At 41.8% G+C, this 288,358-nt stretch overlaps 1 protein-coding gene across 12 annotated transcripts; it reads left to right on the top strand.

The window, feature by feature from the left end:
* The first annotated feature begins 81,358 nt into the window (after window positions 1–81,358).
* Window positions 81,359–273,583, top strand: LOC126198739 (myrosinase 1-like). 12 transcript variants are annotated; one of them, XM_049935282.1, is made up of 12 exons: window positions 81,359–81,490; window positions 227,623–227,674; window positions 237,711–237,844; window positions 241,746–241,880; window positions 244,631–244,753; window positions 252,342–252,525; window positions 258,824–258,918; window positions 259,026–259,173; window positions 260,920–261,062; window positions 264,844–264,981; window positions 270,965–271,071; window positions 273,410–273,583. In XM_049935282.1, exons 1-12 carry the CDS (start codon window positions 81,380–81,382, stop codon window positions 273,558–273,560), a joined length of 1,521 nt encoding a protein of 506 aa, XP_049791239.1. In that variant the 5' UTR covers window positions 81,359–81,379; the 3' UTR covers window positions 273,561–273,583. The 12 variants fall into 12 exon arrangements, with proteins under 12 accessions (XP_049791239.1, XP_049791244.1, XP_049791238.1 ...); XM_049935287.1 differs by lacking the exon at window positions 227,623–227,674 and having other exon boundaries at window positions 81,365–81,542; XM_049935281.1 differs by lacking the exons at window positions 227,623–227,674; window positions 237,711–237,844 and adding an exon at window positions 86,239–86,372 and having other exon boundaries at window positions 81,365–81,542.
* The last annotated feature ends 14,775 nt before the right edge of the window (window positions 273,584–288,358 follow it).

The raw sequence follows: 288,358 nt of genomic DNA, 5'->3' as shown, positions 1-288,358 counted from the left end.
ACAAAGGAAGTGCTCCCTCCTGTTCGATAGAGAGCAAAAATTAATCACACATCATTGCTTTTCAAAGAGGAATCGTTAACATATAATTAAATATTTCGCTTACAGAGAGTTTCATATCATTTCACACATTTATTTACAAACGAAAAAAATTATTTATCGTCCTCAAAGAATATCCAGCAAGTTTGGGGTCTATTTTCGTTGCTTGTCCGTGCATGAGTAATACTTAACTACACGTTCAAAGTAGAATATTTGTGAGAATTATGACCGTTTTTGCACACGCATCGAGGCATTGGTGGTCGTTTTAGGAGGTTGGCCCATCAAAAAAAAAAAAAAAGTACAGTCACTGACTGTGCAGATGCAGCCTAACAAAACTGCAAGACTTTATTGGTCAGAACATCACTGACAATAAACAATTAAAGGCGTGGATGCTCGCTGAATGTCATCGAGACTGGAAAGTGGGAAGTACAGCGTGGACCTACAGGCCACTGTCCATATCGCTTGTTTCTATGTAGAATTAATAAAACAAAAACAAGCCTCGAATTCATCCTCAACATTCATCCTCAACATCCATCTTCTACGTATTCTACGTTTTTTGCACTCAGTTGGTGTTCATTCATAGATTATTTTTGGCTTACAGTTATCATACATCATTCGTACCACGTTAATATTTTGCAATCTATAGCGTCGATAGTAGCGCTTTTTTGTCCTATAACTTCCTCTGTTTTTTAATTTCTTACATGTTCCAGTGTCGAGGCACAACAGCCTCTACACCTGGCACAATGTTTCTAGGCAATCCCAGAAAGGGCGTAAGTGCTCCTCCAGTGGGGCTTCTGGAAGTTCATTCACTAGCTGTTTGTCAGACATTCTGGAAATTTTGTTGAACTCTGCGTAGCATTACCATGGAAAGGGTTGTTGTTGTGGTCTTCAGTCCTGAGACTGGTTTGATGCAGCTCTCCATGCTACTCTATCCTGTGCAAGATTCTTCTTCTCCCAGTACCTACTGCCACCTACATCCTTCTGAATCTGTTTAGTGTACTCATCCCTTGGTCTCCCTCTCCGATTTTTACCCTCCAATACTAAATTGGTGATCCCTTGATGCCTCAGAATATGCCCTACCAACCGATCCCTTCTTCTAGTCGAGCTGTGCCACAAATTTCTCTTTTCTCCAATTCTGTTCGATACCTCCTCATTAGTTATGTGATCTACCCATCTAATCTTCAGCATTCTTCTGTAGCACTACATTTCGAAAGCTTCTATTCTATTCTTGTCTAAACTATTTATCGTCCACGTTTCACTTCCATACACGGCTACAATCCATACAAATACTTTCAGAAGCGACTTCCTGACATTTAAATCTAAACTCGATGTTAACAAATTTCTCTTCTTCAGAAACGCCTTCCTTGCCATTGCCAGTCTACATTTTATATCCTCTCTACTTCGACCATCATAATTTATTTTGCTTCCCAAATAGCAAAACTCCTTTACTACTTTAAGTGTCTCATTATCTTATACCTTGCATATCGCAGGCAGCGCATGAGCAATACATCGAAATTACATCTGCTCGGACCTCTTACAACAGATGTGAAAATTACCGAACTATCAGTTCAATGAGCCACGGCTGCAAAATACTAACTCGAATTCTTTATTGACGAATGGAAAACTGGTAGAAGCAGATCTCAGTGACCATCAGTTTGGATTCCGCAGAAATGTTGGAGCACGTGAGGCAGTACTGACCCTATGACTCATCATATTCCGGCAGCATTACCCGATTTAATTCGACTACATTCCATTATCCTCGTTTTGCTTTTGTTGATGTTCATCTTATGTCCTCCTTTCAAGGCATTGTCCATTCCGATCAACTGCTGTTCCAGGTCCTTTGGTGTCTCTGACAGAATTACAATCTCATGGGCGAACCTCAAGGTTTTTATTTCTTCTCCATGGATTTTAATACCTAGGCCGTATTTTTCTTTTGTTTCCTTTACTGCTTGCTCAATATACAGATTGAATAACAACGGGGATAGGCTACAACCCTGTCTCACTCCCTTCCTAACCACTTTCATGCCCCTCGACTCTTATAACTGCCACCTGCGTTCTGTACAAATTGTAAATAGCTTTTCGCTCCCTGTATTTTACCCCTGCCACCTTCAGAATTTGAAAGAGAGTATTCCAGTCAACATTGTCAAAAGCTTTCTCTAAGTCTACAAAGGCTAGAAACGTAGGTTTGCCTTTCCTTAATCTATTTTCTAAGATGAGTCATAGGGTCAGTACTGCCTCACGTGCTCCAACATTTCTGCGGAATCCAAACTGATGGTCACTGAGATCTGCTTCTACCAGTTTTCCATTCGTCAATAAAGAATTCGAGTTAGTATTTTGCAGCCGTGGCTCATTGAACTGATAGTTCGGTAATTTTCACATCTGTTGTAAGAGGTCCGAGCAGATGTAATTTCGATGTATTGCTCATGCGCTGCCTGCGATATGCAAGGTATAAGATAATCGCTGACCAGAGAGCAGTGTTGACTCAGTAGGAACTGTGTAGCTGTAGCAGTAAGTTGTTGCTAGTCTGGAGTCTGCTCTTGTCTGGTATGGTGTATCGTGTTGGCTGGCCCGGTCGCGGTGCAGCGATGTCGGAGCCTGAGTATTAATGTAAGTCCCATGTAAATGGTTTAAAAATCTCGTAATAATAATCTTCCTCATAAAAAGTAACTTTTAACAACCATTCATTTCAATTTAAAGAATTTACTAATTACTCACATCCATGATCATCCCGATTATTGCAATAGAAAAATCAGTTGCTTCCTTTCATAAATGACAGATAGGTCGGCCAGCATTGCACAGAGCTGTGCCGGAAAATTTATCGTAAGAGCAGATATACGCGGCGACTTCATGGAGGTAAGAATTTTTTCTCTTTTTATTCATAATGACCTTTCAGGGCCATGACGCAGCACTGCTGTCGTTCAAAATTTACCATAATTTTTAGTGTTGAGAGGTTACGGAATTTTATTCTGTTTTGAGGTTACGCTAAATGTGAAGGAATTTTGAGTTTAGATTAAATCAGAAAGAACTTTGTAGGCAGGTCACAAATGAGAATGAATTTTTGTGGGGAGGTTACACTTGGCGACAACCGGCCAGGATCGTATTTCTTTGTGAATCTCTGAGAAGTAGTCATATATCTGCTCTTATTTACTTAAATGTAGTTTGCATCTGGCGCAACGCATTTACTAATTTGTCACTCTTTCTTTCACAGATCATTGGCAATTTATTGCTCTTTGTTGTAATTGTGTTCATTCCATTTTTTGCTTTGTCTTGGTTTCATTTGTGCTTAATTTTGATTTGTGAAAAGTGCCGCGAAAAACTGTTAACAGTACATCGCGATGTGCAATGAGTGAAATAGCCGATTCGAATAATTTGACCGATAATAATAGCGACACTCAGTGTCTTAAGGATAATCCTCCATTTACAGACAATCAGTGCATACCGACCACTAGTAATGATTTTAATGCTAATGAGGAGCAAACAAATTCAATTGTGTCCTCTGTTAATTTAACGACAACTGTTGACGCGGCACGTTCTGCTACAATGAACGCTGCCCAGTTTGACACACCTGATTTGCAAAATTTACACAGTGAACAGATAATTATTTCTAACGAAGGTGAACAATGTACTCAAAATATGTCAGTTTTGTTTGATTCAGATTTAGTGACCAATAGTGCACATCTGATTAGCAAACCTTTTCAAGAATCAGAGGATGACCAAATGGTTACACAAAATGTGACACATGTAGATACACCATCGCACAGCAATGAAAATAGAGTCGCTAATTTTGGCTTGGATCAAATTATGGCAGTATTGCTACAGTCTAAGAAAGAACAAGACGACAATTTCAAACAACTTAATGAAAATTTCAAACAGTCGAATAAAGAACAAGACAACAATCACAAACAACTTAGTGAAAATCTCAAACAACAAATTAATGAAATTAGTGAAAAACTAGACAACAATTCCAAACAGTCGAATGAAAAACTAGACAACAATTACAAACAACTTAATGAAAAACTAGAGAACAATTCCAAACAGCTTAGTGAACAGATTACAGCCGTTGCCGTGCAATGTCATGATACTAAAGAAGAATTACGTGAGGAAATTAAGGCTTGTGCTAGGAACAGTAGTGAAGAAATTAGATCTGTGGCACAAGAATTAAGTAATACACATGCAGCCACAACTAAAATACTTAGAGATGAAATTAGTGCAGTCGCTAAACAATGCTCTGAAAACGCAACACAGTTACGCGACGAGTTTAAATTAATGTCAGCAGAACTTTCACGCACGCTGGATGCGAAAGTAGACGCGAAATTTGACCAACAGAACAGCCAAATTGACGAACGTTTTAATCACCACCTACACAACAATGAAACGCGTTACAGTAAATTTATACAGGAACAGAATAAAGTAAAGCAACAAGTCATGGAAACAATTACTGCACAAAGACAGGAAGATAAGCGTAAATTGTTTACGAAACCAAAAACATACGTAGACAACAATATTGCTACAGTATCAGACGAAATTAATACTATCAAACAGTTGAACACCGAATTGCATGATGAAATTTCCGATCTTACAACAAAAACAGATACACACACATTAGACTTTCAGACAATGACCAACAGACTTGAAAAGTTGGAACTAATTCAGAATCCCGATGCCATCGAAGCAGACGTTAAAAAGTTGAACAAAACCACACGTAAAATACAAAAACAAATTAATGCTTGTGACACTAAAAACGATGATCAGGTAAAAGCACTGACTGAAAAATATGATGAATTGGCCAGTCGTATTGACGTTATCGAAAGTAATAATGACACCAAATCAGACGATACGTTACCAGTTTCACTTAATCAAACACCCGAATTCCAAAATTTACAGCAGACGATCAGTGAGATAGATTCGTCCAATAATACATTACGTAGAAAATTGTCAACTTTACAGCAAGAAGTGACACAGATGAAAAATATTTCAGCCTTTAACACATCACAGCATACGCCACTTTCCGAACATTTGTCAGATTCAGACAGCCAGTATAATTTAGGTAATTTACAGAGAGTACGTGAGTTAGATTCCGAACAGTCACAGACAAACAGATTATCATACAATCCTGAACCTGTTCAGACAAACAGAGACGATAATTTTGATTTCAAGCACTTTCTATCCGTGAGAAAATTTAAAGTATTTAAAAATGACAGAACACAGATTCACCCTTTGGACTGGATATGACAATTTGCTTTTGTATTTTCATCAGTTTGGCCTGTAACGCAGAAACTAGAATTGGTTTGGATACAACAACTTGCTTTTGAATTTTCACCGCCATTGCCTGTAACGCAGAAACTAAAATTTATTTGCAGCGCGTAATTGACCTCAGGGGATTCATTACACTTCGATGAATATGTGCCGTAGCGTGTACAGGGTCCCGAGCCGTAGTAGTGCTATTTCATCTTTAGTTTTCTGCACTGCTGCCTTCTCTTCTACTATCCTTTATATCTATCAAAACAGCTCTTCAACTATCGCTCTATCTAATATTAGGAATGTGTAAAGAAAACCAGATACGACAAGTTTTACCTGAAAGTGACAGTTATCATTGTACGCTCCAGAAATGACAACCACGAGAACTTTAATACCAGACAAAATTTTAATCATCAGTATGTACAAAATTTTCAGCTATCGCAGACGCATTTTGGCAACAATAGAGGCTTTTCTCCGCAACAACATCAAAACCAGCCGGTTAGCATACCTAACCAACAATGTAATGTGCAAGGTCAACCAAGCTTTAATGTTTCGCCGCCTGCACGTATAGCGTCGGCTCCGGCAAACAGTAACGCACAGCAACAAGGAAATCAGTACGTACAGAAAACGCGCCATTTCAACTCATATCGCAATGCACCGTATAGTAATGACTATCATGACAGACGTAAAAGTAATGAGCACAATTTTCAGTGTACGTTTAATAACAGTCGGTCTTACCAACAGCAAAATCATCCGCAACAACAGATTTTCATGAATGAACCAGACAGTCGGTATCATCCCGAACCTAATGCATCAGAACGAAATAACAAAACAGTACAAATAGTCGAAATGCCACAGCATCCTCCCGCAAATAATAGCACGTCGGATAGAGTTTGACTAGATACAGTACAGGTTGCATCTTCCAGCAACGCAAGCAATACTTTTGACACGCAGAATCTTGTTCACGAAAATGTTATTGCTTTTGACGACATCCGAGACACTCTTTTGCAGGAAAGACCAGTTATTCAAAAAACCATTTCCCACCCTGTCATTGAGGTAAAGATTGGATCATCCAAATTTTCAGCAGTAATCGATTCTGGATCACCTATGTCAGTTATAAATGAGGAAACTTTCAACGAATGTAACAAAGAGAATGAATACCTATCCTACGCTACCATTAGGCAAAATTAAAGTAAAAGGAGCAGTATCTGGTAAAGGAGTAGATGTAAAATTACACATTTATCATTTTGTATTGCAGGTCATAAATTTCACTCAAATTTTTGGATTGTTCCATTATTGACAACAGACGTTATTTTAGGTACGAATTTTCTGGTACAACACGACGCAATTATTGACTTTCATAACTCCTATTTAATGTTAAAGGATGAAAATGTACAATTGGCTTTAGAATTTCAGCACTCTTTATCTGCAGAAGAACAAACAATTAATCGTACAGAGGTCATTTCCGCATCACGTAACATAGACTGTCATTCCACATTGTTCACAGATACGTACGTACACAACTATAATACTCCAGACGAAGCCGACTAAGACGTTATACAAATGATTTCCGATAAAGTTAAACAGAGCAGTGCAAATACAGACGACGAACGCACGCAACGACGCAAAATTCTTTTACAGCAAGCTCCAGTTTTTGACAACGTCCCTGGTACTATGTCCGGTTTTATGTATGAATTTCAAGTTAAACAGCACGACACGTTTAAAGCCAAACATTATCCTCATTCCGTATATTCACAGAGAACAAGTTAAGAAAGAATTGCAAGCTATGCTTGACCAAGGAATTATTGAACCGGCAGTTAGTCCGTACATAAACCCACTCCATATTGTTAAGAAAAAGGATGGTTCACTTCGTCTCGTACTTGATTCGCGTCACATCAATGACATTATTATTAATGAAACAGATCGCCCACAGACACTAGAAGAACTTCTACAGAAATTTCATGGTACTGCTATTTATTCCACGTTAGATTTGAAATCGGAATTTTGGCAAATTCAGCTCCATCCGAACTGCAGAAAGTACACAGCTTTTCTCTGTTTTGGTGACTGTTATCAATTTTGTAAATTACCGTTCGGTTTAACTATTTCTTCAGCAGCATTTATTCGCGGATTGAATACTATACTTCCGACATAATTAAAAGACAGAATCACAACGTATGTAGACGACATTCTTATTGCAGAAGCTAACTGGTCTGAACACAATCTGATTCTTGAACAACTGTTACGAACTTTTCGTGCACAAGGACTCACAGTTAATCTTAGCAAATCGCACTTTGGCAAAACTTCTATAAAATTTCTTGGACATGTAATTACAGCAGAAGGCATTGCGCCTGACCCGGAAAAACTTCAAGCTTTACGTGACATTACTGTTCCTACGACGAAGAAACAACTACGCAGCTTTTTGGGTTTAATTAACTTTTTTCGTAAATTCATTCATTACTCTGCTTTAGACATCCCTAGATTATGTCAATTGATGGGTAAAAACACTATTTGGTCCTGGGATAGCGAAGCACATTCTGATTTTGTCAATCTGAAACAAGCTTTGTTGAATGCACCACTTTTATCACATCCAGATCTTACTAGAAATTTTTCCATTGCCACCGACAGTTCTAACACCGCTTTAGGCGTACACATTTTTCAGAAAATTGAAGGAGATGGTTGTACAGTAAAACATCGCCTTTGGGAGTCGCATTCTGTCACCTACTGAACACAATTATTCTGTTACAGAACTTGAAACATTATGTGTTGTACGGGCATTTGCGAGATTTAGGCATTTTCTTTATGGAAGACATACGACCGTTTACACAGATCATAGAGCTATACAGTATTTACTTTCCGCTAAATTTACACACGACAGATTAAGCAGATGGAAACTTTATTTACAGGAATTTAATTTTACAATTGTTCACATTCCCGGTACGCAAAATATTGTAGCAGACGCACTATCCCGTTCTCTCAGCAACAATCAGCAAGACATCGCAACCAACTTCTGCCAAGCAAATTTCAGCGTCATGTATATTCAACAAGTTGCATTTGAAAATTTCATTTCGGCATCATTACGAGACATAGCACAAGAGCAGAGTAAAGACAACGGTTGGAAAGAAATTAAACACCTTTGGCAAGATAGGAATAATGTTACCATTAGAAACCATTACACTGTACGCAACAATATTCTGTTTCGCCGCTCTCACCCTGACAGCAACAACTGGTTACTATGCATTCCTGACGAGCTTGTTAACAAATTAATTTGGTATACTCATTTAAGTTACGCACATTATGGAGCCAGAAAATGTTTTCTTATACTGAGACAGAACTGTTATTTTGCCAATATGGAGAAACGTATTCGACGAGTTGTAGCGTCATGTAAAATTTGCCAGAAAGCTAAGTCAGACACGACTTCACATATTCCTCCATTGCATCCCATTGTACCTGTTAAATTGAGACACATGGCCGCTGTAGATATTTTTGGTCCGATTCCCCGAACTAATAGAGGTTTTTGCTACATCTTTGTCGCTGTTGAACTCACTTCGAAATTTGTTACCTTCACTCCGTTACGCAAATCTACTGCTAAATCTGTTTCGAAAGCATTTGTAAAACATTTTTTATTTCATGTAGGGAATGTATTGAAAGTAATTTCCGACAATGGACCACAGTTTCGATGTGCTATATGGACACGTATGTTACGAGCAAGAAACACTTCTCCGATTTATATATCCAAGTATCACGCTTCTTCGAACCCTTGTGAACGTCTAATGAAAGAAATTGGTAAACTGTGTAGAATATACTGCCATAAAAAACATATTGATTGGGACACACACATACTCTCATTCCAGGATATAATTAATTCCATACCAAATGAATCTACTATGCTATCTCCGACTGTTATACTGAAAAATGTTGAACCACCTAACAAAATTAAAGAATTAGTATCCTTTCCTACATCTCGTCGACTACGACACCATGAAATAATTGACATTGCGCTGAACAACATCAAACGTGCCGCAGAGCGCCGGAGAAGACAGCAAAAACAGGTGTGTAACGCCGTGACTTTCACATTGGACAGAAGATATTAGTACGTACACACTATTTATCCAACAGAGGAAAGAGTAGATGCAGTAAATTTGAGCTTATATACGCAGGTCCATATCGAATTCGCAGCATTCCTCACCCCAATGTAGTACACGTCGAAACTCTGAGAACCAGAAAAAGTAAAGGCAATCACCATGTCTCCAATACTAAACCCTTTATTGAATGAACATACTTTATGATTTATCACACTGTAATGCCATTTCCTGATTTTTATATGACCAATGATGCAATTATACTGTATTTATGTGACTACTTACTGATGATTATCATATTTTTTCTTGGCAAGTGCCCGGCAAGGTAAGGTTAACAGGTCGCTTTTCTTGTCGTTACACATCAGACCGTGCGCATTTTTCCAGATGAACTTACACATTTTATGACCACTTAAGCAATTATATTTATGTGAATACTTACTGATGATTATCATATTTTTCTTGGCAAGTGCCCGGCAAGGTAAGGTTAGCAGGTCGCTTTTCTTGTCGTTATATATCAGACCGTGCACATTTTTCATTTTTCGTGTATGTGTGATTGTTTTCCTGTTTTGTTTGTATGCAGTACGAAATCTTTAAGATATAACAAACACCAGTTGACTTTGACATTTTGCCATATGACAGCTATACATCGTGACTATTTTACATTTTTACTATTACATTATGATACTCTGTGTACATTTTTTTGCACTTGAAAACTGTCTATGTTTTTTGACATAATCCGTTTTCTGTCATGCTATGCTGTATGCTTAATTATATCACTAGAAACAAGTTTTTATTTAATGGGTATATGATTTAAATGCAAGATATTAATCCCTATTCATCATTTTCAGAAAGCAATAACGTGTAAAAGAAATAAATTAAACAAACCACAGTGGATTACTATGAAATGGGAATTTGACCTTCGGAATGAACGAAAGAAAATGGAATACCTAGTGCTGAAGAGTAAATGGATCAGAATTAACGAGTATTAACAAGAATATACTATACACATCGTATGATAGCAGTCTTAACTAATTTCTTTTCTTTCAGAATACGAGGCGATTGATGCAGGCTGTCAGACAAGAACTACACATCTTAGTTTTAGTGATGAAATATGCTAGAAATAAGAAACCCTATACTATGAATAGTTATATGAAGTAAATGGTAATATGAATAATGAATAATGAAATGTCTTTTTGCAGATGATAATGAATGATGATGAATAGTTATATGAAGATATGCTAATATGAATAATGAAGTTTTTGAAAGGACAGCTAGAGTACATACATATTGAGTACACGTTTCATTACCTGTTAATTCGAAGTTCACTACTTTTCAGTATAATATGCGATTCTTCTTTCAGCTGAATAATCCATTTTGTATTTTTTACAGGAGAAGCTATTCATGAAATTAATGTGCTATAAGCAGTTAGTTATTAAACCTGTTGTAGTACTTGCATTTTTTTTACTCATTTGTGTGTGTCATTCATGAATGTGATCACAAATACTCTACTTGTTTCATAGCCTTGCTACAGCTGACTCATGACGAATGACGTTACTAATCCTTATTTGCAGCAAAAAGTCAAAAGCAAATATTTTCATCCCCCAGTGATTAATTATCGATCCCAACGCAATGCATTGCTAGCACAAAAAAAAATAGACCTTGAATAATAGTTACAGTGTGTTACATTTTAAATATGTCTTGTTGTTGTTGTTGTGGTCTTCAGTCCTGAGACTGGTTTGATGCAGCTCTCCATGCTACTCTATCCTGCGCAAGCTTCTTCATCTCCCAGTACCTACTGCAACCTACATCCTTCTGAATCTGCTTAGTGTATGCATCTCTTGGTCTCCCCCTACGATTTTTACCCTCCACGCTGCCCTCCAATACTAAATTGGTGATCCCTTGATGCCTCAGAACATGTCCTACCAACCGATCCCTTCTTCTGGTCAAGTTGTGCCACAAACTCCTCTTCTCCCCAATCCTGTTCAGTACCTCCTCATTAGTTATGTGATCTACCCATCTAATCTTCAGCATTCTTCTGTAGCACCACATTTCGAAAGCTTCTATTCTCTTCTTGTCCAAACTATTTATCGTCCATGTTTCACTTCCATACATGGCTACACTCCATACAAATACTTTCAGAAAAGACTTCCTGACACTTAAATCTATACTCGATGTTAACAAATTTTTCTTCTTCAGAAACGCTTTCCTTGCCATTGCCAGTCTACATTTTATATCCTCTCTACTTCGACCATCATCAGTTATTTTGCTCCCCAAATAGCAAAACTCCTTTACTACTTTAAGTGTCTCATTTCCTAATCTAATACCCTCAACATCACCAGACTTAATTCGACTACATTCCATTATCCTTGTTTTGCTTTTGTTGATGTTCATCTTATATCCTCCTTTCAAGACACCATCCATTCCATTCAACTGCTCTTCCAAGTCCTTTGCTGTCTCTGACAGAATTACAATGTCATCGGCGAACCTCAAAGTTTTTATTTCTTCTCCATGGATTTTAATACCTACTCCGAATTTTTCTTTTGTTTCCTTTACTGCTTGCTCAATATACAGATTGAATAACATCGGGGAGAGGCTACAACCCTGTCTTACTCCCTTCCCAACCACTGCTTCCCTTTCATGTCCCTCGACTCTTATAACTGCCATCTGCTTTCTGTACAAATTGTAAATAGCCTTTCGCTCCCTGTATTTTACCCCCGCCACCTTTAGAATTTGAAAGAGAGTATTCCAGTCAACATTGTCAAAAGCTTTCTCTAAGTCTACAAATGCTAGAAACGTAGGTTTGCCTTTCCTTAATCTTTCTTCTAAGATAAGTCGTACGGTCAGTATTGCCTCACGTGTCCCAGTATTTCTACGGAATCCAAACTGATCTTCCCCGAGGTCGGCTTCTACTAGTTTTTCCATTCGTCTGTAAAGAATTCGTGTTAGTATTTTGCAGCTGTGGCTTATTAAACTGATTGTTCGGTAATTCTCACATCTGTCAACACCTGCTTTCTTTGGGATTGGAATTATTATATTCTTCTTGAAGTCTGAGGGTATTTCGCCTGTCTCATACATCTTGCTCACCAGATGGTAGAGTTTTGTCAGGACTGGCTCTCCCAAGGCCGTCAGTAGTTCCGATGGAATGTTGTCTACTCCGGGGGCCTTGTTTCGACTCAGGTCTTTCAGTGCTCTGTCAAACTCTTCACGCAGTATCGTATCTCCCATTTCATCTTCATCTACATCCTCTTCCATTTCCATAATATTGTCCTCAAGTACATCGCCCTTGTATAGACCCTCTATATACTCCTTCCACCTTTCTGCTTTCTCTTCTTTGCTTAGAACTGGGTTTCCATCTGAGCTCTTGATGTTCATACAAGTGGTTCTCTTATCTCCAAAGGTCTCTTTAATTTTCCTGTAGGCAGTATCTATCTTACCCCTAGTAAGATAAGCCTCTACATCCTTACATTTGTCCTCTAGCCATCCCTGCTTAGCCATTTTGCACTTCCTGTCGATCTCATTTTTGAGACGTTTGTATTCCTTTTTGCCTGCTTCATTTACTGCATTTTTATATTTTCTCCTTTCATCAATTAAATTCAATATTTCTTCTGTTACCCAAGGATTTCTACTAGCCCTCGTCTTTTTACCTACTTGATCCTCTGCTGCCTTCACTACTTCATCCCTCAGAGCTACCCATTCTTCTTCTACTGTATTTCTTTCCCCCATTCCTGTCAATTGTTCCCTTATGCTCTCCCTGAAACTCTGTACAACCTCTGGTTCTTTCAGTTTATCCAGGTCCCATCTCCTTAAATTCCCACCTTTTTGCAGTTTCTTCAGTTTTAATCTACAGGTCATAACCAATAGATTGTGGTCAGAGTCCACATCTGCCCCTGGAAATGTCTTACAATTTAAAACCTGGTTCCTGAATCTCTGTCTTACCATTATATAATCAATCTGATACCTTTTAGTATCTCCAGGGTTCTTCCATGTATACAACCTTCTATCATGATTCTTAAACCAAGTGTTAGCTATGATTAAATTGTGCTCTGTGCAAAATTCTACCAGGCGGCTTCCTCTTTCATTTCTTAGCCCCAATCCATATTCACCTACTACGTTTCCTTCTCTCCCTTTTCCTACACTCGAATTCCAGTCACCCATAACTATTAAATTTTCGTCTCCCTTCACTATCTGAATAATTTCTTTTATTTCATCATACATTTCTTCAATTTCTTCGTCATCTGCAGAGCTAGTTGGCATATAAACTTGTACTACTGTAGTAGGTGTGGGCTTCGTATCTATCTTGGCCACAATAATGCGTTCACTAAGCTGTTTGTAGTAGCTTACCCGCGTTCCTATTTTCCTATTCATTATTAAACCTACTCCTGCATTACCCCTATTTGACTTTGTGTTTATAACCCTGTAGTCACCTGACCAGAAGTCTTGTTCCTCCTGCCACCGAACTTCACTAATTCCCACTATATCTAACTTTAACCTATCCATTTCCCTTTTCAAATTTTCTAACCTACCTGCCCGATTAAGGGACCTGACATTCCACGCTCCGATCCGTAGAACGCCAGTTTTCTTTCTCCTGATAACGACATCCTCTTGAGTAGTCCCCGCCCGGAGATCCGAATGGGGGACTATTTTACCTCCGGAATATTTTACCCAAGAGGACGCCATCATCATTTAATCATACAGTAAAGCTGCATGCCCTCGGGAAAAATTACGGCCGTAGTTTCCCCTTGCTTTCAGCCGTTCGCAGTACCAGCACAGCAAGGCCGTTTTGGTTATTGTTACAAGGCCAGATCAGTCAATCATCCAGACTGTTGCCCTTGCAACTACTGAAAAGGCTGCTGCCCCTCTTCAGGAACCACACGTTTGTCTGGCCTCTCAACAGATACCCCTCCGTTGTGGTTGTACCTACGGTACGGCTATCTGTATCGATGAGGCACGCAAGCCTCCCCACCAACGGCAAGGTCCATGGTTCATGGTTCATGTCTTATAAAACTGAAATGATGAGTTCTGAGTAATACTGAATGATGTTTTCTAACCACAGACCTTGAGTAATAGTTACAGTGTGTTGCATTTTAAATATGTCCTATGTCACTTGAATGATGAGTTCTGAGTAATACTGACTGATGTTTTGTAATAATGCATAAATGCTATGCCAATAATTTCTGTAAATAATATTTTTGTTATACTCTATAAATGCTATGCCAATAATTAACTCTCATTTTGAATGATGTCTTCTGAATAATACTGAATAATGTTTTATAAAAATATAAGAATACTTTGTAACTGGCCAATGGGTGCCAATAATTACCGCAATCAGATGAGTGATGAAAAATGTTTTGTAATATTCAATACTTGGTATATGTTTAGTAACTGGTCAATGAATGCCACTGTTTCTTATATTTTAAATTTGTCTTATGTCACTTACATGCTATTATATATGAATACCAGTAGCTTGATGCTACACTCCTTAGCTCCTGTTTTGAATAATAACATCTGAATTATGCATAAAAATGGTTTGTAACTGGCCAATGAGTGCTAATGATTACTATAATTAGATGAATTATGTAAATACTATGCCATTAATTAACTTTTGTTTTGAATGACGACTTCTAAATTAAGCATAAAAATGGTTTGTAACTGGCAAATGAGAGCCAATGATTACTATAACTAGATGAATTATGTAAATGGTATGCCATTAATTAACTCTTGCTTTGAATGATGACTTCTGAACAATGCATAAACATGATCTGTAACTGGCCAATGAGTGCCAATGTTCACTGTAATCAGATGACTTATGAATATTATTCTGTAATACTTCATACATAGTAAAGAAATGTTTAGTAACTAGGCAATGAGTGCCACCAATTACTCAAATCGGTTGATAGACTAGTGTAATTCTCAATGATGACTAGCATAAGACTTAATGTCCTTCACCTTCTGACCTAATTACCAGAAATTACTGCAATATCCGTTTGTCTTGTCCATCCTTATGATCATGTAGCACCATATTTGGTTTTTGCACTAATTCTATGTTGGTGAAAGAGTGTGGTGTTGACACATCATGCTGTCCACCACCTTGAACAATGGAGATGTTATTATGGTCCACTGTTTGGTGTACCTAATGTACTACCAAAATGATAACATTGAATATTAATACGACATTTCAGTGTCTTGGCTACACTGATTAATACTTCAGGGAAGAGAACTTCAGATTGTCTCACTTGGTGTTGTGCTTCTGTAGAAAGATATGGACTTTCAGTGCAGCTACGTGCAACCTACTGTGCTACAACCATGATGCAATCCTTCCCTTTCCTATCCTAGTTCTTGTAAAATGGTAAAAAAATACTACAGTGCGTATGCACTTTATGTCATTTGTTAATATGTTTTGTACTCATTGCGTATACATTTTGTCATTGCTAGATATGTTCTGTACTACAGTGCGTATGCACTTTATGTCATTTGTTAATATGTTTTGTACTCATTGCGTATACATTTAGTAATTTCCACATATGTTCTGTACTCAGTGCATGTGCACTCTATTTCATTTCATGTTCTGCACTTATATATATGTATATACTCTGTGACTGAAAACTTAGTTAATTAAGAAAAATTTGTTGGTCATGGCAAGTCCTAATGACTCACCATCGCTGCCAAATTTTTGCCCCCCCCCCCCAGTGGAGGGTTATGTAAGAGGTCCAAGCAGATGTAATTTCGATGTATTGCTCATGTGCTGCCTGCGATATGCAAGGTATAAGAGAATGGCTTACCAGAGAGCAGTGTTGAGTCAGTAGGAACTGTGTAGCTGTAGCAGTAAGTTGTTGCTAGTCTGTGTCTGTTCTGGAGTCTGCTCTAGTCTGGTATGGTGTATCGTGTTGGCTGGCCCGGTCGCGGTGCAGCGATGTCGGAGCCTGAGTATTAATGTAAGTCCCATGTAAATGTTTTAAAAATCTCGTAATAATAATCTTTCTCATAAAAAGTAACTTTTAACAACCATTCATTTCAATTTAAAGAATTTACTAATTACTCACATCCATGATCATCCCGATTATTGCAATAGAAAAATCAGTTGCTTCCTTTCATAAATGACAGATAGGTCGGCCAGCATTGCACGGAGCTGTGCCGGAAAATTTATCGTAAGAGCAGATATACGCGGCGACTTCATGGAGGTAAGAATTTTTTCTCTTTTTATTCATAATGATCTTTCAGGGCCATGACGCAGCACCGCTGTCGTCCAAAATTTACCATAATTTTTAGTGTTGAGAGGTTACGGAATTTTATTCTGTTTTGAGGTTACGCTAAATGTGAAGGAATTTTGAGTTTAGATTAAATCAGAAAGAATTTAGTAGGCAGGTCACAAATGAGAATGAATTTTTGTGGGGAGGTTACACTGTCAATGCCTGCTTTCTTTGGGATTGGAATTATTATATTCTTCTTGAAGTCTGAGGGCGTTTCGCCTGTCTCATACGTCTTGCTCACCAGATGGTAGAGTTTTGTTAGGCCTGGCTCTCCAAAGGCTGTCATTAGTTCTAATGGGATGTTGTCTACTCTCAGGGTCTTGTTTCGACTTAGCTCTTTCAGTGCTCTGTCAAACTATTCACGCAGTATCGTATCTCCCATTTCATCTTCATCTAAATCCTCTTCCATTTCCATAATATTGTCCTCAAGTACATCGCCCTTGTATAGACCCTCTATATACTCCTTCCACCTTTCTGCTTTCCCTTCTTTGCTTAGTACTGGGTTTACATCTGTGCTCTTGATATTCATGCAAGTCGTCCTCTTCTCTCCAAAGGTCTCTTTAATTTTCCTGTAGGCAGTATCTATCTTACCCCAAGTGAGACAAGCCTCTACATCCTTACATTTGTCCTCTAGCCACCTCTGCTTAGCCATTTTGCACTTCCTGTCGATCTCATTTTTGAGACGTTTGTATTTCTTTTTGCCTGCTTCATTTACTGCATTTTTATATTTTCTCCTTTCATCAATTAAATTCAATATTTCTTCTGTTAACCAAGGATTTCTACTAGCCCTCGTTTCTTTACCTAGTTGATCCTCCGCTACCTTCACTATTTCATCTCTCAAAGTTACCGATTTTTCTTCTGCTGTATTTCTTTCCCCCATTCTTGTCAGTCGTTCCCTAATGCTCTCCCTGAAGCTCTCTACAACCTCTGGTTCTTTCAGTTTATCCAGGTCCCATCTCCTCAGTTTCCCACCGTTTTGCAATTTCTTCAGTTTTAATCTACAGGTCATAACCAATAGATTGTGGTCAGAGTCCACATCAGCCCCTGGAAATGTCTTACAATTTAAAACCTGGTTCCTAAATCTCTGTCTTAACATTACATAATCTATGTGATACCTTCCAGTATCTCCAGGCTTCTTACACGTATACAACCTTCTTTTATGATTCTTGAACAAAGTGTTAGCTATGATTAAGTTATGCTCTGTGCAAAATTCTACCAGGCTGCTTCCTCTTTCATTCCTTACTGCCATTCGATATTCACATACTACATTTCCTTCTGTTCCTTTTCCTACTGTCTAGTTCCCGTCACCCATGACTATTAAATTTTCGTCTCCCTTCACTATCTGAATATTTTCTTTTATCTCATCATACATTTCATCAATTTCTTCGTCATCTGCGGAGCTAGTTGGCATATAAACTTGTACTATTGTGCTAGGTGTAGGTTTCGTATCTATCATGGCCAGAATAATGCGTTCACTGTGTTGTTTGTAGTAGCTTACCTGCATTCCTATTTTCCTATTCATTATTAAACCTACTCCTGGATTACCCCTATTTGATTTTGCATTTATAACCCTGTATTCACCTGACCAGAAGTCTTGTTGCTCCTGCCACCGAACTTCACTAATTCCCACTATATTTAACTTTAACCTATCCACTTCCCTTTTTAAATTTTCTAACCTACCTGCCCGATTAAGGGATCTTCCATTCCACGCTCCGATCCGTAGAACGGCAGTTTTCTTTCTCCTGATAACAACGTCCTCTTGAGTAGTCCCCGCCCGGAGATCCGAATGGGGGACTATTTTACCACAGGAATATTTTACCCAAGAGGACGCCATCATCATTTATCCATACAGTAAAGGCGCATGCCCTGGGGAAAAAATTATGACCGTAGTTTCCCCTTGCTTTCAGCCATTCGCAGTACCAGCACAGCAAGGCCGTTTTGGTTAGTGTCACAAGGCCAGTCAATCATCCAGACTGTTGCCCTTGCAACTACTAAAAAGGCTGCTGCCCCTCTTCAGGAACCACACGTTTGTCTGGCCTCTCTACACATACCCCTCCGTTGTGGTTGCACCTACGGTACGGCTATCTGTATCGCTGAGGCACGCAAGCCTCACCACCAACGGCAAGGTCCATGGTACATGGGGAGAAGATGGAAAGGGTAAGGGTTGGAAATTTGAAGATGCATAAGGGACTGTATGTTCTGCTTGAGGGAATTTAGTCTGGAAGTCACAGCAGAACTGGATAACGTCAGGCGGAATTGGTTTTCCGTTCCGCCACACAGGACGCCAGTCTTCCACTCTGCTGCTCATTGTCTGAGGTACCTGAATGCGGTGGGCTCGCCTATGCTCTTCAAGAGCGTGCGAAAGTTCCGCCTGTTTTCGGCCCAGCGAAAAGTAGTTCCCCTGATCAAGACGAAACGCACTTACGGGAAAAACTACTACACGAATGAAATGTTAGATTAGGTACAGAGAGGTGAGCTACCTACATTGCTACAAGCTGCGCCGTAATCACATATCAGCGCCCAGTACAGGTAAAAAATTGTCAAGTAACAACGGAGTCGGGAAGTGAATGAAGCCACAGAGTATCGCACGCAAATCGGTATGCAAACCGGAATAGGATAAAATATGAGGAGGAAGGCCTGAAACAGGCTACCGTGGCACACAATTTGTATTTCTCTGTTCTAATTAGCTTTCATTTTTCAGTGCCGTATGTGGTAAAAGTCTCTACGCTTGACTTTTAAAGCAAGACCTTCGTTTGCTTTGTAATTTTCTCACTCCATAGCAAGGATTTATGTTGGCCAGTTACTCTTTATCTTCGGTAAATTGTATGGGTACCAAAATATACGAAGTCTCAAGGAAGAAATTGTTCATTAGGAATTACAGACCAGCATTTTTAACGACCACTGCAGGCGGAGAGACTTGACTAGCACTCATGATAAGAGCAAGACGTGACCTTTGCAACGATGCCAACAGACAAGAGTGTGCGGAAGAGCAGAGGCAGCTAACTAGTAATAGAAGACAATATTTATGAGTCTCATTGAGTAGGCGGGGTCTCCAACAACATTCCAGGAAAAATAGCTAGTGATGTTTGTGGTGAATATGCTGTCTAGGACGTGCTGTGACACTTAAGAGGTGAGTGTGGGACCACCGATGTGGCAGCAGGATATCTGTTGATATGTGATCGGAGGCTTTCCCGGCGTATGTGTTGTTTCCAGGGCTCTCGGTTGTCCAGCCGGATGCGATCGTTGAAGTCCCACGATATTTCGGCGAATAACCTTTCCGCCATCATCAGGTGGTTCTGATGGAATGGTCTGTCTGCTCTCTCTCTGCTCCTTTTTTGACTTTCGTCTCTGTGAGGAAGTTCAAGCGGAAGTTTGTGGCCTGTTGGCCTTTGCTCCCCTAAGAATCTTGATGAAACTTCTTTCTTGGACTTTTTGATAATAACTGGAACTGGCAAGGAGTGTCGATAATTATTTCTTGTTCTTGTCGATGTGACGCTTTTTCTTCTTCTTCTTACTGGTGACTGAGGACTGTTCCTCGGTGTTGGTTTGATACGTAGCGTATTCTGTCTTCAGTTGTTCTTCGCAGTACAGAGAACAGATTAGACCCTTCATATGCAGTATAGTGAAGACAGGGTACGAATTAATGAGCTGATAATCCTCCCTGGAGAGTCCAATATGACCTTCTGGATGGTCAGGTCCATGTTGTGGGCCTGGTGGTTTTGGAAGAGTTGGTGGGACAAAAGGATAGGGATTTTCGTGGTGAGGGTATGTACCGTCGCGAAACGAACTAGCAATCTTCTTCAGTACAGCACTTGCGCTGTACATGCCCGGAAGCGGGAGGAATGGTACTTCTCCCCACTCTTGTTCCTCTTGTGCAGCTGCTTCGGTGTCCTTTTGCTGTGTCGCCTCCCCTTCAGCAGGCTCGTCGGTTTGCGTGGCCACCGTTGCGAACTCCTTCTCTCGTGCAGGAGTCGTCTGGGTGGCGGTGTCTTCTCTGGTGGCGGTCTTCTTTGTCCGTTACTCGAATTTCAATGGCCTCCTTGAAGGTGCTGTCCCAGTAGAAACTGGTAGGGGCCAGAATCTTGGTCTCTTCGTATTTTGCGTTGTGTCCAGTTTCCAAGCAGTGTCCTGCCAGTGCCGATTTGGTGGGCTGGCCTAGGCGCGTGTGGCGTTGGTGTTCTTTGCAGCGTTCTTCGACTGTTCGGATTGTTTGACCGATGTAGGATTTGCCGCAACCACATGAAGTATTATATACGCCCGCTTTCTTGAGGCCAAATCCGTCTTTCATTGTCCCCAGTAGGGCCCGTATCTCGGATGGTGGTCGGAAGACCGTGTCAATTTTGTGTTGTTTTAGCAGCCTCCCAATTTTTGATGTCGCGTTGCCTGCATACGGTAGAAGGGCGAGGCTTGTTTCCTCATCTTTAGACTGTTCTTCATCTGGGTTTCTGCAGTGTTTCCGTCGTCTGAGGGCTGTCTGCATCTGTCGTTTGCTGTAACCGTTCTTGTGAAACACATTTTCTAGGTGTCAAACAATCCGAACAGTCGAAGACCGCTGCAAAGAACAACAACGCCACACGCGCCTAGGTCAGCCCACCAAATCGGCACTGGCAGGACACTGCTTGGAAACTGGACACAACACGAAATACAAAGAGACCAAGATTCTGGCCTCTACCAGTTTCTACTGGGAGAGCATCTTCAAGGAGGCCATTGAAATTCGCGTAACGGACAATTCATAAACCGAGACACAGGTTTTCAACTAAGCAAGGCACGGCAACCATTACTTAACTCCATCAAGGCGTCACGCCACAAGCGGACACAAGACCCCGACGGCCGCAGAGGACACTCCACGGGATTGTGGAAGATGCATCTTCCACCACCCGGCGCGACGCCGGGGTGAGCCGTGGCATGGGTCGGCGCCCGCAAACGGAATGTCGGCGCCCGCAATCGAAGCGTCGGCGCAGGGAATCGAAGCCCGACTGACGGACATAAATAACACTGACAATGAGCAGAAAGACCATTCCATCAGAACCACCTGATGATGGCGGAAAGGCTATTCGCCGAAATATCGTGGGACTTCAGCGATCGCATCCGGCTGGACGCCCGAGAGCCCCGTAGGCAGCAGGATATCTCCCTGTTGTCATTCCACAATCAGAGAAGGAATCAGAGTTCATGCCCCAGAGAGTTGCAATGGATTGGATATTGTAAGATAGCACAGAGAAACGGAAGAATGTCGTCTGTAGTAACGTAGTTTGTTGTACCTACTCACGCTTGTAATAATTGTCTAGTTAGGTACGGACTGAATACCGAACCTCCGGTAGCTCCTTTAATGCTTCGCCATAATTCCTCCGAATACACTACGTCTACCTACATTTTCGTATACCTGTTATTTTGTTGCGAGGGATTAAGATGTGAGTTCTTCACATAGATTATTCCAGCTGTAATAAAGGTAATCGGCGTTTGGTAATAGTTATATGAAATTTTCTGGCAGTTTAAAAGACAAAGTGTTAATATTTTAGGATATCAATTTATTTCTTGAAACCGTTTTCGTCATACAAGGCCTTCGTTAGACACGGTCGTCTGCAGACGTTTATCCAAGAGGGAGCAAGACTCAAAATAGCTTTGATCAGTTTATAACATATCGTACAGCAAGAAATAAATTTGACAGTATGTATACAAAGTTACTATATCTTAAATTTTTGAAAATTTCCTATCGATATTCTTTTGAAGTTAACTTGTGCTTGTATCTTATAGAAAGCATAGTTCTTCGGTATATCCAAAATACATATATTTATAGTATTAATGTGAATATGGATGGAAGAAACATTGCAAAACAACCATCCAGTTGTCCGGTATACGCTACTGTCTAACAGCCTAGGAATCAATCAAAATGGACGTTGCCTCCCTGATTTGACATTTCATTGCGTACCTGTGGCAATTGAACTGCACAACTCATACCTCTATGGTCGCATGTCGCTCTGAGTTGCGCTTCGTTTAGTTTAAGAAGGTCCGAACACCTTTTCGACCCTGATATTTCACGATCTCTCTCTTCTACTCCATAAAACGCCAGTACTTCTGGTTTTCGGTCCAGAGATGATGTTTAGGCGATTACATGTACAGTGTGTTTTCCACAGTCAGCTACATCTACGTCTACATCTACATCCATACTCCGCAAGCCACCTGACGGTGTGTGCCGGAGGGACCCGGAGTACCTCTATCGGTTCTCCCGTCTATTCCAGTCTCGTATTGTTCATGGAGAGGCAACACAACTACAATAGCTCTAACTTACAAAATTTTGTCCAAGACAAATCCTAATGAACTGTTGAGATTAAGTTGTGCTTTAGCTATAGGGCTTGTCTTGTAGAAACTGGACATGGGTGTTGAGCTATTTAATTGTAGCCATGTTTATACTTATTACGTGTTGTAACTACCCCTTTACGTAGCTCACTAAATTCTGTACAAGGCAGCGATAGAGAAAAGATCGGGTACTCTATTTCATGTTCGCCACGATTGCATAATAACGTCAGAACCGCCATCACTCTAGGAAACTCTAGAATTTATTTAATTTAAGAAAAAATTATTGAGGTATTACGTTTTAAACTTCATGTTTAGAAAAACCTCAAATTTTATAGTCAATTACCTAAATTTTTACCACAGTTTTTAATAGATTTCGAAAATTCTAGAGTTTCGCTTGCCTTTAAGTATGGTTTGAACGCTGTGCAAAATTCATTGAAGAAACTCTTACTTAAGAAGAAAAGTGTACCTATAACAACAAATGCACTCAATAATAAGTGAAAAAATGATGAAAATTCACATGTAAAAAAATGTTTTCTTATGTTTTTGAAATTCCACTGCTATGAGTGTGAATCCAGAGTCCTTACTGGTCATGTTGACGAAGTTTTATGAATTTCTTTGTAAAACTATAGACAATAGAAATTAAAATGTCCTGTGGTGCCTCTCCTGCTCTAAGTCGACACGTCTGACGTCATAGTCCCCCTTAAACATTAAGATGCATGGAAATGAAACTGCAGGGAGAAATTCGCTAGACACAAAGGCGAAATATGTCTTCAAATTCGCTTGAAATATGTTAAATGTGTGTGAAACATATCTGACATGTGGGTATGCGAACAAAGCCACTGGTAAGAACCTCATTCTAACCCCCTGGAACGGTTTCAATCAAATTTAGTACACATATCTGGAAAGAAATACTGTAGGGGTAGAAACCACATGGTTCCACCTCGCGTTAGTGTGATAACGTGGAGAGAGAAGGGAAGACGAGGAGACAGACAGCGATGGAACAAGAGGAGATTGACGCAGAGAGGGACACAGAGGAGATGGATTAACAGAACACCGGAATAAATAAATACGCGGGCAACGATGGGTTACTCAGCTAATAAGGTAATAAATAAATATTTGGCACCTTCCACACATCTTACAAATTTGCAAATGGGGTTCAGTAATACCTTGTTCATACTAAGAGAACGTTATTTAGGGTGTGGAGACATTCTTTGTCGAAGTTCTGTGGACACCATGCAGTGAATGCCGTCTGTACAAACGAGAGAGGTGCTCATTAACTGTCTTCGGTCCATACGTCTCACTTGGCCAGCAGAAGGGAACAGAAAAGCGAAGTGTTCGCCATAAGCGTTCCTGTGTGTTGTAGCGCAGAGGGAGAGGCCTCTTATCTCACAAGGAACCCTGACCCCCACTGGAATGTCTGTTGGGAGCTTATCCTCTGGGATTAGCCGGATATGAATGATATCGACAGAACTCGCTGTGAGCGCGGCGCGGCGCTTTTATCTTCTGACAGACGCCTATCTCGCTGTAAATCTGGAGATAAAGGGCGACAGGCGGGGCAAGTGAAGAACACAACAGTGCTGAAGTAGTCCTCCCGCTGAACTAAACACGCAGCTTGTTCTCTCGAGTCCTCCAAGCAAATCTCTTCACCGGGATCTAACGTAACTGTCGCGACACTCCGTATTGCTTTTATTAAACACTGCGATACAAGTGCGCCAGGTGGCCAGCAAGTTACACTTCTAAATACAATATCGGATGAGTGCGAATATGTGTCGCATGGTTTATATTATTTTCTGATTATTACAATGTGGATCGTATGTAGTACCATAAAAATCCCCAATAATTAAAAAATGACACAATATTTGTCTATATTTAGTTTCTCAAGAACACTGTGGAAACAGTACGTTACAGAACTGTTTATTTACGATTCTGTTTTTGCTTACAGATATTTATTGAAGAATGTCATTTTCCTTTACGAACAAAAAAATTGCTAGTAAACATCAGAAGACGTAGCCTTTTGCGGAAAGACATACACTTTCAGTCAAACCAGGGAAGTGGAATGTAGGAAACCTATATGCAATGTAATACCTACATTACTTAATGTATCAAATAAGCCGTCACACCTGTAGCTTAAGAGAAAACGACACAGATGCGATGGTAAATTGTCAAGAGCAATAAAATCATTTCCCAACACAGAAGAAACGAATTCCACAATTGTTCCTACATCCGAGCCTCTAAATAAAATTTGTCTAGGAAAGTGGCTATCATAATAAGAAAGGAGAACAACAGAAATACATACTTTTCATGCGTGAATTACGTGTTCATATTGTCTTGCTTGCAGCAGAGTGAGCTGCAATTATGCACGTTTTCGAAAGTATTTCTGTATGTATAAATTGTAGCTTATGCCACTGAATCAGTGAAGTTCGGGTGTTTTTACATCCATCCCACAATAATTTGTGTCTCTTGGTAATTTACCAACACATGGAACGCAAAAAGTATAATAACAATTTTTAATCAAGTACAAAATAATAAAAAAACAGACATTAACCTTATAATGCATGTGTATGCTTTCTCACCGCTTGGAGCGCAAGTACCGCTGCAGATGTCAAATGGTAACTACTTTCCCAGCAGAGTGTATGGAAACTGTGTGTGTTAGCCTGTGATAACACCGTGAGCTTCAGAGCAGAAACAAATGCCACATAACTCCGAAAATTTCAGCTACATCACAGCTCAAAAGCAACGAGAAATAACTTGAGAAAAGGCGCTTATTGCGGAGCTTGTTCTCTATAAAGTAACTTGGATGTCAGATACAGCGATGTCTGAGGCATGAGTAGAGTCAATGTCTTGGACGCTTGTACTCTTCGGCTTAGCATTTTGCTTTCCATATTTTGTCTGCCTCAGGCAGCGCTTTACAGTAGCGAGCATGCGGAGCACTATTGTATTTAAGGTTAGGAGCTGAAATATTAACGTCTGTGCATAAAAGCCGGAAAACGACGTGTGAAATTTAAGATGGGAAGTATTTAAACAGTTACACCTAGGAGTATCTTGCATGAACTATAAAGGTTATTTGATACACACTCCTGGAAATGGAAAAAAGAACACATTGACACCGGTGTGTCAGACCCACCATACTTGCTCCGGACATTGCGAGAGGGCTGTACAAGCGATGATCACACGCACGGCACAGCGGACACACCAGGAACCGCGGTGTTGGCCGTCGAATGGCGCTAGCTGCGCAGCATTTGTGCACCGCCGCCGTCAGTGTCAGCCAGTTTGCCGTGGCATACGGAGCTCCATCGCAGTCTTTAACACTGGTAGCATGCCGCGACAGCGTGGACGTGAACCGTATGTGCAGTTGACGGACTTTGAGCGAGGGCGTATAGTGGGCATGCGGGAGGCCGGGTGGACGTACCGCCGAATTGCTCAACACGTGGGGCGTGAGGTCTCCACAGTACATCGATGTTGTCGCCAGTGGTCGGCGGAAGGTGCACGTGCCCGTCGACCTGGGACCGGACCGCAGCGACGCACGGATGCACGCCAAGACCGTAGGATCCTACGCAGTGCCGTAGGGGACCGCACCGCCACTTCCCAGCAAATTAGGGACACTGTTGCTCCTGGGGTATCGGCGAGGACCATTCGCAACCGTCTCCATGAAGCTGGGCTACGGTCCCGCACACCGTTAGGCCGTCTTCCGCTCACGCCCCAACATCGTGCAGCCCGCCTCCAGTGGTGTCGCGACAGGCGTGAATGGAGGGACGAATGGAGACGTGTCGTCTTGAGCGATGAGAGTCGCTTCTGCCTTGGTGCCAATGATGGTCGTATGCGTGTTTGGCACCGTGCAGGTGAGCGCCACAATCAGGACTGCATACGACCGAGGCACACAGGGCCAACACCCGGCATCATGGTGTGGGGAGCGATCTCCTACACTGGCCGTACACCACTGGTGATCGTCGAGGGGACACTGAATAGTGCACGGTACATCCAAACCGTCATCGAACCCATCGTTCTACCATTCCTAGACCGGCAAGGGAACTTGCTGTTCCAACAGGACAATGCACGTCCGCATGTATCCCGTGCCACCGAACGTGCTCTAGAAGATGTAAGTCATCTACCCTGGCCAGCAAGATCTCCGGATCTGTCCCCCATTGAGCATATTTGGGACTGGATGAAGCGTCGTCTCACGCGGTCTGCACGTCCAGCACGAACGCTGGTCCAACTGAGGCGCCAGGTGGAAATGGCATGGCAAACCGTTCCACAGGACTACATCCAGCATCTCTACGATCGTCTCCATGGGCGAATAGCAGCCTGCATTGCTGCGAAAGGTGGATATACACTGTACTAGTGCCGACATTGTGCATGCTCTGTTGCCTGTGTCTATGTGCCTGTGGTTCTGTCAGTGTGATCATGTGATGTATCTGACCCCAGGAATGTGTCAATAAAGTTTCCCCTTCCTGGGACAATGAATTCACGGTGTTCTTATTTCAATTTCCAGGAGTGTATGTGAATTGTAGAATCTTTCGTGTTGAACAGAGGTATTCGTGTGAATGAATGTTCGGTGAGTGTTCATTAGGGTCAAGGATATTTACATAAATGATTTGGCGGACATGGTGGCCAGCAATCTGCGGTTGTTTGCTGATGATGCTGTGGCGTACAGTAAGGTGACGGAGTCGAGTGACTGTAGGAAGATACAAGATGACTTAGACAAGATTTACAGTTGGTGTGATGAATGGCAGCTAGCTCTAAATATAGAAAAATGTAAGTTAATTCGGGCGAGTAGGAAGATCAAACCTGTTGGGATACTGCATTATCAGTATCCTGCTGGACACAGTCAGCTCATTTAAATATCTGGGCGTAATGTTGCAAAAATTTGAGTATTAACGAGGATGTGGGAACTGTGGTTGGGAAGGCGAATGGTCGACTTCGGTTTATGGGGAGAGTTTTAGGAAAAAGCGGTTCAGGAGACCGCATATAGGACGCTGGTGCGACCTATGCTTGAGCACTGCTCGAGTGTTTGGGATCCGTACCAGGTCGGATTGAAGGAAGACAGCGAAGCAGTTCGGAGGCGGGCAGCTATATTTGTTACCCGTAGGTTCGAACAACACGTAAGTTTTACGGAGATGTTTCGGCAATTAAAATGGGAATCCCGCGAGCGAAGGCGACGTTCTTTTCGAGGAACACTATTGAGAAAATTTAGAGAACCGGCATTTGAAGCTGACGAACAGGTGGATATAATTAAACTGGAATGTTCTGAGTCCTGCAGCGTCCGCTGTATATATCGCAGGATGCTGAAACGTTGTATGTTCATTAATCTATGAGGTCCCGGAGTGTGCTGAAAAAAAATAACGGTCCCACTTTCTGCTTCCAGATGAAAATTTGGCGTTGGATGTAGTCAAAACGTGAAATGCTTCCTCTTTTGACGGCAAAATTTGTTTGTTGCTTGGAAAAGACTGTCCATTTCTATTGTGAAGTGACTGTTGGTGTAAAGGGTTAAAAGGTTGAAGTTTTCTGTAAGAAACGCAAGGGCTGTCGAGAAGAAAGACCGTGAACTGCTGGTAAATTTGTCTTATCAGAACGGCAACAATAGCAGTGCTGCAATGCGGGAGTGCTGTCGACAGAAACATCAGCGAAGAGGCCTCGTGTCAATTAATGGGCTATAAAATATGTCCGAGAAATTTGTGAAACAAATTGAAACGTCCCCTTAGAACAATTATACAGGCCTGTGCTTAAACTGACACACAATATTTTTAGCGCAACGCAATCTGACTTTCAAAAATCCCTACAAAAGAATGGCCCTCACTAACATTAACCTATACGTATCACAAATCACTTACCTCACCAAAAATCTTCGTTACTCGAACTGCTGCAATACAGCGAGCGCCACTACTGCCAGCCAAATAAAAGATTCAAACTACGGAAGGCACTAACTACTGATAGGTATAGTTAGCAAATGAAAGATTTTAATAGAGAACAAACAATGTATTTACCTTAATAATGTTGAAAACTCATAATATACATAGCAGTTCATGACATCCAGTCTTACAAATTTCAAAATTCCGCCATTTCTTTCCCCACATCCACCACTGCTGGCGGCTCACCTCCAACTGCGCAACGCTACGCGCTGTTCACAGCCAACTGCCCAACACTACAATAGCAAACATTATAACAATGCCACCCAGCCACAGACTGCACACAGCACAGCCAGTGATTTTCATACAGGGTGCTAGGTGGCGGTGGCGTTACCAATATAAGAACCTAAACAGCCTACTTACAAAATGAATTGGTTGGTTGATTAGGGCGAAAGGACCAAACTGCGAGATCATCGGTGCCCATCCTTTTTGAAAGGAACCATCCCGGCATTCGTGTGCAGCAAGTTAGGGAAATCGCGGAAAACCTAAATCAGGATGTCGGGACGCGGATTCGAACCGCCGTCCTCCCGAATGCGAGTCCAGTGTGCTAACCACTGCTCCACCTCGCTTGGTCGAAACAAGTGAATTAGGTGGTGCAGCACGGAGAGGGAGGCGCCCCATTGCCATGTCAGCTGTTGAGCTGACAGCGCAGTGCGTGCCTCAGATTCCACAGCCAGCGCTCGAACTGTATCATAGGGATTGTCTCCCCCTGGTCCACAGTTCAAAACATTTTGCGGCGCCTTTTACACTGGTGAGAGTCAGAATGTGCACCAAACGAAACCCCAAGATAGGCTACAACGCCGTGAGCTTGGCCTTCGTTTTTTGGCAACCGTGAAATGGATGACATGTGGCTGGAGAATATCCCTCGGACGGAATACGCACATTTTACTCTGTACAGTGCCGTGAATGCATAGAATTGTCTCATTTGGGGCTCTACTCCGTCGGAACATCCACTGCACTCAGATTATGTGTTTGTGGTGTGCTTACATAAGTTCCGTCGTTCTTGGTCCGTTTTTCTTTGAGGAGATGACAACTGGCTGGCCTGTTAGGTGTACAGTGAGATCAGCATGTTATAGGGACCTCCTCATGCAACATGTGAGTCCACATTTGTAAGTTCCAACTGCGTACGCGCCACTGCTTTCATGCAAGATGGGGCGGGAGACACCATACGTCGCTTGCCCCCCTGAAGGAGTTTCCTTCGAGAGTCCATCAGTAATGACCGCGTCCTATCTAGAACACACGATATTTAGATATGAACTGCGTTTCTTTACTGTATTGGCAAGTTTATTTTTCTCAAATATGGAAATGGGTATTAGTTTTCTGTTGCTTCGACTTCAAATATTTTTATTTTGTAACTGATTTTTGATAGTAGTTCTTAATTTGGCATTACTTACTGATTATTGGTATGTGGGAGCGTCATAATCTAACATATAGGCAACTAAGTATAGTAATGACAAGATTTTCTGGATTATAAAGCTTTTAATAGCTGATGCTCGTATAACGAGCGCTTCCATAATAAAGGTGGCTGAAGTTAATCTTGTGTGAAGAGGCAGTTAAACAACACGAAGAAAACTGCATACGTAGGGAATTGCAGAGTGAGCTGAAATTACAAAACCACTTGTCAGTGATGAAAATGCCCGTAACAAGAGAACGTTGTGAGGAGGCAGTAAAATCTGCAGTACGGAGCGACTGAGGGAAGTTATTTGGTCGTGTGAGTCTGGTTCCACACTCTTTCCATCTTGTGGCTGGGATTACACCCCAACAGTAAAATATGGCAGATGTGGGCAGCGATACCACTGTGTTCTTGGTTACTCTGCGAGGTCGTATAACTGCCAATGTTTATGTGACTACTTTGGCTGATCATGTCCATCCCACAGTACAATGTTTGCTCCGCGATTGTGATACTATGTTTCAAGACGACAGAGGCGCCTATTCAAACAGGACTGGTTTTGTGAGGACGAGGATGAATTGTCACATCTCTCCAGGCACCACAGTCGTCTCATTTCAGTGTTATTAAGTCTTTATGGTCTACATAGAGAGAAGAGTGCGTGATTGCTGTACACCTCCATCATTGTTACCTGAACTGTCAATATTTTGCAGGAAGAATAACATAAGATTTCCTTGAAAACCACACAAAACCTATATTTATCTATTCAGAGACGATTGGGTGCTTTTTGTCAAGAAACCGTATGTAATCCAACTTTTTAATGTTTTCTGTGGCGGAACCGGTTTATAGTATTTCGTGACTTTAATTACTTATAAGTAATATTTCAGGTATGTATAACCAGTTACCTACTGTCAGCGTAACAATTCGTTTGATCTCAAAAAAGATTATCCCGGCTAATATTTGTCACTCTGCTAAAGAAATCTCCACTAGACGTTGTGTAGAAATGTTGTCTGTAAAGTCGAGTGAGTGGCACTAAATTGGATATCATTTACCAGATTTTACACAACTGTTACTTAAGATGGAAGCACTTTTCTCTAGCGAAAGGAACATTTAGTCACAAAATACTACCCGCGAAGAACACTGACGTATGTCTCCTATTAAAATATTTCATGTAAATCGTCCAAAATAATTAGGCTGCATACATCAGCAAATAAGAAATTGATATTACGTAACGTACTGTGAGCACTATTTTTAAAGATTCAATATGAGTTGAATTCTGTCTTTTAAAGTAGATTCGGGACCACTGGTGCACATTTATTTCCATTCATTTATATCTAACAACATTTATGTTTGTTAAAATTCTCGATTGAAAACTGCCGCAGATATATTTTTGCTAAGATGGCGGCAGACAGACGATAGTCAATTTGTCTATTGTTATTCTCGACTCCTTTTATATCAAGTTAATATATTCAGATAAAAGTCTTTAAGCCTTTTGTTCTCTATTCTTTAGCATTTAAAATTATTCCCAATGAAAAATGTTTCATATTTTTTTATACTACTTACTAGTAACCTCCGCTGTAAGTTACTAATGCTAATGGCTGCGCTCCTAATTGCGGCTGAAAATTAACACTTAGAAGCATTAATTAGATTGGATCAAATAGAAATCCACGTCCAGACAATAGCGACTCTATTTTTCAAATAATAATTAACAATGTAGTTACAGGATTTCTCTTTACAGACCTCACACGTCTCACGTCCGAACAGTTAGCACAGGAAGAACAAACTGCCTATTGGCTTCTGTCTCGGGTTATTCGGCCGACGTTCATCTAATGATTTTTCTGACGTTTCGCCAGCACGAGTGGATGGCATTGTCAAAGCTTCACCCTCCATTGCCGGTGGTGAACTGGAGCCGAGCTCGCGGGCGCAGACTATATGTACCTGGCGCGCCAACGTCCGAGGGCTTCTCCGCGGTCATTTCCGGTGCGGTTCTCCTCTTGCTACCTGCGACGGTCGTTCGCTGCAGTACGGGAAGCCAGTATCCGTTTACCTTAAGGCTTTCCTCTTTCTTGTTCAAACTGTTCGCGTGTTTTTGTATCTCTACAGCTTCTCTGAACAAGCTCGTGTGATAGTGGTTCTCTACAGCCAGAACTTCCGTGTCGGCGAATTTTATTACGTGGTCGGTCTCATTCAGTGCGTGCTCTGCCACGGCCGATTTCTCCACCTGCCCCAACCTGCAATGTCGCTTATGCTCTTTGATCCTGGTGTTAATGGATCGTCCAGTCATTCCGACATAAACTTTTCCGCATGTGCAAGGTATACGGTATATTCCCGACATTGCAAGTGGGTCTCTTTTCTCCTTCGCCGATCTAAGACACTCTTTGATCTTCCTTGTCGGTTTGAAAATCGTCTTTACGCCATGTTTGCGCAATATACGGCCGATTCTGTCCGTCACTCTGGGAATGTATGGCAGAAAGGCCGTACCTGACATTTCTTTTTCTGGTTCCTTACTTCGCCGAGGGTTTGGCTCAGTTACACTTCTAATATAATTTGTGGAGTACCCATTGCTCCTCAGGACAGTTTCCAGGTGTTGCATTTCTCGTTTGAGGTGTTGCGGCTCACATATTCGTCCTGATCTCGTTACGAGCGTACTAATCATGCCTCTTTTCTGGCTCGGGTGGTGGTTTGACAGTTTGTGCAGGTATCGGTCCGTGTGAGTCGGTTTTCAATACATGCTGTGTCCCAGGTTATCGCCGTCCCTTGTGACCAGCACATCTAGAAATGGCAGTTTCTTGTCCTTTTCTACTTCCATGGTAAATGTTATGTTGGCTATTTAGGGAGTAAAATAACTGATGATGGTCGAAGTAGGGAGGATATAAAATGTAGACTGGCAATGGCAAGGAAATCGTTTCTGAAGAAGAGAAATTTGTTAACATCGAGTATAGATTTAAGTGTCAGGAAGTCGTTTCTGAAAGTATTTGTATGGAGTGTAGCCATGTATGGAAGTGAAACATGGACGATAACCAGTTTGGACAAGAAGAGAATAGAAGCCTTCTAAATGTGGTTCTACAGAAGAATGCTGAAGATTAGAGGGTAGAAAACATAACTACTGAGGAGGTATTGAATAGAATAGGGGAGAAGAGGAGTTTGTGGCACAACTTGACAAGAAGAAGGGACCGGTTGGTAGGGCAGGTTTTGAGGCATCAAGGGATCACAAATTTAGCATTGGAGGGCAGCGTGGAGGGTAAAAATCGTAGAGGGAGACCAAGAGATGAATACACTAAGCAGATTCAGAAGGATGTAGGTTGCAGTAAGTACTGGGAGATGAAGAAGCTTGCACAGGATAGGGTAGCATGGAGAGCTGCATCAAACCAGTCTCAGGACTGAAGAACACAACAACAACAACAACAACAACATTAATTATTGTTTGCTGTTGTGATTTTTTTCTTCAGTGTATTTAGTCACTTGTTGTACATGTGTAACATATCGGAGTATATTGTTAATTTTTATTCAACTGATTTTACGTTAGACTTCTCTCTAAGGCGTTATATGGGGATAATTGGGCTCGATATTCATTTAACTTCGGGACACAGCAAAATATATTTCACTGAATAAGCACTTCACCGCCTGCCTTATACCATTATCCTCATCACAGTAGCGGATGGACTGTAGACTGGTACAATTACTGAACAACAGCGCCTCTGTAAAGATTTACGAGGGAGCAGCTTAGCTTCATTCTTTCGTAAGCCATGTATGTAACTGTTACTGAAATGAATTTACTTTGGAGCAAATTATTTTCTTTGTTCTCTTGGATGAAGATGACGTTCAATTTTGCAGTTACGAACTATTGAAAATCAAATAACTGGATAATTAGTGACATTAAACCTCGAAATGAATGTCAGAAGCAATGCAACAAGTATATTTGAGGCGAGTATAGATAGATTTAAAACTGTCTTTCGTAGCAAAATTAATAGTAGTGGCACTTACGAAAATTTTGCGTTGTTGTGATTCTCGAAATGCTTGTACGGTCTTTTGGCCGTTCAGATTGACACAGTATTCTTTAAAAAAATGTTACAGGGAACTAGGATATTGTTAAGTTTGTAGCATAATGAACGAACGAGAGAATTTTTAAATACATGACTCTATTTAATAATGACATATTGGAGTTTAGACTATAATGATCTAGCCTTGTTTATCGTCCATGTTGTTGTGCTGTAGATGAAGATTGCAGAATGAATATCGCTAGCCTCTTCACGTCTCATTTGAGATGGAATTAATTTGTTACTACCATGTTGGGTACGGTAACCATTTTTCTTGATGTAGCGTTGGCTACAAATTTCACTACAGACTGATGGTGGATAATCTAGGTTTCCAAAACCCGCAGCTTCTGGAGACGACTTTATGACATAAATCCCGCTGCCACATCAACTTTCACTCAAATATGCACAGTTTTAGCTCTCAAAAAAATATTAACATCACTAGACATAACAAAAGTATGTACGTCCTCCATGCTACACTGCCGGCGACTGTCACCTTTTCCTTTCATTCCATCCTTTCCCACTCCAATCAGCACCAAGGTCAGCCACAGAACACAGGTTGAAAACCCAAAGTGAATTCCTGTCTTTCTTATTATCTTCGTCATAAGTATTACACATTTTCAAATAATCTCTGAATATTACACTCGCTATAACTCTAATAAATATTTATTACTAGTCTTCGTTTCTATAAATGATATTTGTTACTTAACAAATAGTCAAAGACATTTAACATACTAAGAAAACTTGGATATGTCAATTTTCACTTTTAATGGCTACAGTTTTGCTGAAAATATTATAGTAAATTCCTTGTCAAACTGAAGGTGTTACGTAACATAAGCGTCACATTACGGTGAATTATCCTATAAAGAACACGTCAAGGAATTGTATCACCAGTCAATTTAATTCCCAATGAGTCATATTATACTTTCAATTTTATCACATTTTATAACAGGGTAACACACGTAGATAAAAGTCTTACAAATAACATACATAGAAAACAAACTTATTATTAGTTTTTATGAGTAGTGTTCGTGTTGTGATATGTCTGCGATAATGAGTAAAACTATCTGCGTAAATGTTTTGAACTGTGCTGGGGGGTAATACATAGTTTGTGGCTTCTGGCGTAAGGTTTATAAATGTCAGTGCTGGAAAACCTCTTACATTATTTGATTTACAAACAGCTGAGTAAAATTATTCTGATCAACACTAAACTGACACGCAATGTTTTTAGCGCAACGCAATCTGACTTTCAATAATCCCTACAAAAGAATGGCCCTGACTAACAATAACCTATACCTTTCATGAATCACTTACCTCACAAAAATCTTCGTTACTCGAACTACTGCAATACAGCGAGCGCCAATACTGCCAGATAAATAAAAGATTCTAACTACTGAAGGCACTAACTACTGATAGGCATAGTTAACAAATGAAAGATTTATATATATAGATAGTAGGCTGTTTAGGTTTTTATGTTGGCAACGCCATGTAGCGCTCTGTATGAAAATCACTGACTGTGCTGTGTGCAATCTGTGGCTGGTTTGCATTGTTGGAATATTTGCTATTGTAGTGTTGGGCAGTTGGATGTGAACATCCAGTCTTACAAATTTCCGTCAGAAAAAGGAAATTTGTAAAATTTCCTTTTACTGACGGACACACGTGCAGATCGTCCGCTCTCAAAACTCTGCCATCTCTCTACCCACATCAACCACTGCTGGCGGCTCACCTCCAACTGCACAACGCTAGGCGCTGTTCACATCCAACTGCCCAACACTACAATAGCAAATATTCCAACAATGCAAACCAGCCACAGACTGCACACAGCACAGTCAGTGATTTTCATACAGAGCGCTACATGGCGTCACCAACAAAAACCTAAACAGCTTACTTACAACGGTTCAATATCCCCTAGCGGACTGCTGGTTCACAAAAACTCTGGGGTCACAAACTAGCCGGTTTCCAATGTCCGTGAGACAGCACTGGTCTCACAGTATGACCGCAGGCCCCTGAGTGATTCTGGTGTGAGAAATCTGCATTGTTCAGTGTGGGAAAGTTCGAGAATCTAACTGCCCGGATGATGTCAGCCAACTGTGGAATCCTATGAGAGCGTTTAGTTTCGTTGCGGTCACTCGCGTGGTAGCCGCATTTCAACAGTCGGAAAATAGAATCGCGCGGCCCAGCACAGCACAACTGTGGAATGCCATGAGATCGTTTAGCTTCGTTGCGGGCACCGCGCGGTTCGGACGTGTTAGTGCCACAAGCTTCGACACTGAATTATTTAATGATGAAGTGGAGAAACGACCTGCATTATCGGAGCTTCAGAGCTATGAATATTTTAATAAAACTGCCAAAAACCAAGGTTGGCAAGAGTTGGTGGATATATTTGGAAATTATGAAAATATGTTGGAAAAAAAGAATATTTTTGGTAAGTAGGTGTTTAGTGAACAAAAATGAACTTACATAGAACGTACCTAGAATCATATTTTTGTATCTTGCCACCCAACACGCCCGTCACTCACAAAAAATCAGTGAATTTATCTCTAACTTTCAGAGCTGACGATTATCCATTGGTGCAGTATGTAAAGTACCTTCATACTTTATACCATCTCTAGTCTTCACAAAGTTGTGCAGTACACAACAGGCTTTCATTACGTCTCCAGCAAAGTCTGTTTTTACATTTATAGGCCTATGAAAAATTCACCACTTGTTTGACAATTTGCCGAAAGTGGACTCTGAGATTCTCTGCTCTACCTGCAGGACAGGACAAATAGTTGAATTTGTGGAAAGGGGCCAAAAATAATGGCTGTCAGTTGCACTCGAACATACTACTTTATTCATTTGACAAACATTACAAGAGTAAAGAAAACATTAAAAACAGAGCAAGGCAAACATTAATTTTAGAACTTAATTCCTGGCTAAATGTGCAATTCAATCTCACGCCTCTAGGGCAAAACAACTTTAATTTAAAACTGGGTGAAGGCCAGTCATTTAAGACTCAAAAACAAGAATTTGAATTTTATACGGCAGAAGGCTTCATTTTAAGGCATTTCTCTAAATTAGGCTGAAGGCCCAAACAATCTCACGTCTTAAGGGCAAAACAACGTTAATTTAAAATCGGCTGAAGGCCAATAACTTAAGACTCGAAAACAGGAATTTGAATTTAAAATGCAGAAAGCCTTATCTTAAAACATTTCTCTAAATTAGGCCGAAGGCCCAACAATCTCACGCCCTAAGGGCAAAACAACTTTAACTTAAAATCAGCTGAAGGCCAATAACTTAAGGCTCAAAACAGGAATTTGAATTTAAAAAGGCAAAAGGCCTTATCCTAAAATTTCTTTAAATCAGGCTGCAGGCCCAAGCAATCTCACGCCTTAAGGGCAAAACAACTTTAATTTAAAATCGGCTAGAAGCCATACATAAACAAACAACAAGGACAAATGAGAAAAGGCAGCACATCTGTCATTGATTTTCCTACTCGGGTAGTAAAGGAAAGCAGCGCATTGATAGATAACACTTTTATAGGCCAAGGTAAGTTTAAAAGCATAAATTCTTGTCCTGTTGAGAATGACCTTTCTGAACATGGTGCTCAGCTAGTTACAGTATATGACATAGCTCCATTCAGTAATTCGAAACTACCCTCGAAAGTTGTGCATACAATTAATGACCCAACAATTAGAAATTTCGGGGAAAATCTTCAGCAGTTAGACTGGGATGAGGTGTACAAGGAACCTGATGCTAATTTAAAATATAGCTTATTTAATGGTACACTTGTAAGAGAATTTGAAACTGTTTCCCCAGAAAAGTAGTTAAATCTAATTATAAGAAACCATGCAAAAAACCTTGGCTTACTGAAGGAATAAAAATATCTTGTAACCACAAAAGGGAACTGTATCTAACAACAAGAAAGAGTAATGACCCAGAAATAGCCAAATATTATAAAAACTACTGTTCTACATTAAGAAAGATTATTAAAAAGTCCAGAACCATGTGCATCATGTCTGAGATTAATAACTCTGATAAAAAAATCAAAACAATTTGGAATATTATTACAATGGAGACAGGGCAACCAAGAGTACAGGATGACGGCATTACCATGAAAGCAAATAGAAACTTGACAAACAACAGGCTGGAAGTCGAAAACATTTTGAATAATCATTTTTTAAATGTTGTAGAGAAAATAGGATCTAAATGTTCATTAGAAGAAGCAAGGCAGTTAATGGAAGAGGCCTTACCCACACAATTTGATACAATTGAAATTCCACCCACCTCTCCTTCTGAAATCAGCAAGATAATAAACTCTCTCATGAATAAAAGCTCACACGGAATTGATGGCACTTCCAGCAGGATAGTAAAAGCTTTTTCCCAAGACATAAGTGGGATTCTTAGCCACATATGTAATATCTCTCTGAAGCAGGGTATTTTCCCAGATAGACTGAAGTATGCCATTGTTAAACCACTGCGTAAAAAAGGGGATACGGCTGATGTCAACAACTACCACCCAATCCCTCTTCTGACTGCCTTACCCAAATTTCTTGAAAAAGTAATGTATTGTAGAGTAGCTTCACACCTTTGTAAAAATAAAGTTTAACAAAATGTAAATTTGGTTTCCAGAAGGATTTTTCAACGGAAAATGCTATATATACTTTCACTAACGAAATATTAAATGCTCTGAGTAACCGGAAGTCACCCATTTGGATTTTTTATGATCTCTCAAAAACTTTTGATTGTGCAAATCATGCAAGACTTCTAGATAAGCTCAAGTACTGTGGTATGAACGGGACAGCGCTCAGATGGTTTAAATCATACCTAACTGGAAGACTGCAGAAAGTTGAAATAAGCAGTTCACATAATGTGCAAAAAAATGGTGATGCCTCAAACTGGGGAACAATCAAGACAGGGGTGCCGCAAGGTTCGGTCTTGGGTCCTCTACTGTTCTTAGTATATATTAATTACTTGCCATTCTACATTCACGAAGATGCGAAGCTGGTACTTTTTGCTGATGATACAAGTATAGCTATCACACCCAACAGACGAGAATTAACTGATGAAATTGTAAACGATGTTTTTCAGAAAATCGATAAGTGGTTCTCTGCAAATGGGCTCTCATTAAACTTTGACAAAACACAGTATATGCAGTTCCACACAGTAAATTGAATGACACCATTAATAAATTTAGACTTCGACCAGAAATCGGTAGCTAAGGTAGAATATTCAAAATTTCGAGGTGTATGAATTGATGAGGGGTTGAACTGGAAAAAACGCACTGAAGATATGCTGAAACGTTTGAGTTCAGCTACTAATGCTGTTAGGGTCATTGCAAATTTTGGCGATATACGTCTCAGTAAATTAGCTTATCACGCCTATTTTCATTCTCTGAGTAAAAGAGTGTTCATTGCACAAAAGCGTGTAATGAGAATAATTGCTGGAGCTCATCCAAGGTCATTCTGCAGACACGTATTTAAAGAGCTGGGGCTCTTCATTGTAGCCTCACAAAATATATATATATATATATATATATATATATATATATATATATATATATATATATATATATATTCACTTATGAAATTTGTTAGTAACAATCCGAACAAATTCAAAAGTAATAGTAGTGTACATGGCTACAATACTAGGAGAAAGTATGCTCTTCACAACTCAAGGTTAAATCTAACTTTGGCTCAGAAGTGGGTAAATTATGCCGTCACAAAAGTCTTGGGTCACTTACCTAGTAGCATCAAAAGTCTGACAGATAGCCATATAGCATTTAAAAGGAAATTAAAAGAATTTCTGAATGGCAATTCCTTCTAGTCATTAGATGAATTTTTGGATATAGTAAGTGGGTAATTTCCCTACCCCCACCCCAAAAAAAATATTAAGTGTCATGTAATATTTTGTGTAATGTAATATCTTGCATTGACACCTTTTATTAATCTGACACGTACCACATCATTACGAGGTGTCATATTCATGATCGATGGAACAAGTACTAATCTAATCTAATATAATCGAATGGCACTCAGAAGTTTCCAAGGGTCGGCCTGGAATTCAAACACTAACGCTCGCTTATGTGAGACAGGCACTCGGCCCAACAATTCCAATCCGACGGCAGCCCAACTGACAGACGGTCAACTGACCAAGCGACAGGATAACTTCCGCTCCACCCGACCAGCGCACAACAGGGAGTTCAATGGAACAACGCAGAAGGTATCGGCGCCCACAACGAATTACACATTCAGCTGTCAAACTACACGCCGTGCTGGACAGACACACACGATGAGGAAAATACACCGCCTGAATTTACGTCAACGGCCAGGGCAGGTAACTGGAACGTTAACGGCCACAAGGCAGAAGATTCCGCTGGTGCACTTCAGTTCAAAAATAATCAATTTAAGTTAAACTCCACAGGAGGGCGGCTATAATTTCGCTACCTTGAAAACACACGTTGTTGCTCGCGGTAGAGTCTCAACAGCCCATAACGAAATTCAAACGACACAATGTTAATAGTTGGGGCTGGCTGGTAGATTAAGTAAAGACTCAACTTTCGTGTCCGGGATCGGTGAGCCACGGACCTCATAGCAATGGGAACAGTCTCTCCAGCGGACCCCGGCCAGACACGCGCCACGGAGACTTCCTCGCTGCTCCACGCCAACCGACCAACTGCCCACACACTGCACTGCCGGAAACTATTAAGCGCGAGGCCAAAGATAGTGCAAGGGTGCGAATATCGATACACGCTGCTGCTGCCACTCACGGAGAGAGAGGATAACAGCATAATCTCGAGAACCGCGGGGGACTAACCACAGAATAGCAACTAATGCAAAGCATAACACGAGCCAGCCACGGCTCACACTCTATGTAACGTCTGGCTCTCGACGACTTATGGTTAAAAATCCGTTTTTTATATGGTAAACATTTGTTTGCATAGGGTGGCATTAAATTCTCCGCTAAGGCAGAAGCTTCATCTCCAACTATAGCATAGGGCAATGGTGTTGGATCTACATAAGATATTGGTTTGGGTTTTGGTATATTCAATGATTTTTCTACAAGTCTTCTGTAAAATATGGAAGAAAATCAAAACAGCTCCTTTAGGTTCAAGTGCTCGTAAGGTAACACAGTATATTTGTTTTTCAAGACTTTCTTTTCTTCAGGAAAGGAAGACACCAAAGAAAATACTGCTAGTTCGAAAAAGCGCCAAGGCGAAAGTCAAGAAATGCATACGTAAGTCAATAATGAGTTAAGTGAAGTCAATAATGACGCTGGTGAAGTCAATATTGTGATAAGTGCAGTTAACGCTACTAAATCCACTGAAATGCGTGTAACCAAACGAAAGAAAACCTACGACAGAAGACCGAATCAGTGAGTTAATACAAAAAAGTATCCAGTCAAGAAGAAATTTGGAGAAAGAACTACAAGGAAATTGTATTTCGAAACAAGATGATGGGAAACTTTTTCTTGTCATTATACGATGATGTCAAGAATGTACCAGAAAATAGGCGTTTAGCAACCAAAATTGAATTGCCTCAGGTGATACAAGAAGAGCAACTTTCACCACCCTCTGTTCTCAACAATTCTCAGCAGATTATACCTACCACATCATACTGGCATAGCCAACAATATTCAACGGACGGGATATTTTACTGCATCTGAATCAGCCTCTAGAGCCATAATGCCAGCATCACCGTCTCCTGCATCCCAATTTAGCTCTATCTCGCATTCCTTTACTTTTGTTAACAATGCATATGCTGATACTGATGAACACCAACAAATAAATATCTTACCTCAAAGTTATTACGAGTTTTTCTTCCGGTGACACGATTCGTTTCATGTGTGTTTCAGAACTTGAAATAGCTTCCCGGGCTAATTGAAGTAGCTCGTCAAAAGAAGTTAGTGACAGTCTTAAATAGTCAAAGAATTTTTCTCCATACAGTCTTAATGTAGGACACAGCGTTACGAGCCGATCACTTAGTATAGGATGCACCCAATACTGCCTTTTTCTTACTCTTACTCTCTTTTTTTTAGCAGCCAGAGTAAACACAGTATTTCTTTTTCGACTTCCATTTCCACACTGTCAGTTCCCGCTACACACTGCGAACGCCAACCACTTGCTAACCGCGGCCGAACAGCACCTGTCTGAACTCAAAGACCGTCATTTCGCGGTTCAAACGGCGCGGTTTAAACTGTGCGATTCCCGCATGTCTGAACGCAGCCTAATGGGCATGCTGTAAGCGGTAGTGGACAACTTTTGTCAGTTTTCCCTTGTGTTCCATCACGTTGAGAGTAATTCTTGCTCGATACTAAGGAAAGAGTGGAAAATGCTCCACCCCATCTTTGGGGCGGAGGGAGAATACAAGGACTATGGGAAGACGGTGTCTGTCCGTGTGGCTGTGACGTCACACGTAGAGAGAGAGAGAGAGAGAGAGAGAGAGAGAGTCATCTGGTGGCAGCCTGGCGTAATCTTCTCCGAATCGGTCGAGGAAGAGTCGCTTTTGAGCGGTAGCGCTGCCTTTACTCTGTGCAGCTCGCAGTATGCGACCTAAGTTCTGCCACTTTTGCTGCCTTTCCAGTATCTAACTTATTTGTACCTTGGATCCGGTTTTAACTTGTGTTTGCGAGCTGGACGGATTTTGAAAACCCATTCGCTGTTCCATAGCGATCTTATGCTCAATTAGAGATCTCCACTACTTGGCAGCAGAACAGTCTCTACCAGTGAGCTTCGCTCAAGCAATCATTTAATGTACTTTTTAGCACATCAGCGTGTGCTGGAAACTGATTCGTTAGATTTTCTCAGAGACAATTTGTTTCTTATTTGAACATCAATTACGAATAGTTCATAGATTCATTCTGAGGAAACAATTTGAAGAAAATAAAGTCGTTGCTTCAAAGAATAAATTTAATTCGTTTTTCTTTCGTCCTGTAAGAATAAGGTCAGGTGACCGACAAATAATAAATACGACCAACTGCTTCTACATAACTAAATTGTGTACTCCCTACGGTGGAAATGTGTTGTAAAGCAGGAGCCCTGCACAGAACAGTATATGTGTGGTAAGAATTTTAATTAATTTTCTTAAGAAACGATTTACGAGTATTGCTCTCATTTATATTTAACACTTTTGGAATCAAATACCATTATTAGTTACCATGAGTAGCAATTGTCTAGGTTAAGGAAATATACAGGTTGCGTATACGCTCTGCTTCAAGACTGCTTGCGTCGCAGTCATGTGTTATTAGAAACTTTCTTTGAGTCGTAAAGGCTGTACGCCCGGTTGGTTAGGAAGGAGTTGAAGTTTGTGATGTCTGAAGATGGGTGTTATCCCGAAACGTGTAACGTGTTCTAATAAAAGAGTCAACTGAACATCTCATGACTTTATTGCAATTGCACAGCATTGGTTGCCAATTACTAATATAAAAATGATCGCGGGTCTCAGACGGGATTTTATGTCCTGTATATTACGGGTTAAGATATCTCTTTTGCACTGTGTGTCATTTTCTTTATTGCTACAAAAATGTCAGTGAAAACTAAAGCACAGGTAGGAAAGGACAAGACTCCAGAAGTAGCTCCAAACGAAGTTTCGGAAAAGTTGAAGCATAATGTAGAAAATTCTTCCCAGGATAATGAAGGTAGCGAACTTCCGAATAAAACTGTGAATAATCAGAATATAGGCTATTATTTGCCGATAATGCGTGATGAAATGCAGGAAACTACACGCAATTCAGGTGATCAAAACACCGCAACACAGTCCGATTATGTTATGAGAGATTCGGGTTTTGCTTCTACTTCTACAGAACAAAGTCATTTTCTCTTCTCCCCTTTATTAACAATGTTACACAATTAATACTAGCTCAGCTTGGTGAGATTAAAAAATCTAATGTCGAATTTCGTGACGATATCAAAGAATTTAGTAACGAACAGAAATAGAACTTCAAATTGTTTCGTGACGAGATAAATGACAAGAAAGATCGGGAGAATGAGGACAGGCAAAAGTTAGTAGAGATTCGTGCTGCTGTAAAAAGAGCGATGCGCGAAGCATTCAACCACTACCACCGTCATACCTTAGCAAAAGATCCTGCTGGAAACCCAAGGAAATTCTGGTCTTACGTAAAATCGGTAAGCGGGTCGAAGGCTTCCATCCAGTCACTCACTGATCAGTCTGGCCTGGCAACGGAAGACAGCAAAACGAAAGCTGAAATTTTAAATTTAGCATTTGAGAAATCTTTCACGCAGGAGGATCGTACAAACATACCGCCGTTTGAGTCTCGTACAGATTCCCGTATGGAGGACATAGTGACAGACATCCCTGGGGTTGTGAAGCAGCTGAATGGGTTGAAAATAAATAAATCGCCAGGTCCTGATGGGATTCCAATTCGGTTTTACAGAGAGTACTCTACTGCATTGGCTCCTTACTTAGCTTGCATTTATCGCGAATCTCTTGTCCAACGTAAAGTTCCGAGAGACTGGAAAAAAGCGCAGGTGACGCATGTATATAAGAAGGGTAGAAGGACGGATCCTCAAAATTACAGACCAATATCCTTAACATCGGTTTGTTGCAGGATTCTCGAACATATTCATTCATAATGAATTTCCTTGAGACAGAGAAGTTGCTGTCCATGCATCAGCACGGCTTTAGAAAGCATCGCTCCTGCGAAACGCAACTCGCCCTTTTTTCACATGATATCTTGCGAACCATGGACGAAGGGTATCAGACGGATGCCATATTCCTTGACTTCCGGAAAGCGTTTGACTCGGTGCCCCATTGCAGACTCCTAACTAAGGTACGAGCATATGGGATTGGTTCCCAAGTATGTGAGTGGCTCGAAGACTTCTTAAGTAATAGAACCCAGTACGTTGTCCTCGATGGTGAGTGTTCATCGGAGGTGAGGGTATCATCTGGAGTGCCCCAGGGAAGTGTGGTAGGTGGTAAGCAAATAGAATAGCTAATTCACAGGATAAAATTGAAACCATATGGTCAGTTGTGAAGGACATGTCTGGTCAGCAGCACAAGGTCGATAATATAAAGTCAGTTCGCAGTAAAAACATTTCTGTTACTTATAAACCAGATATATGTACAGCATTTAACAATCATTTTCTAAGCATTGCTGGTGAATTAAATAAAAATTTAGTTTCTACAGGAAATCATATAACTTTCGTGGCAAATGCCTTTCCAAGATTGATGTCTGAAATAATCCTGTGCGATACAGACAAAAGGGAGATTGAGCCAATAATTAAATCACTGAAGACTAAGGACTCTCATGGTTATGATGCAGTGTCTAGCAGAATATTAAAGTACTGTGCTGCACATGTTAGCCCTGTATTTAGCCATATTTGTAATTTTTCCTTTAGGAATGCTCAGTTTCGTGAGCGATTAAAGTACTCAGTAGTAAAGCCGCTTTACAAAAATGGAGAAAGGGATAATGTAGATAATTTTAGACCTATTTCTATGCCATCAGTGTTTGCAAAAGTTATTGAAAAGCCTGTGTATGTAAGGATAATTGATTATTTTATATCATACAATTTGCTATCAAATGTACAGTTCGGCTTTAGAAGTCGTTTAACAACTGAAAATGCTATATTCTCTTTCCTCTGTGAGGTACTGGATGGGCTAAACAAAAAGTTTCGAACGCTTGGCGTATTTTCTGATTTAACTAAGGCATTTGACTGTGTTGATCACAAAGTATTGCTCCAGAAGTTGGACCATTATGGAATACGGGGAGTAGCTCACAATTGGTTCACCTCTTACTTTAGCAACAGGCAGCAAAAGGTCATTATTCACAATGTTGATAACGGCTGTGATGTGGGATCTGAGTGGGGTACTGTCAAGTGGGGGGTGCCCCAGGGATCAGCGTTGGGGCCGCTCCTCTTCCTTATTTATATAAATGATATGCCCTCTAGTATTATGGGTAACTCAAAAATATTTCTGTTTGCTGATGACAATAGCTTGGTAGTAAAGGATGTAGTGTGCAACATTGACTCGGTTTCAAATCGTGCAGTACATGACCTCAGTTCATGGCATGCGGAAAATAATCTAACGTTAAATCACAGTAAGACTCAGTTTTTACAGTTTTTAACACACAATTCAACAAAACCTGACGTTTTAATTTCACAAAACGGGCATACGATTAGTGAAACCAAACAGTTCAAATTTCTAGGTGTTCATATAGATAGTAAGCTGTCTTGGAAAGCCCACGTTCAGGATCTTGTTCAAAGACTTAGTACTGCCATTTTTACTATTCGAACGGTATCAAAAGTGAGTGATACTTCGACACGAAAATTAGTCTTCTTTGCCTATTTTCATTCGCTTATGTTGTATGGTATTATACTGTATTTTGGGGTAACTCTTCCCATACTACGAGGATATTTTTGGCTCAGAAACGGGCGGTTCGGGCAATAAGTGGTGTGAGTTCACGAACCTCTTGTCGACCTCTGTTCACGAGTCTGGGTATTTTGACATTGGCCTCTCAATAGGTATATTCCTTATTGTCGTTTCTTGTTACCAATATTAGTTTATTCCCGAGAATAAGCAGCTTTCACTCGGTTAATACTCGGCAGAAATCAAACCTGCATTTGGATCGGACTTCCCTAACTCTTGTGCAAAAAGGTGTGCAGTATACTGCTGCATCCATTTTCAATAAGCTGCCACTCGAATTCAAAAATCTTAGCAGTAATCCACGCGCTTTCAAATAGAAACTGAAGAGTTTCCTCATGGGTCACTCCTTCTATTCTGTCAAAGGAGTTTCTTGAAAAATTAAGCTGATTCTTATTGTATTGCTAATAGCGTTTACTTAAACTTATGGACTGCCTTTTTTTCAGGTTCATGAACATTTATTTTTATGTGTTATTACTTTTATGTTGTAATTTCATGTACACGTTCCATGACCTTGGAGATTTGCTCCTCAATTTGGTCCTACGGAACTTGACGTGTAAATAAAAATAATAAAATAGATCGATTTGCACGTGATTGTCACACACACGGTGATTTTTATCACGCGCTCTTGTCTGCTTACTGGCCCCAAACAAAACAAGATCGCATGGAACCTAACATTATCATGATGCAAAATTATGAACGCTCGAATGTTTCAACTCCTGTGCAGTATTTTGAAAACATTATGCCCATGAACAGATATTTAACCAATTCGTACAGTCCGTCGGAGCTAATCTGCATTTGTCTGACTAAATTACCTATCAGATTACGCCGTATGGTTATGGCAGGACGTTGTAAGAATGACTTGGAAGCCTGTCAAGCTCTTTTGTAAGAAGAACTTGAATCTGACAATAATAATAAAACACAAAGAGACAATATTAATCAGTATTTCCCAATACCGTCCCGTAGCGTAACCGAAAACGTAGGTGGAATTCGCGTGAAAGATGTGAAGAGAGACTCGACGAAAACAGGCATGATACGAGACATCAGCCCTACTGTACAAATTACAGACACTCGAGAAATTATTATCAGTACAGGAACAGAGTTCGCGGATCTCGTGAATACAGTCGTCATGGCAATGAAGGCAATTGTAGACGCAATATTAAACGAGAATGAAATGAGTGAGTGGCATTGTTGGCCGGGAGGCTCCTATTCGGCGAAGTTCGGCTGCAAAGTACAAGTCTTACTGCGTTCGATGCCACATTGGGCGACTTGCCCGTCGGTGATGAGGATGAAAGATTGATGAGGACAAAACAACACCCAATACCCGAACGGAGAAAGTTTCCAACACGGCCGGGAATCGAACCCGGGCCCGCTTGTATAGGAGGCGAGAGCGTTACCACCCAGCTAAGCAGGCGGACGACGCAATAGTAATGACAGAGTAAATCGAAATTGGCGTGACAGCACGAACTTGGATTCCGAACGTGGTGCTCAGGTTGTAGAAATCAGGGCATCGAGCCCACGGGACAATAATATCTATTACAGTTACGCAAGACGAAATAATTATGATGGCAGACCAAACCAAAATTGGCGTGATCGTAGAAATTCAAATTCTGAGCGTGATGCAACTGTACAATCAGACCGTGCAACCCATGCAACAACTCCAAGCAAAACGAACTGACACAACAATAACTAGCAAACACGCTAGCAAATGTACCGTTTGCAGTTGCCGACAGTCTGCACACGAACCATATTAATTTTGTAGGTTTTGCTGACATTAGGGACACACTGTTACACGAAAATGACGACTGTGAAAATACGCTTGTACATCCTATTCTAAAAATTTCCATAGGAAATGTTTCACTTTCTGCTATACTTGATTCTGGTAAGCTTAGTTAATGTGATAAGTGAGACAGTATTTAATAAATCATCTGTTTGTCCAACTTTGCCTCTACTAAGAATAAAATTGAAGGGAGTGATTCAAGGAAAGAGTGTAGATGTACGTAATCAAACTTGGTTGGTTTTCATGTGTCAGGGATACAAGTTTTCTGCGAATTTTCTGATAGCTCCTCTTTTGTCAACAGAAGCAATTTTGGGTGTAGAGTTTTTACGTGTGTATAAAGCGAAGTTACACTTACGCGATGCTGAAGTTAACAAAGAAAGATGAAGATGTGAACTGCTTGCATTTTCCCTTTTCGCTCGAGGCACAACACTCATTTAATCTGTCTGACAATTGCATGAACGACGTAACAACATTCCATGGTGAAGCTGAACAATCTATTACCACAGAACAGATAATTAAAAAGAAAGTACTCAGAGGTGAAGTAGATTCCGATGTAGACACACATGAATTATGAGAAATTTTACTGTCACTTTCTGAAGTTTTCTCTCACAAGACAGTAACTATACGAAATTTTCTTAACGAGTTCAAGTTTAAGGAAAGTAATAAATTTTTGTACCACCTTAAGTTATTCCGTGGACATACGGAGATACGGTTAAGCGGGAAATACAATCTATGTTAGATCAGAGAATTATTAAGCATGCTTTGAGTTCATACAACAGCACGTTACATGATGTTAATAAGAAAGACGATTCTATTAGACTTGTTCTAGATTTCAGACAGATTAACACTATAATACAACCAGAAACAAATAGACCGCCGACATTAGACGAATTATTACAGATATTTCATGGTGTAAAGGTAATATATTTTCTTTATCTACGATCTAGTTTTTAGCAAATCGAATTGCATCCTGAATGTAGAAAATATACAGCCTTTCTCTGTTTTGGGAACTGTTACCGATTTCGAAAATTAGCATTTGGTCTCAATGTGTCATCTGCTGAATTTATCCGAGGTCGGAATACTATATTACCCAAGCGTTTAAAAGACAGGATCAGCACATATGTTGACGACATTTTGGTTGCGGAAAATTCATGGACAGGACACAACCAGGTACTGAGCGAACTATTTCAGACATTTATTGAGAGTAGCATTACAGTCAACTTAGAAAAATCAGAATTTGGTAAAACGCAAATTAAATTTGTTGGCCACTGCATCTACGAAAGGTATATCACCGGATCGAGAAAAACTGAAAACAATTGAAGAAATGCCTGTACCTGTGAACTAACGACAACTTAGAGGATTCTTATGTCTGTGAATTTTGATCGACGTTTCATGCTTAGAGAGCTTATCTACACGTAGACTATGTCAACTCACAGGTAAGAATACAGTATGCGACTGGGATGATGTCGCCCAGACCGAATATGATGATCTGAAAACCGCATTGCTTAATGCACCCATATTATCACACACTGATTTATCGCTTGATTTTTGTCTTCCGGTGGATAGTTCAAAATCTGGTCTTGTGGTCTTGGTGTACACTTGTTTCAAGAAATTGTAGAAAATGCAATTCTTACACAAAAAAGCATAGCTTTTGCCGGTCGTGTCTTAACCAAAGCCGAAAGTACCTATTCTGTCACTGATCTCCAAACATATGCTATAGTTTGGGCATTTGACAAATTTCGTTACTTTCTACAAGGTAAACACACAGAGGTATATAATGATCATCGGGAACTGCTGTTATGACAGCTAAACTGAATCATGATCGTTTATGACGTTGGGCTTCGTTCCTGAAGGAATTCAATTTCATCTGTGATTTACATTCTGGGCTCAGAAAACACTATTGGTGATGCCGTTTCACGTGCACCTGTTGGTTTAGTCCAAAGTAATGAAGAAGATTGCAAAGAAAACAATTTTAGTTTGTTATACATGCAAAAAGTAGCTTCTGGAAACTTTATTTCATCCTTGTTCTCTGATGTTGCTCATGAAAAGGAGATGGATCAAATCTGGAAAGAGATAAAGGAGAAATGGCAAAACAAATCAAATACTGCGATAAGACAGTGTTACCTTGTACGTAACAACATTTTATTTAGACGTAAATGTCCTGACTGTCCTATCTGGGTATCGTGCATCCCAGAAGAACTCATCAACAAACTCATTTGGTACACACGTCTCTGTTAAGCACACTTTGGTGCTAAGAAATATTTTCAGAAATTACGGGATACCTGTTACTTCAACAATATGCAAAAGAGAATTATTACTGTCTTAGTAAAATGGAAACTGTGCCAAAAGGCAAAACCACCTACCGTTACCCACAGAATACCACAATTTCCGATCATTCCTGTGAAAATTAGCTACGCTTGGCATTTTCGGTCCTGTAAGAGATCTAAACATAGTCATTCATTTGTTTTTGTAGCTGTTGAGCTAACCTCTAAATTTGAGTCATTTACACATTCACGGAAATCTACTGCAAAATCTGTCTCTATACCATTCGTAAAAAAATTTCTGAAAGAAGTAGGGTATGTTGACAAAGTAATTTCTGATAATGGCCAACAATTTCGTTCTAATATACGTATGTTTAAAAGCTTTGAGACGTAGAAAAGTTAGACCAATATTTCTATCACGTTTTATGTCATCTTGTAACTCTTCAGGACGCATTATGAAGGAAGTAGGTAAACTTTGCAGATTGTATTGCTGTCGTCAACACAGAAATTGATATTTACACCTATCAGATTTTCAAAGTGTCATTACCTGACTACTGAATGATTCTACAAATTTTCCTCCATTCCTTATATTAAAGAGTAAACCACCAACAGATCGTATAAAATAGTTAGTAGCCTTCCCGACACAACGACGTTTAAGAGACTATGAAATAATTAATTTTGCATTGGAAAACATGAATAAAGCCGCAAAGAAATAGAAGAAGCTACAGGATCCACGAGCGAACATCGAGAATTTACAGGTAAGTCGGAAAGCGTTGTTCGAATCACATCGTGTATCTCATAAAGGAAAGTCTTTAAGTAGCAAGTTTTTCTTGGTATATGAAGGTCCTTTTCGCATACGGCGAGTCATATGTGGAAATAATGTGGAACTCGAAACCATAAATCACGAGGTCTGAGTGGCGAGCGTAGGTGCCCCAGCTGTTGTAATGCATTTTATTGCTTTAGCTTTCAGCACTGTTTCATACTCTTCAACTGACCTGTGCATCTGTTAATGTATTTCTTACTGTCAATCTACTTATTACGGAATTTTAAAGTATAGTGATAGTCTCGAGTTGTTTTCTGTGAAGGAAAGAACTTTTAATTTACTATGCATAATTTGACAAGCTGATAAAGCAGTGGAGATAGACTTTTTTGCGTCTATATTGGCACTATGACAATATGGAATAGAAAGCCATCAGTGAACAATATGAATTCATTTGGTATTATTCTGAGTTTACTGGTAAAATATCTGATTGAAATGTAATACTGTTATCTTATTTCATGGGTTTGGAATTTTTCTTTTGAGACCTTGGTATAGCAGAGTAGACTCCAATATGAGGTTCTAAGACTCATTATGACGTTCTAAGACTCATTTCGCTTTATCTTTTCCAGACAGAATACTGTGTTATGTTTTAGAAAAGTGCCTGAGACGACTTTTTCTGTAGGTACATATTTTGTGATGTAGCTCATGAATGGTAGAGTTATAACTGTTGACATTATTTTGAATGACAAACTGTGTATAAGTGGTTCTGAATTGAAAAAGGTAATCTGATGGGCACAGTTCATCTAGGAACATTTCTGACTCATGCTTGTTCTGCAAGTATTTTTCAAATACTGATAATTTCAGAGTTGTATATACACACTTTTGTACAGAAACCAGATGGCAGTTATAAGAGCCGAGGGACATGAAAGGGAAGCAACGGTTGGGAAGGGAGTAAGACAGGGTTGTAGCCTCTCCCCGATGTTTTTCAATCTGTATATTGAGCAAGCAGTGAAGGAAACAAAAGAAAAATTCGGAATAGGTATTAAAATCCATGGAGAAGAAATAAAAACTTTGAGGTTCGCCGATGACATTGTGATTCTGTCAGAGACAGCAAAGGACTTGGAAGAGCAGTTGAACGGAATGGATGGTGTCTTAAAGGGATGATATAAGATGAACATGAACAAAAGCAAAACGAGGATAATGGAATGTAGTAGAATTAAGTCGGGTGATGTTGAGGGTATTAGATTAGGAAATGAGACACTTAAAGTAGTAAAGGAGTTTTGCTATTTGGGGAGCAAAATAACCGATGATGGTCGAAGCAGAGAGGATATAAAATGTAGACTGGCAATGGCAAGGAAAGCGTTTCTGAAGAAGAGAAATTTGTTAACATCGACTATAGATTTAAGTGTCAGGAAGTCATTTCTGAAAGTATTTGTGTGGAGTGTAGCCATGTATGGAAGTGAAACATGGACTGTAAATAGTTTGGACAAGAAGAGAATAGAAGCTTTCGAAATGTGGTGCTACAGAAGAATGCTGAAGATTAGATGAGTAGATCAGATAACTAATGAGGAGGTACTGAATAGAATTGGGGAGAAGAGGAGTTTGTGGCACAACTTGACCAGAAGAAGGGATCGGTTGGTAGGACATGTTCTGAGGCATCAAGGGATCACCAATTTAGTATTGGAGGGCATCGTGGAGGGTAAAAATCGTAGGGGGAGACCAAGAGATGAATACACTAAGCAGATTCAGAAGGATGTAGGTTGCAGTAGGTACTGGGAGATGAAGAAGCTTGCACAGGATAGAGTAGCAAGGAGAGCTGCATCAAACCAGTCTCAGGACTGAAGACCACAACAACAACATATACACACTTATGAATCTGGGGAATACTGCGCGATGTAGGTGTGGAATATGATGAGGATTTTGCTTTAGTATTGCCTTGTGAGGCTTATGATGTTATTATGGGTTATTATGGTGTAATTATTGTATATTGTGGTGCAATTGCGATATATTATGTGAAGTGGATTACGATTCGTAAGATATTATGCTGAAGGTTAATGAAATACGTTGTTCGAGGAAGACAGACGATTATATACGATTTAGTGACGAAGCATTTTCAGCAGCTATTGATGGAACAAGACAAGGTAAGGAATTTGCACTCGTTAAACGAAGTAACCCACAGCTGTTCTAGATATATGGAGGTTCTGTTTGTGCTAACTTCATTCGAAAGTAGTGTCACAGTGATATCTTCAAAAGAGATTAATTTCGTCATGAAAGGATTTCTGAGAGGACAGTATTACTGAAATTTTATTGCTACTGACAACGTGCATTATGACATTAAGAGCTATAGATTATGGGAAGAAAATGAATTACAGTTTGAGATATCAATCATACCTGCTGTAAACAATGTTAACTGTAGAAAACAGGAAGCTTTTACCTGTTGCAGCGCTTGCAGATGACACTTTTCTGTTCACCTATTTGGAGATACTAGTGCATATGTGGATGTTTCTGTCGAGTAATGAGCATGGATAGTTTTACAAAGATTTTTTTCTCTGCTGTTGAATTATGCGAGTTATGCATGAAATGAATTTTCTAGCTTTGTGAAGTTGTGGAATGAAATCGTCTCAGTAAAAGAATTTTTTTTTTTTGCTTTTCTACTCATTTCTGTTTAAACTCACTAAATTTTTGTGTGTGACATGATCTTAATTGAATTTATCTCTATTGTAGAAGTAATAAAAAGAACACAGAACTCGATGCATTTGTAGGAACTAAACAATATTTTTCAGATCACAGTATGACGTAGAGAGCGAGTTACATTCTAACGATAGGAATGTTTCAGTGGCCTTTTATGGAGAACTAGACATTCTAGAAGTACCTAGTCGTGCTAAAAACATTGATTCATGACTTTTATGTAAATATGTCATGCATTTTGACAACCCTTTCTTTTCAGCATGTAGCATTTTTACACCTTGATGCAATTTAATTAGCTACATTTTTATGCATGTTGTAAAGAATTGCGTCAAATAAATTACTTCAGTACATTAGTGTCTTTCTATTTAAGGGGAGTTGGAACGCCAGATCTTGACAATGTCAAATTTAGTAACTTGGCTTCCCTGTATTTCAGGAACCACTGTAGCCGTTGACATGAAAATTTTACAGGACATTAAATTGTATGTTCTGAGTCTAGTGAACTAAAATAATTGCATTTCAGCCACTGCTTTCGGAAATACAATTTTTTAATTACACGGTTAAAATTTTGTGTACGTTTTTTGTACTTAACATTAGGTTCATCTTTTAGTTTAGTAGACTCAAGATATGTATGTTATGACTCCCTGAAAATCTGAATACTCTACTCGAAGTGGTTTCTGAGATTTAGGGAAAAATGCAATAGAAAATGTAAATTTTCATGAATGGCTTCTAAAGTTTCAAAATTCTGTAACTCACTTAATGTATATTTAATTTTTTATTTTTAGTCGCTCAGAAGCACCCTGCGCCATGCTGTATATAATCCTCTTGATCTTTTTCCAAATTTTTTCTTCTTGTCTTCTTTCTGGACCCCTTAGTGGCCAACTGTGCTGCATCCTTTGCTTTATCAATGCGAACCTTTCCCATCCGTTCAAGTTCTCTGATGCAGTTTTCTCCAGGATTAATTCCCATATGCTGTAGCACTTTCACCCTACCAATGTTGCCATCATTGAAAGTAATAACAGCATCACTGACCCCCTCCACCCTCCCCACCCAATTTAGTGTCTTCATTCCAACAAAAGCACATTTTGGTAAGCAAGTCCATATAAGATTACTAAACGACTCATTGGGATTTTGAGTCTGACCATGCAGACTCTTTTCCAGTAATTGAGTATTTGCTAGGTCTCTGTAAATAGGTTTTATGACATCCATGACTGCTGCTGGGATGAAATATTTATGGCTGTATGAACTGTTTGAGTACTGAGCATTGCAGTAATTGCACCATGAATCAGGTCCAGTAGGGCAAGGGTGGTGTACCGGTTTTTCATCAGTAGACAGTCTGTGGAAGAAGGTAGCCCATACTGCCTGCTTCATTTTCAACAAATCCTCAGTATTATATCTAATGGCCATCCCATAATACTGCTGTAGTTCATCAATCATTTCGTCTGTCAGCCTGCCTCTTTTGGTTTTACCATCAGAAAATTTCTTGTCCCGCAAACTTTGTTTCAACTTGCTCAACTTGGTGCCCATCCTCTTCTGGACATGACCAACACATTCCAGTGTTGTAATAATCTTCTCACCATAAGGCTGATGCAGATACTACACTGTTATATGCTTTTGAATCTCTGTCACCTAAGAACTTAGTGTAACACACTCCCCTTTAATTCACAGATTGACTAATAATTTCAATTGCTCAGAGGCCTTCACACCACCACTTGTTCCTTCATAATTTCTGTCACAGATATGCCCTTCTTCTTTCCCAGATTTACACTTATAACAATGTTTGGTTAAAATCTGGAAATGTATTACCTTTCCAGTATCCACGCTGGTCATCGTAACAACAGAATTCTCAGAACTGTAGCCACGCTTCTGCCAACTGCCATCAAAAGCTACTGGTATGTCAGTCATACCATCATTCATTTCAACAGCTTCGTTTGCAGCACCCTTCATTGGCTCACATGTAACAGATTCCACAGTAGCTCCAATAAATCCGGTATACTTGTCGATTTTGCAAGGTGGGTGTGGCATATTCATCATGGCACACATTGTTTCTGCTGCATGGTGTTCTTTGCCAATAGCTCTCAATCCATAAAACCACCTAACATTTACTTCAAAATAATTATCTCTACACTGATCAGAATTCCAAAATTAATGAGTATATTTACAACTGGCACAAATAATGATAACTTTCCTGGCTAGTCCATTTGATACCTCACTGTCTTCATGTAAACTAAGTGGCCCTCCACATATTTTACAACAGACACATTCACCTAACACCCTTGTTAGGGTGTGTAAATCTATCAGAATATAACCTAACCTACCATTTACATCACTTTCATTTCGAGAAAACTGTGAATCACAACGTTTTATTTCAATCTTCGAAGCACTAATGGGTGTTTCTCTAGATTCTGATGAGTTTGCCTGTATTTCATTGTCTGTAACTTCACATGCCACATGTTGAACACAACGTTTCCTTTTTTTCGAAAATATATTACCATGCAACCCATGCTTCTTAAAAACACGTTAGCACTTCGACATACTATGAAATGATATGGTACTGTTTTTGACAATGCTATCAATACAAACACATAATTTAACCTTTATAACACAGCAACCTAAAGCCATCTATACAAAAATTACCAATTTTAAGAGATCTTGAAGTAATACACATGAAATTCTGTTGGACAAGCTCAAGTATTGTGGCATGAGTGGGACAGTGCACAAATGGTTTAATTCGTACCTAACTGGAAGAGTGCAGAAAATAGAAATAAGTAGTTCTCGTAACATGCAAAGATCAGCACATTCCTCAAACTGGGGAACTATCAAGAATGGGGTTCCACAAGGGTCAGTCTTGGGTCCTTTGTTGTTCTTATTATATATTAATGACTTGCCATTCTGTATTCATGAAGAGGCAAAGTTAGTTCTCTTTGCTGATGATACAAGTATAGTAATCACACCTGACAAACAAGAATTAACTGATGAAATTGTCAATACTGTCTTTCAGAAAATTACTAAGTGGTTCCTTGTAAACGGACTCTCACTGAATTTTGATAAGACACAGTACATACAGTTCCGTACAGTGAATGGTATGACGCCATTAATAAATATAGACCTTAATCAGAAGCATATAGCTAAGGTAGAATATTGCAAATTTTTAGGTGTGTCCATTGATGAGAGATTAAATTGGAAGAAACACATTGATGATCTGCTGAAACGTTTGAGTTCAGCTACTTATGCAATAAGGGTCATTGCAAATTTTGGTGATAAACATCTTAGTAAATTAGCTTACTACGCCTATTTTCACTCATTGCTTCCATATGGCATCATATTTTGGGTTAATTCATCACTGAGGAATAAAGTATTTATTGCACAAAAGCGTGTAATCAGAATAATAGCTGGAGTCCACCCAAGATCATCCTGCAGACATTCATTTAAGGATCTAGGGATATTCACAGTAGCTTCTCAGTATATATACTCTCTTATGAAATTTGTTATTAACAACCAAACCCAATTCAAAAGTAATAGCAGTGTGCATAACTACAATACTAGGAGAAAGGATGATCTTCACTATTCAAGATTAAATCTAACTTTGGCACAGAAAGGGGTGAATTATACTGGCACTAAAGTCTTTGGTCACTTACCAAATAGTATCAAAAGTCTGACAGATAACCAACAAGTATTTAAGAAGAAATTAAAAGAATTTCTGAATGACAACTCCTTCTACTCCATAGAGGAATTTTTAGATATAAATTTAAAAAAAACCAAAAAAAATTAAAAAAAATTAAAAAAATAAAAATAAAAAATAGAGAAAAACAAAAAAACACAATAAAATAAAGTTGTTATATTAACTTAAGTATGTTGTTAAATTAACCGAATTATGTCATGTATTGGAAAATTCGACTCGTTCCACATCATTACGAAATATCGTATTCATGATCCATGGAACTAGTATTAATCTAATTTTCAACTGGTGTAGATTCTGTCATGTTAACGATACAGGGTACCTATAAATGGTGGAAAAATCAAAATTTTAATGACTTTATTAAATTATATAGTCTTTCCTGATTACATTGATATATACATTTAAAATGACCTATATACACCAAATTTTAAAGTTACAGTCGTGTATCCCACCCCCCCCACCCCCATTTATTTCTGTTGCAGAAACCATTATTATTTCGAAAAGAACTGTAAACTTTCTGTATCCCGCTATTATAAATATAATATATTGTATATATTGATAACAGTGCAGGTTTCTAGTGTCTGTAAATGATTATCTTTGCTAGTATTTACTTTTGTTTCTCTGTAGCAGTTTGTTCATGTACTACTGAATGTTTGTTACCCAAGTGCTACATATATTTGTGGAAGTACATATCCTTCAGTGCGCAATAAATACGAACTATGCCACACATCAAGAAACTAAATAAAAGGAAATTCTCTGGTAACCTGTTCACAAGCAAAGCAAACACACTTTTGAAAGTAACCTATGTATCAGTTCTTCAGGGAAGAAACTCCCACATGGCATGCCTCCTGGTGATTCAAATTTTTCTTAACAATGACGCTGTTTGTAGTGAATTTGTTGTTGATGATGTGGGTATCTTATCTTCTTTGATAAAGGAAGCGGTGAAATGTAAACCCTGTTTTGCTTAGTAAATGTCCTCATGGGGGCAATCAGAATACTAATGAAAGTTTCAGCCATTGCATATGGGAAAGATTACCCAAGAATATTTTTGTAGGACTGAATACATTAAAAGATGGTGTACTAGACGCAGCGATATTTTTCAGAGTGATAGGAAGGTTGGAAGTCCTGAGAAATTTAGGCATAAAATGTGCCACTAATTTGGAAGATCAATTGCTTGTGTGTGACAGACAACAGGTGCTTGAATCTGAAAGATTGACTCTTCAAGTTACCAAAGAACTAAGAAGTGCTAAAAGGAATACCAAGAGTAAGCTTGAAGATGAAGATATGCTGAATGATGAAGACTATGCTTCAGGAATGTTCTGAGGCCCAGTTTAATAGGACTCATATCATCACTTGCAATTTCCTGCAAGTTGTATTTTTCAGAATTCTGGTGCAAATATTTCCTAAGTTTATAAAGCACCGCTCTAATTTTTTTCTGTAACTTGCAGTAGTCCATACTTATATAGTAGACCTAACCTTTACTGCAGAATCAACTAAATTATAGAAAAAAATAACATTTTATAAGGAAAAAATTATAAAAATTAAAATGTAAGATGTGATCTTTTTTATCCTTGTAATATATATAAAAGGTAGAATTAAATAGGTCTAGTACCTCAGCCATCATATTACGTATATCTGATAAAACTTTGGTCTCCTTCAAATGTATAATGTTGTATTAAATGGTACCTCAATTTGAGGAAGCATTTTGGAAAAAAGAAATTGCATCCTTTACTTTGTAATTTTTTAATAACCCTAAGCAGGTTCAAAAATATTCAAAATACTTCTAAATTGTTTAGAAAGTGTGCTGCATTATCTGATATCAACAAAAAATCTGTAAAACATATACATTATAAACAGTGCCTCAAAGAGATAGGTGTTGATTTTTACATATTATTGAACTGTAAAAGTACCCTTTATCCTTAAGGTAATGAATGTCAGATGATAATTTTTTTCCTTTTGTCACTAAGCAATACTGAAGCTCAAGAAAATTTGTTTGTAATTATTAGTTACTTTATAAGATCTGTCTTTTGAATATCGTATTTATTTTGCTGTTGTGACTAACCACATATAGCCATACAATTCTGACTTCACACACAGACAAGTTGACATTTGACATCTGACGATACTGACCTTTTGTTGTCACCAGCTAATTTCTATTCGAAGATCATCATGTAAACAGTAGTATGATTTTTCAGAAATGAAATAATTATATTCTAACAATAAGGAAGTACTTGTGATAATCACAGACCCATTACTCAACAATTGAATGTGTAATAAATTATGAGAACAAAACTGAAGACGCAGTCATAAGAAATGACATTCTTTACTAACTTAAGTTGACTGGAGCTCAAACCACTTATATTGTGTAAGAAGGAATTGCATGCATACTTACATATATTTTTTCTTAAATATCTCCCACAGAAATTCTATTATACGAACTTAATATTTTGATTGTTTACCTGTAATTCAACTGTGTATGTAAATTATCTACGAGAAATGCTAATTTTATGTTGTATGACAGTTTAAATTACATGTAACTACTATGTATACAGCAACTCTAGGATCTACGATTAATTGAAACTTTTTAGATACGTCACCATTAATGTCTTTGGACAAATCTGTATGTTATTCAGTGATGTTATATGTCACATATTTTGTATGTTGTGCATCAGGAGATATAGTTTGTGGTACGCCATGTACTGTACCATCAGAAAATGAATTTAAGTGGAACAAGTTCGCCACTATGTGATTGGCCTAAACTTCATATTTACAATTGTAATTCAAGGATTATGTGGATGATGATATTTGGTGTGTGGGGCTCTCAACTGCGCGATTATCAGCGCCCATACAAATTCCCAACCTTTGCTCAGTCCAATCTGCCATTTTCATGAATGATAATGAAATGATGAGGACAAGACAAACACCCAGTCATCTCGAGGCAGGTGAAAATCTCTGACCCCGCCGGGAATCGAACCCAGGACCCCATGCTTGGGAAGCGAGAACGCGACCGCGAGCTGCAGATTGTAATTCAAGGAACTTTCCATACTTATGTAATTATCTGTTATTATACGTATTTTGAGTCTTTTTCTGAGCACTGAACTTATGTGCCTAGTCATGCAATGTTGACTTTCATATTCAGATGTATATAGTTTATTCTTGTTCATTTATTCACTACGATTTGTTTCTGTTACTGCGTCATATATGAGACTTTTGACCTCCTGTCCCAATTATAAGAACTTGTTTTCTCAAAGGGATATGAAGTCAATGCTTTTATGATCATCATGAGTTGTTTGGTAATCAACAAGGTACACTTGTGCTTTACTACTGATTCTTTACAGTATCTTTATATGAATATGAAAAGGAGTGATATACTAAAACATTTTGTTGTGGTTGTCGGTGGACATAACGTATGTAGTGAGTCCCTTAGCCTGCTTACACCTCAAACTTGTGTGTCATTAAATGAAAATATTAACATTTTTGTGTAGTTGTCAGTGGACATAATGTATGTAATTAGTCCATGGGTTCTGATTACACATCAAACTCGTGTGTCATCAAATGAATATATTAATATTTTAGTGTGGCTGACAGTGAACACAGTGTGAGCTGTCCCTGAATCTGCTGCACCTAAAACGTTTGTCTTTACCTGATTTTCTGTTGCCAGATGATTTTTTTACTCTGTTAAAGAACAGTAAATAACATTTTGTTATCTTATCAAATGAACCAACATCAGGCAGATATGAGTGCTCACCAGCAAAATGATACTTGTATATTTATTTTCTGTCTCTTTGCATCATTTGAAATTCTACGTAATATTTGTATCTACGCCACTGAAAGTAATTTTTACAATGTTGATGAACTATAATTAACATTTTGTTATCCTGTCGAATTAAGTACTATCAATGTCAGCTGGAGACAAGTGTTGATGTGCTGATATGGGCAAGATGATACTTGTCTACCATTTTTTCTTGGCTACATTGTACAGCTTATCAGTTTCCTATTATGTACATAATTTATGTAATCATATACTTGTGTTTATGTATTCTGCCATTTTTATAAAACATCTCATGCAATGCTTCTCAATTTTGCTGTGTAAGAATTTTGCGTTCGCTCCTAGCCTACATGTTAGGCAAGAATAACCCCACAAAATTCTTAAAAGTGAGTGTGGGGGTTATGAAAGTTGGACGTCTATGATTCTATTGTGTGCATACACAAATTCTGAGTCTGAGATATTATCGCGAGTAGTAGTGAGTGAAAAACTGTTGAGGGGAGTCGGAAGTGGTCGGGCGCAGCGTGTGGTGGAGAGATGTCATGACAGATCGCAGCCTGCAGCACCGGAGGAGACTCTGGTATAGACTGAGGATTTTTGGTAATCTGTCTTTTTGCTACACATAGTTGTTGGTTGCGTGCATACTGGAGGGACTTTGTCAGATCTGCGTATGCATGCACTGAGAGTAATGTACGTATCAATGTTGTGGCCAGAAACGTGTTTATTGAGTATAGATATTGTGGAATAATTAAAAAGCCTGTGTACAATTTCTCAGTGTTTAAATAATATATTGCAAATATAATAGACTATATATTTTACTGATTTCTTTCATTTTCTTTACATCTTACTGGGTTAGTTGACTAAATCCCTCATGGTCATTGAATTTTTATGTATAAAAATACGGCAGTAGTGGTTGCAATTAGTCTATGCATTGCACTATGCATGGATCGTAGTATTGCTTTTGAAATATGCATGTTGTTGATCACACACCTGCAGCGGAAAGATGAGCTAAGTTGTCGGTTGCGCACAGGAGCGTAGCAGCACCGTTGTTAGTAGACATTAGAGAATTTTTTTTTAAACTCGCAGTCACATAATTGTGAAATGATTTCTTTATAATTCGTTGGAGGAATACTTAATTTTCTGTTCCTGTTTCCTTTTGTTTTCAGTCAGAATTCTATTATTGTCAGAGACGGGACGTCGCTTCCACACTTCTTACAAAATAATTACCAATAAAAGTTTCAAGGTCTCACCAAGAAATCTGTTCCATTCTTACTCTTGTCGTTTATCTGGAGATTTTCTCTTCCTCTTCGCTTCTGTGTTCTTACCTGATACGCTGGTAGAAATTCCGCGGCTCGTCGATAAATCTCTTTGTCTTCTTCATCCTCTTATAGCAAACTGCCGTCGGACTCATTTAGAACGTTACGTTCGTTTTGTCTGTCTTCTGCATTCGTTGTTCGTGTTTGGAGAATGGGATTATATCATCAAAATCTATTTGCGCTTACGTCGGCGTGTGAGGCCTTTTTCTTTCTTTCCTTTCTACTAATGACGATAGAGACTCTTCCAGGTCACTACCTCTTATATCTAGTTTGACTTTCCCATTTTTCTACCTTTCGTCTATTTGACAAAGTTCTCAAACCACGCTTCATCCTCCGACTTGTCTCCAGACTGCACTTATTTGTTACCTTCCACAACAATATGTTCCTCCTCTCGTACTTCCGAAACATCTTCGCTCTGATACATGACCTCTATTTTTCTTCCTCTTACTATACTCCTTTTCCATTTGATTATTTCCAAGTTCATCTGCCTCCTTAACCACCGTTCCTTCTCTAAATTCATGTGTTTGTAACCCGATGTTTACTATTTGATTGTCTCGGTGGTGAAACTTCTTTCCAGATAGACCATGCTGCACCTTTCTGGCCCTTTCTTTATGGTTATGGTATTTTTTCTGTCGTATTTTTTTTGAAATAGTTTCTGTTTTCCTTGCCCGTGAGACCCGAAATCTGCATGGACATCACTTTTCCTGATCTCTGTGCGTCCTACCATTATTGAAGTTACCACTACCATGGTTACCAAAACTACCTCTACACGTCCTTTCATAAAATTTATTAGATGCTCTTTTGAGCCTCGTCTCTCAGCTACATTCATGAAAGTCCTTTAGTCGTGTGTTTTGCGTTACTGATATTCACCTTCGACCTTCTCTGAGATATCGTCGACTGTTTTATGATTGCTACTGACATATCGTTTCGAATCATCGGGAAATTTCTTCAATAACTCCTACACTATCTCTGACACTGAACGCCTATCTTTTAAATACTCTAATCTCTTAAACCAGGGCTCACAGCAATCATACATGGAACTGCATCCATTATTCTCTGGCACTTTTGAGGTGACGAACTCTTGCCACAACTTATCCTGATTTTGCACAGACCAAAACTCCTCTAGAAGCTTCTCTCTGAACTGCGAAAAGGTCATGCGAGTATTTGACATGTCTATGTTCAAACCCCATATCTTTGCACTCTATGTCATACCATCGATTGCTTCGTAACTGTATGATAAGTAGGGATAAGTAGTTTCGGAGCAATTACAGGACTTAAAACGTAGGCTTTGTCTGCTTCATAACATGAAACCGATTTCTGACTTATGCGGAAGTTGGTGTTGTTATACGGAGCTGTCGCCTATGGCAGATGGATGACTCCAGCTGGATATAGAAAAGATAGTTTACTTACAAAAGCACAGTGAAACACATCTCTTGGACTGGACAAGTGCGCATGGTCTTAACTAAGAATTTCAGAGCCTATGCTAATTAGACTTTTTGCTTCCAGTGATAGTTTCTGTTATAACCTTGAATATTGACCATTCATCCTGGGACAAGATGTAGGGAGAAAAATGTTTTTGTCTATTTTCAGATTTGTGAACCCTTTCCTTAAAAGGTTACCTTAACAATTGGTTTTATCATTCTTCCACTGATATAATATCATCAGTAACGTTCCTCAAAACATATTATTACAAAATCCCTTTTTTAACTACTGCTGCCTCCACTGTGCAGCAGATCAGCTTCCATCATTTTCCAGCCAAGTAGATTGTTGCCAGACTGTCCGACACACAATGCAATTCTCTTCAAAAGAAGTAACCACTCTAACCAAATAACTACAGTGGTTGCGTATATTTTACAGATTTGCAACTTCATTCACATTTTCAGCCAAATGAAAATCTTATGAATACAAATGAATATACTTGTCAGTTCAATTAAAGCAAGAAAATTCCGCACATTTACTGTATGATACAAAAATGCTTGCAATTGTTTGTTCAAAAATTTTTGAGAAAACCTGTAAGGACAACGCCATTCAATGGGAGGAAAAAAATCACAGCAAAATGTCACACACATCACTGTTTTGTCACACATACGCTTATCACAGTTGCATAAGCATGGTAGCGTGAACACGTTCCTGAGCAAACTCAGGGAGCATAGTTCTTTGCCTTCAGTTTCTCCACTGACAACCCACAGACCTCAAAATAAATGTGTTATCGAGGCAGACTCAGGGAGGATGAAGTGTCTTGTCCCACGATCCACTGACAATCCAGAATTTGAAGGGCTACAGTAATTGCTGTAGAACAGCCACAATGAGCACTGCAGCCATTCTTCCATCTTTCATTAGCTGAGACTTAGTGTGACACTCAGTGCCACAGCAATTTATATAAAGTTATCTTGTATCACTGCTTGCATTAGGTTTTATGTGTGTGTGTTAACCAAGATCATTTTCCATGTGTGTCCAGAATACATGAAACAAATTTACAAAGGAATTCGATACATCCATCTTAATACCATAATTAATTTTCATGAAAAACATGCAGTTGCACGCACAAGTGCCTTATTAAAAAATTCTTATCTTATGCACAGTAGAAACCATTATCTCGTAACATATAAGGCTTGTTGGTAAATTTCTGGTGTCATTTCAACCAATTTGCTTAAACAAGTAAACAGTTAATAATCAATCTGGTATCAAACGTCAATCTTGGATATGTATCTCTATTTTTAAAGAACATCACATAAATGAAAAAGATTTGGATCCAATTTCTTAAGTTACATAGATTTATCTATCTGTCCAGAACTACCGCATATCTAATGTACAATAACATCAGTAATTAGTATGGTGTTCACCAAAATAGCTAATTAATGTATGCACAATCTTAGAACAGAAAACATTATTAGAGTACAATTAATGTCAGTCATGCATCAGTCAACATCTTATTTATTGGTGCAAAAGTATTAGGTATAAGACCATCTCAGCATTTGTCAATTTCACTGGTACATCACTACGATTACACAACCGTTGTCATCCCTGGTGAAGAAGAGTAACATGTTACCTATATTTTTATTAATAAGTTGCAAGTATATATTTTCATTAAGAAGTTGAAAGTTCTTGAAAATTCAATGATCAGGTGTCAACCACAAAATACTCTATTATCTGTTGAGTGAATTCGTCATAAAGAGATATACACAGAGCACAGTTCTTTTAAAAAGTTCATATTGAATGTATTTTGGTTCCTGCTTCCACTGCTGCACAGTGTACCTGCAAAGTTAATATAAAACCACACACAGTATCATTACTGAGATAAAAATCTTTCTTTACTCCTTATTGTGTACCTGATATAATACTCGATAAAAATATCCACATCCATTGTCATTATTAAACCATACACAATATCATTACTGAGACAAAAATCTTCTTTTATTCTTATTGTCTACCTGAAATAATAATCGATAAAAATATCCATATACATCATCATTACTGAAATAACACCATCGTGTACTCGTCGTTGGCTTCTTGAGATATTAATCTTAATGAAATCTCTTCACCGAGATTCACATCAATACATATTACTCCTTTATTACTGCTCAGCATGAGCACGAGTTACATTGTTGCATAATATCAACATCTTATTTCCTCACACAAATACAGCTACGTCATAAGCACATTATCTCCTATCTTTTGATCTCACAACTTCTGTTAACATATCTCGCACTTCGCCCTTTCTTTGTACTTTTTTACACTGCGTCCAGCTTCTGCCAATATTCACATTCAGTTGGAATTACCAGTTAATATCTCTGTATTATGAATAGTTAATAGCTGGGGATTGTAAGTTTAAATAAATATTTTCAAACATTTCAAAAAGGTACCAGTACAGTAGACGTCTAAAACATCTTTCACAAAGTGCCGGAAGTTCGTAGCAAATTACATTTATCGACAGTTAGGAAGATAATTTCTTGTAGTGGAACGTCAACCATTCTCAAAACGTACCTCATTAGACTTACACTAGTATAGCAGATGAGAGTTATTTACACTTATTACCTAAATAGAACAGCAGATGAAGCCGAATGCACTATAAATTATAAGAATAAATCGTAACAGCCAGCTTGTGCAGGCATCAATCGCCAGCTGATGTACACATTATAGAGATCGGGATCTTCTACTTATCTTACTCTTAAATATCTTGACGTTAGATACGTGATGAACTCCCCGCGGTTTACGTGTAGTCAACGTTCCACTTCGACAACATTTTCGTGAATACTGCGATGTACGTGAAACGGTCCATTGTATCAAAGATAGTGCTCGTGATTCAGTGACTTTCCCTTGTGAGAAAGATGGTGAGACTTCACCAAGACCTTCGGGCCTACATACAACTGTCTGACACTCACACGTCGTTGCAACTTCTTCCTGTTTCCAGCAGCTCTCTTAATGTTGGCTAAGGCTAAATCACTCACTACACAATGATGTAGGCGTCTCTGCTTGGGTAGTTGTACAGTTTCTCTAACTCAAACAGGTGGCTGCTTATTCTTTGACACCAGAGTGGGGGGCAAAGGTGTAGAATCATTTGGTAACTCATTCAGTACATTCTGAAACAAATGAAGAGTGTATCCCATGTGGACTGTTTGCGGTAACAATAGAATCTGCAGAATTACCCAAGCTCCTTCATGAGGGGTTCACAAGGGTTTAAAGATGCACGACAGAAGGAGATAAAGACAGGTTTAATTTTCCTACGGCTTAATGTATGCAACTAATGCTGGGATCGGAACTAAGGTCCATTGTCATATATTACTTTGTCTATGTGACCAACGTCCTTCAAAAAGTGTTTAACACACGCTGCAGATATACATTTTGCTGTTGCCATACGTAGTGGGCTAAATAACACAAATTTCGACATAAGTTCTATTGCCACAAAAACAAAAGAGTAACCATTGTTCGTCCTGGAAAGAGATCCAATTACATCGATAACTTTGAGTTGTCTTAATTTAACAGGGATTAGGGGAAACAGCGGAGCAGACCGGAATATAGTGGGAGGTTTTGGTTTTGACTTAGTATACACTTTGAAACCACTGTACGATTTCTTTTCTCCATATTGTGAAAATAACATGTATCTTGTAACTTTTAAAAACATTTCAGGCACCAAAACGAGCGTAACTAAGGCGAATGTACCACACAACTTTATCGCTAAGTCATCAGGAATACATACCACCTATAATTCACTATTAAGACTGCTGCATTTGAAAATAATATTGTTCTGTGCCAGGTAAAATTGTCTCAGAGCTACATTGTCTCTGTTATTCCAATTCTATTTGATTTCCCTCCATATATTATCTTTATCTTGTGCCTTAGCGACGTCAGCAAGTGTTAGCGAAATGTAATACTCGAATGCAACTTCTGAATGTACAAGGTACTAAAGCTATTTCCCTGTCTGTCTTCTTCAGTTGCTTTAACGGGACTAACAGGTGAACGAGACAAAGTGTTTTATGTTCCCAGAGTGTAAACAATGGTAAAACAGCTCCTGTGCAGTTAAGGCCTGACACTTAGGGTGGTCATGATTTAACTTAGCAGTCATCAGAAACTGAAGGCCATGGTGATCAGTATATATCTTGCTATGCCTGCCACACAAGAAAAAGTCACGTGACATCTGGATGATGTAATACAGGAGCAGCAAGAAGTTCATCCTTCAAACTTTGAAATTACTGAGTTACCTCATCCCAGAGGCACACAATATTCTTGCCAGTCACCTCATACAACCTGGTAGTAGCAAAGTTTGTCAAATTAATAAAGTAGCAGTAGATATTAACGAACCATAAAAAACCCTCTGAGTTGATGTTTAGTTGTAGGTACAGGCATTTTTCAATGGATTACAATTTTTCTGGATCATGTTGAATTCCTTCCTTAGATACAATATGACCAAGAAATCTAATTTAAGATTTGCCAAACTGTGACTTTTCCAAACTGACTGTGATGCAAAACTCAGAAAATACTTGTAGCAGTGAATAAAGAAGACCGTTACTTTCTAACCATAACTTTTATGCAATGAGAGTATCATCAGCTTAGCTGGTATTTCTTTCCTTCAAGTGTTGAGGAGGAATAGAGTTCAATCCGCAAGTAAAGGCGGAGGTTGAAATGTTAAATCCAAAGGGCAAATTACAAAAATAGTAATTTACAAAACTGGTAATAACCAAAGCAAAGAAAGGCTGTATATCTTCTAAATGCAGGGTGTAGCTGTATGCCACAAGCTCGATCTGGGGTCTAAAGTAGGTAACACCTTTACACCGTGAAATTTCTTTAACAATTCCTCCATGTCTGATGACAACTTGTTTCAGGAAGAATAATGGTATTGATTTGTCTGGAATCTAACACCAAACATATTGCCCCATGTCTTTTTTCAACAACATGAAGTAAACTCATGGCTGGTTCAATGACACCGTGAGCTAACACGGACTGGATCTCATTCTTTACTCTTTCCCTGTATGCCAGTGGAACAAACAACTTTGTTTGTTCCTTGACTTAAAATTCATACCACGTTTGTTGGCAAAGACTTCAGAATGTGACTGTATGACATCGAATGACTCTTGCCTATCTACCAGAAGCATCCTCTGCACTGTGTACTTTATCATGAATAATTTCAGAGATATCAAAAGACTGTTCTGTTTCCTGAGAAGTACTTGATTTATGACTCACAATTTCAGTGGAAGGTTGTGATTTTGACAAAGATAAAAATTTCAAGTAGTTCATTTCTCTTCCTCTGAAATCTAGTCCTCAAACTCCAAACAGACTAGCTTGCCATCGACTTCATCTTTGCCCGTGTTATCATTAAAATTTAGAAAATCTTATATTCTGCCAAGAAATTAACATTAATATCGTTTGTGTAGTAAGAAAGTGCACACTTAAGAAGTTGACAGAGAACTGATGACCTTGCCAAATGAAATCTAAACTTGTTTGGTTTCTGACCTCTGCAGTTTTTCAAGTAATCACACCCTGAATTTTGATTGATCGCAATGGAAATGCTGAGCAAACAGTTAATTCCTCACATATACTGAAAGCTGCCTCACTGATAACCGAAATAAGACTACCTGAGTGTAATACCGCTGATAAGAAACATTTCCAATAGAAAGTGACACTATAGGACGGATTAAGACGTTCTGATTGTCTATCTTCTCTTCCAACAAGGGTCTCTAATATTATCAAACTGACAAGATTTATTCGTCTCTCCTCTGAATCCATGTCACAAAATATTTTTCCTAGGAAAGTGCCACCAAAATCACTACCATATCATTATTTATGTTCCCTACTGCTCGTGGTTGTACCTCTGTTCTACATTCACTGTCATCATCTGACCTAGACATGTAATTATTTACCCAGGCAACAACACTGAACTTCCCTCAAGTTTAGTGCTTGGTACTCAACAGTCGCTATGTTAACAAGATTAGGATAGGTTTCACCTAACACCTGTTTCTCATTTTCATAACTAATACGCTCACATCCTTCATGTTGTTCACTAATCGATTCACAATGGATGATTTTTATGGTATGAATAGAGGAATTCTCTGTATCGGCAAACCAGTCGTTTGCCACATGAGCCATCAGTCTTCCCTGTGTTGACCTGTCGCGTCTAACATTACCACGAAGATTATGTGGTATTCCCTCAAATACTTCAACACGTCGTTGAGGACTAAAGATTCCACAAGCGCCTATCCTGATTATTATTTTCGTAACAACTGTTATGATCACGTGAACTATCTCCTGTTTTGTTGTGATGATAGTCATGTGATCTGAAATCATTGTTCTCAGTTCCTCGGTTTGAAGTAAAGTTCTTTCACGCCATTCACTGTTTTTCCTTTCATTGTACTGATATCTGTTGTACTCTCCATTATGGCTGTAACTTGTTTGGTTCCTGAAACCACGACATCTGTTTTGCCTCTAAAACTGCCGCGATTGTACGACTGACGTCACTAATGCCAGTTGTTTGAATATTTATGATCACGACTATTAGAGAATTGATTATTCTGTTCACAATTGTTGTTCCCATTCTCAGAAAATCTATCGTCAGATAATCTGGTTCTTTTTGATTGGAAATTTTCTCTCTTGCCGTCTCCCTATTTACATGCATCAAAAAAAGTTTTGCCATCACCCCGATTCCCAGAACTCCTGAAGATAGACGCTGAGTGTGGATATTGTATCACAGACACAGTCCCTTTGACTGTTCAGAGATGTCACTAAACCCCCCCAAAGATGTAAACAACCATGCATGAGCAGCGCCTATTAGACAGCCGGTCAGTTCTAGTCATTCCACCAAGAGGAAGGTACACGGCCAGTGTTGTCTGTAGGTCAACCACGCCTAGACGGTCAATATCGCGGTTCGATCGCGTCTGCATTGTTACTTTGTGGCAGGACGGGCTCTCAACAAGGGAAGTGTCCAGGCGTCTCTGAATCAAAGCGATGTTGTCCGGACATGGAGGAGATACAAGTACAAAGAGACAGAAACTACGAAATGCCTCGCTCAGATCGCCCAAGGGCTACTACTGCAGTGGATGACCGCTACCTATGAATTATAGCTCGGAGGAACCCTGGCAGCAACGCCACCATGTTGAATAATGCTTTTTGTGCAGCCACAGGACGTCGTGTTACGACTTAAACTGTGCACAATAGGCTGCACGATACACAGCTTCACTTCCGACGTCCATGGGGAGGTCTATTTTGCAACCACGACACCACGCAGCGCGGTACAGATGGGCCCAAAAACATGCCGACTGGACCGCTCAGGATTGGCGTCACGTTCTCTTCACCGATGAGTGTCGCATATGCCTTCAATCAAAAAATCGTAGGAGCCGTGTTTGGAGGCAACCCTGTCAGGCTGAACGTCTTAGACACACAATCCAGCGAGTGCAGCACGGTGGAGTTTCCCTGCTGTTTTGGGGTGACATTACGTGGGGCCAACGTACGCCGCTGGTGGTCATAGAAGGTGTCGTAACGGCTGTACGATACGTGAATGCCATTCTCCGACCAATAGTGCAACCATATGGGCAACATATTGGCAAGGCATTCGTCTTCATGGGCGACAGTTCGTCCCCCATAGTGCACACCTTGTGAATCACTTCCATCAGGTTAACGACATCGTTCGACTAGAGTGGCCAGCATGTTCTCCAGACATGAGCCCTACCCAACATGTTTGGATTAGATTGAGACGGGCTGTTTATGGACGACGTGACCCACAAACAACTCTGTGGTATCCACGCTGAATCGGCGTTAAGGAGTGGGACAGTCTGGACCAACAGTACCTTGATGAACGTGTGGATAGTATGCCACGACGAATACAGGCATGAATCAATGCAAGAGAGCGTGCTATTGGTTATTAGAGGTACCGGTGTGTACAGCAATCTGGACCACCACCTCTGAAGGTCTCGCCGTATGGTGGTACAACATGCAATGTGTGGTTTTCATGAGCAATAAAAAGGGCGGAAATGATGTTTATGTTGATGTCTATTCCAATTTTCTGTACAGGTTCCGGAACTCTCGGAACCGAGGTGACCCAAAACTTTTTTTAATGTGTGTAATTCGGGAGTAAAATTCCACACTGTCAGCTTCGAATTCTTGTAATAAATTTTGGAAAGCCTCAATATCATCTTTCCAGCGGCCTGCCAAACTACTATGTCCCAAGCGTCTCAGTAGGTTGGTCAAACACATTCTTATTAATTAAGAGGGATTGCACGGGTCGGATTAGAAGCGATTCTTGCATATCCTGTGCTGAAAATAGCCTGCCGGTCTGGAAAAGTCTGATTGTTCAAAATTCTTTAGTATAATGACATTGCTGTTTACTCTGTCTTGTGTTGCAGCAGACCAGTATACGGACAAGAATGTGTGATGAAATTCACTATCCGTTTGGGATTCTTGGGCGATTGCTCTCATTCTTGAGCCTGGTTCAGATTCTAATTAGCTACACGTATATTCTAGTTTATAACCAATTGGCCATGGGAGAATTTCGAAAAACTTTAAGTTTTCGAACAGTGAGGAAAAGTTGGCAATAAAATGAATCATTCTGGTGCGAGAACAAATTATTTTCCCCGTTATGTGAGGAATCCGCGCTGTCTTGCTTGCATACCACACTGCGTTTGCGTATCAGTTCACCAACATTCTACGAATGAGAAATTTCGTCAGGAGTATTAAAACGCAAAGTATGACTATTGGCATCACTGTGTCCGTGATTGATTTTCTGTTCAATGCGATATAATCGATCATCAAGTTCTTAAACGTCATACTCCCCTCTTTAAAACGATGAAGAGAAACGTATTCTTCCGAAGGAAACAGGCTGTGTAACAGAATTATTTCCTGCATTGCTAGTCAGTTTGGTCACGGTTACATAAAGTTCGTCTACCACTCTGGTAACTGCATTTAACTGCTCTTGGGTAGAAATTCTGTCTCATTACCCTTACGCGATCCACACTCTCTTCAGGACATTGTCTCTGGGTTTCAAACTGACTGTCCTGCTGTTTTGACTGTGAAATTTCGGCCGTTTCAGTGTGTTTGACCTTTTTGATTATTTATTACAGGGTTGAACTTCTCACATACATCTTGCTTAACGTGCTTCATCTAATCCTTGAAGCGCTTAATCTCTTCCCTAACTCTTTCTTTAATCTTTTCTTTGAAGCTTTTATTGGCTTCCTTAAGCTCTGATAACAGGATCTGCAAAAGACCGTTGTCTATGGCTTTGGTGCTACTACTGGAAGGAGTAGAGACTGGCTCAGTTAGGTCAACAGTTGTGGATCCAGAACCAGAATCCTCGCCTGCAGAACCTGACTGATGTGAGAAGTTACATCGTACCGACTCAAGTTTCCCAAGCAGAATCCCAAACTGCGCTTTCTTGTTCCATGTCTGATACAGAAAAATTACTCCTGTCAATCCTGTCAGGCACTGTGCTATGTGTCTCAGTTAAATCAGTATCACGAGAGGATCCCTGTTCACTCGGCACCTTCTCTGTCTACAGAATTACCAAAAGTTACACCAGCTGCAGCTCTAGCATTTCACCTAGCTCTGGTAGCTCTTGACATTTTAATGCAACTATAGTAAAGCAGCAAACAAAAAAGAAATCTCTCACACGTAGATCAACACTACACAGGTAACTACAAAAAAATTAATATTTAAATCACCGCTGACAGAATTAATTGAATAATGGCAAATACAAGCTTCTCGTAATATCATTGTGCAAATGAAGTACCTACACTTCAGTAAAGGATACAAAGTAGCATGTACTTTAAAAAAATCACTGTCTATCTAACCATATAATTCTTCAAGACTGAGTAAACAAGAATACTTTTAACTTGGAGTATATCGTTAACAGTAGCAATGATCAATTGCAAAATAACTTATTCTAAGCACAATATGACACTGTTGTTGTAGTCTTCAGTCCAGAGACTGGTTTGATTGAACTCTCTATGCTACCCTATCCTGAGGAAGCTTCTCCAAGTAACTACTGCACCCTACATCCTTCTGAATCTGCTTAGTTTATTCGTCACTTGGTCTCCCTATGCGATTTTCACCCTCCACGCAGCCCTCCAATACTAACTTAGTGATCCCTTGATGCCTCAGAACATGTTCTACGAACCGATTCCTTCTTCTAGTCAAGTTGTGTTACAAATTCCTCTTCTCCCCAATTCTATTTAGTACCTCCTCATTAGTTACGTGATCTACCCATCTAATCTTCAGCATTCTTCTGTAGCACTACATTTCGAAAGCTTCTATTCCCTTCTTGTCTAAACTATTTATCGTCCATGTTTCACTTCCATACATGGCTACTCTCCATACAAATACTTTCAGAAACGACTTTCTGACACTTAAGTCAATACTCGATGTTAACAAATTTCTCTTCTTCAGAAACGTTTTTCTTGTCATTGCCAGTCCACATTTTATATCCTCTCTACTTCAACAATCAGCAATTTTGCTTCCCAAATAGCAAAACTCATCTACTACTTTGAGAGTCTCATTCCCTAATCTAATTACCGCAGTATCACCTGATTTGATTAGACTACACTCCATTATCTTTATGTTGCTTTCGTTGATGTTCATCTTATATCATCCTTTGAAGGCACTGTCCATTCCGTTCAACTGCTTTCTAGGTCCTTTGCTGTCTCTGGCAGAATTACAATGTCATAGGCAAACTCAAAGTTTTTATTTCTTCCCCATGGATTTTAATTCCTACTCCAAATTTTTCTTTTGTTTCCATCACTGCTTACTCAATATATAGAGTGAATAACATCGGGGATAGACTACAAACCCGTCACACTCCCTTCCCAACCACTGCTTCCCTTTCGTGCCTCTCGACTCATAACTGCCATCTGGTTTCTGTACAAATTGTAACTAGCGGTTCCCTCCCTGTATTCGACGCCTGCCACCTTCAGAATTTGAAAGAGAATATTCCAGTCAACATTGTCAAAAGCTTTCTCTAAGTCTACAAATGCTAGAAACGTAGGTTTGCCTTTCCTTAATCTATCTTCTAAGATAATTTGTAGGGTCAGTATTGTTTCACGTATTCTAACATTTCTACGGAATCCAAACTGATCTTCCCCGAGGTTGGCTTCTACCAGTTTTTCCATTCGTCTGTAAAGAATTCGTGCCAGTATTTTGCAGCCGTGACTTATTAAACTGATAGTTCGGTAATTTTCACACTTGTCAACACCTGATTCCTTTGGGATTGGAATTATTATATTGTTATTGAAATCTGAGATAATTTCGCCTGTCTCATACATCTTGCTCACCAGATGGTAGAAGTTTGTCAGGGCTGGCTCTCCCAAGGCTATCAGTAGTTCTAATGGAATGTCGTCTACTCCCGGGGCCTTGTTTCGATTTAGGTTTTTGAGTGCTCTGAAATTCTTCAAGCACTATCATATCTCCCATTTCATCTTGACCTACGTCCTCTTCCATTTCTATAATATTGCCCTCGAGTATTCCGCCCTTGTACAGTCTCTCTATAAACTCCTTCCACCTTTCTGCTTTCCCTTCTTCGCTTGGAACTGGTTTTCCATCTGAGCTCTTGATACTCATACAAATGGTTCTCTTTTTGCAAAGGCCTCTTTAATTATCCTGTAGGTAATCTCTGTCTTAACCCCAGGGATATATGCCTCTACAACCTTACATTTGTCCTCTAGCCATCCTTGCTTAGCCATTTTGCACTTCTTGCCGATCTCATTTTTGAGATGTTTGTATTCCTTTTTGCTTGCTTCATTTACTGTATTTTTATATTTTCTCCTTTCATCAATTAAATTCAATATCTCTTCTGTTATCCAAGGATTTATACTAGCCCTCGTCTCTTTTCCTACTTGATCCTCTGCTGTCTTCACTATTTCATCTCTCAAAGCTACTCATTCTTCTTGTACTGTATTTCTTTCCCCTTTTCTTGTCAATCGTTCCCTAATGCTCTCTCTGAAACTCTCTACAACCTCTGGTTCTTTCAGTTTATCCAGGATCCATCTCCTTAAATTCCCACCTTTTTGCAGTTTCATCAGTTTGAATCTACAGTTCAGAACCAATAGATTGTGGTCAGAGTCCACATCTGTGCCTGGAAATGTCTTACAATTTAAAACCTGGTTCCTAATTCTCTTTCTTAGCATTATATAATCTATCTGAAACCTTCCAGTGTCTCCAAGCCTCTTCTTATCATTAAACCAAGTGTTAGCTATGATTAAGTTATGCTCTGTGGAAAATTCTACAAGGTGGGTTCCTCCTTCATTCCTTACCCCCATTCCATATTCACCTACTACTTTTCCTTCACTTCCTTCTCCTACTATCGGATTCCAGTCCTCCGTGAGTATTAAATTTTCGTCTCTCTTCAGAGTCTGAATAATTTCTTTTATCTCATCATACATTTTTGAATCTCTTCGTCATCTACAGAGCTAGTGGGCATATAAACTTGTATTACTGTGGCTGGCGTGGGCTTTGTGTCTGTCTTGGCTACAATAATGCATTCACTATGCTGTACGTAGTAGCTTACTCGCACTCCTATTTTTTTTTATTCATTATTAAACCTACTCCTGCGTTATCCCTATTTGATTTCGCATTTATAGCCCTGTATTCGCCTGACCAGAAGTCTTGTTCCTCCTGCCACCGAACTACAGTAATTCCCACTATATCTAACTTTAACCTATCCATTTCCCTTTTAAAATTTTCTAACCTATCTGCCAGAATAACGGATCTGACATTCCACGCTCCGATGAGTATAATGCCGGTTTTGTTTCTCCTGATAACGACGTCCACCTGTTTAGTCCCCACTCGGAGATCCGAGTAGGGGACTATTTTATCTCCGGAATATTTTAAGAAAGAGGACGCCTTCATCATTTAACCAGACAGTGAAGTTGCATGCCCTCGGAAAAATTACAGCTGTAGTTTCCCCTTGCTTTCAGTCGTTCGCAGTATCTGAACATAACAAAACCATCTGGTTAATCTTACAATGCCAGATCAGTCAATCATCCAGACTGTTGCCCCTGCAACTACTGAAAAGGCTGCTGCCCCTCTTCAGGAACCACACCTTTGTCTGGCCTCTCAACAGATACCCCTCCGCTGTCGTTGCACCTACAGCACGGCCATCTGTGTCGCTGAGGCACGCAAGCCTCCCCACCAACGGCAAGGTCCATGGTTCACTCCAAGTGCATAAAATGAATCTCACTTGCGCTACATTCTGTAGTATTCCAAAAGTGCACAATTGAGAATAAAGTACTTTTCACAAAAGCGGTGTTCAGACTCGCAGAAAATACACAAAACTTAATCCCTCCTCAAACAAAACTTAACTGTTCTTCTTAAAATGTGTTTATTGTATTGCCTGTTAATAAATATGCAAAACTAACTGTGTTGCTGTAGTGGCACACAGTGTATAAATGCTTTAATTTTTGTGTCGAAAATCTTGAAAGTAATTCCTAAGTCAATGCTTGAAATTGAAATTTTAATTGCGGTTGCGGAACAAATCAGCAGACTGCCTTATAAATACGTATCCTGGAAGCAAGGGTCGGCAGGTGGAAATTTCTTGTAATACTTAAACTCGTGTTTGTAAGTGTCAAGCTGCTACCTGAGAAATGTATAAAAATTAGGTGTCGAAACATGTAAATCTCAATGCAGGGCAACATAACTGTATGAAAATTATATATTGAACGGAAATATATGGAACTCATGCAGCACGACGCGAAATCCACAATAGCAGGTACATCAAACAATTTGCATGCAAGAAAGCAACTCGTTTCAGTGAGATTTACATATGCCATTTGACTGCAAAACAAATGACTTAGATTAATATGTTAGCCCTGAATACTGCTAATCTCTATCTCAATCTTGTAAACAACTACTGATCAGGACGACTACTTCAATTACACAGCAAATAAACGCAAAAATTAGCACATCTGACTTTCTCGTCAGACTGCTTGAAATGTCACAAGACAACACTTTACTGAAATCTTTTACTGGTATTAATCCACAGAATTGATACTGATATTTACACAGAAACCATCTGACAATTATTATGCCTTACAACCTTACAGTGGACATGAGATTTGATGGTAATTAAATTTTTTTGCGTACCTGTGTGCGTGGAACATTCTTGTGTTCTGACAAACTGTTGCTATTAGGAATGATGTAACTGTCGACAGTCAACTTTCATAAAAATGCTTCTCAGTACTCAACTATAACGTACAGTGCGAGTGTGCTAACAGTCATTAATGTAGATGACAATAGGGAACTAATCTTAACGACTGATAAAAGAGACAATGACTTGAAGTTTAACTACGCGTCATTAAGCCATGACAACACTACTCCTCTGCGTAAAGTTCTCACCCCTACACAAATTAGCGAAATATTTCTTAATAACTCTCTTGTGTATAACTGCCTTGCTTGACATTTGTTTGTACTATAAGACAAGGCCATATGCTGCATTATAAAATTCCTAAACCATACGAAATGTATTCGTATGTATTCGTATGGTTTAGGAATTTTATAATGCAGCATATGGCCTTGTCTTATAGTACAAACAAATGTCAAGCAAGGCAGTTATACACAAGAGAGTTATTAAGAAATATTTTGCTAATTTGTGTAGGGGTGAGAACTTTACGCAGAGGAGTAGTCATGGCTTCATGACGCATAGTTAAACTTCAAGTCTTTGTCTCTTTTATCAGTATATATATATATATATATATATATATAGTAATTTTTCCACTGATGTAGTCTCATCAATATCTTTCCTCAAAATCAAAATATCTTACTACAAAATCCCTTTTCAAATACTTGCACTATGCTTGCACTATAAGGCAGGTCAGCTTGCATCCTTTGCGGGCTAAGTAATTGTCAGACTGTCCAACACACACTGCTACTCTGTTCAAGAGAAATAACCTTTTCGACCAAAGAATATAGTATTGCAGAGTTGAATACAAGTATCAAATACGCAATGTCATTAATATTTATGGCCAAAACTACCTGAAAGTTGTCATGGCAAATGGAACAGCCCCCTTTCACTTCAATAAACTGTATTATTTTCATTATATTTTCCCCACTGGCAAAAGATTCCCAGGGTCCTCCATTCGTTATCTCTGGGAGGCGACTGCGAATGTGGAGGGGCCAGTGTGAAACAGACTTAGAAACGAACGAAAGGGTGCATCCTTCGAATCGGAGTGTACAAAATCTAGTGAACAGAACGGGTAATCCAACATTTCTTAATTCAGATCCTTTACTATTAGCTTTTACTCTCTTAACGAAAGATCCTCTTATCTTTTTTCAACCCAGATTTCCTTACGTGCATTTTATCATCCAGCTGGACTACAAGACATGTGCATAATATTCAGTAATGACACTTTAAAAGTCCTGAAGGTAATTCTTTCGGGATTGTTATTAACAGTGATTACGTCTGGGACTGCAACTTCTAGGTTAGGGATTATTTATTTTTTGATTGCTCTTTAAGTGGAAATTTGATATGTTTACTTTCATATAGAGTGACATAATAATCATTTCGTCTCTCTCTCTCTCTCTCTCTCTCTCTCTCTTTCTCCCTCTCCCTCCCTCCCTCTCCCTCTCTCCCTCTCTTCCTCCTCCCTCCTCCCTTCCCAATTCAACCTCCAGTACGTACTCACTGCCGCTTTACAGGCAATTTCATTTGTGTACAATTACAGTAATGTAAAGTTACAGACACAAAAAGTATAAATTACATATTTGGCAGTAGAAGTAGTAAACTGCAATGATTATTATGTCACTGTGTGTGTAAATAAGGATGTCAAAATTCGTCTCAAAGATGCAAGCATGACAAAATAGGATTGTTAACTGTCCTCCCTTAAATATTTTTTTGATATCTTATTTTATTTCGCTTATTATATAAACGCAAATAAAACATCGTACTCTATCATTCACTGTAACATAGGTTAATATGAATCATTTGAGTCATTTAGTACATGTTAAATAGTTTCAAAGTGTAAGTACAAATGTGAAAGTTATCACCAATGCAGAAGACGAAAGTCTTGTGATCAAACGCACGTAATAGGTTCCAAGGCTTTATATGTTTCATTTCCTTCGATTTACCTCATTATTCGCGCCTGAGGTGTAGCGTGTCTCGTTAAATCTAACAACTGTTTCCTTCTGTCAGCGTTACGTAAGAAACTGAACAAGATGTAACACCAAGTATCTCCATACAGTCCTTGAAAACGAAGTTGTAGCTTCTAAACGCACTGGACAGCAGTTAGAAAATAAAAAAGATATGCCTGACAACATAATATTGTTACTTAATAATCCATAACGTTGAATTATTTACAGCATATTTATTGCGCCTGTAAGCAGATAACCTCTTCTGGGACAGCAAATAGTGTCGTAACACTAGTGGCCTAGGTGAAGAGCGACAGCCAGGCAGCTGGCGTTAGACGAGTAGAGAAAGGCCGCAGCACTGTTAGAATGCATCTAATGCGGAAATGAAAAACACAGCTGGGTGATTCACTGCACTTTTTGTAAGAGCAGGTGTCCAGTTACTCTTAAATCACACGACAGCTCCGTTAAGACCTGCCATCTATGGCACCGATGAGGTACTGTCACTGCTAGGCAAAAGCAAAGAAATTACTATTATTTATGTGATACATTCAACCTTTCGCACCGCACGGTATTTACCGATACTGCACTTGACTGACAAAACAAATAAATTATCCTCTCATTAGGGATTAACAGAGATTATGACCGATCTGTCCGACTTATGGCTTATCTAAGGATTAACGTCGCCGTTGTCTTCCTTACGTATGCAAGCAGTTATGTGCATCGTACTGGGACACACCCATTCCAAACAGCTTTAGAAATCGTATCAAAGTCTTAAGATATGTTTCTTGTTCCTTTGACGTGGGGTACTGTTTTTCTCAAACGAGGAGCTGAAAACATACTAGTCATCTAGAACAATAAATTTAAATCGTCTGTTGGCTAATCCCCTTAAGATTTGCATTGAAGAGATAAGCAGGGAGATTTTCAGTTAGACCCCGGTCTCTGTTATCATTTGAGCTCACGCACGTATATAAACACGGGTGCTGGGGAGAACTGTTATCGCAGTCATCCAGGTGAAGATACCTGAAGATGAGGCGAACTCTGGTACCTGTGGTGGTGGCAACCCTGCTCTGCCTGGCGCAGGGGGTGCCCCTGAAGTCATCCGGCAGACCTGCCAACCGGTTCCCAGACGGTTTCTACCTGGGCGCTGCCACCGCTGCGTACCAGATAGAGGGCGCTTGGAACGAGGATGGTGAGTAGCAGCCACTGAAGCACGTATCGTGACGCCGTGTTAAGTCCATGACTGTTGTCCCACAAGAAATCACGAACCTGACTGCAGTTCGTCAAGACACGCTGACCAGACAGGTTGATTCCGTGATGATGCTTCAAACTTTCAGGGATGATGAAGGGTAAATGTAGCAGTTCGAGGTAAGGGAACCTAGTCAAGAAACGACCGAGTGGAAAAGTATAAGCGAAAATCTACTCACACTCCACCTTAGCCTCGCGCATAACATAAATTAAGAGCGCCAGCTTCCAAATTCTGATCACGACGTACAGAATTCTCGCTTAGTACCGCCCACTACCTTCAGACAATTTCCCCCATTGAATCAACGCACAAAGTTCTGTTGTATCCCAATACCCCTGGTATAGTGGAACAGTGTCACAGTCAGAGAGAGTTCTTGAGATTCCTTGCCAACAGATTCTCTTTGGTTTCGACGTGCGTCTCGTACGCAGCAACTCTCATGTGAATCCTCGAGAAGAAATCTCATGGGATGAGATCAGGCCTGACCTCGACACAAAATTTTCTCTGCTTACCCGCTTTTCCAGCAGGCGAACCACTTTCATTTGGCCACAACTGTTGATTCTTGGTTCCTCGGCGAGGTGGCACATCAAACTAGGTCACATGAATTAAAAGTTAACTTTATTACATAAATGAATAAAATATTTACTTAGCTGTGACATACTTCTACTGAACAATTTACGACTGTCATGGACTAGTGAAAATCACTTGATGTATTTATTATCAAACTGTTCTCTCAAAGTACATGTCCATATGAAACTTCACGAACACTATCATACTCGATCTTGATGACTGTTGAAGCTGACGTGTCTAAATGGGGAGACCTTTTGCTAGCATGACACTGATATCAGAACGAGGGCGCTGTAGGACTGATGGGGGAGGTGTGGTCTTTTGAAGTGCCTCCCATACGGCGTTTCGTATTGCAGCAAGCCGTCGCTAGGGTCTGTGGTATTGACTCGCGTTGCTGACTTAGGCGTGGCAAAGCGATCTCTATGCGATACCGTGGGAACGAAACCCATTGACGAATAATAAGTGGGATACGTTCCAGGAACCTGGCTAGAATGTCTCTGATAAACACTGTATGCACTTGTACATTCCAGCATACAGAAAGAAGAAATGGTCTTAATACGTAATCATTGACTGTGTGTGCTCACAATTTAACTGATTATCTGTGCTGATGCCTCTTCACAGCTGTAGCGTGGGCATTCTCATCGACCTAAACATCATTATTGCGACTATTTGACGTTCTATCTATGGTGAAACAGGTTTCAGCTGTGAAAAGTCCGTATGCAGGGAAAGGAGGATCGACGTAGGGCGCTGCAAGAACTATTGGATGAACACACGTAAGTACTCTTCGAGAGTGTCTCCCCTACAACTCAGCCGGAGTTTTGATGATCTGTATTCAGTTTATGATGGACTACCCACTGGGCCATTTTATCAGTAAATCTGACGGGGGGGGGGGGGGGGGGGAGGGTGCGATGGGGAGTCTCCCTTGTTAGTGGGAGTAGTGTCGGTATATGTGTTACACAGTCAGAGGTATAAGAGCGATTTTCGCTTATAAATTTCACGTCTGTCGTTTCCGGACCAGGGCCCCTTAGATCGAATTGATACATTTGCCCTTCTCCATCATCGCTTAAAGTTAGTAACAGCAAAAAATCTACCTATGTACGGCGTTGGGGTACCCAAACATAATAAGTTTAGGTTCAAAGTTTTAATTTATCCTTCACGTATGTTCAATGTGGCCTTCACTGGACATAAGACGACATCCAGAGGACACTGAAATTCTCCCACACTTTTTCGAGTGTGTTTGGAGTTCCACTGTTCAGTGCTGTTGATGTCTGGCATCGCAATTTATCCAAGATGTCTGAAGGGGATGCACATGGATGGAATCTTTCGCAAATTCCCACAAAAAGTCACTTACCGTGAGATCAGCAACTCTGGAGGCTAATGGTGCAACGCAAGATCCGTGCGCTCCTTACGGTCGATACCTAGTCGATGTAGCATTGTGATGAACTGCTCTTTTGCAGTTGTTAAAATATTGTGCTCTATATGCCATGGTCCAAAGCGTTTTTTCGTGGAAAATACCAACGCTTTGTCCCCATCAGCGGAGGACATCCTCAGGGGGAAGTGGGGGAAGGGGGCGTTCACGTCCTGGTTGCCTACTCACTGTAGTAACAGTTTCCACTTGCTGCCGCACAGAGGCGTGGCGTCTTTGCAAAAGCGGAGCGCGATTGGCCATTGACGGTAGCTGTGATCCGTTATTGCAGTCGTTCCACAGTAGAAGAGAGATGCACGTCTTCTTCAGCATCGAATTACAGATACCAATCCGTTTTACACTTTCTTTCCCTGCATACCTTGCTGAATTAGCACTCTGGGAAGGACAGATATAGTAGAGAAATGGCTTATCCATAGTCTAGGGGATGTTCGCACAGTGAATTTTACTACGTAGAGATGAATGTGAACTTTTTTAAAGCATCCTGATGGAATAAAACTGGGTGCTGGACTGGGACTTGAAACCAAGCCCTTGCTTAGAGGCCAGTTAGAATACAGGTTCAGTACATTTTTTACTTTCCTGAAAGTTTTCCATTAACGGTGCTGTCGTATTCCTATACAGAAAGCCCTTCAGCTTTGATTAATTTCCTTAGACACATTTTCTAAAGATCAGAGTTGTCTGCAGCATGCGGAAGAGTGGGAGGAGGTATTGGAAGACATAAACTTTCAGCTGAGTTGTGAGGATGCAGAACGAGTTGCTGGGTTGCCAGAATTGTGTCACCAAAGGTAGGGGATTCGTGTCCCAGTCGGACAGATAGACTATCTGATCAGAATTATCTGCACGCCCCTGTGTGATGCGGAATTGCCTGCTAGATGTCACGAGAGCGGATCTGTCAGTATGAAAGTTGGCGAGTGGTACTGTGTCGCCGGCCGGGGTGGCCGAGCGGTTCTAGGCGCTACAGTCTGGAGCCGCACGACCGCGGTCGCAGGTTCGAATCCTGCCTCGGGCATGGATGTGTGTGATGTCCTTAGTTTAGTTAGGTTTATGTAGTTCTAAGTTCTAGGGGACTGATGACCTCAGATGTTAAGTCTCATAGTGTTCAGAGCCATTTGAACCATTTTTGCATCAGAATGGAAATACACGCAGTTATAAACCAGCACCAGTGAGGGAATGGCCTGAAATGGACTAGCCTGGCCAGATGACTTAGAATGTCGACTTCGCTCCAGACCAGAGCTTCCATCAACACTCTTGCTTGGATTCTTGAGGAAAAATACGCTGCCATTCCTCGACAGGAGTACAGACACTCCGTTGAAAGTGTCCGCAACAGAGTTTAGGAGGGGCAATACTGATGAGGGGTTGCTACTGAGGTGGGCGTTTACTGTTGTGGAAACTGATCAACCTTAGCAACTTAACTGGAAGAGGTGTCATTGTTGTTCACACCTAGCGTCCTGGGTATTCGATCCTCTGTGCTATCACAGCTTATACCCACCTATCCAAATTTGTACTCTTAAAGGCAGAGCGAGCGATGGGTCACAGTTGTTCTCTACCATGCCAATGTAGGACACACAGAAGTTACCAGTGTCCAACAACCTGGCGTCTTGATCCAGAAGCGGCACGTTGGCCATAGTGTCCGTTTGTCTTGAGTCAGTTAGTTGCATGTTCCACACATCATTTGAACTCTTTTTTTTTATCTACATGATGTAGAACGAGTCAGTTGATAGAATACGTATATTTGATTATCATTAACAATAATGATGTGAGGCTGTAGTGAATGTTATTTACGGCTGGGCTAACGCTCCCAGACTATCGAATGAGAAGTTCAGTTTAAAGTCCAGAGATGGGAACAAGTTTAATCAAACCTCCCATATTCGGCTCCAGCCATCACAATCCGAAACATTTCATTCGACTCTCAATGTTGGCGCGCCAGAGACACATGAAGTGCTTCGTCTGTATTTCATTACTATACGACTGATAAAAAATAAAGTGATGAAAAGAATTTGAATATTGGGTGTGATATCTTACTACTGAGAATCGCAATGATGGTTGTCAATCAGATTAGAATTTAGATAGGAAAGAATGTTATTAAATGAAAGTCATCCATACCCCACTCCATCACTTACGTCTTATGGGCTAAAAATAATCTTTATAATTACTAAGACAGGTATGAGATTGAACGGTATGGCTCACAGAGCCGGTAACGTCACAGGTTCAAGCTGTCTTACAGCCGAAGGGTGGACACACCACATATTAGTGTATGCTGGTAGGTGTCCTGATACTTTTGATCAGATAGTGTAGTTACGATCTGTCACAAACACTTGCTGCAGTACGTTCTCCCCTGCAGATCGATATGCACACTAGACTCTTGATTATGTTATTTTCCAGGACACTGAGTAACACCAAGCCTCTTCTAAAGTTGTGTTACTATCATAATAACACTGATGAATCGCTTGGGCTATTGTATCTATCCCATTGTGCCCAAAATCATGCTTAGATACAGACAACAGTGATTTAGTGGTTTGGGACTGTGGATACAGTAAAGACAGAGAGAGCTGGTGGAAACCGGTCGAGTATATGGTATACGGATGGGGCAAGAGGGGTATGTTTAAAGTGCAAGGGTCATGCTGGTTGATTGATGATAGACGTGTTGTGTTTCAGGCAAGGGAGAGAGCATCTGGGACCACATGCTGCACGCACAGCCCAACCTGACAGCAGACGGCCAGAACGGCGACGTGGCGGCCGACTCGTACCACAAGTACAAGGAGGACGTGCAGCTGCTCGTCGGAATCAACGTGAGTATCGAGGCTGGCAACACCTCTGACTGGTCAACATGTGGCACCTAACTCATGTTCGATGACAGGTGGTTCGTGACGAGCCTTTAATGAGACGGTTCCTATCCAAACATTTCTCAAAACTACGAAACATGTAACCTGCATTGCTTTGTTAGCTGATGTGGTCACCTTGTTGTTCCTTTTTCTTTTCTTTTTCTATGGCTTTCGACCAAAAAGAATCGAAAATCATTTTCAGAACTAGTTGATTGTACGTTTTCAGCTAAACACCGTGTAGCAATACCATGTAGATAAACTTTGAGGGACAGCAGAGCGTGTTTTGACGAAAAATTTCAGGATCGTAGCCAACGTCCGGAAACGTAATTCAGCGATGCCACGCAGCGTCCAAATTGCACCCAGCGTCAAGCTTTTGCCTCCGACCATTCCTTCGGGAGCGGAGTACAAGGAGTACTGCTATCTACGATGTTGCAAAGTACCGTTATTGTGCTCCTTACTTATCGCTGGCTTCTGGAAATTTCGAAGCTGAGCGCGCCTTCCTCTGAGGGGTCACAGTATTGCTGTTGTATGGCAACAATAGTCCGCCTCCGTAGCGTTACCGTCTGCTCGCAGAGGCCCGGGTGTTGTGAGTCCATCATCATCATTGCCTCGCAAGTCGCCGAAGTGGCGTCAACTAAAAGGGACTTGCAGTACGTCGGCCGAAATCCCCCGAATGGGGCCTCCCAGTCAACAAAGCTTAATATTTGTGACGTCATGCCAGATCCTCTTATTTTACTTCCATGTCTATTCAACTAATAACGTTCGACTTCTGCATGAAGGTATAGCACCAAACGGGTTTCGATTTTGATAAAAAAATACCAGCCTATTGTGAACTAGTCGTTCTGATTGTAGTCTAAAATCTAGAGGAATCACATTTCATTCGTAAGAAGGCTCGCTCAAGCGATGTTTTCTTTTGGATATTTGAATTTTGGTTCCATCGTTTTCCTTAAGTGTAGCGATTCTATTTCGGAAATTTGATTTAGATTTTCCGTCAGTTCACTCAAAGATTGCTCTTGTTGAACGTTGTGAGAAGGAAATACTGCAAACCGTCTAAGCATAGCAAAATACTTTCTCAGCAGTCTAGGGAAGAGGACATACACGGAACATCAGCCGTCATTCCGTATTAAACGAAATGCTGGAGTAGGAAAAAAGTCTTTTCATATCACATACTTCGCGTCTTGATTATCCGAAACACGCAACAAAAGAGAGTTACTTTAACGAGGAGAAATGCGTCGGTGTAACTCGAGCAAATATGCCTTTAAGACCAGAAAAACGTCTGAAAATACCTTTCTGAGAGAGTGTTATTCACAAAAGCAATGTAATATTCAGTATTTAAAATAACTGTTACTTGAACACGACAGAAATTAAGAACAATAAGTGTATGTTAACAGTAGACTACTGATGTTGAGGGGCTACTAATATGGCGGCGCCGGTTTCAAAGCAACGTATAACGAAAGTCTGTAGCGCCTCCTCTCCTCATTACAGGTATGCCTCTATGGACTTCTCTGGCCTACGACCTCTCTGCCTACCCACGGAACCAAAGATCTTCCGTTTACGAACCCCAGCGCAATGTGGAGGGAATCTGAAGGCCGTTAACTCACTGATATACTACTTCTACTTATTAAAGGCATAAAAGTGCGGGATAAACGTGCTTAGAGATACCAAAAAATTCTTCTGTTCATACAAACTTTTAGAAACAACTGGAGAGTTAATCTTTCATCTTATGAAACGAGTCTCCAGACGCGTTTCAATCCTACCAAAAGGGGCCCTAACTACGCACAACACCAAATAAGCGCACTTTGATCTTCTTCTTTTCATTTGGTATCTTTTACTTTCTTCGATTTCGCATCCATTTCGGTCAGTGCTTGACGTGTGCAACTAGCTGTGTACTACAGCTGTGATTTCTCTGTACCTGCAGGCGAACGTGTACCGGTTCTCCCTGAGCTGGCCCCGTATCCTCCCCACTGGAGACACGGACAACATCAACCAGGCGGGTATCGACTACTACAACAACCTCATCAACGAGCTGCTGGCCAACGGGATCGAACCTATGGTGAGTGCGCTACCAGATACAGACCGGCGAGCACCACTTTGCAAACTGATGTCGTAAGTTACATAAATTATGTCTCGTTCTCTCGCCCCCTCGTCTGACAACGAGTAATTAGGAGGCAATACCTACCTTTTTCATTCAGTGAATACCGAAAGAAAAGTGTATGGTGAGTACTACACGCTGGGGAGCACTATTTCTCAAACACAGATGGTGACCACTCACTTAACGTTAGCGTCGATATCTCGGCTCCTCATCCGACAGTGTGTAATCAGCAGGTATCAACAGAGCACTGTTTCGAGAGCTTCGCGTCAGAACACTGCTACATTCGTTTGTCCGTCAGCGAATCCAGAAAGAAAAATTGAAACGGTTCGTACCTGCACGAGAGCCGGACGACCTACATTAATTTATCCATTTTACTGGTCGTGAACCGCCGTCATTGGGGATTATATTAAAGAAACACAACAACCAGCAATTTATTATCTATTAATACGCGTGTTGCAGATTGGAGATTTTGTTTATTTCGTATAGTTGTATATTTTCTTTATCCACTACACTTCGCGAGTTGTGTGTTTACAATCGCAAAGTGTACTAATTAAACAAAATTGTTATTTTTATTTACAATATACAACTCACGAAGTGTAGTAGATAAACAAAATTGTTACAGTCTGGAAGAAGTAGGAACCAGGTGAGTTCTTGCATTTTGGAAGCCTGAATGTGGAGCTATTAACCACTTACGAACGTAATATATGTGTATAGAGCGATAACTGTTCAGAAAAGATGAAGAATAGGATGATCCAGTTTTTATACGTTTGTCTTGTCGCTAATGGCGCCTTTAAGGCCGTGGTACACGTTTCTGTTGTCAGGTCGCAATTATGTCCCAATCGAGAAACGTGCAGAATGTTCAAAAATACCTTAACTGCTCTTAGATCATCTCGATGTTATTAGCTCTTAGATGCGGTAGGACAAAGCCTTTTCGTTTTTGATACTAGGTCTACAGCTTTTCTTCTGCCAGTTTTTCTCGAAGTTCGAAGCTTTTTTGTACAAAACGCACAACGAATTTACGATTCAAAGTATTGGTCATCGCTGGGCACTACTCTCTACCATCTTTCGGGCAGCATATGAACCCTGCGGCGGAAGAACAGGGCATCTTTTCAAGAGATCCATGAATCGATTCAGTTTTGAACTTGTCCGTGTGATCGGAAGTGATGGTCGGCTAGGTCCTGAGGACTGGTCGAGAAAGTGGGTAATGAGGGGGAGCAATGTCTGGAGAAAACGATGTCTTGGGTAGGACTTACCATTTAAACATTTTTGACGGGTTTTGAGATATGGTATCCAGTATTGTCAAGCTGAAATATTTCCTTATCGTGTCTATACCTGTATTGTGCCAGTTTGTCTTTCAGTGCTCGGCCCAAATGCTTTCGATAGCGATCTCGTGTGATTGTTTCCGTCAGTTTCAGTAGCTTCGAAAACCCGTTCTGTTCCACCACTATGCCGGTATTCGACGTCAAAATAACCATCCTTGAAGCTTTGAAAGCATTCTTTGAATGTTCTTTCACCAACAGATGCCTCCCCTTAGGTCTTACTAAGCATTCTATCAGCCTCAGCCGCAAATTTCTTCTAAAGCAGAAAATTAAAATTTCCCGCAAATGACGAGAATTAAGCTGATATGTTGACATATTCAATCGAGAATAACTTTTTGATGTAATCCAAAATCGACTAATATTTTTATGGCGTTGTATTTACAAATGCCTAAGCGTGTTGTATGACACTTACGACCTACCGGTGCACCACCAATTGCCGTTACTGCCATCTATTGCAAAATGGAGGAAGCAAAGTTGTAGACGTTTTGGTTTCTCAAGAAAATAACATACACTGTTAGACGCTTGCTGTCAGTAGGTATCTTCGCGATCGTAAAATAAGTTCCAGCAGTCGGTCGTTAAAAGAAAAGCTACTTTAGTGACCTCCTTGACTGAGAGAAGCAGTTTATTCCGAAACGAGTAATACCGGTCCAGAGCTTGAGATCAGAAATGTTTTTCCTACTTGCCTTTTGAACTATCACTGACTCAATCAGAGGAATAGGACATCTGTAGATGCTTGAAATTTTTTTAGTGAATAAACAAAGAATTTTAAATGCTTAATGACTCGTGTAAGAACTGGCTTGGATCATACAGAACAACTGAAGGTGGGGAATAGGTCTTTTACTCGTTTAAAAAATTCTGAAAAATCCGTTTGATCTGGTTTCCTCGAAACTGGTGCTGTACCTGAACATTTTCGTCATTGCGAACTGTTAACGAAAGAATAAATAAAGAATTTCTTTAAATTACTACCGCTACACAGTTTTCTCGGTCTCCTGAAGAAAAAAGAAATGTTTCTGCGACTTAGCTCAATTAGCGTTTCCTATCTACAAATGTTAACCAGAATTTGGTGTAGCATATATCTCTCTCTCTCTCTCTGACCCCACTCTGTGTTGACGACACGCCCTGAATCAGCTGCGGCAGTGGTTCCCGCTCGTCTCGTGTATCTTTTGTCCCCAACTTTACTATTGGACATTAAACGTGGCCGCATCTGTCCACAGATCACGCTGTACCACTGGGACCTGCCTCAGGAGCTGCAGAAACTGGGCGGATGGCCCAACATCGAGCTGGCGGACTACTTCGTCGAGTACGCTCGCATCGCCTTCGAGAACTTCGGAGATCGGGTGAGTTGCTTTCACTCCCTTTCTGCATCGGTTACAGAACTACTGTTATCTGAAAACTCTTCCGTCAAAAATTTTCTTGGCACTAGGTAAACTGCCACGGAGAATATTTTTGTCGTCTTATGCAGTCTTGTGTTTGCATAGTCTTATCCGTTTCGGCAGCAACTTCGCAAGACAGTAACTGTCATGATGGAAAATTACGTATTAATTAGATTTCTTGATACGATGTTCACTTAAGCGTACCGAGTACATTTACGCTTAGGTGGGACGGTGCACTTTTTCTTCCGCCGGTGGTTATCTTTGAGCCGCGACACGTCTAGCGTTGGTGTGGGCATTGAGGTCTGCGGAGACATTTTGCAAAACTCAGCTCGTTCTTTTCCTCCATGAGATACAGAGCACTATAAACAACGAGGCTAGGCTGATGCCGCGTTCCTCAACTTCAGGAAGGTATTTCGCGTCCCGCACTGCCGTTTAGAGAGGGAGAAAAACAGAAAACGAAATCACCGGGTATTGGACCAGATTTGCGATTGGGTACAAGACTTCCTTGCTGGCTGAACTCAGCACGCCGCCCTTAACGGAACGAAATCGACAGATATAAGGGTAATTTTCGGAGTACCCCAAGGAAGTGTGACAGGATCGTTACTGTTTCCAAGTTTGCACATGAGTAGGTAGAAAACGTCGGAAGGTCTTTAAGATTGTTCATAGGTGATGCAGGTACCTGTAGGAAAGTAGCAACGCCAGAAGACAGTATCGTCTTCCTAACTACCTGCAGAAGGTTGATGAATGGTACATGGACTGGCAGTTGACCCTGGAATAAATAAATGTAATACATTGCTCATACTTAGCTAAAGGAAGCCACTACTGTACGATTAGACTATTGATGACAAGTTGTTGGAAACAGTATCTACTGCAAAGTATCTAGGAACAATTATCCACAGCGACCTTAAGTGGAATGACAATATGAAACATATAGTAGAAAAAACAGATGTCACACTGAGATTCAAAGGAAGAATCTTAAGGAAACATAAAACATCCATGAAGGAAATGGCTTGTAAGGCGCTTGTTCTTTCGATTACTGAATAGTGTTCATCAGTAGGAGATCCTTAACACGTACAACTGATGGAAGAGATAGAGAACATCCAACGATGAGCTGCACGTTTCGTCACGTGATCGTTTGGTTGGCGACAAGGCGTTACCGAGATGCTCAACAAAGTCCATTGGCAGACGTTATAAAAGAGGCGTTGTGCATCACGGAGAGGTTTACCACTGAAATTTCGTGAGAGCACTTCCCACGAGAGTCGGGAAGCCTGCTGTTCACTCTCACGCACATCTCGTGAAATGACCTCGATGAGAACATTCGAGAAATTAGAACTCATACAGTGCCTTACCGATAAGCATTCTTCCCACGCGCCATTTGCGAGTGGAACAAGGAAGGGAGGGTCAGTTTGTGGTACCAGAAGTACCCTCCGCCACACATCGTTTCTGGTTTGCAGAGTATGATGAGAATGCAGATGCAGATGATTTGGAGTGGGCGGTTTGTGCTAACATGGAGGGCACAGAGTGATTTCGTAGAGAGTGGGAGATGTACAGAGTGCTTAAAATTCTGTGTATCAAACGTCTAGTGATGACAAATCATGTTCCGGAGAACAACGCTTGTTAGGTACGAAATGTTCGCTTATGCTTCCCGGTGACACCGAGCGTCTTTTATAATTGGTTATGCCCCTGGAGGAGGCAGAGCATAGGCATCCTGCCGCTTTCCTACGTAATGTGTGTTGCCCGTCAGCCAGTCTTACACTCTATGTGAAACGGGGAAGGCCGAGCTTCTGCGCTACACACCAAGTTTAAAGGATCACATTTTCGAAATCCTGTGATTGCCTTCTACTACAACGCATGTTTTAAAATTGGCTCAAAGGTGCCTACGACCTTCCTCTGTAATGGTGCCAAAGCGTGGCGGCCTGCGATATCAACCTCGGGTTAGGCGACGCTTCAAACAGCCAGGTGTCGACACATGCGAGAAAAAGGCAACTTTACTGAAATTCATGTGAGATTAAAGTGGATTCATGATGACACATTGGCACAAAATTTCACCAAAATTCTGTCCAACGCAATCGTGGTCGTGTTACACGTGCTCCTCTCATCCACGTGTCACCCTTCTTTTGATTCTCTACGATGGAGGTCAGAACTGTGACATGCAGCATTTGAATCCTACAGTTTTATTATGGGTGGCCGAGGAAACATCTCAAACACACCGCTGCTCAGAAGCGGCACAAAAAGCCCTGAGGAGGTGGCGTAGAGAGAGTCAATGAAACCAGCCCTTTCCCTGGGGCATTGATTCTCACATATTTTGGGGCTGAAAAGATAGTATGCAGTAGGATGAGCAACAGGACGACATTCGTGACTACCTTAGACAGTGTTGACACCCACAGATGTTTCAACCCTTCTTTACGGACATGAAGGGGGGAGGGGGGGGGTGCATCGACATTGAACGTGATTGCACCCCCTTGGAGTGCAGCCCGTCAGCACGTTTTGCTCTCGTGTACAGTTTGGAGCCACTAGAGATCATTCATAACCATTCAACGAAATTGTAAGGTGACCCGAAACAGCAAACGGTAGTTATGCTTTTCCAGCTCTTCTGTTTAGCTCTCTGTTGTGGCTAACATTAACATGTGCGTGAATAAAACGACATAGGGTCTCTCTAACGCTTCCAAGTTCGGCGACACTCTCGGCGCCACCCACGCAACTTGTTTCAGCACGTTACAAAAGTATCTGCCATAAACCTTAGCACCACTTCAGTCTACTGGCTGCTCTGCCGTCTGAAGGTAGGTAAACCGTAGCCAAGGAGTGTCGAAAGGGTTGTCTACCTCCCATGTGCTAGAGCAGTCAGTAGTCTGATTTGGTACCGAATTTTCTGAAAGTACAGAATAACGTGTTAAATGAGGGTTGTAGGTGGCACTGTGAGTTCCCGAACGGGGGGGGGGGGGGGGGCTTAGGGGGCCGTTTCATTCACGCACATGTTAATGTTGAACTCCCACCACGTGATCACGCCAAAGGAGGACGGACAACAGTAGGGGATATATTCGCAGATTCTGGTCTATAGTTACAGCGACAAACTGCAGATGGAACTGTGACTCCAGCGTATCAGGTGTAATGGAAACACATGACGTTACGATTTGTCTACATAGCTCGTTTACTGTAGGGTGTTTTTGTCGATCCACTTTATCTCTGGCGGTCCTCCACAGGTACACGTCCTTAAGTGTCAAATAAGGAGAGCGACCTCACAGGGAGTACGATGTCCTTGATCTATACGCTTTTCAGGTGGCGCCATTCATGTACAATACGATGTGCCGATAGTAGTAGAAGATCTACCTTATTGCATGTAAAACATTTTATCTCCATATAGGATTTGTGTGGCAGGTAAAGTCCTTGTCTGAAGCATATCGAGGTACGCCTGACCAGTTATCGTACCCTCGAAGATGAACAATCGCATGAAACCACGCAATGACAAACCACACCACACATTGTACCCTGGTGGATTGTCTACCTTGTCCACATCAACGTTAGGAATTCAAGGAGCCCAGTAGACACAATTGTGGCTCTTCACGGTACCGGTAAATCTGAACTGCGCCTCGTCAGGCTTCACTACTTTCCCTTTATTCTGTACCTCACTCTTAGTCGTCTTCGTTCATCGCTTATAACAGTCCCTGAATGTCTATTTTGCACCCTTCAGAATGCATCTTAGCACTTGACTGGTTTACCCCACTTCCGCATGTTCCCAGATTCACAGATTTTTGTAGTGATCTGACGAAATGTTGCAGTACCACAGATATGGAAGCTTGAGTTGTCCTTGTTTGTGGTCGACCGAATCTTGTCCTCTGCACATATTTAACAGTTCCATTGGCTTCGAACTTACCACAAACGTAGCTCCTTAATATTTTTTTTACTTTCAGTACCGCTTTAATACAGTCTTTAATTTCGCTAATGACAGTTCACTCAACGCATGATATCTACTCGATCGTATTCCACTGTACTGGTTCGCCGTGGCACCTTATCATACGCGCACGCACGACGCGATATTCCATTTGCACACCGAATTCAGTAGTTCCACTGCAAGAGGTGAGTAGCTGTCATTCCGTTTCGAAACTATTGCACTACAAACAGTGTGAATATATTTTGACCCCTGTATATTGTAAACACTAATGGTCCTACAAGACTCCCTTGGGACGCTTCTAAAGTTTCTTTCATATCTATAAGTTTAGCCCTTCGTTGAGGGCTCTCTACAGCCTACATGGAAGTCTCGAATCCAGTTTGGTTGGTCAGTGGCAAGCCAGTACATCTTTTGTTCGGCGAACGACAATGTGGAACTGTATTGAGTGATGTTCTTTTCTTCCACAGGTGAAGCTGTGGCTGACCTTCAACGAGCCCAACATGTTCTCCAAGGGCTACTCGACAGCCACGTCGTTCGCTCCTGGTGCCAACTCCTCAGGCATCGCTGACTACCTGATGGCCAAGACGATCCTGGTGGCGCATGCGCGCGTCTACCGACTCTACGACCTGAGCTTCCGCCTCAAGCAGAGGGGTGAGTCCCACAGCCACTGTCTGCCTCAGTTCCTGGCTCCTCTTCCGTAAATCAATATGTTTCAACAATCTTAGTTACAGAAGCACTTTGAAAATTTTTTTTGACGAAGGAGAGTGGTGGAGATTTCTCTATCATAAAAAAGAAAAAGTCCACATAAATATACACACGATATCCTTCTAGTCTCAGTTGTTAATGAAAGATTATGTTCAGTGTGCTCAGAGGTAAACTGCAACAACTGGGCTCTGAAAGCGTGTTAGGAAGTCAGCTTACTGAGAAAAGACTAAGACAAGAGTTATATGTCCCATATTAGCGAAGCTGTTCTTTGAGCAGGGTGAGGAAGTTGAGAAGGTATTTGGAGTACAGACTTATAGTTTATAAAATTTTAAGGTTAGCCAATGACACTGTAATTCCATCAGAGATAGTAAGGACCTTGGAAAATCGGTTGAACGGAGTGGATTGTATGTTGAAAGGATATCACAGATAAATCCTGCCACGAGCTGTGGTGCACGAAGTGCGGCGTAGTGGCCAGCATCCGTCTCTGGCTTGCTACGTGCTGCAAATTCAAACCTGACCATCAGCGTTTATCCGTTATTTATTATTCATCATTTCTGAAAGGTTCTAGAAATATCTTATGTTTGCAATGTTTGTGAATTCTAGAATATTCGATGTCTGTATAAATAACTGCAGTCTCTCTCCACGAGTTCAGTTGTGTTCTGGCTCCTCGTTGGTGTTCCTAATGGGCTTTCAGTGGTAAGTCTTGTATTCTGTTGACGATTTTGCATTCGGATTTGCACTTGAGGGTGGTTACAACGTGAAATTGTTTGGTGGAGACGCCAGGTATTTCATAGCATCTACATCAGTGTTGTTCCAATTTGGCAAAGTAAAAGCCATTGGGACAGAAGAACCGCACTTCAAGCAGTACGTCATTCCCGTCGTCCACATACTCAAGAGATCAGTGGATTCCAAGACAACAGAAAGTCAGTTGCACATCAACCATCCATCAGTGTTCTCTGGAGGTGTTGGTCGGGAAATGATGAAATGGCTGAAAGGATTCGATCGAGTCGCCCAATACAATATGCGGGAAGACATGATGAATCTGACAAAAGTATACTTTTTCTAGGACAGTACAGGATATTTTTGCGTCGACTGCGGACTGAACAAAATTACGAAGAAAGATGGCTATCCATTGCCACACATTGATGACCAAGCTAGGACATGGAGTAATGCTACTGGCAAATCACGATTGACTGGGAGAAGACTGTCTTCATAACTCCTGATGGCCTCTATGCCGTTTGGACTGTCTAAAACTTCAACTACTTTCTAAAGTCTGATGGGCAAACTGTTTGTACAACTCGAGTGGACGACGTGTCTTTGTTATCTGGATGACACTGTCGTTTATTTGGAGACATTTGAAGAACGTTTAAGCCACCTGACAACAGTACTGAAGTATGTACGACATGCAGGTCTCTGCCTTCTGAATTCCAAAAAGTGCCTCTTCGCTGCCAAAGAAATAAGAAATCTTGGGACTTCTAGCGAATGGCTATGGAGTCCATTCCAGTAAAAAAAAATGAGAACAGTCACACATTTTGCGACGAAGGGGAAGCAAAGATAATGGAATGTACAAGAATTAAATCAGACAATGCTGTGGGAATTAGAGTAGCTAATGAGACATTAAAAGTAGTAGATGAGTTACGCAAATTTGGTACTGAAATAAATGACGATAGCTGAAACAGACAGGATGCAAAATGCCGACTGTCAATAGCAACAAAGTGTTTCTGGAAAACAGATACTTGTTAACATCAGATATAGATTTAAGTGTTACGAAATTTCTTCTAAAGCTGTTTCTACGGAGTGTATTCTTGTACCGAAATGGAACGTGAACGATAAACAGTCCGGCAAGGGCAGATTGAAAGCTCTGAAAATATGGTGCTCTGTGAGAATACTGAGAATGGATTGATTGGATAATTCATGAGGGTGCTACGAACCAAATTGGGGAGGAAAAAAAAATAATGGGTCAACTTGACTAAAAGAAGGGACCAGTGGATAGAACATGTTGAGCTACCACGGAATCGTTTGATTGTAGAAGGAAGAGTGGAAGATAAAAAATAGACGGAGATCAAGCCTCTCTACAGCAAGCAGGTTTAGCGGCTTGGGCAGCCTAGAGTAGGCTGGAGAACTGCATCAAACCACTATCTGCACTGAAGATTACAACACCACCATGTTTGGTCAAATGTATTCTTACTCAATCTCAATAGTCCTTATATATCATGAAAAAAAGTTGTTGTTGTGGTCTTCAGTCCTGTGTAAGCTTCTTCATCTCCCAGTACCTACTGCAACCTACATCCTTCTGAATCTGTTTAGTGTATTCATCTCCCTCTACGATTTTTACCCACCACGCTGCCCTCCAATACTGAATTGGTGATCCCTTGATGCCACAGAACATGTCCTGCCAACCCATCCGTTCTTCTAGTCAAGTTGTGCCACAAACTTCTCTTCTCCCCAATGCTATCCAATACCTCTTCATTAGTTATATGATCAACCCATCTAATCTTCAGCATTCTTCTGTAGCACCACATTTCGAAAGCTTCTATTCTCTTCTTGTCCAAACTATTTATCGTCCACGTTTCACTTCCATAATTGGCTACGCTCCATACAAATACTTTCAGAAACGACTATCTGACACTTAAATCTATACTCGATGTTAACAAATTTCTCTTCTTCAGAAACGCTTTCCTTGCCATTGCCAGTCTACATTTTATATTCTCTCTACTTCGACCATCATCAGTTATTTTTCTCCCCAAATAGCAAAATTCCTTTACTACTTTAAGTATCTCATTTCCTAATCTAATTCCATCAACATCACCCGACTTAATTCGACTACATTCCATTATCCTCGTTTTGCTTTTGTTGATGTTCATCTTATACACTCCTTTCAAGACACTGTCCATTCCGTTTAACTGCTCTTCCAAGTCCTTTGCTGTCTCTGACAGAATTACAATCTCATCGGCGAACCTCAAAGTCTTTGTTTCTTCTCCATGAATTTTAATACCTACTCTGAATTTTTCTTTTGTTTCCTTTACTGCTTGCTCAATATACAGATTGAATAACATCGGCGAGAGGCTACAACCCTGTCTCACTCCCTTCCCAACCACTGCTTCCCTTTCATATCCCTCGACTCTTATAACTGCCATCTGCTTTCTGTACAAATTGTAAATAGCCTTTCGCTCCCTGTATTTTACCCTGCCACCTTCAGAATTTGAAAGAGAGTATTCCAGTCAACATTGTCAAAAGCTTTCTCAAGTCTACAAATGCTAGAAACGTAGGTTTACCTTTCCTTAATCTAGCTTCTAAGATAAGTCGTAGGGTCAGTATTGCCTCACGTGTTCTAACATTTCTACGGAATCCAAACTGATCTTCCGGATTCTACCAGTTTTTACATTCGTCTGTAAAGAATTCGCGTTAGTATTTTGCATCCGTGACTTATTAAACTGATAGTCGGGTAATTTTCACATCTGTCAGCACCTGCTTTCCTTGGGATTTGAATTATTATATTCTTCTTGAAGTCTGAGGGTATTTCGCCTGTCTCATATATCTTGCTCACCAGATGGTAGAGTTCTGTCAGGACTGGCTCTCCCAAGGCCGTCAGTAGTTCCAATGGAATGTTGTCTACTCCTGGGGCCTTGTTTCGACTCAGGTCTTTCAATGCTCTGTCAAACTCTTCACGCAGTATCGTATCTCCCATTTCATCTTCATCTACATCCTCCTCCATTTCCATAATATTGTCCTCAAGAACGTCACCCTTGTATTGACCCTCTATATACTACTTCTACCTTTCCGCTTTCCCTTCTTTGTTTAGAACTGGGTTTCCATCTGAGCTCTTGATATTCATACAAGTGGTTCTCTTTTCGCCAAAGGTCTCTTTAATTTTCCTGTAGGCAGTATCTATCTTACCCCTAGTGAGATAAGCCTCTACATCCTTACATTTGTCCTCTAGCCATGCCTGCTTAGCCATTTTGCACTTCCTGTCGATCTCATTTCTGAGACGTTTGTATTCCTTTTTGCCTGCTTCATTTACTGCATTTTTATATTTTCTCCCTGCATCAATTAATTTGAATATTTCTTCTGATACCCAAGGATTTCTACCAGCCCTCGTCTTTTTACCTACTAGACCCTCTGCTGCATGCACTATTTCATCTCTCAAAGCTACCCATTCTTCTTCTACTGCATTTCTTTCCCCCATTCCTGTCAACTGTTTCCTTATGCTCTTCCTGAAACTCTGTAAACCTCTGGTTAGTCATATTATCCAGGTCCCATCTCCTTAAATTCCTACCTTTTTGCTGTTTCTTCAGTTTTAATCTACAGTTCAGAGTCCACATCCACCCCTGGAAATGTGTTACAATTTAAAACCTGGTTCCTAAATCTCTGTCTTACCGTTATATAATCTATCTGAATCCTGTCAGTATCTCCAGGCTTCTTCCATGTATACAACCTTCTTTCATGATTCTTCAACCAAGTGTTAGCTATGATTAAATTATGCTCTGCGCAAAATTCTACCAGGCGGCTTCCTCTTTCATTTCTTTCCCCCAATCCATATTCACCTACTACGTTTCTTTCTCTTGCTTTTCCTACTATCGAATTCCAGTCACCAATGACTATGAAATTTTCGTTTCCCTTCACTACCTGAATAATTTCTTTTATCTCATCATACATTTCTTCAATTTCATCATCATCTGCAGACCTAGTTGGCATATAAACTTGTACTACTGTAGTAGGCGTGGGCTTCATGTCTATCTTGGCCACAATAATGCGTTCACTATGTTGTTTGTAGTAGCTTACCCGCACTCCTATTTTTTTTATTCATTATTAAACCTACTCCTGCATTACCCCTATTTGATTTTGTTTTTATAACCCTGTATTCACCTGACCAAAAGTCTTCTTCCTCCTGACACCGAACTTCGCTATTTCCCACTATATCTAACTTTCCCTTTTTAAATTTTCTAATCTACCTGCCCGATTAAGGGATCTGACATTCCACGCTCCGATCCGTAGAACGCCAGTTTTCTTTCTCCTGACGACGTCCGCTTGAGTAGTCCCCGCCCGGAGATCCAAATGGGGGACTATTTTACCTCCGGAATATTTTACCCAAGAGGACGCCATTATCATTTAACCATACAGTAAAGCTGCATGCCCTCGGGAAAAATTACGGATGTAGTTTCCTCTTGCTTTCAGCCGTTCGCAGTACCAGCACAGCAAAGGCGTTTTGGTTAGTGTTACAAGGGCAGATCAGTCAATCATCCAGGCTGTTGCCCCTGCAACTACTGAAAAGGCTGCTGCCCCTATTCAGGAACCACACGTTTGTCTGGCCTCTCAACAGATACCCTTCCGTTCTGGTTACACCTTTGGTACTGCTATCTGTATTGCTGAGGCATGCAAGCCTCCCCACCAACGGCAAGGTCCATGGTTCTTGTGGGGGATAAAAATAATATTTTACCTAAAATGATTGTGTAGGCCATCTTATTTAAATATGCTGATTTTACTTTTCGTATCAGAAATATACATACTGTGCACAAATACGACTGTATTACGATTGTCCAAAACCAGGCCACTTCCAATGCATTTTCCGTTCCTTGATGAAGTTCAGCTTCTGTGCAGGAGACTCGACAAAGTCAGCACTGAAGCATTTGGTGAATAGTCTGATCTTCTCCACAATCACCCTGAATATCAACAGCGTAGCGCCATCTTGCCAGATTAACATTTGATCTGCCAACGCCAGATCTCAGTCTATTCGAGCACTTACGAGCCCTACATTTCTCATCATCGCCAGGAGCTAAAGTTCCAGATACTTTTCTCCAGCCATGGGAAATGTAGATCGTAGCCTTCCATAGCTGCAATCTAATTTTTTAGCTATGGATCTGAGTTTCACCGATGTTCAAAGGAAACTCCTCCTTGAGCTCAGTCCTCAGTCGTTGCAGGAGCGGTTCGAGTCCATACAGAGTATGGGTTCCCTCCTGCTCCACTGTCTTTCTGTCATCATTCGCATGTGGTAAGGTCATTAAATTGGAAAGGATTTCAAGCAACCTGTTATGATTCTGCAGTGCAGGTGCCACAGAGGACATTGTCCACCTCTTTGACGTGTTCTGAATTATACCAAACATGATAGGCATGCTCTTCCGCAGAATAGCATAGTGCCCTTGCATTAATTCATTCAGTTTCAGGTTGACTACCCCACCTTAACCCAGCCAGTTTCTGTAGAACATTGTTTCTGGTGGAAACATTGGACCTGCAGCGCTTCTTGAAAGTAAGACATCTATCAAATATCATGTCTAGGTACCTTGGGGTCTCACAGTTTTCAAGTTCGACACCTGACCATGCTACAGAGAGAACATTAATAAAACGAACAAACTCCAGGAACGGATCTTGACTGGAAATGAGAAAAGGTTCTGTGAACATGTGTCCTCCCAGAACACAGTATAGCGCAGCATCGCATCCATATCATAACAATCTTCATGGCCTCCATGAGGTGAGAGGGATAGCAGCGGTTGTCAAACAGGATACACACAATCGCTCTTTGGCATAATCATGTTAGCGGGTCACTTAACTGGAGCTCGTTCTAAGGTTTGTCTCAGTATCCTGTAGAACCGGGTCCTCCAAATCTAATGTAGGCACAGTCCACCACCTCCCTGCACGTTCGTCTATCTGGAAGGTACCACGATTATGCAGATGCCCAAGAAGGACGTTGGTGCTGTGAGGGTAATTGTTTTGGTACAACCATGTTGCCTCACGACCGTTTCCATCCGCATCGCCGTACACAAACACCATCTCGGCTCATGATACCGGACCATCCTGCTGCTTACAGTGCGTTCCGTCAACCACAAAGCCTGCAACAGACAAGGTACACATGGCACACGTGGTCAGGCGACTGTCACTCGTCAGTGCCATCTACCGCGGAAATGATGCATTTCTGGACACACGTTCATATAGGACCTTCTTTCCCACGTTTCCAGTCATGAACCCATCCCGCCAGCTTTTCAGTTCTATTAATGTTCACCCAGTGTAATTCGCAACTTGCTTTCCTGTTTTTTTAAATGAAAAGCACACACTTGTTTATCCGAGGAGCTTATTGTATCTGGAAAGTTATTTAAGGGCGTTTGTGAGGGTGTTCTCTGTTGTTTCCAAATCTGTGCTCGGGGTGGCTAGAGAAAGGGCATTGGCATACAAGAAACTCCAGCTGTTGGGTGCTATGGGTTGATCATTCGTGCATATATTGAACAGAATTAGAGCCAGCACACTTCACTGCAGGATGTCTTTTTCTGTAGTCTGCATCGGCCACTCTCTTCTTGAAAGTGTTGACGAAGAATCTGCAATTCTACAAAAGAGTATCGATGAGCCCAGTTAGACCTTGACTAACACCAGCTGCTGATAGGGTCAAATACTGCTACTAAGTCCGCAATAACCACTCCTCTCACCGTACAACGTCAAACCAGTACCACTTTTGCCAAGTCGAAATCCAGATTTCTGTGGTATAAATGAGGGGTATGTTACGGGTGATAGGATATTTAAAATCAATATTTCCAGCAATTTGTAAAATTGATATAGTAGTGGACTGGTATAAGATGTTCTCGATTATTTTCGTCTTCGCCAGCGGTCTGCTGATGGACACTTGTTAACAACCTGTAACCGTGTTATGTCCCCAATCCGAATGTGGAAAGTACATGTGGCTGTTAACATTACTGTTCAAATGTGTGTGAATTCCTAAGAGCCCTCACTGCTAAGGTCACCGGTCCCTAGACTTACACACTACTGAAAATAACTTATGCTAAGAACAACACACACACCCATGCCCGAGGGAGGACTCGAACATCCGGCGGGAGGAGCTGCGCTGTTAACACTAGTTCATAATAAACGATAATTAGTTTTCCACTAGACAGAAGCATTTCACTAACAGGTGTTACCAACCATTACTGCTCTTCCAGCTAAATTAGAAAATAACTGCAACATAGACTCTGAGACATACCACGACAGACCACGAAGAAATTATAGAAATGAGACGGAAATCGGTAGATCCGATAGACATGTACAGATAAAGAAATGATTACAAAATGATTCAAATGGCTCTGAGCACCATGGGACTTAACTTCTGAGGTCATCAGTCCCCTAGAACTTAGACTACTTAAGCCTAACTAACCTAAGGACATCACGCACATCGATGCCCAAGGCAGGTTTCGAACCTGCGACCGTAGCGGTCGCGCGGTTCCAGACTGTAGCGCCCAGAACCGCTCGGCCACCCCGGCCGGGACATGATTACAGTTTCAGAAAAAATGGATGATTGATTCAAGAGAAAGAAGTTCACAAACGGAGCAAGTCAGTAACGGATTGGCCTACATTTCTCACTTATGCAAGCAACTATTCGCCTTGGCATTGATGGTCAAAGTTGTTGGATGTCCTCCTGAGGGATATCGAGTCAAATTCTGTCCAATGAGTGCGTCAGATAGTGAAATCTCGAGTGGTTGAAGGGTTCTGCCCATAGTGCTCCCAATGTTCTCAGTTGGGGAGAGATCTGGCAACCTTGCTGGCCAAGGTAGGGTGGTGTGTGATAGCCAAGTTGGTATCTCAACATTGTCAGTGGTGTCATCGGTATTCAGTTCAAAGCCGGGCTCATCACTCAAGACAGTTCTATGGAGACGCCCTGGACACTGGTGGAACACCAACGTGACTATCGCCTACCATACAGTCCCACATCTGGGAGTAATGGTCGGGCATGCCATTTCTTGTCACAGTAGGACCACATTGGTTGTCATCTACGGAATCCTTACAGTACGTTGGTTCGAAGACAATATTGTACGCCATCTTTTGGTGCCCTTCATGGCAGGCCATTGTGGGCACGTTTGGTCCAAGGTCGCCGGATTCCTCCCCAATTGAGAACGTGTGAACCATTATGGGCAGGACCCACCAACCAGCTCGGGATGTTTACGATCTAAAGCACGAACTGGAGCTGAACATGGCACGATATCCCTCGGCAGGACATCCAACAGTTCTGTCAGTCAATGCCAGAATAATTGCTTGCATTAGACCCAGGGGTGGTCCTACCTGATACTGACTTACTCAGTTTGTGAAGTACACTACTGACCATTAAAAGTGCTACACCAAGAAGAAATGCAGATGATAAACGGGTATTCATTGGACAAATATATTGTACTAGAACTGACATGTGATTAAATTTTCACGCAATTTGGGTGCATAGATCCTGAGAAATCAGTACCCAGAACCTTGGATGGCGTGTACAGGTACAGCTGCCCATGCAGCTTCAACACGATACCACAGTTCATCAAGAGTAGTGACTGGCGTATTCTGACGAGCCCCACCATTGACCAGACGTTTTCAATTGGTTTGAGATCTGGAGAACGTGCTGACCAGGGCAGCAGTCGAACATTTTGTGCATCCAGAAAGGCCCGTACAGGACCTGCAACATGCAGTCGTGCATTGTCCTGCTGAAATGTAGGGTTTCGCAGGGATCGAATGCAAGGTAGATCCACGGGTCGTAACACATCTGAAATGTAACGTCCACTTTTCAAAGTACCGTCAATGCGAACAAGAGTTGACCGAGACGTGTAACCAATGGCACCCCATACCATCACGCCAGGTGATACGCCAGTATGGCGATGACGAATACACGCTTCCAATGTGCGTTCACAGCGATGTCGCCAAACACGGATGCGACCATCATGATGCTGGAAACAGAACCTGGATTCATCCGAAAAAATGACGTTTTGCCATTCGTGCATCCAGGTTCGTCGTTGAGTACACCATCGCAGGCGCTCCTGTCTGTGATGTAGCGTCAAGGGTAACCGCAGCCATGGTACATGCTGCTGCAAACGTCGTCGAACTGTTCGTGGAGATGGTTGTCTCGCAAACGTCCCCATCTGTTGGCTCAGGGATCGAGACGTGGCTGCACGATCCGTTACAGCCATGCGGATAAGATGCCTGCCATCTCGACTGCTAGTGATACGAGGCCGTTGGGATCCAGCACGGCGTTCCGTATTACCCTCCAGAACCCACCGATTCCATATTCTGCTAACAGTCATTGGATCTCGACCAACGTGAGCAGCAATGTCGCGATACAAAAAACCGCAAACGTGATGGTACGCACTTCTCCTCCTTACACGAGGCATCACAACAGCGTTTCACCAGGCAACGTCGGTCAACTGCTGTTGGTGTATGAGAAATCGGTTGAAAACTTTCCTCATGTCAGCACGTTGCAGGTGTCGCCACCGGCGCCAACCTTGTGTGAATGCTCTGAAAAGCTAATCATTTGCATGTCACAGCATCTTCTTCCTGTCGGTTAAATTTCGCGTCTGTAGCACGTCATCTTCGTCGTGTAGCAATTTTAATGGCCAGTAGTGTACTTTCTGTTGAATAAACCAACCAGTTTTCGTAAAAGTTTAAGCGCTTCTTTGTCTTTACGTGTATATCACAACTTCCGATTTCCACCCGATTCTAAGATTTCCTTCGTGTGACGTCGATATTTTTTTTTTGTCTTCTAGTGTGTTTAAAAACCTAGCAACGACTCTTATTTATGGGCATGAAAGTCACAAAATAACAAAACGGTAGTACTGTAGTGGCAGCCAGTGATCTAGACTGTCGTTTCAGGCAAGGTTGGCATCACGCTGGATGGAGGCTGGTACGAGCCGCTGACCAACAGTGCGGAGGACGCCGACGCTTCGGAACGTCAGCTGCAGTTTGAGGTCAGCAGTGCCAGCATAAACTGTCTGTGTTTCCTTCCGTGTCCAGTCTCTTGTTGTCCTGTCACTAATTTTGTAGACTTTCCAACAACACAACCCCTTGCTCACAGATCGGGCTCTGGGCGAATCCCATCTTCTCGCTCCTGGGCAACTTCCCCAAGGTGGTGCGCCAGCGCGTGGCAGCCAACAGCAAGCAGGAGGGGCGAGCCAGGTCTCGCCTGCCCTCGCTCTCCTTGGCCGAGATTCTCCTCATCAAGGGTGAGTAGGCGACGCACAGAGACACAGGACACTTCTCAAGGCTTCTGTCTACACTAGCACGTCCCGCAGGATATTGGTATTTTCCACGTGTGAGCCTTACCAAAACGCAGTTTCAGAAGGTGACGAATATTGCTGCCTACCAGAGAAACGGCATTGCAGGAGCAACTGCGAGAGAATCGATGAGGATGTTAGCACTATAACTGTCACATGAAGTTATATAAAAAGTGTCGCAATTAGGGATGAACTACATGGCTAACTTCGAGTATTAGGTTACATGTTTCTGTTCCAACCAAATAATAACTTCTAAAAAAATATTAATTACACTGCTTGATAAAAAAATTATAGTAGCCAGAGGGTGTCAATATAAGTTCTTACATGTATACACCAATGGTGCCTTATAAATTATTAGGGTTGAAAGTATCTGTGGCAGGTAGAAAGGCCACATGAGTGCCCTAGTGTGGTTCACGTCTAGTGTTGACCAGGCCTAGTAGGGTATACAGGTAACGTGAACTACGTTAGATGTTGACTGGTCACAGTGAAGGGTAACGAATTGGCTCATACTCTTGTTAGATAGCGTTGTCAGCACCTGTCAGAGTTTGAAAGACGTCTCCTTGTGGGTCTCCATTTGGTCAATTGATCGAATAGTGCAGTATCCTAATTTCTAGGGCATTCGGGTGTGAGAATGGCTGGACGTTGGGCTGCATGGGAACATGAGGCCAGACATACTCATCGTCAAGGATCTCGTGCTCCATGCTTCACCACTGCAAGGGACGATCGCTGTGTTGAGCACAAAGCTAGCTATAACTCCTTCACATCTGCGTCCGCCGTCAGACAGCAAGTAATGCACTCCCTGCAGCATTCTGCGTCATCCTGGAGACTTACAGAGGCCAGACTGGGGAGTTATCGTCGCATTTGTAGGCTGATGTTAGAGCTGCAACACAAACGGCTGCATTTGGAGTGATGTCGTAACTAGGAAGCGCGGACTGCTGACGGTTGGCGTCATGCTGTGTTCAGCAATGGAATGTGGCTCCGCGTTACCCCAGCTGACTGTCGTCAGGGAGTATGGTGGTGACCTCGGGAGAGGTCCCATTCTGCCAATATTTTGGAGAGTCACAGTATAGCTACTCCTGGTGTAATGGTATGGGTAGCCATCGGTTATGACGTGGGTCACGGCTGGTCGTGATTTATGGAACTCCGAAGGCACAACGTTACGTCACGGACATGTTGCGTCCTTACGTGGTACGTCTCAGGCGACAATATCGGCGTACCATTTCTCGACATAACAAAGATCGCCGACACGTGACGTGTGTCTATAAACTTCCTGCTTGAAGTTTAGGGATCATGTGTCCAGCGAAATCACCCGATTTTTCCCCAACAGAACATGTGTGGAACCAGGATGGACATCATGTCTGTCTCAGTGTGAGTGTCCAGGATATCAAGGACTGCTTACAACAGTTGTGGAGGCTAACCTGAGGAGAGGATACAGCCGCTGTATGAGACCCTTCCCAACCAGCTTAGAGGGTGCATGAGGGTGAGAGGGGATGCAGTGTTATACTGATAAGCGTACTCACTGCCAAGGTCTTTGTAATTTTGACTCGATGTTGCAATCACTGAAATAACATCACACACTCTCTCATCCCACAAACTTCCGTTACATTTCCTCCATCCGTTCTAGTTGCTTCAGTCTTTTTGTCACACAGGGTGGCTGTTTTAAATGACACCCATTTCTAGTCATAGAAGGACAAGATATTCTCGTTGAAGAGAGTTTCACTCTACGACACCGTGCCTGGCCCAATAAGAAATGCGACTGAAACGTTAAAAAATAAAGGACCGCCCTACATGCTGAAGAGATTTAATCAGCTGCATGCCTTTACTGTCCATAGGTACGTCCGACTTCTTCGGACTCAACCACTACACAACGAATATGATAACATCTGGAAGAAGCGGCGAGGTGCCTTCCAAGCTCTATGACGCCGGTGTCGTCACCTCCACCATTCAAGGCTACAATACCAACTACTGGATCTCGGTGAGTACCGTAGCCCAGGGTTTCTCGCAACCCACCAAGCAGGTGTTTCCATTATTTAGATAATTTCTAGTGACATACATAAATTTTCTATACAGTGATCTATCCAGTATAAAATTCAAGCGGATCCTTTTTTCTTCAAATCTGTCGTTGTTTCAACTTGCTCCTACTCATCATACGAGCAGTAGTCACACTCTGATAGACATATGGGCACAGGATATAGGGTTAAAACTCAGGCCATGCAAAAGTCAACCGGTACTGGTTGCTAGTTCTGGGCTCATTATCCCGAAATATCGGGAATCCCTACCATCTTTAACGCTAAATGGGACAAATACCATCTTCTTTCCTTCAGCAAAGAGTCTAGAAGCAATAACAGATGAAAATCTAAACTGGACTCAGCACGTCACTGCAGTGTGGGAGAAGGCCTCAGCATCTCTCCATGTCCTAGAAAAATATGAAAAGCTCTTCCCTCACGTTCCGAAAAAGAAACTTGTTCAAAGACTTCTGCTTTCCGTTATTGATTACGGCGATGTTATCCTGCGAAGTCTTTTTCAGAAAGTTCGTGGCGCCTGGAGCGGCTTATATATGGCTGTGTTCATTACATTTGTAATGTTCTACTCTTTGACCATATGCCACCATCACATGTAGAGCTGTCCTGGCTGCATGCAGACAACGGCAGAGATTTCCATACCTCCGTCTTCTTTACTATCCTTTCAATGAATAATTTCCGTTTCATATCTCCTTGATCTCAGCACCTTTGTCTGAACAACGTGGGACCCCCCGTCAGTGCAAAATCCTTTCTGCCCTCACCGTCGTCTAGCCGTCTTCTCGGAGTCCTTCTCAGTAGCAGGAAGACGTCGCTGGAATAACTCCTGGCATTACATTAGGAAAATAAATTTCAGAAGACAGCGAATGACATATCTACTAGAATTACAATAAGGGTTACCATTGTCGCTGTACGCACTCGATACGCTCGTACATTCATCTTTCCAACGTGATCTTCCTCATTTTCCAGTACTCTTAGCGATCCAGTCTCTTTAAAATTACTTTTCCCAACTTTCTATATCTGAAAATATCTATTTTGTACGCCTATAAATTCTTCCTATATCTACCACTACCATTATTGTTATAAATGTCATTATTATTATCACTATTATTGTTGTTGTTATTATTATCATCATTAGTGGTAGCAGCTACAGTAGTACAAGTACCGGCAGTATTAACTTTATTAGTTCGTAGTCAGTAATTTACTCACACTGCCACTACTTGCCAGTATACACTGCCACTACACTATTTGTCGTATTAAAATTGTTTGTTCATATGTAGACATGATGTAATACATAATATATATGTGAGAAACCCTGGTACGATGTAATGAGCGGGCCTGATGGCCCTAGTCAGATCAGGTTAAACAAATAAATAAATAAATGGTCTTTCAGTTGTCATTCGTTCGTAACCTGTATATAGGCCCTGTATGTAAGTTGTGCCTCCTTTGTTCCAGGACGTTCCATGGGGTCTCCGTAAGCTCCTCAACTGGATACACGACTCCTACCCCGGTTACCCCATCTTCGTCACGGAGAACGGCTGGGTGGACCCTCCTGGCGTGCTCAATGACACGGGCCGCGTCCACTACCTCAGGGTGAGTCTGGATGCTCTCCACACGAATCAGTCAACATATCTCGTCCTAATCTCAACGTCAGTTTCAGACCAGGCAGCTCAGTCAAATAAAAGAAAGGAAATAAGTGGGAAATACAGTGTCAGCCAAGCTACAAAGACAGATACGTTACCAAGGAGAATAATGACGTGAACACTGACATTAATTTGTCGTGTGCGGCAGTTGTTTATGAAGAAGTTCTAAAAGAAGTAATAATGCTATGAAGTTAAACCTGGGGCAGATGAAAGGTCCACAGAGTTCCTGGGAACAGTGATGTCCAGAACTGAAACGAAAGAAAGGACTGGGAAATATGGTACTCGTGTTGTTGTTGTTGTTGTTGGTGTGGTCTTCAGTCCTGAGACTGGTTTGATGCAGCTCTCCATGCTACCCCATCCTGTGCAAGCTTCTTCATCTCCCAGTACCTACTGCAACCTACATCCTTCTGAATCTGCTTAGTGTATTCATCTCTGCGTCTCCCTCTACGATTTTTACCCTCCACGCTGCCCTCCAACACTAAATTGGTGATCCCTTGATGCCTCAGAACATGTCCTACCAACCGATTCCTTCTTCTTGTCAAGTTGTGCCACAAACTCTTCTTCTCCCCAATTCTCTTCAATACCTCCTCATTAGTTATGTGATCTACCCATCTAATCTTCAGCATTATTCTGTAGCACCACATATCGAAAGCTTCTATTCTCTTCTTATCCATACTATTTATCGTCCATGTTTCACTTCCATACATGGCCACACTCCATACAGATACTTCCAGAAATGACTTCCTGGCACTTAAATCTACACTCGATGTTAACAAATTTCTCTTCTTCAGAAACGCTTTCCTTGCCATTGCTAGTCTACATTTTATATCGTCTCTATTTCGACCACCATCAATTATTTTGCTCCCCAAATAGCAAAAGAAATGTATGATGAAATAAAAGAAATTATTCAGATAGTGAAAGGAGACGAAAATTTAATAGTGATGGGTGACTGGGATTCGAGTGTAGGAAAAGGGAGAGAAGGAAACGTAGTATGAGAATATGGATTGGGGCTAAGAAATGAAAGAGGAAGCCGCCTGGTAGAATTTTGCACAGAGCACAACTTAATCATAGCTAACACTTGGTTTAAGAATCATGATAGAAGGTTGTATACATGGAAGAACCCTGGAGATACTATAAGGTATCAGATAGATTATATAATGGTAAGACAGAGATTTAGGAACCAGGTTTTAAATTATAAGACATTTCCAGGGGCAGATGTGGACTCTGACCACAATCTATTGGTTATGACCTGTAGATTAAAACTGAAGAAATTGCAGGAAGTGAAAAATGGCTAAGCAGGGATGGCTAGAGGACAAATGTAAGGATGTACAGGCTTATCTCACTAGGGTAAGATAGATACTGCCTACAGGAAAATTAAAGAGACCTTTGGAGAAAAGAGAACCACTTGTATGAACATCAAGAGCTCAGATGGAAACCCAGTTCTAAGCAAAGAAGGGAAAGCAGAAAGGTGGAAGGAGTATATAGAGGGTCTATACAAGGGTGATGTACCTGAGGACAATATTATGGAAATGGAAGAGGATGTAGATGAAGATGAAATGGGAGATACGATACTGCGTGAAGAGTTTGACAGAGCACTGAAAGACCTGAGTCGAAACAAGGCCCCGGGAGTAGACAACATTCCATTGGAACTACTGACGGCCTTGGGTGAGCCAGTCCTGACAAAACTCTACCATCTGGTGAGCAAGATGTATGAAACAGGCGAAATACCCTCAGACTTCAAGAAGGATATAATAATTCCAATCCCAAAGTAAGCAGGTGTTGACAGATGTGAAAATTACCGAACGATCAGTTTAATAAGCCACAGCTGCAAAATACTAACGCGAATTCATTAGAGACGAATGGAAAAACTAGTAGAAGCCGACCTCGGGGAAGATCAGTTTGGATTCCGTAGAAATACTGGAACACGTGAGGCAATACTGACCTTACGACTTATCTTAGAAGAAAGATTAAGGAAAGGCAAACCTACGTTTCTAGCATTTGTAGACTTAGAGAAAGCTTTTGACAATGTTGACTGGCATACTCTCTTTCAAATTCTAAAGGTGGCAGGGGTAAAATACAGGGAGCGAAAGGCTATTTACAATTTGTACAGAAACCAGATGGCAGTTATAAGAGTCGAGGGACATGAAAGGGAAGCAGTGGTTGGGAAGGGAGTGAGACAGGGTTGTAGCCTCTCCACGATGTTATTCAATCTGTATATTGAGCAAGCAGTGGGGGAAACAAAAGAAAAATTCGGAGTAGGTATTAAAATCCATGGAGAAGAAATAAAAACTTTGAGGTTCGCCGATGACATTGTAATTCTGTCAGAGACAGCAAAGGACTTGGAATAGCAGTTGAACGGAATGGACAGTGTCTTGAAGGGAGGATATAAGATGAACATGAACAAAAGCAAAACGAGGATAATGGAATGTAGTCGAATTAAGTCGGGTGATGCTGAGGGTATTAGATTAGGAAATGAGACACTTAAAGTAGTAAAGGAGTTTTGCTATTTGGGGAGCAAAATAACTGACGATGGTCGAAGTAGAGAATATAAAATGTAGACTGGCAATGGCAAGGAAAGCGTTTCTGAAGAAGAGAGATTTGTTAACATCGAGTATAGATATAAGTGTCAGGAAGTCATTTCTGAAAGTATTTGTATGGAGTATAGCCATGTATGGAAGTGAAACATGGACGGTAAATAGTTTGGACAAGAAGAGAATAGAAGCTTTCGAAATGTGGTGCTACAGAAGAATGCTGAAGATTAGATGGGTAGATCACATAACTAATGAGGAGGTACTGAATAGGATTGGGGAGAAGAGGAGTTTGTGGCACAACTTGACTAGAAGAAGGGATCGGTTGGTAGGAGATGTTCTGAGGCATCAACGGATCACCAATTTAGTATTGGAGGGCAGCGTGGGGGGTAAAAATCGTAGGGGGAGACCAAGAGATGAATACACTAAGCAGGTTAAGAAGGATGTAGGTTGCAGTAGGTACTGGGAGATGAAGAAGCTTGCACAGGATAGAGTAGCATGGAGAGCTGCATCAAACCAGTCTCAGGACTGAAGACCACAACAACAACAATAGCAAAACTCTTTTGCTACTTTAAGTATCTCGTTTTCTTATCTGATTCCCTCAGCATCACCAGACTTAATTCGACTACATTCCATTATCCTCGTTTTTCTTTTGTTGATGTTCATCTTATATCGTCCTTTGAAGACACTGTCCATTCCGTTCAACTGCTCTTCCAGGTCCTTTACTGTCTCTGACAGAATTACAATGTCACTGGCAAACCTCAAAGTTTTTATTTCTTCTCCATGGATTTTAATTCCTACTCCAAATTTTTCTTTTGTTTCCCCCACTGCTTGGTCAATATACAGATTGAATAACATCGTGGAGAGGCTACAACCCTGTCTCACTCCCTTCCGAATCACTGCTTCCCTTTCATGTCCCTCGACTCTTATAACTGCCATCTGGTTTCTGTACAAATTGTAAATAGCCTTTCGCTCCCTGTATTTTACCCCTGCCACCTTTAGAATTTGAATGAGAGTATTTCAGTCAACTGGTACTCATAGAACAAGTAATATTGTGTCAAATATGGCAAAGAAATCTTAAGGGTATGAATGGAGAAGGAGACTGGGAGACAGAATCTAGTTCATGAATGATGTAGCTTGTCTTGTGAAAAAACAGAGGGACAAGAAATGCGATAGAAATGACACGGACCTTAAAAGAGACACAGGTGTTGGACAAAAACACAGAAACAACGCGAGAATCGCATGTTTCAACATAGATGTCGATGCTCGCCAAGCCTGCAGGATGCGCTGTTGTGTTCCACCACGAGCGGTACCTGAGGGGGTTCAGAATTACAGCTCTCTCATCTGTTCCCTGCTTATGGAGCTCCCGTAATGTTGTTTTGGTGCCGACAGGGTTCGCAAGTGCGAGGATAATATCTGCAGCGATTTTTACAGCTGACGTTCTCTTATTTTTCGTCACACTCGTCTTCATGATCGTCTGGTAGTGATATATTTTTAATGATATTGTAGTGACACTGTTATTTGTTGCAGGGCTACGTGTCAGCTATCTTGCGCGCCATCAACGAAGATGGTGTACCAATGATTGGCTACACGCACTGGAGTCTCATCGACAACCTGGAGTGGATGAATGGATACTCGTGAGTATCGCCGGCACTAGTGAAACCACATAGCAGATATGTGCAGCACTTCGGGTATTTCGATCACTGTATGGCCCTCACTTGTGTCTTGTAAATATTTCCTGGAATTATCTCTTTCATTCCCACTAGCCAGATGTGCTGGATACACTAATGCCAGTGTCCTGTCTCACCATCAGTCCACCGTTGCTATCCCTGTACTACCTGCTTCCACATGCATCTTGTAGGAGCATCTCTGCGCTGATATGTATCATCATCGATCTCGAATATCTGTCGGGTTCATTAGATAATAGAGCTCTTCCTATCCGATGGTATATTGCACCATTTCTTAAGCTCTTATTACCCGTAGAACCCACGGAGGAAATTTCAGCTACTCTTTCCGTGCTATTGTTCTAATATATTACTACGATTTTTCCCAGAAATCGGTAAGTGTTCTTTGTTGCCCGGTCTATAGACACCATGACCCATTTAACATACACAGCTAGACGAAGGCCATTTTCCTGTGCCTTACCGTAGGAAACCATGACGCTGCCTCACACAGAGCTGACCCAGAAAGTATGTAACGTTTGCTCTTCTCTCGCGTACATCTGACAACACGGTACTCGCATATGCGCAGTTACGTCCTTAAACTCGAGAACGAAGTAGCTTAACCATTTTCCTTCATTACTTTAACATCTGCAGTCATAGTTTATCGGTGATCATGCTTAAAACAATGTATCGGCCCGTCAGCTGTGGAAGTACCGCCTTTAACAAGTTTTTGAATGCGAGAAATGTTTGATGTTGTGAAATTTAAAGCCGGATAAGTGAAACATTCGAGCGCAACGCGAGGAGAGAAGGTATGGTACGGAGGTGGTTTAGCATGTTAAACGAAGGAAGGGAAAATGTTCACGGTAAGAACGCAGTCGATCCCGTTCTTGATAATTGAAGAACTGGTGCGCTGTGCAGACAAACAAGTTCTTTCCAGTAGGCAGGTAATGAATTCCAATTTGTCAACGAGTTTTCAAAACATGTCGCTTTTTTTATTAAACTTGAATGTGGCTCAATATTTGGATTGCAAAAACTATGTGCACGATGGGTACGAAAAACTGACGTTCAAAAATGGAAACGCGCGGGAACAGCCTTGGAGTTTTTGCAGCGTTATGCGACAGACGGAAATGACTTTTTGGAAAGAATTGTCACAGATGATGAGACACGGATTTGTCAAAAGACGTCGGAATTAAAACGACAGCCTCTTTGATGGCGGCGTGCTGGTTCCTTTACAAACAGAAAGGCATAGCCACGTCTTATTTCAAGAAAAATGATGTGCACTAGGTTTCGGAACTACCAAGGAATTTCATTAGTAGGTGGATGGAACGAGACACAATAATCAAATCTACAGCTAATGATGTGCATTACCATACGCTAAATAAATAAATAAATAAGTAAACGCTACAGCTAATCGTGAGCTATTCAAAAAGTTACGGCGCGTGACACAACATGGGATACTGACATGTGATATTGTGTTCCCGGATGACAATGCACGACCGCTCACACCACGCGTAACAATGAAGCTGCTTGATTTCTTTTGCTGGGAACAATTCTATCACCCTTTTGACAGTCCATATGACTTCAGCTTGTTTTCTCAACTCGAGGTTTCTTGGCGTCCAGCACTTTGGAAATGATAGTAAGATCAAAATAAACGTCCAAAATCTGTACGAATGCATGCTATCGCTTTGATATTCATTAATAAAATGTTCTCTGGTTTCAAACCGTGTCGAATGCTGAACTGCCCACGAGCCTTGTGCAGGGATCTCCTCTGCCACTGTCAAGTGTGTTCTCGCCGCACGCAGTTAAATTCTCCAAAGCGGGTATGTTGCGATTTCTGCCAAGATATGGTTCAAATAGCTCTGAGCACTATGGGACTTAACATCTGAGGTCATCAGTCCCCTAGAACGTAGAACAACTTAAACCTAACTAACACCTGCGACAGTAGCAGGCGCGCGGTTCCAGACTGTAGCGCCTAGAACCGCTCGGCCACTGCGGCCGGCTTCCAAGATATGACACCCATCTTAATCCGCGTGGTGACTGGGTTGAAAAGTAGTTCAAGGTGCGTAGATAGTTCTGTAGTAAACCAAAAATGAAAACAAACAGATAAACTTTTTTAAATCCCAAATGGTACTTAACTTTCTGGATCAGCTTTGTATTTCCTCTTGTCATGCACCCACTTTTTTGACCTCAGTGTGTCTGTATTTTCTTGTCTCTTGGGATCAGTTACCTATAATCAAGTACCATCCGAAAAAATCTGCACAAATCGTCAAACTTATAGTCATAAAATTTCAAAATGGTGCGACGGTCTGTAGTTGTCTTTAAATTTTCAGAAATATAAAATAGTGTATTTCACAAAAGGCAAAAAAGTATAGTGTCCTATAACAAAAATATCAGTGAGCTACATTTGGAATCAGTCAACTGATACAAATATTGCGGTGTAATGATTTTTAGATATGAATCAGGTTGGCCACATAGGCTCAATCGTAGGAAAAGCAGGTGTCAGACTTCAGTTCATTCGCAAAGCAGCGGCGCAATGAGTCTACAAAGAAAGTTGGCTCCTAACACTTGTACGACAATTCCTAGAATGTTGCTCAGGTATGTGGGATTTGTGCCAAATAACAGTAACAGGGGATATCGAACGTTGCAGAAAAGCGAATGACTGAATGCTTGTCTGAGAGAGAGCTTCACCGAGCGGCTGAAGAACCTGAACTGGAAGGGGCTTGTACGTACATGCCAGCTAGTCTGCAAAAGCCAACAAGTTTCAAGTAATACTATCGAGTGAGGAATCTAGGAATACACTTCAAATCCCTATGTAAGTGGGATATTCGGAAAGTAAGGAACGATAGGTCGCAACAGTTAGCTACAACTTCCACCTACTTATCTCCATAGTCACCCATTCGACTTAGTCGTTTGTCGTACCATTGTACCAACTTTCCAATACCCTCTTTATAGAAGGCAGCCTCCAGTGCTTTCCGCCAATTCTCTACGCTGGCCTACAGCTCGTTGTCTGTATCAAAATGTTGTCTTTATAGCTAGCGGTTCATGTGACCAGAGATGAAAATCAGAAGGAGACAATTACGGGCTGTATTGTGGGTAATCACACATTTCCAATTGAGTAAGATGTAGGAGCACCTTCATTGCCCCTGCAGTATGCGGCTGAGACTTGTCTTGAAGAAGAAAACGCACGACAGTTACGTAATGTTGGCTGCATAGCTTCAGGCGAAATTTCTCACCAGGCCCTCGTACGTGGTGGGAGACACTCCTGTTCTAGGTATCTTTATGTGCTCCCTGTGTGCTCAGAACTAAAAAGAAAAACCTAACGCGATCGACGGGCATACTAGAGACCCTGCCAACACACCTGTCCAGAACTTCATCGGATTTTCACTGTGGTTTCCATTTCGCGACCGATCGTTCCTTACTTTTCGAGTAATATTACTCGCGTAGGGATACCGAAGACATAGTCAGGACAATTACAGTGGGTGGTATACATGCAGATGCCGATGTAGATATAGAAGACATAGATTCAGGATTCTGTACAGAGCTTCTGTGGTCTATCTATCACACTTTCGCCAAGCTACGTCTTCCATTTACCTCCATTTAACTTTCATTTCAACAATAATTATGTCTTCCCCTCTAGTTTGTAATTCCAGACATGTGTAACGCACAGTTTTCTCGCGGTTACCACTTTAAAAGTACGTTATTCGCTCCCAAACTCTTTGTAGGGGTAATCATGACGGTCAGCACTTTTCCACAGACTGAAGTTCGGGCTGCATTCCGTGGACTACGACGATCCAGAGAGACCCAGGACGCAGAAGGCTTCGGCGAAAGTCATCGCAGACATCTACAAGAACATGGCCGTGCCGTGGGAGGATTTCGAGAACGCCGACACCACGCCACCATCTTAATTTCAACGTATATATGTAATCAGTGGAGCATAAGTGCCGAATAAATTTTGCTATCTGAAAGATACCATGCTATGTAGTTTGTTGCACCACAACCTGTTCACACTCAGTCACAACGCCATGTACTCAGCACTAACACTACTTCCTCTAGAACATTATAATTACTTTGCAACCTACAACACTACCACTTGCAGTAAATTGATAAAATGCCTTAAAGCAGTTGAATATTCTTTCACGCTCAGCTTAAACATAGTGTGTATACAACCTTATGCGCGTTGCAAGTACAGAGTGACAATTATGGATATATATGAAAAAAATGCAAACTAGTTACAAACTAAGGCATGCACACACTTTATTCAACATGTAAATGTCACTACAGATATGCGGATTTAGATTACGGCATATTCGATATGGCTCAGACGAATAGCGAAATTGTGCATGACCCACTGAAGTGTCGGAACATCGAGGCCCTGAGTAGTATTGGTACGCAATCTGACTGCATAAAATAACAATAAAGAATGAACGGAAATTTCCGTTAACACAATTGATAATTAAGTCCCCTGCAACTGTAAAAGCTACGAAACAACAAAGCACAAGTGTAACTGTTCTGTGTGTGGAAGTGTGATTCAACGTACATGTATCTGGCATGGTTCTTCCTCAATACGACAAGAAATTTTAAACACCATTTACAATGAACTAATTGAAAAACCACAAATACTGTAATTGCACATAGAAACCAGAATTACAAGTCTAATACATGAACACGAGCCAGATGCTTTGTTGACTGAACCTGTGACCAAGAGGCATTGTTATTTAGGAAATTTGAAATAAAAAAGTTTTTGTTACCTTCATATATATTGACGAAAACTACACTGTGATCATTGCAACATCTTCCATATATACATTACACCAACCGAACAGCATCTACTCTCTCGTCCAACAGAAGAACAACTGCACACGACATGCTCTCAACTAATACTGCTCTCGACATCCTCTCAACAAGCACTGCCCACGGCAACCTCTGAACTACTACTGCCAGTGGAGGCGGCGGAATAATAATCTTTGGCGCAATCTCTGGCGCTGTGACTCAGTGTAGCCACCTTTCAACAGTCACCCGTTGAGGCTGAAGAGACTTCTCGATCGTGAAATGCGTATTCTCCGTCGTAGTATTACACATTACATAGCAATGACACAACATATTGCTGTCACTCACCATGCACCACCGAACGTACAGACCACATAAAAAAATATGAGAATCAACTACAAACCGTCTGCAACTATGGAAAATGAAGCCTTATGTACTTGAAACACAAATAACACATTAAAGACACTGTCACTTGCGCACTCTTGGCGCAAACATGACAGTAGTAGACAAGCCAAAATATCTTCGATAAATGTTATGTGAGCCCATGTCCTGGAAAGCCCACACAAACAACATTACTTCAGAAGCAAGAAACAGACTTAATATGCTTGGATACATACGAGCAAAGGTGGATGAAGCCAGAAACGACACACTATTGTACACCTACAAGGCGTTCATCCTACCAGTTCTTGAGGTCGACTGCGCATGAAACGAAAACCTAGAAATACTCTCACCTGAAGGGAGGGTCCTGAGGGTAGCTACGCGGCTGATGGCTCCACTAACAGCTGACGTTGGCTAAAACCGATAGGAACCTCCAAACTTAACAACTGTGCCTCTGAAAAAGTGCACTATCGTGCTTAATTATGCTGCTTCCGAATATCTTACACCAGAAAATATTGCCAAGAAAGATACACAAGGAAAGTCAATCATTCCAGACCAACCAATCGCATGTCGTATCTCCTACAACTCCTGTTAGACACACTACATCCCGATAACTCAGCATATTGCTGTCACTCACCATGCACCACCGAACTTACCGACCACGTACAAGACTAGACCAATAGAAAAAATGCAAACTATAAATCTCGAAGTAGAAAAAGATTATTCAAATATGAGTTTAGACTGACTCAAGTTTTAGGGATGTTCACTTCAGTCTTTGGCTGAATACAATCGTCGACACCTAATCTCCTCCCGTAGCTACGAAGGTACTAACAGTACCGGTGCTATAAATAAGAAATACAACGAGAATGTAAGCAGAAAATGTCAGTTATAAACGTGTAGGGTTTGGGTTAAAAAAAAGCATTACCGTATCTGGTAACATCTTGGTTCGCACATGTACGCAACGATCAACTCATGAGAGGAACTGAAATTCTGGATAGCAAAGTAAAAAGCGAAAATGCCTAACTCCGTTTTCAAAGTTCCTTCTGAGAGTAAATCCCGGGAGTATTGTCCGAATTTAACTTTCGTACCACTGAGAAGGTGAGGGAAATAGATATTAGTGTGATTGGTGTTGACAAAAAACTGAAGTCGTTAAAACTGAACAAAACTCCAGGAACCGCCGTAGTCCCTATGGGATTCTATACTGATCCTGCGGCTCAGGTAGCCCCTCTTCTAAGTGTAATCTGCGGTAGATCTTTCGAACAAAAACCGATACCCAGTAGCAGGAAGAAAGCACAGACCACACTTGTCTAAAAGAAGGGAAGCACAAGTGATCCACAATTTAAAGAATCTCAAAACATGTATTCTGATCTCAAAGTAATAAGATATCTCTAACAGAATCACCTATTTCATGCCAGCCAGCATGGATTCCGAAAACAGAGATCGTGTGAAACTAAACAAGGCCCGACCTAATTTTATTACGAGAAACTGAGAAAGTAGCAACCTAAACAAGTGTTGCGAAAGCAAGACTAAATCCCTTTTATTATTTCTCTTCCTACCTTCAATAACGGAAATTTGCAGCGGCAGTACATCCTTTAAGTACAGTGAAAATATCGTGATGTTAGAAATTACTATTTTGAGATTATACATACATTTCACTGCAACGAAAAATTATCCCTTGTATCGATATTAAATATTTTTCTTTCTGACTGGAAATAAACTGAAAATTCGTTTAATTCTGAAATATTATTTCGTCAGGCTCAAGCCAAAATTATTGAAAACTTCTGGCAGTCTGGTTTTACGTTGAGATTAATTTTCAGCAATCAAAGTTAAACATGCTGACTTAACTGAAAGTCGGACTTCATAAATAACTTTAAAATGCTGGCAGTGGCGGATTTAAAAATGTTCCACCCCTAGCCACACCATATTATATGTCCCCCCTCACCACAAGAAAACATTTTTTAAATAATAATTATTACCCTACGCGATCACCTCACAATTGCCGTTTTGGGTGGGAACGTTGATCTGTTTCTCTACTCTGCTATTAATTGTTCTGCAGGACGCGAAAGCGATATAGTCGGGCTCAGTCAAAATGTATGATGGTTCCTGAACTGTACATGGTGTACGGCAGCGGATAAAACAAACTTAAAACTGCACTGTGTTAACGCATGCTTCTGTCGAAAACAACAGAAACGAACACAAGGAAAATAACTTTTCTTTCATGGCCTAAAAATTCAGCAGAGCGTGTAGGAGACAACGGATTTTTGTTATACATTCACTTATAACATGTTCTTTTACAAGAAGCCGTTGAAAATGAAAATAAAAAAGTTGTGTTACGATCTAAAAATTGAAGCGAAATTAGAAATTAATACGTACTTTAACAAATAAAAATAAAATAAAATACTAATATAATAATTTGTAATAATAATAATTATTGTTGTTTGGATAAGCAATTGAGAGATTAAAGTTTGTTTCGCCTTTAAGATTGGAATTGAATTTCTTAATGTTTCATAAAATCTTACGTAGCATTGTTCATTGAGGTCACACAATAAAGTAAATGCAATTTACGCCGTGAATTTATGGAGCTTCGCACGTCCGAAGATGTACGGAACATAGCCAGGGCTCATTATATATTTTCTGTAGACAAAGTCTGATATCTGACCGCAGCTTGAATCATGACAATGGGGTGACTAAAACTACTAAAACAGAGAAAAGCATACGATTAAATGAAACTTATATTCATTTCAACATATACATTACCATTTGAATGAGACTTACGCAAAATTCTAGGTAAATAATTGCAGATAATTCACAAATGAGAGCGACTTATTAATTCTGCGCCTCTTTCCTGCAAATAAGTATCAATATGGCTAACTGTGGAGCCACACAAAATATTACGTCCTTCTAGGACAATGAATGACATAAGAGTGTGCTGATGCCTACTAGCTGCGAAAAGAGAGCGGTGTTAATTCCTTTGTTTTGCTTTCTCTTGTCCTAAACATTCGATACATATAATTACGTATTCAGTAAATTAAATATCGTCTGTGCTAGAGTGCAAACGGTTCCTTAAAGTACTTTCACAGAGATGCGTTCGAAATTGAAATTAAACTGTCTTTTTATGATCTAGTAACCTGAATGTGTAGCAGATAAAAAAAAAAACACGTTCGGTATTAATACGTGAATCTATAGGAAAACGTAAGAAATGAAAATGAAACAGAGATTTCGGTGCACGAACTAATAACTAAATACAGACGAACAGAGGTACAGAACTGGATTTCCTATTATATAATTTTACAGACTAGTATGGAAGAATCAAATTTGTTTTGTAATCTAATAGTTAACGTGTAAAGCAGTAGGGTCTGTGTAGCTAGATGCTGCATAATAGGTGTGCACAGTACCTTTAATCCATGTAAGGGCTGAACAGTTTTGCACTGCAGCTACTGTTGTCACCGTAGATAATATGGCGTTGGGTTTTTGTTGCTACGTGGGGTCCCGTGCGAGATATGGTCAACTTCGTTTTTTCAAATGGTATGCTATAGTTTGGTACTTATTTTCTGATAGCGGCTATCGAGACGAATCCAGTGATGTGTAATAGTAAGATCTTTGACGGTCAATGAAGGTCAAAAAGGTGGCATGAGCGTCCATTTACAGAAGGTGTTCGAAGTGATGACCATTGGTATCAATGCAGTGCTGCAATCTTCTTATCATGATCTTCATATCTCTGAAGCGACCCCACCTAGCAACAAAAAACTAACGTCATATTATGGCCCCCGTTGTACCATGTAACTTTTGTCTCACAAACTTCTCAGCTCCTATCATACTTTCGGAGTTATTCTTGGTGGCAATAGTTAGTGACTCATCCTGTAGACATATATTCACAAATCATTGTACTCAGGGTAACTTCCCTGTTTTTCCATCTTCTGTAATTAACTGCTTTAGTAGCTGAGGTGAGTAACTGAAATAATGTTGGTACATGTGAATTTTTACATTACATAATGGAATTTTTGTATTTGTTCATGCAGGTTTTCTGGAAGTGTGCGAACCGGTTCGATAAATCGATGAATTTCTCTAGGATCTAACGCTAGTCGCACGCTGCCCTCCGGTTCAGCTGCTGCAAGTAGGGGACTACTCTATGGTGACAAAGATGGTTCTCTTGTGTTCCACTCTAACACTCTACTTATCTATCGCCTCACAGCACCTATCTTGGTCCGCGAAACTGTATAGGTCGAGTGACAATAAGTTTAATAGGGAAACACATCCATGCTGTAAATATATCCGCTGATTGTTCCTGCCTCTTTTTTTTGAAAAAAAATTACATATTGTATTTGACAAGGAGTGAGTCTGCTTTTATTAAATCGATGACCACTTTATTACCCTTTTCCCTCAAAACACATTTACCATTCGCGGGCTATCAAATAGAAATGAAATGGTGTGGTGGTCCTCAACTACATACACTCTGACTCTGAGCTGAAATATTAAAAGTTTCGGCTGGTTTCGTTGTCTAGGGGCTGGGATACGTAGCTGCCACAATACAAGCCATCTACTGCTGAGTCTACAGTATACAAAATGAATATACACATGAATAGAATGGCCGAAGGTCCTATCACTCGGCAACTGCGAATTTTGAATGTGACACAGAAATTCATAAATGAAAGTTTGCAATTAAATAAAATCTGCAAGTACTGTTTTAACGACTTTAAATGATGAGTACGATAGCAGAAGTACCTTTAAGAATGCCATTTATTTCTGCAAAACACTTATTGGTGTCGATGGTCCAGCAATGAAATAAGATATACGTTGAATAACCGGGGAAACAATAGATTCCTATTTCACATAATCAGTTACGAGCAAACAACATAGCTCTCGAGATATTCATTTCTAAACGCACACTACGTCTTCACTGCAGAAGACACGGAAATCTGACAAGTGCACACGTCGGCACTACGAAATATATCTTTCTCTTGTGACCACGTGCAAGCTGCTCCACTGTCCAAGTATTTCCCGTGACAGCCCTTCACGCCTCCTCGTCCTGCACTCCCCTGTCCTGTGCCGTAATCCCCCAATTCCATACATCATCATCATCAGTGTTCTGCCAAAAGTCAGGTTTTCACATGGTAGTTCTCCAGGCTGTCCAGTCTTCTGCCATCCTCTTCAGGTCTGCATAATTTCCTCTTCCCTTTACGTCGTCTAACGTCTTGTATCTCCTTCTTAATCTCAGTCTTCTCCCACAAACCAATCCTTCCAAAGAATCTGCTAGCAAGCACTCCATTCTCAATGAATGTCCCAACCAGTTCTTTTTCCTTTCTCTTACAACCTTCAGCAGACATCTTCTCTCACCAACCCTTTCCAATACTCTTTCATTACTCACACTTTCCATCCAGCTTGTTCTCTCCGTTCTCCTCCACATCCACATCTCAAATGCTTCCAACCTTTTTTCATCCTCTCGTCTCAGCGTCCATGTTTCTGCCCCATATAGTGCCACACTCCAGACAAAACATTTGTCAAGCCTTTTCCTTAGACCTTTCTCTAAGTTGCCACATAAGAGTCTCCTCTTTCTGTTGAATGCCTCCTTCGCTATGGCAATTCGAATTTTCACCTACTGGTGACATCTCAAGTCTTCAGTTATTGTGCTTCCGAGATATTTAAATTGACTTACTTGGCTAATGGTAGATTGTCCTATTTTAATATTGGACAGTCTGTGTCTTGTACTAATGACCATACTCTTTGTTTTTGCTGTGTTTATTTGCATCCCATATTCAACACAAGTTTCATTCAGATCTTTCAGCATGTTATTCAGTGTCCGCTCGCTTTCTACCACTAATACCATGTCATCAGCAAATCTGAAACATTCTATTCTCTTTCCACCAATACATATTCCTCTTTTCCCATCTAAGCTTTTCGCAATAATCTCTTCAAGGTATACATTAAACAACAGTGGGGAAAGGCAACAATCTTGTCTAACACCTCGTCCAATGCTGCTTCCTTCTGACATTTCATTTACAGTCCTTATCCTTAATTTCTACGTCTTTCCTCTTCAAAATATCCATCAGCTTGTTCCACCGAACTCTGTCAAAAGCATTTTCTAAATCTGTAAAAACAGCAAAGATTTCTCTACCCTTTTCCATATATCTTTCCCCTATAGTTCTTAGCAGGCCAATAGCATCTCTTGTTCCTTTTCCTCTTCTAAATCCAAACTGCTCCTCTGCAATCCCTCTATCCAGCCTGCCATATAACCTTCTATTCAACACTCTCAGCAAGACTTTAGCTTCATGAGAAATTAGACTGATGGTCCGGCGCTCTTCACATTTTTTAGTGTTTCTCTTTTTCTCTATTGCTATCATAACTGTTGCACCGAAGTCCTCAGACCATTCCCCTTTGTCATATATCTCATTACAGAGGTAGACTATTTATTTTCTTGCCTTGTTTCCCAGACTCTTCAACAGTTCTGCTGGCAAATCATCAATTCCACTTGCCTTCTTATTCTTCATCTCCTTCAGCGCCTTTTCTGCTTCTGCTTGCAAGATGGTAAATCCCTTTTCATCTTCCGACACATATTGCTCCTCTTCAACCTTAATTTCGCTTTGCATTTCATCCCCCTTATACAAAGCATTCAATATATTCTTGCCATCTGTTCAAAACCTCCTGTGGTTGTTCTGCTAGAGTACCATCCGCTCTTTCTATTTCCATGTTATTCCTCTTTCTTTTACGCTCAATAACTATCTCACTAGCCAGTCTATACATCATTTCATACTTTCCCTCTCCCTCGATTTTCTCTATTTCGTCGCATTTCTGTTTCATCCATTTTTCTCTTGCTTCTTCAGTTTCTCTTCTTAATTCATTATTCAGTTTCCTGTACCTCTTTTTGCCTTCTTCAGTTTCTACACTTTCCCACTTTCTGCGCTCTTCCATCTTTTTCAACATGTTTTCTGTTATCCATTCGTTCCCGGTGCTTTGGGATACCCTAATTCCTAGTACTTCTTTGGCAGAGTCCATGTGGAAAGTAACGGGAAACTACCACATTACATTCCCAAGCAGTACATGGTATGTCTCTCCATGTGAAAGATTCCGGAGTGTGATTTCCATCCAGTCTCCCCATTAACGAGCGCTGTGAATGGCTACAGCCCTCCCGCCATGTCTTCAAGGCAATGCACACTCACAAACATATTGAAACACATACGAAACACTGGATTTACATTTAAATCACTTGAAATTAAATAAATATTCCTACGGCTGGACCATAAACACGTTCTAACACACATTATTAAATACATAAACAAATTAAATAGACATATATCAAAGAAATAGAAGCAAAAGTAGGCCAGTAGCCTAAAGTCTCTGTGCCTTCTTAAACACAATAAATATTTGACCAGTTTCCTCATGAATAGTATATATCGGATATAAACAAAGACATAGACGTTGCACCACGCGTTCGCTGACGAACCCTGGCTTGCCGAGCCAGTGCGGCCGTGCCAAGTCTCAGGGCGCCACAACTCGCCCGTTACCTCACACATTAAAAAAATCTAGTTTTGCACATCCTTCTCTGAGGAATTCTAAACTCGGGAGACAGACTACGGATAGATTTTTGATCACTAGGAACATGCATTCATAAGCTCTATTTCCTAGATTAACTACGCCCTACATCTGTTCCTTAACGACCTGCGACTTGGCACCTATGGCGCCCGATACTTTAAAATTCCGCATGGCTTTCGATTTTCGATCAATGTTTATTGCACTGCTGGCCATTAAAATTGCTACACGACAAAGATGACGTGCTACAGACGCGAAATTTAACCGACAGAAGGAAGATGCTGTGATATGGAAATGATTAGCTTTTCAGAGCGTTCACACAAGGATGGCGCCGGTGGCGACACCTGCAACGTGCTGACATGAGGAAAGTTTCCAACCGATTTCTCATACACAAACAGCAGTTGACCAGCGTTGCCTGGTGAAACGTTGTTGTGATGCCTCGTGTGAGGAGTAGAAATGCGTACCATCACGATTCCGACTTTGATAAAAGTCGGATTATAGCCTATCGCGATAGCGGTTTATCGTATCGCGACATTGCTGCTCGCGTTGGTCGAGATCCAATGACTGTTAGCAGAATATGGAATCGGTGGGTTCGGGAGGGTAATACGGAACGCCGTGCTGGATCCCAACGGCCTCGTATCAGTAGCAGTCGAGATGACAGGCATCTTATCCACATGGCTGTAACGGGTCGTGCAGCCACGTCTCAATCCCTGAGTCAACAGATGGGGAGGTTTGAAACGCAACAACCATCTGCACGAACGGTTCGACGACGTTTGCAGCAGCATGGCCTATCAGCTCGGAGACCATGGCTGCTGTTATCCCTTGACGCTGCATCACAGACAGGAGCGCGTGCGTTGGTGTACTCAACGACGAACGTGGGTGCACGAATGGAAAAACGTCATTTTTTCGGACGAATCCAGGTTCTGTTTACAGCATCACGATGGTCGCATACGTGTTTGGCAACATCGCGGTGAACACACATTGGAAGTGTGTATTCGTCATCTCCATACTGGCGTATCACCCGGCGTGATGGTATGGGGTGCCATTGGTCACAAGTCTCTGTCACCTTGTAACCTCCCCCTCACTTATCGATCTTACTGACAGTAAAAATTAAACCGCGTGTACCTAATGGAAATTTGGGGAAAGCAATCGTCACCGAAGTTAATTTGTTTGTAAAGAGGGAGGAAACGGTTACATCTAAATGAAAGGAAAAATGCAAATTAAATCGGTGGAAATTAATTTTGAGAAAAGGGTAAAATTAATAAAGAAAGTACAGTGCGGTCGTTACGTTAACAACTAATTGGAGTTAATTGGATATTTGAGATATGGGGAAAATTACGGTCGCCAGTCCCATGGACAACTACTATAATAACTGAAAATGAAAGAGTAATGCACATATAATTAGCACCAAAACCGTGGCAACTGAAGGTTGACACGTGTTGTGTGAAAATTGAATGTTTGTCAGAAATAATAAATTTCGCTACGCTCTGACTTAGTTTAGCAAAAGAATTAATAAAACCGGAAAATTGAAAGTTAATTTAGTGACTGAAATCAATAGCGAGCTTTGTTTCTGAATCACTACGAAATTCAGTAAAATAAGGTTAGTCTTGGGCTGCCTCAACAATCATTTCAAAAGCTACTTGAATCTACGTAATTTAGAAATAAGAGATTCAACTTTGAACTTGAATTAAATGACTCTGCACAATTAACAATAGTAAAATTTAGTATGTACCAAGCAGAGCTGCAGTCACAGATAAGCTAAAATATGGTAACAAACTCGCACTCTTAATTTGTGCTTGTGTAATCTAAATATTGTAGCCAGCTATGAATACCTTAACTGAACTTTGAAATTAAAGCAGTGAAATAGAATGATATTACTTTAATGCTGGCGTATGAATTTCAACGACACTCGGGTTCATTCCGGAAAAGGAAGGGACCCTGCTTGGTAATGCAATTGGGCCAATGAGTAACGAAGGTTCATGCTATGTTGCTGTAATTTAAAGAGGCAAATGGAACAATTTTAAAAGCTGAGGTCTGCCATACAGTTGTAAAACTTTACGTGCTTCCAGTCTTCCTTGCTGGTTGATTGAAGGTTTGAAGTCGTCGATCGAGGAGGTGGTGACAGTCACTCATTGTCGGCCGTCGCTGTTGCAGAAGCTGGATGTTGGCGCGCCTTCTTCTTGGCATAGTCACCAGGCGAAACGGGCTCTTGATGTGCACCAGCTAATGCTTCCTGTCTGCGACACCGTGTCAGAAACTATCATAGCTAGTCGAGCGCAATTACATGCTGCCAAACCCCGAAAACGCGGCAACTCGCGGAAGCGTCACACAACACACCTGCTCCACCGCCCTACTCCAGCCAGAATCTCTCTGACCGCGCTCCATGCGGCAGAGTTAACGCTACAAAGATCCTAAACACTTTGGTTCTCTGAGCAACATATCGATGTAATCGTTCGATAGCATATTTTTCCTTAGGCAAGACCCAGCATAAAAATACAAATAGTATTTACAAAACAAACCAATTATACATCGATATGTATGTATGTATGTATATATATATATATATATATATATATATATATATATATACAAATAGTAGAACAATAACAGTATATAAAGACACAGAAATGTCATATATTCAAGTAACAAAATAAGGAAAAAAATTTATAGTGCAATAGATGGGAATAGGAGGATATACATTTCCGGCGTTACACGTGCCCCACATTGTCTGAGGATGTTTGTGTAACCTAAACAGACTCTGAAAATGTCTCAAAAAGGAAGAAAAACAGTGGAAATGCATATGCTCAAAACATCTAGGAAATTTAGCATTAGGCTAATTAACCATAAACCTATTTTTAGTCCAGAATAATTGAGTGGAGACACTCGTAACCTTATTCCACTCTGTCATCTTACACAAAAGAAAACAGGTTGACAACATATTAAAATTCATAGAAAACAAAGAAAGTGGTTCAGCTATTCTAAATCAGTAAAATTCCTAACAGTATCAAGAAATGGAATACTATTTACAAAATTAACCAGAGTACATGGTCATAAAAAACAGGTATATCAAAATACGCAAATTAATAATTAATTACATAGAACACAAATTTTTATATAACCTTTTCATAATTAATATTCTCGTCATGAGAGTCCACATAACGCTAAACAAGAAAATAATATACAGCAGATAAAAAAAACATAAATATTGACAGCAGAATTCTTTCACATCAGCTGTCCGGGAAGAAAACCAACTCCGCCTTCCGTACCCGCAAGTACAAAGAATGCCGACAGCGGCACAACAGCCGACAGCGGCTCCACCTCGCCAGTATTGTTGCGCCCGCCTGTGCGGCACGCTTGATCTCACTCGCCTGTGTAATGGCATTTCCAGAACGTCCATTTCACTGAATTCTTTCGGAAAAACTCACTCCCGAGTAATGTCAAGGAGTCCATTAACACTATCACAGTGGATAACTCAACACTGTCCATCATCACACGCATGTACTAGCCTGAAACTTAAAACAGCGTCTAAGTATATCGCCAATGACTAGTAAATCACATATTCATTCAGCTAGTTAAAAAATCATATTTACATTCCTTAATCTACTGTGACTCAACTGAAAACTTAAACTAGCAGCTTGGATTTTTCAATTGATTAACATCAGTTTCTCTTACATCATTTAGCCAAAATTAATTACTTATTAATTACAACTTCTTCAATGTCCTCTTGGTCAGGCAAAAGCATGACAATCTAGCAAATCCTTAAATATTGCACTCTATATTTACATACTGTACAAATTACCCATTCTGTGGTATTAATCAATCCTAGGTTGGTACAATTTCAAGTCTACAATGTTCCATATACCTAATAGTTTTCCAGAGCTTGGATACTCTAAGCAATAAGCATTTGTGAGAGGTATACCAATGACTTTATATGGTCCATTATAAACAAACTTAAATTTAGAGATTTCATTGTCTATTTCGCTCGATTTCTCATGAGCTTTTACAAGTACTAAGTCTCCGATTGCAAATTTAGCAAAACGCGCTTTAGCGTCATGACGACGTATGCGAGCATCGGCTTTTAGCTTCATTATTTCTCACAAACGATCTTTTTTCACACCAATACTAATGTCAATCCGTGGAGGGAATTTGATTATCTCTTCCACTAAACTTTCACTTCTGTCGTCTAACAGGAATTCCTCTGGAGAAAATCCCGTAGACTCATGTCTCAAGGTGTTCATAATTCTCTCAAATTCTGCAACGTATTTGCCCCATGTCCTATGGTTGTGGTTGCAATAGGTACGGCAAAGTCGGCCTAGCTCGCGCATATACCTTTCAGCGGGATTTCCAGCCGGACAGTAAGTTGAAATATGGATCACCTCGACCCCATTACTTTCCATGCCTTCATTCCACAGCTTAGAAGTAAATTGTGCCCCATTGTCTGATAGAATTGCCTTGGGCTTACCAATATGAACAAAATAATCGTTCACAAGCTTGCTATAAAGGGCTTTGGCTGTAGCTTTCCTAATCGGGTATAGTTTGATGAACTTGGAAAAAGCTTCTAGCACTACTAAAATGTAGGCAAAATTTCCTGATGACTTGGGCAAAGGTCCGTACAAGTTCACGCACAGTAATTCAAAGGTGTCGTTAGGCCTTATGCTTTGCATAGGACCACGACTCGTACAGTTGGTAACCTTCACCTTCTGACATAAATCGCAAGTTTTCACTCTCTCAGTAACGCGTTTTAACATATTGTTAAAATGCACTACTTCACTCAGCTTTTCCGTACATTTCTTTGGTCCACAGTGACCATACGCCAAATGGTAGTAGTCTATTATTTAGGTGGCGTATTTGGTGGGCCAGCATACCCGCCAAATATTACTATCTTCACCCTTACGTATGTACAAGATATGATCGTATATCTTGTAATACTTTCATAATTTCTCTCCTTCTGGGCTCCTTTCGTCATATCGGGTTTTCACCATATTTAAACAACCGTCCTCGTTCTGATGACGACGTAGATTCTGACAGATGTTCACTATTAATTTACATCCCTCAACTTCTTTAAAATAGTATAATTTGACCACTCCATCTGACTCATCTTTCAATACATCTTGATTAGACTCAGGCAAGCGCGATAGCGCATCCGCTACGCAATTGTCGGTCCCTTTTACGAAACATATGTCATAGTTAAATTGCTGTAAATACAGCGACCACCTAGTCAGTCTTCCGTGAAGTAGTTTACAATCCTTCAGATAAGTGAGCGCCTTATGGTCCGTATGAATAATCACCTTACGGTCCCATAAGTAACCCTTTAACTTCTTGAATCCCCACACGATAGCGAGACACTCCTCAGAAATCGTGTAGTTTCGCTCACTTTTTGATAAAGTCCGACTCGCGAACGCTATCGTCCGGTGTTCCTTATCCTCTCCTTTACCAACTTCTTGGAACAATTCTACCCCCACCCCGTAATTCGACGAATCCGTTCACAGATGGAAGGGTAGCGATAAATCAGGATGAAATAGTATGTTATATCTTAACAACCCGTCTTTTAATCTCTGGAAAGCGACCTGACATCCGTCAGTCCACACAAACTGAACATTTTTGCGTAAGAGGTTATTCAAATTTTCATCATTAAACACTTGTCCTTTTACAAATTTACAGTAAAATCCTGTGAGCCCTAGAAAACTTTTTAACTGTTTCCTAGACTTGGGTGGAGGACAGTTCCTTATTGCCTCTAGTTTCTCTGGGTCTTTCGTAATACCAGCAGTGGTAATTACATGCCCTAAAAATTTCAGTTCCTGCTTCACAAATTCGCATTTCTTTAGCTTTAGAGTCATTCCGCCACGGCGCAATGCTCTAAAAACTTCATCTAACAGGTCACAATGGTCATGCCAAGTGGCATTGGCCAACAATAGGTCGTCAACATATACAGTTAATCTTGAACTCAAAGCCGGCCCTAGCACTTTATCTAGGGCCCTGATGAATACGGTCACAGATATATTAAGTCGAAACGGCAGTACTCTATACTGATAACACCTGCCCGCGAACAAGAAGGCGGTGTATGGCCTAGATTCTTCTTCATGTTCTATTTGCCAGCAACTAGCCGTCAGATCGAGGCTAGTCGTGAACTTAACGTCATGAAAACGTTACAAAATCTCCTCCATACTCTCTGGTCTGTATGTCTCGCGTTGAACGACCCTATTCAACGTGCGTGCGACAATCACAATACGCACACTACTATCCCGTTTTGCTACAATGACCAAACCGTTAATGTATGGACTCGTACTTCTTTCAATCACTCCCCATTGGATCATCTTATCTATCTCCCGTTGCACTGCTTCCTTTTTGGACAGCAGTATAGCATACGGTCTCACGAAGAATGGTTCGTGCGGAATTACATGCAACTTGCATTTATATCCTTCCACAAGTCCCGGCTTGTCTGAAAACGCACTCTTATTCCTCATTATTACTTCATAGAGGCCTCGTCTTTGTTCGTATGTTACGTTTGACACACCGTCTACAATACTTTCCAATTCACTTTCTACACTATTGTCAATGCCGAGATTCCTCACATTACAGTAGTTCAAATTCATACCTACGTCAATACCATCCGGCCAGTTAACAATGTGTATAGGCTGGTATTGCCTATGCACACCGTCTCCTGCCTCGTCAAAACTAACTACTATTGTTTTATCTTGTGACGTTGTAACAACAACAACTGTACATATAATAATTTTTTTCTTCTGATTTTCGTTAAATTAGTGTAATCGATGTTCTGATTTCATTTCTTTTTCTTTTCATGCCATGATGTTAAAGGAACTGTAACCAATTTTCGATGTGAATTTTAATGTTTATGTCAAATTGCAAGCAATATTATAACAAAATGGAAATGTAAGAAATGTTGAAACTGTTGTAAGATGTTAAAGTTGTATTTATGCGCCTGGTCCATACGTATGCAATGTATTAGGATATGTGGAATGCAAAACCTCTGGTGAATACCCTGTCTGTAGGGGAGCGGTAAAAGGTGGATGGCAGGCGAGCGCGGGAAAATGCACACGGGCGCGGCACGGCATAACGGGTTCAGCAGTAGTAGTCGGAGTTGGACATCGGTCTGAGAAACACGCTCTGGATCGAGGAGGCTCTCCTGGAAAACGTGATTTCATTGAGCCTCGGATGTGCCGTTTCCGACGACTATACAGCATGGCTATATTCCATAGGCACTAAATGGAAAAGTATTGCGACGCTAAGAAGAAGCAAAGTGCCGATACATCAAGAGCCATAGCTGTGATTGTATGTGTGCTTTGCGCCTCGCCATCTCGCCGCCCGCCAACCGCCGCATCGACACGAACAGGTTGAAACTTTTAGTACTGTATTCGTGTGGACCAGTGTTACTTTTCTTCCTGCCTGTTCAATAACAACTTAACTTTTACCAGAACTGTTCTATCATTTAATTATCCTCACAACTAACCTAGCCAGGGTCCTTTCCACATGTTGTGCAATCCGAGTGTCCCGAGATGAAGAATTAAAGTTTATGTTAATAATACTTACCTGCAGACCTATCTATGTTAGAATGATGTTTAAAGAACTTTGTTGTTAATGAATATATAGGTCTGGCAAAGTTGGAAGACAATGTTGAAATTGGTTTAGTAATGAAGTTTAATTATTTGAGGCAGATAAAATGGTAATTAAATGAGCAGGAAATAGGCTAAAAAGAGTAGTAACTCACCTATTGGAAATCTTGAGTGCTTAACGATTTCGATAAACTAAAATCTCAGTACAGTGATCATAACAGTTTCAGGCCCCCCCCCCCCCCTTTTTCTTTTCTATTCATTTAAATTCTGAAGTGTACTGAACTGATTTGAGTAGCAAAGTTAAAGTCAATATAAAACCAAAATTTATTAGTGTTTTACCTTTTTCAAAATTGACATTGTATGTATGTTTCGAAAGTGCTATTTCTAGGGTAACCTATGCCAGATTTTAATCAGATCAATAGACAGTACGAAGTTTGTAGTAAACATTATTATGTATTTTTGGCTTGTCCATATTAGTACAAAAAGTGAAATTATTAGTTCAGTAGATTTTCTGGTTCTAAAATTTACTATATTATGCAGTGAAGTTAAGTGTTGTCTTGTATGAACGTATTTCAACTTGTACTGGGAAGAAACTCAGTTAATACCTAATTAGGCTGGCGACCGTATTATTAACAATTTGGTAGCATCTGCTGTGTTGTTTCTTGTCCGTCCTAACGTGTAGTTGCACTTCAGACTTGCTTGACGTATCATTGTTGTTACTGAGTGGGTGAAAGTCTGATTTTGCCTCCATTCAGGTACACGCGGTCAACATATATACCAAAATCCTTTCTTATAAGGTGAAGCCCGTCAACTTACCATAGTACAGGCTTTAATAAGTATCGTGCGCAGTAGCGTAGGGTTACAACGTACATGTCAAAGTTTTGTTTTCGCAATTAATCACTGCACGGTACTTTAATAGCCAATCTAACCCGATAATTACTTCCGTAGTTAAGTCTGGCACGACGCCAAACTCTTGTTCAAATCGTGCCCCACATATCTCGAAGTTGACAAAAATCTGTTTTGTGACCGGTTTACTGGCCTTCCCAGTAGCACCGATAATTTTCGCTCCTGTTACTGGCATAACTACGATGCCAGGTCTGTCTTTCAGTAACTCAAATATTTTCCCAGATACAGCACTCAATTCTCCACCGGTGTCAACACGTTTAGTTGTAGGTCGTGCATATTAACAGACACTACTATCTGTCTACACTTGTCCTCCACTGTTTCTTTATTTTCCCACAGTAAATCATCGTGTATATCCAGGTCATTCTAGAAAAAACCATCGGGCTTTGATCCTAAATCCGGCTTATCTGGCGACTTTTTCAGCCTCTGTTCACAACAGTTTTAATTTCAACAAGTTTGTCCTGAGGCATAGTCTGTAGCTTCGCCTCCAATACCGAAACCTTTTCCTGTAACTCGTCAACTAGTGAGTGTTGCTTTCCTATCAATTCACTAATTGTCACCTTCGTTGATTCCTCTTTGGTCAGATTGATCTCATCTGCCAATCTACCTGGAGGAATGTGCCCAGTAGTATCTGCAATTACTTCCTCTGGATCTGCGCAACCCACACTGCTACCGTCTGACCGTATAACGTCAGCTCTAACCTCATACACGCTGTAATCTACGTGCTTTTCTACCAATCGTGTCCGGCTATCACTAAAATTTTCGTAATCTTTCACGTTAATACTCTCGCAATGTTTAAACTGGAGTTTTGCGTCGGATGGGTCGGCCACTTCTAGCACTATAACTTTCGGTAAAGTCTGCCGGTCAGGGCCAGAACTTTCCGTTACTACTTCATAATCTAACTCCTGTGGGACGAAACACGACGAATCTTGCTCGTGCTCCCCATTAACATCAATTATTTCTGGTAAAGTCTGCCGGTTAGGACCAGAAATTTCTATCACTTCACAAACACTATCTTCCTGCGGCACGAGACGCGGCAAATCCTGCACGCGCTCCCCATAAACACTTCTCCCATACAGGCCCCTATAATCTCTTAGTTTGTCGTATAAGCGACCGAACTGCCTTAACCAGATCTCATCCCTCTCTGCATCCCCTCGCTCGATGACGGACGTGTTATCCGACATCTGATCTTCTCTCAACAATTGCGAATCATTCTTAAACTCAATCTCCAGTTCCGCTGTGGGTGTTACAGCTGCCACTTTATAATCGATTTCCGGAACACTACTTAAATTGTTCTCACTGACAGTGAATGTATTTTCTACTGCCGTGTCTACAGCTGATCTACTACTTGTGGGCGCACTCCTTTCTCCTAACACTGGCACACTCTCCCGCCGTTCATTATTCCATACGGAATTTTCATAACGACGACACCTGGGTTTTCTCCTGTTATTGGGCCGCCAAAATTTCTCCACGCCCGGTCGGCCCCTCACCGGCGCGGCTAATGGTTTCCCTGTCTCGTCCCAGCAGATACGCTCCCCGGATGCTGCTCAGGTGGCTGATCACACGCTCTGGAGTTATTACTATTCTGCGAAGCCCGTATCACGCTAGTATGATACTGGTTTCCGTCATTCCTGTTATTATTTGGATTGTACCGATTGTCATTACGGCCCGAACCACTATTGTTATTGCTGCCATGATTGCGGTATGCATTATTCCCATGGTTATCGTTGTCGTGGTTGTTGTGGTACCCGTTGTTGTTACCTCGGCCTCTACCACTGTCCCGATTATTGCGCCAATTGTCCTCGTCCTCAACTCTTTCGAGGAAATCATTGATTGTCCTGTAATTGCTTCCTACGTAGCGTTTTGTATCATCTGGAAGCTTCTTGTAGAGTTCCCAGACTATTTCGGATTCCGTGCGGCCATCACGCAAATATTCCAACTTGCAGATCCAGCCCTCACAAAACTCCTTCATCGAGCCACGCGAATTCGCATCGAAAGGCCTCGATACGACAAATTCGCGCCAGACACTTTGTTGTTTTTGCTCTGACCAGTATTCAGCCAGAAACAAATTTTTAAACTCGTCAAAAGCCAGGTTCTTGATGTTGAGGTTTAAACCCCAACGCTTGGCATCACCAGCCAACACGTCAATAACCGCATTAATTATTCTCTCATTAGTCCATGATCTGGGTAAAACTCTTTCACAATTTTTAATGAAATCCGTCGCGTGTATACCGCCTTTTTTCAAGGGGTCGAACCGCTCCTCTTTCGTCAACAATTCCGAACTATGTGCACAGATTGGCACATAGCTCTGTTTTTCATCAAGTTTCTTTTCTAATTCCGACACTCTCGTAATTACTTGGCAAGTGGTTGTCGCAAGCGTTTCTACTTCCCCTTTTTTTTCTTCGCAGGTATTAGCCTGCTTCGTCACTTTGGTATCTACTTCGGATACTAAAGCCTTTAAAGTTTCCACCTTCTTTTGATCCTCTTTTTTCACTAATAGAATTTGTTCCGTCACCTTATTCTCGATGATTGGAGCAACAGCTTCTACACTTTTCTCGATTCTGCTAATTTCGGAATCAAAACCAGTATTTATGCTCGCAATTTCCGCCTGGACGCCTATCATTTCCTGTTTAAGATTACCGATTTCGGTAATAATTACAACAATATCTTCTTTGATTTTATCAACTTTTGTGTTAACAACTCCAACATTGTTGTTAACAACATTAATAGCTTTGTTCTGACTGTCTACCTTCCTGTCAATTTTTTCAGACTGAGCTCCTTGCTTGGCAGACTGAGGTTTAATTTCTGCCGATTGACTCATGATTTCGTTAATCAAAACGTTCAATGAATCAGTTAAATTCCCGGAAGCTAACGGTTTTACTTCCGTAGCGGTTTCCTCTTTAATTGTCCCCCTGTACTCGTCATCAAGGGGTTCAGATTTGATTTTCACTTCCGATTCCGAAACATTTTCTAAAGTTTGAAATTCCATTTCTGCTCTTTGTTGCGTTTCGGCGGTCGCGTCTATCATGCTAGCCGACTGCCCCTGAACAATGGGTCCCGCGTTGCGCGTTTCCCACTGTTCGACCGATTGTTCCGTACCCAAGTCTACCAAATTCTGGTAATTGTTGCCTTCACTCATTTTACAAGTTTTCAATATAAATGACAAATGTCAAATCTAATTAGGATTCCTCCCACTACTTATTCTCGGTGACGTAACGACGTGTTCGTAACAAGTACTTTGTTACGAGATTTGCACAATGCAAAATTCTTGTCCAGAACAACCTCAAATCCTAAGATTGTCCTGTCACCAGGTCGCCACGTGTAACCTCCTCCTCACTTATCGACCTTACTGACAGTAAAAATTAAACTGCGTGTACCTAATGGAAATTTGGGAAAAGCAATCGTCACCGAAGTTAATTTGTCGGTAAAGAGGGAGGAAAGGGTTACATCTAAATGAAAGGAAAAATGCAAATTAAATCGGTGGAAATTAATTTTGAGAAAAGGGTAAAATTAATAAAGAAAGTAAATGTGCAGTCGTTACGTTAACAATTAATTGGCGTTAATTGGATATTTGAGATTTGGGGAAAATTACGGTCGCCAGTCCCATGGACAACTACTATAATAACTGAAAATGAAAGAGTAATGCACATATAATTAGCACTAAAAGTGTGGCAACTGAAGGTTGACACGTGTTGTGCGAAAACTGAATGTTTGTCAGAAGTAATAAATTTAGCTACACTCTGACTTAATTTAGCAAAAGAATTAATAAAACAAGAAAATTGAAAGTTAATTTAGTGACTGAAATTAATAGCGAGCTTTGTTTCTGAATCACTACGAAATTCAGTAAAATAAGGTTAGTCTTGGGCTACCTCAACAATCATTTCAAAAGCTACTTGAATCAACGCAATTTAGAAATAAGAGATTTAACTTTGAACTTGAATTAAATGATTCTGAACAATTAACAATAGTAAAATTTAGTACGTACCAAGCAGAGCTGCAGTCACAGATAAGCTAAAATATGGTAACAAACTCGCACTCTTAATTTGTGCTTGTGTAATCTAAATATTGTAGCCAGCTATGAATACCTTAACTGAACTTTGAAATTAAAGCAGTGAAATAGAATGATATTACTTTAATGCTGGCGTTTGAATTTCAACGACACTCGGGTTCATTCTGGAAAAGGAAGGGACCCTGCTTAGTAATGCAATTGGGCCAATGAGTAACGAAGGTTCATGCTATGTTGCTGTAATTTAAAGAGGCAAATGGAACAATTTTAAAAGCTGAGGTCTGCCATACAGTTGTAAAACTTTACGTGCTTCCAGTCTTCCTTGCTGGTTGATTGAAGGTTTGAAGTCGTCGATCGAGGAGGTGGCGACAGTCACTCATTGTCGGCCGTCGCTGTTGCAGAAGCTGGATGCTGGCGCGCCTTCTTCTCGACACTGTCACCAGGCGAAACGGGCTCTTGATGTGCGCCAGCTAATGCTTCCCGTCCGCGACACCGTGTCAGAAACTATCATAGCAAGTCAAGTACAATTACATGCTGCCAAACCCCGAAAGCGCGGCAACTCGCGGGAGCGTCACACAACACACCTGCTCCACCGCCCTACTCCAGCCAGACTCTCCCTGCCCGCGCTCCATGCGGCAGAGTTAACACTACCTAAACACTCTGGTTCTCCGAACAACATATCGATGTAATCGTTCGATAGCATATTTGTCCCTAGGCAGGACCCAGCGTAAAAATACAAATAGTATTTACAAAACAAATCAATTATATTGTAAAGCAATAACAGTATATAAAGACACAGAAATGTCATATATTCAGGTAACAAAATAAGGAAAAAAATTTATAGTACAATAAATGGAAATAGGAGGATATGCATTTCCGGCGTTACAACCTCTTGTTCGCATTGACGGCACTTTGAACAGTGGACGCTACATTTCAGATGTGTTACCACCTGTGGCTCTACCCTTCATTTGATCCCTGCAAAATCCTACATTTCAGCAGGATAATGCATGATCGCATTTTGCAGGTCCTGTACGGGCCTTTCTGGATACAGAAAATGTTCGACTGCTGCCCTGGGCTGGCCAGAGTGGCCGAGCGGTTCTAGGCCTTACAGTCTGGCACCGCGCGACCGCTATGGTCGCAGGTTAGAATCCTGCCTCGGGCATGGATGTGTGTGATGTCCTTAGGTTAGTTAGGTTTAAGTAGCTCTAAGTTCTAGGGGAGTGATGACCTCAGCAGTTAAGTCCCATAGTGCTCAGAGCCATTTGACCCAATTTTTTTTTTGCTGCCCTGGCCAGCACATTCTCCAGATCACTCAGCAATTGAAAACGTCTGGGCAATGGTGGCCGAGCAACTGGCTCGGCCCAATACGCCAGTCACTACTCTTGATAAACTATGGTATCGTGTTGAAGCTGCATGGGCAGCTGTACCCGTACACGCCATCCAAGCTCTGTTTGACTCAATGCCCAGGCGTAAGAAGGCCATTATTACGGCCAGAGGTGTTTGTTCTGGGTACTGATTTCTCAGGATCTACGCACCCAAATTGCGTGAAAATGTAATCACATGTCAGTTCCAGTATAATATATTTGTCCAATGAATACCCGTTTATCATCTGCATTTCTTCTTGGTGCAGCAATTTTAATGGCCAGTAGTGTCCTTTGATACTTGCAGCAGTATCGATGATTACCATGACAGAACTATTACAAATACTAGCTTTCCCTGCAGCATGGAGCATCTTTTTCTGAGTTGGTTTACGTTTCTTTACTTCAGTACACAATTCTTCCTTAAAGTCTTTTTCGTCATTGTATCTAAAGAGTTTAATCGTTTCGGAACGGTTTTCATTCACCTTGATCTGCTTACTGTGATCTCTATTACAGTTATTGATATTAGCGTAACTAATAATATGAATATTGTGTTTTGCGTTGTTTGTGTTTTTCGTGTGCCTCCCATTCAGCTCCGCGACCGACAGCAAAAGGGATGATGAGGTCGCTTTTAGTTTGTGAGTTACTGTTTCTTCGTATGTTGTTCCTGTCATAATTTCCACTATCCAAACGTCATGTGACTGCTGGCGTGTCCAAATTGTGTGGTTGCGGTGTGCTTGATTATACCGGTAAATCAATGTGATTTCGTTTTTTTCCAGGAGATGGTCCATTCGTTTTGTTGCCACCGGCCTGGTTGGTTATTATGCCAGTAATTTTGTTGGAATTTCTATTATAATTCGCATTCTGGTTTGTACTTCGATTGTATCCCTGCTGGAAGTTATTTTCGCTCCTAAGTCCCTTATTAATGTTGTAGGTGTGATTAGGATTATAATTGAAGCTCGAGAAATATCCATTGTCATTCATCCCACTATTATTGTACGGTGAATGACCATTTCTGTTGTACTGTCTCCTCTGTGCGTTTACTCTGCTATTCTGCATGTCACGATTCCTTTTTTCATTCCCATTATGGATATTAGAATTCGTGCAGTGCGAATCGTGCATGTGCTGGTTACAACATTTCGTTTTGATGCCTTCCTTGGTCAGATCAATTGACTCTGTTACTGACTGTAGGTCAGTACCTGGAGCACTGATCATTTTATCTTGGATGCTGAAAGGGAGTTTCGATTTTAAAATTCTAATTACATTTTTACGTGACATTGGCTCAAACCAGTATTATGTTTTACTTATATACTTTTCGATGCACTTCCTGAGAGAACCTTATTGTAATTACTTTTTTCGAGGCTGTGCACTTCTTTCCTAAATTCTTCTTGCATACCGGTTGACCAGCATTTCTCTAGAAAAGCTCATTCAAACCAATCAAAGGTATGACATTGTTTCACAGCCTCTGTCGCTCAGAGAGTGGCATCTTCTTGTATGAAGGGTACTACAAACGTAATCTTTTGCTGTTCATTCCGCGATCTCGGAAGCACACCTCTAAATGATTTTATAAATACCATAGGATGAGGTGTCTTCCTACCTTCAATGAAAGGTGGCAGTTGTCTGTGCTTAATTAAGCTTTCCTCAGCCAATACATTTATAGGCGTTAGCATTTCGTTATTCGTGCCACGCGAAGTACTGCTCGGTGTGTTCTGTTGTACATATTTTCTATACGACGAAACCATGTGATTATTGCTGTAACACGTATCTCTTTCCCGAGAAGCTAGAAGGCTATTGTGATTTAAACTTTTAATCTCCTGCATCTTTCTGTGTAATTCTTTTACTTCATGTGACATTTAATGAAATTCAGAATTAAAATTCTCTACTTTATCAATAGAAACACATGTTACTTGAGTACTCGCCTGCTCTATTACCAATGGTAAATCATTATTTAATCTTTCCACGACCTGTGCAGCCGTTGGCACTACCCATTGATTAAATTCCGTAACTATTTTCTTCTCTCGGTTCACGAAATGCGTCTGAATCTATTCTGCACTATGTAGTGACAAATTCTGAATTTGTTCTGAATTAGACTAGAAGTTTTTTCTAAAGTTGACTTACCTGACTGCACACTTTGTAGATCAGTACCAGTCTGTGTTATCTTTTCAGGTAATTTTTCGCAGTCTTGTTTAAATTGACCAAACTGTTGTCTTAGTTCATCGAGCTGAAATTTGAACTGTTCAGAAAGTATATGAAGAGTCTTCGTGGTCTGCTTTGTCAGCATTTCTGTAAACGATTTTATCATGTAATCGATTCACTCATCTTCAGCTTTAGCCTATTATATCACCGCTCCGGTCGCAGGTTCGAATCCTGCCTCGGGCATGGATGTGTGTGATGTCCTTCGGTTAGTTAGGTTTAATTAGTTCTACGTTCTAGGCGACTGATGACCTCAGAAGTTAAGTCACATAGTGCTCAGAGCCATTTGAACCATTTTTTTTAAAACTATTCTCAAATCGAGAAAGAAACTTTAGCTATTGTGTATGGTGTAACTAAGTTTCATGATTATTGTACGGTCGCAAGTTCTATTTGATAACCGCTTTTCAGAAAATGTTTTCAAAGTACTATCAATTCTTTCAAATTGCTGGTTCGCATGTTTACATATGAGGTGTGATTGGGAAGTTTTCAGACTGGATCTGCTACTGCTTACTGATCTTGGGGGCAGGTACAAGGAGGGTGGGGAGTGAGTCAAAAAATGGTTCAAATGACTCTGAGCACTATGGGACTTAACTGCTAACGTTATCAGTCCCCTAGAACTTAGAACTACTTAAACCTAACTGACCTAAGGACATCACACACATCCATGCCCGAGGCAAGATTCGAACCTGCTACTGTAGCGGTCACGCGGTTCCAGACTGAAGCGCCTAGAACCGCTCGGCCACACCGGCCGGCGGGAGTGAGTCATTGCCTTGTCCTTGAACGCCCTCTGACAGGAAATTGCGTTTCCTTTATTCATTTTTTGTGGCAGCTGGTTGAGTGCCGGTTTGTTAGGGCTTGTTGCCGGATTCTGTCTGCATGAAAATGGATGTAAAAACGGAACAACGAGTTTGTGTGAAATTTTGTTGTAAAACCGGGAAATCAGCTTCTGCGACTTACAAACTATTAAAAACAGCTTTTGGAGATAATTGTATGAGCCAGTGAAATGTTTTTGTCTGGTTTAACAGATTTAAAAATGGCCACGAATCATTTGAAGATGAACCACGCTCTGGCTGTCCTTCCACCTCAAAAACGAACGAAAATGTTCTGAAAGCTCGTGATTTAGTGCGCTCTGATCGTAGATTTACAATTAGGGAGATGGCTGATGAACTTAATTTAAGTTTCTATGCACTTCAGTCAATTTTAACTGAAGATCTGAACATTCGTCGAGTGTCCGAAAAATTCATTCCTGAAGTGTTGTCAAGTGACTAGAGACAATACCAACTTGAAGTGTGCCAAGAACTGATTTATTGGACTAAAAATGACCCAGATTTGTTCAATAGGGTAATTACAGGTGACGTGCGTATATTTATTTGTTACTGAAACCAAAGTGCAGTCTTCACAGTGGAGGACTCCAGGTTCACCACGACCGAAAAAAGCACGGCAAAGTCGCTCGAAGGTGAGCCAATGTTGGTGATTTTTTCGATTCTACCGGTATTGTGCATCATGAATGTACACCCAGAGGACAGACAATTAACCAGAAATACTACAAATGTTTCCTTGAGCGCTTGCACGAAAAAGTTCGGAAGAAAAGGCCTGCATTTTGGAGAGACTGGAGTTGGGTGCTACACCATGACAATGCTCTGGTTCATCGTGCCTTCTCCATCGTTGAATTTTTGACCAAATTCAGAATTCGTGTGCTTCCACAACCGCCATATTCCCCTGACTTGGCTCCTGCGGACTTGTACCTGTTTCCTAAACTGAAATTTTCACTGAAAGGGAAGCTATTTGAGCCGAGTGGTCTAAGGCGCTGCAGTCATGGACTGTGCGGCTGGTCCCGGCGGAGGTTCGAGTCCTCTCTCGGCCATGGGTGTGTGTGTATGTCCTTAGGATAATTTAGGTTAAGTAGTGTGTAAGCTTAGCGACTGATGACTTTAGCAATTAAGTCCCATAAGATTTCACACACATTTGAACATTTTTGGGAAGCGATTTGACTCGATCGAAGACACCCAGGCAAATACAGAGAGAGTCTTTAAGGATACAGGCTACTTCTCTGGCTCAATATTATGTAAAAATCAACACCTATTTCTTTCAGGCACTGTTTATAATGTATATGTTTTATAGGATTTTTGTTGATATCAGGTAATGCAGCACACTTTCTAAACAAATTAGAAGTATTTTGAATATTTATGAACCAGCTTAGGGTTATTAAAAAAATTACAAAGAAATTGATGCAATTTTTTTTCCAAAATTGTTCCTCAAATTGAGATACCATTTAATCCAACATTATACATTTGAAGGAGGCTAAATATTTAACAGATGTGCGTGATATGATGGCTGAGGTACTAGGCCTATTTAATGCCACATATTATGTTTATTACATGGATAAAAAATATCACATCTTACAGTTTAATTTTTATAATTTTTTCCTAATAAAAATGTTATTTTTTTATCATTTAGTTGATTCTGCAACAAAGCTTAGGTCTACTACAGAAGTATGGACTGTTGCAATGCTTTATAAACTTTACAAACATAACTTGCGGGAAATTGCGAATGAAGATATGAGTCCAATTAAATTGTGCCTCAGAACATTTCTGAAGCATAGTCTTCATCCTGCAGCATTTCTCCATCTTCAAGCTTCCTCTTGACATTCCTTTCAGCACTTCTTGCTTCTTTGGTAACTTGAAGAGCGAATCTTTCAGCTTCATGCACCCACTGTCTGTGATATGCAAGCAATTGATCTTCCATTTTAGAGCCACATTTTATGCCTAAATTTCTCAGGACTTCCAACCTTCCTATCACTCCATCATTGAATCATAGCACTGCATCTAGTACATCAACGTTTAATGTATTTAGTCCTACAAAAACATTCTTGAGTAATGTTTCCCATATGCAATGGTTGAAACTTTAATTTGTATTCTGAGTGCCCCTATGAAGACATTTGCTAAGCAAAACAGGGTCACTCAGGTATCTAAAAATTGGTTTTATTTCTGTAATAACAGACCCAGGAACAGGATGCTTATGATGGTATATTTGACCACTTTCTTTTGCTTTTTGGTAATCTCACCAAGGATCTGCTTCTTTAGGGGAAAGTCCACGAACAGGATGGTCAGGTGCGGAAAACTTATGAAAGTAGGTGGCCCATAAAGATCTTCTCATTGCTGTAACATCATTAAGAGTTCGTCTAATGGCCAGTCCATAATAACTCTGAAGAAGGTCTGTTTCACTTTCTGTCAACCTGCCTCTGCCACACAGAGATTTTCCATCAGAAACTTTCCTTTCATTTCTCTCTGTACCTTCCTCAATTTTGCACCCATCCGCTTTTGCACATGTTCACAACACTCCAGTTTTGTTACTAAGGTATCACCATAAACATTTAACTCATTAATTTTATTGAAAGCCTTAGAGTTCCTATCACCTAGGTACTTCGTATATCTAACGGTATAAATGGACACCGACCTCTAAAATATTTTTAGAGCTCCATCGCACTCCATACCTCCACTGTAACCATCATAATTCTTAGAACACTGATGTTCAATACGTCCTTCAGTGTTATCATGGCAGGTGTGGCAGTACTTAGATAACCACGCAACATCAACAACTTTTCCATTCTCCAGAGAAGTAGCACTTACAACACCATTCAAGGAACGATGTCTTCGACGTGGCCATGCCCCATCAAGTGCAACAGCAATGTCCCTGGTTCCACTAATATTTACAGTTTCTTCTACTCCACATTTCATAGATGCTTTAAACACAATCGTCAAGGCCCCTAAAAGCATTTTTATGTACTTGCTGAACCTACTGGGAGGAGGAGGAAAGTCAGTCAAACCACAAAAAGTTTGAGCAGCCTTTTTTCCTTTTCCTATTCCACACATTGCATACGCTAACTTCATATTCACATCATATGAATTTTGCACAATGTTCGGAGTCATTTTCGAGGTAGATTTATTGCAGGATCTACACAGAACAACTAATTTTGACGCTAAATCCTTCCTACTACTTTGTTTTTCAGTTATTTCCAGACAGCCTACACCATCATTTGTTTACATTTCGCCACTTCCGTTATCAAAGAAGATAAGATGCCCACATCAACAATAACAAATCCACTACAAACAGCGCCATTGTTAACACAAAAACTTGAATCACCAGGAGGCGTGCCATGTGGGAGTTTCTTCCTTGAAAAACTGATGCATGGGTTACTTTCAACAGTGTGGCTTGTTTTGATTGTGAACTTGTTACCACGGAATTTCCTGTTATTGAATTTCTTGATGCGTGGCATAGTTCGTATTTATTGCACTCTAATGGATATGTACTTCCACAAATGTATGTAGCATTTGGGCAACAACCAATCAGTAACACGTGAACAAACTGCTTCAGCGAAACAAAAGTAAATACTAGCAAAGATAATCATTTACAGACTCTATAAAGCTGCACTGTTACCAACATATACGATGTATCATATGTATAATCGCTGGAAACAGAAAGTTCACAGTTCTTTTCGATATAATACTGGTTTCTGCAACAGAAATAAAGGGGGCGTGGCGGCATACATGACCGCAACTTTAAAACTTGGTATACATGTCATTTTTCATCTGAAACCCTATAATGTACTTATCAATGTAATCAGAAAAGACAATAGAATTTAAGAAAGTCGTAAAAAAAATTTCGATTTTTTCACCCTTTATCCTTAACACACTTCAGGAAAAAAATTTCCAGGAATGTTTCCAAAAGTGGAAATACTGTTGGAGTCCGTGTGTTCAGTCAGTAGGGGACTATTTTGGAGGAGATGCATCACTGCAGCATGTAAGTACCAGCACTGTACAATTGCAAGCCCATTCTTAAAACTTTCCAATATGGCCTCACTCCTGAATCATAAGAAATAATCTTTCAAAGGGATCTGCTACAGTTGAGCTTATTGCCCTGTCCTGAGTGCCCACTTCCGTTCCTGTTTGATTAATTACACTAAGAACACTGTCTAGATTGGGAATATCCTGTTGTAAATTCTCGAATTGCTTCATCTGCAACTCTATCATGTTCACCTCCATCACATAAAAACATTTTCACGTATTTGGAAAACTTTACCGTATCCCGAAATTACTGTATAATTAATTATCCTGATCCATCACATGCAATTATCTGTCACCGACATTTTGTCAAATTTCAACTGACGAGAATGGCCTTTTGCATTAGAAATTTCTTTCCTTTTGTTTCCACGCCAGACACTCCACTCATTTTCTCTGTCGTCAGACATCAGCAAAAACACACAGTGAGTGCAGTAGCGTCTATAGAATAAATGATTGGGGTTAGGAGTGGACCCTTATTCTGTGACAGAGCACAACAGTGTTAAGCTGTACACAAGTTGTTTTTAATTCAAGATTATTGTCAAAGAAGTACACAAATTTACATAGGTTGTAACATGACAATGTTGGGACAGTTGACAAGATAACGCATTTCGTCCTGTTTAATCGAAATAACTCTAAACACAACAATAGCAAATTTTAACTAGAAGATTCTCTACAAAATTATTCTTACTACTACATCGTGAAGTTGGCGAATATTGCGACAAATCATCCGTTCCCGGTTCTAAGTTTAGACCAATTTAGGATGACAATCAAGTCTACGGAGAATGGTTAGTTTTTTGTGAGAAGCTGAGCAAAAGATTACTCAAGGTTGCTCGAGTTCACAGTGGATGCAAGCTGGTGAGCCAACAAGTTTACGCCTCTGCTAGCGTTCTTTACCTTAGCTGTGATGAGCTGTCAGCTGCATGGCTGCTCTCATCCTCTGAAAGTTCTATAAAAGCTAATCAAAGTCTTTGCTGATTTTATCAGCAGAAACTGTCCTATGTTTCTTGTTAGGTGAGCCAATATCCACTCAACCCTAGTCTTGAAACATGGCGATATGCACGTGTATGGATGGAGCAGCGTGCACCTCACAATGCCCCCTCAGTTCTCACAAGAACAATTAACTACATATTGAAAGGTGGCTACACTGAGCCACAGCGCCAGAGATCGCTAGAGAGCATTGTTCCGCCGCCTCCACGGGCTGTCATTATTGAGATGTGCTAGAGGTCAGTGCTTGTCCAGGACTCGTAGTAGTCAGTTGGTGTTCAGATGTGCTAGTAGGGAGTGCTTGCTGAGATGTGATACTGAAAGGTTCTTGTTCAGATGTGGTAATAGCGAGGCGGTGTGGAGATATATTGTAATTATGAGAGTGATTTTGGTCAATATATGAAGGTAACGAAACTTGATTTATTTTTCATTATTTCCATGTTTTAAATAATGTGTCATTACAGGTTCAGTCAACAAAGCATCTGGCTTGTGTTCTTGGATTAGAGTGTAATTGTCGTTCTCTTGAGTAATTATGGTATTTGTATTTTCTTTAATTAATTCAGTATAATGTTATTTAAAAATTGTTGTGTTGTTGAAGAAGAACCGTGCCAGATGCGTACGTTGAGTCACACTCCCACACACAGAACAGTTACTCTTGTGCTTGTTGTTGCGTTGGTTTTATAGTTGCTGGGGGCTTAATTAATTAACTGTGTTAATGAACATTTCCATTTCATTCTTTGTTATTGTTCTAAGCAGTCAGATTGCGTAACAATAACAGTCAGGGCCAACCGTTACGAGACTTCGTAATCGGACAGACAGCTACTAAAGCAAAAAAAAAAAAAAAAAAAAAAAAAAAAAAAAAAAAAAAAAAAATTAAAATTATTTGCATTAATATTTTTATTAAGCCCCCATGCAATATCTGTTTTGTTTCTCCGCCGTTGGAGCTCAACGACGCTACAGCTAATATCTAGCTGAAAGTCAGCCGAAGTGAACGCAGTGTTCACACAAAATTGCGCCTTTATTTTGTACAGAGCGTGATGTGACCCGTTCTGCACTTGGCGCTGGTTCAGAGGAGAGTCCTGGAAATTTTCGGTCTTCTGTCTCTCGTAGCAAAACTGTCCCCCACCTGGGTCCCGTCTTGCTCCATGTCACAGCTTTTTCCGGCCAATAGGAGTGTTCCTTTCATCTTGTGGAAACTATCTCTGCCAATCGCAACGGGCCTACTATAAAACTGCATCTAAATTTCGGCAGTTTACTCCTTCTTAGTTCATGTCAGCCAATCGGACATTTTGTGCCTGCTCCAGACGCCTCAAAGTTACACGCATACATCATGAGCGTACCACGTGCAGTTCACGTGATCGACTGCGTTGCTGGTCTGTTTGAACCCTCTGGAAATTCCCCAACGCAGTTTTCTAAAGATTCTCTCTGCAGCATGCTGCTGCCCTCTTTGATAAGTCACCCAGCGTGTTCGTTGTCCCTCGCCACAGGTCGCTTTAAGAGCATTCCTTTGTACTCAGGCCGTGACGTCGCAACTTGCATCTGCTCCCAAACTAAGACATTTCCGCCAGCAGCTTTTTTCTTCTCTTACTCATTGATATGCAGGATTTAGGTTTGCCGTGTTAATACTGTCGACTGAGTGTCATCCCTTTGCATTGCATACTGTACATTTTAATAGACAAATCTGCTCCTTTTCGCCAAAGTATTTCAGGTGACATATTCATCTTCCTGTCACGAGGAATAAAATCTCTCATGTAAGGTGCGAAATTGGCATTCATTTAATCTGCCACCTTACACACATATGTGAAACAAACTGCAATCATCATTCGCCATCTTCTTCACGCATCGTGTTTCAGAATGTATTAACTGATTATTCAACACTTCTATCCACTATTAACATGAAATTATGATTATGTCTCTGCACTTTCCTAAATACAGTGCATTGGAATAGGAAATTACAAGATCGATCTCCTTACCTTTCCAGCCAAGCGTAGTCAGTTACAGGAAACTGATCAATAATCAACTAAAGTACTATTGTCCCCCAGAGTGGTTGTACATGAAAACGAAAATACACTAAAATTACGAAACTGTACACTTATTACATATATAATACTCTATAATCTGTATTGGTCTGCTGCCAGTTGACAGTTTAGTGTAGACCCTACCTGATTTTATTACATAAATTGAGAAAGTATCACCCTAAACAATTACTGTGAAAACAATAATAAATACCTTTAGTTATTAATAACTTCTCTTCCTGCATTTAATAATGGAAATTCCAATGGAAATATATCTTTCAATTAAGGTGAAAATACCGTGATGCTAGGAATTGTTATACTATTACTACTACGAAAAATTATCCCTGGTGTGCTTATTAAATATTTTTCTTTCTGATTCTAAATAAATTAAAATTTCTTTTAACTGTGATGTATTACTTCGTCAGGCTCTAGTCAAAGTTAATGGAAGCTTTTACGTAAAGATAAATTTTCAACAATCGAAGATAACCATGCTGTGTTAACTGAACGTCGGACTTCATAAATAACTTTAAAATGCAGGTTTTCGGAATGCAGAGCGTGAGAAATGAAAGGAAACTAATTGTAAGCTATTTTTGGGAATTACGTTAAAATACCACACGAGATTCCTCCCGTACAAAACATTGGCCACACTTATGTAAAGTGTAGGGAGAGGAAATGTTTTCCGTTTCACAGCAAGAACAAATTTTTAAAATTCAACACTGATAATTATTATTTAACGGTAATTCAACTTACGTGAACAGGCAGAAAGCCTCTATACATCGAACTGCATACAGAGCCACCATCACAACACAAGAAATAAGCAACAAGATCACAAAGGCAAGCGATAAGAAAAAAATAACATGGCGTATTCCCTTTACACAGTAATTCTTGGAATATTAACGTAATTACTTTTATCAGTAACTAGAGGCGTCACAAAACCCAACTCGCTCTTAAGTCAAATGACATACTGAAAGTTATGGATAAAAACAGTCAGAGAGCTGCAGTACACCCCGATTTCTGAAAATCGTTTCAGTCTGTACCCCATTTACAAAATTATGATCGTATGGAGCATCAAACGAAATTGTGACTGCACTGAGAATTTTTTAGAATGGAGGACACAGCAAGTCATCAACTGATGCTGAAGTGACTTCGGCTGTGCATTTGTGAAGCGTGTTGGTGCCGTTGAGGGACATGTTGTGTATTCTCTTGCTGGTCATCTTGTATATTAATGACCTTGCAGACAATAGTGATAGTAACCTCATTGTTTCACAAATGATGCAGTCATCTATAATGAAGTACTGCTTGAAAGAAGCTGCACAAATATTCAGCTAGATGTTGATAAGACTTCAAATTCTTGCAAAGATTGGCAAGTTTTACTTTAAATGTTCGAAAATGTAAAATTGTGCGCTTTACAATAGGAAAAATAGTAGTGTCCTGCGACTATGATACCAGTGAGTCACAACCGAAATTAGTCAGTACATACAAATACCTGGCTGTAACAGTTTGTGAGGATATAAAAAACGTCGTGTGACTAGGGCCTACCATCGAGTAGACCGTTCGCCAGGTGCATGTCTTTCGATTTGACGCCACTTCGGCGACTTGCGCTTCGATGGGGATGAAATGATGATGATTAGGACAACACAACACCCAGTCTCTGACCGGAGAAAATCTCCGACCCAGCCTGGAATCGAACCCGGGCCCTTAGAATTGATATTATGTCGCACTGACCACTCAGCTACCGCGGGCGGACTGTGGGGAAATGAAACGGAATGATTACATAGGCCCAGTTATGCGTAAAGCAGACAGTGGTTCGTTGGCAGAAGCCCTTCATTGACAGAATACCAGAGGAATGCAATCAGTCTATAAAGGAGATTACTTTCAAATCACTCGTGGGACCCATCCTAGAATACTGTTCAAGTGTGTGCAACTCATACCAAATTGTGCTAACAGGAAACATTGAAGGACACTGAGAAGAGCAGCACTGCGCGTCAATAGTTTGTCCGACCCATGGAAGATCGTCACATAGCCGCTGACACAACGGAAGTGACAGACTTTTAAAGACATGCACAAACATCCAATGAAAATATTCTTAGAAGGTTTTCAGACCCAACTTCAATGGTTGAATTTAGCATCGTTGCCATGGGATCGCGAAGCCAAGATTAAGCTAATGACAGCACGCACAGAGAGTTTTAAGCTATCAGTCTTCCCGCGCTCCAGAAGTGAGTGGACCGGGAAAAGGCCTAATAACTGGTACAGTGGGACGTACCTTTCGGCCACGTATACTACCCAGTCACATAAGTGTGATCAGCTGCCGAAAGTCTGAATAACCACCTTTTGCAGCCTGAACCGCTTCGATAGGTATGGGATGGCAGTCAGGACGTTTCTGGAAAATACCGGTAGGACTGTGGAACAATGCTGACTCCAGTACCATGGTCAGCTAACGCAAAAAGGCCGATGGAGGCAGTCCCGCGGATTTTCGATTGGGTTTAAATCCAGGGTGTTTGGTGGCCAGGCGAAAACAGTAAACTGATACTAGCGCTCTTCGAACCAGACACGCACGCTGCGAGCTGTGTGACACGTTGCACCGTCCTGCAGGTAGATTCCATTGTGCTGAGAAAAAAACCAAATGCATGCAATGGTGAACATGGCCCTCAAGGATAGGTACGCAAGTGTGATGACCCATCATGCGACCCACAGTGACGATTTCACCCAAGGAATGCCACGAAAGCAGTCCCCAGACAATAACGCTCAATTAAAAAGCTGCGTGTCACCATTTAGTGGACGTGCAATTGCGACATTGGCGTGAAAATTCCAGCTTCGTCGCCAATTAACGGCAGTAAGCATGCGTGCATGAAACAGGCGTCCGCTACTGAGGCCCATACAGAACAACGTTCGCTAAACGTCGATGAGGAGACATTCTTGGTAACCTTTCGTCTGTCTGGGCAGTCAGTCGCTCTACAGTTCCACGTCTAACACATCTCCTCAGCTGTCGTTCACCCACGTTATATGTGGCCCATGATGACCCAAGTTGCCTCGGCGCTGTTTTGGATAGAGCCTTCTTTACAGGCATGGCACTGTTTAACCACAACGAGACGCGAACTGTTTAGAAATTTAGCCGTTTCGGGAAATGATTCCATCCTTGACCCAAAACGCAACGATCGTGCACTCTAGGACGTCAGATAAATCGCCCCGTTTCAGCATTATGACAACGACTACACTGTTTTGCCCATCCACCGAACACGATTTGTGTGCCCTCCACTGCTGGTGCTTCCGCCTGCCGCCTGTGAGTGGCTATTGCACGTTGACGTCGAACGTAGGAGGCGGTTACGTTAATGTGACTGGACGCAGTATTTTCTGTGACACTTAACTGGTAACACAGGATTCCCACGAAACATCATAATAATACACTCCTGGAAATTGAAATAAGAACACCGTGAATTCATTGTCCCAGGAAGGGGAAACTTTATTGACAGATTCCTGGGGTCAGATACATCACATGATCACACTGACAGAACCACAGGCACATAGACACAGGCAACAGAGCATCCACAATGTCGGCACTAGTACGGTGTATATCCACCTTTCGCAGCAATGCAGGCTGATATTCTCCCATGGAGACGATCGTAGAGATGCTGGATGTAGTCCTGTGGAACGGCTTGCCATGCCATTTCCACCTGGCGCCTCAGTTGGACCAGCGTTCGTGCTGGACGTGCAGACCGCGTGAGACGACGCTTCATCCAGTCCCAAACATGCTCAATGGGGGACAGATCCGGAGATCTTGCTGGCCAGGGTAGTTGACTTACACCTTCTAGAGCACGTTGGGTGGCACGGGATACATGCGGACGTGCATTGTCCTGTTGGAACAGCAAGTTCCCTTGCCGGTCTAGGAATGGTAGAACGATGGGTTCGATGACGGTTTGGATGTACCGTGCACTATTCAGTGTCCCCTCGACGATCACCAGTGGTGTACGGCCAGTGTAGGAGATCGCTCCCCACACCATGATGCCGGGTGTTGGCCCTGTGTGCCTCGGTCGTATGCAGTCCTGATTGTGGCGCTCACCTGCACGGCGCCAAACACGCATACGACCATCATTGGCACCAAGGCAGAAGCGACTCTCATCGCTGAAGACGACACGTCTCCATTCGTCCCTCCATTCACGCCTGTCGCGACACCACTGGAGGCGGGGTACACGATGTTGGGGCGTGAGCGGAAGACGGCCTAACGGTGTGCGGGACCGTAGCCCAGCTTCATGGAGACGGTTGCGAATGGTCCTCGCCGATACCCCAGGAGCAACAGTGTCCCTAATTTGCTGGGAAGTGGCGGTGCGGTCCCCTACGGCACTGCGTAGGATCCTACGGTCTTGGCGTGCATCCGTGCGTCGCTGCGGTCCGGTCCCAGGTCGACGGGCACGTGCACCTTCCGCCGACCACTGGCGACAACATCGATGTACTGTGGAGACCTCACGCCCCACGTGTTGAGCAATTCGGCGGTACGTCCACCCGGCCTCCCGCATGCCCACTATACGCCCTCGCTCAAAGTCCGTCAACTGCACATACGGTTCACGTCCACGCTGTCGCGGCATGCTACCAGTGTTAAAGACTGCGATGGAGCTCCGTATGCCACGGCAAACTGGCTGACACTGACGGCGGCGGTGCACAAATGCTGCGCAGCTAGCGCCATTCGACGGCCAACACCGCGGTTCCTGGTGTGTCCGCTGTGCCGTGCGTGTGATCATTGCTTGTACAGCCCTCTCGCAGTGTCCGGAGCAAGTATGGTGCGTCTGATACACCGGTGTCAATGTGTTCTTTTTTCCATTTCCAGGAGTGTAGCTTCAGTGATCTGAAAACAAATTATTAAAGCAATAGAAAGCCTTGCTGGTGGTGCAGTTCATACAACATGAGAAATGGTTATCATCAAGCTAACAAGTGAGCTGAATGCATAAAATAGTATGTTCTGTTTTTCTTACGCAAGGCATTACTGCAAAGCTTCATGCTTGCTGAATACTGCCATCTTGAAGAAACACACTTCATTTAATTAAACCAATGAAAGCAACGCCTTTATTAGTTCCCAATGAAAACAGGTGTTCTTGCACAGAATAAGAAGATCAACATTACATGAACCATCTGACACACAAGCACGGAACTGTATCGTAATAACCAATAACAGTCTGATATTCATGCTGCACTATGAATCATGGGACATTAATTTGCCAATGTGGCTCGCCATGTGGTAAAATAAGGAAACACATTAGCCTGTATTTAGGAGTCAACGTATAAAAAACATCATGTATGTTTCTCAGTGTCATCTGTTGAATACAAACTATAAGCTGCTTCTAGATGTCGCTCACCATCTTTCTCAGTATAATTCAATGCAACCTTGCTCGAAAGCACACCATATAACGTATAAGTAGAAACACACCCTCACTTCAAAGCAGTCCAAATAGGCCTTTGTTTGCCATCAGCGAAATCAATTCTGATTGGCCGAGATAGCTTTCTCCTCAAAGAGCTTAGGAAAGATAGCTCATCATAAGAGATGATGGTGGTAATCGATCAGTGGGCGCACACATTCTCGCGACTAGTGGTCGTGTAAAATATGACATGTAGAAGCTGACAAATAATAACAGATAAATTTCAAAACAGAAAAATTCATCTATCACTTTTAGTGTTTCGTTTTATAGTCTAACTCTGTCGCTATCAAATCTATCTCGAAGACTTACGTTCAATTATTGCTGTTTTACTTGTGTTGAGGTTCATTGTATACCCTCTTTTCGAAACACTATCCATTCCGTACGACTTATCTTGCAAGACCCTTCCCAGATTTGTCCCCGGTTTTCTTCTGCTTGCTCACTGTACGTATTGAATGACGACGCGGATAGGCTTCAGCCCTGTCTCTCCTCCTTCTCAAGTACGTCATCCCTATCATGTGCTTCAACTTCTGTAACTGCGGTCTGGTTTCTCTACAAATTCTAAAAAGATTTTCTCTCACTGCATTTCACCCCTGCTAACTACAGAATGTAGTGTATTCCAGTCAACACTCTTTACAGCTTTCCCGAAATCTTCACATGCTGTAAACGTACACTCACCTTGCCTCGTGAGTTCCTTCATGTCTCTGGAACCCAAACGGTTGATCCCCGAGATTGCCTTCTACCAATCTTTGCATTATTATGCAAATAATTCCTGTCAATATTTAAGAAGCATGACGTAGCCATATTCTTCAGAACTGTGTTCACAATCTTACTTCCAAGTGCAATATTCATAATGGTACATTGGTAAATCAAGGGCATGTCTAGAACGACTATTCGATTTAAGACCAGCTGTTCTTAACTTTATGAAGGAAAATTAGAGCAGAAACTAAAATTAGTACATTGAGTATCGACTGCAGGCGTCGCATTTTAAGTAGGCTTGACAACAGGCTGACCACAGTAAGATAGTGCAAGGCGAGAAACAGCTTATTTCTGATTTTATGGGTGTGCAGCTTAGAAAAATCGCACAGGGTCGAATTATGAAAGAAAAGCACCATCCATTGAGCTTGCTCACTGGCATTGAAGAAAACGCCATGTTTGAAAAAAATCATTGCACCCTTCAAAATATTGCAGAGATGGTTTTCTAAACGCTTTGAGGACGCTGCAAGACTTACTTCTGTTTCTGAGCTGTTTTCAAGACTGTTTGCCAAACGTTGTTTTGCTCTGGAAGATTTTCTATGTCTCTGTAATGAGGGTATAAACATGATAAACTATTCCGATCAACGTATGAGTGCGAAGGGTTCTTTTCGATTACGAAAGTAAGTAAGTAGCAGTTACATGGCACTCTGAATGCGAAAGTTTCTGAAATTGTTTATGTATGTCCGCATGCCGACAGCTTCTACCAGATAAAAATTATGTTATGCCTTGAGCATGCCAAAAATAATTAAATAATATTGACAATTCGCTTTGTTTCTCATGTGTGTTGATGAGAAAAGATAAATATGAATTCGAGTCATACGTAGTACGACTGCATTGCCATTTAAATGAGGGGAGTCCACAGTTTCCCCCCTCTTCCCCCTCCTCGCTCTCAGACAGCGTGGGGTGGCTGTGGGGGACCTGTGCATCCAGGTGATAGAGCTAGGGCTCGTGAGCAAGAATCGTTCACGCTTGCCGAATTCCTGACCGTCCCTGCACTAAACTGTCAGCAGGTATCCCAGTGCTGTTTTACGACCATGGTACTTCCTCCCACAGTTCTACCAATTACAATATACTTACTCCAGTGGTGGATAATTTAAGGAAGCAGATAAAGGTGGGTTCCATTAAGAAAAGTTGTTGTTAGCAGGTCTCGAATTTTAGAATTTACTATCGAAAGCACAGCTCATAGATGACTCTTTTAAATGTGCACAGTTAAGCAAGATTTTGCATGCCGCTGTGCAACACCGATCTTTCCACATTGGAAGTCTCATGTGAAGAAATGCAGACTGAATAATCATATTACAAACAAATTAGCAACTCCAGTGCTGGACCGGCACTGAGTCAACTGTACTCGACTACGAAGCCAAGTGGTCATGCCCAGCAACAACAATCAGACATTGCTATCTAGGCAGTTATTTTATTGTTGATGTAGTCATCTTTGAAAGGACTCTTCCTCCAAATTTTGACAAAATGATTTAACGACGGTACCAGGTTCTATACACATCGATACACCTTTCTGCATGAATAGGGTGTAAATATGTTTTCGCGAGTTCGCTTACATCACTATGTATTATGAATCACGTTTTGTAACTCATGTCATATGTTGAATAATACTATAAATTGTATGTGTAAGGCGAAGAATAATTAATCTGCAATGCATGTATGAGATGAAGGCAACGCGAAGAAAGGAACAAATGAAGTATACTCCTCACGATTTGGTTATAGAAAAGAGTATGGACCAGAAAATGTCAAAGAGCTAGGTTTGCTTACTGATGGTTAGATTGGGCAAAATAAGACACAATCTCTCGTGAACACTAAACATTTTGATATTCATAGACATTCTTACAACATGCGTGACAGGAATTTTTCATGGTGGAACGGGCAACCAAAAAAGCTTATAGTGTGTATACGGTGAAAGAATATTGTGAAATCACTGTAAATGATTCCAAACATCGTAATTTCACCATGAAGTTAATAGAAATTGAAGATATCTACAGCTTTTCTAAGTGGTGGCAACATACTACCGGAAAGGCTACTGTTGAGCGAATCAGAACATAGACATGATCCAAAATACCAAAACGTCATGTTGCAACCATGATGATTTGTGGATTTTAAATGTAGTGAGTTACAGCCAGATGTTGTGGCTGCTGAATTCATAGGAGGATTACAAAAACATAATTCGATATTTTATTTCTGGAACTGCTTGTTGTTTTTAATTTTGAGAAGACTTACACTGGATCAGTATTTATTAACAGTAACAAAATGCAAGACCTTCAACGTGTTTTTATTATATCCCACTTGGATGTTTGTATTCCTACGAGTATTTGATGAAATGGCCTCTACGTTACTGACACAGAACGTGATAAATGAGACCATTTTGAACATACAATTCTGTGAAAATATGACTAAAAAAGTAACAACTTGAAACACTATTAAAATGTACCTTGACTATGCATACGAATTATTTCCTCAAGCAAAAGACCTTATTACAAGGTTTTGGACATACTTTTTCAAAGAGATCGCAAATCTTGCAACCACATAATGGCAAAACATCCATTTTATTCTTTTCTTTAAACGTTGGATAGACCGTAACGTTACACTCCATATACTCACCAATAGGAGGTTTTCCATCGTTCCTAAAAACTAAGTGAAGGTCTCGATGGTGGTCTATGAGTTTTGGTAACAGATGAAAATCAGAAGAGGGCAAATCAGGATTGTTAGGTACGCTGGCAGGGAACCAAGAAGTCAGATGGTTAGAGATGTCACATCGCTTGTGTGTGGTCCGGGATTGTCATGATGAAGGAGACAGTGCTCCAAGTGTGGACGAACTCTTCTGCAGTTATAAACTCTGTTACAGCAGGCTGTTTCCCATGCACCACATACACTATGTGGTCAAAAGTATCCGGACATCTGGCTGAAAATGACTTACAAGTTCGTGGCGCCCTCCTTTGGTAATGCTGGAATTCAATATGGTGCTGGCCCACCCTAGGCTGCGTTCACACTGCTCCGCTCCGAGCCGGGACGGCGAAATGGGGGAAAATCCACTTCTCCGATTTTCATGTTTTAAAAATTCTTAGCGGTATATAAGACTTCGCCACATCGTTTTATGAACTTATTTTTCCCCTAAAAGCGTTACTTACGTCGTGAAAAAAGAAAAAGTCTACTTTTCGTTTCGCGTGATTTCTTAGTTTCGTAACGCTTCCCAACCGATTTTGAAGAAAGTATGCGGCAAAAAAACTGATTTTTGTACATGTGGTAGTGTAACATCTTAACTTCGTATTGAATCATTTATCTTTCCATATTTCGTAACAGTCATTGTGAAATGATGCTATTTGTCAACGTTGTGCACTTGATTTACAAATCTTGTAGTGAAAAAGTTATGTAGCGGGTAGCTTACTGTCAGATCCGTTTTAGACCATACATTGTTGGGAATGAAATGTAGCTAAAAGTACCAAAAAGTTTTCGAAATGATAATGATACTGATATCTGTCTCTGGTCACAAGTAATGCGAGATATTCAGTGGCGTCAGTGCCGCGTCCGCAAGCCACGGAGTTCGCGCGGTTACAGCCTGGTTTAGTGTAGTCATATAATGCGGGACAGAAAAGAACTAATTACTAGTGATCAGCGCAGACCTAGTGTCGGTCCCTCGTATTATTTCAATGGTCTCATTGTCTAGATAAAGTGTCTAGATAGAAGTGTCAATGACATAGGTCTGATAAAATTTGATGTAAAACTAATCACAAAAACAAATTAGAGATTTGTGATACGTTTACTGCAGAAACTGAAGCGCAATTCTGTAGTCTCGTTGTCTACTTTGACAGAAAAAATAATGGAGAGTTAATGAAACTACTGTAGATCGACACAGATGCGCGTTTCGTTGTTCTTCATTGTTTTGTTTCTTCCTTGGCGGGCTGCGCTGCACTGTCAAGGTAATCCCCACTCTTTGGCTAAATGGCTGTTAGCTGCCGGAGGACAAATAAATAAATTTAAAAAAATCCCCACCCTTCGACAGCTGACAAGCAAGTCAGTAGAAAACGCAGCTGCAGTCAACAGTTGCTCACCTTTAGCTAGTCTGTGCTGTCGTGCAGAACAATGTCTTCACTCTTTTATTGGTATTGTTTTGACTCTGCAGTAACTCGTCGAGTTTTGAAGTACAGAAGAACTAGGAAGTTATGGATTCATCCCATTAATAGCGACAGACATTTAGAAGAGTTTTTTTCTTTACATGAAGAACTTAAAAACTATCCTGAAAAATTTTATTCATATTACAGAATGAATCATAATACATTGACAGAGAAGGATGCAATGTTGAAGCTGAAAAGTTTTGTAACAATGCTGATATACAGACAGCTGGTGGCACATTCAACAGAAATTCCACATTACGTTCGAAAACTGTCAGGAACACTTTTGTTGAACATTTCGTTAAAAATGCAACTTAAAATAATTAAAAAACCTTTCAAAAATAAATTTTGGAATTGAAAGTACTTAGCTATTTACTGTATTTTTATGTATCTCGTTTCATTGTAAATAAAACAAAATTATAAAGGAAAATAATTTGTATTTGTGTATACTATCTGAAACACACTCCTTGGTTACTTCATTCCTAATCTGGAAACTGCATAATTACTGTCATACTAGCCGAATTTCTGATACCAAATTGATGGACACAAGTTAATGTCATGTATATGTTATTCTGCATTCATTAAAGTAAGACCATCGCAAAAAGATGTCACAGACAACAGCTTATAGTAACGTGCCACAGCATGAATTTACAATGCATTGTCATCTGGTTCAAAAATGGTTCAAATGGCTCTGAGCACTTAACATCTATGGTCATCAGTCCCCTAGAACTTAGAACTACTTAAACCTAACTAACCTAAGGACATCACATAACACCCAGTCATCACGAGGCAGAGAAAATCCCTGACCCCGCCGGGAAACGAGCCCGGGAACCCGGCCGCGGGAAGCGAGAACGCTACCGTACGACCACGATGTGCGGACTGTCTTCTGGTAGGGACACATTTCCGTCCCTCAGTGACACTCATATCTGCCTCCGTTTACAAGTAAATGTGAACTATTCAGTGGCGGCAATGCCGCGATCGCTGGCAAGCTATTGTTGTAAATGCATGTAAATACAGTAGATTAAATCAATGAAATAAAAGTAATTTCGCATGTATCACTATAATAAACGTAATTTTTCCTCGCTGATTGTGAAATGCGAGGTAACATCTTAAAATGAAAGACGTGTGCAGTCACACTTGTGATGAAAGCAGAAGGGAGACGTGTGATGTGTGTACTGCAGAAGCTGTAGTGCTGCTCCACAGGCTCGCGCCTGCAATATTAAACACTCGGGATGTCGCCGGCTTGGTTGAAACTCCTGTCTGGCCTGATGTGTGGTCTGCATCCTTCCACCATCCTTCACACCTACAAATCCATGATCCACCCCATCCTTTATAACAGAATCGCTTGGATTTCCGCCCCTCCCCGGTTCTATAAAGCCCTCCAAATCCTCGAACGCCATGCCCTCCGCCTCGCCTTCCGCATCCGCCTTCCGTCCCCCGCGCGCATCCTCTATGACCTCATCCCCTTCCCCCACCTTCTCCTTTTCCTTGAACACATCCGCACACTCTATATTGTCTGCCGCCTTGATCCCCCTCACCCCCTGGTGTCCCCCTTCCTCTCCACTCCCGACCAGTTGCCGCGCCTTTACCGTTGTGTTCCTCCCTCTCTCCATCTCCACATCCTCCATCTCCTTTCCCAACACAACTTCCACCGTCTACCCCTCCCGGATGATGAGCTTCGCCCTGACATCTACCCTTCCTACCAACTCTAACCCCCTCTTCCTGCCTCCTCCTCCGGGCTCCCTCTCCTCCCCCTCCCTCCTTCCGAGCGGATTTCCCCTCCTACTCCCCCTCCATCTCTTGTGCCTTCTTTCAGTGTCTCTGCACTCCCTCCTGCCCTGTCTTCCCTCTTCATCTCCCGCCCCACGTGTCTCCTGCCTCTTCGTGAACCCATGGTTGCCCCTCCTCTCTTCATCCCGCCGCTTCCCCAGCTGCCCCATGCTCTCCCCTCCTTTTCCATCCTCTCTGACCTTTCCCTCGGCAGGTCCCACCTGGTAGTTTTATTCTTTGTCGTGTGGTCTCCAAGTGGGTTTTAAGTGTGTTGTTTCGGAGTGTTTTTAATACTGAGGCCAACTTTTAACCTGTGCATGAGCATCCAGTGTCTTCTCTCTGTTTTAAGAATCGCCAACTGTGTTTTTTAACTTTCTGGTGACTTTTTTAACTGTCCCCCATGGACGTCTATATGTCCATGTCTTTTTACCTTCATTTTCTCCCCTTACTCTGTTTTATGTTCCTCATTTTTATCTCCTTATGTATGTATTATTTTATTCTTGTTTTAGTTGTCGTGTCACTCGGCTGAAGAGCGGCGGATTGTGCTGCTGACAGCCCTCCCCTGCCCATATGGGGCAGGGGAATGAAATCACAATAAAGAAAAAAAACAAAAAAAACCGTCTCGGCTCCGGGAGGCTGACGCCGTGTCGGCGCGGCCCGGCCGCCAGTGTGGACACCGCAGTTCAGGACCATGTGTTTGATATCAAAGAGGGCGGCGGCCCGGCAAGGCTGGGCTCGGCCCGGCCGGCAGTGTGAACGCAGCCTACTGTTGGCACTACACACGCTGGCAGGTGACGTTCACCGCGCATTCGCCATAACCACAATCTGCCATCGGATCTCCACATTGTGTACCGTGATTAGTCACTCCGCACAACGTTTTTCCGCTGTTCAATCGTCCAATGTTTACGCTCCTTACACCAAGCGAGGCGTAATTTGGCATTTACCAGAGTGATGTGTGGCTTATGAGCAGCCGGTCGACCATGAAATCCAAGTTTTCTCACCTTTCACCTAACTGTCATAGTAGTTGCAGTGGATCCTGATGCAGTTTGGAATTCCTGTGGAATGGTTTGGATAGATGTTTGCCTATTACACATTACGACCCTCTTCAACTGTCGGTTGTCTCTGTCAGTCAACAGACGAGGTCTGCCTGTACGCTTTTCTGCTGTACGTGTCCCGTGACGTTTCCACTTCGCTATCTAGTGATGTTTAGGAATGTGGAAATCTCGTGTACAAACGTATGACACAAGTGACACCCAATCACTTAACTACATTCGAAGTCCGTGAGTTCCCATCCTGCTCTCTCACGATGTCTAATGACTACTGAAGTCACTGATGTGGAGTACCTGGCAGTAGGTGGCAGCAAAATGCACCTAATTTGAGAAATGCCGGCCGAAGTGGCCGTGCGGTTCTGGCGCTGCAGTCTGGAACCGCGAGACCGCTACGGTCGCAGGTTCGAATCCTGCCTCGGGCATGGATGTGTGTGATGTCCTTAGGTTAGTTAGGTTTAACTAGTTCTAAGTTTTAGGGGACTAATGACCTCAGAAGTTGAGCCCCATAGTGCTCAGAGCCATTTGAACCATTTTTTTTGTTTGAGAAACGTATGTTTTGGGGGTGTCTGGATCCTTTTGATCACATAGTGTGGTTACGCTACATACCGCTACGTTACACGCTGCATTTTGCAGACCTCTAGCAGCAGAGGAATGCAACTTGCGTCTGGAAAGTCGACATGTAAATGTTAACCGACATTGAGAACAGAACAAAAAATTCGGAGGCTTTACTTCTCAGCAAGAACTTATAAATTTAGTTTGCTGTGTTTTCCGCTAGTTTAAGTTTCAGTACTTTATGTAAGTTCTTCATTATTCACTTTTCGAATCAAAAATTCACGTCATTAAGGTTAATCAGAAAGTTTACTTATAAATTTTCTGACAATAATTTCCCTTGACGGACCACATCACGTGCACATCAAAATTCTTTGTACTGTTAAACCACAGTCAACAATAACATACACTGAGAGTTCACATAAGAAAAAAGGGCGCGTTATAAACTTACGATCTTCAAAGACACCCTAACACACATTTTAAAAGAGCACTGCAGGCAGAGGTCCATACTGTTTCATTGTTACCTTACGGAACTGAAATTTCGAACCATTACTCCAGCGTTAAGAGCAGCCCCTACTCTTCAGTTTATAAATCGAATAAGCTATGAGGGAAATAAGAGAAAGGTTCAAGAGTTGCATTAAAATTCAGGCTGAAAGGATATCAAAGATAAGATTAACCGATGACATCGCTAAGCTAAGTGCAGGTGGGGAAGAACCACAGGATTTATTGAATGGTACGAACAGTCTAATGAGTAACGAATATGGAACGAATATAGACCGAGAGTAAATCGAAGAAAGACGAAAATAATGAAAAGTTTTTGGAAAAAAAACATTTTGTCTATGGAGTGCGTGACTGATTCTTTCGTAATTTTTTTTATTTATAGACGCAATTACTAGTTTATGACACAGTCATAACCGATTCGGGCCATACAATGACCATCTTCAGATTCTAAAGGCGGCATACACTGAACACAGGTTCATGCGTTGTTATGACAGTGTCATAAACATGTGATTGCGTCTATAAATAAACAACAAAAGATTTTACATAATGAGAAGTAGCAGAAATGAGAATACTGAGGAACTTAACATCAGTTTTGGTAATCAAGAGATACATGAAATTACGGAATACTGATACTTAGGCATCAAGATAACCCATGATGGAAGGAGTAAGGAGGACATAAAAAGAAGACTAGCGCTGGCAGAAAGGGCATTGCTGGTCAAGAGAAGTCTACTAGTATCACGCACTCCATCTTCAGGCCACGAGTGGTCTACCGGTACCATCCGACCGCCGTGTCATCCTCAGAGGAGGATGTAGATAGGACGGGCATGGGGTCAGTACACTGCTCTCCCGGTCGTTATGATGGTATTCTTGACCGAAGCCGCTACTATTCAGTCGAGTAGCTCCTCAATTGGCATCACGAGGCTGAGAGCACCCTAAAAAATGGCAACAGCGCATGTGCGTCCTGGATGGTCACCCATCCAAGTGCCGACAACGACCGACAGCGCTTAACTTCAGTAGTATCACGCACAGGCCATAATTCGAGAAAAAAATTTCTGATAAAGTATGTAGTGAAATACGGACTTGGGAAAATTGGAAGAGAACAGAATGGAAGCATTTAAGATTTGGTGCTACAGAAGAAGGTTGAAAATTAGGTGGACTGACAAGATAAGAAATGAGGAGGATCTCCACAGAATCGGCGAAGAAAGGAATGTATGGATAACACTGACAAGAAAAAGGGACAGGGAGACTGGATATCTGCTAAGACAGCAGGGAATAAATTTCATTGTACTTTGGGGAGCTGTAGAGAGTTTAGACTGTAGAGGAAGACAGAGTGGAATACATCAAGCAAATAACTGAGGATGTAAGTTGCGGCTGGTCAACGTCAGTGGCAATTTTACAAGATTGTAGAGGTTCCCTCACATTATGTACTACCGCAGACAGAAGCCACCTTTACTTCTTGTACTAATACCGATGTAACTTATGTGTGGTAAATGAGTTAACCCTTCAAAGGGTGCAGGTGTTCTCTAATGGGGGTGATTGGGCAGGAAAATTGAACGGCAGCTTGGAGACGGTTTATTTATTTATTTGTAAACAGTTTGTAATAGTGCACTTGTGCCAAAGTCACTCAGTTGGAGGGCGGTCGGTTCAGTGTGCGATGGGAGGATGACAAGTAGCTGACAGTGGCTGTGTCCGACCCAGCACTGCTCGAATTCGACTGTGGTGGCTCATCTACAGGCAAGGCGGCTCGACTTGGCTAGGCCGTATGTATGCAAGGCAGGCTGGTTGATGGCCGCAGAGTTTGGTGGAACAGACACCTGGATTTGAACCCTGTACTCGCATCTTGCTGACAGTGTCTGGCGCTAGGGACGCTCAGTGGCTCGGTGACTGCGAGAGTCTCAGTTCGAATCTCAGCTACCAGTGCTGCGGCTGGAGCCGCAGACAGAGGGTGCTGTCACGAAAATGGCTGGGTGATGGTGGTCACAACGTAGAGGTCTACACTGTAGCGGACGCCGTCTCAACGACTCGCCAATCTAATGCCCCTACTTGGTAAGACAGCCAGTGCTTGTATGCAACAATATGGGTTCATTGTTGAACGTTGCCGCAGCGTGTCACATGCAGTGCATACTGTAGCACCAGCGAGCAGTACCAGTTTCAGGTACAAGGGGCGATCAACAAGTTTCTCTTCAAAGTCTGTACAGCTCAGAATCGGTATTCCAATCAGGCATTGAGGCAACCATCCCACCGACGGACCAGCTTGAGGATGCATCTGACGTGGAAACGAGAAGCACATCTGAGTAATTCACTCCCCTTTTCGCAAAAGCCAGGCATCTAGCTACTCTTACATAACACGAGAGCCCGATTATTAACCATCGCCCACGGCACTGGTCTGGCCGCCCTCATCAAGTTGCGTGACTTTTTCGATACTCAAGATGGTATGCAAAAACAAAGAAATTACTGTCAGTCATGTGATTCATTTAATCTTCGCATGACTTGGTATTTACCGATACTGCACCTGACTAACAAAACAGATAAATTGCCATCTCATCCGGGATTAACAGAGATAATGGCGGATCAGTTGAACTTATGGCTTATCTGAAGATTAACTGAGACGTGCCTTCGTTACGTATGCAAGCAGTTTTCTGCGGAATACTGTGACTTACCATTCCAAAAAGCCTCAGTAATCGTATCAACGTCTTAACATATCTTTCTTGTTGCTTTGAAATGGGTTACCGTTTTTCTCAAATTAGGTGCTGAGAGAATATTGGTCATCTGGAACAACAAGTTTAAATCCTCCTTTGGCTATCTCCCGTAAAATTTACATTGAAGGGCAAAGGTTGGAGATTTTCAGTTAGGCCCTTTTTTCTGTTATCATTTGAGCTGACGCAAATATATAAAAACGGGTGCTGGGGAGAAACGTCATTGCAGTCATCCAGGTGAAGAGACCTGAAGATGATTTTGTTGACACCCACCTACGTAGGGAGAAACGATCATCATAATAAAATAAGAGAAATCAGAGCTCGAACGGAACGATTTAGGTGTTCCTTTTTCCCACGCGCCATTCGAAAGTGGAATGGTAGAGAAGTAGTATGAAAATGGTTCGATGAATCCCCTGCCAGGCACTTAAGTGTGAATTGCAGAGTAACCATGAAGATGTAGATGTAGATGAGGCGAATTCTGGTACCTGTGGTGGTGGCAACCCTGCTCTGCCTGACACAGGAGGTACCAGTGAAGTCGTCGGCCAGACCTGCCAACCAGCTTCCAGATGGTTTCCATCTGGGCGCTGCCATCGCTACATACCAGATAGAGGGCGCGTGGAATCAGGATGGTGAGTAGCTGTCAGTGGGGCACGTATTGTGACGGCGTGTAATGCCCATCAGAGTTGGCCCAGAAGAGATCAGATACCTCACTGCTGTTCGTCAAGACACGCTGAACAGACAGGTTCATTCCGTGATGACGTTTCAGACTTTTGGCGGTGACGAAGTGTAAATGCAGCAATCTGAGGTAAGGGACGCTACTCCGGAAACGACAGAGTGGACAAGTATGAACGGAAATCTACTCATGTTCCACCTTATCCTCGTGAAGTGCTTAAACGAAGAGCGGCCCAACTTCTGAACTCTGATCGTGACCTAAAGAATTCGAGCTTAATGCTGCCCAATGCCTTCAGATAGTTTCCCGTGTTGATGTACTAGTAACAGTACATGTCACTCGACATCACAGAGACCGAAAATCTTAAGTCTACAGTACAAAAACAACGAGTTTCATTTTTCCGCACAAGTTTAGAAAACTGCTACACCTACCACAGTTGTTCAAGATAGCGTCCTCCAGCCTCAATGCAGGTATGGAATCGTGGCACAAAGTTGTTTTGTATCCTTTCTACTAGCCACGGTATGGCTTGCACAGTGTCGCAGGCAACAGGAATTCTTGAGAATTCTTGTCAGGTGATCCTCTTCAGGCTTGACAGTCGTTTTGTACACAGAACTTCTCACATGATCACACTAGAAGAAATCTAATGTGAGATCACACTAGAAGAAATCTAATCTGAGATCAGGCCTGGCCGCGACATTAAACTTCCCCTGCATATCGACTTTCCAGGACATGTTTGATCAAAGTGTTCACAAACCCTCCATCCAAAGTGAAGTGGGGTTCCATCACGTAGGAACTGTTGTGACCAGGCGAAACTACTCTCGTTTGGCCTCAGATGTTGATTGCTGGGTGAGGTGGCCATCAAACTAGAACACATGAAATGTTAGTTGACTTTGTTACATAAATGAGAAAAAAGTTTACTTAACTGTGACACACGAGTACTGAAAAATTTACGACTGTCATGGACTAGCAAAGCATCACTTCATGCACTAGCTAACAAACTGTTCTCCCGAAGTACAATTTATAACCTAGAGAAAAGTATATTTCATTTGAAACTTCACTTGATGTTGTCCTACTGGATGTTGATGACTGCTGAAGCTGAGGTTGCGAACTGGGGAGATCTCTTGCTAATTCGACAGTATATTGACCTCAGAACGAGGGCGGTGCAGAGCTGACAGGGGAGGAGGCATGCTTGAGGAGTGCCTCCCGTACGTGCGGACTGCAGCGATGCCTCGCTAATGTCAGTGGTATCGATTATCGTTGCCGACTTTGGTGTGGCAACGCGATGTCTGTACGATACCGCAGAAACCACATCCACTGACGAATAATAAGTCTCTGATAAACACTGTGTACACTGGTGCATTTCATCGAAGATGAAGAAATGGTCCCTGTACGTAATCACTGACTATGTCTGCCCACATATTGACTGATAATCTGAGCCGACTCCTCTTCACTGCTGTAGCCTGTGCATTCATATCGACACACGACTGTTCGGTTTTACACCCTCTTTTCCTGCATATCTTGCTGAATTAGGACTTGTGGTGTTTCAAAAGTCTAATCAGGAAACATCGCGTTTCTTTACTGCTTGAGCGACGCCAGGTAAGAAATTTTAATATATATATATATATATATATATATATATATATATATATATATATATATATATAATGTTAAGTGGAGACTTGTTATTTAAAAAGATTTTGTTTCTTTTCTTTTCTTTCACGTCGAACGTGGCAGCAAGATGATGCAGTGGGGACTCCAGACGTGGCGGACGATGAGAGCTAACCACCATTGCATCGTAGTCGACGGCCGGCGGCTGGAAGAACCGTTGAAACATTATGCTGACCATTATTAAAATATGTTTTATGTTTTTTTATATAAAAAGAAAGGAAATTCAATGTTGAATGTGGAAGGATAAAGTTTGTAATTGGATGTCAATTGGTTATCAACTGTTAAATAAACTTCGAGTGGGAAGTTGGAACAGTCAGTTGACTCTGTTATTACGACATGCAACGTAAATATTACTTATGTGTGAGATTTGCAAGTTTTATTAAAATTCACACTCCTTGAAGATATTCTCAATGGTTGACTGGTTTGAAGTTTTATTGGTGAGAGGTCGACACGTATTGATATTTTGAAAATAATCGATACTGTGAAGTGTGTTAGGGTTCTGTTTTGAAACTTTATAGGCGATTGTGGTCGGGAGGATCGGTTTCAAAGTGGAATATTTCGTTGAAAGAGAACAGGATTGATTCTTTAGTGACATTAATTAATTATTTAAGGAAAAACTGGGAGAATTTCAATTTATTCTGGCAAAGATATCAAGGAGTGCCAGACCGCACAACGAATATATATAGAAAGTCTGTGACTTTGTTGCACTGTCAAAAATTTTTTTACGATAAAACTTTTCTACAACAGGGACTGGTGAATTTTGCTGCGTCTATCCTTATCTTCTAGGTTGAATCTGCTACAGCTTAATGTTTTTCTTTATGGATTTTTCAAATAACTGGGATAAGAACTTATAATTTGATCTGCGGCGGACCATCGATATCGGGTACACGGTTAGGCTGTTGTGAATCCTATTGGTTTGCAGATTGCCTTTCTTGCCCCCTCCTGCAGCAGACATCGTTGCTGAGTTGCTGCGACAGGATCGGCGGTTCAGTGCAGACTCTGGGAAGGACAGATACACTAGAGAAATGGTTTATCATTAGTGTAGGGAATGTTCGCACAGTGAATCACGATGTATTTGCTTACAGGCCAGTTGAATATCGGTTCAGTACATTTGTCACTTTCCTGGAAGTTTCCGTACAGCAGGCCCCTTTGTCTCTGACGAAATTCCCTTATTGAGAATTTCCGTGCGTCGCTAGCAGCCCTTCAGCTTTGATTAATTCTCGTGATAAAATTTCTAAATAGTAGGGCATCGTCTGGAGAGTTTGGAAGAGTGGGAAGAGGTATTGGAAGATTGAAACTTTTAGTTGCGTCGTGAGGATGGAAAAGGAGTTGCTCGGTTGCTACAACTGCCTCACCTATGGTAGGGGATTCCAGTTCCAGTCGGTCAGATAGACCACATGATCCAAATTATCTGCACGTTCCTATGTTATGCAGAATTGACCACTAGATGTCACGAGAGAGGACCTGTCAGTATCAATGGAGGCGAGCAGTGTTGTGTTGTCAGTAGAGGAGCAGAAACAGCAGAAGGCGTCGGTCACAGCTGAACCAAGACCAGGCAGGCACCACGTACTGAAGGACAGCGGCTGTCGAGCATTGCAGAGGATGGTTGTGAAAAATCAGTGGGAGGAATCACTAGTGAGTTTCAAAGATGTAACAGCAGTCCAGATAGCCTGATGACTGTGCATAAGCAGTTACGGAGGATGGGGTTAACTAGTCGAGCAGCTCCTCACAGGGCACACATTTCTGTAATCAGTGCGAAACGACGCTCGAAATATTGTAAAGACCGAGACTGGGCAGTGGATGACTGGAATCGAGTGTTACGGAGCCGGCTATCACACTATGCACTGTGGCAATCTGATTAAAGGGTTTGATTCTGGCGAATGCCTGAGCTACTTTAAGTGCTATCGTGTGTAGTGTGTAGTGATGTACACAACAGGTGGTGGTTCGGTATGAGGATGTTTTCATGGTTAGGGTGTGGTTGCCATATTGCGGTAAAGGAAAGGCTAAATGCGGTAAGATACAAACACATTTTACGACACCCCATACTGTGTATAACAGAGGAACAGTTCGACAATGATCACTGTATCAGCATGGCAATGCACGCAATTATAAAGCAGCACCAATAGGGCAGTAACATTCCTGAATTGGTCTCGCCTGTCCAGATGAGGTAGAAAGTCGGCTTCACTCCAGACCACAGCGTCCAACACCACTACCTTCTCTGGCTTGGGCTGTAAAGGAACAATACACTGCCATTACTTCACAGCCATTCAGACACTTCGTTGACAGTGTCACCAGCAGAGTTTGCAGTGGACCAACACCGACAAGAGGTAGCTATTGTGGTGTGCATTAATTGTTTTGGAAACTGAATAATCCTTTTATCCTGCTGGAAACAAGTGAGACTGGTCTTCACAACTAGCGTCCTAGCGTCCTCCGCATTTGTGCCTCTCCAGATTTGCACTTCGAATGCAGGTGCGTGTCCAGATTTGAGCTTTGAATGCAGAGCGAGCGAGAGGCCATAGTTGTATCCAAACGTGCCACGAAGGACACACGAGGGTTCTATGTCTAATAACGTGATATCTTGATGAAGAAGATGTCCCAGTGCAGAAGCAGCAAGTGGGATGTGGTGTCTGGCATTCTTGAGTTAGTTGGTTAGTTACATGTAGAATAGATCATATAAAGAATTTTTGTTGTTGAAATGATGTGGAACGAGTCAGTTTACACGATATGAATACATGATTATTTATAATATCAGTGATGTGAGCCTGTAATGAAAGTTACTAAAGGTTGGGCTAAGGTTCTCTAGCTATCAAATGAGAAGACTCGATTAAAGTTTGGAGATGCCAAAAAGTTTAATAAAAGGGAATGAATGGCTGACGAAGCTGCAGACCACTTACATACGATGTAATAAATGATGGACTACTGTTTGTATACACTTATCAGCCAGACAATTATGGTCACCTGCCCGTCCACGCGACAGCAGCGTCACCTGGCGAGGCATAACTGCTGGTCAGACACATGCACAGTGCTTTTAGCGTCAGTGAGTGTGCTGTCCGTGTATGGAAAGGAGAAACCTCGAGATCTATCTGAATCTGACCGAGGGTAGATTATCTCACGTTCATTTCGGAAACTGCACGACTTGTCGGGTGTTCGAGGAGTGCTGTGGTGAGCGTCTTCAACACGCGGAGAAACCAGAGGTGAAACCACGTCCATACGTCGTGGGGTTCGGCGCACAACACTCGTTACAGATGTCGGACATCGTAGGCTGGGCAGACTGGTGAAACAGGACAGGCGGCGGACTGTGGCGGGCAGTGTACAAGTGTGTCTGCACACACAGTGCACCCAACACTCCTAACGATTGATCTATTCAGCCAAGGACGCATGCATGTACCAATGTTAACAACACGACGTCAGCAACTACACTCCTGGAAATGGAAAAAAGAACACATTGACACCGGTGAGTCAGACCCACCATACTTGCTCCGGACACTGCGAGAGGGCTGTACAAGCAATGATCACACGCACGGCACAGCGGACACACCAGGAACCGCGGTGTTGGCCGTCGAATGGCGCTAGCTGCGCAGCATTTGTGCACCGCCGCCGTCAGTGTCAGCCAGTTTGCCGTGGCATACGGAGCTCCATCGCAGTCTTTAACACTGGTAGCATGCCGCGACAGCGTGGACGTGAACCGTATGTGCAGTTGACGGACTTTGAGCGAGGGCGTATAGTGGGCATGCGGGAGGCCAGGTGGACGTACCGCCGAATTGCTCAACACGTGGGGCGTGAGGTCTCCACTGTACATCGATGTACGTGAACCGTATGTGCAGTTGACGGACTTTGAGCGAGGGCGTATAGTGGGCATGCGGGAGGCCAGGTGGACGTACCGCCGAATTGCTCAACACGTGGGGCGTGAGGTCTCCACTGTACATCGATGTTGTCGCCAGTGGTCGGCGGAAGGTGCACGTGCCCGTCGACCTGGGACCGGACCGCAGCGACGCACGGATGCACGCCAAGACGGTAGGATCCTACGCAGTGCCGTAGGGGACCGCACCGCCACTTCCCAGCAAATTAGGGACACTGTTGCTCCTGGGGTATCGGCGAGGACCATTCGCAACCGTCTCCATGAAGCTGGGCTACGGTCCCGCACACCGTTAGGCCGTCTTCCGCTCACGCCCCAACATCGTGCAGCCCGCCTCCAGTGGTGTCGCGACAGGCGTGAATGGAGGGACGAATGGAGACGTGTCGTCTTCAGCGATGAGAGTCGCTTCTGCCTTGGTGCCAATGATGGTCGTATGCGTGTTTGGCGCCGTGCAGGTGAGCGCCACAATCAGGACTGCATACGACCGAGGCACACAGGGCCAACACCTGGCATCATGGTGTGGGGAGCGATCTCCTACACTGGCTGTACACCACTGGTGATCGTCGAGGGGACACTGAATACTGCACGGTACATCCAAACCGTCATCGAATCCATCGGTCTACCATTCCTAGACCGGCAAGGGAACTTGCTGTTCCAACAGGACAATGCACGTCCGCATGTATCCCGTGCCACCCAACGTGCTCTAGAAGGTGTAAGTCAACTACCCTGGCCAGCAAGATCTCCGGATCTGTCCCCCATTGAGCATGTTTGGGACTGGATGAAGCGTCGTCTCACGCGGTCTGCACGTCCGGCACGAACGCTGGTCCAACTGAGGCGCCAGGTGGAAATGGCATGGCAAGCCGTTCCACAGGACTACATCCAGCATCTCTACGATCGTCTCCATGGGAGAACAGCAGCCTGCATTTCTGCGAAAGGTGGATATACACTGTACTAGTGCCGACATTGTGCATGCTCTGTTGCCTGTGTCTATGTGCCTGTGGTTCTGTCAGTGTGATCATGTGATGTATCTGACCCCAGGAATGTGTCAATAAAGTTTCCCCTTCCTGGGACAATGAATTCACGGTGTTCTTATTTCAATTTCCAGGAGTGTATGAATGAAGTGGGCACGCGACCTATGGCACCGGACGTTGGCGCAGTGGCAGGGGGTAGCATGGTCTGATGAATCCCGATACCGTCTTTATCATGCCGATGGAAGAGCACGAATCCGTAGTCATGGGAACAGCTCATTGACACTTGTACTGTGGGACGGAGACAAGCTGGCTTCTGGGGTACAATCACGTGCGCATCCGTCGGTGCAGTGGAGCTTGTGCAAGGCACAATGACGGCCAAGGAGTTCCATACAGTGGTTGCAGCCCACGTACCGCCTTTCACGACGAAGATGTTTCGCGACGGCAGTGTTATTTTTCAGCTAGACAATGCGCCATGTCATAACGCCAGGAGTGTGATGGAGTGATTCGAGGAACTCAGTGGCAAGTTCCAGTTCACGTGCTGGCCCTCCTTCTCGCCAGATCTGAACCCGACCGAACACATTTGGGATGTGAATTTACGTGAGTTAGGTGACTTGCGTGTACAGATGTGGTGCCGACTCCCTCCAAGGACCTACCAAGACCTCACTGCTTCCGAAAAACTACCTGCGAGCTACTAGCAGTTCAGTATTGCCGCTATAGCGATGACTGGCTTAAAACCTGGAGTTTCAAGAAACACTGACTATCACCATAAAGAAGCAATCGGAAATGCGATGTTGGTTAAAATGCAAGACAGAAGATCGCGAACTATCGAAACTGTTACATAAACGTAATTTAGACGAGTAAGCTGAAAAAAATGGACGAGCGCTACTGATATCAGTAAGCATCAGAAAAGCCCACCTAACCACAAGTGGTGGCAATCACAGATACCCATTGCACCAATCAACAAGTTAAAAATCGAATGATGACAAAAGGAACTTAATAAGACAGTCTGAATAATCTTCACTGGGGTAAGACTAGGAAATCGCTAGTTGCACCTACCTAGCCTCACATCTGAACACACTGAATTCACAGCATCCACCCTCTGACGCCGCTGCCGCCAAGTGAAATACCCCAAAACGTCACCACACTAGTGATTACGATTGCTTCTTTAAGTTGTGTCGTGAGCACGCAACAGTTGTTTTAAACAGCAAATGCTACAGTCCTTTCGTGCATAACATTCCTGCCCCAAATAGAGACTCGATCCAGTAATACGACGTAATTAGTGTCATTAAAGTACTTTCTTTTTGTTATGCGTTTCTAATTACAAAGAACAGAAGTATGTGACGTAAATAGGCTGCTTTTGTAATCCAGAAGTTTTCTTAATACAGACTGACGAAACTGGTATACGGTCTATGTCCTCAATCTGAAAAAGTTCTGAACATATTTTGCTATCTTTCCGTCTCACACCATTCACTCAGAGAACGTTTCGAGTTGGACTGACAGGAAATGTGAAGTCTAATTAGCGAATTAAACCACTACAGTAAAAGAAAACAGCGGAGCCAAAATTCAAGTATATAAAAGAAAATATCTCTTCAGCTAGTCCACTTACGAATAAAATGTGATTACTTTGTAGTTTAGCTTATAAGTAGAATGATAAGTACAGCAGTAAATGACGCGATCAGGCATTTATGATCGAAACACTTCTGCAAGAGATTAATGATTACGGCAACTAACATACAGAACGTCAGCTTCAAGTTTGCGACGTCATTACAACTAATCTTATTTTATCTCCATGCCCATTCAACTAAAAACGTTCAACTTGTCCGTGGAGGTATAGCCCCAGACGGTTTCTAGTGGAAATGTTTTGCTACAAATAACAGCTTGCATTATTTAGCGGTGAATTAGTACTTCTGTTTACAATAGAAAGTATAAATGAATCACATTTCATTCGTAAGTGGACTCGTTCAAGAGATTTTCTTTTATATACTTGAATTTTGGTTTCGATTTTTTCTTTCAGTGAAGTGGTTTCATTTCTGTAATTTTTCTTTGTATTCACTGTCAATACAACTCAAAGAGGGCTCTGGTTGAACGCTGTGACAAGGAAATATTGCAAACTGTCCAGGCATAGCAAAATACGTTCTCAGCATTTTCGGGAAGGAAACACAGACGAAACATCAGTTTTGTCATTTCGTATTAAAGCAAATGCTGTAGTTCGAAAGTAGCCTTTTCATTTCACACACTTCGCTGCTTGTTTATTTGAAACATGTAACAAAAGGAAGTTACATTAACGAGGAGAAATGTGTCATACGCCTTTAAAACCAGATAATGTCTGAAAATGCCTTCCTGACGCTTTATGATTCACGAAAGCATTGTGATATTTACTGTTTTAAACAACTGTAATGTGAACAAAACAGAAATTAAGAATATTAAGCAGTTGTAAACAGTAGTCTGCTTGTGTTTAGGAGCTGCTAATATGGCAGCGCTGCTTTCAAAGCAAGGACTGCTTTGTGGAGAGCGAGCGAGCTACATGGTGCGCGATTCGCGGAAGCGCGTGGCGCGCCCACGCGAGATTAGCAACGGTCGGTAGGGTCGGATGTCCCTGCTGCCGGGCGGCCACATGGCCAGCAGCTTGGGGCATTGTTTGGTTTTTCGCGCTATGTAACTTGCGGAGAAGAGAGATGCGGCAGTGGATTGTGTTCAGCAATATGCACCTTCTGAAAGATCGATCTTTATATCAAGTCATGAGACGCAAAAGTCATACTAACCTCAAAATCGGTTAATATCATGAATACTGAAAGATTAGTAAAAATAGTGAATAACAACTTACAGGGATGAGCGAGCACTCATTGAAAACTGCTCGTCATAGCGGATCGAGTGCCGTAGTCATATGTTAAGATTCATAAATAATGAAGCCCGTAAAGAGCAATAAGCAAAGTTTGAGGGAAAATTGTTTATCAAATTCAATAGAAAATTTATTACGTAAATAACGGCACTATATAAATCTTCGGGTGGCATCAGACGTATTTTAAACTAGTTAAGTTATACTATACGCTTAACTTGCGATAGTTTTCATTGTTTGCAAATTATTATTAACATTTATCGCTCATAATTAATTAATTATTATAGATATGAAGATTTAGAGCAGCGCAATGTGTAGATCGCTATAGATTACGTCTAAAAACAGTGCTATATGCAGTTCCATGTTAAAACTGCAACAAACAAAATTGCGCTAAGTGTCGATATTTTGCAAAAACTAAAACTTGTTTTACGGGCGCTAGAATAATCCTAGAAGTTAATGTAACGTAGTAAATGAGATATACTTTTAGCGCGGTTTCAATGGTGTACTTATTTCTGTCGAGGGATGTATGCATCAAAATTTCTAACCTTAACTGGTGCTTGTTAAGGCTTTCGTGGCCACTTGTTGATAAACTGTCTATTGGCTTCTGTCTCGGGTTCTTCGGCCGACGTTCATCTAATGATTCTTCTGACGTTTCGCCAGCACGAGTGGCTGGCATTTCAAAGCTTCACCGTCCATTGCCGGTGGTGAACTGGAGCTGAGCTCGCGGCCGCAGACTATATGTACCTGGCGCGCCAACGTCCGAGGACTCCTCCGCGGTCATTTCCGGTGCGGTTCTCCTCTTGCTACCTGCGACGGTCGTTCGCTGCAGTACGGGAAGCCAGGATCCGTTTACCTTAAGGCTTTCCTCTTTGTTGTTCAAATTGTTCGCGTGTTTTTGGATTTCTACAGCTTATCTGAACAAGCGCGTGTGATAGTGCTTCTCTACAGCCAGAACTTCCGTGTCGGCGAATTTTATTACGTGGTCGGTCTCATTCAGTGCGTGCTCTGCCACGGCCGATTTCTCCACCTGCCCCAACCTGCAGTGTCGCTTATGCTCTTTGATCCTGGTGTTAATTGATCGTCCAGTCATCCCGACATAAACTTTTCCGCATGTGCACGATATACGGTATATTCCCGACATCGCAAGTGGGTCTCTTTTCTCCTTCGCCGATCTAAGAGACTCTTTCATCCTCCTTGTCGGTTTGAAAATCGTCTTTACGCCATGTTTGCGCAGTATACGGCCGATTCTGTCCGTCACTCTGGGAATGTATGGCAGAAAGGCCGTACCCGACGTTTCTTTTTCTGGTTCCTTACTTCGCCGAGTGTTTGGCTCTGTTACACTTCTAATATAATTTGTGGAGTACCCATTGCTCCTCAGAACAGTTTCCAGGTGTAGCATTTCTCGTTTGAGGTGTTGCGGCTCACATATTCGTCCTGCTGGTGGAATTCCGTGCGTGGTGGGGCATCACGTGACCATGTGCAGCCCTGCGGCATTTTGTTGAGACGACATGCAGAGTTGTACTTAGAGCAATTGTTTTATTGTATCCCGCTCAGATAAAGGATGCAAATAAGGAAGCAGTTCTTGGCAAAATATCATTTCAAAATTACACTCCAAAGCGCGCAATACCATAACATTTTGCTATAGGGTGAATTTGACAGATTTTTTTAAAATTCGTACTCTGCAATGTTGTTATGTAGCATTTCCAACAGGTTTACATCTACACAACACTGCAAAAAGCTAGTAGGATGGAATACAAATATCTTGAAAAAAAAAAAGAAGAAGAAAGAAACGGTTCCTTGTGTAGCTTACACCGGAATAAAGGACAATAAATTTCATGACTATTTCAAAATGTGCAAAAAATTAACAAGGTTGTCTGTGAGGCAAAGACACTGTACAACTGACACTTTATATTCTACTCTAGGATTAAATATGAAGCCACGTGCGGAGTTAAAACGATAAAACATGGTATGCTGCCAGTCTACAATTTACCATAGAATGGCATTCTATAAATTTAAGACGTAAACACAAATTAAGAAATAACTTCAGACCTAGAGGAAGTACTAGACAAGTGCCTTGTGATCGAAAAACACTTTCACAGAAGGCAGATTTGTAAAATTCTGCTACAGCTGTCATTATATTTGAAACAAAATATTTAGTTCAAAACTACTGACCAAATTTGCATACTTAGTGAACTTCAAGTAAATGTTTACATATGTTTGTACGTATATAGCATTAAGAGATCTTACAGTGTCATAAAAGGAACAGGACATCAGAGACTATTCCAGCCCGCATCGGAATTTCATAAACCAAACTAATATGCTTCATTCCGCTCTAATTGCACATTTCTATGTCCACATGCACTCTGTAGTACATGATATTCAGCTTTTCATGTGGTTTTCGTGATACCAATTTTTTCGGAGGTCCAGTACTGTATTCCCGTGTTTGGTTCTTAATTATGGTACAGTGTCATTCGACCCAGAAAATGATAATTTGCACTTGAAATTGAACAAAGTTGAAAGTAGCCAATAGTGCGGAATGAAACACTTCGTTTCAAATAAACTAACTGCCTCAGCAGAAAATATTAATAGAAGCAAATTTCTCTACAAAACAGATAGAAATAGTTTCATTAAGACATTAATGGTTGATTGCTAACAACGTGGAAATAATATAAAATCAGAAAATTGAAACTCCTAACTTATTTTGGTCTATCATGGTTATGAGAATGTATATTAATTCACTTGATGGCTCCTGGCCACAAAAATCTGTTTTGATTTCATTGGACGTGGGAGCTGTAAACGAAGAGACCAGCAATATTACGAAGACTCGAAACATATACACGGGTCACGTGGGGAAGTATCCCCCCCCACTATAACTCAGCTTGCTCTGCGCATGCGCGAATCTGGCAGCTTGAGCGCTCCAGAAAAATTTTTCCCGGTAGCCTCTGGCTACTTGCTGCTATTGCTCGTACACCAAACAGCCACGCTTCAAGTAGCCAGAAGCGGGAGGAAGGCACTGCTCATACGCGAATTCAGCTCTGCGCATGCGCACGAGCCCGCCGGCAACTGCTCATACGAACCTTATATGAGCGAGCGGCCATCTTGGCCAGGGATCAGTCGTTGGTCAGTCGCTTTGGAGGGTGGGTGGTGAGCGAGCCCCACTTGAGGGTGGCCCATGTGGTCATTGGAGAATTTTTCCCTCGCACCGATTAATTTCGACAAAGAGTATTGTTTAATAGTGCAAGTGTGCAATCATATATTTGGTGAACTGGAAGTGCTACGATTATTTGTAAGTGCGAATTACGAGGTGTACATCGGCGTAAGTGAACGTATGGCGATCTGTGATTTCGCGCCAAAACTGCTAGAACAAAGAGGACAGTGGGACTTGTGGTTCTGTTCGAATTATTTGAATAAGTTTCGTTTATAGCAGCCTACATTACTGATTTTGCTATAATAATCTCCTAATTTTTGTTCCCTAGAATGAACTGTACTTATGTCTGAGTGAATAATTAATTCAAAAACTATAACAAATGGGCGGGTGTGGAAGTGTACTAACGCACCAAGTGTGGAAATCCTCCCCTGAGACTTACGTGAGAGCCAAAATTTGCAATAACATTTTTAACCAACATTTGTATATGCACATTCGCGTCACAACCGCTTCAACCGCATTATTCTATATTTTAACCGCCCCGTCGCAAGAGTGAGTCCGTAGCGCCACGTGTCCTCATAACAAATATACCGTCATGGCCACCTGTGGCCAAAGACGTCTCTGCCTACCCACAGAACCAAAGATGTCCCTTTTTCAAGCTTAGGGCGAAGTGGCGGGAATTTGAAGGCTATAAACTGTTATTATACTGCCACTTCCTAAGGGCATAAAAGGGCGGAATAAACAAGCCAACCATTACATATAGCAATCGTTTTTTTCTATTCGTACAAACTTCTAGTCTTCAAGAAACAGCTGCAGGATTAATCTTCCATCTAATGAAACGACTCTGCCCAAATCTTGGCAGGCGCATCTCATTCCTATCAACAGCAACCCTAATTACGTAAATACCACATCAATGCACTTTGATATTTTTCTTCATCTCATTTTGTCTCTTGTTTTCTTTGACATTGGCTGCATTTCACTGATTGCTTATGCAGCTGTGATTTCTCTGTTCCTGCAGGCAAACTGCTATGCTTCTCTGTGAGCTGGCCTCGTATCCTTCCCACTGGGGACACGGACAGCATCAACCAAGCGGGTATTGACTACTGCAACAAACTCATCAACGAGCTGCTGGCATACAGGATCGAGCCTCGACTACCAGTCTGTGAAGTGATGTGGTTGTTGTTGTTGTTGTGGTTTTCAGTCCTGAGACTGGTTTGATGCAGCTCTCCATGCTACCCTATCCTGTGCAAGCTTCTTCATATCCCAGTATTTACTGCAACCCACATCCTTCTGAATCTGCTTAGTGTATGCATCTCTTGGTCTCCCTCTACGACTTTTACCCTCCACGCTGCCCTCCAATGCTAAATTTGTGATCCCTTGATGCCTCAGAACATGTTCTACTAACTGGTCCCTTCTTTTTGTCAAGTTGTGCCACATACTCCTCTTCTCCCCAATTCTATTCAATACTTCGTCATTAGTTATGTGATCTACCCATCTAATCTTCAGCATTCTTCTGTAGCACCACATTTCGAAAGCTTCTATTATATTCTTGTCCAAACTATTTATCGTCCATGTTTCACTTCCATACATGGCTACAATCCATACAAATACTTTCAGAAACGACTTTCTGACACTTAAATCTATACTCGATGTTAACAAATTTATCTTCTTCAGAAACGCTTTCCTTGCCATTGCCAGTCAACATTTTATATCATCTCTGCTTCGACCATCATCAGTTATTTTGCTCCCCGAATAGCAAATCTCCTTTACTACTTTGAGTGTCCCATTTCCTAATCTAATTCCCTCAGCATCATCCGACTTAATTCGACTACATTCCATTATCCTCGTTTTGCTTTTGTTGATGTTCATCTTATATTCTCCTTTCAAGACACTGTCCATTCCATTCAAGTGCTCTTCCAAGTCCTTTGCTGTCTCTGATAGAATTACAATGTCATCGGCGGACTTCAAAGTTTTAATTTCTTCTCCATGGTTTTTAATACCTACTCCGAATTTTTCTTTTGTTTCCTTTACTGCTTGCTCAATATACAGATTGAATAACATCGAGGAGAGGCTACAACCCTGTCTCACACCCTTCCTAACCACTGCTTCCCTTTCATGCCCCTCGACTCTTATAACTGCCATCTGGTTTCTGTACAGATTGTAAATAGCCTTTCGCTCCCTGTATTTTACCCCTGCCACCTTTAGAATTTGAAAGAGAGTATTCCAATCAACATTGTCAAAAGCATTGTCTAAGTCTACAAATGCCAAAAATGTAGGTTTTCCTTTCCTTAATCTTTCTTCTAAGATATGTCGTAAGTTCAGTACTGCCTCACGTGTTCCAACATATCTACGGAATCCAAACTGATCTTCCCCGAGGTCGGCTTCTACCAGTTTTTCTATTCGTCTGTAAAGAATTCGGGTTAGTATTTTGCAGCTGTGACTTAGTAAACTGATAGTTCGGTAATTTTCAAATCTGTCAACACCTGCTGTCTTTGGGATTGGAATTATTACACTCCTGGAAATGGAAAAAAGAACACATTGACACCGGTGTGTCAGACCCACCATACTTGCTCCGGACACTGCGAGAGGGCTGTACAAGCAATGATCACACACACGGCACAGCGGACACACCAGGAACCGCGGTGTTGGCCGTCGAATGGCGCTAGCTGCGCAGCATTTGTGCACCGCCGCCGTCAGTGTCAGCCAGTTCGCCGTGGCATACGGAGCTCCATCGCAGTCTTTAACACTGGTAGCATGCCGCGACAGTGTGTACGTGAACCGTATGTGCAGTTGACGGACTTTGAGCGAGGGCGTATAGTGGGCATGCGGGAGGCCGGGTGGACGTACCGCCGAATTGCTCAACACGTGGGGCGTGAGGTCTCCACAGTACATCGATGTTGTCGCCAGTGGTCGGCGGAAGGTGCACATGCCCGTCGACCTGGGACCGGACCGCAGCGACGCACGGATGCACGCCAAGACCTTAGGATCCTACGCAGTGCCGTAGGGGACTGCACCGCCACTTCCCAGCAAATTAGGGACACTGTTGCTCCTGGGGTATCGGCGAGGACCATTCGCAACCGTCTCCATGAAGCTGGGCTATGGTCCCGCACACCGTTAGGCCGTCTTCCGCTCACGCCCCAACATCGTACAGCCCGCCTCCAGTGGTGTCGCGACAGGCGTGAATGGAGGGACGAATGGAGACGTGTCGTCTTCAGCGATGAGAGTCGCTTCTGCCTTGGTGCCGATGATGGTCGTATGCGTGTTTGGCGCCGTGCAGGTGAGCGCCACAATCAGGACTGCATACGACCGAGGCACACAGGGCCAACACGCGGCATCATGGTGTGGGGAGCGATCTCCTGCACTGGCCGTACACCACTGGTGATCGTCGAGGGGACACTGAATACTGCACGGTACATCCAAACCGTCATCGAACCCATCGTTCTACCATTCCTAGACCAGCAAGGGAACTTGCTGTTCCAACAGGACAATGCACGTCCGCATGTATCCCGTGCCACCCAACGTGCTCTAGAAGGTGTAAGTCAACTACCCTGGCCAGCACGATCTCCGGATCTGTCCCCCATTGAGCATGTTTGGGACTGGATGAAGCGTCGTCTCACGCGGTCTGCACGTCCAGCACGAACTCTGGTCCAACTGACGCGCCAGGTGGAAATGGCATGGCATGCCGTTCCACAGGACTACATCCAGCATCTCTACGATCGTCTCCATGGGAGAATAACAGCCTGCATTGCTGCGAAAGGTGGATATACACTATACTAGTTCCGACATTGTGCATGCTCTGTTGCCTGTGTCTATGTGCCTGTGGTTCTGTCAGTGTGATCATGTGATGTATCTGACCCCAGGAATGTGTCAATAAAGTTTCCCCTTCCTGGGACAATGAATTCACGGTGTTCTTATTTCAATTTCCAGGAGTGTATATTCTTCTTGAAGTCTGAGGGTATTTCGCCTGTCTCATACATCTTCCTCACCAGATGGTAGAGTTTTGTCAGGACTGGATCTCCCAAGGCTGCCAGTAGTTCTAATGGAATGTTGTCTGCTCCCAGGGCCTTGTTTCGACTCAGGTCTTTCAGTGCTCTATCAAAATCTTCACGCAGTATCGTATCTCCCATTTCATCTTCATCTACATCCTCTTCCATTTCCATAATATTGTCCTCAAGTACATCGCCCTTGTATAGACCCTCTATATACTCCTTCCACCTTTCTGCTTTCCCTTTTTTGCTCAGAACTGGGTTTCCATCTGAGCTCTTGATATTCATACAAATGGTTCTCTTTTCTCCACAGGTCTCTTTAATTTTCCTGTAGGCAGTATCTATCTTATCCTAGTGAAGTAAGCCTCTAGATCCTTACATTTGTCCTCTAGCCATCCCTGCTTAGCCATTTTGCACTTCCTGTCGATCTCATTTTTGAGACGTTTGTATTCCTTTTTGCCTGCTTCATTTACAGCATTTTTATATTTTGTCCTTTCATCAATTAAGTTCAACATTTCTTCTGTTACCCAAGGAGTTCTACTAGCTCTCGTCTTTTTACCTACTTGATCCTCTGCTGCCTTCACTACTTCATCCCTCAGAGCTACCCATTCTTCTTCTACTGTACTTCTTTCCCCCATTCCTGTCAATTGTTCCCTTATGCTCTCCCTGAAACTCTGTACAACCTCTGGTTCTTTCAGTTTATCCAGGTCCCATCTCCTTAAATTCCCACCTATTGCAGTTTCTTCAGTTTTAATCTACAGTTCATAACCAATAGATTGTGGTTAGAGTCCACATCTGCCCCTGGAAATGTCTTACAATTTAATACCTGGTTCCTAAATCTCTGTCTTACCACTATATAATCTATCTGATACCTTCTAGTATCTCCAGGATTCTTCCATGTATACAACCTTCTTTCATGATTCTTGAACCAAGTGTTAGCTATGATTAAGTTATGCTCTGTGCAAAACTCAACCAGACGGCTTCCTCTTTCATTTCTTAGCCCCAATCCATATTCACCTACTATGTTTCCTTCTCTCCCTTTTCCTACTGACGAATTCCAGTCACCCATGACTATTAAATTTTCGTCTCCCTTCACTACCTGAATAATTTCTTTTATCTCGTCATACATTTCATCTATTTCTTCATCATCTGCAGAGCTAGTTGGCATATAAACTTGTACTACTGTAGTAGGCATTGGCTTTGTGTCTATCTTGGCCACAATAATGCGTTCACTATGCTGTTTGTAGTAGCTTACCCGCACTCCTTTTTTTATTCATTATTAAACCTACTCCTGCATTACCCCTATTTGATTTTGTGTTTATAACCCTGTATTCACCTGACCAAAAGTCTTGTTCCTCCTGCCACCGAACTTCGCTAATTTCCACTATATCTAACTTTAACCTATCCATTTCCCTTTTTAAATTTTCTAATCTACCTGCCCGGTCAAGGGATCTGACGTTCCACACTCCGATCCGTAGAATGCCAGTTTTCTTTTTCCTGATAACGACGTCCTCTTGAGTAGTCCCCGCCCGGAGATCCGAATGTGGGACTATTTTACCTCTGGAATATTTTACCCAAGAGGACACCATTATCATTTATCCATACAGTAAAGCTGCATGCCCTTGGGAAAAATTACGTATGTAGTTTCCCCTTGCTTTCAGCAGTTCGCAGTACCAGCACAGCAAGGCCGTTTTGGTTAATGTTGCAAGGCCAGGTCAGTCAATCATCCAGACTGTTGCCCCTGCAACTACTGAAAATGCTGCTGCCCCTCTTCAGGAACCACACGTTTGTCTGGCCTCTCAACAGATACCCCTCTGTTGTGGTTGCACCTACGGTACGGCCATCTGTATCGCTGAGGCACGCAAGCCTCCCCACCAACGGCAAGGTCCATGGTTCATGGGGAAGGAGTGATGTGGTAACTTACCTAAATTATTTCTCGTACTCATTGCCCCTCCTCTGACAGCACGATATCAGGAGGCATTCCTCCCAGTTTCATTCACTGAATCCCAAAATGTGAGTCCATGGTGAGAACTAAACGCCGGCGACCACTGAAACGGTGACCATTATGCGTGTGCGCCTATATCTCGGCTCCTCATCCGACAGCGTCTAATAGCACTGCTACATTCTTTTGTCCGTCAGCGAATCCCGAAAGAATTTATCCATTCTACCGGTCGGAGACCTCCGTGATTGTGGATTATATTAAAGAAACATGACAACCAGCCACTTTTTTAGAAATCAATACGTGTGCTGAAGATGCCTTGGGCTAGATAACAATTTTGTTTATTTACTACAGATCGTGAGGTGTATATTTTCTTTATTTTGTATATCTGTTAATCCTGTTTATCTACTACACTTCGCGAATTGTGTATTTACAATATACAGCTCACGGTGTACTACATAAAGAAAATTGTTACAGTCTGAAACAGATTGGAACCAGACTGCTTCTTGCATTTTAGAAGCCCTGAATGGGGAGGTAGCCACCACTTACAAACGTAACCTTTGTACACAACTGGCCATTAAAATCGCTACACCACGAAGACAACGTGCTACAAACGCGAAATTTAACCGACAGGAAGAAGATGCTGTGATATGCAAATGATTAGCTTTTCAGAGCATTCACACAAGGCTGGCGCCGGTGGTGACACCTACAACGTGCTGACATGAGTAAAGTTTCCAACCGATTTCTCATACGCAAACAGCAGTTGACCGGCGTTGCCTGGTGAAACGTTGTTGTGATGCCTTGTGTAAGGAGGAGGATCGCGTAGCATCACGTTTCCGACTTTGATAAAGGTCGGATTGTAGCCTATCGCGATTGCGGTTTATCGTATCGCGACATTGTTGCTCGCGTTGGTCGAGATCCAATGACTGTTAGCAGAATATGGAATCGGTGCGTTCAGGAGGGTAATACGGAACGCCGTGCTGTGTCCCAACGGCCTCGTATCACTATTAGACGAGATGACAGACATCTTATCCGCATGGCTGTAACGGATCGTGCAGCCACGTCTCTATCCCTGAGTCAACAGATGGGGACGTTTGCAAGACAACAACCATCTGCACGAGCAGTTCGACGACGTTTGCAGCAGCGTGGACTATCAGCTCGGAGACCGTGGCTGCGGTTACCCTTGACGCTGCATCACAGACAGGAACACCTGCGATGGTGTACTCAACGACGAACCTGGGTGCACGAATGGCAAAACGTCATTTTTTCGGATGAATCCAGATTCTGTTTACAGCATCATGGTGGTCGCATCCGTGTTTGGCGACATCCTGGTGAACGCACATTGGAAGCGTATATCTCTCATCGCCATACTGGCGTATCACCTGGCGTGATGGTGTGGGGTGCCATTGGTTACACGTCTCGGTCACCTCTTGTTCGCATTGACGGCACTTTGAACAGTGGACGTTACATTTCAGATGTGTTACGGCCCGTGGCTCTACCCTTCATTCGATCCCTGCGAAACCCTAAATTTCAGCAGGATAATGCACGACCGCATGTTGCAGGTTCTGTGCGGCCTTTCTGGATACAGAAAATGTTCGACTGCTGCCCTGGCCAGCACATTCTCCAGATCTCTCACCAATTGAAAACGTCTGGTCAATGGTGGACGAGCAACTGGCTCGTCACAGTACACCAGTCACTACTCTTGATAAACTGTGATATCGAGTTGAAGCTGCATTGGCAGCTGTACCTGTACACGCCATCCAAGCTCTGTTTGACTCAATGCTCAGGCGTATCAAGGCCGTTATTAGGGCCAGACGTGGTTGTTCTGGGTACTGATTTCTCAGTATCTATGCACCCAAATTGCGTGAAAATGTAATCACATGTCAGTTCTAGTATAATATATTTGTCCAATGAATATTTCTTCTTGGTGTAGCAATTTTAATGGCCAGTAGTGTATATGGAACAATAATTGTTCAGACAAGATGAAGAATAGGATAACTTAGTTTTTATACCTTTATCTTGTCGCTAATGCTGCCTTTAGAGCCGTGGTAGACGTTTCTATCGTCTAGACACAGATTCCTTGCCTCAGGTCGCGATTATGCCCTGATCGAGAAACGTGCGGAATGTTGGAAAATGCCTTGAATGTTCTTATGGAATCTTGATGTTACAAGGTTTTAGATATGGCAGGACAAAGGTTTCTCGTTTGTGATTTTAGGTCTACAACTTTGTTTCTCCTACTTTTTCTCGAAGTTCGAGGCTTTATTGTGAAAAACACGCAACGAATTTGCGATTCAAAGTACTTGCCATCAATGGTCACTACTTTCTACCTTCTTTCGGCCAACGTACGAATCCCACGGTGGAAGAATTGGGCATTTTTTCACAAGATCCATGAAGAGATCAAATTTTGCACTTCTTCACATTACAGAGTGCTGTCCATCCAGACAGTGTCCCATTGAGCAAATAAGTAGGTAGTCAGGAGGAGCAATGTCTGAACAATACGGCGGGTGGGGTAGGTCTTCTCATTTCAACATTCCCAAGTATGTTTTGCTGATTTTTCGAGATGGGGTCGAGCATTGTCAAGCTGAAAGATCACCTTTTCATGTCTATCGCTGTAGTGTGGCCCCCTACCTTTGGCTCAAATGGCTCTGAGCACTATGGGACTCAACTGCTGTGGTCATAAGTCCCCTAGAACTTAGAACTACTTAAACCTAACTAACCTAAGGACAGCACACAACACCCAGCCATCACGAGGCAGAGAAAATCCCTGACCCCGCCGGGAATCGAACCCGGGAACCCGGGCGTGGGAAGCGAGAACGCTACCGCACGACCACGAGATGCGGGCCCCTACCTTTCAGTGCTTGGCTCCTGTGATTGTTTCCGTCGATTTCAGTGACTTCGAAAACCCTCTACACCGCCATGCCAGTATTCGACGTAGAAAATCACTTTTTTTGAAGTGTTGAAAACGTTCGCTGCACGTTATTTCACTAATAGGTGCTTCAACACAGGTCTTACACAGCATTTTATAAGCCTCAGATTTCCTCATGTAGAAGAAGAATATTAAACCTTCCCATAAACGACGAGAACTGAGTTCATATGTTGACATGTTCGATCGAGAATAAATTTTATGATGCAAACACGAATCGACTAATATTTTTGTGGTGTTATGTTTACAAATACCTAAGCTTAGTATGTGACCTTTACAACCTACCACCTGTACACCAATTGCCGTTACGGCGATCTATTGCAAAACTGTGGAAGCCAAATTACGGACGTAATAGTTTCTCAAAAAAAAAAAAAAAAAAAACAAGACACTCAGAGACTTGTTGTTATGTAGGTTTCATCATAGTGGATCACAAAAGAATATCAAACAGCCAAATACTAAACGAGAAGCTACTATAGTAACCTCCTTGACTACAGGAAACGGTTTATTGTTATGTAGGTTTCATCGTTGTGGATCACAAAAGAAGATCAAACAGCCAAATACTAAACGAGAAGCTACTATAGTGACCTCCTTGACTACGGGAAACGGTTTATTCGGAAACGAGGAATGAGTGCGGGAGATGAACAGAATTTTTCCGTTCTTGCCTTCTGGACTATCATCGACTGAATCATAGGAAAAGAAATTCGAATATTCCTGAACTTTTTAGTGAATACATCAATATTATTACAGCATTTAAAGTGGCTAAACGATTGCCACTTCTCCTTTGTTAAATTAACTTTTCGTTACAAATACTAGATTCAAATTGTAAATTCAACTGACTTCTCTTCATCTGTTAAATATATCTCCACAGAAAAGCTCTGTGTCCCCTGTTTTTGAGTTAACGTAATCATTCTAATGTTTTCCTATGAAACCACTTTCCCATTTTTTGACTTCTATACACACAGTATCTCTAAGTCGCTTATCATGTTTATCTGTGTTTGCGACACTCAGTTGTCACCTCAAGATGGCCTGAGAAGCCGAAAGCCGTTTCGCAACCCAATAAATATAATTTCGCAGAACGTTTGGAAGTGTTTCCCTTTTTAATATCATTATCATATTTGGCCAAGCAACGACTGAAGTTTCAGCTGATGTAAATAAGAAATTCATTACATTATTACCGCTACACAGCTTTATCGATCTCTTAAGAATGTTTTTGAATTTATATCAAATACCTCATCTGCTCTATAAATATTATCCAGAGTTCAGTGTAGAACATCCCTCTGACCTTGTATTCTGAGTTGACGACACGCACTCCACCAGCTGCTACAGTGTTTCTCGCGAGTCTCTTACGTTTTTGGTCTCCAAGTCCACTGCTGGATATTAAACACGGCCGCAACTGTCCACCGATCAAGCTATACTACTTCGACCTGCCGCAGGAGCTGCAGAAACTTGGTGGCAGTCCCAACATCGAACTGGCCGACTACTTTGTCGAGTACTCTCGCATCGCCTTCGAGAACTTCGGGGATCGGGTGAGTTGCTTTCCCTCACTTTTTGCCTCGGCCGCAGTACTGTCATCTTAAGATCTCCTCCTTTCGGCATAAATCTGTAGAATAAAGAAAGAAAAAGAAAGTGACCAACGGATGTACTTGGCACTCTGTAAACTGCCATGAATAGTTTCGTCGTGTTATTAATTTGTGTGCTATCATAATCTTAACCGTTTCGGTAGCAACTTCGCAAGACAAAAGATTTCTTGTTGGAAAATTATCTTTTATTTATATCTCTTGATACTGTGACCACGTAAGCATGGTGTGTACATTGACGCTTAGCCTGGGCGATGCACTTTTTCTTCCGCTGATGGTTACCTCTGAGCCGCCACACAGCTATCGTGAGTCCGCACATGGTAGTCTCCCAAGGCATTTAGCGACACTCAGCTCGATCTGTTCCTCCATGAAATCAACAGCGCTGTAGACGACGGCGCTGCAGGCTGATGCTGTGTTCCTTGACCTCAGGAAGGCATTTGAGACCGTCTCGCACTGCCGTTTAGTGAAACAACACGAGCTCACCGAGTATCGGGCCAGATCGGCTACTGGATACAAGGCATTCTCGCAGTCAGAACTCAAAACGGCGCTCTTAACGAAACAGAAGGTAATTACCACAGCACCCGATGAAAGTGTGATAGGATCGTTACAGTTCACAGCGAATATAAATGATCTGGTAGAGTGGGTCAGAAGGTTTTTAAGATAGTTCGCAGATGATGTGGTTGTCTCTATAAACCAGCAACGTCAGAAGTCTGTATCGATATGCAGAACGACATGCAGAGGATTCAGGAATGGTAAATGGACTGGCAGTTCATGCTGAACGTAAATAAGTGTAACATGTCGTGCATACATAGGAAAAGAAAGAAATGACTGTAAAACTACACTATTCATAAGAAACTGCTGGGAACAGTATCTACTGTAAAATATCTAGGAGTAATTATCCAGAACGGCCTTAAATGGACTGGTCACATAATACAAATAGTAGGAAAAGGAAATGCTAGGTAGGTTCATAGGAAGAATCTTCAGGAAATACAACTCATCCTTGAAGGAAGTGGCGTATAAGGCCCTTGTTCGACTGATTATTGAGTATTGTCCTTGAATAAGGGATTGGTTCAAATGGTTCAAATGGCTCTGAGCACTATGGGACTCAACTGCTGAGGTCATCAGTCCCCTAGAACTTAGAACTACTTAAACCTAACTAACCTAAGGACATCACAAACATCCATGCCCGAGGCAGGATTCGAACCTGCGACCGTAGCGATCGCTCGGTTCCAGACTGTAGCGCCTTTAACCGCACCGTCACTTCGGCCGGCCAATAAGGGATTCTTACCAGGCAGGAGGTATAGAAGAGATAGAGAAGATCCAACGAAGAGCGGCGAATTTCGTCAGGGGGTCGTTTGGTCGGCGCTAGAGTGTTATCGAGATTCTCACCAAACTCCATTGCCAGACGTTACAAGAGAGGCGTTGTGCACCACGGAGATGTTTACAATTGAAATTTCGAGAGAGCGCTTCCCAGAAGAGTCGGACATTATTTATTCCTACGTACATCTCGAGAAATGACCATGATGAGAAAATTCGATAAATTAGGAGTAATACAGAGGCTTACCGCACTCATTTTCCCTATGCGCCATTCACGAATGGAACAGGGAAGGGCCGATCGCTTAGGGGTAAGAGAAACATTCTCCGTCACGCACCGTTAGGTGGCTTGCCGAGTATGATATAGCTGTAGATGGCTTTGGAGTGCGACGTTCGTATTAGCATGTGGAAGAGGTGTCCACGAAGTGGCTTCATAGAGAATGGGCGATATCAGCGTTACAAATTCTGTGTATTAAACGTTTAGGGGTGATGAATCATGTCCTCGACACAAAAATTTTCTAGACACACCCTGCGGCTTTCCCATGCAATGTGTTGCCTATCATCCAGTCGGTCGGAGTGGCCGAGCGGTTCTAGGCCCTACAGTCTGGAACCACGTGACCGCTACGGTCGCAGGTTCGAATCCTGCCTCGGGCATTGATGTGTGTGATGTCCTTGGGTTAGTTAGGTTTAATTAGTTCTACGTTCTAGGGGACTGATGACCTTAGAAGTTAAGTCCCATAGTGCTCAGAGCCATTTGAACCTATCATCCAGTCTTCTGCTCTATGTGAACGGGGAAGGCCGAGTGAAATGTCAGTGGACGCCTGAGGATAAAGGAACAACTAAACTGGCACGGGAAGGTGCAGGCCAGCCGGCCGCTGTGGCCGAGCAGTTTCTAGGCGCTTCCGTCCGGAACCGCGCTGCTGCTACGGTCGCAGGTTTGACTCCTGCCTAGGGCATGGGTGTGTGATGTCCTTAGATTAGTTAGGTTTAACTCTGGGGGACTGATGACCTCATATGTTAAGTCCCATAGTGCTTAGCACCATTTTTCTGTGCAGGCCATTCATCACAAGTCATCTGTTACATCACGGAAGTTGAACAATATTTTATTGCACAGATAAATCTTGTAAATCAGCTTCTTGACTAAACAGAAACCCACTAAATCCACTTGTTCGATCTTACCACCATAAATAAACAGCATTGTTCAAACATATGCCAAAAATGGAAACCCATCAATTCAGATTTACAGGTAAACAGAACACCAATATGTTCAATATAAATAAATAAAAAATAAATTTAGTTTGTAACACTGGCCAAAGGTAAATCACAACTCTGAAAACATATTTGATCAATGAGGGAAGGCTCTTTGGCATATTGAAGATACCAGCATGGAACAATAATAAAATACCATGTAACGTCTGAGCATTACATCAATATTAAAAATGTTACGTTAAAAAAAAAAAAGCTTCAGAGAGGACAACCATGGAAGGGAAAGTGTGGCATGCAGATCTGAATAAGATGGAAAGATAACGAGCACTTCTGCTTACATTAGCACCCTGCTGCTACTAGACAGAAACTCGACTTATGGGGGATGCCGTAGCTAACCAGCGAGGCCCTAACATCTCAGAGGCTACGGTGAGGTGGGAATCGGCGCGCCGCCTGCGCTCACTTACACGGCCGAGGCGGGCTGGCTGCGCCCGGTGGGCCGGATGGTAACAAGTGACACCCCGGAGCAGCGCCTGCAAACGCTACGAACAGATCGGGAGGCCGAGAGAAAGCAAGCAAACATACAAATCGTGCATAATAGTCACGGAACATACGAAAATGCTCAGACCGAGGCAAAAGTTCAACGTGAGCGTGGCCCCTAGCCCCGACCAAACCTTACGTCTAACAAACAGAATTTTACAAAGAATTATTAATGATTAACTGGTATATCTTACAATAAAATATAACAATTTAATGTAATAACCACACACAACCCTCAGTCACAATAACTTAAGGGCTTAGAAGGTAACAGATTTTCCTCCAACATTCACTCCACATACGTCAGACACTACACCTCCCTTTTCAGTGACCTGAGGACAGGGATCACCATCACCCTTCCTCCCTCTTCAAAAAGACTGCTGTCCCCAGCAGGCACATCCGCATCGTGCCAAAATTGACCTTGGACAACGAACTGTGCAACTTGGTGGAATGTTATTTCAGCTAGGGGAATCTGTTGTCAATGCAGAGCTTTCTCCTCGGGCGCTCAACGTAATGAACAAACCAACTGAACCGCCTACGTTAGCATTGAGGCTTAATTCGCATAAGTGTGTGACTGGTGGCACCGGGAAGTCGCTTTGGGTAAGTGTGGAGTCGAATGTACCTGTGGGTACAGTATGTGTTACTGAACCATTGGAGGACAACGAAGTTTTGGCTCCATCGGGTTGTTTTGTTAAACGTAGTATTGTACTCGTACAGGAGGGGAACGACGGGCGAGTAGTTCCCGTGAACGTGCATAATTTTAGCGCTGTAGACGCGAATTTCAGGAAAGGAGTTTTAGTAGCAAATTTGGATGTGCCAGATGACGAAGACTGGTGTTCGAGAGGTAGGCGAAGCGATCAGCTAACTGCCGATAGAACTGCATTGCGTGACAAAATTAAGCATTTGAAAGGAGGAGAAAGAGGGCATATGGAGGAATTGTGGGAATTTAAGGATTTGCTTTTCCACAAGGGCCGTTACCAGTGACTCCATTAGTTCAACATAGGATACCAACAGGGAATGAAGCATCTGTTTACCGTAAACAATATAGAATACCAAAGCATTTGCAGCCGATCGTGGAGGATTTCATTGATCAGCAGCTTGCGGAAGGTAGTATAGAGCATAGTAATAGTTGCTGGGAAGCGGGCATTGTCGTTAAGTCTATGGTTGGTTGGTTGGTTGGTTTGGGGAAGGAGACCAGACAGCGTGGTCATCGGTCTCATCGGATTAGGGAAGGATGGGGAAGGAAGTCGGCCGTGCCCTTTCAGAGGAACCATCCCGGCATTTGCCTGGAGTGATTTAGGGAAATCACTCTATGGATGGAACTAAGAAATACAGGTTCAGTTGTGACTACCGATACCTCAATAATAAGACAGTAACGGGCGCACACCCCATTCCAAACATATCGGAGACTTCGGATCAGTTAGAACAGTGCCAATACTTTTCTACGATGGATTTGACAAATGGTTATCATTAGTTAGAGGTGGCTCCAGATGATCGTTCAAAAACTGCTTTCTCTACTCCTGGAGGCCATTACCAGTACATTAGAATGCCATTCGGTTTTAAAAACGCTCTGGCAACGTTTCGAGGTTGTTAGACAGTGTCTTGAGGGGTTTGACACCACGGCAGTGTCTGGTCTATTTGGATGACATTATAGTGTTTTCAAGTAGTATGGAGCAACATAGACAGCGGTTAGGGAAGTCTTTATGAGGTTAAGAGCAGCTCGTTTGACGTTGAGCCTGGAGAAGTGTCAGCTTGCATTAGAAGAAGTAAAATATTTGTGTCATATTAGCAGTAAGGACGGAGTGCGAACAGATCCGAGGTTGGTACAGTCGGTAATGGATTTTCGGGAACCGTAAACAGTTAAGGAAGTGCAGTCATTTATAGGAGTTTGCAATTTCTATCGAAAGTTCATGTAGGGTTTTGCAGATTTAGCACAGTCATTGACACGATTTTTACAGAAGGGTGTGAAATTTGAGTGCACAGAAGAGGGTCAGAAAGCGTTTGGCAAACTGAAAGAAGTGTTAACATCAAGTCCGGTTCTTGTGTTTCCAGATTTTGAAAGGGAGTTTATACTAGCATGCAGTGCATCGGATCAAGCATTAGGATGTGTTCTTAGTCAGGAAATTGATTGGAAACAACATCCTGTAGCCTAAGCGTCGAGGCAGTTGAATGCAGCAGAGAGGAATTAACAACTGAGAGGAAGATGCTTAGCGTAATCTATGCAAACACATATTTTAAATGTTATTTATGTGGGAGAAGATTTCGGGTAGTGAAAGATCATGCTGCATTGAAGTGGTTGTTGGGGTTGAAGTATCCGTCCACTAGACTCGTTAGATGGGCTGTGAGGCTCAGTGAATTCCACTACGAGGTGGTGCACAAGCCTGGGAGGAAGCACGGCAATGCGGATGCACTGAGTAGGAATGTGGCAAAAGTAGAAGTCATAGGTTATGACCTAGCGGTATGGCAAAAATTACAGGACACGGACAACAATTGTAAATTGTATCGGACACAGCCACAATTAAATATGTACGTTGGTCTTCTGGTCAGGGAAACAAAGTTACGGCCAAGGGTAGCAGTGCTAGCGAAACTGAGGGACGAGGTTTTAAAGGAAGCACGTGATCACGTGTTATCTGGTCACGGAGGGTGTAGAGCGACGAATAGGAGAGTGGCGCAGAGGTATTGGTGGAGAGGTAGGAAAGCAGATGTGGATCAGTATGTCAAGAATTGTGTACCACGTGCGCAGAGAGCAGATTTGAATCGGAAACAGATACAGCTACAACGATTACTGGAAGCAACACGTCGATTTTCTGTGTTGGGGACTGATGTCTTAGGACCTTTCAGGCGAACACCATTGGGGAACAGATTCGTTCTGACTATAATATACCTTTTAAGAGGTACGTGGAGATGGTGGCTATGCCAAATCAACAGGCAGCAATGGTCGCGCAAGTGTTAGTAAACAACTGGATTTTGAAGTTTGGTGTACTGGAGACAATAATTATTGACCAAGGGACCAACTTCATGTTGGATTTAATGAAGGAACTGTGCAAATTGTTGAATGTAAAGAAGTTGAGGACGAGCATGTTGCATCCACAGGCCAACGGAAGGAAAGAACTGGTACACAGAACAATCGGGAAGATGCTGAGTTTTTATGTGGATTCCCATCACCATTAGTGGGACGAGTATTTGAAGCATATTGTATGCACATACAATGCAAAAGTCCATACAAATATCGCTTTGTCTCCATATGAGGTAGTGTATGGGTGATAAATGCCGTCACCGTTTGATTTGTTGAGGCTACAGAAAGGAAGGACCGGTGAATCTGTACGTCAATTTACAAGGATAGTTCGGGATATTTGGAAATGGGTACAAAAGGCGAATACAAAGGCTTTGGAAAGGCAGGAAGACACAGTAAAGCGGAAAGGAAGTTTACCGTAGTATAGAGTGGGGCAATCGGTAATGCTGTCCAGCCTCTATACGCAAAAAGGGAAAACGAAGAAGTTCCTCATGAGTTATCAAGGGCCATACCAAGTTGTTGAAACCACATACCCCGTTAATGTTAAGCTTCAGCTGCCAACTAGAACAACAATAGTACACATTGGATGGTTGCGGCCATTTAAGGGTTGCCCGGAAGTGATTCCAGGCATGTCGCAGGAAGGAAAGAGGAAGAAAGAGAGAGTGAAGAGAGGTGCTAAGCACAGAGAAAACCAGGAAGACAGAGTACAGCATGAAGTACCATATGCCTTGTGATCCAGAAATTAGTGGAGTATTTGTATTTTTTTTTGTTTTCTTGTTATGTATTACTGGATTTGCGTAGATTAATCAGTCATGGTATTTTCGTATATGTATTTTCAAGTATTGTGAGACTGTTGGGGACAGCAGTCTTTTTGAAGAAGGAGGAAGGGTGGTGGTGATTCCTGTCCTCAGGTCGCTGAAGTGAGGAGCGTTGGGCAAGTTTTTGGAAGTGAAAACTAAGAAGGCATTGCTGATTTCAGCAGCTAGCAACCGGTACTCTGAGATGACAAGGGAGGAATTACGAAGCTGCCATAGAGGGAAGGTAACGGTATGTCAAGTCAGGATGGTAAGCACCAATCAAAACACGTGCGTGGTGCAGTTGGTTTAGCCAGGAGGAAAGAAATAGACTGTCCGAGGGACATCATGGAGCCAAAATTGAGCTTGCAGCGTTTCGGGATGCATTTGATCTTCTCCACCTACGAAAAATTAATAGTAGTAGCAAGTTGTTTCGAGCAGGGAGTATTTGCCGAAGGGAAACGTATAGAGCTCGAGGGGAGCGGAATTTTAATTAATGGAACTGCATGTAACATAGTAGGACCAACCATCCATCTGCCAGCGTCAATTTCAGGAGTCACGCAATTGAACGTTACACAGCCACAGCTGTACTGGCCAGAAGCGACTTTATAGTTTTTTCCGAGGCAGAATCTGACTTTGTTAAATCAGACTCTGGAGCCAGATCTGTTGAGATCCGCAAACCAGTTCATTTTAGATCAAAAGGGGCGCATATCAGCTGAGCAGCTTCTGCTACATTGCGCTCATCAAGTAAGTTACCAATAATTAGTCTTCTTTACCATTACAACAGTATCTGAAATAAGTGACACTTCAACACGAAAAGTAGTCAACTTCGCATATTTTCATACACTTATGTCGTATGGTATTATTTTTTGGGGTAATTCTTCTGACTCAAAAAGGGTATTTTTGGCTCAAAAACGGGCTGTTCGAGCTATATGTGGTGTAAGTTCAAGAACCTCTTGTTGACCCCTATTCAATAGTCTGGGAATTCTGACATTGCCCTCACAGTATATATTTTCTTTAATGTCGTTTGTTGTTAGCAATATTAGCCTATTCCCAAGAGTTAGCAGCTTTCACTCATTTAATACTAGGCAGAAATCCAATCTGCATGTGGAATGCACTTCCTTAATTCTTGTGCAGAAAGGAGTGCAGTATTCTGCTGCATCCATTTTCAAAAAGCTACCACAAGAACTCAAAAATCTTAGCAGTAGCCCAAACTCTTTTAAGTCTAAACTGAAAAGTTTCCTCATGGCTCACTCCTATTCTGTCGAGGAGCTCCTGGAAGAGCTAAAAAATTAAACAAATTCCACTGTTACATTGTTGATTTTCTTTATTTAAACTTATGACTTGTCGCCTGAATATGTTTTCTTATATCTCATTTTATCTGTTTCTACTATCGTGTTATAATTTTATGTATTCACTCGTTCCATGACCATGGAGACTTCTCCTTAATTTGGTCCCACGGAACAATATATATATATATGGTGTTTCAAAAATGACCGGTATATTTGAAACGGCAATAAAAACTAAACGAGCAGCGATAGAAATACACCGTTTGTTGCAATATGCTTGGGACAACAGTACATTTTCAGGCAGACAAACTTTCGAAATTACAGTAGTTACAATTTTCAACAACAGATGGCGCTGCGGTCTGGGAAACTCTATAGTACGATATTTTCCACATATCCACCATGCGTAGCAATAATATGGCGTAGTCTCTGAATGAAATTACCCGAAACCTTTGACAACGTGTCTGGCGGAATGGCTTCACATGCAGATGAGATGTACTGCTTCAGCTATTCAATTGTTTCTGGATTCTGGCGGTACACCTGGTCTTTCAAGTGTCCCCACAGAAAGAAGTCACAGGGGTTCATGTCTGGCGAATAGGGAGGCCAATCCACGCCGCCTCCTGTATGTTTCGGATAGCCCAAAGCAATCACATGATCATCGAAATATTCATTCAGGAAATTAAAGACGTCGGCCGTGCGATGTGGCCGGGCACCATCTTGCATAAACCACGAGGTGTTCGCAGTGTCGTCTAAGGCAGTTTGTACCGCCACAAATTCACGAAGAATGTCCAGATAGCGTGATGCAGTAATCGTTTCGGATCTGAAACATGGGCCAATGATTCCTTTGGAAGAAATGGCGGCCCAGACCAGTACTTTTTGAGGATGCAGGGACGATGGGACTGCAACATGGGGCTTTTCGGTTCCCCATATGCGCCAGTTCTGTTTATTGACGAAGCCGTCCAGGTAAAAATAAGCTTCGTCAGTAAACCAAATGCTGCCCACATGCATATCGCCGTCATCAATCCTGTGCACTATATCGTTAGCGAATATCTCCCGTGCAGCAATGGTAGCGGCGCTGAGGGGTTACCGCGTTTGAATTTTGTATGGATAGAGGTGTAAACTCTGGCGCATGAGACGATACGTGGACGTTGGCGTCATTTGGACCGCAGCTGCAACACGGCGAACGGAAACCTGAGGCCGCTGTTGGATCACCTGCTGCACTAGCTGCGCGTTGTCCTCTGTGGTTGCCGTACGCGGTCGCCCTACCTTTCCAGCACGTTCATCCGTCACGTTCGCAGTCCGTTGAAATTTTTCAAACAGATCCTTTATTGTATCGCTTTTCGGTCCTTTGGTTACATTAAACCTCCGTTGAAAACTTCGTCTTGTTGCAACAACACTGTGTTCTAGGTGGTGGAATTCCAACACCAGAAAAATCCTCTGTTCTACGGAATAAACCATGTTGTCTACAGCACACTTGCACGTTGTGAACAGCACACGCTTACAGCAGAAAGACGACGTACAGAATGGCGCACCCACAGACTGCGTTGTCTTCTATATCGTTCACATCACTTGCAGCGCCATCTGTTGTTGAAAATTGTAACTACTGTAATTTCGAAAGTTTGTCCGCCTGAAAATGTACTGTTGTCCCAAGCATATTGCAACAAACGCTGCTCGTTTAGTTTTTATTGCCGTTTCAAATATACCGGTCATTTTTGAAACACCCTGTATATAGATAGATAGATAGTACACAGTAATAGACCTACATCACTCCCTTGGCAAACTTCTAAAGTTACTTTCGTATCTACCCGTTTTGCATATGTTGACGTCTCTCTACGTCAGTGCCTCCCAACCAAAGAATAATTATCGCATAATGGAAAAAATTTAATAATCTGAGGGGTAAAACCAAATGGGATCAATTGTGTTTGTCCAAAAGAAACTTATTATGAAAAGGTCATTACTATTTTCACAATTTCGTAAGACTGTAAAGCTCATCAAGTAAGTTACCAATAATTAGTCTTCTTTACGAAATACTAGTGTTAATATTCAACACAATGTGGCGGAGGTTATGAAACGAATCTATGAACTTCATTTTCCTCACGAAGTCCATCCACTAAACACACACTTTGCACCATGCGTTTATTGTAGAGAAACAGAGACATATACATTACGTGTGCTTAATTATGTCTTGAAAATATATTTCCACTGTTGTAGGTAATTCCCAAAACAGAACAGAAGTTTCTTCATTATTTACATCCCAACAATAAGCGAACAAATTGGCAGCACAACTCAACAGTAACTATCTACTACACAACTATAGCTACTACACTGCTATAGGACATACACAATATTATTACTATTGTTACTAAAATTACAGTTGTTGGGAGTCACTAGATCCAAAAAAGATTGACAGTTGGAAGTTTTCCAATTTCTGCCATTTCAAAAGCAAAGAGCCCAGTAGTAAAATCATTTGCTAAGTATGGGGCACACATTTTAACTTGGTTGATTTTAAATGGGGATGCACTGTGTGCGTAAAGCAAGAGTCGGTAGGGAGAGAAGTGATGCAGAGGAATCATGATTTGTAACAAGTGTCTGCCCTGAATGTGGACAGTTAACTTTCTTTTTGGGATATAATTGTATGTTGCACTCATGACCCACTAATAATAGATTCATTATTCTGTAAAAGAAGCTTGTTGGAAATGAGCAGTTCCAATTGTGTCATTGTCTCATTAGTTGTGGTTCATAAAACGGCTACAAAAGCTAAATATCTTTTATATTTCGTCTTTTTAAAAATGAAATTGGTCGAAGAAATTTTTTTTTTATTCTGAAGTTTAGTTAGGGACAAGTGTTGGAGATGATGGGGAGGGTGGGGGATGGGGGTAATAGGTAATAACTGATTACGCTCTGGGATAATTATATCAGAAAGGTTGGGAAACTTTGCTCTACGTATAAGTCTGGAATCCAGTCCAATCAGTCAGTTGGAAAGCTCGTATATATGCTGTTGGCAAAACGACCTTCCGGAAATGTATGGAACGCTGATTTTTCGTCCGCAGGTGAAGCTGTGGATGACTTTCAAGGAGCACAACATGTTCTCGAATGGTTGCTCGACGACCACGTCAGCACCCGGCGCCAACTCCTCGGGCATCGCAGACTACCTGACGGCCAAGACGATCCTGGTGGCGCACGCGCGCGTCTACCGGCTCTACGACCTGAGCTTCCGCCTCAAGCAGAGGGGTGAGCCCGACAGCTTTTTTTCTATGAGTTACTATCTCAACGCCTTTCAGCATTCTTAGTTACACAAGTACTTTGAAAAACTTTTTTAGGAAAAGGGATGTGGTACGGGGGAAATATCCCCAGCCATCAAAAAAGAAAGTGTCCACATAGATATAGGTACGAAAATACTTTGTTCCTGAGTTATTAATGAAAGATTACGTTCACTCCGGTATAAGTTCCTACAATTGTATTTTAAAAATAAATTAAAATGTGTTAGGAAGTCGACTAATTGAGAAAGAAGTAATAAAGGATTGTAACTTACATGTTATCGGAGCTGTGAACTGAGCAAATTGCAAAGGGAGGTAAAAAGATACTTACAGTTAACGAGGAAGAAATATAAAATTTGAAAGTTAGTAGGCGACAGCATATTTCCATTAGAGACAGCAATGGATTTGGAAGATCAATTAAACGGAATGGATAGTACTTTGAAAGGACGTTATAAGATGAATTTTGCCGCGATCTGTGGTACACACAGTGTGGCATAGTGACCAGCGTCCGCAGCTGGCATGCTACCTGTTGTCATTTCAAACCTGACCATCAACAATTATTTGTTATATGCACTACTGGCCATTAAAATTCCTACACCAAGAAGAAATGCAGATGATAAACGGGTATTCATTGGACAAATATATTATGCTAGAACTGACATGTGATTACATTTTCACGTAATGTGGGTGCATAGATCCTGAGAAATCAGTACCCAGAACAACCACCTCTGACCGTAATAACGGCCTTGATACGCCTGGGCATTGAGTCAAACAGACCTTGGATGGCGTGTACAGGTACAGCTGCCCATGAAGCTTCAACACGATACCACAGTTCATCAAGAGTAGTGACTGGCGTATTGTGACGAGCCAGTTGCTCGGCCACCACTGACCAGACGTTTTCAATTGGTGAGAGATCTGGAGAATGTGCTGGCCAGGGCAGCAGTTGAACATTTTCTGTATCCAGAAAGGCCCGTAGAGAACCTGCAACATGAGGACGTGCATTATCCTGCTAAAATGTAAGGTTTCGCAGGGATCGAATGAAGGGTAGAGCCACGGGTCGTAACACATCTGAAATGTAACGTCCACTGTTCAAAGTGCCGTCAATGCGAACAAGAGGTGCCGAAGACGTTGCACCCCATACCATCACGAAGCGTGATACGCCAGTATGGCGATGACGAATACATGCTTCCAATGTGCGTTCACCGCGATGTCTCCAAACACGGATGCGACCATCATGATGCTGTAAACAGAACCTCGATTCATCCGAAAAAATGACGTTATGCCATTCGTGCACCCAGGTTCGTCGTTGAGTACACCATCGCAGGCGCTCCTGTCTGTGATGCATCGTCAAGGGTAACCGCAGCCATGGTCTCCGAGCTGATAGTCCATGCTGCCGCAGACGTCGTCGAACTGTTCGTGCAGATGGTTGTTGTCTTGCAAACTTCCCCATCTGTTGACTCAGGGATCGAGACGTGGCTGCACGATCCGTTACAGCCATGCGGATAAGATGCCTTTCTTCTCCACTGCTAGTGATACTAGGCCGTAGGGATCCAGCACGGCGTTTCGTATTACCCTCCTGAACCCACCGATTCCATATTCTGCTAACAGTCATCGGATCTCGACCAACGCGAGCAGCAATGTCGCGATACGATAAACCGCAATCACCATAGGCTACAATCCGACCTTTATCAAAGTCGGAAACGTGATGGTACGCATTTCTCCTCCTTACACGAGGCATCACAACAACGTTTCACCACGCAACGCCGGTCAGATGGTTCAAATGGTTCAAATGGCTCTGAGCACTATGGGACTTAACTTCTGAGGTCATCAGTCCCCTAGAACTTAGAACTACTTAAACCTAACTAACCTAAGGACATCACACACACCCATGCCCGATGCAGCATTCGAACCTGAGACCGTAGAGGTCGCACGGCTCCAGACTGTAGCGCCTAGAACCGCTCGGCCACCCTGGCCGGCAACGCCGGTCAACTGCTGTTTGTGTATGATGTAAGTAGGCTGTTTATGTTTTCTTATTGGCAACGTTACGTAGCGCTCTGTATGAAAATCACTGGCTGTGCTATGTGCAGTCTGTGGCTAGTTTGCATTGTTGTGTGCCATTGTAGTGTTGGGCAGCTGGATGTGAACAGCGCGTAGCGTTGTGTAGTTGGAGGTGAGCCGCCAGCAGTGGTGGATGTGGGGAGAGAGATAGCGGAGTTTTGAAATTTGTAAGACTGGTTGTCATGAACTGCTATATATATTATGACTTTTGAACACTAATAAGTTAAATACATTGTTTGTTCTCCATCAAAATCTTTCATTTGCCAACTATGCATATCAGTAGTTAGTGCCTTCGGTAGTTTGAATCTTTTATTTAGCTGGCAGTAGTGGCGCTCGCTGTATTGCTGTAGCGTGAGTAACGAAGATTTTTGTGAGGTAAGTGATTTGTGAAAGGTATAGGTTAATGTTAGTCAGGGCCATTCTTTTGTAGGGATTACTGAAAGTCAGATTGCGTTGCCGTAAAAAAAATATTGTGTGTCAGTTTTAAGCACAGTCATGTATAAGGGGACGTTACATATTTCGACACTTAGCCGAGGATACCTCACTGGAATCTTCAGATTTTTTCTTGTAGTTTGTGTAATTAGTGTAGCTTTTGTTTATTGCTAGCGCGTAATTGTAGAGAAAATCTCCTTTGTAGTTGCAGTCTTTCATTGTTGTACAGTAAAACAGTTGTGGCATGCATATACACTCCTGGAAATTGAAATAAGAACACCGTGAATTCATTGTCCCAGGAAGGGGAAACTTTATTGACACATTCCTGGGGTCAGATACATCACATGATCACACTGACAGAACCACAGGCACATAGACACAGGCAACAGAGCATGCACAATGTCGGCACTAGTACAGTGTATATCCACCTTTCGCAGCAATGCAGGCTGCTATTCTCCCATGGAGACGATCGTAGAGATGCTGGATGTAGTCCTGTGGAACGGCTTGCCATGCCATTTCCACCTGGCGCCTCAGTTGGACCAGCGTTCGTGCTGGACGTGCAGACCGCGTGAGACGACGCTTCATCCAGTCCCAAACATGCTCAATGGGGGACAGATCCGGAGATCTTGCTGGCCAGGGTAGTTGACTTACACCTTCTAGAGCACGTTGGGTGGCACGGGATACATGCGGACGTGCATTGTCCTGTTGGAACAGCAAGTTCCCTTGCCGGTCTAGGAATGGTTGAACGATGGGTTCGATGACGGTTTGGATGTACCGTGCACTATTCAGTGTCCCCTCGACGATCACCAGTGGTGTACGGCCAGTGTAGGAGATCGCTCCCCACACCATGATGCCGGGTGTTGGCCCTGTGTGCCTCGGTCGTATGCAGTCCTGATTGTGGCGCTCACCTGCACGGTGCCAAACACGCATACGACCATCATTGGCACCAAGGCAGAAGCGACTCTCATCGCTGAAGACGACACGTCTCCATTCGTCCCTCCATTCACGCCTGTCGCGACACCACTGGAGGCGGGCTGCACGATGTTGGGGCGTGAGCGGAAGACGGCCTAACGGTGTGCGGGACCGTAGCCCAGCTTCATGGAGACGGTTGCGAATGGTCCTCGCCGATACCCCAGGAGCAACAGTGTCCCTAATTTGCTGGGAAGTGGCGGTGCGGTCCCCTACGGCACTGCGTAGGATCCTACGGTCTTGGCGTGCATCCGTGCGTCGCTGCGGTCCGGTCCCAGGTCGACGGGCATGTGCGCCTTCCGCCGACCACTGGCGATAACATCGATGTACTGTGGAGACCTCACGCCCCACGTGTTGAGCAATTCGGCGGTACGTCCACCCGGCCTCCCGCATGCCCACTATACGCCCTCGCTCTAAGTGCGTCAACTGCACCTACGGTTCACGTCCACGCTGTCGCGGCATGCTACCAGTGTTAAAGACTGCGATGGAGCTCCACGGCAAACTGGCTGACACTGACGGCGGCGGTGCACAAATGCTGCGCAGCTAGCGCCATTCGACGGCCAACACCACGGTTCCTGGTGTGTCCGCTGTGCCGTGCGTGTGATCATTGCTTGTACAGCCCTCTCGCAGTGTCCAGAGCAAATATGGTGGGTCTGACACACCGGTGTCAATGTGTTCTTTTTTCCATTTCCAGGAGTGTAGATTTGCACCAAGTATTTCGCAGCTGCAATTAACTAGATATTATTTTCAGTGCTATGTTAATGTGTTCTCTTATTTTTGCTCTTCAAATTGTGCTTTTCTGTGTTATCGTGTGAAATATTGTGACAATAATGGCGTGTGAAAAACGTAACACTAGGCTCCAAAGCAAACTGAGAAATAATAGTGACGACGAGCGTAGCTTACAGCACCACTGTGTAATGAATTAACAGACATTCAAAGTGGTAATTTGGTAACTGTGCATAGGGAAATGGAGCGGGCTGCAAATAATGGTGTAGACAGTGAAACAAGTGGTGAACAGCGAAGCATTATCGATCGATCGGTCGGCAACAGCTCGCCTCAGGAATCCGAAATGACAGAACACAATATTGCAAATACTGTAGACTCAGGTTTTGGGTCCTCACCGTTTTCTCAAATAAGTCAAGACACATTTTCTGCTCGTCAAAGTGTAAATGTTGCCGGTGCAAATGCACTGCCCAAAAGCATAGAGGAACAGATTCCAGACACTAATGCATTATTATTGCAATTAATGCAGCAAATGAAACAAAACCAGAGACAAACACAGCAACAGTTAGACACGATGGAACAAAATCAGAGACAAACACAGCAACAGCTTCAAAAGTTAGACTCATTGGAACAAACTCTTGAAGAAACACGTGAAGATTTAACTACTGAGTTACATAACATTGAATCGAAATGTCAAAAAGCCTGTAATGACGTAAAAACACAAATTTGTGAGCATTTTCAACCTATTTTTTCGCGGCATGAAAATGCATTACAGAATCACGAAGCAGCCATAAAAGAACTGCAAATTATTGTTCATGAAAATCATAAGACCTGGCAAGCTACAATTGACTCAGTTGCATCTACCGATACGGTTACGCAACTTGCAAAAACTCAGGAAAACTTAAAGGACACAGTAGATACGATTTCAATACAAATGGACACTCTGAAACTTAGTTCAGAAAAACACAGAGAGGAAATAATTTCACTATCGGATAAAGTAGCTGAACTTTCGGATCAGTTCACTAACTTATCTACAAAGGTAGATGATGATCTGAATGACACAAGACCTGTAGCCTTCACTGACGCTGAAGAGTATGAACAAATTAGAAAATTCAAACAAAATCAAAATCAAATCAATACACAAAAGAGAAATCCGGGAAGTACAAGATCAGTTGGCACAAGTAATACAAGAATTACATATTTTAGAGGACACTCGCGCTCCAGTACGGGAAGAGGGACATAGAAATACGGAGCAACCACAAAATAATAACACAGGAAACTTCGGAAATTATGAAAGAAATTGGTTAGGCGCATTGAATTTTGAGATGGAACCGCCGAAACGAAGTAACAATGAGCGATGTGCGACTCGCCGACATGATGATTTTAACTATAAGCTGTTCATTCCTATACGTAAATTCAAAACATTTAAAAATTCTGACAACGACATTCATCCACAAGCATGGCTCCATCAATTCTCTCATTGTTTTCCTCCCAACTGGTCGTTAGAACACAGATTAGAATTTATGTGTGGCTACTTAGAGAATGAACCAGCTGTAAGAATGCGATCGGTCATTCACGATTGTCACAGTGAAGGATAATTTTATCATGCCTTCCTCTCAGCATATTGGTCTCAAGCTACACAAGACCGAGTAAAACATAGCATCATAATGATGAAACATTTCGAACAATCTGAATTCTCCAGTCTTGTGAAATATTTTGAAGACATGTTGCACAAGAATCATTACCTGTCAAACCCATACAGCCCTTCAGAACTCATCCGCATTTGCTTAATCAAATTACCTAAACATTTACGACATATTATTTTGGCGGGACGTTGCAAAGACGACATTGAAGCTTTTCAGGGACTGTTACAAGAACTGGAAATTGACACTGACAATCGCGGAACGCGAAAACAGGAGTACAACAGTAACAGGTCACATCTCTCACAATTCCGCGATGACAGAAATAATACACGACAAGGGTATTCTTACAACGTAAATCGTGACCAAAACAGACACCACCCTTATGACAACCGTTGGCAGAATAATAGTTACAGAGAAAGATCGCACTTCCGTAGTAATGAATATGACAGAGAAAACCATAGAAACAGACAATATGGGAACCAAAACAATTATTATCAGGGGAGACAGAATAACTTCAAACGCAACAGTTCAGCGCGCAGTTACGATTCAGGGAGAAATTCTCCACCACGTGACCGACAAGAAAGAAACTATGGAATCTACCGACATGACGACAGACGATATAATCATAACGACAGACCTGTATTTTATCAGAACTGGCGGGATTGAAACAGAGCAGGGCACTCTCGGCAAGGTGAATTTGTAGAAGTTAGCTCTCCTAAGCCCAATAACGACGCACGCCAACAAAGAGATAGCAGACAATGACTCTCACCGCAGGCAGCCACGTGCGCCGGCTGGCTCAGAGAAAAATAACATAGACGCTAACCTTGAGAAAAATTCCAGTATTCTTTACCGACTTATACCGCATACTGCACCACATTTCACATGTAAAACCGTTTATTGAGAGATAATCTGTTTTTTAACTTAGTTTTTGCTATAAAATTTTTCATTTCATTACCAGTATGCTTTGTCAGACTTAGAATCTGTAAACATTCAACAATGCTTGAAGTCAAATATCCAGTCAAGAAACAAGAGAACTTATTTAAACAGAAATTACAATGCATTGTTATAGTGAACTGAAATCACAGTGTTATTGTGTGTGTACATTCTTGCTTGTTAGTTGCACGATTATGTAACGACTATAAGGCTGACATACTTAGAACATGTACCGGTACTGCTAATGAGATTTTAATGCAACATTTTCGTTTACTTGAAAATACATTCTGGATTTAAAGTACTTTCTGTGAAATACCAGATGACACAGTGGTTAGTTTAAGTGACAGCTACACGATTTTATCACGATGCTACTAATGAGTGACAATTTACAATGTTGCTTTTGTGGTGTATCTGTTTTATATCTGCACAGTTTTTCTGAATTCTTCTGGAAAGTAAAACATGTTTTAGTAGTAACTTTTGTGGTATAGCTACAATGAGATAGCCTTTTCCGTAGCACAACAATACGTTACATTATAGTACTTTCATGATCATGGTAAGGTACGTAATAACTACGATATCTATACGCAAAGCATTTCACTTTCGTTTATGATGAGGTAAGTACATTGACTTCAGCAGAACTTTGCTTACAGAGGACGGTAACAACGACACTTCCACAGAATTATCTTACAGCAAGATGCACATTTAGCGCTACAGGACACGCATTTGAGTGATTAATTTTGTACTTAAATCATTTATTTTTAAAGATACTTGGAGTACAATGATACAAAAGTTCTCCGTGATACATTTCATTCCATTGCTGTAATCTGTAACACCTGAGGGTATAATTACATTAATCCTCAGGGGGGTACACACCTTCTTTGTGTACCATGTGTTTGGCTAGCACAAGGAGCCCTAGCTAATATGGTATTTGCTTATACAACTTGACACGTCGGTACCATATTCCTTTAACACAGAATTACACAGCCATCTGATCATTTAACTGAGAGAGACAAACATTTTTTTTACTGCTCAGTGACACATGTTTACGCAATTACACAGTTGGATAATTTCATACTTATGAAATTGTATTCTGTCTGTCCTTTGTGAACTGTTCATATTTTTTTGGAACGACTGTGATACTATTAGAGCTTTGAATGATGTATTTGGTAAGGTATCATGATTTTTGAAGTACGTTTGAGGTAGATGACACTATTGAAATGAGCAGAGAATTTTCTTTAGGATTTGAAATTATTGCAGAAAGCTACGACGTTTTTGAGATTTGGCTGAGTTTTTATGATGTTATTATTACGATGACAATGTGTATTATGCTGTTGAGGTATGTTTATGATCAATAAGCTTATGCTATATGAGGAATTTGATTTTGCTATGTATTAATTATGATGAAATATTGAAGTGTCGCCGCAAGATTGACGTGTCGATGAATATTTATATGTGTAATAAGGTAAGGAATAATGAGTAGTGGTTAGGGACTCTGACTTGTGAAAAAGGATGTTGGAAACCAAGAATCGTACTTTAAGAGTTATGAAATGTATGTAAATGCGTGAATATATTACAATGCCGACGAAAATTTTTTGGACACTGTTATATTAATAGGATTTTGTTTCTATACATCTGTAACGCAAATTCTTGACTTGTGAAACTTTTTATATGAGACTGTCACTGTAGTGCAAACTGGTGTCGTAAATATTTCTATAAGAAAGTTAAGTGACCACCTGGATGTAATGCGTCGTGGGCACCCAGCTGCGTGACAATCGCCTGGAAAAAAGCCATTAGTGTGTGCCTTTCAGAGGCACAGGTGGAGAAAAAAAGGAGAGGTCATTATCCTCACTATTGACATTTCTTTGTAGAAAGCATCGCAAATACGACCCGCTCAAACTTGAAAACATATGATTACACTGTGGAGCTCTTAATTTATGATATTTACTAAAATGCCTAATGAAATGATGAGAAACATTTTACATCTATTGTCTTTCTAGTTGAGAGATTGCTCATTTTGTTAAATATCTGGTTTCCAGCTGTCTTGCAGCATTGGTTTCATAAAATAAAATTAAATGCATTTGCTAATGTGAACACTTTCTGTCAACAGATCTATTGAATAATTACTTTATGATCCACATTCTTCGAAAAAGGAGCTCTTGGAATGGAAAGAACAATAAGAAGGGACTAATAACAGTAACTCCATATATAATTTTCTTTTCAAGTACTTGGCAATTTTTTGTAGAATTAGTTTTTGTGGTGCACCACTTTAATTACATAGACATTACGATGTGAATATACATTTCCCTTGTCTGCATTGTTGTCTTTAGTGTAATATTATTTCTGCTTGAGCTATGTCATGTTTAGATATAAGTTATTTCATTTGCTGCTGCTGTTTGCCAGGCATAGTGTTACTGAATTTGACTTTGTGTTACTCTGCTAAGCCAGTTTACTTCTGATTTATTTTTCTTGTTTGCTGCTCATTGCCTTATATTAGTTGTAATATTGTTGCTTACTTTGCCAATTTGTGTTTTTTTTTGTCCTGTGTTAATTTATTATGTGCTGCTGCATTGCCTCGTTCCTTAGTTTAGAATCTGAGCTCAGTAGATTTAAGTTAGCTTAAGATGGGGTAGGTTATATGAGAGAACGAGTTGTGATGAATTGGAAGAAATGCATTGAGAAGCTATAAGAATATGGTTTGGCCAAAAAAAGTATATTGAAAGAGGATATGAGCAAAAAAAGTAGGGTTTAGGGACAACAGGTTTAGGTAGGATTTTCTTGGAAATAAATGATGAGGTAAGATAATGGAAAATAAATAATGAGGTGAGAAACATGTGAACATAAAAATACAGAAAGCATGCTTGGATAGGATTTTTTTGGTGGAAACAAATTTTGAAATAAGACGAAAGATCTATGGAGTGAAGGTTTAGGTTGGACTGCAGTACCAAATGTTACACTGAAAACAAACCCTGCCCTTTCCTCTTGTGTTATTCTGCTATGTGTTTGTGTACTCTTTTATATTTGTGTTTTTCCTGTCTTTATGTGTTTAGCTGATATGAGTTATGTTGTGGAATTTTTCTAATAATATGTTATTTTCTTTGTAAAGATGTTTAGACATTATTTACTCTGTTTTGTTTTAATGCTCATCTGTGAAGTTGATGTCTCGAAAGTTATTCTGATCTTTTATGTATGTACTCATTATTTTATATATTTACTTATGTCATAATTTTTGTAACACTGATCTGCATGTTTATTTCTATTCTTTTGTAAAGTCTGTGTTACTACAAATGTTATATGTATTGTTATGTTCTTTAATGATGTATTTTGTACCTTTGTAATTGTATTCTTATGTTCTGAAAATGTAATTGCCACCAGTTCATCAAATTAAGTAACTTGTAACTTCCATTTCACTGCACACGTTTCTGTTGGTCATAGTATATGGACAATATGTGAGAAATAGGGACTGATAGTGTTTGCACGTGTGTTAATAATTCAGCAAGCGACTGGATAACAGCATTGCTGGTTCTAAGGACAATTCCAAAAACTTTGTGAGTGCACAAGTGGTGGTTTATGGACTTGCTATATTGTCTGCAAGACTCTTCGATGGTGATTGTGCACCTGCACAGTCGCAGCAGATGGCTGCTGGCCATCTCTACAAGGACTACAGTGGGTCTACACCTTTGATGATTCATCAATACCATTATTTCTACAAGGACTGTAGTGGGTCTGCACCTCTGATGGCCCACCAATACCATAATCTCTACCAAGACTATAGTGGGTCTGCTCTGTGATGACCTACCTACCAATATTCTTCAAAACGTCGAATGACTCTGCTGTGGGTTTGCTCTGTTGTGGCCCATTACCTGTCTGCATGTCGAGAGTCAGCTCTGTCTTTCCGTTGGAAGGACAACACTACTTCTTCAAAACTGCATGGAAATCCACTATTTCCGTGTGCATTTTCTTTTACTGCTCAGCCTTCGAGAAAAACACTGCAATTTTACTGTGATGAATGATCAGGACTGTCTTTATGGACTGTGAGAAAATTTTAGCTTTTGACCAACATTGTATCAATAAGTGTGTGCATTTGATATCTTTGTTATTGTAATTATGAAAAATTTTATCAAATCGTTATTGGCCACTGCCCAAAACAATTTGTAAAATTTTTTGTGGGGAGCATGGGGGCTATGTAAGTACGCTGTTTATGTTTTCTTATTGGCAACGTTACGTAGCGCTCTGTATGAAAATCACTGGCTGTGCTGTGTGCAGTCTGTGGCTAGTTTGCATTGTTGTCTGCCATTGTAGTGTTGGGCAGCTGGATGTGAACAGCGCGTAGCGTTGCGCAGTTGGAGGTGAGCCGCCAGCAGTGGTGGATGTGGGGAGAGAGATGGCGGAGTTTTGAAATTTGTAAGACTGGTTGTCATGAACTGCTATATATATTATGAGTTTTCAACACTATTAAGGTAAATACATTGTTTGTTCTCTATCAAAATCTTTCATTTGATAACTATGCATATCAGTAGTTAGTGCCTTCGGTAGTTTGAATCTTTTATTTAGCTGGCAGTAGTGGCGCTCGCTGTATAGCTGTAGCTTGAGTAACGAAGATTTTTGTGAGGTAAGTGATTTGTGAAAGGTATAGGTTAATGTTAGTCAGGGCCATTCTTTTGTAGGGATTACTGAAAGTCAGACTGCGTTGCCGTAAAAAAATATTGTGTGTCAGTTTAAAGGACAGTCATGTATAATTTTTCTAGGGGACGTTTCAATGAGAAATCGGTTGGAAACTTTTCTCATGTCAACAAGCTGTAGATGTCGCCAGCGGCGGCTACCTTGTGTGAATGCTCTGAAAAGCTAATCATTTGCATATCACAGCATCTTCTTCCCGTCGGTTAAATTTCGCGTCTGTAGCACGTCATCTTCGTGGTGTAGCAGTTTTAATGGCCAGTAGTGTAGTATTCATCGTTTCTGAAAGAACTGTGAAATATCGCACGTGTCTAATGTTTTGTATGTTATAGAATATGTTTTTATAAATACAAGCATTCTGCCACATTCGATGTCTGTATAAATAGCTGAAGTCTCCATCCAGGATTGTAGTTTTGTTCTGTGTCTACGTTGTGGTATTCGTAATTAAGGCGCTTTCACTGCAAAGTATTGCTTTCACATTATGCCTTGAGTGTGGTTACGATGTGGCATTGTTTGCTGGAGACGCAGAGAAGTTCAAAATTTCTACAGCACTTGGTTTCAATTAGGCCGTGTAAAAGCCGTTGGATACACGGACAGGATCCGGGATACAGGCAGTACTCGTTCCCACAGTCCTTATATTCAAGAGACCAACGGCTTCCAAGCCAGCAGTAAGTCAGCTGCACATCAGGCATCCATCAGGGTTCTCTGGGGGTACGACGGAGTGGCTTAAATTAGTCGATGGATTCGACAAATACAGCAAGTGGAATGAGGTGACTATTTTGGTAAATATATACTTTTACTAGGACGGCGTATGGTGCTTCTGCATCGACTACCGACAGCTGAACAAAATTACGTAGAAATATGGCTATCCATTGCCGCACACTGAAGACCTCCCGAGATCGCTTGAAAGGCGTGCACATGGTTTTTTTTTTAGGCTAGGTAGTAGTGCGAGGTGTCCTGATGAACACTCACCAGTCGACGTGCAGGCAGGGAAATCAGGGCGCGCTCAGTGTAAAGACACTTCAGCTGTCAAGATATTAGCAGTAAATTTTCAGAGTGTTCGGAATAAAGTTCCTCAATTTACTGCCCTCCAGGAAGCGTGTGGCGCGCAAATTATTCTCGGGACTGAGACGTGGCTGAACCCTGAGATAGGAAGTTCTGAAATATTTAGTGAGGGTTGGAACGTGTATCGGAAAGACAAATTAGACACCGTAGGAGGTGGTGTCTTCATTGCAGTTGACAAACATATTGTGTCTACTGAGGTCGAAGTAGAGTGTGATTGTGAAGTTATCTGGACACGTTTAACAGGGCTAGGGGAAATAAAGTTAATTGTGTGGTGTTATTACCGGGGCCACCAAGTTCCACCGTGACAGTTCTAGAATCATTCAAAGGGAGCCTACATTCTGTGTCGCAGAAGTACCCGGATCATGCTATATTAGTCGGAGGCGACTTCCACCTACCTAGTATAGACTGGGTTGTCTATGGATTCATTACAGGTGGTACAGACAAGCCGTCGTGTGAATTACTTTTGAACACATTATCCGAAAACTGTCTTGAGCAGCCAAATCGACAGCCAACGCGTAATGGAAATATTTTAGATCTGGTAGCCACGAACAGACCAGACCTCATCGACGGTGTCAGTGTTGAGACAGGGATTAGTGATCATGATGTTGTCACTACGACTATGCCTACGAAAGTTAAAAAGTCGGTCAAGAAGGGTAGGAGAGTATTCTTACTAGGAGGACCAGATAAGCAGTTGTTAGCATCCCACTTAGTAAGTGAATCGACTTCATTTACTTCCGGTACGATGGACATGAAAGAATTATGGGCAAATTGTAAATCACGCATTGGACAAGTATGTGTCGAAAAAGTGGGTTACTGACAGAAAAGACCCACCGTGGTTTAACAGCGCAATTTCGAGAATGCCCAGGAAGCAAAGACAGTTGCACTCGCGGTACAAGAAAGATCGGGACAATGAGGACAGGCAAAAGTTAGTAGAGATTCGTGCTGCTGTAAAAAGAGCGATGCGCGAAGCATTCAACCACTACCACCGTCATACCTTAGCAAAAGATCTTACTGAAAACCCAAGGAAATTCTGGTCTTACGTAAAATCGGTAAGCGGGTCGAAGACTTCCATCCAGTTACTCACTGATCAGTCTGGCCTGGCAACGGAAGACAGCAAAACGAAAGCTGAAATTTTAAATTGAACGTTTGAGACATCTTTCAAGCAGGAGGATCGTACAAACATACCGCCGTTTGAGTCTCGTACAGATTCCCACATGGAGGACATAGTGATAGACATCCCTGGGATTGTGAAGCAGCTGAATGGGTTGAAAATAAATAAATCGCCAGGTCCTGATGGGATTCCAATTCGGTTTTACAGAGAGTACTCTACTGCATTGGCTTCTTACTTAGCTTGCATTTATCGCGAATCTCTTGCCCAACGTAAAGTCCCGAACGACTGGTTAAAAGCGCTGGTGACGCCTTAATATAAGAAGGGTAGAAGGATGGATCCTCAAAATTATAGACCACTATCCTTAACATCGGTTTTTTGAGGATTCTCGAACATATTCTCAGTTCGAATATAATGAATTTCCTTGAGATAGAGAAGTTGCTGTCCATGCATCAGCACGGCTTTAGAAAGCATCGCTCCTGCGAAACGCAACTCGCCCTTTTTTCACATGATATCTTGCGAACCATGGATGTAGGGTATCATACTTCCCAAAACTTAGATATACATCCGATGTTACCAAGTTTCTCTTTTCCAGAAAAGGTTTCTTGCTACTGACAGTCAAATTTTTATGTTCTATCTACTTCAGTCATCATCATTTACTTTGCTACCACAGTTACAAAACTCATCTAGTACTTTTAGTGTATCGTTATCTAACCTCATTCCTTGACTTCCAGAAGGCAGACTCCTAACTAAGGTACGAGCATATGGGATTGGTTCCCAAGTATGAGAGTGCCTCGAAGACTTCTTAAGTAATAGAACCCAGTCCGTTGTCGTCGATGGTGAGTGTTCATTGGAGGTGAGGGTATCATCTGGAGTGCCACAGGGAAGTGCCGTAGGTCCGCTGTTGTTTTCTATCTACATAAATGAACTTTTGGATAGGGTGGATAGCAATGTGCGCCTGTTTGCTGATGATGCTGTGGTGTACGGGAAGGTGTCGTCGTTGAGTGACTGTAGGAGGATACAAGATGACTTGGACAGGATTTGTGATTGGTGTAAAGAATGGCAGCTAACTCTAAATATAGATAAATGTAAATTAATGCAGATGAATAAGAAAAAGAATCCTGTAATGCTTGAATACTTCATTAGTAGTGTAGCGCTCGACACGGTCACGTCGATTAAATATTGCACAGCGATATGATTTGGGACAAGCATGTAATGGCAGTTGTGGGGAAGGCGGATGGTCGTCTTCGGTTCATTGGTAGAATTTTGGGAAGATGTGGTTCATGTGTAAAGGAGACCGCTTATAGAACGCTGGTGCGACCTATCCTTGAGTACTGCTCGAGCGTTTGGGATCCCTATCAGGTCGGATTGAGGGAGGACATAGAAGCAATTCAGAGGCGGGCTGCTAGATTTGTTACTGGTAGGTTTGATCATCACGCGAGTGTTACGGAAATGCTTCAGGAACTCGGGTGGGAGTCTCTAGAGGAAAGGAGGCGTTCTTTTCGTGAATCGCTACTGAGGAAATTTAGAGAGCCAGCATTTGAGGCTGACTGCAGTACAATTTTACTGCCGCCATCTTACCTTTCGCGGAAAGACCACAAAGATAAGATAAGACAGATTAGGGCTCGTACAGAGGCATATAGGCAGTCATTTTTCCCTTGTTCTGTTTGGGAGTGGGACAGGGAGAGAAGATGCTAGTTGTGGTACAAGGTACCCTCCGCCACGGACGATGGTATGCAGACGATGTTACACACCTAAATAGATGGAACAAAAGACTGGCGTTTGTAATGGAACAACTCTCAAACAACGTTTAAATCAGAGCCTATCGTACCAATTAATTTTGAAACATCAGCCGAAATGATTAGGTAGCGTAGCTAAAGAGTGACTGTATTAAAGTAATACCAATCTAGCACGAAAATTTAACATCAAGTGCTGTGTGTATAAATGTGACAACGAGACCCAAAGTCATATGAAATTATCCCCTCCAAAATATTTCACACATAAATTTATAAAAATGAAGCAAAGAGAATTTGTGAAACCCTTTTCATAAAGATATTATTTAAATGAGCACAAGTCTTTACAACGACTACCCACAACGCCGAATTATTCTCAGAAGAGTAATTGAACACCAAACATAATGCATCTATAAGACCAAAAGGATAAAACCACATTCACTTTTACGTTCATATCAACTCAGTTACCGTGGATCCAGATGCTTCCATACATTCAACACTGATTATAATAAATTAAAACAATTCCGTCTTCGTAAGTGCTATTTAGAGGCAGAAACTATATTCTTATTTCGCTGTGCAAGGTGCTAGGTGCAACGGAAAACTATTTTTCATATACTTTTTAGCCAGTCAAAACTGAAATAGAGTTTTAAGTAATTCGTCACACTATTAATTACAGAACCAGCAATGGCTCATTGTGTATGATTGTAAGTTAGTACAGGGGAACGGATTTATGTTTGGGACAAAGTATTGTGCATGGATAAAACAGAGTTAAGTGTCATTTAAAGCGCTGTAGTGTCGATTATAATCTGTCTGAAGTCACTGAGAGGTGAATCTGCAGAACTGGTGGGGTGTAACTGAGGCACGTTACAGTACAAATGTAAGATCGTTGGCTTTCGGGCCAAGCGTGGAAGCATTTTCCAAACGGCCAAATTCGTAAACTGTTGTCACGTTGTGGTTAAACTACGCCCTGCACCTAAAAATGGCGCTACCCACACTTGGCATGGAGACAACTTGGTGCACCACGGGCCATAAATGACACGTTACCTTAGACGTTGTTACGTAGGAAAATGTTACCAGCAATTCCACTGCATCATCGAGCAATTCCATACCTGTTTATTCGTAATACGTCGCCACGGCTTCTGGTACGAGCATTTTCTCCACACGCATATAATTCTCTTGTTATTATGGATTTCAAAATACTCAACACACTGCCATGCGTCCACTCGCATTCCGTTCTAGCCACATTCAAACTCTCGCGTTCTCGCCACGCAGCAAACAGTTATTTCAAAAGTGCTTCAGTGCCCTACTAATAACTTGCAAAATAAGTGTTGTTTACTAATATTTTGCAATATAAACGTTTCCATTACTCTACTACATTTCCATGACAAATAATTTCACATATATACACATTAAATTACGTTTGAATATGAAAATTTACAATACCACGTACTTACTTATATAAAGTGGTCTAAGTTACATAAACGGTTAACAGATGGCATCATGGACCCGCCAACTTGCGTGTACGCACAGCAGAAGTAACAGACGTAGTTGGGAGGAAAACAAAAATAACATCTACACGTATAGCCTTAGTATTATGCATTACATGCGATGACACTGCGTATTGCTGTCACTCACCACGCACCACCGAACGTACCGGCCACATGCAAAAGTATAAGAATCAACTACAAATCGTCTGCAACTATGGAAAATGAAACCTTATGCTCCTGAAACACAAGTAAACATATTTCAAACACTGTCAATTGCATACCTCGGCGCACAAACACGACAATAATGGGCAAATCAAAATATCTCGCACACATGTTACGTAAGTCCATGTCCTGGGAGGCCCACACAAACGAAACTACTTCAGAAGCAAGAAACAGACTTAATACGCTCAGATTAATACGAGGAAAGATGGATAGAGCCAGCAACAGCACATTATTGCACAACTACAAGGCGTTCATGCGACCAGTTCTTGAGTATACGGTGTCTGGATTGCATATAAAACGAAAACCTAGAAATACTCTCAGCTAAAAGGAGGATCCTGAGGGTAGCTCGGCGGCTAGTCTCAGAACTAAAAATAACACCGTCTAAAGCTATTACAAACATAAAGCGTCTATTAAATTGACGGCTCCTACTAACAGCTGAAGTCGGCTAAAGCCGATAGAAACCAGCAGCAAGTCGTATCTCCTACAACTTCTGTCAGACTTCGACTATTCGGAAGAAGTAGTACAAGACTAGACCAATAGAAAAATGCAAATTAATAAATCACAAAGTAGTAGAAAAAGAATATTAGAAAATGAGTTTAGCCTGAATGAAGTTTTAGGGGGGTTCACGTCACTCTTGGCTGAATGCAATGGTCGACACCTAATCTCCTCCCGTCACTATAAAGCTGCTAATAGTACCTGTGCTGGACATAAGAAGTACACAGAGAATGTAAGTAGAAAATGTCAGTTATAAAAGTGTACGGCTTGGGCTACGGACAGTATTACCGTATCTGCTAACATCTCGATTCGCACATGTACGCAACGATCGACACATGAGGCGAAGTGAAATTCTGGGTAGCAAAGCAAAAAGCAAAAAAGCTTAACACCGTTTTCAAATGTTCCTTTTGAGAGGAGCGGGAGTATTGTCCCAATTTAATTTTCGTACCACTGAAAAGGCGAGTGAAACTGATATTAGTGTGATTGGTCTTGAGAAAAAACTTAAGTCGTTAAAAGTGAACAAAGCTCCAGGGACCGCCGTAGTCCCTATTAGATTCTATAGTGATCCTGTGGCTGGGCTACCCCTCTTCCAAGTGAAATCTACCGTAGATCTGTCGAACAAAAACCGATACCCCGTAGTTGGAAGAAAGCACATGCCACTCCTGTCTACAAGAATGGTAGCAGAAGTCATCCAGAATTTATGGAACCTCAAAGCATATTCTGATCTCAAAGTGATAAGATACTTCGAACAGAATGACCTCCTTCATGCTAGCCAGCATGTATTCCGAAAACAGAGATTGTGTGAAACTAAACTAGGCCCTACCTGATTTTTGTTACGGGAAACTGAAACAGCAGCAAACTAAACAATTAATGGGGAAGTAAGACTAAATCCCTTCTATTATTAAGTACTTATCTCCCTACATTTCATAATGAAAATTTGCAGTGCAAATACATCCTTTAAGTAAAGTGAAAATATCGTTATGTTACAAATATTATTTTCAGATCATACATACATTTTACTGCTACAAAAAGTTATCCCTGGTATGGATATTAAATATTTTTCTTTCTGACCAGTAAAAAATTAGAAAATTCGTTTGGTTCTGAAACATTATTTCGTAAAGTTCATGGCAAAATTAACGCAAACTTCTGATGTTGTGGTTTTACGTTAAGATAAATTTTCAACAATCAAAGTTAAATGTGCTATCTTAACTGAAAGTCGGACTTTGTAAATAACTTAAAAATGCAGGTTGTCAGAATGTAGAGTGTGACAAATGAAAGAAAACTAATTTTAAACTACTGTGGAATTAAATTAAAATACCACACAAGCATCCACTTGTGCAAAACGTTGGCCACATTTACTTAAAGGGTACGTAGGAGAGGAAAATGTTTCAGTGTCAGAGGAAGAACAAATTTTTAAAATTCAACACTGATAATTATTGTTTAACGCTAATTCAACTTACATGAATAGGCAGCAAGCCTCTATACGTCGAACTGCATACAGAGTCGCGAGCACAAGACAAGAGCTAAGCATCGAGTTAAAAAACAATGTATAAGAAATAAATACCATAGCGTCTTCCCTTTATATAGCACTTCATGGAGTCCTTATACCTCGCACAGAACTCTAACGTTTCAATACACTACTTGTGATAAATATTGTTTGTTATTTGTATAACACTGTAATTACTTTTACAACTAATTAGAGGCGTCTTTCAGCCCCATGGAAGGCTGAAGACACGTGTGGAGTCATCTTGCCTTGAGCTTTCCACTAACAACAAGCTCTTGTTAATACAGACTGCGAAAAGTCTTATCTTTTCAAAAGGAATTCTGTCCACTCTGACTATATCAAATACCATTTTCTTTATACGAGAGTATTATTTCGTCTTCAGTATATTACAGTTTTTAAAACCACTTTTACATATTTGCAGAGCAAGTTCATGTGTGCCGATAAAGTATTTTCAAGTGTTGTCATTTTAGTTCATTTCTTTTTTATTACACATTCACACTATGTTCATTTAATTCAGTTATTATCTGTTTAAGTGTTAACTATTTGGAATTACTTTGACTAGTACAAGAAAAGTTTGAAATAGCCTTAAGTTACATTCTACTTGTGCAACACTTAGTGTTACTGCACTGGAAGGAGAATGTCGAGAAGAGCTTTTGTTAACCAACCCAGAAAATTAAAGCTTCAGCTCTCCCATTTGGGTATGTCCAAAGAAAAGCTGAGAATAATCTGGTCAAGCTGTCAACATTATTGTTAACATTTAATTACAAGCACTTTCATACAATTTGGTTTCCTAAGATAACTTCGTACAGCAATGAATTAATTTTGCATTCGCTTGGTAATTTTTACATTACACAGGATTGCAAATAGGTTGACAGCAGTTAAGTGTGTGCATAGATAAAAGTTCGCGAATATATGTATAGTTTTTGGTTGAAATTATAGTAGTTACAATTTATGTTTTTTGAATAAATTTTGAATCTATGCGAGGCAAATTCTTCTCCGTCGGATCACTGTCGTTGGTCGTCGAACTGGGACGGCGTCGTGACGTCACCTGAGCGTGTGATGATGAACGGTGAGCGATCAGCTGATGCCGACAGCGGATCCCTTCTCGTCTGCTGTTGGCTCAAAGTTATGTGCAATCAGAATCTGGTTGACATTAAGCTCGTCCCAGTGCGAGATGAAATCAAAACGGCTGTATCAGTTCTCCTTTTTCGCACCCCATTGTACAGAAAAAGTGTTAATGATATGAAAGAGTAACTGTGTTATTGCGTTTGTTATTTTTATCAGTGTGTGGGTCTTTTATTGTGTTCGTATTTCATTTGTAGACACAATGAAAAATAAAATTTCAGTAAGTTCGTTTATGTTTGTTGTAAGTTACCCTGCCGTCTGCAAGTTCGGGTTTCATACATTGCCATTTCAGTTGCATGCACGTTTCAGTGTTCTTGAAAAATATTGTTTTTCCCACAATAGTTTATGTTCAGCTTTCGTCCGTTGGCTAATGTGCGCCGCATGTCGAAGTAACAGCTGATTCTATGTCACTTGCATTGTTGCGCCGAAACGCTTGGTGTGCTACGCTTAAAGCGTATTGCCAACACAAAATTTTGCAAACACTGCTGTTTTGTGCGTTGCTAAGAGGCTTACTAGAGAGTTCTCAAGTTCGCGATGGATTAAACCTTTTTTCTCAAAATAGTTCAGCCACACTTTTAAACAGTCAGTAAATTTGTTATATTATTACTCCCTTTGTGATGGGAATACCGTATGACTCGTCGGAGAGTCCATAAAAATTTACACTCGAACGAGCGTCCACTAACTTACACAATCGGAAGCACTAACTTTTTTTTATCCTTTGGTTCGTTAGTCACTTCACTGTGATATTATACATATCTGTCATTTAAGCGCTACTCGTATGCATAATTTTATCACAGTTTTTACATCTCAGTTATTCTAGAGACAAATACGGCACTTAATGACGCACATGGATAGTACAAACAGTGGTTTTACTCATGACTCTACCTTTTCTTTTGACTCTGTGGCCCTATATTTATTTATTAACCTTGGCTTGAGCTTGGAGACTTTACGGTACTTGCAGTTCATTAAGCTTGCCTCTTTGTTTTCTATGATACACTAACCATGAGTGGAGACCGAAGCTGGAATATTACTCTATAGAAAACTTCGCGAATTTTACCTAGTTCAGTTTTACAGCAGCCCACGAAAAATGCAGATTCAAACCCACGAAAGCCGAAAACAAAAGCCTTCCGACGAAACTATACGTCAAAGTGAGTTTGCTGACAGATAATCCTTTCATTTCTGTCTGCTATATGGAAGTTATTCTTTCATGAGTTACAGGAATACGTTTCTCTTTCATTTTATTCTTTTACACAGATTATTCTTCTATTCTTTTACTAGTGCCCTTCATGTTGACTGACTCTACCTAAACAAGTATAGAAAAAAATAGGAAGAAATACGTACATTTAAAATTCCTTTTTTTAACTTTTAAAAATTAGCATACAGATTATTTTTTAAATCAAACTTGTTTCTCACAATGGCTTCAACGTCAGGTAATGTAGGTGGAATAGCATAATAAATGTGGTTCAACCACACTTGGGGATGTATTTCGTCATTATAATTACGGAATGTTTAAATTTGCTTACTGATAAGAATTATTTGTAGTCAAAAGTTTCCTTGCGTCTTAGCGTGCCGAAATTTTGACTCCGCCAAGCGCTACGCTCCCCGCGTCGCTGAGGCGTATTGTTTGAGATTAACTGCTGTTCCCCAAGACGCCAGAGATGGTGATACTTTTATTATTCTCGATTGCTGGACTAGTGAAAGGAGAAATTTCCTGTTCGCGATCGTTTCCGTTCAATCTGTCTTTCATGCGTCTGTTGAAGCCGCCTTTTGTCATCCTTCAGCTGTACGCTAACCTTATCTTATTCTTCTTTGAAGTGTTGCAGTGAATGATATTCTGCCATTTCCGAAAAATGCTCTGGTGTCGTGAATCTTTGTCAGAGCTGGTGAACAAAATTTGCCATTTTATTGCTAATCTCTTCTGTTTGCTCTGTTATTTCAATATAATGTTTAGTGTGCGTATTTGTCAAGGTTAGCTGACTTTCTACTTGGGCAGCTACCGTGTCGACCTACTCCTGTAACTGTATGATGCGTTGTTGTACTTGTTTTACCATTTCATGAGGTACAACGCTTGTAATTTGCCAAGAATCTCATGGTATTCGACCTGTTGCCTGTTTTTAATTTGCTCGACTTCCGTCTCTAATATCTGCGCGCAATCGATTACATGTTTCTTACTTCTCTGGGGATTGTTTCAACCGTTCAAGTAATGTTTCGAACCGTGTGTTAGCTTCTTCCCTAATTTCATCTAATATCTCAAATTTTCGCTCGAGCTGTGAGAACATCCTCTGAAACAACATCATATCTGGACTACCATCCGCAGTTACTAAATTTGTGTCAGGGTTTGTACCCGTAATGGTTCCCCTTACACATCCCGAAACCATGTTGATAACGGTGCTTGCACTGGATACCTGTAGTTCGATATTACTTAATTCTCTATCGATTCCATCACTGTTTGTTACGTCAGAAAATTTACATTAGATGCGGTTGCATTTTCAGGTGAATCCATTCTACTGTTATCATCTGATTCACAAGTCGCGAAATAAACGGGAGATTTCAGAATAATATTAGCTTTTTCCGCGGTCATAGTGTCACATTGTTGGGTAAGCACGTTCGGTGAAGTCTTGCTGCGCTTTGCGTTTCTGGCGTGCATTGTTGAGGTTTAAAGACTGTCAGGCAGTACTGTTGCTCAAAAAATATATCCAAAGAAAATTTGACTGTTATTAGATGTATCGGAAAATGAATCTCAATACTTACGAAACAAAAACCGAAAATACATTCCACCGGAAACCGTAATTACGCAAACACCGAAACGTATCTAAGGAAGCATACAGTTTCTACTTTGACCAACAAAGATAACTTTTTTTACGTAATAGACACACATATTACACAAACAGAACACACATAATTTAAATCACAATCTGACACGGAATTACACAAACATTGTACTAACTACTAACTGTGGCTGTTGTCTTCTGCCAAAAAATATAATTTAATATTCTCACTGCTTGAAAGAAAACCAAGGTGTAGCCAAGTGTAAATGAGTAGTCTTTACTCGTGTGCGTCTTATCGTAAATACAAACCTGGGAATGCGAATTCACAATCTACATGTGCTACTGCACAACCACAAAGGTGGGGTATGTGTTGAGAGTCTAGACAAACGTGTGGTTCCTGAAGAGGGGCAGCAGTCTTTTCAATAGTTGCAGGGGCAACAGTCTGGATGATTGTCTGATCTGGCCTTGTAACACTAACAAAAACGGCCTTGCTGTGCTGGTACTGCGAACGACTGAAAGCAAGGGGAAACTACATCCGTAATTTTTCCCGAGGGCATGCAGCTTTACTGTATGGTTAAATGATGATGGCGTCCTCTTGGGTAAAATATTCCGGAGGTAAAATAGTCCCCCATTCGGATCTCCGGGCGGGGACTACTCAGGAGGACGTCGTTATCAGGAGAAAGAAAACTAGAGTTCAACAGAATGCATTGCATTGCATTAAAACAAGCGTTCAGTGCATAGTGCTGTGGAATGTGGAAAAAACAGCAAATTGGCGTTCATAGGAAGAAGAACAACACCAAAAATGCAACAGGAGCATAATATGTAATAAACTGTCTACGCAACCTGCCACTGATGATGCCTTGCAGAAAATAAAGGCGAAACGCGTATGGCACTAAAATTGTGTTTTATTCAGTTGCTGTCAGACGGTCCATAAGTAAAAATTGTCAATATACCGTAATATTACACGCAACTGAGGAAGACAGGACTACAAAAGTTGAATTGAGGACTTATTTTGCAGCAGCTACACTGAGATGGAAAGGTTGACACACGAACCACATGAAACCAGTCGAATGACTGATGACTAAAAAAGAAAAAGAATCTTTCCAGAACGTCTTCGAAAGAGCAAGGGCAGTTTTACATGATGGTAGTAGTTTTTGTATATTACATACCACCACAGACAGTACTAATATATTACAGTCTCATTAGGGATTAACAGAGATTATGGCAGATCTGTCTGACTTACGACTTATCTGAAGATTAACTGAGCCGCGCCTTCCTTATGTATGCACGCAGTTATCATCATACTGGGACACACCCATTCAAAACAGCTTTAGAAATCTTATCAAAGTCTTAATTTTTATTGTTGCTTTCATGTGGGGTACTGTTTTTCTCAAACAAGGTGCTGAAAACATGTAGAGTAATAAATTTTAATCCTGTGTTGGATACTTTCCTTGAGATTCGCATTGAAGGGATAAGCAGGGAGATTTTCAACTAGGTCCTGGTCTCTGTTATCATTTGAGCTCACGCATGTATATAAACACGCATGCTGGGGAGAACAGTTATCGCAGTCATCCAGGTGAAGGGACCTGAAGATGAGGCGAACTCTGGTACCTGTGGTGGTGGCAACCCTGCTCTGCCTGGCGCAGGGGGTGCCCGTGAAGTCATCCGGCAGACCTGCCAACCAGTTCCCAGACGGTTTCTACCTGGGCGCCGCCACCGCTGCATACCAGATAGAGGGCGCGTGGAACGAGGATGGTGAGTAGCTGCAATTGGAGCACGTATCGTGACGCCATGTTATGTCCATCGGTGTTGCCCCAGAATAATTCACGTACCTGACTGCAGTTCCTCATGAAATGCTGAACAGAGAGGTTGATTCCGTGAAGATTTTTCAAACTTTCAGGATTGATGAAATGTAAATGTAGCAATTTCAGGTATGGGATGGTAGTCCGGAAACGACCGAGTGGAAAAGTACAAGCGAAAATCTACTTATGTTCCACCTTAGCCTCTCGCAGTGCTGTAACTGAGGGTGGCCCAACTTCCGAACTCTGAATATGACTTACAGAATTCTCGCTTAGTACTGCCAATACCTTCAGATAATTTCCCCTGTTCATGGGCTAGTAACGATTCACGTAACTTGATGTCACAGAGACCGAAAATCGTAAATCTATGGTACAGTAACAATGAATTTCATTTACCTGCACAAGTTTAGAAAGCTGCTGCAATTATAACAGTTGTTCGAAATAGGGTCCCCCAGCGTCAATGCAGGTGTGGAACCGTCGTACGAAGTTTTGTTGTAGCCCTTCTAATACTCCCAGTATAGTCTGGACAGTGTCACAGGCAGCGAGAATTCTTGAGAATTTTTCCCAGGAGATCCTATTTGGGCTCAACAGGTGTCTCATATACAGCACTTCTAACGAGGAGAAATCTTATGGGTGAGATCAGGCCTGCCCACAATACAAAATTTCCTCTGCATATCTACTTTTGGTGGAAGGTCTAATCGAAGTTTTCACAAACTCTCAAAGTGATGTGGGGCACAATCATTTTGGAACTGTTGTGACCAGGCGAAACTATTTTCGTTTGGCCACACCTATTGATTCTTTGATTGCTCGGCGAGGGGGCACATCAAACTAGAACATATGAAATATTGGTTAACTTCATCACATAAATGAGCAGAAGATTTACTTAACTTTGCCACACTTCTTCGCCACACGAGTACTGAATAGCTTACGACTGCCATAGTCTAGCAGAGCGTTACTTGATGCACTAATTAACGAAACTGTTTTCCTGAAATATAATGTATAATCTTGAGAAAAGTGAATGTCCATCTGAAACTTCACAGACACTGTCCTAATCGACGTTGATGACTGATGATGCTGAGGTCTCGAACTGGGAGGCTTCTTGCTAGCGCGACGCTATACTGACCTCATAGGAGGGGCCGCAGAGCTTATAGCTGATGCATGATCTTCTGATGTGACTCCCATATCTCGTTGCGAATTGCAGCGAACTCTGGGTAATGTCTATGGTATCGATGCGTGTTACTGCAACGCGATCTCTGTGCAATGCCACAGGAACCACATCCATTGACGAATAATAAGTGAGATATGTTCCACGAACCTGGGTGGTATGTCTCTGATAAAAACTGTGTACGCTGGTACATTTGAACATAGAGGAAGAAATGATCTTAGTACGTAATCATTGACTGCGTGAGCCTACACGTTAACTGATACACAACACTTAGTAAGGTCCTCTTCACCTAAGTAATCGTCGAGATTGTCTGCCCGGTTATAGGCAATTCAGTCTGGAACCGCGCGGCCGCTACGGTCGCAGGTTCGAATCCTGCCTCGGGCATGGATGTGTGTGATGTCCTTAGGTTAGTTAGGTTTAAGTAGTTCTAAGTTCTAGGGGACTGATGACCTCAGATGTTAAGTCCCGTAGTGCTCAGAGCCATTTGAACCATTTTTGATTGTCTGCCCCGGAATCTTACAAGGGAAACTTCCCATCTCACTCCCCTCAGATTTAGTGGTAAGACAGCCCAGTGGATAGCTCGTGAAAAACTGAACACAGATCGGACATGAAAACAAGAAGAAGGTGTACTGAAATGTGAAAAAAATAAGCAAAATAGAAACAGTGATCGACCTAAGCTCAAGATGTCCAACATCAAACATAGCTCAGTAGGAACTTCGTCGTAGTTATGTGGTGATTGTGTTGGGCGGCGAAGGGGGAGGCCTGTGTTCAAATCCCACATGTGCCTCGTAATTTTTTTTCACAAAATCATAACCTATCTTCCGGTCACTGACGTCCCCGTTCGCTGTGTTCAGATCTTTGTCTGCGTCGTGGTGTAAAGTCCGTTTGCAAGAGTGAGGTGTAAGGGAGGGGTCTCCAGACGTACGTACCTCCTGTTTGTTCTACACAAGTGCAGCGAGTTATGATCCCTGCGTTCCAGTTTTGAAGTGTCGACTCTTGAATTCCTTTGTTGTAACGTAGCCACGCACATATATTTGTTGTTTTCATTTCTGTGAGAGGTTTATGCGGCATCTCGCCGGCTGCTACTATTCATCTCATTTAATAGCGATGGTAATATATTGTTACAGCCGGCCCGGTTGGCCGAGCGGTCTAACGCACGGCTTTCCGGACTGGGAAGGAGCGCCTGGTCCCCGGCACGAATCCGCCCGGCGGATTTGTGTCCAGGTCCGGTGAACCGGCCAGTCTGTGGATGGTTTTTAGGCGGTTTTCCATCTGCCTCAGCGAATGCGGACTGGTTCCCCTTATTCCGCCTCAGTTACACTACGTCGGCGATTGCTGCGCAAACAAGTTCTCCATGTATGCGTACACCACCATTAGTCTACCACGAAAACATAGGGTCTACACTCGTCTAGTGCGAGACGTTCCCTGGGGGTCCACCGGGGGCCGAACCGCACAATAACCCTGGGTTCGGTTTGGGGCGGCGGAGGGGTGAAGTGGACTGCGGTAGTCGTCGTGGGGTTGTGGACCACTGCGGCTGCGGCGGGGACGGAGCCTCTCCGTAGTTTCTAGGTCCTCGGTTAACATACAATACAATACAATATATTCTTACCGCATGAGTCATAATCAAAACCAGTGTATAGTGTGACAGTCACGAAGGCTACGGAAAGAAAACACACAAGTCAATGACCGGACAGAAAGTTTATAATTTTGTGAAGAAGAATATGTATGTGCGGTGCAAGTGAGATTTGAACACGAACCTCCCGCTTTGCAATCCAACATCGTGACAACACAACGACGATGCTGTGTTTCTTGGTAATAGCTCGATGTTTCACATCTTGAACTTGGACAGTTGACTGCTTGATCTGTATTCAGTCTATTGGACTGTTTTGTCACTAAATCTGGCGCGGGGGAACGATGGGCGCCTTAGCTGAAACCCCTTCTCCATCATCGCTAAAAGTCTGTAACATCAAGAAGTCACCCTAGTACTACCTTGGGGTGTATAAACATAATAACGTTTAGTAACAGTATATTAATTTACCATTCACAAATGTTCAATGTGGCCTTCACTGGACGTAGGACAGGACAACATCCAGAGTACAGTCAGATTCGTTGTGAGTGTGTCTGGAGCTACACCATTCACCTCTGCTGCTATGCTTTATCGCAATTAATCCAGGTGGTTTGAAGCGGGTGTACATGGACATGGATGGAATCTTACGCAAGTCCCTAAAAAAAAAAAGGGACAGAGAGAGAGAGAGACAAAACACATATGGAAACATAAGACGACTTTGGCGGCTAGTGGTGCAATGCGAGATTCCGTACACTCCTTAAGATCGATCCCTAGTCGAGGAAGCTCATCGTGAGGGGGGGAACTGCTCTTACATGCAAGTGCCACAACAGTGATTGAAAAACCACAGCATCGCAGTTGTTAAAATGTTGCGTGCCATTATTGCCGTGGTGCGATATATTTCTTGCAGAATCTGCGGACATCTTCATGTGAGGGGGGTTGTAGCTTCCATGAATGTCTGGTTCACGGCCTGGCTCGCTGTTGTCTGTAGTAACAGGCGTGACATGTTTACAAAACTCGAGCTCTATTGCCCAAAGGCGGTTGCTATCTTCTTTTATTGCTATAGTCAACAGAGGAAGACCGGTGCACGTCTTCTTCAGCATCGAAATACACATACCATTCGGTTTTACACACTCCTTTCCTGTATGCCTTGCTGAATTAGCACTCCTGGAAGGACGGATACTGTAGAGAAATGGCTTATCCATAGCATAGAGGATGTTGGCACAGTGAATTTTTTACTATGTAGTACGTGTGGACTTCCCTTGAAACAACCTGACGAAATAAAATTGCATGGCAGACTGGGATTCGAAATCAAGTCCTTGCTTAGGAGTCAGTTAGAATACTGGTTCTATACAGTTTTCACTGCCATGGAAGTTTCACATTAACGGTGCTGTCATATTTCCATACTGCAAAGCCTTCAGCTTTGATTAGTTTCCTTAAACACACTTTCTAAATAGCAGAGCGTTGTCTGTAGATTTTGGAAGAGTGGAAAGAGATATTGGAAGATTGAAAACTGAAAGTTGTGAGGATGGAAAAGGAGTTGCTGGGTTGCTACTACTGTATCAGCAAACGTAGGGTATTCGACGCCCAGTCGGACAGATAGACAATCTGATCAAAATTACCTGCACTCCGCTATGTAATGTGAAACTGATCACTAAATGTCACGAGAGGGGATCAATCAGTACAACAGGTGGCGAGCAGTGTTGTGTTGGCAGTAGAGGAGCAGTAGCAGCACTGGCTGTCACCTGAACAACGAATCCATCAATGACGTTTCAGCCCTTCTAAGGCTGCTACGTCGGCTGTTGGTTATATGACTGTGAAGTGGAAACGCGCAAAAGAACAGCTGCAGCTAAACCAGGAGCTGGCAGTCATCATGTACCGAAGGACAGGGACTGTCGAGAATTATAGAGGATGATTGTGAAAAATCGTGGGGAGGAATCACTAGTGAGTCCCAAAGAACTTGCGGCAGTCCAGCTGGCCCAATGACAGTGCATAAGCGGTTGAAAATGATGGGGTAAATTGTCTGTGCAGCTCCTCGTCAGCCACACATTTCTGTAATAAATGCTTGAAGTGGTGTAAGGAGACACGACACTGGGCAGTGGATGACTGGGAACAAGTGGTGTGGAGTGGTGTGTCACACTATGAACTGTGGCAATCCCATCGAAGTTTCTGGGTTCTGGTCAATGCCTGAAGTACACTTGCTATCTTACGTTGTGACAACAGTGAAGTACACAATTGGTGTGGTTTCATTATGGGATTATTTTTCCTGGTTGGGGTGGGGGTTGCCGAATAGCGTGTAAGGAAATTCTAAATTCGGAAGGATATAAACATATTTTATGACACTCGTTACCGTATGCAGTAGAGGTAAATTTCGGCGGTGATGATTGTTTGCATCAGGATGGAAATGCAGGCAGCTATAAAGCAGCACTAATGAGATAATGGTTTGTGGACAATAATATTGCTGAAATGGACTGGCCTGTCCAGATGAGTTTGAATGGCGACTTTGCTCCAGCCCCAGCGTCCATCATCAGTACCTACTCTTGCTCGGATTGTTGAGGAAAAATACTCTGCCGTTCCTCGACACACATTCAGACACTTCATTGAAAGGTTTCCCAAAAGAGTTTGCGGTGGAGCAATACTGACAAGTGGCAGCTGTTGTAGTGGGCACTAACTGTTGTGGAAACTGATTAACCTTTGCAACCTGACCGAAACAGGTGTCATTGTTATTCACACGTGTCGTCCAAGTGTCCTGCGTATTCGATGCTCTGCTTTGTCACAGATTGCAGCCCTTATCCAAATTTGTACTCTGAATGCAGGTCACAGTTGTATCCTACCGTGCCAATGCAGGATGCACAAAAGTTCTCAATGTCTAGCAACTTGGTTTCTTGATGATGATTTCCCAGTGTAGAACCAGCATGGTAGACATAGTGTCCGCCTCTCTTGTGTTAGTTATTTAGTTAGCTAGTTTGTTAGTTGCATGTTCCATACATCAATTGAACTATTATATAAATAATGTGGAACCAATCAGTTGACAGAAAACGTATACATGATTATCATTAACATTTAGGATGTTAGCCTGCAATGAAAGCTACTAGCTATCGGGCTAAGGCTCCCTGACAATCGAATGAGGAGTCGAACTCCAAGTCCAGGGATGAGAACAAGTTTAATTAAAGCTCCCACGCTCGACTCCAACTATCACGTCCCGAAACACTTCATTTGGCTCTCGATGCTGGCTGGACAGAGGCCCACGAAGTGCTTCGTCTGCATTCCATCACAATCTACTGATGTTAAAATAATGTGATGATCTTGTGTATGATCTCTTAATACTGAGTGTCGCCATGTTGTTTGTCAATCAGGTCAGAATTTAGCAATGAAAGAATGTTAATAAATGAAAGTCGTCCATACCTCACTCCATCACTTACGTCATTGTTGTTTGTTGTTGTTGTGGTCTTCAGTCCTGAGACTGGTTTGATGCAGCTCTCCATGCTACTCTATCCTGTGCAAGCTTCTTCATCTCCCAGTACCTACTGCAACCTACATCCTTCTGAATCTGCTTAGTGTATTCATCTCTTGGTCTCCCTCTACGATTTTTACCCTCCACGCTGCCCTCCAATGCTAAATTTGTGATCCCTTGATGCCTCAAAACATGTCCTACCAACCGATCCCTTCTTCTAGTCAAGTTGTGCCACAAACTTCTCTTCTCCCCAATCCTATTCAATACCTCCTCATTAGTTACGTGATCTACCCACCTTATCTTCAGCATTCTTCTGTAGCACCACATTTCGAAAGCTTCTATTCTCTTCTTGTCCAAACTAGTTATCGTCCATGTCTCACTTCCATACATGGCTACACTCCATACAAATACTTTCAGAAACGACTTCCTGACACCTAAATCTATACTCGATGTTAACAAATTTCTCTTCTTGAGAAACGCTTTCCTTGCCATTGCCAGTCTACATTTTATATCCTCTCTACTTCGACCATCATCAGTTATTTTACTCCCTAAATAGCAAAACTCCTTTACTACTTTAAGTGTCTCATTTCCTAATCTAATTCCCTCAGCATCACCCGACTTAATTCGACCACATTCCATTATCCTTGTTTTGCTTTTGTTGATGTTCATCTTATATCCTCCTTTCAAGACATTGTCCATTCCGTTCAACTGCTCTTCCAAGTCCTTTGCTGTCTCTGACAGAATTACAATGTCATCGGCGAACCTCAAAGTTTTTACTTCTTCTCCATGAATTTTAATACCTACTCCGAATTTTTCTTTTGTTTCCTTTACTGCTTGCTCAATATACAGATTGAATAACATCGGGGAGAGGCTACAACCCTGTCTCACTCCTTTCCCAACCACTGCTTCCCTTTCATGCCCCTCGACTCTTATAACTGCCATCTGGTTTCTGTACAAATTGTAAATAGCCTTTCGCTCCCTGTATTTTACCCCTGCCACCTTCAGAATTTGAAAGAGAGTATTCCAGTCAACATTGTCAAAAGCTTTCTCTAAGTCTACAAATGCTAGAAACGTAGGTTTGCCTTTTCTTAATCTTTCTTCCAAGATAAGTCGTAAGGTCAGTATTGCCTCACGTGTTCCAACATTTCTACGGAATCCAAACTGATCTTCCCCTAGGTCGGCTTCTACCAGTTTTTCCATTCGTCTGTAAAGAATTCGCGTTAGTATTTTGCAGCTGTGACTTATTAAACTGATAGTTCGGTAATTTTCACATCTGTCAACACCTGCTTTCTTTGGGATTGCAATTATTATATTCTTCTTGAAGTCTGAGGGTATTTCGCCTGTCTCATACATCGTGCTCACCAGATGGTAGAGTTTTGTCATGACTGGCTCTCCCGAGGCTAGCAGTAGTTCTAATGGAATGTTGTCTACTCCCGGGGCCTTGTTTCGACTCAGGTCTTTCAGTGCTCTGTCAAACTCTTCACGCAGTATCGTATCTCCCATTTCGTCTTCATCTACATCCTCTTCCATTTCCATAATATTGTCCTCAAGTACATCGCCCTTGTATAAACCCTCTATATACTCCTTCCACCTTTCTGCCTTCCCTTCTTTGCTTAGAACTGGGTTGCCATCTGAGCTCTTGATATTCATACAAGTGGTTCTCTTCTCTCCAAAGGTCTCTTTAATTTTCCTGTAGGCAGTATCTATCTTACCCCTAGTGAGATAAGCCTCTACATCCTTACATTTGTCCTCTAGCCATCCCTGCTTAGCCATTTTGCACTTCCTGTCGATTTCATTTTTGAGACGTTTGTATTCCTTTTTGCCTGCTTCATTTACTGCATTTTTATATTTTCTCCTTTCATCAATTAAATTCAATATTTCTTCTGTTACCCAAGGATTTCTATTAGCCCTCGTCTTTTTACCTACTTGATCGTCTGCTGCCTTCACCACTTCATCCCTCAGAGCTACCCATTCTTCTTCTACTGTATTTCTTTCCCCCATTCCTGTCAATTGTTCCCTTATGCTCTCCCTGAAACTCTCTACAACCTCTGGTTCTTTCAGTTTATCCAGGTCCCATCTCCTTAAATTCCCACCTTTTTGCAGTTTCTTCAGTTTCAATCTGCAGTTCATAACCAATAGATTGTGGTCAGAATCCACATCTGCCCCAGGAAATGTCTTACAATTTAAAACCTGGTTCCTAAATCTCTGTCTTACCATTATATAATCTATCTGAAACCTGTCAGTATCTCCAGGCTTCTTCCATGTATACAGCCTCCTTTCATGATTCTTGAACCAAGTGTTAGCTATGATTAAGCTATGCTCTGTGCAAAATTCTACAAGGCGGCTTCCTCTTTCATTCCTTCCCCCCAATCCATATTCACCTACTATGTTTCCTTCTCTCCCTTTTCCTACTGATGAATTCCAGTCACCCATGACTATTAAATTTTCGTCTCCCTTCACTACCTGAATAATTTCTTTTATCTCGTCATACATTTCATCTATTTCTTCATCATCTGCAGAGCTAGTTGGCATATAAACTTGTACTACTGTAGTAGGCATGGGCTTTGTGTCTATCTTGGCCACAATAATGCGTTCACTATGCTGTTTGTAGTAGCTAACCCGCACTCCTATTTTTTTATTCATTATTAAACCTACTCCTGCATTACCCCTATTTGATTTTGTATTTATAACCCTGTAATCACCTGACCAAAAGTCTTGTTCCTCCTGCCACCGAACTTCACTAATTCCTACTATATCTAACTTTAACCTATCCATTTCCCTTTTCAAATTTTCTAACCTACCTCCCCGATTAAGTGATCTGACATTCCACGCTCCGATCCGTAGAACGCCAGTTTTCTTTCTCCTGATAACGACGTCCTCTTGAGTAGTCCCCGCCCGGAGATCCGAATGGGGGACTATTTTACCTCCGGAATATTTTACCCAAGAGGACGCCATCATCATTTAATCATACAGTAGAGCTGCATATCCTCGGGAAAAATTACGGCTGTAGTTTCCCCTTGCTTTCAGCCGTTCGCAGTACCAGCACAGCAAGGCCGTTTTGGTTAATGTTACAAGGCCAGATCAGTCAATCATCCAGACTGTTGCCCCTGCAACTACTGAAAAGGCTGCTGCCCCTCTTCAGGAACCACATGTTTGTCTGGCCTCTCAACAGATACCCCTCCGTTGTGGTTGCACCTACGGTACGGCCATCTGTATCGCTGAGGCACGCAAGCCTCCCCACCAACGGCAAGGTCCATGGTTCATGGGGGGGACTTACGTCATATCAGGTAAAAATAACCTTTCTAATTACTAAGTGAGGCGTGAGAGAGAACGCTATGGCTCACAGAGCCGGTCTCAACATAAGTTGGAGCTGTCTTGAAGGCGAAGAGTGGACACATCTCACATTAGTGTCAGCTAGTATGTGTCCGGATAATTTCGATCAAATAGTGCAGTTGTGATCTGTCAGTAACGGTCGCTGCAGTACGGCCACCGCTGCAGAGCGAAATGCAGACTAGACACTTGTCAATATTATTTGCGGGGACACACAGAAAAGACCATGCCTCTTCTAAAGTTGGTATATTGCGACTGTGTTACTGTCCTAATAATGCTGATGAATCGCTTGGGCTATGGTATCTATCCCATTGTGTCCTAGATCATAGGTATAATCAATAGGGAGTTAGTGGTTTCGGACTGTGGATAAAGTAAAGGCAGAGAGAGCTGGTGGAAACCTGTCGAGAATGTGCAAGAGAGGTATTTTTAAAACGCAAGGGCCATGCTGGTGGGTTAACGTTAGACGTGTTGTGTTTCAGGCAAGGGAGAGAGCATCTGGGACCACATGCTGCACGCACAGCCCAACCTGACAGCAGACGGCCAGAACGGTGACGTGGCGGCGGACTCGTACCACAAGTACAAGGAGGACGTGCAGCTGCTCGTCGGAATCAACGTGAGTATCGAGGCTGGCAACACCGCTGACTGGTCAACATGTGGCACCTAGCTCATGTTCGATGACAGGTGATTTGTGATGGGCCTCTGATGGGACGCTGCATAATTAAACATTTCTCAGAACTATAAAACACACATTGCTCTGTTAGCTAATATCGTCACGGTGCTGTTCCATTTTTCTTCTCTTATCCTTCGACTTTCGACAAAAAGAAATAGGACAGTTATTTTCAGTACGAGCTGATTGCACGTGTTTAGTTACGAGTATAAAGCATGTAACAAAACGATGTAGAAAACTTGGACGAATTGCAGAGCTTCTCTTGATGAACAATTTCAGGATCGTAGCCCATTCATAATGTGATTCAGCGACCAAACGCAACGTTCAAGTTACAGGGCGCAACAGCCGCTGTGGCCGAGCGGTTCTAGGCGCTTCAGTCCGGAACCGCTCGCCTGCTACGCAGGTTCGAATCCTGCCTCGGGATGGATGTGTGTGGTGTCCTTAGGTTAGTTAGGTTTAAGTAGTTCTAAGTCTAGGGGACTGATGACCTCAGATGTTAAGTCCCATAGTGCTTAGGGCCATTTTTGGGCAGGGGCTAACGTCTGCTGGTAGACCATTCCTTCTACAGCAAATTTTAAGGAATACTGCTACCTTTATGTTCTAACGTATCATTATTGTAGTCGTCACTTGTAGCTGGCTTCTGGAACTTTCGAAGCAGAGCCTACCTTTTCTCTGAGGGCGCATTATTGTCTTGCTGGTGTATCGCAACAATGCCCTGGTGCTAGTGGCCACGCGCCATCTTTGTGTGCGCAAGAAAGTCGTCGTTGGGCTTCGTTATGGAGCAGTCTATCGCATCCCCACCTCGCATTAACTGAGTGAAAATACTGACAGCAAGTATAGCTATGAGTTGAAAGTAGTGCGTCGCTTCGTAGGAGAAAAGTGTTTGAGTGATTCAGTTATTTCGTGGAAAGGCGCGCGGGATTAATTACGAGCTTTGTACTTGAAACGATGTCGTTTTGTGAATCAGTAATTTTCGTCGAGGAGCATATTGATGGTAGGACGTTTGTGGAAAAGCTTCTGTGATCAGTGATCAACTGTTAAACTACTGTGGAAACGCAACGTAACAAAGGCTACTTCAGAATGAATGCGGAACCAGCTTAACTGTTAACACAAGACAGGATGAGTTTAGGCATTTTTTGGCACAAACCGAAGTAATTTCACTTGTACTATTATTGTTTTATAGTGACATTTTCCATTTTTTTACTGAGTAACACTAATATTTGGAGCGTATAACACAGACGGGTTCGAAACCGGCACATGGTCAGATTTATTTCGTAACTTAACGTGATCTAATGTAAAGCTACCGTACTCGAGTACAATAGTCCGATAGCTGCGAAGATTACTGAAAAATAGGTTAAAAGACTGTAGGAGTTTAAAAAAATGTTTGTTTGCACTGGGGATGGACAGTATTTAACGCAAGTGTTGCAAGTCGTATCTATTAAGCAAATAATACGCTCCACAAAGCACCTTATTAAAATATTGGTAGGTTAGGACTGACCATTAGCAACGTGCGTTTTTGTTTAATAGTGTGGAATATATTAAATTATTAATAGCATTAAATAGGAAAACACTTCCTAATGTTAAGCAAAATTATATTTATTTGGTCGCACGGTGGCTTTCGGCTCTTTAGGTCATCATCAGGAAACAACTGAATGTCGCAAACACAGATAAATGACGTGCGACTCATGCAGATATCATTTATACAATACATACTAAAATGAGGACATGTAGAGTGCTTACATAGAAATGTATTGTGTTTTCTATGTCACACAGAAGTGGCTACATTAGCTATTTGAGGACTAGTTTTTCACAGCCGAATAGACGAATTCTAGACTGATGTCCATGTCCACCTTCAGTTACACTATTTACAAGCGTTTGGAAACGTTCACACATTTTTACATGGATGGCACTAACTGCAGACAGCTGAGGTACACAAATTCCGTTCAGAGGAGTAAAGGGGTGGTGACAGGAAAGGATTATGTGCAAACATTTAAAAATGCCAGATGGGTTAATTAACACGCCAACCCCATGTAAATATGCGATAATCGCAAAAGACTAATCTCGACATCGTTTTACCTGATGTTCGTTTAGGAAAAATTATGATTCTATTTTCAGACGTTTCTCTGGTCGCAAATACAAACTTGTTCCTGTAATATGACCCTTTTCGTCCTATTGAAGTACGGTCATTTTGCTGTACGTTTCGAATAACCAAGAAGAGAAGTATGTGATGTAAAATGTCTGCTTTTGAAATCCAGAATTTTTCTTAATTTGAACAGACGAAACTATTATTCGGCCTATGTCCTCTTGACGAAAACGCTTGCTACGTTTGGACGGTTACCACCCTTTCCTTCTCAAAGCGTTCATCCAGAGAACTCCTCGTGTTGGACAGACAGAAAATATAACGTCAAATGGCACAAGTAAAACCACTGCAATTAAAGGTGAAGAGAAATACCGAAATTAATGTATATCAATGAATGCATCTTTTGAACGAGTCCACCTAAGAACGAACTGTGAGTCATTTACACTTTAGCCTGTAATTAAAATACTAAGTACACCCGTAAATGACGCAATATGGCATTTTTGAACAAAACACTTCCACGAGAAGCTAATGTTTACGGCAACTATCATAAAGGACGTCGGATTCTAGTTTGTGACGTCATGCCAACTCCTCTTATTTTACTCCCATGCCTATTCAACTAAAAACTTTCGACTTCCATGGAGATATAGCCCCAAACTCGTTTCGGTGGAAGTGTTTTGATAAAAAATACCAGCCTGTTGTGAACTAGTCTTTCTGATTCTTAGTCTAAAGTGTAAAGGAATCACAGTTCATTCGTAAGTAGACTTCTTCAAGCGATATTTTCTTTTATATATTCGAATGTTGGTTCTACTTATTTCTTTTATTCTAGTGGTTTTATTTCTGTAGTTTGACTTTAGATTTTCTGTCACTTCAACTCAAAGAGCACTCTAGTTGAACGCTGTGAGAAGGAAATACTGCAAACTGTCCAAGCATGGCAATACACGTTCTCTGCATTTTCAGGAAGAGGACATGGGCGGAACATTGGATTGCGGAAGCAGCATTTTCATGACACATGCTTCTCTTCTTCGTCATCCAAAAACGCAACAAAAGAAACTTACCTTAACGAGGAGAGATGCGTAGTATAACTGGATCAAATATACCTTCAAGACGAGAAAAATGTCTGAGAATGCCATTCTGACACGGTATTATTCTCGAAAGTAATGTAATATTTAGTATTTAAACCAACTTTTACGTGGACAAGACAGGAATTAAGAACAATATGTAATTGTTAATAGTAGTCTGCTAACGTTCGGGGGCTACTAATAAAGCGGCACCGGTTTGAAAGCAAGGTATAACGTAAGTCTGTAGCGCCTCCTCTCCCTATTACAGGTATACCTCTATGGAGTTCTCTGGCCAACGACCTCTCTGCCTACCCACGGAACCAAAGATCTTCCGTTTTTGAAGCCCAGCGCAAAGTGGAGGGAATCTGAAGGCCGTTAACTGATATACTACTGCTACTTATTAAAGGCATAAAAGTGCGGGAGAAACGTGCTGAGAGATACCAAGAAATTCTTCTGTTCATACAAACCTTTAGAAACAACTGGAGGATTAATATTTCATTTTATGAAACAAGTCTGTCCAAATCTTGCCAGACGCGTTTCAATCCTACCAAAAGGGGCCCTAACTACGCCCAACACCAAATAATCGCACTCTGATGTTCTTCTTTTCATTTGGTATCTTATACTTTCTTCGATTTCGCATCCATTTCGCTCAGTGCTCGACGTGTGCAACTAGCTGTGTACTACAGCTGTGATTTCTCTGTACCTGCAGGCGAACGTGTACCGGTTCTCCCTGAGCTGGCCTCGTATCCTCCCCACTGGAGACACGGACAACATCAACCAGGCGGGCATCGACTACTACAACAACCTCATCAACGAGCTGCTGGCCAACGGGATCGAACCTATGGTGAGTACGCTACCAGATACAGACCGGCGAGCACCACTTTGCAAACTCATGCGATAACTGACGTACATCATATCTCGTACTCTCGCCTTCTAACAAACAGCGTTTAATCAAGAGACTACAACGTCCTTCTTCGTTCAGTGAATTCCGAAAGAAAAGTCCACTGTAAGTGCTGCACTCCGGCGACCACTATTTTCCAAACACAAATGGTGATGACGTAACGTCTGCGCCAATATCTCGCCTCTTCATCTGACAGTGTGTAATCATCAGATATCAACAGCGCACTGTTTCAAGAGCTTCGCGTCAGAACACTGCTACATTCTTTTGTTCGTCGGCGAATCCCGAAAGAAAAACTGGACGGTTCGTACCTACACGAGAGACGGACAAACTACAATAATTTATCCATTTTACTGGACGGAGACCTCCGTGATTGTGGATTATATTAAAGAAACACAACAACAAGCAATTTCTTCTATATCAATATGTGTGCTGCAAATGCCTTGTGCTATATAACAGTTTCGTTTATCTACTACCCTTCGTGAGGTGGATATTTTGTTTATTTTGTATATTTGTATATTCTGTTTATCTACTACACTTCGTGAATTGAGAGCTTACAATTACAAAGTGTACTAGGTAAACAAAAATATTATTTCTATTTACCGTTCACAACTCATGAAGTGTACTAGATACAATTGTTACAGTCTGGAAGCAGCTGGCTTCTTGCATTTTGGGATCCTGAATGTGGAGCTAGTCACCACTTAGAAACGTAACCTGTGTGGAAATACTCTCCATGCCACTCATGTTCGTTTATTTTGTTAGCACTTTAAAATTGTTCCTCGACAGAGACATAACAACCCTTGACAGATTCCAAGGTGCCTGCTGGTAGACAACCCCTTGCGACACCCGACTTGCGCTACACGGCGGTCCGTCTGGCTGCCATCTTCAGGTGCGGTCGCTGAGTACACAAATAACCTTTCAGACAAAATGAAGAACAGGAAGATCCAGTTTTTATACGTTTATCTCCTCGCTAATGGTATCTTTAAGGTTTTATTGTCCCTGCACCAGGTCGCGATTATACCCCGATCGGGAAACGTGCAGAATGTTTAAAAATACCTTAACTGTTCTTGGGGTATATCGATCTCGCAAGGCCTTAGATATGGCAGGTCTAAGCTTTTTAGTTTTTGATACTAGGTCTACAACTTTGCTACTGTCATTCTTTCTCAAAATTCGTAGCTTTTTTATACAAAACGCACAACGAATTTACGATTCAAAGTACCGGCCATCGCTGGGTACTACTTTCCACCATCTTTCGGGCACCATGTGAACCCTGTGGCTCAAGAACCAGGTTTCTTTTCAGGAGATTCATGAATTGATTCAATTTTGAACTTGTCCATGTCACTGGAACTCCTGGTCAGCTAGGCCGTGTGGATTGATCGAAAGAGGTAATGAGGGGGAGCAGTGTCTGGAGAATACGATGTGCGGGATAGTAATTACCAGCTAAACGTTTTCGTCGGGTTTTGAGACATGGTGTCCAGTACTGTCAAGCTTTAAAACCACCTTTCATGTCCATCGGTGTATTGTGGCCGTTTGTCTTTCAGTGCTCGGTTCAAACGTTTCCGATAACCATCTCCTGTGATTGTTTCCGTCGGTTTCTGTAGCTTCTTAAATCCTCCCTCTTCCAATGCCACACCGATATTCGACTTCAGAATCACTGTTCTTGAAGTTTAGAAATAATTCTCCGCACATTCTTTCATTAACAGGTACTAACCACAGATCTTACACAGCACTTTATGAGCCTCATCCGCAGAGTTCTTGGTGTCAAAGTAGATATGACGACAATTAAGCTCGTTTGTTGACATGTTCAATCGCGAACAACTTTCTGATGCTATCACAAATCGACTAATATTAAGATGGTATTGTATTTACAAACGACAAAGCTTATTGTACGAGACTTACGACCGACCATCTGCAACCCCACTTGCCGTTACTGCAATGTATTGTAAAACGGAGGAAGCAAATTTGCAGACGTTACAGTTTCTCATAAAGTAACATAGATTCTTAGAGGCTTGCTCTCAGCTGGGCATCGTTGTAGATCGCGAACGAAGCTCCAGCAGCCGGTTATTAAAAGAAAAGCTACTGTAGGTGCCATCTTGACTGAGAGAAGCAGTTTTATCTGAAACGAGGAATAACTGTCCAGAGTGTGAGATAGGCAAAATTTATTCCGCGCTTAACTTCTGAACTACCATTGGCTGAATCAGAGGAAAAGAACATCCGTGTATGCTTGGATATTTTTAGTGAATAAAACAGAGAATTTTATAGCAGTATTTTCAGTGCCTAATGACTTATGTAAGAACTGACTGGATCATACAGTACAACTCAACGTGGGAAGAGGTCTTTTATTTCTTTAAAAAATTCTGATATGGTTTTCTCGAAACTGTTCATGTACCTGAACGGTTTCATAACTGCGAACTGGTAACCAAAGAATAAATAAAAATTTTCGTTAAATTATTACCACTACACAACTTCTCCGCTCTTTTGAAGGAAAAAAAGGAATGTTTTTGGCAGTTAACACAGTTAACTTTTCCGCTCTACAAATGTTAATCAGAATTCGGTGTAGCATATCTCTCTCTGACCCCACTCTGTGTTGACGACACGCCCTGAATCAGCTGCGGCAGTGGTTCCCTCTCGTCTCGTGTATTTTTTTCTCTCCAACTTTACTATTGGACATTAAACATGGCCGCATCTGTCCACAGATCACGCTGTACCACTGGGACCTGCCTCAGGAGCTGCAGAAACTGGGCGGATGGCCCAACATCGAAATTGCCGACTATTTCGTCGAGTACGCTCGCATCGCCTTCGAGAACTTCGGAGATCGGGTGAGTTGCTTTCCCTCCCTCTCTGCGTCGGTCGCAGAAGTAATGTTATCTGAAAACTCCTCCTCCCGCCTATGCCTGAGAAACAACAAAAAGTAAGGCCATCAACAATACCACTTGGGACTAGGTAAACTGCCAACCAGAATATTTCTGTCGTCGTATGCAGTTTTGTATTGGCATACTCGTAGTCCTTTCGGCAGCAAATTCACAAGACGATGACTCTCATGGTGGAAAACAACGTTTCATTTAGATTTCTAGATACGATGATCATTTAAACGTATCGAGTACATTCACGCTTAGCCGGGAAGGTGTACTTCTTCTTCCGCTGGTAGTTATCTTTGAGCCGCCACACGTCTCGCGTTCGATTGGGCATTGACATCTCCGAAGACATTTTACAAACCCAGCTCGCTCTGTTCGTCCCTCAGATACATAGCTCTGTAAACAACGAGGCTCGGGAAGGCATTTGACACCGTCCTGCACTCCCGTCTAGTGAAAAAAAAAATTACCGAGTATCGAACCAGATTTGCGACTGGGTACAGTACTTCACTGTAGATAGAACTCAGCACGTCGCTCTTAACGAAACAAAATCGACAGATGTAAAATAATATCCAGAGTGTTCCAAGGAAGGACCCCCGCACTTTACAATGTACGTAAATGAGTTAGTAGAAAGCGTGGGAAGTTATTTAAGATCGATCAGAGATGACGCGGGTGTCTGTAAGAAAGTAGCAACACCAGAAGACAGTATCGACTTGCAAAACGACAAAAAGAGGGTTGATGAGTGGTACATGGACTGTCTGTTGACTCTGAACGGAAATAAATGTAATAAACTACTTATACGAGGTTTGGAACTTAAGTAACGGCGACTATCTATTCACAACCGATACAAAAGAGTTACATGTTTGCACCTGTTACTGTCCTTCAAAGTAGTCACCAACGTTGTGTAGAACCCGTTGCCAGCGATGTGGTAGGCGTAGTATACCGTTATAGCAGAGCCTGTTCTGTTGATGGTGCGAATGGAGCGGTGTACTGTCTGTCGAATCTCTGGAACAGTTCTGAAGCGAATGCCATGAAGTGGTTCCTTCATCTGAGGAATCAAATCAAAGTCACAAGGACTTAAGTCCGGTCAGTATGGTGGATGGTACAGTACTTCCCAGTCCGATCGACCGAACAGAGCAGCCATAGCTTGCGCCGTATGCGCCCGTGCATTGTCGTACAAAATGATGGGTCGGTTGCGCAGAAAATGTCGCCGATTCTTTCGCAAAGCTGGTCGCAGGTGATGATCCAAAAACGAACAGTAATACTGTGCGTTTACGGTCTGCCGTGGAGGAACGTAATGCTTTAGGATAACACCATCACAATCGTAAACGAGAATCACCATATCTTTCACCATACTGGGGCTCTGACGCACTTTCGATTTTCCTGGCGATCCATAATGACGCCATTCGTTGGATTTGCGTTTCAGTTTTGGCTCGTACGATGTGGCCCCTGTCTCATCCAGTGTTACGATACGGCATAAGAAAGCCACTCCTGCGCCCTCATAGCGCTCCAAGTGCGTCTGAACAGCGTCGTAACGCATCCATTTCTGCATTTCCGTCAAGTCATGCTGAACCCAGCGTGAAGCAATTTTTCGCATTCCCAGGCGTTCTTTCAGGACGCAAAGCACAGTCGTATATGCTAATCCGGTTTCGTGGGCGAGCTCACGAATCGTATGGCGTCGATCACTGTCCACTAACGCGGCAACAGCATGCACTTCTTCTTCAGAGACGCTGGGACAACCTGCCCGATGCGTGTCTGCCACAGTTTGCCGACCTTCGTTGAAGGCTTTTACCCAATGTGCCACTGTTCTGTACGGCAATGCCGAATCCCCGCACGCCTCTTGAAGACCTTGCTGACACTGTCGTGCTGTACGACCTTTGGCACGTTCAATCTTGATCCAACTCCGTTGTTCCTGTTTCGAATACATAGTGACACCGTTACGTTAGACCGCTCGCTCATAAGTGACTGTGTTTCCCTCGATTGTGCGTACGCCGGTGACGTGGGACGGGCGAGTCCATTTGCTCGGAGGTAAGGTAGACATGTCAACGACGTCTGCTATCAGTGACAATAGTAGATTCCATTGCATAGTGTCTCCACAGCAGAGTTGCCACTATTTAAGTTCCAACCTACGTACTTAGGTAAAAAAAAACCACTACTATACAGTTACACTACTGTTGACAAATTGTTGGAAACAGTATCTATTGTAAAATATCTAGGAGTAACTATCCACACCGACCTTAAGCGGAATAACACAAAGCAAACAGTAGGAAAAAACAGACGCCGCACAGAGATTCAAAGGAAGGATCTTGAGAAAATATAAAACATCCACGAACGAAATGCCTTATAAGGTGCTTCTTCTATCGATTCTGTTCATTAATAGGGGCTCCTCACCAGGCAGAACTGACAGAACACACAGAGAAGATCCAACGAAGAGCGGGGCGTTTCGTTACGTGATCGTTTGGTTGGCGAGAAAGTGTTACCGAGATGCTCAACAAACTCGATTGGTAGACGTTAAAAGAGAGGCGCTGTGCATCACTGAGAGGATCACTATTGAAATTTCGAGAGAGCACTTTCCGAGAGAGTCGGGCAGCATATCTTTCCACATAGATCTCGTGAGAGAACATTCGAGGAATTAGCGCTAATACAGAGACTTACCGACAACCCTTATTCACACGCACGAATCATTTCCTGGACAACAACATCTGTTAAATACAAAATGTTCGCTTATGCTTCCCAGTGACACTAATCGTCTTTTATAATTGATTATGCTCTTGGAGGTAGCAGAGCATAGGCACCCTGCCACTTTCCTATGTAATGTGTGTTGCCTGTCATCCAGTCTTCTGCTCTGTGTGAAACGGTGAAGGCCGAGCTTTTACACTGCACAACAAAGGATCACTTCTTCGAAACCCTGCAATTGCCTTCCACTGCGTTGCATTAGTTTCTCAAATCGGCGCAAAATTGCCTACAACGTTCGTCTCGAATGGTGTAAAAGCGTGGCGGCCTGCGATTTCACCCTCTGGTTCGGCGACGCTTCAAACAGCCACGTGTCGACACATGCGGAGAAAAGGCAACTGTGCAGAAAGTCATGTGAGCTGTAAGGTGGGATAATGATGCCACATTGGCACCAAAGTTCTCCTCGATTCTGCTCACCACCACCGTGATCGTGACACACAGCTCTTCTCATCCACATTTCACCCCTCTTTTGATTCTCTACAGTGGAGGGCAGAACCATGACACCCATCATTGAAATCGCTCGGTTTTCTTATAGGTGGCCGAGGAAACATTTCAAACACACCGCTGCTCACAATCTGCACAAAAAGCCCTCAAGAGCTCGCATGGAGAGCGACAGTGAAACCACCCATTTTCCTGGGTCACTGATTCCCATGGATTTGGCGGTTGAAAGTGATAGTGAGCAGTACGACGAGAAACAGGACGATATTCGTGACGAACTTGGACACTGTTCACACCCTCAGACGTTCCAACCCTTCTTTACGGACATTGTGGGGTAGCATCCACATGGAACGTGACTGCACCCATTTGAAATGGAGAGCGACAGCACGTTTTGCTCCCGTGTACGGTTTGGAGCACTACGGACCGTTGATAACCGTTCAACGAAATTATAACGTGATCCGAAACAGCGTAGGATGGTTATGCTTTTTCAGCCCTTCTGTTCAGCGCTCTCTTGTGGCGAGATCATGCGAGAGTCCAATATTAACATGTACATGACAAAAACGGCAATAGGAACCTCAAAGATGACCAAATTCGGCAACACCTTCGGTGGCACTCATGCAAAATTTTTGTGCACGTTACAAATGCATCTGTCAAAAACCCTGACACAACTTTAGCCTAGCAGCTGCTCTGACGTCTGAATCTAGGTAAATCACTCCCAAGAAGTGTCGACAGGGTTGTTTAGCTGACAAGCGCTAGAGAAGTCGTCAGGCTGTTCTGGTGCCGAAATTTCTAAAGATACATTTATAATGCGTTCAACAACCGAACTGGAGGGTCTTAGGTGGAGTGTTCGCCGTTTTATCCACGCACATGTTCATGTTGCACTCCCACGCGATCACGCCAAATGTGGGAGGAAAACGGGAAGAGTGAAAAAGCCTAAATACACTTTACTGTTTCGGGTTACCTTCAGATTTCGTCGAATGGTTATGAACGGCCTCAAGTGGTTCCAACCCGTACAAGAGAGTAAAATTAGCGGTCGCGCTGCACTCCAAATGGGTGCGATCACCCAATGGGAATACAGCTCCACAATGTCCTCACGGAGGAGTTGAAACGTCCAGGTGTGTCAGCAGTGTCAAAGGCTGTGAAGAACATCTTCCTATTGCTCACGGCACTACCAACTGTCGTTTTCGGCCGCCAAATGTATCGGAATCAGCACAACAAGGCGAGGTGCGATTTTACTGACGCCTTCTATGAGACCTTCCTAATCCTAGATTTATGAGGTCGTTCCACTATGCATCGCTCTAGAGGTACACTTTTACGATACATACTTTTCCAGTTTACTTATGTCAAGATCAATTTTCAGTGGCTGTAACAATCCTCGACCTGTTGCAGATTTTCTTGCACCTCGCTACGCACTTCTTGCGTTGTAACTCTGCTACAGCACCATCTGCGAACGGCGTCACTAGCCTTGTGGAACTGTATCATTTATATACAGGGGGTCCAAATATATTCTCTTTGATTTTTTATTCATTGTCACAATTTTTGGCATTGAGGGAGTTATAATATATGTTGGAATGACCACCAGCAGTTTCTAAACTAAGACTACGGCGACAAAGTGCAGATCGAACTGTGACTCTTCAGCGTGTCTGGCGTAATGGCAAGACATGACGCTATGGTTTGTCCACTAGCTCGTTGATTGTAGGGTGTTTTTGTCGACACACGCCATCTTTGACGGTCCTCCACAAGTACACGTCCACAACGTATTTTTTGATTTAACTAAGGCATTTGATTGTGTTGATCACAAAGTATTGCTCCAGAAGTTGGACCATTGTGGAATACGGTAAGTAGCTCACAATTGGTTCACCTCTTACTTTAGCAACAGGCAGCAAAAGGTCATTATTCACAATGTTGATAACGGCTGTGATGTGGGGTCTGAGTGGGGTACGGTCAAGTGGGGGGTCAGTGTTGGGGCCACTACTTTTCCTTATTTATATAAATGTATGGCCTCTAGTATTACGGGTAACTCTAAAATATTTCTGTTTGCTGACGATACCAGCTTGGTAGTAAAGGATGTTGCGTGCAACATTGGCTCGGTTTCAAATAGTGCAGTACATGACCTCAGTTCATGGCTTGTAGAAAATAAACTAACATTAAATCACAGTAAGACTCAGTTTTTACAGTTTCTAACCTACAATTGAACAAAACCTGACGTATTAATTTCATAGAACGGGCATATCAGTAGTGAAACTAAACAGTTCAAATTCCTAGGTGTTCAGATAGATAGTAAGCTGTCGTGGAAAGCCCACGTTAAGGATCTTGTTCAAAGACTTAATACTGCCATTTTCACTATTCGAACGGTATCAGAAGTGAGTGATACTTCGACACGAAAATTAGTCTACTTTGTTTATTTTCATTCGCTTATGTCGTATGGTATTATATTTTGGGGTAACTGTTCCCATTCTACAGGGATATTTTTGGCTCAGAAACGGGCGGTTCGGGCAATAAGTGGTGTGAGTTCTCGAACGTGTTGTCGACCTCTGTTCACGAGTCTGGGTATTTTGACATTGGCCTCTCAATATATATATTCCTTATTGTCGTTTCTTGGTACCAATATTAGTTTATTCCCGAGAATAAGCAGCTTTCACTCGGTTAATACTCGGCAGAAATCAAACCTGCATTTGGATCGGACTTCCTTAACTCTTGTGCAAAAAGGTGTGCAGTATACTGCTGCATCCATTTTCAATAAGCTGCCACTAGAATTCAAAAATTTTAGCAGTAATCCACATGCTTTCAAATCGAAACTGAAGAGTTTCCTCATGGGTCACTCCTTCTATTCTGTCGAGGAGTTCGTTGAAAAATTAACCTGATTTTTATTTTATTGCTGATATTGTTTACTTAAACTTATGGACTGACTTTTTTCAGGTTCATGAACATTTTATTTTTATCTGTTATGACTTTTATGGTGTAATTTCAGGTACTGACACGTTCCATGACCTTGGAGATTTGCTCCTCAATTTGGTCCTACGGAACTTGACGTGTAAATAAATAAATAAATAAAAAGGATCTCATCTACCCGAATTCCATGTAGCGCCGTGCTGGTACAACCAGACGTCGACGGTAGGGAGTCGAACCTCCATCTTATTGCATGTAAAAGATATCTCCTGAAGTACCTGTGCTAGCAGAATAGAAATGCGGAAAACACAAGCCCGAAAACAATTTATTGGACTCATCAAAACGTAACAATAATACAATCTCCCAAAGAACAGCAGAATCGATCCCAACTGCGCATCGTAACAAATAAAAAAAATAATAGAAAAAACCTTACTCTGCACGGGGAGGGATCACAATAAAACAATTCTACACTGTCAAGATGTTCGGCGACTATACCAAGTCCATCGGCAAAAGATCGGCCAACTAGAAGAGGCGTCTGGCCGTCGTTACCGGAGTGGCCAGCTGTGTGTACTTCCAAGCGGTGCGTCGAACTGTCCTTTGCCGGCAGTGCGCCGCTTTAAAAAACCCGTTTGGCGGAAGTATCTGCCGGAACTATTTGTGATAACGTGCCTGGCGTATCAAAGTAGTTCCTGGCTAGCTGCGACCTCTGGTGAAGCTGTTCTACAGGCTCCGCGAACGGGTAATGGTGCCTGGCGGCCGTTGGTGGAGACCTGGTGTTGTGTTGTGGCCGCCGGTAAACATTTGTGTTGACAACACAGACTATGTAGGTTTTACTGGTGAAAATACACCCTGTGATGCAGGCGTGTTGGTTGGACGTGCCGATGCCAGTGCAGTAGGCGCTACGATGTGCGAAGTGGGCGGCCACAGCATCTCCATACAGGATTCGGGTGGCAGGTAAAGTCCTAGCCTAAGTATTTCGAGACATGGGTGACAAGTTATCGTAACTTCGAAGAAGAAGAATAGCATCAAACCACGCAGGACAAAGCACACCACAAATTGTGCCCTGGTAGATTCACTGCCTCGTTCACATCAACGTTAAGACTTCCAGGAGCCCAGAAGAGACAACTGTGGCTGTTCACAGTACCGTTAAATCTGAATTGAGCCTCGTCGGACTGCACAACTTTCCCTACTAATTCATCATTCTCAAACCATTCGCTGTATTCAGTACTTCACTCTATGTCGTCCTCATTCATCGCTTATAGCAGTCCTGGAATGTATTCCAACTACTATGCAGCCTTCAGTATCCATATTAACACTTGACTGGTTTACCTCACTTTCGCATGTTCCGGGATTCACAGATTTTTGGTGATAATACTCTCTACGACCTACATGGAAGTCTCGAATACAGTCCGGTCTGTCAGAGGCAAGCTCGTACACATTTTGTTGGGCAAACGACAATGCGGAACTGTACGGAATGCTGTCCTTTCGTCCACAGGTGAAGCTGTGGCTGACCTTCAACGAGCCCAACATGTTCTCCAACGGTTACTCGTCCGCCACATCGTTCGCTCCAGGCGCCAACTCCTCGGGCATCGCTGACTACCTGATGGCCAAGACGATCCTGCTGGCGCACGCGCGCGTCTACCGACTCTACGACCTGAGCTTCCGTCTCAAGCAGAGGGGTGAGCCCGACAGCTATTGTCTACATCAACTGCTAGCTTCTCTCATGTGACTCGAAATCTTTCAAAACTCTTAGCTACAGAAGTACTATGAAAAATTGTTTTGAGCGGAGGATGGGGGCGGAGATAAGAATATCCTTCGTTTCTGGATTATTAATGAAAGATTATGTTCACTGCTCTCCGAGGTGACCTCCAACAAGTAGGCTCTGAGAGCGTGTTAGGAAGTCAACTAACTGAGAAAGGAGTAAGACAGGTGTATGTGTCCCATGTTATCGATCTGCTCATGGAGGGTGCTGAGGAAGTTATGAAGATATTTGGAGATCAGACCGGTAGTTAACGAAGAAGAAATATGAAATTTTTCTGTCAGCCGATGACAGTGCAACTCTGTCAGAGACAGTAGGCAACCTGGAAGATCAGTTGAATGGATAATATGTTAAAAGGGCCGGCCGAAGTGGCCGAGCGGTTCTAGGCGCTACAGTCTGGAACCGCGCGACCGCTACGGTCTCAGGTTCGAATCCTGCCTCGGTCGTGGATGTCTGTGATGTCCTTAGGTTGGTCAGGTTTAAGTAGTTCTAAGTTCTAGGGGACTGATGACCTCAGATGAGATGTTAAGCCCCATAGTGCTCAGAGCCATTTGAACCATTTATGTTAAAAGGAATATTGAAAGGATGTCGTAAGATGAATTTTGGCGCGAACTGTGGCCCACGCAGTTTGGCGGACAGACCAGAATCAGTTGCAGTGCTGTGTGTTGCCATCTCGAACCTGACCATCAGCAATTATTTGTCATTCAGTATTCATCATTTCTGAAAGGTTCTTGAAATATGTTTGTAATGTTTGTGTTTTCTAGAATTTTCAGTTCCCATACAAACAACTGACTGTAGAATATTCGATGTCCTTATGAATAACTGAACTCTCTGTCCAGGAGTTCATTTCTGTTCTTGCTGCATTTTTGTGTTCCTAACAAACGTGCATTCCGCGCTAAGGATTGTATTTCGTTGACGATCCTACTTTCGGATTTGGACTTGAGTGTGGTTTCAACGTGACAGTGTTTGGTGGAGGCGCCGGGTATATCGTAGCATCTACATCACTGTGTTTCCAATTAGGCAAAGCAAAAGGAACAGGACTACAAGCAGTACTTCATTCCTATGGGCCATATATTCAAGACGTCAATGGAGTCCAGGCCAACAGTAAATCAGTTGTACATCAGCAATCTATCTGTGTTCTCCGGAGGTGTTGGTCAGGGTACGATGAAACGATTGAAAGGATTCGTTCGAGTCATCCAATAAAACAGGTGGGAAGACATGAAGAGTCTGGGAAAAGTATGCTTTTACTATGATGGTACAGCGTATTTCTGTGTCGACTACTGACGACTGACCAGATTACGAAGAAGGGTGACTCTCAATTGCAGTAAGTTGATGACCACTCTAGATTGCCTGAAAGGGAAAAAGTAATTCTCATCTAAGGACATGCAGTCATGCTACTGGCAAATAATGGTTTACCAGGAAAAGACGGCCTTCATAACTCCCGATGGCCCCTATGCCTTTAAAGCTATGCCGTTTGGACTGTGTAACACTTCAGCCACTTTCGAAAGTTTAGTGGACAACCTGTCTGGACAGCTGGAGTGGAAGATATTCTTTGCTATCTGAATGATACTGTCGTCTTTTCGAAGACATTTGAGGAACATCCAAGCCACCTGATAACAGTGCTGAAATGTGATCAAACTGTGGCTCTGTAAGAAATAAGAAATCTTGGGACATCTAGCGAATGGCTAATCCAAAAAAATAAGAGCAGTTACAGATTTTACTACAAAATAAAACGAAAGGTAATGGGATGTACTCGAATTATAGCAGACATTGTTGAGGGAATTATAGTAGACAATAAGACACTTAATGTAGTAGATGAGTTAAGCAATTTTGGCAGCGAAATAAGTGACAGCAATTGAAGAAGGCACGATGAAAAAATGAAAACTACCAACAGTAAGAAAGCGTTCCTGGAAAACTCAAACTTGTGAACATCGTATGTAGAGTTAAGTGTCAGGAAATCTTTTCTAAAATTATTTATATGGAGTGTTGCCTTGTATGGAAAAGGAATATGTACGATAAACATTCCACACAAGGACAGATCAGAATCTCCCAAAATGTGGTGCTCTGTGAAAGTACTGAGGTTGCATTGACTGGATAACTGATGAGGATGTGCTGAAACAAATATAGAGGAAAAGAAATTTATGAGGCGACTTGAGTGAAAGAAGGGATCAGCTGATAGAGCACATCCTAAGGTACTACAGAGTCGTCAGTTTGATTACAGAAGGAAGTGTGTGACGCAAAAATTGTAGAGAGAGACCAAAACTTGACTTCCGTCAGCAAGTTGTATGGATGTAGGTTGCAATGGTTATACAGAGGTTTAGAGGCTTGAGCAAGCTCGACTAGGTTGGAAAACTGCATCAAACCACTCCTTGCACTGAAGACTACAACACCATCACCTCTAATAAAACGTATTTCGTGTGCAGTTACTCTCACTCAATCTCAACAGTCCTTTGATGTCTCATTCACATAGCCCATAATAAAAATAATATTTTTATTAAAAGCGATTGTGTATACCATGTTATTTAAACATGCTGATTTTGTTTTACATATCATGGACATACGTGCTATACACAGTTACGACTACATTACTTTTTCCCAAAAGTATGTCACTTCCAGTGCATTTTCTTTCGTTGGTCAGGTTCAGTTTCTATGCGGGAGACTCGACACAGTCGGCATTGAAGGATTTCATGAATAGTCATGTCTTCTCCACAGTCTCACTGCATATCATCTTGATCAGTGTAGCTCCATCTGGCGAAACTAACATTCGATCTACCAACTTGAGATCTCAGTCTGTTCAGGGACTCCTTACGTCCTCCATTCCTCACCACAGCCAGGAGGCGAAGTTTCTCAAATTGTTCTCTAGCCTGGGGAAAGGTACGTCGTAGCTCTCCAAAGCTGAAACGTACTTATTTTCGCAGTGGATCCGAGTGCAATCGATGTTCAAAGGAAACTCTTTCTTCAGTTCAGTAGTTGCAGGGGCATCTCATGTCAGTACAGAGAATGGGTTCTCTCCTGATACAAGTCTTTCTTTCATCACTTGCAGCTGTTTCTCTTGGAACAGGAGGTTGTGCTATTCCTGCGATATGGTAAAACCATTCGATTGGAGTGGATTTAAAGCAATCTGTTATGATTATGTACTTGTCATTGACAAGTATGTCTACCTCTTTGGCCTCTGCTGAATTAAACCAAACATGACATGTATATTCTTCCGCAGAATATCGTACTGCACTTGCATAAGTTCATATAGTTTGAGTTTGACTAATCCACTGTAATCTGGCCACTTTCTGTAGAACATTGTATCAGGTAGAAACTTTTGACCTGCAGTGTTTCTTGAAAGTAAGAAATCTATCAGGTGTGACACCTAGATATTTTGGGGTCTCACGGTGTTCTAGCTGAACACCTGACCGTACTGCAGGATGAACATTAATAAAACTGACAAAGTGCAGGAATGGATTAATGACTGGAAATGGCAGAGAAAAGGTCCTATGAACATGTGTCTGGAAATGGACTGTGTGTCTGCAACTACAGAAAAAATCATTCCAGAACACAGTACAGAGCTGCATTGCATCCACATCACAGCGGTGTTCAGTGGCCTACATCAGGTGAGAGGGATAGTTGCGGTGGCCAGACAAGGTACACGTAACCGTTCTTTGGCCTACACAATGTTGCCAGGCTACTTCACTGGAGTTTGTACTAGGGTTTGTCTTAATAGACTGTAGAATCGGATCCTTCGAATCTGCTGCACGCACAGTCCGCAACCTCCCAACACGTTCGTCTGTGTGGAAGGAGCCATGATTGTACAAACGTCCGAAAAGGTCTTCAAATGTTGTGCGATGTAGTTAATGTCTATGATGGTACTTGCTTTGGCATAGCCATACTGCTTCTCGACCATTCCCACCTGCTTGGCCACACACAAACATCATCTCGGCTTGTATCCGACTATTTTGCTGCTTACAGTACGCTGCGTCGATTACAGAGCCTGCAACACATAAGGAACACATGGCACGTGGTCAGATGACGTGCCATTCGTCAGTGCCGTCTACCCTGGCAACGACGCATTTCCGGACATATGGTTATAGGACCTTCTCTCTTCCATTTTCAGTCAGGAATCCGTCCATTCAGTTTCCCGGTTTTATTAATGTTCACCCTGTCTAATTTGCTACTAGCTTCAATGAAAACCGCACACTTGTATATTCGAGGGGCTGGTTGTAGTATCTGGATATTTATTTAAGGGCATTCGTGAGGGTCTTCTCTACTGTTTCCAGATCTGTGCTCTGGTAGTTAGAGAAGGGACAATAGTATGGAAGAAGCTCCAGTTATTGGGCGCTATGGGTTGGTCATTGGTGTATATATTGGACAGACTTAGAGCCAGGACACTTCGATGCGTGGTGCCGTTTCTCTGTAGTCTCCATCGGCTACTCTTTCCTTGGAAGATCAGGAAAAACCTACTGTTCTGCAGAAGATTTGCGATGAGTGTAGTGATGCTAAAATCCATAGTCGTTTGCAGAACTTGACTAATGGTAGCTGGTGATGGACAACGTCATACGGTGCTGTTAAGTCTCCAAATACCGCTCGCGTCTCCTTACGAGTGTCAAATCTGTATAGCTTTTGGCTGCTCGAAATCCAGATTACTGAGTTTAAATAAGGGGTCAGTTAAGGGTGATAGACGATTTACAATCAATATTTTCAGCAATTTGTGAACTTGACATAAGAGTGCAAGTGGTCTAAAATTCTTTGGATTATTTCATTCTTCGGCATATTTCACCAAACCGGTTAGCTAATGGTCAGCTATGAGTAGCCTGTAACTACGTTACTCCCTCAATTGCGACAGTGAAAAGTACATGTGACTTTTAACATTAGCAGCCTATTGTCGGTAATAAGTGACAAATATTTTTTCAAGAAAGACGTGGCATTTCAGCAAGCAGATGGCCCCATACGTCAATCCTCTTGTAACTAAGAAAATAGTTGAAACATACACTTTAAAACATAAAAAAACGACGCACCACGAAGGAATTATGGGAAAAGTGCGGAAATAAATAGAAGCGTTGTACGTTTACAGACAAACAAAAAATTACAGTTACAGAAAAATTGGATGATTTATTCAAGAAAAGGAACTTGACAGAGCAAGTCAGTAACGCGTTGGTCCACATTTGGCCCTTTCGCAAGCAATTATTCGGCTTGGCACTGATCAATAGAGTTGTTGGATGAACTCCTGAGGGGTATCGAGCCAAATTCTGTCCAATTAGTGCGTTAGACAGCGAAATCCCGAGCTGGATGAAGGGCGCTGCGCGCAATGTTCCAAATGTTCTCACTTGGGGAGAGATATGACGACCCTGCAGACGAAGGTAGGGTGGTGGGTGACAGTCAGGTCTCAGCACTGTATGGGGTGTCACCGGGCCTCAGTTCCAGGGGGGACTCATCACTGAAGACAATTCTACTCCAGTCAATGAGATTCCAGCGCGAAAACTTATTTCGAGACGATTTGGACAGTGGTGGCCTACCAACCTGTCGTCCGCAATACAGCCCCATAGTCGGAAGTGCCGCTCTGGTGTGCCATTTTTTATTCACAGCAAAACCCATTCAGTTGTCATCCACGGCATCCGTATAGCACAGTGGTACGTCGACGATATTCTACGCCCCATATTGTTTTCCCTTCCTGGCAGGCTATCCTTAAAATTCAGCAAGATAACCCCCGCTCACACGCGGCGACAGGTCCTACTGCTTGTCTTCCTGCTTGTGAAACCCTATTTTGGGCAGCAAAGTCGCTGTATCTCTTCTCAACTGAGAATGTTTGGAGAATTATGGGCAGGACCCTCCAACTAGCTCGGGAATTTGACGATGTAAAGCACGAACTGGACTGAATCTGGCATAATATCCATCAGGAGGACATACAACAATTTTGTCAGTCAATGCCAGAATAACGGTTTACATAATGGTCAGAGGTGGACCAACTCAACATTGACTTGCTCTATTTGCGAAGTTTTTTCTATTGAATAAACGATCCAATTTTTGTGAAAGTTAAGCGTTTGTTTGTCTTTACATACACAACTACCCATTTACATCCCATTCGAAGAATTCTTCCATGGTGCGTCGATTTTTTCTGTCTTGGAGTGTGTTTAAGAACATAACAATGAATTCTATTTTGTATTCATGAAAGTCACTACAAATGAAAATACTAGTAGTATAAAGACACCCAGTAATGTAGATTGTCATTACAGGCAAGGTTGGCATCACACTGGACGGAGGCTGGTACGAGCCGCTGACCAACAGCGCGGAGGACGCCGATGCTTCGGAACGTCAGCTGCAGTTTGAGGTCAGCGGTGCCAGCATAAACTATTTCTGTTTACTTCCATGTCCAGTTTCTTATTGTCCTATCACGAATTTTGTAGACTTTCCAATAACGCGATGCCTTGCTCGCAGATCGGGCTCTGGGCGAATCCCATCTTCTCGCTGCTGGGCGACTTCCCCAAGGTGGTGCGCCAGCGCGTGGCAGCCAACAGCAAGGAGGAGGGGCGCACCAGGTCTCGCCTGCCCTCGCTCTCCTTGTCCGAGATTCTCCTCATCAAGGGTGAGTAGGCGACGCACAGAGACACAGGACACTTCTCAAGCCCTCTGTCTACACTAGCACGTCCCGCAGGATATTGGTATTTTCCACGTGTCAGCCTTACCAAAACGCAGTTTCAGAAGGTGACGAATATTGCTGCCTACCAGAGAAACGGCATTGCAGGAGCAACTGCGAGAGAATCGGTGAAGATCTCAGCACTATAACTGTCACATGAAGTTAAATAAAAAGTGTCGCAATTAGGGATGAACTACATGGCTAACTTCGAGTATTAGGTTACAATGTTTCTGTTCCAACCAAATAATAAGTTCCCAAAAAATATTAATTACACTGCTTCATAAAAAAAATTATAGTAGCCAGAGGGTGTCAGTATAAGTTCTTACATGAATACACCATTGGTGCCTTATATATTATTAGGGTTGAAAGTATCTGTGACAGATAGAAAGGCCACCTGAGTGCCCTAGTGTGGTTCACGTCTAGTGTTGCTACCATCCCTAGTAGGGTATACAGGTATCGTGAACTACGTTAGATGTTGACTGGTCACAGCGACTCATACTCCTGTTAGATAGCGTTGTCAGCACCTCTCCTTGTGGGTCTCCATTTGGTCAATTGATCGAATAGTGCAATATCCTAATTTCTGGGGCATTTGGGTGTGATAATGGCTGGATGGGAAATGGCTGCATAGGAACATGAGGTCAGACATACTCATCGTCAATGATCTTTTGGATCAAGCTTGACCACTAAAAGGGACGATCGCTATGTTGTGCACAAAGCTCGTTGTAACTCCTTCGCATCTGCGCCCGCCATCAGACAGCAAGTAATGCACTCCCTGCAGCATTCTGCGTCATCCTGGAGACTTACAGGAGCCAGACTAGGGAGTTATCGTCGCATTTGTAGGCTGCTGTTAGAACTCCAACACAAACGGCTGCATTTGCAGTGATGTCGTGACCAGGAAACGTGGACTGCCGACGGTTGGCGTCATGCTGTGTTCAGCAATGGAATGTGGTTGCGCGCTACCCCACGTTACTGTCGACAGGGAGTATGGTGGCGACCTCGGGAGAGGTCCCATTCTTCCAGTGACATGCGTCACGGGTGGAACTCCGAAGGCACAACACTACGTCGCGGACATCTTGCGTCCTTTCTCGACATCACAAAGATCGTCCATACATGACATGTGCCTATAAATTTTCTGCTTGAAGTGCAGGGACCGTGTGGCCACCGAAATCACCAGATATTCCTCGAATGGAACATGTGTGGAACCAGCATGGACATCATGTCTGACCCTGTGTCAGTGTCCAGGATATCAAGGACTGCTTACATCAGTTGTAGCGGCTGACCCCAGGAGAGGATACAACCACTGTATGAGACCCTTCAGAACCCACTTAGAGGATGTATTAGGGTGAGAGGGGATGCAGTGTTATACTGATAAGCGTACTCACTGCCAAGGTCTTTGTAATTTTGACTCGATGTTGTAATCACTGAAATAACATAACACACTCTCTCATCCCACAAACTTCCGTCACATTTCCTCCATCCGTTCTAGTTGCTTCAGTCTTTTTGTCACACAGGGTAGCTGTTTTAAATCACGCCCATTTCTAGTCCTAGAAGAACAAGATATTCTCGTTGAAGAGACTTTCACTCTACGACACCGTGCCTGGTCCAATAAGAAAAGTGACCGAAAAGTTAAAAGAATAAAGGACCGCCCTACCGGCCGCTGAGTTTTAACCAGCTGCATACCTCTTCTGTCCACAGGTACGGCCGACTTCTTCGGACTCAACCACTACACGACGTCTCTGATAACTTCAGGACGAAGCGGCCAGGTGCCTTCCAAGCTCTATGACGCCGGTGTCGTCACCTCCACCATTCAAGGCTACAATACCAACTACTGGATCTCGGTGAGTACCGTAGCCCAGGGTTTCTCGCAACCCACCAAGCAGGTGTTTCTATTATCAAGTTAATGGTCGAAGACAAGCATAAACTTTTTGTACAGTAATCTATCTAGTATGAAATTCAAGCCGAATCTTTTTCTTCAAACGTGTCGCTACTTCATCTTGCCCCTATTCGTCATACGTACATACTCTCGTAGACATATTTTCAAGGAAATCCCCAAACTGTACTTCTCAAATATCTGTACTTGGCATGTCTGCCCATGCAATAATTTTCATCGCGTACTAGCTAAAATGTTCCAGAAAGAAACAGCCGCTGACTACAAACCAAGGCTTCAAAGGCATTAACTTACCTGAAATTGTAACTGAGACGCAGAAATAGCTTAGAGGACGCTTTCTGTTCCTTTCTCGCACAAAAACCAAAAAATTCATGTGTTTGCTAACAGACTTACTCAACTTTATGACATGTGTGCCGTCTTGAAGATGAGAAAAGTAAGAAGGAAACTTGCACGTTGTCTAACCTAAGAACTAAAACAGCTCATGAATCTCAGAGACGCTACATACCTGGCACATAAAAAGCGCCCCACGCCTGAAAATCATATTACGGACAAGCAAAAGTCGAGCGGTGTCAGTGAAGCTGTGAGAAATGTAAAACTCAGGCGTACCCACGCATTAACCTAGAACGGATATAGACCAGCAATCCTATGGAAAAACCTGTTTTGTCTTGGTGTAGGCAAAGTAAAAGCTGAGCAGATCCCACTGTCCCAGTCGACGAACTACTGAACTGATACTTCACTTTATCTTCAAAGCCAGCTGAACCACAAAGGAAACAGAGACTCGCTGATTACATCACGGGAATAAACCACGAAAACTTCTGTCTAAAGCATGTTGCGAGCTACACCATCAGAAAGCCATTATGCGTATCAGATCAGCATCTACTTTAAACGATGACAGCACAGTGCAAATGGTAGAGCTTATTATTGTCCTATTACTGCCTACTGCAATAGCTGTCGTCAATTACTCGTTAACCACGAGTGTTTCCCCTGAAGCCTGGAAACAGGGACTAGTTAAGCCTTTACCTAAAAAGGATGCCGCCACAGCAGCCTATGGTTACCGCTCTACTTGCAACCTTCGTGCACTGTCCAATACCTTAGAATATACAGGGTGATCCGGCGGCATATAGGTATTATGCAACCCACAGCGCCTTCAGAATCCAGCGGCGAGAATATCATATTCTCTCGCTCGCTGCGAGCAGACCATTAGTTCTACAGAAAAATGAATAGGACATTTTTGTTGGAAATTTAACGTAGTTAAATTTTGTCGTAGTATATGTTCTTGCTGGAAGCCGCGTTTTTGAAGTTATACGAGTAAAACGAATTGAAGGTCGCTTTTGTTCGTTTTTATTGAATAATTCGAACATTAGAGCGTCTAGCTAAAACGTATCCCAGCACAAAATTTGACTTCATCGATTTCCTGCAGAGAGGACCTATGTTTGTACATAGCAAGAGTGAGAATGTGAAAATATGGCGCGTGGTATTTGAAGGAGTTGCGGGCTGCATGAAGCATTAAGTAGGTGCAGCTGAATACCCATAATAGCCCAAGACCAGCTAACAGACTACCTAACTACAAACAGCCTACTAGAGTAATAAATATCAGGCTTCCACAAACATCGCAGCACAACGTTTGCCTTAAGAAAGGTAATCAGATGACCCCAAGTTTGCCATGGATGCACAAGAGACAACTATGACGTTTTATTTGCCAAACTTAGCAGACGAAATCTGTCGCTAAGCGCAGTGTAGTGGATAGTTCGGACCTGACATCTCACCAGCCGTCCTCATGTCCAGCTCCATAAAGTCTTAATGGAAGTAGGTAGCGTGAGGCTTCCCCCAGCGTTCGGTAATAAGTCCTATATTCATTGTACGAAAGAATGTGTCATCGGCTTTGTCCTACTGCAAATACCACATGTACGTTGATGATCTCCAGTTGTATCTCAGTGTAAAAACAATAAACCTGAAGACGTCTGGCGAGAATCGCAGCACCGACCTATGTGCGCTACCACAACGAGCACCAGATATAGGGCTAAATCTCAGCCTATGCCAAAACCAAGCAGTACTGGTTGGTAATTCGCCTCCTGAAACGCCGAGAGTCCCTATCATCTTTAACCCTAAATGGGACAAATATCATCTTATTTCCTTCAACGAGGAGTCTAGAAGTAATAATAGATGAAAATTTAAATTGGATGATCAAAATCCTTTCTGTCCCCGTCCGTCGTTCAGCCACCTTCTCGAAGTCGTCCTCAGTAGCAGGAACCCGACTCTGCAAAAACTTCCGGCATTATATTAGTAAAATAAATAAAGTCTCCAGAATACAGCGAATGACATATCTACCAAAGCAACAACAAGGATTATCGTTGTCCCGGTGGGTACCATTGTACATCGCTCTTTCCATCCCGATATTCCTCATTTCCCAGTATTCCTGCCCGATGTAGTGTCTTTGAGTTTCCTTTTCCCAGAACTTGCTATTTAAAAAAAAAAACCATCATTTTTGTACACCTATAAATTCTTCTTTTATATTAACACTATCGTTTTTGTTATTATTGTCATTATTACTAGGTCTACAACTTTGCTTCCGCCGTTTTTTCTCGAAGTTCGGGGCTTTATTGTGAAAAACTTACAAAAATATTATGATTCATAGTATTGCCCATCGCTGTCCACTACATTCTCCCATTTTTCGGATAGCATACGAATTCCTTGGTGGAAGAACTGGGCGTCTCTTGTGTGGATCCATGAATCGATTCAATTTTGCACTTGTTCATATGATCGGAAGTGCTGGTCAGCCAGAGTGTATGCCACTGATCGAAAAAGGTGGCAGTCAGAGAGAGCAACGTATGGAGAATACAACGGGAGGGATAGAACTTCTCATTTCAACGTTTCCATGTATATTTTGACAGGTTTTACGACATGGGGTCGAGCACTGACCTACTGCAAAATTACCTTTACGCATCTCTGTGTTGTGGCCGTTTATATTTCAGTACTGGGCTCGAACGCATCAATTGCTTTCGATAATGATGTCCTGTGACTCTCTTCGTCTGAGTAGCTACGAAAACGTTCTGTCCTCTACCGCCATGCCGGTCTTCGACATCAAAATCACCGTTCTTAAGGCATTGACAACATTCTCTGCACGTTCTTCCACTAAAAGTTCCCTCACCATTGGTCTTACCCAGCACTTTAAGAGGCACAGCTGCAGATTTCTTCATGTTAAAGCAGAAAATTAAAACTTTCCGCAAATGGCGATAAATGGGTACGTAAGTTGACGTACTTAATCGGGAATAACCTTATGATGCAATCACAAATCGACTAATATTTTTAGGGCATTATGTTTACAGATGCCTAAGCTTATTGTATTACACCTATGTCCAACCACCTGAACCCCACTTTCCGCTACTGCCGTCTATTGCAAAACGGCGGAAGCAGAGTTATCGACCTATTATTATTATTAATGATAGTACAAGTACTGGCAGTATAACTTTATTAGTTCGTAATCAGTATGATTTACTCAAACTTCAGTCACTCAAATCATTTTAATACTCTTTGTCATTTTAAAATTGTTATTTATTAGGTAACTGTGCTTTAATAGATACTGTACACGTGAAACCCTGGTCTGATGTAAGAGAGGGCCCTATGGCCGTAATTGGATCAGGTTAAGCAAGTAAATAAATGTTCTTTCAGGAGTAATACGTTTATCATCTGTATGTAGGCTCTGTGCGTGAGTGGTGACTCAATTGTTTCAGGACGTTCCATGGGGACTCCGGAAGCTCCTGAACTGGGTACACAACTCCTACCCCGGTTACCCCATCTTCGTCACGGAGAACGGCTGGGTGGACCCTCCTGGCGTACTCAACGACACAGGCCGCGTCCACTACATCAGGGTGAGTCAACATTCTCGTCCTATTTTCGACGTCAGTTTCAGACCAGGCAGCTCAGACAAATAAAAAATTTAAAGAAGTGAGAAATTCAGTGTCAACGAAACTTCCTAGACAGATTCACTACCACGGAGAATGATGTCCCGACCACTGATATTTATTCGTCGTGTGGGGCAGTTGGATGCTTATATGGAGAAGTACTAAAAGAAGTAATAATGCTATGAAATTAAGTCTGACGCAGATGAAAGGCCCACAAAATTCCTGGGAACAGTAATGTCCAATACTCGAATAAAAGAAAGGACTAGGGAATCTGGTACCCATAGCACAAGTAACATTATGTCAAATATGGCAAAGGAGTCTTAAGCGAAAGAATGGAGAAGAAGACTGCTAGGCAGAATCTAGTGTCTGAATCGTGTAACTTGTCTTCAGAAGAAACAGAGGGACATGAGATGCGATTAGGAATGTCATGCCGCTTAAGAGAGACAAAGGCGTTGGGCAAAAACTTGGGAACACCGGGACAATCGCATGTATGAACACAGATGCCGATGGTGGCCAAGCCTGCAGTTTGCACTGTTGTATTTAACCACGAACAGCACCTCACTGACTTTAGAACTCCACCTCGCTCAGCTATTCCCTGCTTATGCAGCTCCCTTCACGTTGGTTTGGTGCTGACAGGGTTCGCGAGTGCGACATTCATTTCTGCGGTGACTTTTACAGTTGTAGTTCTCTTATTTCTCCCCACACTCCACTGACCGTCTGTCACGATCACTCAACACACACTTTAGTCCGAGTTGTGACTCTTCCTTTTCCATGTATGTGGTGTAACTCTCCAATACGGTTCGTCTTGAAACACCAAACACTTTGTCTCTCTTGTTTACGGAGCGACTACCAGATGGGCACCAACAATCTGCCCACATTCGAATTCACTTAGCTCCGACATACTGCACCAAAATCTACAATGATGAAGACGCCAATACAAGAAAAACATGGTGCCGAAGCCATAAAACCTGTACTGTGGAGCAAAAGCAAGAAAGTCATTTGGTCGGATGAGTGTTGTTTCATCCTGTTCCCAACTTCAAGGCCGAGTTTATGTCCCAAGAATGAAACATGACGGAGATTCGGTGATGATCTGGGCAGCCACGGACCCCATGGTTACTGTACAAGGTAGAATTACAGACAAGGAATATGTGACCATTTCGTCTGATAAGGTTCATTCCGCGGTAAAATGTTTCCCAATTGTGGTGTGACGTTCTGAGATGACAGGGTCCCTGTTGATACCATTCGCGTGGTCCATGACTGGTTTCCTAAGCATATTCCCTGGCATATTCCCTGGTCACCTGATCTCACTATTATTGAGGCTTTTTGGTCTGGTTTGGATACAATGGTGGATAATCGATATCCACATCTATCATTGTTACTTAAATTTTCCACAGTTTTGCAGGAAAAATGGTGTAAGTTTCGCTTCCAAACAGCACAGGGCCTGTATTTCTCCATTCCTAGACGAGTATAAGCTGTTCTAAATTCCAACGGAACTCCTACACCGTGTTAGGTATTATAATCTGTTGCGCTTTTGATGTTTCCTTATTTGTGTCCACTCCCTGTACCTGCTGAGACGGAGAAGGCCCTAATTGTACTTTTTAAAGACAGAGAGCGATTTGATTTTGAAAGCGTGACTTGGGAGAAACTTTCAAGCATTTGAGGAAAGTGAGAGTGAATTAGAAAGCCAGAAGACTTATTACAAGTAGTCCACTGTGCTTACAACAAAAAGTAGTATTCAGAGTGAAGGCGGACTGCAATACAGTACAATTGGGGAAAGGCGTAAGACAAAGTAGGAACCTATTTCCCACTCCTCTTGTAATATGCTAATAGTATAAGCTACTCAGCTACTGGTAAGGGACAAAGGGATAAAATTTGTACGTTATCGAGGAAGATGTTATAGATCTGAAGGCAACATGAGCCCCTCAGCGAAAAATTAAAAAGAGCTCCAAGGAATGATTTGAGCAATGCAGCATTTTGGGATGCTTATGGTATAAAAGTCGATCAAAGAGAAATGAAAGTTATGCATACAAAAGGAGGAAAATACAGAAAAAAATTAAGACGAGAATGTTCAGGCATAAAAATATCTAGGAACAAAAATAGAGACTGAATGGACGTCAAGGCCTATAAATGTTAAAATTATCATTTGCAGGCAGCAGTAAGATGTTGTGGAGCGTAGAAATCAGCTTATAAGACATTTTATTGTTAATGTGCTGTTACACTAGGTTAGTTATATGTTTTCTTACGGACGAGAGCTCCAAGAGGATGGAGCCTTTTGAATTGTGAATGTGATGAAGAACGAAAACAATGAAATAGGAAGACCTCAGCTGTAAGCAGCGGCAAGAGACAAGTTGGTTATTTTGAGAAACTGCGCAGTGAAGTTTCAATAAAATTTCATAATTATTTCAAGTTCATAAAATGTGATTCTGTCTATCCAGATGAATCATGATTTCAAATGTATGTACCTTACCGATATATGTTATAATTGGTAGATTCAACCCAAAATCTTATTCTTAAAAGCTTGTCAACAATAGGTAAAAACTGTAGAGGAAGACAGACATTGAAGTACATCCAGCAAATTGTTCAGAACGTAGGTTGCAATTGCTTCTCTGAGATGAATATTTTGGAACATGAGAGGACTTCTTGGCGGGCTGCATGAAGTTTGCAACAGGAGAGGAATTTTGGTGGGCCGCATCAAACCAGTCAGATGACTGATGACCAAAAAACATTGTCCCCATGCTAATCGAGTTCACTTAACATGGGTTAGCATTGACTTCCCACTGTTTATTTTCTGGGAGAATTAACGAAGCTTTACTGAGAAAGCTCTCAACAACAAAAAATTAGAAGTTCGGAATAGGTACAGTATTTGGCACTATGATTCGCATTCATAATTTTTCTAGTACTAAAGTATGACAACCTCAGAGATTAACCTACAATTCAACACGATATAAAATAAATTTTAGCAAGCACCATACTCGAGCTCGTAAACAACGTTAAGTATGACCATTAAAGTTTTTATCACCATCCTGCCACAAAAATTCATGTAATCTGTGGTAACGGACACACCTTATCATTGTTTACGTGCTTAAATGAATATCACATTTACCAGAATAGCAACAACTTCTGATGTGCATTTGCGTCCAAGAATATACGAGTATTTAGGATCTTTAAATGGGTTGTACGTATCGACATCATCCTCAGATTCGAACAAATGGTCCCTGAAAAGCAGTTTTCTGGCACATCACGTATTCGTTACTATTACTGGAAGCCATATTTTTGCCGCTTACCGTTGTTTATAATTACAAATTTTGAAAAAGTTTTCATTAACGAGGATCTGAAATCTGAGATAGAGCTTCCATCTCTCTATCGCAAGGCTGTCAACTAATACGAATAAAGCACATTAGTTCCCACGTGTTACATGCGATAACTCTGTTTCTCATCGACTGTGCCTTACCTCTCTTTACAGCCTTGGTCTTCGTGTGTAGACTGTGAGAAATGAAGAAATAATCAAAATAAGAAATAAAACTTGATGGTGTACGAAGTACGGAAAAATGATAAAACTAGTTCTTTAAAGTAATGTAAGGATGAAATAAAGTCCGCAAGACAAAGGGCGCAACCCTTTCTGGCCGGAAACAAGTTTACAAATACAGCAAATTGTGACAGTAAGTCATGGAATCTTAGAAACGGAAATACACTTGTATTTGATTACGTCGAAATATCGTAACTCAACGACTTAATCCTGTTCTGCTCATGTACGTGGAGTGTGGGTTCTCACAAAAGACAGGAAAAGATGGAAGATTAGAGTTCCCGTCCATGGTGTGATCATCAGGGATGGAGGTGAAGTTAGATTTGGCGAACTATGGGGAATCGGTCGAGTCCTATAGAAAGCATTTATGTTAAACGGTTTGAAGAAACCTGTCTTGCTGGAATGGGAAACGAACAGTCATCCTCTCGAATGAAAGTCCAGTTGCTTAACAACTGCGACATTTCGCTCGATACAAGACCGAGGAAGGAAGAACATGCCAGACAGCAAAAATGAAGTTCGTGAGACGAGCAGCAGGCAACACTGGAGGACGCAAGGAAATTAGTTAAATAACCTTTATTTGGTCCTGTAGGACTACACAGTTACAAATGCAAAGTACTGGATATAGCTAGGAGATGTAAAGAACGAAATAAATAGAACTGACCACACTCGTGAAACAAAACAAATATGTAAGTTACGTGTGAGCTCTGAGGACTATTGGGATGATCAACCGAATTCATAAGGAATGGAAGTAGTATCAGACTACACAGTTTAATATGTATGAAATAATCGGAAAACGTTAATATTTTGGCTCACTTGGCGACACATTCTGTTACTTTTTTCCTCTGCTGCCTTCTGACTGATTGCACACATTCTAAATCCTCAGCTATCGCCAACAAGTGCTAGCGACTACAGTAAATTCCATGGTGCCATCATCTTTATAGGAAATAATCTGCTAGCCAACCATTATTTAAGGGTGCACTGTATGGCAGCATTAGAAACGTGGGACCAACTCTTCCTTTTTGTGGCAATTAACACATCTGTTTGTTTTAATGGTTCTTTGTACCCAAGACACATAATAATTTGACGGTATTATTTGGAAACAACTTCAGACTATAAAAAAGGGCGATCAATGAGCAAAAGAAGAAGAATATTTCGATGAATGCAAAATTAAGACACAGCCAGACAGTGAATGATCCAAGAGCCTTTTACAAAGGAGAAAGTCTGGCCCTTGTAAGAAGAGGACTGCTTAGGAGGGCTGAAGCTGCGGAACGAAGGATTCTGAGGAGGATGTGGGGAGCTCGAAAAACAGAGGACGTTCAATACAGAATACAAGATCTGTGAACCAAGGAGTGAGGATTTCGCACGTGTCCTTAGAACAGACTACGAGAGATTGATACATCAGAATGCTGTTTCTCGTGAACAAGAGAACAAAAGTACAGAGGGATTTGCAGAAAAGGGAATACGGGAAACGGATTTTCCACAGGGTGACTTTCAAACCAGAAACTGAGATTGGCATCGGTTTCCAGAACTCAATTAGACCCAGAACCAAAACAGAATGACCACAAGGCTGAGGAAGGTTTCAGAGTATGTGAGTGAAATAATGGAACGTAGGGACAAAAAAGAATTACAGAAAATGAGTTCATCCGAAGTGATGTTGTTCTCAAATGACCAAACCGAAAAGTAAAAGAAGAAAAACAGCAAAAGAAATGTTTTAAGTCGATAGCTCCTCAAAATGGTGTTCAAAATTGTGCAAATGACTACAGCATTATTTACTTTCAACGTGACTGTTAACTATTTTTATTAACTATTTCGTGCTAGTATCTCGAAAAACAGCTGATTACCCAAAGAAAAATTTAAAAAAATGGTCATCTGACTCAAACAGTGGACGAGTACCCAGTCAAAGAATTAACTACCCTCTCAATGACAAAAAGGTGCGCTCTTTCAAGATGGATCTTACTGGTGTTTATACAGCACATGTCTCTTCCGTGAAATATGATACCGATCAATCGAAGGGCAGCGAAATAGATAGCTTTTGTCACGTGTCAGTGACTGGGAGCAGTTGCGCCTTGGCCAGGCAACTGACTTCACTGATTGCGTCCTCTCGTGCCACATTTCGAACCACTGATCCCTCATCGAGCTTATGATTTCGCACCATTTGTCAATAATTACGCCTTCAGTGTACAAATTAGTCTCACCGCTTAAGTACACAGGGGCAAATGTTGATGGGGATATTTGAACGTAAAACTTTCGCCATATTGTAATTTCTGGTAATATCCAAACATGTTTAACAAGAGCTATGCCAATCACTCGGTTTTTCGCACCACACCACAGTTTAATAAAAATGAATAGCATCCAAACCTCACTTAATTGCAGTGTAGCCATTGATATATTTTAATGATATTATGATGAAACTGTTGTTTATTGCAGGGCTACGTGTCAGCTATCTTGCGCGCCATCAACGAAGATGGTGTACCAATGATTGGCTACACGCACTGGAGTCTCATCGACAACCTGGAGTGGATGAATGGATACTCGTGAGTATCGCCGGAAATAGTGACGTAAGAATGCAGAGCAAGATGAAACCACATAGCAGATATGTGCAACACTTCGGGTATTTCGATCACTGTATGGCCCTGACATGTGTCTTGTTAATTTTTCCTGGAATCATCTCTTTCATTTCCCCTAGCCAGATGTGCTGGATACACTAGTGCCAGTGCACTGTCGCACCATCAGTCCACCGTTACTATCCCGGTACTACCTGTTTCCACATGCTGCTTGTAGGAGCATCTCTGCGCTGATATGTATCATCTTTGATCTCGAATTTGTGTCGAGTTGATGAGATGACAGAGCTCTTCCTATCCATTGCTGTATTGTGTCCATTTCTTAAGCTCTTATTATCTGCAGAACCCTCCCAGGAAATTTCAGCTGCACTTTTCATGCTGATGTTCTAATATATTAGTACAATTTTTCTCAGAACTCAGTGAGTGTTCTGTGTTGCCCTGCCTACATACACCATGACCCATTTAACACCCACAGCTAGACAAAGGTCATTTTTCGTTGTCTTATCGTAGGCAACCATGATGGTGTCTCATATAGAGCTGATCCGGAAAGCATGTAACGTTTGCGCGTATCTCGCGCACATCTGACTGCACCATAGTTACACATGTTCAGTTACATCCTTAAACTCGAGAAAGAGGTAGCTTAGCCATTTTCTTTCATTACGTTAACGACTGCACTCATTATTTGTCGGTGATTATGCTTAAAACAATGGTCCGGGCCGACAGCCGTGCACTTAGAGACATTATCAAGTTTTTGAGTGCGACAAATGTTCGATCTTGTGAAATTTATCGTCAGGCAAGTGAAACTTTCGAGGACAACGTGAGAAGTGAAGCTGTGGAGTGAAAGTGGATTAGGATGGTTAAGGAAGGATGGGAAATAACCACGCGGAGGAAAGCAGTGGATGCCCGTCGTTGATCACCGTATGAGTGGTGCGCTGCATCGACAAACAAGTTCGTTCCAGTAGGCGGGTAACGAATTCCGTTTTGTCAATGCATTTTCAAAACATTTCGCTGTCTTTAGTAAACGTGACTGTGGCTCAACATTTGCACCACAAATCTATGTGCACGATGGGTACGATAAACTACTGACGTTCTAAAACAGAAACGCATTGGAGCAGCCTTGGAGTTTTTACAGCGTTATGCTCCAGTATCTAAGAAAGGTAAGAGATCGGACCCGCAAAGTTACAGACCAATATTCCTAACTTCTGTTTGCTGGAGAAACCTTGAACATACTCGCAGTTCGAATATAATAAACTTACTAGAGGCTGAGAAGCTTATGTGCACGAATCAGCATGGCCTCAGAGCGCATCGCTCATGCGAAACTAAGCTTGCGCTTTTCTCACATGGTATACTGTGAACTATGGATGAAGGGCATCCAAGAAAGCAAAGCCACGTCTTTCTTCAAGAAAAATCATTGCACTGTGTTTCGAGCCTTTCAAGGAATTTAACTAGTGGACTGGATGGAACGAGATACAACAATAAACGCTACAGCTAACCGTGACAGAAAAAATGACATGGACTACTGACTTGTAGCATCCTTTTCGTGAATGACAACGCACGACCGTTCACCTCAAGCGTAACGATAACGCTTCCTGATTCCTTTTGCTGGGAACAACGATAGATAAATCCAGTATTCACCTTGTTTTTCATCTCAAGAAGTTTCTTGTCGGCCAGCGGTTTGTAAGCGATAATAAGATCAAAGTAAACGTCCAAATCTTGTACGAATGCGTACTTTCACGGTGATTTTCATTAGTAAAACATATTTGGGTTTGAAGCCGCGTCGATTGGCTTCACCAAGCGGCCGAAGAACCTGAACAACTTTCAAATAATATTATCAAGTGAGGAATCTAGGGATACACTACAAACCCTTATGTATAAGTTGTGCAGGCTATGGTTCAAATGGCTCTGAGCACTATGGGACTCAACTGCTGAGGTCATTAGTCCCCTAGAACTTAGAACTAGTTAAACCTAACTAACCTAAGGACATCACAAACATCCATGCCCGAGGCTAAGTTGTGCAGGGACAGTGAAGACATGGTCAGGATAATTTCATCAGTATAGATGCAGATGTAGATGTAGTAGGTTCAGAATTCTTTACAGAACCTCTGTGGTCCATCTATCACACTTCCAATCCGCTACTTCTCCCATCCATCTCCATTTAATTTTCATTCCAGCAATAATTATGTCTTTTCCTGTAATTTGCAATTTCCAAATGTGTAACCCTCAGTTTTTGGATGGTTTCCTTTTTAAATGCCGTGATTCACGCCGCACGCTCTTTGTAGGCGTAATCATAACGCTCAGCACTTTTCCACAGACTGAAGTTCGGACTGCACTCCGTGGACTATGACGATCCAGAGAGACCCAGGACGCAGAAGGCTTCGGCGAAAGTCATCGCAGACATCTACAAGAACATGGCCGTGCCGTGGGAGGATTTCGAGAACGCCGACACCACGCCGCCATCTTAATTTGAACATGTATATATGTAAACAGTTGAGCACAAGTACCTAATAAAGTTTGCATTCTGAAAGACACCATGCTGTGTAGTTTGTTGCACCACAACCCGTCCACACTCAGTCACAACCCCAGGTACTGAACACTAACACTACTTTCTCTACGAGATTATTTATAATTACTTTGAAACATACAACACTCCCACTTGCAGTAAAATGATAAAATGCCTTGAAGCAGTTGATTATTCTGCCACGCTTCTCTTAAACATGGAATGTATACATAACTTTCCTGATCCACTTGCAAGCACAGCGTCAGAGTTATTGAGGTATATGAAAAAAAAAAACGTAAATTAGTTACAGACTACGGGTGCACACACTTTATTCAACATGTTGTGAGGTAACGGGCGAGTTGTGGCGCCCTGAAAATATTGTAAGTTCTGAGTTGGTGTGGCTGCGCTGGGGACTCTAGGCAGGTGCGGCTGGCCAACAGCACGTGGTGCCGCCCATGGGCAGGAGCAGGAGGCGTGGGTGGCCCCAGCGCGTGGTCCAGGCCGACCGCGTGGCTGGGAATTCCATGTTGACGCTGTGACGAGGAATGGGTTCTGTGTCGATGAAGGAGGTGTGTATGCCGGGAGTGCCAAAGATGGCAGACCTCGTGAAAAAAATGATGGCAGACATTTCACAGTTCATGTAGAAATTAATAATAGCCAGAGGAATCATGATACCTTAAAAAGAAACATGTAGAGTACCATTATTTGCATGACGATTCTGATGGTGCAATCAGATTTCCAATATCTTCATTAGTTTAAAGTTTAGTATCTGACAGTAAATTATACAAGTAACACCCAGCAACGAATTTCCAAAATCTACATGGTCGTCCGATTTTGTCGATCGGAGTGTCTTTAGAAAGCTGTTAGTGTAAACCTAAATTGGTATGAATTACAGGCATGTAACTTGAATAGTACATGAGTTTCCGGACGTCAAGGTGGCCAATTACTATTGATCGCATCAGGCCATAAGTATTCCACGGTTAAACGAAAAAAACGGTAGCAGCATGCTTCTAAATACATTCATTCGTCTATGTCTTTGTTTATATCCGATATATACTATACATGAAGAAATTGGTTAAATATTTACTGTGTTTTAGAAAACACGGAGACATTAGACTACTGGCCTACCTTTCGCTTCTATTCCTTTGAGCCGGCCGCGGTGGTCTCGCGGTTCTAGGCGCGCAGTCCGGAACCGTGCGACTGCTACGGTCGCAGGTTCGAATCCTGCCTCGGGCATGGATGTGTGTGATGTCCTTAGGTTAGTTAGGTTTAAGTAGTTCTAAGTTCTAGGGGACTGATGACCACAGCAGTTGAGTCCCATAGTGCTCAGAGCCATTTGAACCATTATTCCTTTGATATATGTTTACTTGATTTGTTTATGTATTTAATAACGTGCGTTAGAGCTTGTTTATGATCCAGCCATAGGAATATTTATTTAATTTCAAGTTATTTAAATGTAAATCCAGTATTTCGTATCTGTTTCAAGATGTTTGTGAGTGTGCGTTGGCTTGAAGAAATGGCACAAGCTCTCTAGCCAATCACAGCACTCGTTAATGGGGAGACTGGATGGAAGTGGGGGAGGGGTGCTGGACAGGACAAGGAGTGCTGGAAGCGAAGGCGCGACGGACGGTCGTAGGAAATACTTGGAGAGTGTTGAGCTGTTTGCCCATGGTCGTGGGAGATAGAAATATTTCGTAGTGCCAACCTGTGCGCTTGTGAGATTGCTGTGGCTTCTGCAGTGAAGACGTAGTATGCATTTAGAAGTGAATATCTCGCCACCTATGTTGTTGTTCATAACTAATTAGGTGATGTAGGAATCCATTGTTTCCATGTTACTCAACTTATATTTTATTTAGTTGCAGGACCATCGATACCAATAAGTGTTTTGCAGTAATAAAGAGCATTCTTAAAGGTACTGCTGCTATCGTACTCGTCATTTAAAGTCGTTAAAAATAGTACCTGCAACTTTTATTTAATTGCAATCTGTCATTTATAAATTTCCGTCACATTCAAAATTCTCAATTGCCGAGTGATAGGGACCTTCGACCATTCGATTCATGTGTATATTCATATTGTATATTGAAGACTCAGCAGTATTTGGTGTGTAATGCGACAGCTATGTATCCCAGCACCTAGACAACGAAACCAGTCAAAACTTTCAATATTTCAACTCTGAGTCAATGGGTACGTAGTTGAGGGCCACACCACCACATTACTTTTTTGAAAGCCCGCAATGTAAATATTAAATATATTCGGATTTAGGTTATTACATGTTTGATATGCCTGCCATCAGTGGCGACGATGTAGCGCAGCCCAATAGCGAAAGTGTCGGAACATCGATGCTGTCGATGACCTCCAGAATGGCTGTTTTCATCTCAGAAATGGTTTTGGGGTTATTGCTGTATCCCTTGTCTTTAATGTAGCACCAGAAAAAGGAGTCGCATGTGTTCAAATCAGGAGAATATGACGACCAATCGAGGCTCATGCCAGGAGCCCCTGCGTACCCCAGAGCCACAATGCCATCTCAAAGTGCTCCTCCAGGACATCAAACACTCTGCTACTTCGATTGGGTCGAACTCTATCTTGCATTGGTCACATCTTGTCGAAATCAGGGTCACTTTGGATAATGGGGATGAAAACATCTTCCAAAATCTTCACATAACGTTAGCTAGTCACTGTTCAGTCAAGGAATATTGCACCGGTTATTTCCTGACTGAACACTGAACACCACACAGTCCGCGATTGAGGGTGAAGAGACTTCTCGATCGCGAAATGCGGATTCTCAGTCCCCCCAATGCTCCAGTTTCGCTTGTTGACGAACCCATCCAAATAAAAGTGAGTTTCGTCGCTAAACCGAACTACGCAGGCACACACTAATTCCCATCACGTCAAGCGGCTAACCGTGCAGTTTAACTTCCTAAGGCAATCCGTTCAGAAGTTACGACGATTTTATTTCATGTAGTTCAATAATTGCTACCCTGAATATCTGTCATACAGTATCCTGACGACTGCTTTTTTCCTGAACATTACAGATTTACCATCTGGTTCCAGGTCCGTAACCAAGTTTTCACGACATTTTCACTCTCCGTGTGGAACAGCTAACCTGCATATTTCATGATGGCAGTTTCGAATGCAGACATGAGGCATTTCTGAAATATTCGTTTTCAACAAGTCGATCAGAAGTGTCTCATTGCTTCATTCTCTCGGATTTAAGCTCCAGTATTTTACCTCCAAATACTGTACGTACAAATCTGCTAGGGAGTGTGGGAGCTACAGTTCAAGAGAAGAAGTTTCTCAATGACCAGCGACGAATTTACACGATGACTTTAGTCTTCACAAGTAGTTGTTTCCCTGTCTTTCACCATTACGTAGTAACACAATGAGGCACAAAAATCATATGAAATTAACCTCTCCAAAATATTTCACACATAAATTTATAAAAACGAAGCAAACAAATTATGTTAAAACCTTTTCATAAAAATGGTATTTAAATGAACACAAGTCTTTGCAACGATGAACCACAACACCGAATTACTCTCAACACAGTAACTGAAAACCAAATGTAATGCAGCTGTACGACTAAAAAACACATTCACTTTTACACTCATGTCAGGACAATCACTGACGATCCATATGCTGCCACTCGTTCAACACTGATTATAACAACTTGGAACAATTCCTTCTATATAAAGGCCGTTTTGTGGCAGAAACTATGTTCTTATTTCACTGTGTAAGTTGTAGGTACAATGGAACATTATTTTTATATAGTTTTTTGCCAGTAATTATATAAGTAGATTTTTTAGTAATTCTTCACAATGTTAATTACGGAAGCAGCAATCGTTCATTATTAAGGCTCATAATTTAGGACAGAGGAACAGATTTAAGTTCGGGATAAAGTATTCTGTATGGTTAAAAACAGAGTCAAGTGTCATTTAAAGAGCTGTAGGGTCATTTATAATCTGTCTGAAGTTACGGAGACGTGTATCTACAAAAGTGAGCGGTATCTGATGGAGGAAAGTTACAGTAGAAGTGTATGATCATTCGCTTTCGGGCCAAGCGTGGAAGCATTTCAGAAACGGCCATTGTCAGTTGCAACAATTTTCGATGGAACTGAAGGAAGAGTATGGAGACTTCATGTATGCCTGTGAAGTGCATTAGTAAATCAAGGGGCATACCTAGAACTATTTTTCGTTTTAAGACCAACTGTTCTTAACTTTATGAAGGAAAATTAGAACAAATACTAAAATTAATAGGTCGAGTATCGATTGCAGACGTCGCATTTTAAGTACACTTGACTTTAGGCTGACCACAGTAAGATAGTGCAAGGTGAGAAACAACTTATTTCTGATATTATGGGTGTGCAGTTTAGAAAAATCGCACAGGGTCAAATTACGAAAAAAAAATAAACACGATCTCTGAGCTTGCTCACTGACCTTAAAGAAAATGCCATGTTTGAAAAAAATCATTGTAGCCTTCAAAAAACTGCGAGGAGAGTTTCCTAAAATTTTGTTTTCGAGCAGTTTTCAAGACTTTTTGCCATTTTAGCTTAAAGCGCCATTGTGCTTATCTAGATAGAAGTGACAGAACTGCAGTGTGATTCCCATTTAAAACGAAACTTACTTTATGTTAAAACTATATAGGAGATCTAAGTTGTTCTGCTCTAGAAAAGTTTACACGTCTGTGTAATGAGGCTCTAAACATGATAAAATATTTCGATCAGCGTATGAGTGCCAAGTCCTTTTCTCGATGATGAAACAAAATAAGTGGCCATTACATGGCACTCTGAGAGTCTGTCTGTGAGCCGACAGCTTGTGCCGGACAAAGATGATATTACGTCTTGAGTTCACCATTAATAATTGAATAATACTCAAAATTCGTTTTGTTTGTGATCCGTGTTGATGAGAAAAATGAAGTATGAAATCACGTCAGATGTAGTGCTACTGCATTGCCATTTAAATGCAGTTCACATTTTCCCCCTCTATCTTCTTCTCACACTCAGAAGCACGGCGTGGCAGTGGGGAAAGTGTGCAGCCAGGTGAGAGAGCTATGGCACGCGAGCCAGAGCGCTGCGTGAGTGGAGAAATCCTGACCGTCCCTGCTCTGAGCTGTGTACAGGTACCTCAGCACAAAACACGACCGGTAGGTGCGAGCTATTTTACGACGATGGTGCTACCTCCCACAGATCCATCAGTTAAAAGGTAATTAACCCGGTGACTGATAATGTACGGAAGCAGCTAATGGGGGGTTCCATGAAGAAAAGTTGTTGTTGGCAGGTCACAAACTTTACAATTAATTATGGAAAGCACAACACATAGCAGACACTTTTAAATATGCACAGTTAATCAATATTCTGCATACCGCCATACAACACCGATTTTTCCACACTGAAAGTCTCAAGTGCACAAATGTAGACTGAATAATCACATTACAAACAAATTACCAATTTCAGTGCTGGGCCAGCACTGACTCAACTCTACTCGACTGCCAGACTAAGTGCTCATTCTCGGCAACAACAATCAGACATTGCTGTCTGGATAAGTATTACTAAACCTTTCTCACCTCACTTTTATAGTTGTTGTAGTCGTGTTTGGAAGGGCCTTCCTCGAAATTTTATGTTTTTGCAACTTCGTTACAGAGACAGCATTTTTAAAGGACTTTATTCCTGGAATAATGCCCTTTCAATGGTGATCATCTTCGTGTACTGTCCGTCCGAATACCTAATTCACTATGTGGTTCGTTTCACGTTTTGTAACTCAAGTCATATGTCGAACGATACTGCTAAACTGCATGCATAACAAGAAGAATAATGAATCTGTAATGCATCTTTGAGATGAAGGCACTGCGAGTAATGGAACAAATGAAATGATAGTACGGCATTCATTGGTCGGGATATCCCTTTCGGGATTCTGCCGTCGTATCGCAAGTCTTTTTCTTTAGTGGACGCCACTTCGGCGACTTGCGTGTCAATGATGATGAAGGACATACAACACTCAGTCCCGTGCCGGGAATCGAACCTTGGGCCCCTTGCGTGGTAGGTGGTAACATTCCCGCTGAGCTACGGAGGCGGACAATGGAACAAATGAGTTATGCCTCTTCTGATATGATTATAGGAAAGAATACGGACCAGTCAGAGAGCTAGGTTGGTTTACCGATGATGGCGCTGGCTAAAAGACGGTCCTTTCTAAGATTCCAATATGCGCATCTCTGGTGAACACTAAACATTTTGACATTCGTAGAGATCCTTACCAAGTATGTGACAAGAAATGTTAAATGGTGAAAAGGGTAACCAGAATAGCTCATAGAGCGTATACGGTAAAAGAATATTGTGAAATCACTGTAACTGCTTCCTAACATCGTAAGCTCACCATAAAGTTATTAGAAGATGAAGATGTCTACAGATTCTCTAAATGGTGGCAACATACTAGAGGAAAGGCTCTTGTCGAACAAATCAAAACATAAACATGGTCCAAAATACGAAAACGTTAGGTTTCAACCACGTTGCTTTATGCATTTTGAACATACTAAGTCACCCATCCTCCTCCCTCTTGAACCGTGGACCTTGCCACTGATGGGAAGGCTTACGTGCTTCAGTGGTACAGAGAGTTGTATCGTAGATGCAACCACAACGGAGGGGTATCTGATCAGAGGTCAGACAAACGTGTGGTTCCTGAAGAGGGGCAGCAGCCTTTTCAGTAGTTACAGGGGAACATTCTGGATGGTTGACTGATCTGGCTTTGTAACTTCAATCAAAACGGCCTTGCTGTGCTGGTACTGCGGACCGCTGAAAGCAATGGGAAACTGCAGCCGTAATTTTTCCTGAGGGCATGCAGCTCTTCTGTTTGGTTAAAGGATGATGGAATCCTCTTGGATAAAACATTCTGAACGTAAAATAGTTCTCCATTCGGATCTCCGGGCGGGACTACACACGAGCGGGTCATCATCAGGAGAAACAAAACTGGAGTTCAACAGAACGGAGATTGGAACGTCAGATCCCTTAACCGGGCAGGTACGTTAGAAAACTTAGAAAGGGAAAGATACATTGAGATTAGTGAAGTTCGGTGGCGGGAGGAACAAGACTTCTGGTCAGGTGAATAAAGGGTTATAAATACAAAATCAAATAAAGGTAATGCAGTGGTTGGTTTAATAATCAGTAAAAAATAGGAACGCGGATAAGCTACTATGAATAGCATAGTGAACGCATTATTGTAGCCAAGATAGACACGAAGCTCACACCTACCACAATAGTACAAGTTTATACGCCAGCTAACTACGCAGATGACTTAGTATATGGGTAGGATGCGATAAAAGAAATTATTCAGATAGTTAAGGGAGGCGAAAATTTAATAGTCATCGGGGACTAGAATTCGATCGTAGGAAAAGAAAGTGGTAGGTGAATATAGATTAGGGGTAAGGAATGAAAGAGAAAGCCGCCTGGTAGAATTTTGCACAGAGCATAACTTAATCATGGTTTAAGAATCATGAAAGAAGGTTGTATAGGTGGAAGAGGCCTGGAGATATTCGAAGGTTTCACATAGATTATATAATGGTAAGACAGAGATTTAGGAACCAGGTTTTAAATTGTAAGACGTTCCCAGGGGCAGATGTGGATTCTGACCACAATTTATTGGTTATGTACTGCAGAATAAAACTGAAGAAACAGCAAAAAGGTAGTAATTTAAGGAGATGGGACCTGGATAAACTGAAAGAACCAGAGGTTGTATAGAGTTTCAGAGAGAGCATTGGGGAACGATTGACAAGAACAGGGGAAAGGAATACAGTGGAAGAAGAACGGGTAGCTTTGAGAGATGAAATAGTGAAGGCAGCAATGGATCAAGTAGGTAAGAAGACGAGGACTAGTAGAAATCCTTGGGTAAGACAACAGATATTGAACGATGAAAGGAGAAAATATAAAAATGCAGTAAATGAGACGAAAGCGAATACAAACGTCTAAAAAACTAGACCGACAGGAAGTGCAAAATCGCTAAGCAGGAATGGCTAGAGGAGCAATGTAAGGATGTATAATCATATATCACTAAGGGTGAGATAGCGTATAGGAAAATTAAAGAGACCTTTGACGAAAAGAGAACCACCAGTACGGATATAAAGAGCTCAGATGGAAAACCAGTCCTAAGCAGAGAAGGGAATGCTGGAAGATGGAAGGAGTATGTCGAGGGTCAATATAAGGGGGACGTGCATGAAGGCAGGATTATTGAAATGGAAGAAGACGTAGAAGAAGATTAGTAGAGAGATATGGTACTTTCTGAAGAATTTTGTGGAACACTGAGGCACTTACTTCGAAAAATGCCGGGGGAGTAGACAACATTCAGTTAGCCAGCAATGACAAAACTCTTCCATCTGGTGAGCAAGATGTATGAGACGGGCGAAATACCCTCAGACTTCAAGAAGGATATAACAATTCTAAGGAAAGCAGGTGCCAACAAACGTGAAAATTAGCAATCTATCAGTTTAATAAGTCTTGGTTGCAAAATACTGACACGAATCCTTTACACGAGAATGGCAAAACACATTGTATTCAAGAGAAGTGTAGGAAACCGCGAGGCAATACTGACCCTACGCCTTCTTGTAGAAGATAGGTTGAGGAAAGGCATTTGAAGGCTTGGAGAAAGCTTTTGACAATGTCTACTGGGATGCTCTCTTTCAAATTCTAAAGGTGGCAGGAGTATAATACAGGGAGCGAAGGGCTATTTACAATTTGTAGAGAAACCAGATGGCAGTTGTAAGGGTCGAGTAGCACAAAAAGGAAGCAGTGGTTGGGAAGGTAGTGAGACAGGGTTGTCGCCTATTCCTGACGTTATTCAATATGTATACTGAGCAAGCAGTGAAGGAAACAAAAGAAAAATTCAGAGTAGGAATTAAAGTCTAAGGAGAAGAAATAAAAACTTTGAGATTTGTCGATGATATTGTAATTCTGTCAGAGACAGCAAAGGACTTGGAAGAGCAACTGAACGGAATGGACAGTGTATTGGAAAAAAGATATGAGATGAATATCAACAAAAGCAAAACGAGGATAATGGAATGTAGTCGAATTAAGTCAGATGATGCTGAGGGAATTAGATTAGGAAACGAGACACATAAAGTAGTAGATGAGTTTTGCTATGTGGGAAAAAAAACTGATGATGGCCGAATTAGGAAGGATATAAAATTTAGACTGGAAATGGCAAGAAAAGCGTTTCGGAAGAAGAGAAGTTTGTTGACATCGAGTATAGATATAAGTACCAGGAGGTCCTTTCTGAAAGTGTTTGTATACAGTGTAGCTATATTTGGAAAAGAGACATGGCCAATAAACAGTTTAGACAAGAAGAGAACAGAAGCCTTTGAAATGTGGTGCTACAGAAGAAAGGTGAAGATTAGACGGGTAGATCACGTAACTAATGACGAGGTACTGGATAGAACTGGGGAGAAGAGAAATTTGTGGCACAACCTGACTGAAAGAAATCAGTGGTTGGTAGGATATATTCTGAGGCATCAAGGGATCATCAATATAGTATTGGACTGAAGTGACGGAGGTAAAAACCGTAGAGGGATGCCAATCGATGAATACAGTAAGGAGATTCAGAGAGATGTAGGGTGCAGTAGTTGCCGAGAGATGAAGATGCTTGCACAGGATAGAGCAGCGTGGAGAGCTGCATCAAACCACTCCTTGGACTGAAGACCACGACAACAACAAGTTACCGATAGGTGTTGTGGATCCAGCGTACATAGCAGGCATACAGAAGCATAATTTAATCTTTTATTTCCGTTGTTTTTAATTTTGGGAATGCTTATGATGGATCAGTGTCTATTAACAGGAACAGCATGAAACACCGCCAATGTTTTCTTGGTTATATTCCACTTGAATATACGTATTCCTATCAAGATTTGATGAAAGGGGCCTTACGTGACACTGCTGCTGCTACTGATGCACAACATGATCAACGAGACCATTTTGTGCATACATACAGTACTGTTAAAATACGTCACTAAAAGAGGGACAACTTGAAACAATACCGACCTCTAACTTGGCAATGCATGCGAATTACTTCTCAAGAAAAGGATGTTATTTCGAGATTTCTTTTTTAAAAGAGATTGCAGACACAGCAACCGCAGTAAGGCAAAATATATTTTACTCTCCTCTTTAAACTCTCGAAAGCCCATCCTTTTATACTCGATACACTCATCCACAGGACGCTTCACTTCGTTCCTAAAAACTTAAGATTTTGGGCTAGGGTGCTTTCAAAAATAACTGTAACAATTGTTTCATTTCACTATTGCCAGAAAAACGAATGCTTGTGTTCGTTCTTCTACTTTTATTCGTTCAAATTAACAATTTAATTGTTCAGTAGTGATGAATTTTTACAGTTTAAAGTGCTTTTCACATTTCTGGCACGTATTCATTCACCAATCATAATATAATAACCAGTCTTGATCGCACAAAACATGTTTTGTGCCTTAACCATAAATAAAACTTCTTTTTTGGGATCAAGACTTACTGTGAAACTTCCTGGCAGATGAAAACTGTGTGCCGGACTAAAACTCGAACTCGGGATCTTTGCTTTTCTCCAGCAAGTGGTCTGTCATCTGAGCTACCCAAGCGCGACTAACGACCCGCCCTTACAGCTTCAATTGTGTCAGTATCTGTCTCCTACCTTCCAAGCTGTGAGGAAGGTTGTGGGTCGTGCTGGGATAGCACTTACCCGCGAAGGTCCCGAGTTCGAGTCTCGGTCCAGCACACAGTTTTAATCTTGGTTCAAATGGCTCCGAGCACTATGGGACTTAACTTCTGAGGTCATCAGTCCCCTAGAACTAAGAACTACTTAAACGTAACTAACCTAAGGACATCATACACATCCATGCCCGAGGCAGGATTCGAACCTGCGACCGTAGCAGCAGCCCGGTTCCAGACTATAGCGCCTAGAACCGCTCGGCCACTCCGGCCGGCTGTTTTAATCTACCAAGAAGTTTCATATCAGCTCACACTCCGCTGCAGACTGAAAATTTTAATCTGCAAGACTGACTCCGTTATTAAAATAACGGGGGTGTGCTTGAAACCAATGCCCACGAATTTTTTATATGAAAACCCTTAATTTTTAAAAATTAACAAATTTTATTATTATTATACATCTTCATTCTTCGTGTCTAAACATTTATTTCTCAACATATTCACCATGGCGACGAACACATTTCTTCCAGGCAGAGACCAGTTCGTTGATACCGCCGCTGTGCGATGTTCGGCTTTTGTTAACGGAATCACAACCTTACCTCCGCTCACAACACTTCACCACTACCAATGTGAATCCGTCGATGGTGTCCTCTAAGTTTTGGTAACAGATGAAAATCTGACGGGGCCAAGGTACGCTGGCAGTGAGCCAAGGCGTCTAATGGTTGTGATTGTCGCAGGGCATTCTCATGCTGAAGGGGAGAATACTCCGTGTATGCACGAACTCCTCTGCAGTTGGAAACTCGGTTACCGCGGGCTGTTTTCCAGGCACCACATAGTTACGTTACTCGCCGCCATGTTACAAGCTACAATTCCGAGCTACAACTTGTGTCAGGAAAGTCGAAGTGTAAAGTTCAAGCGATTCTGAGAACAGGATGGAAAACTCGGAGGCATTACTTTTCAGCACAATTTCATAGATTTAGATCGCTGTGTTTTCAGGGGTTTAAGTTTCAGTGTATTACATGAGTTCTTTATTATCCACTTTCGGAAACAAAATTCACTGATAGGAATACTTTACCTACAAATTTTCTGGCTATGACTTTACTTAACAGACCACATCACGTACACATTAAAATTTTTTCTCCTGTTAAGCCGCAGTCAACAATACACATACAATGAAAGCGTACAAAAGAAAAAAAAGAGCACTTTCTACACTTACAGGCTTCAAAGATACTCTGACACTCGTCTCAAAAGAACACTGCAGGTAGATATCGACACTGTTTGCAGCCATTTGCGATGTTTCAGTGTTATCTCATGGAACTGAAGCTTTGAACCATTACTCCATTGTTAAGAGCAGCCTCCACTGTTCAATCTGTAAGTCATATAAGCAACGACGGAAAAAAAAGAAAGCATCAAGACTTGGAGTACAATCCAAGATGAAAGGATATCAATGATAAGAATAGCTAATGACATTGCTGAGCTCAGTGAAAGTGAGAAAGAATTACAGGATTTGTTGACTGGAACGAACAGTCTAATCAGTAAAGAATATAAATTGAGAGTTAATCTAAGAAAGACGAAAATACTGAGAAGCAGCAGAAATGAGAATACCGAGAAACTTAACATCAGAAATGGTGATCACAAATTGATGAAGTTAAGGAAATCTTCTAAGAAAGACGAAAATACTGAGAAGCAGCAGAAATGAGAATACCGAGAAACTTAACATCAGAAATGGTGATCACAAATTGATGAAGTTAAGGAAATCTTCTACTTACCTACAAATTAAAATAACCAATGACGGACTTAAAAAGCAACCTAGCACTGTCAGAAAGAGCGTTGCTGGCCAAGAGATATCTGCTAGTATCAAAAATAGGTCTTAATTTGAGGAAAAAATTTCTGAGATTGTCTGTAGTGAAATGGACTGTGGGAAAACCGGAAGAGAACAATCTATTTTAAGCATTTGAGATTTGGTGCTACAGGCGAAGTTTGAAAATTAGATGGAGTGGCAAGGTAAGGCATGAGGAGGTTCTCCGAAGAATCTGCGAGAAAAGGAATATATGGAGAACACTGACAAGAAGAAGGGAAAGGAAGATAGGACGTCTGTGAAGACATCAGGGAATAAGTTCCATGGTACTTTGGGGAGACAGAGACTGGAATACATCGAGCCAATAATTGAGAAAGTAGGTTGCAACTAGTACTCTGAGATGAAAAGGTTAACACGGGAGTCACATGAAGCCAGTCGAAATATTATGGATTAAAAAAAAAAAAACTGTTTCCAGAAAGTCTCCAAAACGATAGGGGCAGTTTTACATAGCGGTTTCCCCACATTATGTACTACGACAGACAGAAACCAACTATACTCCTAGTACAAATATCCACGTAACTTATTTGTTGGAAGCTGAGTTAACCCTTCAAATGATGCAGGTGGTCTCTGATGGAGGTGGGTGAGCAGGACATTTCAAAAACAGCTCTGAGACGGTTGAAAATTTTATTTATTTGTCAACGATCTGTAATAGTAGAATTGGGCCCGAGTTAGCCAGGTGAGAGATGGTCAGCTTGTAACAGCGAAAATGCAGATAAAATACTTTCTGCACCATCTAAAATTTTCGGCGTTCAGTATCCGTTGATAACTTGCACTTGACTGTATATAATTGATTGTAATTATAATGAAAATATTGCAAATTTCAGGGTAATAGCCAAGAGAGCTTTATTGAAATGTGTTTATCTTCGCTAATGGAGAAAATCTGCTGTGTTGCGAGCGGGGAGGAAGCAGAGCGGCTTGAGGCATGAAGGGGTGCGGAAGTGTTTGTTCGGCACTCCCGCCGCCACTGTGTGCTGCTAAGCTCGCGCCTATGTAGACGCACGTGATTCGTTAACCCGCGAGTATTAAGCGCACCGTAGGAGTGGAAAGGCGGAGGAAGCTGCAGTTCCAACTGTTTCCTGTCCCATAATTATCCATGTCTCTGGAGACGACTCGGGGTTCTCATAGAACAGCAGCAGCAGCAATAATGGCAGCTCAGCATTGTCGTCGGCTACATTCTTCATCGTCCGCACAGCTAAAACATCGTAAGACTCTTAAGTGAAAAATTGTAAACTTACGCCGTCAGTGTCCAGAAACATTTATTTCACAAAGTATGAATAACTTGAATAACAACTTGCAGTAGTCAAAACTTGTAGCCAGCCGTGTAGCCGAGCGGCTTTAGGCACTTCAGTCCGGAGCCGCGCTGCTGGTACGGTCGCAGGCTCGAATCCTGCCTCGGGCATGGATGTGTGTGATGTCCTTAGGTTAGTTAGGTTTAAGTAGTTCTAAGTTCTAGGGGACTAATGATCTCAGATCTTAAGTCCCATAGTGCTTAGAGCCATTTGAACCATTTTTTAAAACTTGGAGGGCAGCTGTGTTGTCATTGTCCTGACACATTATTAGCAAGGAGCGTCCTTTTCCTTTCCATGTAGTCACCGTGTGTCGTAAGAATATGAGGAGTGATTAACTATTTACTGCCAGTTAGTATGTTTTCTAAAGTCCAGTTTCAGTCTGAACTTTCTGCCACAGTAGCTGTTCCTTCCCGTACTGCATAACAGAGGCTACTTAAAGAAAAATTTCACTGGGAAAACTAATAACTAAAAACTAATAATAGCACAAATGAAGAGTGCGTAATTTCGTTTATTCTGTATTTAGGTTAGCGAGTGACCTCTGCTGGCTTCGAATGAATTTTATTGTTGTTATTTTAAAAGTAAAACCAGTTGCTCATTTGCTTGAATATTCAATATTTCAATAATCAAAAGTAAATTGCTTGCCTTTTTCTAAATTTTGTTTTACGTTACACTGACGTTACTGGTAGTCAATCTTTTACGTAACAAAGTTCAAGTTAAGCCAGTCATTTATTTACCAGTAATTTCATTTACCTTTACTTTCAAAATTTAGTATTTCAGAATAAGTAACTGCAAACTCAGTGCTTTCTGACTCAGTTATTTTCTCATAAACTGTTGTGCAGTGGGAAAGCGTGACAACCTTTTGTTGCCACGCCAGTAACTATTTGCTTAAATTTCTTTGCCATTACCTTTCTCAAGGTTCTGGAGATTCATTGCCCCAGTGGGCTGACGGCCGTTGA

The sequence above is a fragment of the Schistocerca nitens genome, chromosome 8 (assembly GCF_023898315.1).
Source record: "Schistocerca nitens isolate TAMUIC-IGC-003100 chromosome 8, iqSchNite1.1, whole genome shotgun sequence".
NCBI classification, from domain to species: Eukaryota; Metazoa; Arthropoda; class Insecta; order Orthoptera; family Acrididae; genus Schistocerca; species Schistocerca nitens.
The sequence above is the reverse complement of the archived record's forward strand: the minus strand, read 5'-3'. Positions and strand labels throughout refer to the sequence as shown.

Bases quoted from the DNA above. Each gene is read 5' to 3' on its own strand.
- LOC126198739 (XM_049935282.1), top strand. From the start codon at position 81,380: ATGAGGCGAACTCTGGTACCTGTGGTGGTGGCAACCCTGCTCTGCCTG. The intron at 258,919-259,025 runs GTCAGCGGTGCC...CCTTGCTCGCAG, and splicing joins AACGTCAGCTGCAGTTTGAG to ATCGGGCTCTGGGCGAATCC. The intron at 264,982-270,964 runs GTGAGTCAACAT...TGTTTATTGCAG, and splicing joins GCCGCGTCCACTACATCAGG to GGCTACGTGTCAGCTATCTT.